This window comes from Phyllobates terribilis, unplaced genomic scaffold (genome assembly GCF_046119375.1).
Source record: "Phyllobates terribilis strain yellow unplaced genomic scaffold, ASM4611937v1 Scaffold_3__8_contigs__length_932513732, whole genome shotgun sequence".
Lineage (NCBI taxonomy): Eukaryota > Metazoa > Chordata > Amphibia > Anura > Dendrobatidae > Phyllobates > Phyllobates terribilis.
The window spans coordinates 200511572-200776003 of record NW_027362763.1 but is presented as its reverse complement, the minus strand read 5'-3'; the positions used below and the strand labels follow the sequence as shown (position 1 = coordinate 200776003).

The window sequence follows — 264432 nt, the reverse complement described above, 5'->3', positions numbered from 1 at the left end:
GACCTTGGGACGGAACACATCCTCCCCACACCGAGGATTGCGGGCCCTATGTCAGTCAGAGTTGCCCCCACAGTGTACAGCTCCTGCGCATCATCCTCCTCCTCATGTTCAGCCTTCATCTCCGATATCACCACATCAGTTACAAGCTGGAAGCACTGCAGTACTGCCTCCGCCAAGCGGCAACAGGCTGTGCTGAAACTCATAAGCTTAGGTGATAAACCTCACACTGCTTGTGAGTTGTGGACAGCTGTGAAAGAGCAGGCAGGTCTGTGGCTGAGACCACTGAACCTACATCCAGGCATGGTCGTGTGTGACAATGGCCGTAACCTGGTGGCGGCTCTGAGGCAAGGCGAGATCACACACGTACCATGCCTGGCTCATGTGCTTAACCTCGTGGTTCAGTGGTTTCTTAAATCGTACCCCGAGTTGCCAGATCTGCTCGTCAAAGTACGCCGCCTGTCAGCTCATTTTTGGAAGTCGGCTACAACTTCCGCCGCCCTTGCTGTGTTGCAGCAGCGTTTGCAGCTTCCGGCACACCGACTGTTGTGTGATGTCCCCACACGTTGGAACTCTACCCTCCACATGTTGCAAAGGATTTGTGAGCAGAAGAGAGTAGTTGTGGAGTACCAGCTGCAACAAGGCCGTCGATATTCAGGTCAGACTCCATACATAAGACCTCAGGAGTGGACCTGGATGTCTGACATCTGTACCATCCTGACAAGCTTTGAGGAATCCACCAAGATGGTGAGTGGCGATGATGCCATCATTAGCGTCAGCATCCCACTTGTCTGTATTTTGCAACGCTCTCTGCAGAGAATTAAAGAGAAGGCATTGCAGCCAGAGTATGATGAGATGGATCAAGAAGCCGTAATGGGCGATTACACACTGCCCAGCCTCATCTCATCCCAACGTGCATTGGGGGACAATGAGGGAGAGGAGGAGGAGGAGGAAGAACAGGAGCTGGTATCATGCGCTGTAGACGGTAGTACCTGTACAACTGTCATACAGTCGGTTCAGCGTGGGTGGCCTGAGGACAGGGGGGAGGAGGAGAGCATGGTCAGTCGTCATCTTGGTGAGGACACGGAAGTCTTGCCCGTTACCAGTCTGGCACGCATGGCTGACTTTATGTTACGCTGCCTTAACCGTGACCCTCGCGTTGTCAAAATGTTGGGTGACAGTCATTACTGGTTGGTGACACTTTTAGACCCCCGCTACAAGGAGAACTTTCACTCTCTTATTCCTGAGGTGGAGAGGTCTACAAAAATGTGGCAGTACCAGAAAGCCCTTGCTGCAGAACTGTTAAAAAAATTCCCATCTGAGCACGCTAGCGGCAGAGGTCACAGTTCGTTGACCAACCAAGGCGTACAGGCGAGAGAGACGCAACTCCAATCCAGCAAAGGCAGGGGAACACTGTCAACATTCTGTGACAGTTTTCTGAGACCCGCCCAGCTTACAGACCCTGAGGCGCGGGGTACTCTCACAAGGAGTGGAAAGTTTCAAAAGATGGTGAGGGAGTACCTTGCCGACCGTACCAGCGTCCTCCGTGATTCCTCTGTGCCTTTTAATTATTGGGTATCCAAGCTGTACACTTGGAATGAACTAGCTCTGTACGCCTTGGAGGTCCTGGCCTGCCCTGCCACTAGCGTGTTATCGGAGCGTGTCGTTAGTGCCGCTGGGGGAATTATAACTCATAAGCGCACTCGTCTGTCAACTGACAATGCTGACAAGCTGACCCTTATCAAAATGAACAAGGGCTGGATTGGGCCAGACTTCTCATCACCACCAAATGACAGCAGAGTAACATAAAGTCAAATCCACTGTGTTATTTCGGCAGGTGTATTCCCATGCACCGCTTCACACCCACACATGGGTATATGCTTCCTCATTTCGGCTGTTTTTTGCTCTTCTCCTTATCCTCAGCCTCCACCACCACTATATCACCACACCAGGGTGACCGTGGTCTGTGTTGCCAGCATTGCGAGTTTCTCCGTCCTAATTTTTGGCAGCTTTTGCTTGGAAGGCTTAGGCAAAGACTATGGGACCTCCACATCTCTTCCAAGGGGCATTAAAACCGTCTTGTTAAGCCACTGCGACCTCCACCACTTTTCCAAGGGGCATTAAAACCGTCTTGTTAAACCACTCTGACCTCCACGTCTCTTCCAAGGGGCATTAAAACCGTCTTGTTAAGCTACTGTGACCTCCACCACTCTTCCAAGGGGCATTAAAACTGTCTTGTTAAGTCACTGCGACCTCCACCACTTTTCCAAGGGGCATTAAAACCGTCTTGTTAAGCTACTGCGACCTCCACCGCTCTTCCAAGGGGCCTTAAAACAGTCTTGTAAAGCTACTGCGACCTCCACCACTTTTCCAAGGGGCATTAAAACCGTCTTGTTAAGCTACTGTGACCTGCACGTCTTTTCCACGAGGCATTGATATTGTGTTTTTATTCCACTGCGACCTCCACCACTCTTCCAAGGGGCATTAAACCGTCTTGTTAAACCACTCTGACCTCCATTTCTCTTCCAAGGGGCATTAAAACCATCTTGTTAAACTCCTGCAACCTCCACCACTCTTCTAAGGGGCATTAAAACCGTCTTGTTAATCCACTCTGACTTCCACGTCTCTTCCAAGGGGCATTAAAACCATCTTGTTAAGCTACTGCGACCTCCAGCACTTTTCCAAGGGGCATTAAAACCATCTTGTTAAACCACTCTGACCTCCACGTCTCTTCCAAGGGGCATTAAAACTGTCTTGTTAAGCTACTGCGACCTCCACCACTTTTCCAAGGGGCATTAAAACCATCTTGTTAAACCACTCTGACCTCCACGTCTCTTCCAAGGGGCATTAAAACCGTCTTGTTAAGCTACTGCGACCTCCACGTCTCTTCCAAGGGGCATTAAAACCGTCTTGTTAAACTACTCTGAACTCCACGTCTCTTCCACGGGGCATTGCTATTGTCTTTTTATTCCACTGCAACCTCCACCACTCTTCCAAGGGGCATTAAAACCGTCTTGTTAAGCTACTGCGACCTCCACGTCTCTTCCAAGTGGCATTAAAACCGTCTTGTTAAACTACTCTGAACTCCACGTCTCTTCCACGGGGCATTGCTATTGTCTTTTTATTCCACTGCAACCTCCACCACTCTTCCAAGGGGCATTAAAACCGTCTTGTTAAGCTACTGCGACCTCCACGTCTCTTCCAAGGGGCATTAAAACCGTCTTGTTAAACTACTCTGAACTCCACAGCTCTTCCAAGGGGCATTGAAATGTTGTTTTTAATTACGTATAACCTCCACGACTCTTCCAACGGACATTGCATTTCCTCCTAATTTTCGTCAGCTTTTGCTTTTCAATGCATAGGCGAACACTCAGGGAGACCCACTCCCCAATAATGGGTAGAAGGTTTTTAGTATGCTGTAATCCACGTCTGTTTCAAGGGGCATTGCAGTTCCTCATAATTTTTGGAAAGCCTTCCATTCACTGCTTAGGCCAACAGTGTACAGGAGACCCAGTTGCTATAAATGGAAAAAACGGTTTAGTTAAGGCCCTCTGACCTTCATGTTTGGTAGACATTGCACTCACTGTATGCCCTATAACTATGTAGCCGAACCGCTCCTTTTGGTACAGAAACATATCCTACAAGACATGTGTGGTTGACTGGCCTGATATTGATGTGAATGGTCCCTGTTCCTCCTGCTCTTTCTCCTTTGCCACCACCTCATCCATCATTCATCACCTGAAGCTTTGTTTTAACGGGAGTCATAGAACTGGGATAGTAGCAGGAAAACATCTAGCAATCCTCAGAGGAGGTAGGATATGCGCCAAAACGCTGACCACCTCAGGCCTAGCTGCTACTATATACATGCGCTTGCATTCCAAGGAACAGAAAGCTAAGGAGATGGATGGCCTCATGATTGTGAATAATTTACTCGTTGTGTAGGAGGCCGACCACTGCTGCTGTCTACCTTGTGAACTTTGTGTTGAAGCCTGATTGACCCAGGACCCGCAATCCTCTATGTCTGGAGGACGTGTTGCATCCCAGTGTCCAACTGTGTCCTGGCTTCCACAATATTAACCCAGTGTGAAGGCGTCAGTCAGATGGACCATCTCTGGCCACATTCACTTGTCCACGTGTTTTTGGTTAGGCTGTCCTTCAAATAGGGGCGGCTGGGGACCGAGTATGGACACCCGGCCGTCCTCTGGCGGCTGGGGACCGAGCGTGGACACCCGGACGGCTGGGGACTGAGTATGGATACCAGGCCGCCGACGCAGCCATGACATGGTGGCCAGCGTCTGCCTCCACATGCCTAAAAGGCCCAATTTCAAGTGCAAGCAAGCTAGCAGTATGGTATTGCAGCCTGGGGGTGAGTGGGTGGCAGGTTGCACAATTACGCTTGCATTCCAAGAAAACAAAGCAGATGCTAACTTCTATCATCATCATGCTCCTCACCTTGGCACTCTCAACTCCCCTGATGGAGAAGCCAGGGCCCACCGGAGGAGTCTGGTTCTCTGGTGGGCTCGTCCAATGCTGCCCTAAAGCAGGCCAGGCTAAGAAAAGTGTGGGGGAAGTTCCCAGGAGAAATAGGGGCGGCTGAGGACCTAGTATGGACACCCGGCCGCCTCCTGGCGGCTGGGGACCGAGCGTGGACACCCGGCCGCCGTGTGGCTGGGGACTGAGTATGGATACCAGGCCGCCGACGCAGCCATGACATGGTGGCCGGCGTCTGCCTCCACATGCCTAAAAGGCCCAATTTCAAGTGCAAGCAAGCTAGCAGTATGGTATTGCAGCCTGGGGGTGGGTGGGTGGCAGGCTGCATACTTGCGCTTGCATTGCAAGGAATGGGGGAGGTACAATTGAACACTGCCCTGGGACAAGGACTTGCACGGGGATAGTTGCAAGTCTGCATCTTCTGATGCGGCAAGGATCACTTCTGATGGGCACACTTTTAAGCAGTGACCTGGGTGTCAGAGATGCTTCCAGGGGTCTTCCCCATGCTGTTCCCATGTCTTTTCAGCACTGTATGCATGTGTCACACAGCACATGGCCAGATAAGATTGTAAAATGTTAAAATGACATTTCCCGGTGAATGCATTTGTCACGGTTTAAAGCAATACAAAAGTGCAAAAACGCATAAAAAATGCTACTTGTGAACATAGCCCAAGGTGTGGAGGAGTATTTTTGTTTTTGGTTATTTATTTTACCTTATACACAAGTCTTTTCCCTGGAAAGGAAGTTCCTTAACATATTTCACAGGAAAACCGTTTCAGTTTCGTTTTTGAACGTTTTATTGTGAGCCCTTAAAAGTGGCTTAATACCTCTGACCACGTTGTTGACAATAGTGATCTGGGGGTCAGAAATGCTTCCTGGGGCGATGCCCGTGCTGTCCCCATGTATTTTGAGCACTGTCACTATCATTTGGGCACTTTTTAGGCTTTCTACAGACTGCCAGGGGTGCCGCCGCAAAAATGCTCAGGTCTCCCATAGACTAACATTGGGCTCGTTGCTCGGGTTGAGCACCCGAGTATCACGGTGAGCTCGGCCCGAGCTTCAAGCACCCGAGCATTTTAGTGCTCCCTCAACACTAGTAAGTAGGTATCAGAAGCAGCAGTTGATTCTGAGCCAAAGTATTAACTCCACTCCCCAAAAAAGTGCCCACTAGTGGTGTGACCGAGTATGGGTGTGACCATGCCTTCTCGTCACACTACGTCCTTCCTGGTGCATACATCTTGGGCTTCTCTGCCATATATTTATACAACACTAATATTGCATATCCTAATGCATCACTAGCAAAAGTCTGCACTAATGATGCTGCTAGCTGGGCCGCTTTTGTCCTGTTAATTCGCCATTTACGATTGGCTGTACGAGGGCGCTCTATATTGCACTATAAATGGGCTATATGTGGGTGCTCAATATGGCACTATATACGGGCGCTCAATATGGCACTATATATGGGTGCTCTATGTGGCGCTATATATGGCATTACATATGGATGCTCTGTATGGGCACTCTATATGGCACTGTATATGGGCGCTCTATGTGGCACTGTATTGGGGCTTTAACAATGATGAGAACAGGACAGTCTTGAATAAGATCATCCCGACCCCATATAGTACAGGTTATAGGCAGCACATTCTGTTTACATCGGGCAATTTGCTGTTGTTAATAATTTTTTTTTTGCTAACATAAATGCCATCACCAGACTGAGGAGTATTTTGTTTGTTTGTCAGGTGATCGCCGACATGTTTCCCTCAGCTGGTAATGAGGAAAGACTTTCCATCACTTATTATCTGCTCCTCAATTAATGAGAACCTGTCATGTGATTCATGATGCCTAAACTATGGGCAGAAGGTATCAGAGCCGGGATGCAAAATTGCAGCCAGGTATGTTGTTCTCAGAAATAAACCGGCGTTACATGGTTAGAAGATCTGGCCCGGGACCATAAGCAGAGACGTAACTAGTCCAGTGCTGCCTCATCCGGCGTTTTCCACCACTGCTCCAGGTCATTCACATCTCTCACTATGGGAGAGACCTGTCAATCATCTTGCTAGGTGAAAGGGGCATCAGTTCATCTCCTCTCCAATTATTGTCTGGCACTGCCAGAGATAGCTGTGTATAGAGGTTGGCTATTTACAGCATTGTCTACGACAATGAATGGCATGGACCTCGAGCATGCATACCTCTGCTTCATTCAAGACTGAGCTCTAAAGAACCCTGTTCCCAGGATCCTGTGGACAGGGAATAACATTTAAATCTGGAATAATCCTTGGAAAAAAAAGGACAAAACTAAGTACAGGGTTTTTTTTTGTGGTGACTCATTATATAGGAAAATGTTGCCAATCTTTTGTGTTAAGTCAAATTGTCCTTTTCAGCCTACGACATAATGGCATGTTGGGGTAAGTGGGATATTTTTAGAATCCACCTGAACATGGGCATAGTGTGGACACAAAAACTGCCCGCGCCATCTCCAGCAGGTTTAGGGTAAGGCCAGACATGACATTAATGCCACAGCAAGCTCGTATCAGTGTAATTGTCAGGCAGCCACATGCTTTGTCCATATACGTAATGACCTTACTGCTGAAAAATTTACAGGATTTTGCATATTTTTACTGTATTTAGTGCATGACTTTTCTTTTAATTGTGCCCTCTGGAACGCACAGTCAGTGTGTAACAAACTAACTTACATTCGTGATTTTTGCCTTCATAACTCCCCTCTCCCGCTCTTGGACCACAACCGTCTTTCCTTCTCTGTCAAGAACTGTCTCCTCACCCGGGACACCCCCACTTACCACACATGTAGGAATACACGTACCAATAATACCCAGCAGTTTATGGACAATCTACACACATCTTTAGCTCTCATCTCCTCCCCCTCCTGTCCAGACTTGGCATTGTCACACTACAATAATACATTGCAGAGTGCCCTAGATGAAGCAGCACCTGCTACACGCAGAAAGACCAACACAGATGACGGCAACCCTAGCACACGTTGAAAACACGTTTTCTTCAGCGTTGCTCAAGGCGTGCTGAGCGTCAGTGGAGACTATCACTTTTAGCAGAGTATTTCATCCACTATAAGTTCATGCTCAAAACCTATAACCCTGCCCTTCATCTGACCAAACAATCCTACTTCACCACCCTCATCACTTCCCTAACTAACAATCCAAAACGACTATTTGAAACCTTACACTCTCTCCTGAGCCCTAAAGCACAGGCCCCCATCACCAACCTCAGCGGTGAGGATCTGGGGACTTATTTCCTAGAAAAAATCAACCACATCCATCAGGACATCTCATGCCAATCTCCTCAGTGCCTGGATCCCCTTCCCTACCGCACTTCAAGCTCATTTGCCATCTTTGAGCCTGTAACAGAAGTAGACCGTTACCCAGCTCCTTGCTTCTTCTCGGCCAAAATCACCTGTAACTTCTGAAGATTTCTGTAAAGAGAAGAGGACAAGTTTTTACATCACATCAATAGATTCCTAATAAAAAGTAAGTACAAATGAGCTGGAGACTAAAATAAAGCAATATCTACTTACAGTGGGAAAAAAAGTATTTAGTCAGCCACCAATTGTGCAAGTTCTCCCACTTAAAAAGATGAGAGAGGCCTGTAATTGACATCGTAGGTAGACCTCAACTATGAGAGACAAACTGAGAAAACAAATCCTGAAAATCACATTGTCTGATTTGGAAAGAATTTTGTTTTACAATTTTGGTGGAAAATAAGTATTTGGTCAACTACAAAAGTTCATCTCAATACTTTGTTATACACTGCTCAAAAAAATAAAGGGAACACTTAAACAACAGAATATAACTCCAAGTAAATCAAACTTCTGTGAAATCAAACTGTCCACTTAGGAAGCAACACTGATTGTCAATCAATTTCACATGCTGTTGTGCAAATGGAATAGACAATAGATGGAAATTATTGGCAATTATCAAGACACCCTCAATAAAGGAGTGGTTCTGCAGGTGCGAACCACAGACCACATCTCAGTACCAATGCTTTCTGGCTGATGTTTTGGTCACTTTTGAATGTTGGTTGTGCTTTCACACTCGTAGCATGAGACGGACTCTACAACCCACAGAAGTTGCACAGGTAGTGCCGCTCATCCAGGATGGCACATCAGTGCGAGCTGTGACAAGAAGGTTTTCTGTGTCTGTCAGCATAGTGTCCAGAGGCTGGAGGCGCTACCAGGAGACAGGCCAGTTCACCAGGACACATGGAGGGGGCCATAGGAGGGCAACAACCCAGCAGCAGGACCGCTACCTCCGCCTTTGTGCAAGGAGGAACAGGATGAGCACTGCCAGAGCCCTGCAAAATGACCTCCAGCAGACCACAAATGTGCATGTGTCTGCACAAATGGTTAGAAACCGACTCCATGAGGGTGGTATGAGGGCCCGACGTCCACAGATGGGGGTTGTGCTCACAGCCCAACACCGTGCAGGACTCTTGGCATTTGCCACAGAACACCAGGATTGGCAAAGTCGCCACTGGTGCCCTGTGCTCTTCACAGATGAAAGCAGGTTCACACTGAGCACATGTGAGAGACGTGACAGAGTCTGGAGACGACGTGGAGAGCGATCTGCTGCCTGCAACATCCTTCAGCATGACTGGTTTGGCAGTGGGTCAGTAATGGTGTGGGGTGGCATTTCTTTGGAGGGCCGCATAGCCCTCCATGTGCTCGCCAGAGGTAGCCTGACTGCCATTAGGTACCGAGATGAGATCCTCAGACCCCTTGTGGGACCATATGCTGGTGCGGTTGGCCCTGGGTTCCTCCTAATGCAGGACAATGCCAGACCTCATGTGGCTGGAGTGTGTCAGCAGTTCCTTCAAGATGAAGGCATTGAAGCTATTGACTGGCCCGCCTCTTCCCCGACCTGAATCCGATTGAGCACATCTGGGACATCATGTCTCGCTCCATCCACCAACATCACGTTGCAACACAGACTGTCCAGGAGTTGGCGGATACTATAGTCCAGGCCTCCCACAGGAGACCATCCGCAACCTCATCAGGAGCATGCTCAGGCGTTGTAGGGAGGTCATACAGGCACGTGGAGGCCACACACAATTGATGTCTCATTTGAGTCTCATTTTGACTTGTTTTAAGGACATTACATCAAAGTTGGATCAGCCTGTAGTGTGTTTTTCCACTTTAATTTTGGGGGTGACTCCAAATCCAGGCCTCCATTGGTTAATAAATTTGATTTCCATTGATGATTTTTGTGTGATTTTGTTGTCAGCACATTCAACTTTGTACAGAACAAAGTATTCAATGAGAATATTTCATTCATTCAGATCTAGGATGTGTTATTTGACTGTTCCCTTTATTTTTTTGAGCAGTGTATATCCTTTGTTGACAATGACAGAGGTCAAACCTTTTCTGTAAGTCTTCACAAGGTGGCACACACTGTTGCTGGTATATTGGCCCATTCCTCCATGCAGATCTCCTCTAGAACAGTGATGTTTTGGGGCTGTCGCTGGGCAACACGGATTTTCAACTCCCTCCAAAGGTTTTCTATAGGGTTTAGATCTGGAGACTGGCTAGGCCACTCCAGGACCTTGAAATGCTTCTTATGAAGCCACTCCTTCGTTGCCCTGGTGGTGTGCTTGGGATCATTGTGGGAGAACTTGCACAATTTTCGGCTGACTAAATACTTTTTTTCCGCACTGTACATGAAGTGCAGATTGTTCTGATCTAATTCCTCAGTGTTCTCCAGACTTGGACCTTCCTTCTATAAAATGGAGAAAACAACAATTAATTCTATGTTACATGTAATTATACTTATTATCGGATGGAGAAATAATGTTAGATAACTTACCATCCAATATTTGTGGGATGTCACTGCTTATAGCCTTTCATGCTTGATGAGATGTTGACCAAAGCTGTTGGTAAACTAAAAAGAAGCCAGAACAGAATGAAGAAAAAGGAAGATTTTTTTCCCAGCCTTCAAAATAACGCAGATTTCTGTGAATAGAACACAACATGACATCACATCAATAGTTTCCTAGTAAAGAAATTTTCTGCTTCATTTCCGCAACGTGGGCACATAGCCTTAGGCCTCTGTCACACGTGTGCATAAATACACGTCTATGTGGGACATTCCATTTTGACTATCCTTGTGCTTTTTTTTAATATCCGTGTGTACGTTTCTCAATCCGTGTGCTATCCGTGTGTACGTGTGCGTCAGTGCCGTAACTATAAACTTCGGGGCCCCGGGGCAAAGCTTCTTAGTGGGGCCCCTCAACATTTCAATCACTAGAGGTTGTGCGAAACGTGGTGAAGCCTGCTACGCATTGTTGTATACAGCACACAGGCTTCACCACGTTCCGCAAGACCTTTAATAAATTTTGTTGTTTTAGAAGTTAAATATTCAGTGAATATGTTTGGAAAATTAATAAGGTGAATAATTCCAAATATTGCACAATTTTCAAATAACTGTATATGACGCGCCCCCTGGGCCGTGGGGGCTACTCGGCAGCCGGGCCTATGGATGCCGGTGGGGGATATCACGGTGGCTGGCCCGGTCCGTGACCCAGGGCGGTCAATAAAAAGGGGGGTTTTCTATTTATAGGGGATTTATAAAGTTCGTGACGCCACCTGTGGAATGCGGCTAAAGGGAGCCGCCGCTGCGGAGCAGTCCTCTGAAGCTGATGTTACTGCAGTAGGGATGGTGTGGCTCTCCACAGGAAGAGCTAGCTCCAGGGCAGTGTAGATATTGTTGGTTGTGCTGGGCGTTGTAGTGCAGGGGGAAAGATGGCGCAGCTGAAATAATGGACGGAGGCAGTGCGGTGCAGTCATCCGAGTCTTTACTCACAGTTCTCATGTACTTTCCACTGATACACTGCGCGGGTGCCAGCCTCCCACGTCACGCTGCGGTCACTAGAACAGGGGTTCAGGTCTTCATCAGGTAGGTTAGGAGCACCTGACGGAACCCCGCTTTCTTATGTTCCTCTCTAGACCGTCTTCACGCTGGGTCTTTCTCCCTCCTGCCCTGAGCTTCCCCTCTCACAGTCCCGCTCGGGTGCTATGAAGTCCTTCCTGTCAAACTGGAGTTCCCGGACCTGCTTGACCCTCACAGTGACTAGAATGAGGCTTCGGCAACTGAACTATAAAAGCCAGAAGCATCCGGTTTTTCCAGCCGAGACCTGGAGTAACATGGCTGGTCCAGGGGCCGGTCCCCTTCTCGCGGCCTGATCCCTCTGTCTTCTGACAGATTCGGGGCGTACGGGTGCCGTCCTGCACTCGCCATACCCCCTAGGATCCTTTCAACAGAGCGGAGCTTTCCTCCTCTGCTCCCCTCCTAGGCCTCTAGGACTAGGCCCCACTTGTGGGGCAGAGCTCCTAAGCAGACTCTGCTCCCAGACTGTCTTCACTGACTGCTCTACTCAACTGAACTGCCACCCTAAGATGGCCTCCCTTTATATACCTCCTTCTATGGTGCTCCCCTAAACTGCTTCCTCCACCTACACCCACTACTGGTTCCCCCTACCTTTGGGTTCCCCCCACTCCAGCCAGGGACAGGGCTCAGCAGGAAACACATTGCATCTTGCCCTTCCAGCCGGCCTGGAGTAGTGTAGTATTGAATGTGGGTGTTGGGGTTCCGGGCAGCACTCCCGCCTTACCTGAGAGAAGGAGATACCACACCTCTGGGTGAGGTGCAGTACCTCTGTGGCAACTGAACCCTCAGGGGCGCCACATATATGTTTATTAAATATTAAGTAGTTTTAAACAGTATATATTTAAACTTTGTTCACTTAAACATAACATTACTTAAACATTACCAATTTGTTCAGTTTTAAACAGCTACTTAAACATTTGTTTCCTCATTTACTTTGTCAAAGTTGATCTGTTGAGCTCGATCATTCTCAATTGAAAGTAAAGCTAAGCTGCTGAGTCTTTCTTGAGCCATAGTACTTCTCAAGTATTTTTTTATGAGTTTAAGCTTAGAGAAGGATCGTTCAGCCTTAGACACAGTCACAGGAACAGTCAAATACATGATGCACGCTGTGCAAACGTCTGGATAGCTTGATGAAAGTGAAGAATGCTCGACTATTAGGAAATCAGCAAATTCCTCAACACTTTTCATTTTGCAGGTTTCCATTCATTGACAGCTGGCAGAGCTCCTGGAAATTATTGAAATGATAGTCTCTCCTGTTCTCCGGGTGACATTGTCTGACAGGAATATAGGAGCTGGGTATTTTATGAGAAATTAAAGTATTAAAATACTATTTTTTTACCATCAGTTTGGGGCCCCTTGGGTGGTTGGGGCCCTAGGGCAGTGCCCCGGCTGCCCCGGTTGTAGTTACTGCCCTGGTGTGCGTCATCCATGTGGCATTTGTATGCCGTCCATGTGACACATACTAAAATATAATGCATTCAAGAAATCACTAATTTGTAAGTGTTAAAGATGTGCACATATAATAGCTGACAGATAGATAGCTTGTAGTGCTTTCTATTAAGCCAAATAAATAAATGTTAAAAAAAATACGTAGTCCCCCCCCTATTTTTTAAACCAGCAAACATAAAGCAGACCTCTGTGATGTTTTATTATCAGGCTGGGAAGGTCATTGGTTATTGGGCCCTTCCCAGCCTAAAAATACAAGCCCGCAGCCGCCCAAGAAGTGGCACATCACATGAGATGTTCCAATTCTGGAGCTTCGCCTTCACTCTTTCCGATTGCCCTGGTGCCTTGGCAATCGGGGTAATGGTTTTTGGGGTTGATGTCAGTTGTGTAATGTCAGCTGGCATCAAGCCCTGGGGTTAGTAATGGAGAGGCATCTATCAGAGACTCCCACTACTAACCCAGTAATAAAAAAACAACCACACAGACAAAAAAAATACTTTTTATTTAAATAAAGACTCCCCGACGCTTTCCCTTGTTCACCCCTTTATTTAAAAAGGAAAAAAATCCCATACAGGACAGCCATATTCGGCTGAATCAGACGTAGTCCAGGGATTCCGAAGAACAAAGGCAATGGAGCTTCGTTCTGATACTCCATAGCTTATGCCTACAGCCACTTTCAGGTCCCGCTAAGCAGCGTGAGACCCGGCGACTTTGAAGAGCGGTGACTTAGTAACGTTACTGACGTCACCAGGTCTGGTGATGACCAATGCTCGTTATCAGCTGCAAGGACATACAGAGATTGGCGGGGGGATCAGAATGACTTATTCATTCTAATCAGTTTTCTGAATTTTTTTAAATTGATTGTCCTATATTACATATCACACCCAGTGTATACATCATAAAAAATGAACAATATTTGCCATTTACATGCCGAAGAAAAGAAAATAGATCCATCGTTAAATTTTCTTTAGAGTTGAGCAAGCACTAAAATGCTCGGGTGCTTGAAGCTCGGTCCGAGCTCGCCGTGATACTCGGGTGCTCGACCCGAGCAACGAGCCCAATGTTAGTCTATGGGAGACCCGAGCATTTTTGCGGCGGCACCCCCTGCAGTCTTTTAAAAGCCTAACAAGTGCCCGAAACTATAGTGACAGTGCTCAAATGACATGGGGACAGCATGGGGATCGCCCCAGGAAGCATTTCTGACCCCCAGGTCACTGCTGTCAACAACGTGGTCAGAGGTATTAAGCCACTTTTAAGGGCTCACAATAAAACGTTCAAAAACTAAACTGAAACTGCTTTCCTGTGAAATATGTTAAGGAAATTCCTTTCCAGGGTAAAGACTTGTGTGTAAGGTAAAATAAATAACAAAAAAAAAAATACTCCTCCACACCTTGGGCTATGTTCACAAGTAGCATTTTTTATGCGTTTTTGCATTTTTGTATTGCTTTCAACCGTGACAAATGCATTCACCGGGAAATGTCATTTTAACATTTTACAACCTTATCTGGCCATGTACTGTGTGACACATGCGTACAGTGCTGAAAAGACATGGGAACAGCATGGGGAAGACCCCTGGAAGCATCTCTGACACCCAGGTCACTGCCTAAAAGTGTGCCCATCAGAAGTCATCCTTGCCGCATCAGAAGATGCAGACTTGCAACTATCCCCGTGCAAGTCCTTCTCCCAGAGCAGTGTTCAATTGTACCTCCCCCATTCCTTGCAATGCAAGCGCAAGTATGCAGCCTGCCACCCACCCACCCCCAGGCTGCAATACCATACTGCTTGTTTGCACTTGAAATTGGGCCTTTTAGGCATGTGGAGGCGGAATCTGGCCACCACGTCATATCTGCGTTGGCGGCCTGGTATCCATACTCAGTCCCCGGCGGCCGGGTGTCCACACTCGGTCCCCAGCCGCCAGGGGGCAGCCGGGTGTCCATAAACGGTCCCCAGCCGCCCCTATTTCTCCTGTCAACTTCCCCCCACACACTTTTCTTAGCCCGGCCTGCTTTAGGGCAGCATTGGACGAGCCCACCAGAGAACCAGACTCCTCCGGTGGGCCCTGGCTTCTCCATCAGGGGAGTTGAGAGTGCCAAGGTGAGGAGCATGATGATGATGATAGAAGTTAGCATCTGCTTTGTTTTCTTGGAATGCAAGCGTAAGTGTGCAGCCTGCCACCCACCCACCCCCAGGCTGCAATACCATACTGCTAGCTTGCACTTGAAATGGGGCCTTTTAGTTTGGAGGAGAACGAAGCTGGCCACTACCTCATGGCTGCTTTGGCAGCGAGGTATCCATACTCAGTCCCCAGCCGCCCCTATTTGTCCCGGTGTGCCTTATACATAAGATTAAGCGCGCATACCAAAACATTACCTGTTCCCTCCCCAGTGCATTTAGTGGGAAGGACAGCCTATTCCGCTGTAGTGTGTGCATGCCAAACCCCTGTTCATGGTACATGCGAAGATGCCTCCCACCCTGCACCTGTCGTTGCAGACTTGCAACTATCCCCGTTCAAGTCCTTGTCCCAGGGCAGTGTTCAATTGTACCTCTCCCATTCCTTGCAATGCAAGCGCAAGTATGCAGCCTGCCACCTACCCACCCCCAGGCTGCAATACCATTCTGCTTGCTTGCACTTGAAATTGGGCCTTTTAGGCATGTGGAGGCGGAATCTGGCCACCACCTCGTGTCTGCGTTGGTGGCCTGGTATCCATACTCAGTCCCCAGCCGCCCGGCGGCCAGGTGTCCACACACGGTCCCCAGCCGCCAGGGGGCGGCCGGGTGTCCATACTCGGTCCCCAGCCACCCCGCGGCCGGGTGTCCACAAACGGTCCCCAGCCGCCTGGGGGCGGCCGGGTGTCCACAAACGGTCCCCAGCCGCCCCTGTTTCTCCTGTCAACTTCCCCCCACACACTTTTCTTAGCCCGGCCTGCTTTAGGGCAGCATTGAACGAGCCCACCAGAGAACCAGACTCCTCCTGTGGGCCCTGGCTTCTCCATCAGGGGAGTTGAGAGTGCCAAGGGGAGGAGCATGATGATGATAGAAGTTAGTATCTGCTTTGTTTTCTTGGAATGCAAGCGCATGTATGTAGTAGCGGCTAGGCCTGAGGTGGTCAGCGTTTTGGCGCATATCCTACCTCCTCCGAGGATTGCTGGATGTTTTCCTGCTACTATCCCAGTTCTATGACTCCCGTTAAATCAAAGCTTCAGGTGATAAATGATGGATGAGGTGTTGGCAAAGGAGAAAGAGCAGGAGGAACAGGGACCATTCACATCAATATCAGGCCAGTCAACCACATATGTCTTGTAGGATATATTTCTGTAACAAAAGGAGCGGTTCGGCTACACAGTTATAGGGCATTGTAACGCAGCGCTAGTCATCATACTGGGGGATACTCGCTGCACCGGGTCAATTAATGCACACCAGCAATGTCTTTTCAGTATTTCACAATGCAGCAGTTTATTATCTTACCATAAACCGCAGTTCACACATATAATGTCCACGAGCCCCAAGTGGCAGACAGGCCCACTTGGCTCCAGGTACAGCCTTCAGCAAGGTAATAATATAGCAATGTCCATATCAATGTCCATATAACGCAGTGTATTACCTTTGCCGGGTTTTAGCTGCTTCAGTCCATTTGGTTTGCCACCACTGTGGCTTTGCGGCTTCCCAGATGGGGGTCTCTAGCCGTCGCTCCCTCTAAGGCTACTGGTATGCTTACACCGCCAACATCCAGCCTGCGCCTTTCAGGACTCTTCACCAAGCCGGCTTTCCCTGCAAGGCCACTAGCATCCACACACAGGATCCAGGCTCAACCTTTCAGGCCGCCAGGCTTCACTCGGCCTCACACGAATGGTGTCCCACACACGGGGAACAGGCCCTCACGCCTATCACACTGTCTCAAGACTACCAGGGTTTATATATCCTGTAGCACACACACACATACACAGACAGGACCTTAGCTGATGTCACAGTCATGTGTTCAAACCTTCTGTGTGCAAAAGGACCTGTGTGATGTCACAGTCATGTGACCAGTAAGCTGAGGGGGAGGTACCTGGCCGGCCAAAACATACCCGGGACCATACAGTAATGCCAAGCAATGCACTGCATTACAGGCATACAGTGAGTGCAATGCCTACCAAAAATTTCGAGGCACTCCAATGCCCCTTGGAAATGACATGGAGGTCAGAGGGCCTTAACTAAACTGTTTTTTCCATTTATAGCAACTAGGTCTCCTGTACAATGTTGGCCTAAGCAGTGAATGGAAGGCTTTCCAAAAATTATGAGGAACTGCAATGCCCCTTGAAACAGACGTGGATTACAGCGTACTAAAAACCTTCTACCCATTATTGGGGAGTGGGTCTTGTTATGACCTGCTACAGGGACTAAGGAAAGACAGGAGAACTGTCCCTACAATAGAACTAAACTAGATCCCTACGATGTAACGGGGAACCTGATCCTGCGATCAGACCCGCTAAAGTCCTCGGCTAGTCTGAACGAAGACCTATAGATGTGAGGGAGTGATCCCTACAAGAACTAGGGACTGGGAAAAGTTGGACACCTCCTAGCAGAAATAGTAGCAGTAAAAGACAAACACACAACAAAAAGCATAGAGGTCAGAAGACCTAGCAAAACTAACAGAGAACGGCAACAGAGCACCAAGCTAGCTCAAGAGTAGTAAATACAATGAAGTCCAGCAAGACCAGGAGGGCGGAGCCGGATTAAATAGGCAAAAATGGTCATGTGACCAGCAAACTAAAAAAAACCTAACAGGAGAGTTCTAACAGTACCCCCTCTTCTAAGAGGATCCTCCGGATCCCCTAGGCCCAGGCTTACCAGGAAACCTCCTGTGAAACGCTCTGACAAGTCTGGAAGCAGAAACATCATCCGCCCTCACCCATGAGTTATCCTCAGGTCCGAAACCCTTCCAAGCGACGAGATACTGCAAACTCCCTCTATACCGTCTAGAATTTAGGATGCGGGAAATTTCATATTCCCCGTCCTCCACCACCGGAGGAACAGTGGCAGAGGCGTCACCATCAGACACATCAGCTTTTTTCAACAGAGAAACATGAAACACCGGGTTAATCTTCCAGGACGTAGGAACCTCCAACCTAACAGCAGATTGGTTAACTATCTGAAGCACCTTAAAGGGCCCTACGAACTTGGGACCCAATTTTTTAGAAGGAATCCTCAATCGCAGATTCTTAGAGGACAACCAAACCATGTCACCAACAGCAAACAAAACCTCTTGCCGTTTCCTATCAAAGTACCTCTTAGATTTTTTGTTAGCCTCCTGAAGATTACCACGCACATCCGTCCAAACTCTCTCCAAATCACCGGAAAAACTCTCCTCCTCAGGCACAGCCGAAACCAATTTGGAGAATGACCCAAAAGACGGATGTCTCCCAGAACAACAAAAAAAAGGCGAACACCCAGCAGAAGAGGATGTATGGTTGTTAAGAGCAAATTCAGCAAGTGGCAGAAACTCAGACCACCCCTCTTGATTGTCTGCCACAAAACAACGCAAGAACTGCTCAACATCCTGGTTCTTCCTTTCTGTCTGGCCATTAGACTCAGGATGATATCCAGATGAAAACGACAAATGAACTCCCAACCTGTCACAAAAGGCACGCCAAAAACGAGCCACGAACTGAGGTCCCCTATCAGAAACAATGTCAGTAGGAACACCATGTAGTCTGACAATTTCCTTGACAAAGGCCTTAGCGAGTGTCTTAGCGCAAGGCAGTTTGATGAAGGGAACCAAGTGACACATCTTGCTAAAACGGTCCACGACCACCCAGATGACCGTGAAACCTTCAGAGGGGGGAAGGTCAGTAATAAAGTCCATAGCCAGATGTGTCCAAGGTGCACTAGGAACCTCCAGAGGGCAAAGCAACCCCGCAGCAGGAGCATGCGAAGACTTGGATCTAGCACACACAGTACATTGGCGCACCCACTTAATGACTTCCTTCTGCCATCCAGGCCACCAAAAACTGCGACCCACAAGTCTCTTAGTCTCAGAAATTCCTGGATGACCTGCCAACCGAGACTCATGACACTCAACAAACAAATCTCTCCTAAAGGTCCTAGGCACAAACAACCTCCCATGGGGAGTGTTAGATGGGGCATTCTCCTGAGCTTTAAGAATCTCATCCTCCAAAACGGAGTCCAAAGCAGCAATCACAACACCTTCTTGTAAAATGCTCTCCTCTTCCTCCTCAACACCGACCATGGGAGAAAAGCTGCGAGACAAAGCATCCGCTTTAACATTCTTGGTACCCGGGATGTAAGTAATGGAAAAATTAAACCGCGAGAAAAAAAGTGCCCACCTAGCCTGACGGGCATTCAAGCGCTTGGCAGCATCAAGATAGATCAGATTTTTATGATCAGTGAAAACCTGAATGGGAAATTCAGCACCTTCCAAGAGGTGACGCCAGTGTTCAAATGCGAGTTTAATCGCCAGCAATTCCCGATTACCAATATCGTAATTAAGTTCAGTCTCAGAAAATTTTTTTGAAAAAAAGGCACAGGGATGTACTCCATCCTTGTTTTCCTGAGACAACACCGCACCAACCCCCACCGAAGAAGCATCAACCTCAACCAAAAACGGCTTAGTCACATCAGGCTGCATAAGGATGGGAGCAGAGGTGAACCTCTCCTTTAGAAACACAAAAGCTTCAATGGCCTCAGAAGTCCACTGAACAGCATTAGCACCTTTCCTGGTGAGATCGGTCAGCGGTTTGACAATAATAGAAATTTTTTTTATGAATTTTCTGTAATAATTGGCGAAACCCAAAAACCTCTGTATCGATGTCAAACCAATAGGCCTAGGCCATTCCTGCACAGCTTGAACTTTAGCCAAGTCCATCTCAAAACCTTCACTGGAGATAATGTAGCCCAAAAAACTAATTCTCTGTACAGCGAACTCACATTTCTCCAGCTTAGCAAAAAGCGAATTGTCCATTAATAACTGTAATACCTCACGTACGCTCCGCCAATGAGACTCCAGATCAGGCGAATAAATCAAAATGTCATCCAAATACACAACCACATTTTTGCCGATTAAAGGTCTAAGGATGTCATTAATAAGATTCTGAAAAAATGCTGGAGCATTGGTAAGACCAAAAGGCATAACCAGATTCTCAAAATGACCCACAGGAGTGTTAAAAGCAGTCTTCCATTTATCACCCTCCTTCATGCGCAACAAATTGTATGCCCCCCGGAGATCAATTTTAGAGAACCACTTGGCCCCCACTAACTGGTTAAATAAATCAGGAATCAATGGCAGTGGGTAAGGATTGCGTACAGTAATTTTATTAATCTCACGAAAGTCCAGACAAGGACGTAAACCGCCATCTTTTTTTTTTACAAAAAAAAATCCAACAGCCACAGGAGACTTGGAAGGCCTAATGTGACCGGCGGCCAAGCTTGTCTGTATGTATTCCTCCAAAGCCTTTCTCTCAGGAATAGTAAGATTAAATAAACGACTTTTAGGAAGAGTCGCTCCAGGGACAAATTCAATGGTACAATCATAGTCTCTATGGGGAGGCAAAATTTGTGACTCCTCCTCAGAAAAAACTCTCCAAAAATCCTGAATAGGTACAGGCAATTCCCCTTTATCCACAGCAGCAATACGTCCGTTACAACACCTGTCATAACACTTAGGGCTCCAGGACTTAATTTCATTGGTAGACCAATCCAGTACAGGATTGTGCAATTTTAACCAGGGTAACCCCAATATTACTGGAGAAGGCAAATTATCCAATACCACCAAATCCAAATTTTCTTGGTGAATACCATTAATAGTGAGGGGAAATTCACAGACCTTATGAGTAACACTCTTCAAGGGAGAGCCATCAACAGAAACCACAGCAATAGGGGATGACAAAGTTTTAGGTTCTAATCTAAGTTTTTCCAAGAATCCCCCATCAATCACATTCAGAGTAGAACCACAATCCACAAATACCCGAAATTCAATTAATTCATCCTGAGCAGCAGTAGTGGCAGATAGGAATACTCCCTTAGAATTTAAACAGGCAATACGGGCATAACTCACCATTTTTTTTTCTTTCTTCAAACGAAGCACACAGTTCTTAATAAAATGACCAGAATTTCCGCAATAGAAGCACAAGCCTTCAGAAAGCCTGCGATCTTTTTCCTGAGAGCGGGGTGCCATCGCCCCAATCTCCATTTTTCCTGAGAGCGGGGTGCCATCGCCCCAATCTCCATCGGCTCTCCATTGTCAGCACAGACCCTCTCAAGACTCGGAGCTGACATAGCAGAGGATTTGCTCTCATTAACCCTTGCACGCAGTCTCCTGTCCACCCGTATAGCTAATTGCATTGCCTCCTGCAAGTTTCCAGGTGTGGGAGAAGCAATCAGTAAATCCTTAACCCTTTCACCTAGCCCTGCAAGAAACAAGCTTTTCAAAGCTGAATCGTTCCACCCCACCTGGGCAGACCACCGACGGAAGTGAGAAAAATATTTTTCCACATTACCTGATCTCTGCCTCAAACGTCTCAATTCAGACTCAGCAGATGAGACACGATCAGGATCATCATACAACAAACCCAAAGCAGAAAAAAAACTATCCACTGATCTAAAGCACGGATCACTAGGTTGGAGAGAGAAGGCCCATTCCTGAGGATCTTTGCGCAAAAGTGACATTATGAACCCTATGCGCTGTGATTCATCACCAGAGGATCCGGGTCTCAAACGAAAATACAATAAACAAGCATTTTTAAAAGAAAAAAAATCTTGTTGTTCGCCAAAAAATAAATCAGGCAGACGTACCTTTGGTTCCACAAAATGTGCTCCAGAACAGCTACTCACGTGTTGTTGGAGCTTGGCCACCTCCAGAGAGAGTCCCTGCAAGCGTTGAGCCAAATCTTGAACCTAGACCATGATGGAAAACTGGAGGTCTTTCCTTAGAGAAAATTTTTTTTTTTTTTTCTTTTAGGGCTGGACTTACTGTTATGATCTGCTACAGGGACTAAGGAAAGACAGGAGAACTGTCCCTACAATAGAACTAAACTAGATCCCTACGATGTAACGGGGAACCTGATCCTGCGATCAGACCCGCTAAAGTCCTCGGCTAGTCTGAACGAAGACCTATAGATGTGAGGGAGGGATCCCTACAAGAACTAGGGACTGGGATAAGTTGGACACCTCTTAGCAGAAATAGTAGCAGTAAAAGACAAACACGCAACAAAAAGCATAGAGGTCAGAAGACCTAGCAAAACTAACAGAGAACGGCAACAGAGCACCAAGCTAGCTCAAGAGTAGTAAATACAATGAAGTCCAGCAAGACCAGGAGGGCGGAGCCGGATTAAATAGGCAAAAATGGTCATGTGACCAGCAAACTAAAAAAAACCTAACAGGAGAGTTCTAACAGGTCTCCCTTAGTTTTCGCCTTTGCATTCAAAAGCAAAAGCTGACTAAAATTAGGAGGAAATGCAATGCCCCTTGGAAGAGCTGTGGAGTTCAGAGTGGCTTAAGAAGATGCTTTTAATGCCCCTTTGAAGAGACGTGGAGGTCACAATAGCTTAACAAGACGGTTTTAATGCTTCTCGGAAGAGACGTGGAGGTCCCAGTAGCTTAACAAGACGGTTTTAATGCCCCTTGGAAAAGTGGTGGAGGTCACAGTAGCTTAACAAGACGGTTTGAATGCCCCTTGGAAAAGTGGTGGAGGTTGCAGTAGCTTAACAAGACGGTTTGAATGCCCCTTGGAAGAGACGTGGAGGTCCCAGTAGCTTAACAAGACGGTTTTAATGCCCCTCGGAAAAGTGGTGGAGGTCCCAGTAGCTTAACAAGACAGTTTTAATGCCCCTCGGAAAAGTGGTGGAGGTCGCAGTAGCTTAACAAGACGCTTTTAATGCCCCTCACAAGAGACGTGGAGGTCCTAGTAGCTTAACAAGATGCTTTTAATGCCCCTCAGAAGAGACGTGGAGGTCCCAGTAGCTTAACAAGACAGTTTTAATGCCCCTTGGAAAAGTGGTGGAGGTCACAGTAGCTTAACAAGACGGTTTTATTGCCCCTCGTAAAAGTGGTGGAGGTCCTAGTAGCTTAACAAGACGCTTTTAATGCCCCTCAGAAGAGACGTGGAGGTCACAGTAGCTTAACAAGACGGTTTTAATGCCCCTTGGAAAAGTGGTGGAGGTCACAGTAGCTTAACAAGACGGTTTTATTGCTCCTCGGAAAAGTGGTGGAGGTCGCAGTAGCTTAACAAGACTCTTTTAATGCCCCTCAGAAGAGACGTGGAGGTCCCAGTGGCTTAACAAGACGGTTTGAATGCCCCTTGGAAAAGTGGTGGAGGTTGCAGTAGCTTAACAAGATGGTTTGAATGCCCCTTGGAAGAGACGTGGAGGTCCCAGTAGCTTAACAAGACGGTTTTAATGCCCCTCGGAAAAGTGGTGGAGGTCCCAGTAGCTTAACAAGACAGTTTTAATGCCCCTCGGAAAAGTGGTGGAGGTCGCAGTAGCTTAACAAGACGCTTTTAATGCCCCTCACAAGAGACGTGGAGGTCCTAGTAGCTTAACAAGACGCTTTTAATGCCCCTCAGAAGAGACGTGGAGGTCCCAGTAGCTTAACAAGACAGTTTTAATGCCCCTTGGAAAAGTGGTGGAGGTCACAGTAGCTTAACAAGACGGTTTTATTGCCCCTCGGAAAAGTGGTGGAGGTCCTAGTAGCTTAACAAGACGCTTTTAATGCCCCTCAGAAGAGACGTGGAGGTCCCAGTAGCTTAACAAGACGGTTTTAATGCCCCTTGGAAAAGTGGTGGAGATCACAGTAGCTTAACAAGACGGTTTTATTGCCCCTCGGAAAAGTGGTGGAGGTCGCAGTAGCTTAACAAGACTCTTTTAATGCCCCTCAGAAGAGACGTGGAGGTCCCAGTAGCTTAACAAGACAGTTTTAATGCCCCTTGGAAAAGTGGTGGAGGTCACAGTAGCTTAATAAGACGGTTTTATTGTCCCTCGGAAAAGTGGTCGAGGTCGCAGTAGCTTGACAAGACGCTTTTAATGCCCCTCAGAAGAGACGTGGAGGTCCCAGTAGCTTAACAAGACGGTTTTAATGCCCCTTTGAAAAGTGATGGAGGTCACAGTAGCTTAACAACACGGTTTGAATGCCCCTTGGAAAAGTGGTGGAGGCCGCAGTCGCTTAACAAGACAGTTTGAATGCCCCCTGGAAGAGACGTGGAGGTCCCAGTAGCTTAACAAGACGGTTTTAATGCCCCTTGGAAAAGTGATGGAGGTCACAGTAGCTTAACAACACGGTTTGAATGCCCCTTGGAAAAGTGGTGGAGGCCGCAGTCGCTTAACAAGACAGTTTGAATGCCCCCTGGAAGAGACGTGGAGGTCCCAGTAGCTTAACAAGATGGTTTTAATGCCCCTTGGAAAAGTGGTGGAGGTCACAGTAGCTTAACAAGACGGTTTGAATGCCCCTTACAAGAGCCATACAGTACAGCATCTTAAAAATATTATTCCCATTATTGGGGAGTGGGTCTCCCACAGTCTTTGCTTATGCCTTCCAAGCAAAAGCTGACAAAAATAAGGATGGAGGAACTTTCAATAATGGCAACACGGACCACGGTCACCCTGGTGGTATAGTTGTGGTGGAGGCTGAGGATAAGGAGAAGAACATAAAACAGCCGAAATAAGGAAGCGTATACCCATGTGTGGGTGTGAAGCGGTGCATGTGAATACACCTCCCGAAATAACACAGTGGATTTGACTTTATGTTACTCTGCTGTCATTTGGTGGTGATGAGAAGTCTGGCCCAATCCAGCCCTTGTTCATTTTGATAAGGGTCAGCTTGTCAGCATTGTCAGTTGACAGGCGAGTGCGCTTATCAGTTATAATTCCCCCAGCGGCATTAAAAACACGCTCCGATAACACGCTAGCGGCAGGGCAGGCCAGGACCTCCAAGGCGTACAGAGCGAGTTCATTCCAAGTGTCCAGCTTGGATACCCAATGATTAAAAGGCACAGAGGAATCACGGAGGATGCTGGTACGGTTGGCAAGGTACTCCCTCACCATCTTTTGAAACTTTCCACTCCTTGTGAGAGTACCCCGCGCCTCAGGCTCTGTCCGAAGGGAGGGTCTGAGAAAACTGTCCCAGAACGTTGACAGTGTTCCCCTGCCTCTGCTGCATTGGAGTTGTGTCTCTCTTTCATGTACGCCTTGGTTGGGCAACGAACTGTGACCTCTGCCGCTAGCGTGTTCAGATGGGAATTTTTTTAACAGTTCTGAAGCAAGGGCCTTCTGGTACTGCCCCATTTTTGTAGACCTCTCCACCTCAGGAATAAGAGACCCCCTTGTAGCGGGGGTCTAAAAGTGTCACCAACCAGTAATGACTGTCACCCAACATTTTGACAACGCAAGGGTCACGGTTAAGGCAGCGTAACATAAAGTCAGCCATGCGTGCCAGACTGGTAATGGGCAAGACTTCCGTGTGCTCACCAAGATGACGACTGACCATGCTCTCCTCCTCCTCCTCCCCCCTGTCCTCAGGCCAACCACGCTAAACCGACGGTATGACAGTTGTACAGGTACTACCGTCTACAGCGCATAATACAAGCTCCTGTTCTTCCTCCTCCTCATCCTCCTCCTCCTCCTCTCCCCCATTGTCCCCCAATGCACGTTGGGATGAGATGAGGCTGGGCTGTGTGTAATCGACCGCTACGGCTTCTTGATCCATCTCATCATACTCTGGCTGCAATGCCTCCTCTTTAATTCTCTGCAGAGAGTGTTGCAAAAGACAGACAAGTGGAATGCTGACGCTAATGATGGCGTCATCGCCACTCACCATCTTGGTGGACTCCTCCAAGTTTGTCAAGATGGTACATATGTCAGACATCTAGGTCCATTCCTGAGGTCTTATGTGTGGAGTCTGACCTGAATATCGACGGCCTTGTTGCAGCTGGTACTCCACAACTGCTCTCTTCTGCTCACAAATCCTTTGCAACATGTGGAGGGTAGAGTTCTAACGTGTGGGGACATCACACACCAGTCGGTGTGACGGAAGCTGCAAACGCTGCTGCAACACAGCAAGGGTGGCGGAAGCTGTAGCCGACTTGCGAAAATGAGCTGACAGGTGGCGTACTTTGACGAGCATATCTGGCAACTCGGGGGTACGATTTAAGAAACCGCTGAACCACGAGGTTAAGCACATGAGCCAGGCATGGTACGTGTGTGATCTCGCCTCGCCTCAGAGCCGCCACCAGGTTACGGCCATTGTCACACACGACCATGCCTGGATGTAGGTTCAGCGGTGTCAGCCACAGACCTGCCTGCTCTTTCACAGCTGTCCACAACTCACAAGCAGTGTGAGGTTTCTCACCTAAGCTCATGAGTTTCAGCACAGCCTGTTGCCGCTTGGCGGAGGCAGTACTGCAGTGCTTCCAGCTTGTAACTGATGTGGTGATATCTGAGATGGAGGCTGAACATGAGGAGGTGGAGGAGGATGATGCGCAGGAGCTGTACACTGTGGGGGCAACTCTGACTGACATAGGGCCCGCAATCCTCGGTGTGGGGAGGATGTGTTCCGTCCCAAGGTGCGACTGGGTCCCGGCTTCCACTATGTTTACCCAGTGTGCCGTCAGGGTGATGTACCCTCCCTGGCCACAAGCACTTGTCCACGTGTCCGTTGTCAGGTGGACTCTCCCAGTAACTGCGTTGTTGAGGGCATGGCAGATGTTTTGGGACACGTGCTTGTGTAGTGCGGCTGGGGACCGAGTACCGAGGGACGGCCACCGCCATAAGGTTGCGGAAGGATTCCGTCTCCACCAGCCTAAAAGGCAGCATTTCCAGCGCAAGCAGTCGTGAAATGTGCGAATTTAGGACTGTGGCCTGTGGGGCGTTGGCTGCGAATTTCCGCTTTCGTTCAAAGGTCTGGGATATGGACAATGGAACGCTGCGGTGGGACGTGGACGTTGATGCTGTTTCTGGAGAAACTGCCAGAACAAGTGAAGACTGAGAGGAGGGGGCATCTTTGCATGCAGTATGGACAGGGGATTGTCTTGCACACACAACAGGGGGTTCTATTGCACGCACAACAGCGGAAGAAGCAGTGGTGACACCCGCTGACACTGGTCGTGGACCCTGGGGTTCACCCCACAAAGTCGGGTGCTTTGCTGCCATATGCCTGATCATGCTGGTGGTGGTCAGGCTGGTAGTTTTGTGACCCCTGCTGATACTGGCATGGCAGGTGGTACAAATGGCCTTTTTGGGGTTATCAGCAGAGACTTTAAAAAAATTCCAGACTCTGGAAGACCTACAGGTTGTACTGGCAACGTCTCTCGTGTTGGTGTTACGGGGAACTGTTGCCTGCCTTCTGTGTGCGGCCACCACACTGCTTCTTCCTGTCTGTTGGGGTACTCTGCCTCCCTCACCCTGTGTGCTGCTGGCTTCGCTCTGCATGTCCTCCTGCTACGTTGGGTCAGTTACTAGATCATCCACTACCTCCTCCTTTTCCACTTGCTCACCACGATCCTCCTCCTCACTTCCTGGCAATTGTGTCTCGTCATCGTCCACCTCTTGTGACAAATTGCCAGTGTCGACTTCCTTTGGCCGTGGCTGTTCAAATATTTGGGCATCGCTACATGGGATCTCTTCTTCCACCACTTCAAGCGGAGCAGGCGAGGGGCACAAATCTGGAAATGGACCAGTGAACAGCTCTTCAGTGTCCAAGTGTGGGATCAGTTGCTGTCTGACGACACTCGGCATGGTGGGAGGAAAGAGCATCAGGGTGAGGAGGAGTATGCGGTCGAGACTCACGGCTACTAACAGTTGACCATGTGGAAGACAGACAAGAGGTGGTGGTGCCCAGGTAACTGGAAGTATTATCTGCTATCCAATTAATAACCTGTTCACACTGATTAGTTCGTAATACTGGTGTTGTTCTGTGCTTCCCTAGTAATTCGGTCAAGAAGTGGGAGCGAGAAGATGTGGCTGTTGGTTGTGGCACATTTTCACCTTGGCCACGGCCCCGTCCTCTGAACGCACCATCACCAGAACGTCCAGTTCCACGTCCCTTGCCACACGCCTTGCCCATTGTAAAGGAAATAAAATAGCTTACACTCGCACTATCAATGGAAAAAGGGTAATATAAAGTAGATTAGAACCGTGGAAGAGGAAAACCACAGTTCTATTTTTCTGGCCTACACCCGACTCTTTTAAACAATCTGGACAATCAGGGAGAAACTATTATTGTTTTTCTTTACGGAAAAAATACCAAAAGCTGAATAATAGAGATTTTTTACCGTGGAATGGCAAAACCACAGTTATTGTTTACTGGGGTATATCAGACAATTTTAAATAGATATATTTGCGGCTGAACAGTGAGCGATACACTCAAACTGGTTTTTTTTTAGATACAAATGGCCCAAAAGTGGATAATACAGAGGTTTGAACCGTGGAACTGCAAAACCACACTTCTGTTTCTCTGGCCTACACCAGATTATTTTCAACAGATATATTTGAGTCTGAAAAATCAGGGAGACACTATTAGTTTTTCTTTATGGCAAAAAATGCCAAAAGCAGGATAATACAGAGATTTGACCCGTGGAACTGCAAAACCACACTTCTGTTTCTCGAGCCTACACCAGACTATTTTCAACAGATATATTTGTGTCTGAAAAATCAGAAGACACTATTACTGCTTTTCTTTACGGCAAAAAATGCCAAAAGCAGGATAATACAGAGATTTGACCCGTGGAACTGTAAAACCACACTTCTATTTCTCAGGCCTACACTAGACTATTTTCAACAGATATATTTGTGTCTGAACAATCAGGAGACACTATTACTGTTTTTCTTTACGACAAAAAATGCCAAAAGCAGGATAATACAGAGATTTGACCCGTGGAACTGCAAAACCACACTTCTATTTCTCGAGCCTACACCAGACTATTTTCAACAGATATATTTGTGTCTGAAAAATCAGGGAGACACTATTAGTTCCCAAAGCAGGATAATAGAGATTTTTTACCGTGGAACAGCAAAACCACAGTTATAATTTACTGGTGTATACCAGACTTTTTTAAATATATATATTTGCGGCTGAACAGTGAGTGACACACTCAAACTGTTTTTTTTAGATACAAATGGCCCAAAAGTGGATAATACAGAGGTTTGAACCGTGGAACTGCAAAACCACACTTCTGTTTCTCTAGCCTACACATCAGAGACTCACTTTTTTTTTTTTTTTGGGGGGGGGGGCACCAAAAGGTTAATAAGACGGGTATTTGTACAGTGTGAAGGAGGAAAAAAAAAAAGAGGCCCCTAAGACCTGGAGCTAAGTCCAGCAACAGGAGCACACAGGACTGTAATGCAGCGTTTGCTGGTATAACCACTGCGTCTCCTATACAGCCTGCCTGCCTGCCTGATATCTGGGATGGATATTAGTCCTGAGAAGGACTGTTTGTTTGATCTGACAGCCTTTACAGACCCTACACTAACTATTTTGCAGTATATATCTCTCCCTAAATCAGCAGCGCTGTCCCTACACTGTCTGATCCCAGCCGTCTGTGTCCAAGATGGCGGCGCCCAGTTTTAAATACTCCAGGTGACGCTGTGCGGCCAGCCAATCAATGTAATGCCCACAACCAACATGGCTGCGGCATTACAGTGACTGGCTGGCAATCCCTGCATGTTCATTGGCTCTGTAAAGAGCGCCAAACATGCAAGGCGGAGACCCGAGCTCCCGCCCGAGTAACCCGGAAATGCTTGGTGCTCGCCGAACCTCCCTAGTAGCGTGATGCTCGGGCGAGTACCAAGCAGTGTCGAGCATGCTCGCTCAACACTAATTTTCTTACCTGATATGGCGCCACCAGGTGTGCAAAAGTGTAAAGCAATGTGCAGGTCCATCTAATGAGCTACATGCTGCATTTTGTTCACAGCAGTGCAGCCAAAATAAATATAATTCTGCCCTGCACGCTTTTGGCTGACCTGCAGTGAACAGAGAGTCACCATGCAGTACAATACAAAGCTGTGGGGAGAATGACAGAGCATGTGTGACCTCTGCATTCAGCCCATTAGGTGGAGTTGCACAATGCTGTACACTTTAACACCCAGGTGGCACCAAACAATGTAAGAGAATGATTTAGCTCTTTATTAGATTATTTTTGAACAGTATAAAAAATGGCAAAATATGACTCTTTTTTTTTCCCATGTGTACAGTGGATGTGATATATTATAGTGCGCCAATCCCTTTACTGAAAGTGTACTCATAGCTCCCAACCATCCCAGATTCAGCGAGACTGTCCCATCATGTCTCAGCTCTTCTCCCGGCTTCTATTTATACTCAGCTCTCCAATGATTCTGCATCGCTGCCTCTGTAGCTCCTGCTCCTCAGGGGGCAGAGCTGTTGTTAGCTCAGTGCATAAATTAAATTATATTACTCATCACCTCTTCTTTCTCTTGTGATCAGGTTCTGCCCAGGACTGGAACTCACATCGCCTTGCATCTCAGTATTTGCAAGCTGTTGCTCTACCAATGAGCCACAGCTTACAATGTTGGAGAATTTGGTTATCTTGACCTGTATTGCAGGCAATGAATCCAGAAGCAGGTTATACATATCCATGGAGATACATTGTGTATAACCCTGTATTTTATGGTGCCTGCATACTGAGGTGAAGAAAATGATTTTTTTTCCTATAAAAGTAGTAAAAATAATAAGCAATTACAAATTTTTTTTTTACTGTGAGTGTCCCAATCTCTAACCCACAGCCTTAACATTACAGACAGGAAGGAGCTTAACCTGCTGACCTACAAGGTCTAGTGATGGGAGACTTTTGTGTACATGATCCGTACTGCAGGCACATTGTACTAATAGAAATACACTACTGTGTGCAATGTATGTTTCTGTATTCTAGAGGGAGAAGAAGAGATTTTTTCATCCTATAAAATTGCTAAAAAATAATGAAAAACACTTGATAATGAAAAAAAAAAAGTAATTTTTAATGAGTTTTTAAAAAAATAATAAACATCACAAATCAGCAAATAACACGCACATATTTGGTGTCCCTGTAATTGTAACGACCCGCACAACACAGTGATCAGATTACTTACGGGAATTGGTAAATAACGTAAAAAAATGACGTGATTGATATTTTTTCTCCATTAAACCCATAAAACATGTAATAAAACTGTAATGCTGTTGCTTTTTTCTGCAGGTGTCTGCACCACACAATGCAATAACAATCTTCTGTGATTATTGCTTGTTTGCTGCATTTCTTTTGTGCGTTTTTCCCCTCATTTCATGAAATGGGGCAGATATGATGCTGAGTTTAACCCCTTAATGACCGCCGTAACGCATTTTCACGGCAGCAGTTAAGGGTACTTATTCCTCAGCGCCGTAAAAATGCGTCACTGAGGAATAAGGCTGTAGCTCCCCCCAGAGTCTGAAATTCTCTGAGAATATGATCAGGGCCGGTTTTTCCGGTCTCCAATCACGAAAAAAAAAAGTGTGTTGGTGGTTGCAATGATTTCTCTCTCCTCTGACATGATATACATGTCAGAGGAGAGAGAAATGAAGCCCCATGAGCCCACCCGGTACCTGTACAGTCCCTAGATGTCCCCCAGCTCCCCGGCATCTTCCTGTAAAAAAAAAAAAAAAAAAAGGCGGGTGCATGCACAGTGCGCCCGCTGCGATCTGCCGGCCGGTGCCCGGCAACAACAGGGAATTTTCCCTATTGGTTCATTTTGATCACTGTGATAAACCCTATCACAGTGATCAAAATAAAAAAAATAATAAATCAAACCCCCTTTTGTCCCCCCCTTAGGTAAATAAAAATGATAAAATAAAAAATATATATTTGTTGTTAGGGTTGGCCCAAGGTTAGGGTTAGGGTTAGCCCAGGGTTAGGGTTAGCCCAGGGTTAGGGTTGTGTTAGGGTTACAGTTAGGATTAGGGCTAGGGTTTTGTTACGGTTGTGTTAGGGTTGGGATTTTTTCAAAAGTAAAGAAAAAAAATGATGACGATATGGCGACTAGTGTTGAGCGCAAGTGCTCGCTACTTGAGTTTGCATCGGGTGCTTGGGTATGCACCGAGTATCGCGGGTGCTCAAATGACATGCTGGAGTCCTCGCCCCGCATGTTTTGCGGTTGTTATACAGCAAAAAAAACACATGGGGATTGCCTGCCATACACAAGCGATCCCCGTATGTTTTTTTTGGGGTGTCTAACGACTGTGAAACATGCGGGGCGGGGACTCGAGCATGTCACTCGAGCACCCATGATACATGGTGCATACCTGAGTACCCGATGCGAACTCAAGTAGCGAGCACTTGCGCTCAAGACTAATGACAACTTATTCAATATAATGACCTAATGTTATCAAATTCTGTGTCGTACCTCTGGGTTCAAAATGTTCATTATACCCTTTGATAAAATCCTTGAGGGGTCTAGTTTCCAAAATGGGGGCACTTGTGGGGGGTTTCCACTGTTTAGGCACATCAGGGGCTCCCCAAACACGACATGGCGTCCACTAATTATTCAAGCAAATTTTACATTCAGAATTTCAAATGGCGCTCCTTCCCTTCCAAGCCCTGCCGTGTGCCCAAACAGTGGTTTCCCCCCACATATAGGGTGTCGGCGTGCTCAGGAAAAATTTCACAACAAATTTTGTGGCCCATTTTCTCTTGTTACCCTTGAGAAAATTAAAAATTTGGAGCCTGAAGTATAATTGATGATGAGATGAGCAGGACGCACAGATGATGTTACGTTGCCCTGGGTGATCAAAAGCCACCAGGGACGCCGGAAGGTAAGAGATTCACGGCATCTCGTCCAGCCGCCTGGTACCACTGATCTGCATGATGGACCAGAGACCTGTAAATCCATCCACTCATCTCTAATCCCAACTATCCCGGATACATCGGACAGTCCCGGATTTAGATCTATGCCCTGCAGTCTCGGGCGTCTGCTTAATTTCCCTAGCTATCACTGCGCCTCTGACAACTCCTCATGTCAGACAAAAATGGTAAATTGGCGTGGATTGGGGTGTGGCCAGGGTCATGTCCAAAAGTTGCCGCAGCGCGCTATGCGCGCCACATATTCTGTCCCTCTTTCTGTTCTTCAAAAGTTGTGAGGTATGGTGTGCTGCAGATATAGAAAGCAAGGCACAGACTGCGACCAAAAGGGGCTAAAAGGGACAGGCCCCATGATATGTTAAGATTCCATTTTGGGGCATAAGTTTAGTAGGGATTCTAAAATGACGTTTTGCAAGAGGAGGTAGGAAGCAGGGTTACTCGGTAGGGTAAAGGAGGGAGCATGTATTAGGGAAATAGTTATTACTCGTGGCCATACCTGATTGGTTACAGTAACTGGGGCATATAGAGCTCCCTGGGCAATGCAAGGGCAATCCATTGGTTGAACCGCGCCGGGCAACTTTGGACACTGTGTGTCATGGGGGCCCTTCTTGAAAGCTGCAAGACGTTAGCCAGAGAAAGGGGTCCTAGCTAGTTGCAGGAGCAGCTGTAGATGCTGGAAGGTGGGGTTGATGATCTGGCTGCGGCACCAGCACCTCCCAAATGCTTTTGGAGGTCTTAGCCTCCTGAGAGACTAACTCCTGAAGTGACCCCGAGGATGCGGCATAGGTAGAGGAACCCCACCAGGGACAATTTTAGGCTGAGGCGAGCCTTCCTAGCCAGTCAACGGCTCAGCATTCTAAGGGGAAGCCGCATCGGAGAGCTTGCCCATCGGTGAGTGGACGTCATGATGTCATCTTGCCCCGATGCCACTATGTCAGTTGTGCAGGTGGCCGAGCCTCTTGGTTGCACTGTCGGCCTGGAAACGTGGGCTGGCCCAAAGGATGTTCGAGACAAGGACAGCGGCAATTGGACAGGAACCAGGGTGCCTGCATTGACTTTAGGTAGCAGGCTAGAAAATGGCGGGTCTCTTGTTCTAAGATGGCGAGAAAGAAAGGGTGGTGATGCAGAGTGGGTAAATGGTTACTAATAAATTGCTGGCTGGCGGCGTGCAGCTGAAGTACCAGTACCTGGGCTGGTTCATCGCAATGGCCTCACAACGGTGACTGGTGGGGTCAAGAGGGCCGAGGAATCAAGTGACATCTTGGAAGAGGAGGAATTGGGATAATCTGACAGTGAGTTTGAATCGGAGCTTCGAGAGATGCACACAATGGCTGTTTTGAGCTTGCCTCACAGTCATCCTGGTAAGCAATGTGGTCACTGCATGTCTTCTACATGTGGTGGGAATATGGATGTGGTACAGCAGGTTGCGGATGAGGGTCATGTGGGTGGGAGAGAGTGCTGTGTTGCAGCTATTGCGGGTGATAAGGGAGCTGATTGTCCCAGCTGGGTCGAGCCCAGTAGTGGTTTAGCAAAGTGGTGTGGCTCCAGTCGGGACAGCGGGGGATGTTGCGATGATTCCAGTGGCTGCTGTAGAGTGCTTGTGTGTTTCATAAGCCCCAGCAACTCCGGTGGTAGGTATCTCCATGGTGCCAGCCGTGACCAATTTGGATGTTGTGTGGATGGCCGATAGAACCCTAGACAAGGTTTATACAGTAGCGACCAAAAGTTTTGCATTTTTTTTTAAAGTGTGATTACTTCTGTCTGGTTGTCGTGATGCCATTTTCCTGGTGATTTTAGTAAACCGGAAGCAAATATTTGCCAGGACGGAAACCCTCCCGCAGATGCCGATACCGTTGAAAGCAATGATGGAGGAGGGAGCGTCATGTAACACTCTGTCTCCCATCATTCCTCTTTTGCATCTGACACAGCGGGCACAATGACGTCACATCATCGTGCAATGCTGTGTCAGACAGTGGAGCTGCTGAGGTGAGGAGATGCACTACAGAGACTGAAGCACCAGGGGAACGAGGATCGGTGAGTATTGTATTTGGGCTGCATTATGCTGTGTGGAGGCCCATAGGGAGTGTATTATACTCTGTGGAGGACCGTGGGGAGTGTATTATACTCTATGGAGGACCATGGGAGTGTATTATACTGTGTGGAGGACTATGGGGAGTGCAGTATACTGTGTGGAGAACCATGGGGAGTGTATTATACTGTGTGGAGGACCATGGGGAGTGCAGTATACTGTGTGGAGGACCATGAGGAGTGCATTATATTGTGTGGAGAACCATGGGGAGTGTATTATACTGTGTGGAGGACCATGAGGAGTGTATTATACTGTGTGGAGGACCATGGGGAGTGTATTATACTGTATGGAGAACCATGGGGAGTGTATTATACTGTGTGGAGGACCATGAGGAGTATATTATACTGTGTGGAGAACCATGGGGAGTGCATTATACTGTGTGCGGGACCATGAGAAGTGTATTATACTCTGGATGTGGAGGACCATGGGGAGTGCATTATACTGTGTGGAGGACCATGGGGAGTGCATTATACTGTGTGGGGGACCATGGGAAGTGTATTATACTCTGTGGAGGACCTTGGGGAGTGCACTATACTGTGTGGAGGACCATGGGGAGTGCACTATACTCTGTGGATGTGGAGGACCATGGGGAGTGCATTATACTCTGTGGAGGACCATGGGTAGTGCATTATAATCTGTGGAGGACCATGGGGAGTGCATTATACTCTGTGGAAGACCATGGGGAGTGCATTATACTCTGTGGAGGACCATAGGGAGTGCATTATATTCTGTGGAAGCAATTATACAGTGTGAAGGTTTGTATGGGGGCCATTATACTATTTGGAGGGCTAATGTGGGCCATTATACAGTGTGGGGGTCATTATACTGTTTGGAGGGCTAGTGTGGGCCATTATACAGTGTGGGGGTCATTATACTGTTTGGAGGGCTAGTGTGGGCCATTATACAGTGTGAAGAGATGTGGAGCCATTATACTGTATGTAGGCCCATTATACTGCAAGGAGGGCTGTGTGGGGGTCACAGTTGGGGGATCATACTGTGTTGTGTCACCATACTTTGCCTTGGGCGTTGCGTTGGGGAACTTTAGGCTCACTATACTGTGCACATGGAGGAATTCACCATTGGGGTATCATACTGTGTTTGGGGCGCACTTTTGTTGGCATCATACTTTATGGGGGCAATGAAAGATGAATCTAGGACATTAGCAGGGAGACAATTATTATATAAAGGCTGGAAAGTTGTGAAATATGCTCTTCTTTCTCAGAGTCTCAGAGTCAAGTGTCACGTATATTAAAGAAAGAAAAAGAAAGTTATGGAACAGCTGACAAACCTAGAAGTGGATGACCACAAAAAACTTCCTCCAGAGTTGATGACATTATTAAGAAAAAGTCAGTATCTGATGTCCATAAAAGTGCTGTACGGATTTTGCACGAAATGAATGAAGAATATGGAGTCAAAGTGAATTGCCAAACTGTGGTGCGATGGCTAAGAGCAGTAGGGTTTAATGCACGAGTTCCAGTCAAGAAGCCTTTCATCTCTGCAAAGAACCAGAAGGTCCGAATTGAGTTTACCAAAGAACACAGCCAATGGGATGAGACAGATTGGTTTAAGGTGTTGTGGTCGGATGAATTCAAGTTCAATTTGTTTGGTAGTGATGGCAAGCACTATGTACAGTATATACTGCCAAAATATGAAAACGTAAAGATGTAAGGTACCAAACACCTACAGTGAAACATGGTGGTGGCAATGTCATGGTTTGGGGCTGCTTTTCTGCATCTGCCATTGGTCCTCTGCATAGAATTGATGAAAATATGAATGTCACCATGTACAAGGATATACTGGAGAATGTAATGCTGCCACATGGTAAAACCAAAGTAGGCAGGGGATGGAAATTCCAGCAAGACAATGATCCTAAGCACACATCCAATTTAGTCAAAAACTGGTTAGCAAAGAAAAATGTTCGCCTGTTGCAATGGCCAAACCAATCACCTGATTTACACCCTATAGAGCACCTTTGGAATGAGTTAGGGCTACGTGTTGGGGCTCGTACCATAGCAATAAAGATGAATTGTTTCCAGACTTGCAAATGGAATGGAGCAAGATCCCTTAATATGTCTTGAATACCCAAGTGGCTTCAATGCCCCGTCAGTGCGGTGCAGTAATTAAAGAAAGAGGTTATGCTACAAAATACTAAGTTATGGCATTGTAAACAACAAATTACTCTCTATGTTGTGATCAATAAATAGTATATGCAAAACTTTTGGCAGGCAGTTTTCTTTAACCCCTTAATAACATCTGACGTACTAATACGCGTCTGTGCCCTGGGACTTAAGAGCCAGACCCGTATTAGTACGTCATCGCGCGCGCACACAGGCTGTGCGGGCGCGATCGCCACCGGGTGTCAGCTGATTGTCACAGCTCACACCCGGTACTATGTGCAGGGAGCGGTCCTGCACCGCTCCCAGCACATTAACCCCTGCGATGCTGCGATCGAAGTCGATCGCAGCCGATCGCAGCATTGCGGGGGCAAGGGGAGGTGATCGCAGATACTCACCTCCTCTTCCGGCTTCCAGCGCTGTCTGCAAAGGCTTCCCGGGTGTTGCCATGACGACCCGATGTCGTCATGACAACATCCGGGTCACCAGACAGCAGGAAGATTGTTTGGACATGCGCAGTGCATCTCCAAACAATCTTCTCACTGTGCAGCGCTGATAGCCTGTATGACACAGGGATGGTGCTGCATTCCTGTGCCATGCAGGCGATCAGAGAAAAAAAAGTGAAAGTCCCATAGTGGGACAAAGTAATAAAGTATAAAAACTGACAGTAAGTGGAAAAAAAAAAAAAAAAATTGCAAAAAAATAAATAAATAAAATAATCCACCAAAAATAAAAATATAATGTACCCATCAATAAATATTATTATAAAAAAAAAAAAAAAAAAAACAATAAAAGTACACATATTTGGTATCGCCGCGTCCGGAACAACCTGACCTATAAAACTGTCCCACTAGTTAACCCCTTCAGTGAACACGGTAAAAAAAAAAAAAAAAACGAAGCAAAAAACAATGCTTTATCACCATACCGCCAAATAAAAAATGGAATAACACGCGATCAAAAAGACGAATATAAATAAAAATGGTACCGCTGAAAACGTCATCTCGTCCCGCAAAAAACAAGCTGACACACAGCTCCATCAGCCGAAAAATAAAAAAGTTATAGCTCTCAGAATAAAGCTATGCTAAAAAATATTTTTTTCTATAAAGTTGCTTTTATTATGTAAAAGTGCAAAACATAGAAAAACGATATAAATGTGGTACCGCTGTAAACGTACTGACCCGAAGAATAAAGCTGCCTTATCACTTTTACCACACGCGGAACAGAATAAAAAAAAAAAAAAACAATTCCTGAATTCTTGGTTTTTGTTTATTCTGCCTCCCAAAAATCGGAATAGAAAGCGATCAAAAAATGTCACGTGCCTGAAAATGGCACCAATAACAACGTCAACTCATCCCGCAAAAAACGAGCCGTCACATGACTGTCTGCCAAAATCTGGAAAAATTATAGCTCTCAAAATATGGCGATGCAAAAACTAGATTTTACAAAAAATGCGTCTTTTTGTGTGTGACAGCTGTCAGTCATAAAAACCCCATATGATTCTGGTATTGCTGTAATCACACCGACCCGAAGAATAAAGTCGTCTAATCACTTATACCGCACGAGGAACGGCGTAAAAAATAAACTCTTGGGTTAGGATTGGGCTAGGGTTAGCGCTGGGTTTGGGGTTAGGGTTGTGCTAGGGTTAGGGTTGTGCTAGGGTTAGGGTTGTGCTACGGTTAGGGTTGTGCTACGGTTAGGGTTGTGCTACGGTTAGGGTTGTCCTACGGTTAGGGCTGGGGTTGGGGTTAGGGTTGGGGTTAGGGTTGTGATGGGGTTGGGATTTTTTTCAAAAGTAAGAAAAAAGATGACAATATGGCGACTAGTGTTGAGCGCAAGTGCTCGCTACTTGAGTTTGCATCGGGTGCTCTGGTATGCATTGAGTATCGTGGGTATTTGAGTGACATGCTCGAGTCTCTGCCCTATATGCTTCGCGGCCAAAAAAACTTTACGGGGATTGCCTGCCATGCACGAGCGATCCCTGCATGTTTTTTTTTGGGTGTCTAATAACCGTGAAACATGCGGAGCAGGGACTCGAGCATGTCACTCGAGCACACGCTGTACATGGTGCATACCTGAGTACCCGATGCAAACTCAAGTAGCGAGCACTTGCGCTCAAGACTAATGACAACTTATTCAATATGATGACCTAATGTAAACAAATTCTGTGTCGTACCTCTGGGTTCAAAATGTTCACTATACACCTTAATAAAATCCTTGAGGGGTATAGTTTCCAAAATGGGGTCACTTGTGGGAGAGCTCCACTGTTTAGGCACATCACGGGCTCTCGAAACGCGACATGGTGTCCGCTAACAAATTGAATGGAAAATCGTCTCAAATTGTTAGCGGACGCCATGTTGCGTTTGGAGAGCTACTGCGTGCACAAACATTGGAGCTCCCCCACAAGTGACCCCATTTTGGAAACTAGACCCCCCAAGGCACCTATCTAGATGCATAGTAAGCACTTGGAACCCCCAGGTGCTTCACAAATTGATTCGTAAAAATGAAAAAGTGAAAAAAAAACACTTTTTCATATTTATGAATCAATTTGTGAAACACCTGGGGGTTCCAAGTGCTCACTATGCATCTAGATAGGTGCCTTGGAGGGTCTAGTTTCCAAAATGGGGTCACTTGTGGGGGAGCTCCAATGTTTGGGCACACAGGGACTCTCCAAATGCAACATGGTATCCGCTAACAAATTGTCGGCTCAAATTGTTAGCGGACATCATGTTGCGTTTGGAGAGCCCCTGTGTGCCCAAACATTGGAGCTCCCCCACAAGTGACCCCATTTTGGAAACTAGACCCCCCAAGGCACCTATCTAGATGCATAGTGAGCACTTGGAACCCCCAGGTGTTTCACAAATTGATTCATAAATATGAAAAAGTGTTTTTTTTTCACTTTTTCATTTTTACGAATCAATTTGTGAAGCACCTGGGGGTTCCAAGTGTCTAGATGCATAGTGAGCACTTGGAACCCCCAGGTGCTTCACAAATTGATTCGTAAAAATGAAAAAGTGGAAAAAAAAAACACTTTTTCATATTTATGAATCAATTTGTGAAACACCTGGGGGTTCCAAGTGCTCACTATGCATCTAGATAGGTGCCTTTGGGGGTCTAGTTGTGGGGGAGCTCCAAAGTTTGGGCACACAGGGGCTCTCCAAACGCAACTTGGTGTCCGCTAACAATTTGAGCCGATTTTCCATTCAATTTGTTAGCGGATACCATGTTGCATTTGGAGAGTCCCTGTGTGCCCAAACATTGGAGCTCTCCCACAAATGACCCCATTTTGGAAACTAGACCCCCCCAAGGCACCTATCTAGATGCATAGTGAGCACTTGGAACCCCCAGGTGCTTCACAAATTGATTCATAAAAATGAAAAAGTGTTTTTTTTTTCACTTTTTCATTTTTACGAATCAATTTGTGAAGCACCTGGGGGTTCCAAGTGCTTACTATGCATCTAGATAGGTGCCTTGGAGGGCCTAGTTTCCAAAATGGGGTCACTTGTGGGGGAGCTCCAATGTTTGGGCACACAGGGGCTCTCCAAACACAACATGGCGTCCGCTAATTATTCAAGCAAATTTTACAATCAAAAAGTCAAATGGCGCTCCTTCCCTTCCGAGCCCTGCCGTGCGCCCAAACAGTGTTTTTTCCACACATATTGGGTATCTGCGTGCCCAGGGGAAATTGCACAACAAATTTTGGGGTCCATTTTTTCTTGTTACCTCTGTGAAAATAAAAAAAATTGGGTCTAAAGTAACATTTTTGTGAAAAAAGTTAAATGTTCATTTTTTTCTTCCACATTCAAAAAATTCATGTGAAGCACCTGAAGGGTTAATAAAGTTCTTGAATGTGGTTTTGAGCACCTTGAGGGGTGCAGTTTTTAGAATGGTGTCACTTTTGGGTATTTTCTGTCATAAAGACCTCTCAAAGTGACTTCAAATGTGATGTGGTCCCTAACACAATGGTTTTGTAAATTTTGTTGGAAAAATGAGAAATCGCTGGTCAACTTTTAACCCTTTTAGCTCCCTTACAAAAAAAAATTTTGATTCCAAAATTGTGCTGATGTAAAGTAGACATGTGGGAAATGTTATTTATTAACTCTTTTGTGTGACATATCTCTCTGATTTAAGGGCATAAAAATTCAAATTTTGAAAATTGCAAAATTTTCAAAATTTTCGCCAAATTTCCATTTTTTTCACAAATAAACGCAAGTGATATCGAAGAAATTTTACCACAATCATGAAGTACAATATGTCACGAAAAAACAATCTCAGAATCAGGGGGATCTGTTGAAGCGTTCCAGAGTAATTACCTCATAAAGTGACAGTGGTCAGAATTGTAAAAATTGGCCTGGTCATTAACGTGCAAACCACCCTCGGGGCTTAAGGGGTTAATTAAATGACCATACCTATATTCAAAAGCATTTTGGTTAAAATTAAGGTCTTGTATGATGACACCTTCATGCACTTTCAATTCATTACCAGGGAAATGGCCTCACAACAACCAGACAGAAGTAATCACACTTTAAAAAAAATACAAAACTTTTGGCTGCTACTGTATATGTTTTGATGGACCATTAGGGGCTCATCTTAAGCAGGAGATAAAATAAAAAAATATTTTAAACTATGAGTATGTGGACATTTTTTCTTTGTTGCAGCTTGAAAAGATTAGTCTTGACCGCCTGAAGCCAGAAGAGAGTAAGAAAGAAGAGGAAGAACAACAGAGGTATCACTTGATCCCTTGGACTTTCGTGAATTGGCTGCAGGCTTTCACAATTTTGGCTAGCATAACTGACAAAAAAGGCGTCCGAAAAATGTTCTGCCCTTTTTTTCTGCTGAGATGGGATAACTGAAGCCTTTCATACATACGGGGTGTTGGTTGGATACAATACGACAAGCAATTTAGGCATATAAAAGTGGTCTGGCCTAATTTATGTTGGGACCACAAGGAAATTAGCTTGTGGGTGCGGTTGATGACAGTGCTGAGGGCTGCCTCACAGTCCTTTCCTGGGACTGTTGCAAGTTCCGCCGACACAGAGGGATCTTCGGTGGGCACCCGTAAGGGACTGTGTTAACTTTTCAACGAAATGGAATGCAATTTTGGAACATCGTGTAGGTTTAAGCTTGAATGCTCAGGTTGCGGGGGAACCCACAGTTATTTCAACTGTTTTAAAAAAGGAAAGGGAAAACTTGCGGAAGTTGCAAGTAAGAGGGACAATGCCTGTTAACATAAATCAGATGGAGCCACACCTAAATAAATATCCAGATAAGGCTGTCTTTTGCAGGACGATTTCCATTATAGCTTTAACCTCTTACTATATGATGTACCGATACATTATATGCCGGCAGAGACCGCATCTTTCCCCGCACATGACAATTGATTTAAACAGCCATCATGCGCCTCTAACAGCCGTGTGTGGAGCGGAGTTCCGCCTGTGGCTGTTAAACTGTTAAATCTCGCTGTCAGAGGCATTTAACTTGAGCCAGCATGACGGCGTGACATTTCACCAGCCTAATATCGCAACCCTTGACAGCGACGATGGGTTGCCATGACAGCCGGTGGTTTGCTGAAGCCCCCGTGCCTGTCATTATGATCCTCCTGTGAAAGATAGCATTTAGGTGGCATTCATAAGAGATTGTGATTATAGCTATATGTAGCAGTGCTTATGCATTGCTATGTATAGCACAAACGATCAGATGAATAAAGTAAAAACAAAACAAAAAATGTAAAAAATATAAAAAAATACAAGTTCAAATCACCCTCCTTTTGCCCCATTAAAATTAACAATTAAACAAAATACAAATTCTTGGTATCGCTACATTCATAAAAGTCTGATCTATCAAAATATAAAATGAATTAAGCCGATTACTAAACGGTTTAATGAGAAAAACAAATCAAACCGCCAGAATTACGGTTTCTTGGCTGCTACAATATTGCAATAAAATGCAATAAGAGATGGGGCATATTATTTTTCGAAGGTTAGTTTGGGCCACTACTTCTGTGACTCGCCCGTCGCATTTTATCCCTCTGATCGCAGGTCAAAGAGTCAATTTACTCGTGGTCACAGTTTTTAACGGTTGTGACAGAGTCACGGCTTTTATATGTGAGGGGAGGTATGTGTCACTCAGGATGCTCTCCTGTGTGAACTAAGACCTACGGAATTTCTGCCAGCATGTTATATGCTGGGGGTTACCTCTTTTAAAGGGTGTGGTTTTATGGGAATGACGTAGAGATGGGAGGGAAGTCATTCCTCATACCTCCCCCTCAGAGTGTGGCTGAACAGGGGTTTAAATGTTCAGTCAGTTTGTTTTCCTGGGTGGAGTGTGTGGTCTGGAGATTGAAGTCTCCAGGCTGTGTGTGGCTGATGCCAGAGAGCAACACCGGAGGACTGGTGTTGCTGAAACTTCACAGGACTATCTGCAGCCGGCAAAGGCCTTGCTGGTTAGAGGACTCTGTTATATTTCATCTTTTGTTTTCCCGTTAACCCCAAGAGGGACTGTTTATTTTTATGGAAAGCACAATAAACCCGCAGGAAGCTTACCCAAACCGTGTGTCCTGTGTGTGCCTCTGGAGAGCTGAGCAAGTCGCTTTACCACAAGGTTTACAATGGCTGATCTGTATGGATGGACGAAGTGATCTCCAATGTGGCCCTGGAGTTGGTAATAAGTGTCTGCAGGCAACAGTGATGAAATGGTGAAGGTTCCTTGCAAGTTTGGGGCTGCATTCAAGCAAATGGAGTTGGAGATTTGGTCAGAACTAATGGTGTCGACAATGCTGACATTTACAGGCAAATACTTATCCATCATTTAATAATGCCAGGTAGGCGTCAGATTGGCTCCAAATTTATTCTACAGCAGTACAACGACCCCAAGCATACAGCCCGTGTCATTAACATCTTCAGTGTTAGAAAGAACAAAGAGTCCTGGAAGTGATGATATGGCTCCCCTGATTTCAATATCACCAGGTCTGGCTGGGATTACATGAAGAGACAGAAGAATTTGCACAAGCCTACATCCACAGAAGATCTGTAGATAGTTCTGCAAGATGTTTGGAACAACCTCCTTATTGCGTTCCTTCAAAAACTGTGTGCAAGTGTATCTAGGAGAACTGATGCTGTTTTGAAGTTAAAATGAAGTCACAGCAAATATTGATTTGAGTTATATTTTTCTTTTGTTCATTCAATTTACATTTTGTTAATTGATAAGAATAAACTATTAACACTTCTATTTTTGAAAGCAATCTTTCATTGCAGCTTTTTTCTCCATCTGCCTAAACCTTCTGCACAGTACTGCATATGAGGCCATACATGGAGATTTCAAGTCATACATTTTGCATGAAATCAATCATAATAATGCTTCAAACTCATTCATGCAATAGTAAAAAGGGATATATGGATAATTCTGCTGCGCTGCTGGTCAAGAATATATCCAATGGAGATGATGGTGTTGAACAAAGAGTAGTTTTATTAATCTACGACCTAGCAGCAGTTATTCCCATCTTGGCCATGAAAGGCAGAAATAGAAATAACCCCTCAAAGCCTGACATGTCACTGACGCGCCCCCTGGGCCGTGGGGTACTCGGTAGCCAGGCCGGTCGATGCTGGGGGATGTCACGGTGGCAGTGACCCGGTCCGTGACCCAGGGCGGTCAATTAAAGGGGAAAAGTGAAAAGGGAATAAAGTTGTTATAGATAATGTTCGTGACGCCACCTGTGGTATGCGGCTATATGGGGCCGCGGCTGCGGTGCAGATCCTCTGAAGCTGATGGTGACGCAGCAGAGTTGGTTCAGCTCTCCACAGGCAGAGCTTAGCTCCAGGGCAGGATATTGTGATGCTATGAGGTAGATGTTGTTGGTGCAGTGTAGTGCAGGGCTGGTGATGGCGCAGCAATTATTCAAGAACACAGTGGGGTGCAGTCTTCAGATTTTACTCACAGTTGTTAAGTTCCTCAGGTTACACTTTCCGGATTATAACCGCCCACGTTGTCCTGTGTTCACCAAGGAAGGGGTTCAGCAGCTCTCAAGTATTTCAGGAGTACTTAAACGGGACCCCGTTCTACGTTCCTTTCTCGGTCTTCTTCCTGCGCTGGCTCTCACCCTCCTGCCCTGCGCCTCACAATCAGTGTCCCAAGCCGGTAGCCTCGGATCTTGTCGGGCGACGTGCAGTCCCCTGGACCCTACGTGGCCACCTTTTCGGCGATGTAATTGTGGTGGTTGGTAGCTGCACCTTGCAAGTACAACAGCCTCCGGTTATCTAGTTGAGCCTGATTGTTCTCCACTAGTTTAGGGGCCGGTCCCCTCTGCGGCCTGATCCCTCCACGTCCGTGTAGATTCGGGCGCAGGGGTGGTTTCCTGCACTCCACGTGCCCCTGGGATCCCCTCTGTCTCTGGAGCCTTCCCTCTGCTCCCATCCTCTCTCTCTCTCTTTCCTGGGCCTCTCTTACTAGGCCCCACTCCTCTCTCTCTGCTCTCAACTCCTGCTCCAAGCACAGGAGCCTGGACCTCCTACACTGCTCTCCTGAGCAGGACTCGCTGTTTCAAAATGGTTCCCTTTCTTCTTATATTCCTACTGACGGTGCTCCCCTGATCTGCTTCCTCCACCCACACCCACTACATGGTTCCCCTTCTCTTGGTTCCCCCCCCCTTCCAACCAGGGACAGGGCTCTGCAGTGGCTCGTGCATCTTGCCCCTCCTGCTGGTCTGGAATGGTGTAGTATTGGATGCAGGTGGGTGGGGCCCGGGTAGTACTGCCTCCTTACCTGAGAGTGGGGTACCACACCTCTGGGTGAGATGCAGTACCTCTGTGGCGACTGAACCCGCAGGGATGCCACACCATCTGGAATTTTAAGATTTAAGTTATGCGCCAAATAAGTAAAGTTTTAGTTTAGGATTCTTATAATTCCTATAAAGCACTATTTCTGCCAATATAAAAGTAGCTAAAATACTAGACTGTAGTATTGTAGAGGCTGCCCATTATTTTTTACCCGTTTCCCTTAGCAAACCACCCCAGCCACCTTTTTCTCCCTGGGTTTCCCAAATAAACAGACGTAATACCATTTTTGGATTTAATTGACCTTTATTATAACAAACCATAACAGATAATAAATAACTTGAGGTAAGGAGGTTCTTGGAGCTCCAAAAACTGAGAGGAGACAAAATCTAATAACCATCCAGCATTACCCCCAGACGCAACCACAGACTGGGGGGCACCTCTGTTGCCGGAAAAACAACTCTGTCCACCAACTTCCAGGGATCCCACCATGAAGAGCCCCAAATTCTACCAGGCAATTACCATAATTCCAAAACCATTAGGAGGGCTACCGTCTATTCGATGCACAACCCTCCCACTGCAATTTTTGCCACCAACTCCATGAAACCCCTTTCCACCATCTGCTGACATGACCCAAAACAAATTAAAATACATTAACTTACCATCATTCCAAATAAAGAGGGTGGGTGGGTCCGACCTTTTATTGTGGTTCCTACATGCGTCCTGGCAGGCCACCCCCCTGACCCCATTATATATAGCCCCGCTCTTTTGCCATCAATCCCCCTACTTCCTTCCCCTTGAACTTTTCACCCCGATTAATTCACCCCTCACCTAATCTAATTTGACCCCTTTTTTGCCCTACAAAGCTGAGCAATGGGTCACTGTGCCCATGGCTCCACTGGGGCTACGTTTTTCCTATACTTTCCTTAATTGTGTGCCAAACGCTAAACCAGTGGTACCAGTCCCTGGAAATGAAATACAATTGCCGACAACAGGTCTTCAATATTTTTCAGCTCAAGGCAGTGGTCAGATGATCACTATTTTAATCTGTATGCTGTCTGTGTGTATTTTACATCTGTATGGCGTCTGTATTGGAGTATGTGCACACGTTAAGGATTTGGTGCTGAAATTTCTACATCTCTTGGCAGGGAAAAACGCAGCGGCAAAAACACGAGTCTTTGATGCATTTTTTACTTGTGTTTTTGGTGCAGATTTTTCCCCACTCTAATGTATGGGTGAAATCTGCAGCTGAAAGAATTGCCATCCAATCTGCACCAAATCTGCAAGTCACAAATAAGCAACGTGTGAATGAGACTACGGGAATCTCATTCACTTTGCTGGTACCAGGAAACCCCTCAGGTTTTGTGACAAATCTGCACTGAAAAAAACCACAGCAAAAGCGCAAAGTGTGCCTTAATGTGTCAAAATTAATAAAATGCACATGATGAAATACAGTTTCCTATGTTAATAATAACAATGTATTCCTAACAATCTGTGCAATACGGATGATCCGTATGGGATTCTATTTTATTTTTTTCTTGTGCATGCTTATAGACTTGAATGGGTGATTTTCATCCAAAATATAGAAAAGAATAGTGTAGCAGCCTGAGGATTCGGCTGCTACAGGGGTATTGCACCTCAAGCCAGAGGTGTGATATTCCACTCCCGGGTAAGGATGGAGTGTGGAACTGAGCTCAGTAGGCTGCATGCACTACATACATCCCATTTCCGGGGGACAGATCAATGGTACTCCCACTAGGAATATGTGCAGGTACGACAGTGTCTGTCCCTGGCTGGAGTGGGAGGGGGGTGGAACATCCCAGTAGTGTAGGAGCAGATAGGGGGAGCAGTCTGGGTAATGCTAGGAGCTCATTGGGTGCTGGTCACCTGAGCTCACACATAGAGGGAGTATATAAGGTGGGAACCATCTTAGATCAGGGTCAGACAGGCAGACAGTTACCAGTCAGTCTTTTGTAGAGGGTCAAGCAGTCCTGAAAGAAGAGAGAGAGGAGAAGAGAAGGACCCAGAGGGGAAGAAGAGGGAACCCCAAGAGCCCAAATACAACCAGAAGGGTGAAGGGTTGGCACAAGGGTACCGGATCCCAAGCTGGTGGAGGGCACTAATCCTCAGCTAGAGACCGGAGGTTGTGGGCAGGATCTGCCACGACCCCCCACTAAATCCACTGCGAAGGCATACCGAGTATAGGGTCAGGGAACCCAGAGACAAGGGTTTTACCAACAAGAGGCCCGAGGGAGCCGGACATAAGTGAATCCCTGGTGGGGAAGGCCAGAGAAAAGGAACGTCAGAAAGGGAGCTCAGGATCACGCTCCAGAATTACCTGGGGGTTGGCCGAGTCCAGGACCTGGTGGACGCAGCACGGCTCGGGCGGTCACTCAAGGCCGGAGTGACCAGCACAACAGCAGTAAGTAAAAACCCTGAACTGCACAGCCCGACTCTGAGTCTTATTACCATCCTCACTGCACCACCACAACCACCACCCTCTACAACTGACCCCCTGAGGCTATACCCCTCCCGTTGGGGGTTATACTACCAGAAGCTGCACACACACCACCAGCCTCAGCGGACCCTGCTGCAGCGGCGGCCGTATTGACCGCAAATCAACGGGTGGCGTAGTCGACACTAAAGAACATCCAGCAACATCTGTAGGACTGCCACACACTGAGCTTGACACCCTGGGCACGGACCGGGTCACCGCCACTCGGAGACTACAACCCCCATCTGATCCGGCTCCGGGTATCCCCCAAACAACACTGGCCCAGGGGGCGCGTCAATAGTGTATCCTATGATTTTTTTTTATATGGACTCGGTCTGTGTGAAAAAACTGTCATCTGAACAGTCTTATTCAGACTTTTATCAGCATTTTGATTGATCCATTACTCCGGCAGCACACGTCTGTATAATATGTCCGTCTGAATGAGTTCTAATATATTCAAAGCCGCTCTAGTAACCATGAGCATGTGCAGTATGTGAAAGTGCCATTTCTATATGATATGTAACTGCCCCCATTATTTTTAGTATCTTCTATGAAACTACAAATCCCAGCAGCCTTTAGGACAAGCTTGAACAAATGGCAGCATCTGCAAGTAAACAGTCAGCAGTCATAAGACTGTAGTGAAGTCACTGAAGGAGGTGCCAGACAGAAACAGACACTTGCCAGCATCCAACTGTGCGAAGAGACCCAGAAGAAGGAGCTGCAAAGACATAACTGTCAGGAGAGGGAGCGGTAAGCGGCAGGTGAGCAGCACCCCTCCACTTAATATGTCAGCTGCCATAAGGAACAGACCAGACTTACATTGTAAACTTCTGGAACTTTTCTGTATGATACTCAGTTTTGGACTAGTACATAAAACATCTAGAACATTGGTCATTACTGGTCCAAATGAAGAAGACAGCAGGGAAAGAAACAGACAGTGTTGGGGTTGTATATTAGGACTGGGCGGTACACTGGTCTACGTATTCACCAACACTACACAAAAGTTTCTCATAGAAAATTACACCCTGATATACCGCTCTTGTTCACACAAATAAGTCTTTGTATAAGTCAAATATTTCTCTTTCATGCTAAACATTTTTTTTAATGCAGCGACCTGATTGCAGTGATACATGACCGTCTGTATGATCTGTTAACTAGGAGGATACGCACGTTTCACAGACAGATGGCTTCGCCGTCTTCAGCTCATTTTCTTGCACTCTATTTATAAGGATCTTATCAGCGTGCCGTCCAGGGTCGCCAACCATTCAGAAATTCCAGGGCAGTCCATAAGAATAGACCCCTTTTTTTTCCTTCTGTCTGTAAAAAAATATAAGGCGTCCGTGATTTTTTTTTTTGAACCCGAAGAAACATATCATTTTACCGTTTACAGCTGATGTCTCCATCAGAATTATGGGCTTGTAATTCTATTAATAAAGAACACATTTCATTTTTGATAGATGTGTATCACATAACACAGCAGTGACATGTTATAACTTCCTAATATACTCTTATATTTATGTCCTTGGGGGCTTATTTTAGCCTTCTGAGTGGGCAGCGAAGATTGTTTAGATACCTGCTGTTTTGTATTTTTACTCCATGGGAAAGCTATGTACATAGCTCTGCAGGAGTGCAGCCGCATGAGATAGAAGGGTTGTCCAACTGTTCAAAACATACTCATACCCATACTCGCCTATTAAATCGCTCTCTTCGCCAACGCACCTATGGTCCTCTGTGATCTCCACCCATCACTGGTTCAGCAGTGAATAAGGACCATTGGGGAATTATGGAAGTATCTGTCCTGGGAGTGTTGTAGGTGAGAGATGTGAGGTACGGCAACAAACTGAAATTGTGCCCTGGTTGAAAGGGATAACATTTCTCCTTGTGGAGCATGATATACCAGCCCTGGCAAGCCAGTGTAAGGAGCCTTATTTGCTGTGCAATGTTCCTCTGGGAAATTAAATATGCAAATTGGTTCTTCAGTGAGAAAGAGGACTAGAATTCTACAGCACCACCTGTTGGAAGCAGCAATCCTACAAGTCACAAGTCACTGCAAATTGACCCTTTAACAAGCTTTGCAATATGCCTCTGAAGAGGCAATTTGCATATTTAATTTCCCAGAGGAGCATTGCACGGCAAAATAAGCCGCCTTGACATGCCAGGGCCGGGTTACTCTCTACAAGAGAAACGTTACCCCTTAGACCTCAATTCAGAGCTTCTCCCCTGGCCAAATCAGATCTTATACTTTGCACTGATGAGGGGCAACAACCTGAAACACCATGTCTGCAAATTGAGATTCTGATTTGGCTTTTATCCAAAATCATATTGCAAGGCTTGTTAAAGGGTTGTCAGTGACTTGTCGCTGCTTCCAACAGGTGGCGCTATAGAGTTCTACTCTCTGAAGAGGCAATTTGCATATTTAATTGCCCTGGTTGAAATAAATTGTATTAAGATCACAAGTCTTAATGAACTGTTAGGCAAGTTTCACACATCCGATATCCAAGTAGGGACCACAATGTCTGAACTGGTCATGGGCTTCCTCAACCAAACTGAACAACTCAAATATACATATAAGGCTGCTGGGTTTGGGTACTAGAAAGTTTGGATCATTAGACCCAAATCTGCCGTGATCTAACTACACGAACTGACAGCGTGATAAATCTCTATAAATAAGCATAGACATTGGAAAAGTTGTTAAAACCCACTAATTTAAGTGTGACTGTCAACCATGTAAGCAGCACTAAGCATTCATGTGTATGGGGGAGTTGGGAGAGAGAGCTTGGACTCAAAGGGAAATTCGGCTGAAAGTTATTAAATTTATATGGGCACTTTATAATTCTGTCAGTCCTGGCTAATAGGGTAAGACTACACAGTGCAGTTTTGATGCAGTCCAAAAAAATGTGCCAGTGTGTCAAAACTGCACTGTGTAGCCTTACCGTCAGGGAAAGTGGTCACTGAGGTTTTTTTTGGAATGGGTCCACTTATAAAATGAAAAATCCCTAGAACTCCAAATGGAGACTTTTTTGCTGATTTTTATTTTAAAGGAAACTGAGCAGAAACTCCAAGTTTTTGAGGAGATTTGGAGGAGGATTTGAAGTGTTTCCACTCATTGGCTATGGCCACATGGAGTCCTTTTGGAGCAGATACTGAGAGGAAACTCTCCAAATCCTCCTCAAAAACTCAAAACTCCACAAAAATTTGGAGTTTCCTCTCAGTTTTTGATCCAAAAACTCCTCAAAAAACTCCATGTGCACAAAGCCAGTGCCTATGTCCATATAAAAAAGGAAATGCCAGCTCACATTTCAATTTAATGACGGTTCTTTTAGCTATTCCTCCCAAACCCTCCATATAGATTTATGCTCAGCCATGTGTGTGTTTATCAACTGAGAGTCTGAAATAAGAAGGATCTGGCAGGGGCTTGTGTTCTGTAGGACCAAAGAGTAGGGGTCTTTTGAATTTCCCTTTTTCTCCAACATTTGCCATTTGCCATCTGAAGAACCTCATACACAGCAAGTACGGCTGACTTTTATGTAGTGTGTATGGCCATCTATATGTAGCATCCTTCTCTCCTACTGCTTGTGCCCTGCATAAGCCAGGAAGAGATAGCAGATGGATCCTGCACAGGTATGAGTGAAGTACTGATGTCCACACACCAAAGAACTGATAAAACTTTCACAGGATACTTGTGATGATCCCATCAGCAGATAAGTTCATTCTCTTCTGTATTTCATGTATATTCGTGGTCCGTAAATTGGAGGAGGGGGATGGGAATCACGTGTAATCCTTTCTATTATTGTTTATTTCTGGCACCAACACAGGGAGCCCACACAGGGCCATGGATTTGGGTTTTGCATATTCTGAAGGCGAGAAATGCAAGTTATCTGGAGACTTTCATTGCTAGTTTTTGCAAAGATAAAAGAAGATCATAGGGAGATAATGGAGAAAATGTATCCAAAAATGTAAGAAGGAAATTTTGAAAAAATTTTGAGAAGGTGGCCATAGCAGCAAGTCAGGTCACTGTTTAGTTTCTTTAAGCAGTTGTTCTACTTTTTCATTTCGACGCATTTTTCCCAATTTGTTTTTTGCTTCTTTCACTTTCTTTTGCACCGCAAACAATATGATACTGCCCGCTTCCGCTCTGGAGACCAGAGACCCCTGTAAGATACACGGGGGGGAGAGAAATTCGTGCCTGTAGCACTTCAGATGTTTAGTTGTCCACATCAGTGTTAAGAGTAATGCAGCGTGGTCATTATATACCATAGTATACATGTCTAGACACCTTTGACATAATTTCTGTATTTGTATTTGGTGAGGGATATAAGATCTGCCCTGTTGCTATCTCTTATGACTTAGCACAGTTGAGTGATTGCTGGTATAGATAAAAATGAGGGATACCCCTGATCAATTCAGGTAATGTGCAACTTCCCAGGGCCGGCTCCAGGTTTTTCTGGGCCTCCTGGCGAAAGAGTCTCAGTGGGCCCCTTTAACACATACCACGATTCATGATGCACAGATACCGCAGAGAAATATATATATATATATATATATATATATATATATATATATAGTACAATGCCAAAGATTTCACTTCTTACATTACATGAGCGATATCTATTGTAAATTCCACAATAGCTCAGAAACCGGCGAATCGCTCCATACGGAATACTGGCCCCCATAAAATGCTCCATACAAGATACTGGCCCCCATATAACGTTCCATACAGGGTACTGGCCCCCTTATAATGCTCCATACAGGATACTGGCCCCCATATAATGCTCCATACAGAATACTGGCCCCCATAAAATGCTCCATACAGAATACTGGCCCCCATAAAATGCTCCATACACAATACTGGCCCCCATAAAATGCTCCATACAGAATACTGGCCCCATAAAATGCTCCATACGGAATACTGGCCCCCATATAACGCTCCATACGAAATACAGGCCCCCATATAATGCTCCATACAGAATACTGGCCCCCATATAATGCGCCATACGGAATACTGGCCCCCATATAATGCGCCATACGGAATACTGGCCCCCATATAACGCTCCATACGGAATACTGGCCCCCATATAACGCTCCCTACAGAATAGTGGCCCCCATATAACGCTCCGTACAGGATAATGGCTCCCATATAACGCTCCGTACAGGATACTGGTCCCCTTATAACGCTCCAGCCCCCATATAATGCTCCATGCAGGCTGTCCCCCCCCCTTATAATGCCCCATGCAGGCTGTTCCCCCCCTTATAATGCCCCATGCAGGTTGTTCCCCCCCATTTTAATGCCCCATGCAGGATGTCACCCCCCATATAATGCCCCATGCAGGATGTCACCCCCCATATAATGCCCCATGCAGGATGTCACTCCCCCCCCATATAAAGCCCCAAGCAGGATATCACTTCTCCCCCCATATAATGCCCCATGCAGGATGTCCCTTACCCCCCCATATAATGCCCCATGCAGGATGTCCCTTTCCCCCCCATATAATGCCCCATGCAGGATGTCCCTTTTCCCCACCATTTAATGCCCCATGCAGGATGTCACCCCTCATTTAATGCCCCATGCAGGATGTCCCTTCCCCCCCATATAATGCCCTATGCAGGATGTCCCTTCCCCCCCATATAATGCCCCATGCAGTATGTCCCTTTGCCATATAATGCCTCATGCACTATGCCCCTCCCCCCGATATAATGCACTATGTCCCTTTTTCCCCCATATAATGCCCCATGCGGGATGTCCCTTTCCCCCCATATAATGGCCCATGCAGGATGTCCCTTTCCCCACCATATAATGCCCCATGCAGGATGTCCCTTTCCCCACCATATAATGCCCCATGCAGGATGTCACCCCTCATATAATGACCCATGCAGGATGTCCCCCCCCCATATAATGCCCCATGCAGGATGTCCCTTCCCCCCCATATAATGCCCCATGCAGGATGTCCCCCCCCATATAATGCCCCATGCAGGATGTCCCTTCCCCCCCATATAATGCCCCATGCAGGATGTCCCCCCCCATATAATGCCCCATGCAGGATGTCCCCCCCCCATATAATGGCCCATTCAGGATGTCCCTTTCCCCCCATATAATGCCCCATGCAGAATGTCCCTTTCCCCCCATATAATGCCCCGTGCAGGATGTCCCTTTTCCCCACCATTTAATGCCCCATGCGGGATGTCACGCCTCATTTAATGCCCCATGCAGGATGTCTCTTCCCTCCCCATATAATGCCCTATGCAGGATGTCCCTTCCCCCCCCCATATAATGCCCCATGCAGGATGTCCCTTTCCCATATAATGCCCCATGCAGGATGTCCCTTTCCCCCCCATATAATGCCCCATGCAGGATGTCCCTTTTCCCCACCAATTAATGCCCCATGCAGGATGTCACCCCTCATTTAATGCCCCATGCAGGATGTCCCTTCCCTCCCCATATAATGCCCCATGAAGGATGTCACCCCCCCATATAATGCCTCATGCAGGATGTCACCCCCCCATATAATGCCCCATGCAGGATGTCACCCCCCCATTTAATGCCTCATGCAGGATGTCACTCCCCTATATAATGCCCCATGCAGAATGTCACCCCCCCATTTAATGCCCCATGCAGAATGTCACCCCCCCATTTAATGCCCCATGCAGGATGTCACCCCCCCATTTAATGCCCCATGCAGGATGTCACCCCCCATATAATGCCCCATGCAGAATGTCACCCCCCATTTAATGCCCCATGCAGGATGTCACCCCCCCATATAATGCCCCATGCAGAATGTCACCCCCCCATTTAATGCCCCATGCAGGATATCACCCCCCCCCACATAATGCCCCATGCAGGATGTCACCCCCCCATATAATGCCCCATGCCTCCATACATTAAAAAAAAAAATCAAATACTCACCTCACTCCTCCTCACCTGCTGCCGCTGCTCAGGTCCAGACTCCAGCGTCGCCGGCGTCGTCCCACTCTGCGCTGCCTGTGACTGCTCAGGGGAGGGCGCGGTGGAAAGACGTCACCGCACCCTCTGACCTGAGACGTCACAGGGAGCGCACAGCAGGAAGACAGCGGATCTGCGGAGGCAATGGGAGAGGTAAGTATCCGACTGCCGGGGCCCTGAGCAAGCGGGGGAGAAGGGCGGGCACTGGTACCGCTTTCCTCCGCCAATAGCCCGGCGGGGAGCCCGACTGCGAGTGGGCCTCCCGCCTGCTCAGGGCCCCGGCACTTGCCCGGGTGCGCCGGGTTTTGACGTTGGCCCTGCAACTTCCTTAACCTAGTTTAGAGACCTGGCACCTTGTATTAACCCTTATTGATTCACCCAGTTATTCCCATAACATTACTATAGAGTAGCAACAAAACTCAAGCTGCCCATGTATATAACATTGCTTGCACTACATTCTCCATTATGACATAGAAATTTAAGTAAAAGCAAATATCAATGACATGATCGTTTCTCTCCACTCTAAAAGCATCTCAGTCCTAGTTTTTGAGTTACATAAGTACGTAGAGATACCTGATGTGAGAGTTTCCCATGGTGTAACCTCCCCCATGGGTGCCAACTATGTCATGTAAACACCCAGCCCAACAACAAAAAAAATCTCCCTGGCTTCCAAGTTATTATTTGCCTGGCATTAGTTTATTTTCTAGCAGTCGTTCATTTCTACGGTCATATTTCAGCTTTCTAAAATACATAGTCATAAAGAAGCATTCTCAACATGAGCAGCAAACCGGCATCGGAAGACATCGATTTTGCGCTGAGCCAGAAAAAGAAAAAGGGTATGTGGTCTACGGCACGTCCTGCACGATGTTACATGTTATTAGTAGTAGATAATATGGATATGGGGTGTATAGTTGTTACTGGGGGCATTACTATAGGACAGGGGTGGGGAAACTCAGGCCCGCGGGCCATTTACGCCCCACGATGACCTTTGCTCCGGCCCCCAGGCACATTCCCGGGAACAGCATTATTTGGGCCGGCAGCTGTGTTTTGATGGCCACCGGCCTTTTAATCCCTTCTTGCTCTGTGCTCGGTACACAGAATTCACTACTGAGTGCTGAGGAGCGTGCCATAAAAGATTACGTCCTGACACCAGTGCCAGCGTCAGGACGTACCTTGTGGGTGGAGTTGGTGCACGATTTTACAGGATGGTAAGATATCCAAATGGTCCTTGTCAGAAAAAAGGTTCCCCATCCCTGCTATAGAGGGAGTAGAAGTAACAGTCGACATTGGCTGTGTTACCTTACAGACCCCCTGCTAAATCAAAGGACTTTAGTACTTTATATGGCTCATCATAACTGGAGGAGTCTTGTTAAAGATTTTGGCTGGGTCCTGAAGCTTCAGGGTATTAGCTGGTTGTTACATAATGATGGATAATTACACTTCAAAATTTTGCTCAATTCTTTTTATCCTAATAGAGGAAATTCTTATCTTATTTTAGATGAGCAACCAAATTGATAAAACTGGCCATAATTTTACAACCACTTTGCTGGAAGGTATAAGGGGGCTCTGGACAGGGATCTGATGCAAGATGCTGGTAATAACTATATGTTGAGAATAGCACACAGGCATATACACGTATGCGATCAAAGACCAGCGGGATGCAGGGCAACAGTCCTAAACATGTGTTTATTTCCAGAAAGACTACTGGGGCCTTAGGAACATAAAATAGTTAGCCACAATAATGATTTAGGATACCCGTGTTACTCCTTATTGCATCGCAGATGCTGAGTAGATGTATGTTGGTCTTATACCGACTAGCAGAAGAATCTATGTCATACGTAGCAACAGTCTGTGCCCCAGTAGACTACTTAAATCTCTAGGGTCTCCTATGTTTTCCAACACTTTGTCATTATAATTTATGTCACATGAGTTCTTAAAGTGTTAGGTATTTTTGAGAAAACCCTGTATTCCTGATGATCTTGTCCATAGTTGTGGTAAGAGATGCTGTATAGTACAACAGCTACATTTATAGGGACAAATAGGACTACATACATAATGTAGATGGCCATTTTTGGTCAGAGTAAGGGTAGGTTCACATGAGCGTATACAAAAAATCTTTCAGAGTTTCATCCAGAAAAGTCTGAGGATTTTTTTCTCACTTGTCATCCGTGTGCAAGCCCTTTTTTTCCCCGCAGCCGCTATATTAAGGGCAGCACGTTGGTTCAGTGGTTAGCACTGCAGCCTTGCAGAGCGCTGGGGTCCTGTGTTCTCCCCGTGTTTGCGTGGGTTTCCTCCGGGTTCTCCGGTTTCCTCCCACACTCCAAAGTCATACTGATAGGGGACTTAGATTGTGAGCCCCAATGGGGACAGCCATGATAATGTATGTAAAGCGCTGCGGAATATGTTGGTGCTATATAAAAATAAAGATTATTATTAATCATTTACAGAACCATTTCCAGTTTCCTGTGATACATTGCAATTCTGTATCTCTAAAAATCTGATTCTATACCTTGACGCCGTGATTGTAATCGGCGAGTGTCATCTGATTTATGGAAGAAACTCGTGCATGCTGCGAATTTTATCACATGCAGATTCGGTTAGTGAAAAAAATGGCTCATCTGCACTGCCCCATTGAATAACATTGGTTCGAGTACTGTCTGTTTTATTCACGGACTGCACTCAGACCAAAAATAAGGTTGTGTGCATGAGCCCTAAGAAGTGTGAGAATTTTTTTAAGTAACTTTTATTGTCTTGTGGTATTCTTTGCCTTTTTTTGTACCAAATCCTTCAAAACTGTGCAAGGGATTGAAGAATTTTGCCCAAAATAATGGACAATAAAAAAATTTTCTTTACTTTTTCGTGCCTTTTAAGAGCAAAAAGTCACAAATTCTTTAAAATGTCGCACATTTATCTTCAGCTGTGCAAAATACATTGATAGATTTCTACAATGTTTCAGGCTTTTTATCTCCCCTAGACTGGATACTGTTGTGTGTATTAGGCCTCATTCAGATGCAGGGGCGTAACTACACTGCTCAAAAAAAGAAAGGGAACACTCAAATAACACATCCTAGATCTGAATGAATGAAACATTCTCATTGAATACTTTGTTTTGTACAAAGTTGAATTTGCTGACAACAAAATCACACAAAAATCATCAATGGAAATGTATTAACCAATGGAGGCCTAGATTTGGAGTCACCCCCAAAATTAAAGTGGAAAAACACACTACAGGCTGATCCAACTTTGTAATGTCCTTAAAACAAGTCAAAATGAGGCTCAGTATTGTGTGTGGCCTCCACGTGCCTGTATGACCTCCCTACAACGCCTGGGCATGCTCCTGATGAGGTTGCGGATGGTCTCCTGTGGGATCTCCTCCCAGATCTGGACTAAAGCATCCGACAACTCCTGGACAGTCTGTGGTGCAACGTGACGTTGGTGGATGGAGCGAGACATGATGTCCCAGATGTGCTCAATCGGATTCAGGTCTGGGGAATGGGCGGACCAGTCCATAGCTTCAATGCCTTCATCTTGCAGGAACTGCTGACACACTCCAGCCACATAAGGTCTGGCATTGTCCTGCATTAGGAGGAACCCAGGGCCTACCGCACCAGCATATGGTCTCACAAGGGGTCTGAGGATCTCATCTCGATACCTAATGGCAGTCAGGCTACCTCTGGCGAGCACATGGAGGGCTGTGCGGCCCTCCAAAGAAATGCCACCCCACACCATTACTGACCCACTGCCAAACTGGTCATGCTGAAGGATGTTGCAGGCAGCAGATCGCTCTCCAAGGCGTCTCCAGACTCTGTCACGTCTGTCACATGTGCTCAGTGTGAACCTGCTTTCATCTGTGAAGAGCACAGGGCGCCAGTGGCGACTTTGCCAATTCTGGTATTCTGTGGCAAATGCCAAGCATCCTGGACAGTGTTGGGCTGTGAGCACAACCCCCAACAGTGGACGTCGGGCCCTCATACCACCCTCATGGAGTCGGTTTCTAACCGTTTGTGCAGACACATGTACATTTGTGGCCTGCTGGAGGTCATTTTGCAGGGCTCTGGCAGTGCTCCTCCTGTTCCTCCTTGCACAAAGGCGGAGGTAGCGGTCTTGCTGCTGGATTGTTGCCCTCCTATGGTCCCTCCACGTCTCCTGGTGTACTGGCCTGTCTCCTGGTAACGCCTCCAGCCTCTGGACACTACGCTGACAGACACAGCAAACCTTCTTGCCACAGCTTGCATTGATGTGCCATCCTGGATGAGCTGCACTACCTGAGCAACTTCTGTGGGATGTAGAGTCCGTCTCATGCTAACACGAGTGTGAAAGCACAACCAACATTCAAAAGTGACCAAAACATCAGCCAGAAAGCATTGGTACTGAGATGTGGTCTGTGGTCCCCACCTGCAGAACCACTCCTTTATTGAGGGTGTCTTGATAATTGCCAATAATTTCCATCTATTGTCTATTCCATTTGCACAACAGCATGTGAAATTGATTGTCAATCAGTGTTGCTTCCTAAGTGGACAGTTTGATTTCACAGAAGTTTGATTTACTTGGAGTTATATTCTGTTGTTTAAGTGTTCCATTTATTTTTTTGAGCAGTGTATAATGGGTCCAGGGGTAGTAGTCGTAGCTGGGTCATGGAGTCCAGGGGTGGCCCAAAAGTTCCTTCTATTAAGGACCCATGATAGTTGGGGGCCTTGTTGGAGATTTTGCATTGAGGCCCACAAACTTTAAGTTACACCACTGTTCAGACGTCTGTTTTTTTCTGCATACGATCAAGTTTTCGATCTGATTTCACCATCTGTGTAGCATCTGTATTTCTCGTATACAAAAACTAAAAATTTTTTTAAAAGCTTCTTGTAAAAAATAACACACAGACGTCATCCATGTGCTGGCCTTTTTTTTTTTAACAGCCACACTGATTGGAATGGATGAGTTTAATCTGTGACTTGGATTAAAAAAAAGAACAAATCTCCATTTTTCTCTTTTTTGCAAACACTTGTGCTGCAAAAAAACAGACGTGAGTGGCCTCATAGATTACAATGGGTGCATGTTCTATCCTTGAAATACACTGATACAATGCACGTGAAACTCAATGAGGCCTACTTCAGTGATGGACTGATGTCATTACTGTATGTAGAGGGCTTGCCACCTCTGAATGTAAAATGTGTCCTTATTCACTAATAGCAAACAAAAAATGTTGATAATAGTGAGAAACTAAACCACAAGTAGCAAATTGTAGTATATATTGATTAAGCCATATTTGCATAAAAATGGACGACCACTTAAAGGCTTTATTCACATCAAATTTTTTCTCTAAGTTTAGTGAATATGCCTGGAAAGCCTCAATACGCGCGGTAAACATGTCCATAAGTGTAGTGTTGGACTCTGCTGGAGGGGAAGTAGAACAGAGATGAAGGTGCTACGAAAAACTCAGCTGCACTGTCCCTTCATCCACACTGACTCACGCAGGAGGTTAGATCAGAAGATCAGAGCTGTATCATTACACCTGACACACTGGGAAATCTGCTCTAAACTATGGAGGGGCATGTACATTTTTTCCTTTGAATGTTTCGGCTTGCTTATGATTGGTCAGCATCATAAAGGAGGAAGAAGAACACGCCCCCAGTGAAATCTCTGTGATAACACCCACTTGGACTTGACGAAAATACAGTTTACAGTGAATGCAGCTGATGTCTTCATATCAGAATTAAGGATTGTAGACATATTAATTATAATCATAATGAATTATTATGGTTTTCTAATTTGTCCGTAAAATGCTTTGTCTGTTTGATAAACTGTTCCGAAAAAGTAAAAAGTCAAGTTGGCAACCCTGAGTATAATTTAAATTGGGACCAAAAACACAGTAGGAACCCATCCTATAAGAATTTTTTTTTTGACGTGTGTACCATTAAAGCCAAAATTTTTTTCTTCCTAATAAATTCATTATTTTTTGTTTTGCTATCTTGACGTAGCCGTGAGATGTGGTGGTCCGATCTATCTTCAGCTCAATTTGACATAAAATAAAACATTTATTCCCCACTTATTGCCAATATTTTTTTTTTCTCCAGAAGTTGAAGACATGGCTTATGTAAAAAGTGGCTGGCTGCTCCGGCAAAGTAAGTCATATGATATCTGCATTTTATAAAATAAGTAATTATTGTGCATGCATAATTATATACTTGAGGTGGAACAAGTGAATATCTGTTGATCTTGTGTGTTTTTTTCCTTACACCTTTATACACATTTTAGTCCGAACCGGCATGAGAAAATAATCGGAGATCTGCACTGCACCGTAGTATAACATTGGTTTCCGATAAAACATCATACAGCCCTCTGCCATGAGCAAGCCCTTAGTTAAAGGCTCACAAAGAGACCTGGTAACTTAGTTATAAAAATACAATAATGCTGCATTGATGTATACATGGGCAATGGCAACCATTATAGACAAGAGTCTAACCTCTTTTCATCTACCCCATGTAAATTAACAATACTATTAATTAGTTAAAATTGTTGTCCACATTAAAAAAAAAAAAATGTTGTATTCCTGTGTTGTCATGTCATCAGTGCTGTTTGGGATGAAGACTAGCCAACTGTCTAATTTCTACAGCTAAGCCAGCCTCCTTCTACGCCTATCCATCAGCTGACTTATGAGGCAGTCCGCCAGCCCTCCTCACGTACTGCAGTGGTGGCGTGCCAACACAGGAAGCTCTATCAAGAGCCAATCATAGGGTCCCAATAAAGAGTTGCCAAGACTGGGTACCAAGGGTGAAATCGGAACATCAGTGAAGCCATTCCTAACACCTGAACATTAGGACATCTTTACCTAATGGTTGTTTTTGGCAAGAGTTTCATCAAATATGGCTCTTTATCATTTAGAACCTTTTAATGAATTTGGATTCCAGGTATTTATACACAGAACCTGCAAATTAGAAATAAATCTGATTCAGAAATTTTCACTTAAAGGGGTTTTCCCACGGAGAAAAGTTAATTTTAATCAATAGATCTTAGAATAATGAAAAGTTCCACAATTGAATGTGTTTAAATAAAATGTCCCTGGGCTGAGATAATCTTATAAATGTGCCCCTGCTGTGTACTGTATAATGGCTGTGTCTGACCGTGCAGGGACATGGTCTGATCATACCACATCTCCTGTTCCATCCATGTGGCTAATCCATCCACCCATAGATGCCTTACATAACATAGGATTGATAAGGATTGGCACACAATATTTTCGGAAAACCTGGGGAACTGCACCACATATCCACTTCACGCAAATACTACTTTCTAATGTTATGTTATATTATTGGAATCTGATTGGTCAGCTGAATGCTACAAGGTAATGGCGCTGACATACTAAAGACCTGATATAGTACAATAACTATTGCTGGGTGTTTCTTCCACTATTTACTGATAACATTGTCATTTTCTCCCCAGGTAGCATTTTGAAAAGGTGGAAGAAGAATTGGTTTGACCTGTGGTCAAATGGATACCTGATATATTATAGCGATCAGGAGAGAGAAGATATGGAAGATAAAATCCTCATGCAGTTAGACTGTATCACTATCCGGGCGGGAAATGACTGCAAAGGTATTAAGGGTTATTTTTCTCTGCGAGGAGTTGTCGTTTTCTTTTCTGCACTCATTCACATTGGTGTATCTGTATAGACATATTCAGACAGAACTATGATATCATTTTTTTTAAACAATAGGGGTAAGTATTGTACAGATATTATGTTTCTTAATGCAGATGAAAAATGTATCATTTTCCCCCTGCCCCAGCACCATTCGCTGCTTTATTTCCTGAACCCCTTTCCACCTTCTGAAATGACTATTTCCTTAAATTTGTACATAAGTCCCTTGTTGTGACTTTCACCAACAATACCTAACCTTATCCTGGAAAACCCTGGTAAAATAGCTATATAGGACATTGCTTGTATTATTATTATTTTTTTTTTATTAAAAAATTGCACTCCTCTATGGAACCCTAGATAAGTGTTCCTCAACTTTTTTTACACCAAGTACCCCCTTGTGATAATTAGGTTTCCCTGTAAGCTGAGCGATGTGGAAATGAAACCATTAAAGATGCTAGGAGCGTTTGGATGAGCGAGCGCTCCTGTGTATGGGAGAGTCGGGTGAAATAGCTGCCGGCCAAATGATCGGTCAAACCATTGCTCAGGGGGGGCGAATTACTTGCTCTGGAGATAACATCATGGCTCCACTGTGCAGCACTAAATAAAAATATGCATACTTGACTTGTTTGTCTGCTCTCTATGCTGTCTGTTAATGTCATGTGACCACTGCAGACAATCAGATTGACGGCAGCCTTTACTGTGGATTTGTTTCTCTTTGAAAGAATAGTGAAGGCTGCAGCGGTCATTATTTGTCATGTGACTGTCGGGAGACACAATGGAGATAGCAGACGAACAGCGGGTAAGAATGCAGATTGCTTTATTTTATGCTGCACAATGGAGCTAATATTTATGGGTTGTCCAGAGGTGGACAACCTCTTTAATTAAATAAGAGGAGTATTTGACAGACAAATTCAGTATTTGACATAGCTGATCAGACTGATATACAGTACAGACCAAAAGCTTGGACACACCTTCTCATTTAAAGATTTTTCTGTATTTTCATGACTATGAAAATTGTACATTCACACTGAAGGCATCAAAACTATGAATTAACACATGTGGAATTATATACTTAACAAAAAAGTGTGAAACAACTGAAAATATGTCTTATATTCTAGGTTCTTCAAAGTAGCCACCTTTTGCTTTGATGACTGCTTTGCACACTCTTGGCATTCTCTTGATGAGCTTCAAGAGGTAGTCACCGGAAATGGTTTTCACTTCACAGGTGTGCCCTGTCAGGTTTAATAAGTGGGATTTCTTGCCTTATAAACGGGGTTGGGACCATCAGTTGTGTTGTGCAGAAGTCTGGTGGATACACAGCTGATAGTCCTACTGAATAGACTGTTAGAATTTGTATTATGGCAAGAAAAAAGCAGCTAAGTAAAGAAAAACGAGTGGCCATCATTACTTTAAGAAATGAAGGTCAGTCAGTCCGAAAAATTGGGAAAACTTTGAAAGTGTCCCCAAGTGCACTTGCAAAAACCATCAAGCGCTACAAAGAAACTGGCTCACATGAGGACCGCCCCAGGAAAGGAAGACCAAGAGTCACCTCTGCTTCTGAGGATAAGTTTATTCGAGTCATCAGCCTCAGAAATCGCAGGTTAATAGCAGCTCAGATTAGAGACCAGGTCAATGCCACACAGAGTTCTAGCAGCAGACACATCTCTACAACAACTGTTAAGAGGAGACTTTGTGCAGCAGGCCTTCATGGTAAAATAGCTGCTAGGAAACCACTGCTAAGGACCGGCAACAAGCAGAAGAGACTTGTTTGGGCTAAAGAACACAAGGAATGGACATTAGACCAGTGGAAATCTGTGCTTTGGTCTGATGAGTTCAAATTTGAGATCTTTGGTTCCAACCACCGTGTCTTTGTGCGATGCAGAAAAGGTGAACAGATGGACTCTACATGCCTGGTTCCCACCGTGAAGCATGGAGGAGGAGATGTGATGGTGTGGGGGTGCTTTGCTGGTGACACTGTTTGGGATTTATTCAAAATTGAAGGCATACTGAACCAGCATGGCTACTACAGCATCTTGCAGCAGCATGCTATTCCATTCGGTTTGCGTTTAGCTGGACCATCATTTATTTTTCAACAGGACAATGACCCCAAACACACCTCCAGGCTGAGTAAGGGCTATTTGACCAAGAAGGAGAGTGATGGGGTGCTACGCCAGATGACCTGGCCTCCACAGTCACCAGACCTGAACCCAATCGAGATGGTTTGGGGTGAGCTGGACCGCAGAGTGAAGGCAAAAGGGCCAACAAGTGCTAAGCATCTCTGGGAACTCCTTCAAGATTGTTGGAAGACCATTTCTGGTGACTACCTCTTGAAGTTCATCAAGAGAATGCCAAGAGCGTGCAAAGCAGTCATCAAAGCAAAAGGTGGCTACTTTGAAGAACCTAGAATATAAAACATATTTTCAGTTGTTTCACACTTTTTTGTTAAGTATATAATTCCACATGTGTTAATTCATAGTTTTGATGCCTTCAGTGTGAATGTACAATTTTCATAGTCATGAAAATACAGAAAAATCTTTAAGTGAGAAGGTGTGTCCAAACTTTTGGTCTGCACTGTACATTTTTGTTTTAACAGTTTCAGTAAAATTTTAATTTTATTAATTAAAACCCTTAGTGTCTGTATGCATAAGAGTCCAGCGGGCGGTCCTACTCAATGACTGACAGTCTTTCCTGTATAACTGTGCATGCAGATAGCTGTCAATCACTTGTAGGACCGCCCACTGTTCTCTTATGCATACAGACACCAGAGATTGCAATGAATAAATACAAGTTATACTGAATCGTTTCCAACAAACCTATATATCATTCTGCTCAGCTTCTCCTTCTCTATATCCTGCTGTCCACAGACCGGACTTCATATGCAACGTAACATGTCCCCTTTAAGTTTGTATGTTTTTCCTAAGTTTACATTGATTTCATTTTTAGACTGTAATCTACGTGGCTTACTCACATACAATTTGGCAAGCTGCAGTCTAGCTTTTTCATGTCCATGTGCCAGCAGTGAGGTCCTCCTGGGTCTCCTGCCTTATCATTTCATTTCATTCTAATGTCGATGGACAGTTTGCTCTGATACTAAGGCATCCTGAGCCTGTAGGACAGCTTGAATTTCTTTGGAACTTGATTGGGGCTACTTATCCACCGTCCGGACTATCCTGTGTTGCAACCTTTCACCAAATTTTCTCGTCCACGTCCAGGGAGGTTACCTACAGTGCCATGGGTTGTAAACTTCTTGATTACATTTTGCCCAATGGAAAAATGAACATCAAGATCTCTGAAGATAGACTTGTAACCTTGAGATTGTTAATAGTTTTTAACAATTATGGTTCTCAAGTCCTCAGACAGTTCTCTTCTTCTCTTTGTGTTCTCCATGTTTAGTGTGGCACACAGATGCACAATGCAAAGATTGAGTCAACGTCTCCCCTTTTTATATGGTTTCAGGTGTGATTTTTATATTGCCCACACCTGTTGCTTGCCACAGGTGAGTTTGAATGAGCATCACATGCTTAAAACAAAGTTGGTTACCCACAATTTTGGAAAGATGCCAATAATTTTGTCCTGACCATTTTTTGGGGTTTTGTGTAAAATTATGTCTCTAACATTTACCCTTTGCTATATACTCCAGATGTGCATTTACCAGAGGGAAAATCAAAGGACTGCTGCCTGCAGATTATTTGCCATGAAGGAAAAGTCATAAATCTTATCGCCGAAAGTGTGGATGACTGCTTGTATGTATCTCCTTATTCAAATGTACAAAATTTGTGCCATGCAGAAAATACCACATGGAAGCTAATATGTCTATCTCAATCAATTGCTCTCAAAGATACAATCTCTTGTATGATCTCTCTGGTCCCACCTTTAAAGCATGAAAAATGCTGGATCTTCCACTAGCACTAATTCTGTCACCAGGTACCTCATCTGAGAGCAGCATAATGTGGAGAAAGACCCTGATTATAGGGATGTATCACTTAGTTTACTGGGTGCAGCAGTTGTGACACAATGCGACAAGAGTTTTTAGATGTAACAGAGCTCAGAAAGCTAACCCCCCCACACCACAGCTTTCTATATACATTGTTTATCGACAGTAAGCCGCTAATCAGTGTGGGGGCGGAGATGGACCAGGTCTCACGTGGGCACTAGTCCTGTAGTGTAATCTACTGCTGACAACCACTCATTGCATTTAACCAACAGCACGCGGCCTAACAAGTGACACATCAGTGAAATCAGGGTCTCAGCCTCTACCTCATGCTGCCCTCAGAAAAAAAACTGCTGACAGATTCCCTTTAAGGGTTGGCTCCTTACCACTAATGGATGTTGCCGCTAATCTGTAGTAAAATCTGAATATGAAAGTGTGGATTTTGCTAGGAATTTCCATACAATTTCACACTTATTACTGTCAAAGTGGTGAATTCTGCTGTAAGTCTCCATATGGGATTGAATATCTGCAGGATACTCGTCTTTCCTCCAGTAAAATGTCCTCAGTACATAGATGAGATTTGTGATCCGCTATGATCTACTGTAGATTTTACCTGCTCAAATCCACATCAAGATTTATCTTAACAAAAGAAATAGTACATTTTGTGTTTTTTTTTCCAGAGCTTGGGAAACCGCTCTCCAGGAAGCCAAGACTAAAACAGTATGTGTTGTTATACCCGCGTGATTTGATGCTGCAATCATTTTTTCTATGAATGGCGATAGCAAACTTGCTTGTTTGTAAGAAAAAAAAAACTTTCCTTTTGTGTTTCCATTTTCCGGGACTCGTAACGATTTCATGTGTCTGTCAATAGCTATGTAAGGGGTTGTTTCTTGCGTAGCGAGCTTATGGCTTTAATAATACCAACTTTAGGTACATAAGACGTTGGATAACATTTTATTGTCTATTTTTAGGGAGGATGATGGGGACATGAAAAAAATGCAATTCAAATGCTGTTTTGATTTTCTTTTCTCCTTATGGCATTAACCATACTGGTTAATTAATTTTAGATTTTTATAGACTGAACTTTTATGAATATGGTGATATAAAATGTTTCTTTTTTATTACCGCACTTTATTTTTAATGAGAGAAAAGGTGGAGTGATTCAAATTTTTACATTTTACTTAATTTTTTTAGTCCCCTAAGGGGATTTGAACTTGTGGATTGTCAGATCACTTACACTATGTACAGCAATTCTATAGTATTGCAGTATGTAGTGAAAATCTCGGGCTCTTATGAAGCACAGCCTCTGTCTGAGCTTCACAGTAGTACCAAGATGGCAATGATGGGGGCCTGACATGGCAAGCCATCAATACCCAGCCATCGCGTCATAGAGGTCTGATTGGAGCCAGTGTGCCAGGACTGACTAGGTCTCAAGTGCAAAGCAGTCAAGCTAAACTGTGCAACCCCGCCCCAACCACTGATTGGCAGCTTCCTGACAGTATAGACAGGAGGCTGCCAATCAGTGAGTTGGGTGGAGTTATACACAGCTGACCATTATGACCATTATTACAACTATAGATAAAACAGGGATTCTATCAAAAGTGCATCAAGCAGTCCAGTAAGTGACACATCGCTAGAATCAGGCTCTCTGCCCCTACATCATGCTGCTCTCATATTACATAGCAAAAAACTGCTGACGGATTCTCTTTAATAATATTAGTCTCAAATGTGGAGTCTTTGTCTAGGAGGAATTGGGTGGTTAATAGGGAACCAAGTTATAGGGCTGATGACACAGATCCTAGAACTTCCTTAGTAATAAACCAATGATATCCTATATACTAACCATACAATTTTTTCTTCTGTTATAGCACATTCTGCCCCAGCCTCTGCTGTACGACGACACCATGCTTGGTCCTGTCCCACCGTACAGTCAGTTTGATGCACCTCCTGTAAGTCACCAACACTTTAAACATTATACAGAGAGAAAAGTTTCCTCTTCTGGCTGGGTTGTTCTCTATAATATGACATAAGGCCTCAGAAGCGCAGCACTAGTGATGCGCCCCCTGGGCAGTGGGGTACTCGGTAGCCGGGCCGGTCGGTGCTGGGGGTGTCACAGTGGTGGTCAATAAAAGGGGATATTGAGAAAAGGGGAATTAAAGTTTTATATATGTAACATTCGTGACGCCACCTGTGGTATGCGGCTATATGGAGCCGCCACTGTGGTGCAGATCCTCTTGAGCTGATGATGACGCAGCAGAGTTGGTTCAGCTCTCCACAGGCAGAGCTTAGCTCCAGGGCAGGAAATGGTGATGTTATAGATGTTGCTGTGCAGTGTAGTGCAGGGGATGGCACAGTTAATAATCAGTCCACAACTTAATGGCGGTTTCCTCTTATCTTTACTTGCGGTGATTAGGCAGACCGGGGCACGGGTACTAGCTGGTAGTAGAGGTCCAGGTGGCCTGGAAGCAAGTTGGGAATCCACCTTGCTAGGTGAAGTTGTAGGCCTTCCCTTTGCGCTAATCTCTTCGGCCCTGCTGCTTGTAGCTGTGCTGTGGCCCTCGTCCCTGAGTATAACGTCTTGGTGCTCACCCGTATGGCAGGCAGATCGGGCCCTCCTGGAGTGTCTCTCCCATGTGGCGGTGCTGGGCCCTATGTGCTGCTGTGCCTCTGGGCGTCTGATCGGGCCAGGAGACCTGCAGTCTCCTGCCCTCCGGTTTCTGCTGCTGGGCCTTCAGTGCCCCACAACCTTGGACTCCGGTGTCCGGTTCTTCTACGCTCCTTTCTGGGGTGAGGTGCCGTGCAGCTCCACTCCCCACGTCTTTCCTCTTCGCTGTCCTGACTTCAACTCCTCTCACTAACTCTTGCTAACTCCGCCTCCAGATTCCAGTTACTAAGGGGAGGAGCTCCCCTTGCTGGTCTGGAGCCAGGAAAGTGTTCTATGTTAGTAAACCTGATTCGGGGATCCCTCCTTGCTTCCAGGCATGGCATCACCCCTTGTGAGGGAGGCAATGCCACTGTGGCAACTGGACTCCTGGGGTGCCACACTAGTACAAAGTAATACTTAGGGTCTACAGGGTGACAGGGAGGCTCACCCCATTTCTCGAGTCGCTGAGATGTGATCCGAGCAGGCTCTATAAATACAAGTTATACTGAATCTTACATATCGATCAGCTCCTCCTGATCCTGCTCATCATTGCCCTAATGTGAATAGAGGCCTTAACATTTTACTGTGATCATTTCTGAAATAGAAATGACATAATATTGCATGTGATACGTTGTATGAATTTATTGTGTACAATCTATTAATACTGCAGGGTCAATTATATAAAATATCTGCCTTTTCCTTGATAATTAGTGAGTGTGATATTGTATTGTTATTACCAGCCATATGGATATGACCAATATCCTGGGGGTTATCCAGTCCAGGGATCCCAAGTCATCTATACCAGGGATGGACAGGCATATGCTTCTTACCCATATCCCCCACAAGGTGAGTAAAAAGCTCATTTTTGTACCCATTATAAAGAAATGTTTAGTTATGGGACAGATGGAGTAAAATTATAGGTTCCCATGTGAATTCTCATGGACTGTGAATAACTTTTTCCGGTTGATCCAAATGGATCCTAAGAGACCCTAGTGATTCCAATGGAGTTGGTCCGGGTTTGGCCAGGATCCTGGTATTTTTGAAGGTAAGACTAATGCCGATCTCTGTGCCAATATGAAAAAATTAGTAGTCTGAGGCTGTGTGCCCACGTAGCGTTTTTCAAGCGTTTATGCTGCGGAATTTCCGCAGCGTAAACGCTTGTTAAACGCTAGGTAATCTGCACCCCATGGTCCCCAAGGGGATTCCGAATGTTCTATGCACATGCTGCGGATTTTTCCGCAGCGTTTATGCTGCGTACAAAAATCCGCAGCATGTCATTTAATTTTGCGGAAGCGCAGCGGAACTCCCGCCATTGACTTGCATTGAAACGCATAGAAACCGCGACTGTATATTTGTACAAGCGACTTCTATGCGTCTCTATGTGCGGATGGTACCCAGTTCTGGAGGAGAGGAGACTCTCATCCAGACCTGGGTACCATTCTACCTGTAAAAAAAGAATAAAATAACAAATAAAGTTATATTCACCTGTCCGGCGGCTTCTCTCTGAATGCCGGCATCGCTTGAGGACCTGCGGTGACGTCACAGTCATGTGACCGCAGGCCCTTCACCGCTCTGTCTCGCGAGATGCCGGCAGCCGGGAACCAGACAGGAATGAGCGCTGCAGCCACGCCGGGGCCTCGGGGGTGAGTATAGCTTTATTTGTTTTAATTTTTACGGTCACACTATATAAATCCATGCCGTTTGCATGGATTTATACAGTGTGACCTAGTTGTCAAGCACTTTCCAAGTGATGCTATCGCCTGGAAAGCGCTTGTCAATCTGCATGCGGAAACGCATGTGAATCCGCATGTTGATCCGCATGTATTCTGCAGGAAAAACGCATGCACAATCTGCATGCATTTTTTCTGCCAGGGAGATGCAGAAATGCTGCAGAAATTTTCTGCTTCATTTCTGCATCGTGGGCACATAGCCTGAGGCTGCAGTGACGACCTTTTATTACACACCAGTCTAATTCTAGTGAATGGAGAGGTGGACACAGCTGGTGACAACGAAGACGAGACACACACCCAGAGATTCACTTTTTCCTAACACTTCCATGTTCCTGTTTCCATAATGAGAAAGTGGCTTTCCAGTTGTCTGAGATCAAATCTATGTGAGGTTGTCTAACCTTTTATGAACTCATTATACATTTTTCACTATGGAAATAACTTGTTTTTATACATCGGAGGTGAACCTTCATAAAACATAAATAAATTGGTTTTCAAAGTGTTATGGGCATTGATAAAGGTGGATGCCAAGAGAAAAGTAGTGCTCAGCTCTAAGAGGAAGATCGCTGGTTCCTTTCTGCCTCCCCTTCATGGTAGCTACCCAATAAGTCAAGGTCTGATTCTTTAGAGTCTTGCCCCCTGACTTTAAAGAAGCACTCCTCCTCCCATCACAGTTTTTATCCTCTTAATATATTGCAGTCATATAATATAGCACTGTGTACTTACAATTGCTCATTTTGCCTTTCTACCAGCTACTGTAATTCTCTTTTCTCTGCTCTATGTAGAAACAGGAAGTCTCTTGTCCCTGCATTTATCATCCCCCTCTACAACTCCTGACCCAGCTGCTCCCTCCTCCCCCTCCCCAGGGACTTTTTTCAGTGACTCATGGTTTGTGCAGAGAAAATTGACTTCTTGTTCCTACATAGAGCTTAGAAGGATTCAGCTAGTCAGTTTTTAATCACGTGATGTCGTAGACACAATGGAAAAGAGAACAATTAGCTGGGTAGAAAGGCAAAATGAGCAATTGTAAGTACACAGGGCTATATAATATGATGACTGCAATATATGAAGAGGATAAAAACTTTGATGGGAGGAGGAGTGCTTCTCTAAGAGTTAAGCTTAGCCATAGTTTTCTTCAAAAGAAAAAGACACCCATTTGCCGACAGCGGTTTTGCGGTTCTTGTCCCTCATCTGTTCAGTGAAGGGTGCTGGTTGGCTGGGTGAGAGGCTTTTTGCTGAGGTAACATCCAAGGACAGTTAAACAGTCAGATCTTCCCTTTTTTGGGTAGTTCCTCCAATAGGTGGCACTAGAGACAAAGCTTTCTTCCACTTGTCAACAAATTGGCATATTTTTGCCCCAGGGAGTATAAATCTGGCCTACAGGGGCTTGTTCATACTCTGCACTTTTCCCCCCTGTATTTTTCCTGCAGAAAAAAATTGCAGCACTTTAGGGTATGTTCACACGTGGCGTTTTTGCAGGTTTTTTTTTTTTTCATTTCTGCTGCAAAAACGTTGCATTTTGCAGGACCAGCTAAGCGAATGAGATTTCAAAAATCTCATGCACATGATTGTTTTTTTTATTTTCTAGCATTTTTTGAGCCCCTGGTCATTTTTTTATATTTTTAGCATATTAATTCTTTCAGCATTTTGCAACGTTTTTCAACCATTCAAATGAATGCAAGTAAAAACGCTGCAAAAACATATAAAAAAACACATTTTTCCTGCCACCTCTTGAGTATTTGCATCAGATTTTTCTGAAGCAGAAACTAAGCGTGATTTTGAGGCCTTAAGGGAATATTCACATGTGTTTTTGCTGCTTTTTTTCTACAACAAAAAAAAAATGTGTTGCCAATAAAATAAAATAATAAAATACATGCATTTTTGCTGCGTTTTTACTCATTTTTTATGCGTTTTTATTTGCATTTTCCCCATTCATTATTTCAAACAACGCAAGGAAAAAGACTAAGCACCAGCTTTTGCTGCAACATAAACCAGAGTGTTTTGGATGAGTTTTAATGTGCATTTCTGATGCGTTCTGGCATTTTGTTCTCATTCATTTGAATGGGTGAAAATCACTGCAAAAAGAATTGCCATTGTTCAGATTTGAAAAAACACTTTGATGGTTCAAATCCGCCAGGAAAAATAAAGCAGATTTTAGAACTCTCATTCACTTTGTTGGTTCTGTAAAATGCAGTGTTTTTTTAGCCTTGAAAAATGCATGGAGAAAAAACAAAGCAAAAACGCAGTGTGAACAAGCCCTAAGTCTCCCTATAAGAGCATGCCTATCCCTTCCTTCCATTCTTTTCTGACATTCAGTGTCATTAAAGGGAACTTGTCACCAGTTCTGTCATATATCAATTAAAACTATCACCTTATTCAGCGCCTGTGCTACATTCCATTAAAGGGGTTTTCCCCACAAACAAAAGTTCATTTTAATCAATAGATTTTGGAATAATAATAATTTCCATAATTGGATGTGTTTAAATAAAATGTTCCTGCGCTGAGATAATCTTATAAATGTGCCCCTGCTGTATACTGTGTAATGGCTGTGTCTGACAATGCAGGAACATGGTCTGATCGTACTACACTTCCTGGGCAGGGGAGGAAGCAAAAGAGTATACAGACACTACAGCAGGGGATCACAGCCGATTCTTTTTGTGAGGTAAAACATTTCCTGCCTGTTTTTAAACAATGTTTTACTTCAAAGAAGAATTATTTGCGATCCCCTGCTGTAATGTCTGTATACTTTTTTCTCTCCCCCCTGCCCAGGAGATGTGGTATGATCAGACCATGTTCCTGCACGGTCAGACACAGCCATTACACAGTACACAGCAGGGGCACATTTATAAGATTATCTCAGCACAGGAACATTTTGTTTAAATACATCCAATTGTGGAAGTTATTATTATTCCAAGATCTATTGATTAAATCAACTTTTGTTCGTGGGAAAAACCCCTTTAACCCCTTAACAACATCTGACGTACTAATACGCGTCTGTGCCCTGGGACTTAAGAGCCAGACCCGTATTAGTACGTCATGGCGATCGAGCGCGCACACAGGATGTGCGGGCGCGATCGCCGCCGGGTGTCAGCTGATTGTCATAGCTGACACCCGATACTATGTGCAGGGAGCGGTCCTGCACCGCTCCCAGCACATTAACCCCCGCGATGCTGCGATCGAAGTCGATCGCAGCATTGCGGGGGCAAGGGGAGGTGATCGCAGATACTCACCTCCTCTTCCGGCTTCCAGCGCTGTCTGCAAAGGCTTCCCGGGTGTTGCCATGACGACCCGATGTCATCATGACAACATCCGGGTCACCAGACAGCAGGAAGATTGTTTGGACATGCGCAGTGCATCTCCAAACAATCTTCTCCCTGTCCAGCGCTGACAGCCTGCATGACACAGGGATGGTGCAGCATTCCTGTGCCATTCAGGCGATCAGAGAAAAAAAAGTGAAAGTCCCAGAGTGGGACAAAGTAATAAAGTATATAAACTTTCAGAAAGTGAAAAAAAAAAAAAAAAATTGCAAAAATATTAAAAAAAAAAAAAAAAATCCACCAAAAATAAAAATATAATGTACCCATCAATAAATATTATTATAAAAAAAAAACAAAAAAAAAAACAATAAAAGTACACATATTTGGTATCGCCGCATCCGGAACAACCTGACCTATAAAACTGTCCCACTAGTTAACCCCTTCAGTGAACACGGTATAAAAAAAAAAAAAAAAAAAACGAAGCAAAAAACAATCCTTTATCACCATACCGCCAAACAAAAAATGGAATAACACGCGATCAAAAAGACAAATATAAATAAAAATGGTACCGCTGAAAACGTCATCTCGTCCCGCAAAAAACAAGACAACATACAGCTCCATCAGCCGAAAAATAAAAAAATTATAGCTCTCAGAATAAAGCTATGCTAAAAAATATTTTTTTCTATAAAATTGCTTTTATTATGTAAAAGTGCAAAACATAGAAAAACGATATAAATGTGGTACCGTTGTAAACGTACTGACCCGAAGAATAAAGCTGCCTTATCAATTTTACCACACGCGGAACAGAATAAAAAAAAAAAAAAAAAAATTCCTGAATTGTTGGTTTTTGTTTATTCTGCCTCCCAAAAATCGGAATAGAAAGCGATCAAAAAATGTCACGTGCCTGAAAATGGCACCAATAACAACGTCAACTCATCCCGCAAAAAACGAGCCGTCACATGACTATCTGCCAAAATCTGGAAAAATTATAGCTCTCAAAATATGGCGATGCAAAAACTAGATTTTCCAAAAAATGCGTCTTTCAGTGTGTGACAGCACTCAGTCTTAAAAACCCCATATGATTCTGGTATTGCTGTAATCACACCGACCCGAAGAATAAAGTCATCTAATCACTTATACCGCACGAGGAACGGCGTCAAAAATAAACTCTTGGGTTAGGATTGGGCTAGGGTTAGGGCTGGGTTTGGGGTTAGGGTTGTGCTAGGATTAGGGTTGTGCTAGGGTTAGGGTTGTGCTAGGGTTAGGGTTGTGCTAGGGTTAGGGCTGGGGTTGGGGTTGTGATGGGGTTGTGATTTTTTTCAAAAGTAAGAAAAATAGATGACGATATGGCGACTAGTGTTGAGCGCAAGTGCTTGCTACTTGCGTTTGCATCGGGTGCTCTGGTATGCATTGAGTATCGTGGGTATTTGAGTGACATGCTCGAGTCTCTGCCCCATATGCTTCACGGCCAAAAAAACTTTACGGGGATTGCCTGCCATGCACGAGCGATCCCCGCATGTTTTTTTTTGGGTGTCTAATAACCGTGAAACATGCGGAGTAGGGACTCGAGCATGTCACTCGAGCACACGCTGTACATGGTGCATACCTGAGTACCCAATGCAAACTCAAGTAGCGAGCACTTGCGCTCAAGACTAATGACAACTTATTCAATATGATGACCTAATGTAAACAAATTCTGTGTCGTACCTCTGGGTTCAAAATGTTCACTATACACCTTAATAAAATCCTTGAGGGGTATAGTTTCCAAAATGGGGTCACTTGTGGGGGAGCTCCACTGTTTAGGCACATCACGGGCTCTCCAAACGCGACATGGTGTCTGCTAACAAATTGAATGGAAAATCGGCTCAAATTGTTAGCGGACGCCATGTTGCGTTTGGAGAGCTACTGCGTGCCCAAACATTGGAGCTCCCCCACAAGTGACCCCATTTTGGAAACTAGACCCCCCAAGGCACCTATCTAGATGCATAGTGAGCACTTGGAACCCCCAGGTGCTTCACAAATTGATTCATAAAAATGAAAAAGTGTTTTTTTTTTCACTTTTTCATTTTTACGAATCAATTTGTGAAGCACCTGGGGGTTCCAAGTGCTCACTATGCATCTAGAGAGGTGCCTTGGGGGGTCTAGTTTCCAAAATGGGGTCACTTGTGGGGGAGCTCCAATGTTTGGACACACAGGGGCTCTCCAAACGCAACATGATATCCGCTAACAATTTGAGCAGACAATTTGTTAGAGGATACCATGTTGCATTGGGAGAATCCCTGTGTGCCCAAACATTGGAGCTCCCCCACAAGTGACCCCATTTTGGAAACTAGACCCCCCAATGCACCTATCTAGATGCATAGTGAGCACTTGGAACCCCCAGGTGCTTCACAAATTGATTCATAAAAATGAAAAAGGGTTTTTTTTTTCACTTTTTCATTTTTACGAATCAATTTGTGAAGCACCTGGGGGTTCCAAGTGCTCACTATGCATCTAGATAGGTGCCTTGGGGTGTGTAGTTTCCAAAATGGGGTCACTTGTGGGGGAGCTCTAAAGTTTGGGCACACAGGGGCTCTCCAAACGCAACATGGTGTCCGCTAACAATTTGAGCCGATTTTCCATTCAATTTGTTAGCGGATACCATGTTGCATTTGGAGAGTCCCTGTGTGCCCAAACATTGGAGCTCCCCCACAAGTGACCCCATTTTGGAAACTAGACCCCCCAAGGCACCTATCTAGATGCATAGTGAGCACTTGGAACCCCTAGGTGCTTCACAAATTGATTCGTAAAAATGAAAAAGTGAAAAAAAAAACACTTTTTCATTTTGACGAATCAATTTGTGAAGCACCTGGGGGTTCCAAGTGCTCACTATGCATCTAGATAGGTGCCTTTGGGGGTCTAGTTTCCAAAATGGGGTCACTTGTGGGGGAGCTCCAATGTTTGGGCACACAGGGGCTCTCAAAACGCAACATAGTGTCCGCTAACACTTTGAGCCGATTTTCCATTCAATTTGTTAGCGGATACCATGTTGCATTTGGAGAGTCCCTGTGTGCCCAAACATTGGAGCTCCCCCACAAGTGACCCCATTTTGGAAACTAGACCCCCCAAGGCACCTATCTAGATGCATAGTGAGCACTTGGAACCCCTAGGTGCTTCACAAATTGATTCGTAAAAATGAAAAAGTGAAAAAAAAAGCACTTTTTCATTTTTACAAATCAATTTGTGAAGCACCTGGGGGTTCCAAGTGCTCACTATGCATCTAGATAGGTGCCTTGGGTGGTCTAGTTTCCAAAATGGGGTCACTTGTGGGGGAGCTCCAATGTTTGGGCACACAGAGGCTCTCCAAACACAACATGGTGTCCGCTAATTATTCAAGCTAATTTTACAATCAAAAAGTCAAATGGCACTCCTTCTCTTCCGAGGCCTGCCGTGCGCCCAAACAGTGTTTTTTCCCCACATATTTGGTATCTGCGTGCCCAGGGGAAATTGCACAACAAATTTTGGGGTCCATTTTTTCTTGTTACCCCTGTGAAAATAAAAAAAATTGGGTCTAAAGTAACATTTTTGTGAAAAAAGTTAAATGTTTATTTTTTCTTCCACATTCAAAAAATTCCTGTGAAGCACCTGAAGGGTTAATAAAGTTCTTGAATGTGGTTTTGAGCACCTTGAGGGGTGCAGTTTTTAGAATGGTGTCACTTTTGGGTATTTTCTGTCATAAAGACCTCTCAAAGTGACTTCAAATGTGATGTGGTCCCTAAAAAAATGGTTTTGTAAATTTTGTTGGAAAAATGAGAAATCGCTGGTCAACTTTTAACCCTTATAGCTCCCTAACAAAAAAAAATGTTGGTTCCAAAATTGTGCTGATGTAAAGTAGACATGTGGGAAATGTTATTTATTAACTCTTTTGTGTGACATATCTCTCTGATTTAAGGGCATAAAAATTCAAATTTTGAAAATTGCAAAATTTTCAAAATTTTTGCCAAATTTCCATTTTTTTCACAAATAAACGCAAGTGATATCGAAGAAATTTTTCCACAATCATGAAGTACAATATGTCACGAAAAAACAATCTCATAATCAGGGGGATCCGTTGAAGCGTTCCAGAGTAATTACCTCATAAAGTGACAGTGGTCAGAATTGTAAAAATTGGCCTGGTCATTAACGTGCAAACCACCCTCGGGGCTTAAGGGGTTAAGGATTATATAATCCCCTGTATAGCCCCAAAACCCTTTTGAAGTTCTCCTGCGCTATATGTTAATCCTTTCGGTCCGGTCTGATGGGCGTCCATTCTGTGCTCTATCCCTCCTCCCGGCTGCTGCTCGCCGTCCTCCTGCTTGGATTGACGTGGATAATTCCTCATGCATCATCCTCATTGCCGGGCGACATCTTGCTTCTGCTCAGAGAAATAGCGCCTGTGCAGTATGCTTTCCCCTACTGTGTGCATGTGCACTTACGTATCGGCTCTGCCCACAGTAGGGCAAAGTGTAGAGCGCAGGCGCGAGCCGCGATTTCTCTGGGCAGGCTCAAGATTTAACCCGGCAATGTGGATGACGCAGGAGGTTTTTGGGGTGTATACAGGGGGAGTCAGGGGGTTATATAACCATTTAAGGAGTGCAGCACTGGCGCTTAATGAGGTGATAGTTTTAGTTGATATATGACAAAGCTGGTGATAGGTTCCCTTGAAATGTAACCCTGAACAAATAGTATCCAATGAGCCACCAGTGATAAAAAGCACGTGGAATGATGTAAGAAAGGCGCTCAACTTCAATATTTCTGCTATTCAATAAGCCATTTCTTTCACCCACTTTTTCATTGATTCCCATCCAGGAGCAGGAGGTACTAATCACATCATCATCAGAGAGAGATACTACGACAATGACGGGGACATGGCTATGGGAATGTTGGCTGGAGCAGCTACAGGAATGGCGCTCGGGTCTCTCTTCTGGGGATTTTAGATAGAATATTCATCTTAAAGCTTTAATTTATTACAACTTTAATAGTATTGTTTGCGGTAGTTATTCGTACAGGATGACTAATGTACTAGCTCAGGTAATTCCTTGTTGTTCCAGCTTTACTAAGAAAATATATTTCATGTCGAAAAACGAAACTCAAAGGAAATGCTGTTTTATTATTATTTCATATTTGCTCCTTGTATTGTGACTTCTTCTTCTTCCACTTCCGTGGACTGAGGGGTTAAGTTTCCTATAGTAACACTCTGAAAAGGAACGTGTCTTCTGATAATGACTTTTTATTTAAATGGGTGTTCTCAAGTTTGAACATTATCTCCTATTCAAAGGATAGCAATCAGAAGGTTATCCCCTAGCCTATGCAAAGGGTAACATTTTAAACCTGAGAACACTCCTTTAAAAGTTTGTTTGTTAAATATATTTTTTTCATTTTTCAATATCACTATCCTATATTTAGAAAATTTTGAAAGCTTGTAATTTTCACACTGGTAGACCGAATATTAGACTCATATTTCCTGTTCTTTTTGGCAGTTACATCAAGGTAAGTAGCGATAGACTGACTCTGACCCTACTGAATTGTATTGAAGTATAAACTGGACATGCTGTGATCTGGTGAAAGGTGCAGGGAGGGAGAGGAGGTGAGCTGTGTGGTGAATCCTGTGCTATCCGCTGTATATAGATATGGTAGTTGCTGTTGACATCTTGTCTGTAATGATAACGAGACTGCTGAAAAGTCTTCTGATAAAATGAAGGAGTGGCGGGTCTAATATTAGGCTTAGAGGCCAGTGTGATTTTTTTTTAAATATAGACTGTGACATGGAAAATTGAATAAAATATTTTTGAAAAACACATTTAACATAAAAACTTGATTGAAAATATTGGTCATTTTCTGATATTCTGGCAGTTTTATCGATAACAGTGCACAGCCCATTTTAATGGCCACGTGCTGTTTTTCGTTGGATTTTGGCTGCATCACTGACACTGCATCTGTTCCTAACTAGAGATGAGCGATCCCCAACTTAAAAGTTTGGGGTTCGTAGTAGACCCTTAGTGTACGGTGCTAAATGCGAAACACTGATTTTCCTCGGAAGTCCGTTGCAAAGGTCGGAGTTCCTGGGGAAGTCACTTGCAGAGAGAGAGAGAAATTTTCCACCTCGAAAGTTTCAATGGGGATTGGGTTCTGGTGCTAGTTCGGGTAAAGTTCTGGTACCCGAACTGAACTTTGGAATAAAGTTCGGATCGGGTACCAGAATCCCAACTTCCACGGAACCGCTCATCCTTAGTCCTAACCCTTACGCTGCTGCATCTGTGCATGGTAGTAGAAGGATGAATGACATATGTTGACTTTGAAGGGCCCGGTCAGACGGCCATATAAAACGGACCGTGATCGGAACACAGTGCACAGACTAGCCGGCGGCTCTCCTGACCTGAGCTTGACAGATGCATAGACATATATGAGGCTGTCACGCTCAGGTCGGGAGAGCTGCTGGCCAGTCCGTGTACTATGTTCCAATTTATGCGGCCGTTTGACTTCACCCTAAAGCTGCATATGTAATAAATTACACACAGTCAAGTACTCATCTGACATCTCTAGACTCTAGTAATTATAGATATTCGAGGTATGGGTCCAAGTGTTACTATGAGAAACTTTTTAACTTTTCTTATACCTAGTCTAGGTGGCACTTAACGTGTTGTTTTGGTGAAATACATTATACTTTTACTGTGCAGAAGCAGTTCTTATAATAGAGAGTAGCATCAGATTTCCTGCCCTGCAGGTGCCATTACAGCAGCCTGTATTCTGTGAATAAAGTGCACTTAGAGGCTGTTGTAATGCCCTCTATAGATATGTATGTGCATTCTACATACAGAATACAGGCTGCCATAGACAGAAAACAGGGAATGGTGATTCCCAGATGCAATATGTAAAGTGGCTGCATTCATTGTTTGGTAACTCTGATCTTTTGCAGGTAACAGGATTGTATTGTGCTATCTATATAGACAACGCTGATAATACAGATTAATTCAAATGGGAGAGGTCATATATTTTGCTTCTCCTGCTTTGCTCCATATTGTACGATTACATAAAAATAAATACTATTCATTATATACATCTAATGGTTTATTTGACAAAAAGTATAATATGAACAATGTTTGTAAATTATGGAAGCAAAATAAGCCATGAATTACACAGTCAGCATCTGACTCAACATCAGCAATCAGAGCATAGCTCTAATCTCTGCTGTTATCCCTTTAAATGTCGCTGTAAATTTCTGACAGTGGCATTTAAGGTGCACGATCGGGGGTCTTGTCGTGGCCTGTGACCGTGGTATTACAGTATGTAGAACAAGCAATCAAACGATCGCAGGTCCAATGTGGACTAATGATTAAAGTTAAAAAAAAATTTTTTTAAAGATAAAAAAATATATATATAAATTTGAATCAGCCCCTCCTCCCATTAAGTATTTAAAAATAATATATATATTTTTAAAAAATAGACATATTTGGTTTTACTTATCGCTGCATCTATAAAAGTCTAATCTAGTAAAATATTAAATTAATTCACCTGATTGATAGAAGCCTTTAAAAGAAAAAATAAATCAAAATCCCAGAATTGCAATTTTACAGTTACAGCAACTCTATACAAAAACTGTAATGGAATGTGATCAAAAAGTTATATCTACCCCAAAATGGTATCAATAAAAACATAAATTTGCCCTGCCAAAAACAAGCCCTTCGACTATTATGATATTAATGATTAAGCTCTAACACAGTAGCTCTATCCTTGGAAAAAGAAAAAAGTTACAAGTTTAAGAAAATGGTGACACAAGCCAATTTTTTTTTTTTTATATATCCAGAATTTTTTTTTATTATTTAAATAAAAAAAGAACCTACACAAGTTTCTGATCACACTGAACTGGGGAATTATGTTGCTAGACCATTTTTAACATACAATGAAAAACAAAACCCCAAAAACTGCATTTTTTTTCACGAATTGTTTACAAACTTTACATTTTTTTTCCACCATTTAAATAAAAAAGAACCTATACATGTTTGGTATCTGCAAACTCATAATGACCTGGAGAATCGTAATGGCAGGTCAGTTTTAGCATTTAGTGAACATGGTAAAAAAAACAATTATGGAGTTGCACTTTTTTTTTGCAATTTCCTCACACTTGGAATTGTTTCTCTAATTCTCCAGTACATTATATGCTTAAATAAATGATGTAATTCAAAACTACAACTTGTCTCACAAAAAATAAGCCCTCAAACAGCTTTGTCGATGAAAAAAAAAAAGTTATGGCTCTTGGAGGAAGGGGAGAATAAAATGAAAGCGAATAAATGAAAGTTGGATGCACCGAAAAGAGGATAAGTGAAGAGCCAGTTCTTGAAGTTAATGTGTGGAAGCGGAAAAATGGTCAAGGGTGTAGGAGTGTGGCGGAAGAAACAACACCCTCCAAACTATTTTCCATATAGACCATTGTAATTACACTCTGAAAAGTCTAGTTAATTGAATAGGTTTTATGTACTGCCTGGTTATTCTTGTAAATGACACTTTAACAGTGGGTTCTAGGAGAGGAGAGAGTTAACAGCCAGTTGAAATGCTAAGCAGTGGCTCGTCTGCCGAGATCTCGATCTATGCATGCTCCAGCGGCCATTTTGCCGAAACACAGCGCTTTACACGGGACAGGGGACTTTTACACTGCTCACCACCGGCTTCTACAGGATGGGCCCACATCATGTCACCGTCACCGCCGGGGCCCACAGCATGTCACCACCGGGGCCCGCAGTATGTCACCGCCGGCTTCTGGAGGACGGGGTCACAGCATCTCACCACCACCACTGGGGCCCGCAGCATCGCCTGACTCCTGCCTCCGCTGTCAATCTCAGGTATGTGTGACCCTCGCTCCACCACCACTGCCCTCCAGGGTTATAAGGCCCACCATTTTATTTTAAAAAAACCCATTATTTCCTATTTTGCACCCCAAAATTTGGGGTGTGTCTTATAATCTGCAAAATACGGTACTTTAACACAAAATTGCTGAAAAAAAAAATGGCATTGATGGAAAAGTGTCAGGACAGGCAGATCATCACAGCATCACAGCAAAGTTATCTGCTTCACAGCTGGAAATTATGACCTAATTAAAATGAAAAATATGACAATTATTTATCTTTAATGTCCTATAGGGATCTTGCATACAAGTTGTGTAATGCATGTAGTTTATTTACTAGCATTATTTCCCACAATTCACCACAAGATGGCAGACATGAGTACATATTAAAAAGAAGAAACACAAAGACAATATCACAGATTATTTCATATTTGTCAAAGTTCTTTTTAACCTAATTCATTTGACCTTCTCACACTCTATGATCTACTCTGTGGGTACAATTATTAGGCAGTGAGGATTTTGACCATATCATCTATTTTTATACAGATTTTCCAACTCCAAACTGTATAAACTTGAATGCTTATTGGATGAAGCAGATCAGGTTGTGTGTATTTGTGTAATGAGGAGGGTGAGGCCTAAGGATACAACCCCCTTTATCAAGGTGTTCAGAATTATTAGGCAGCTTGTTTTACTAAAATGGGTAAAAAAAAAAGAGAACTGCGACCTCCCTGGAGGCTCAGAAGTACAAGGTGTTCAGTGCTCAGAGACATGGCCGAGGTTAGGAGGCTCAAAAACGACCACCACTGAGCAATACACAGAAGTACAAGGTGTTCAGTGCTCGGAAACATGGCCGAGGTAAGGAAGGCTGAACCTGACCACCACTGGGCAAGACACAGAAGTACAAGGTGTTCAGTGCTCAGAGACATGGCCGAGGTGAGGAAGGCCTAAACTGACCACCACTGAGCAATACACAGAAGTACAAGGTGTTCAGTGCTCGGAGACATGGCCGAGGTTAGGAGGCTCAAACCCCACCACCACTGAGCAAGACACAGAAGTACAAGGTGTTCAGTGCTCAGAGACATGGCCGAGGTTAGGAAGGCTGAACCTGACCACCACGGAGCAAGACACAGAAGTACAAGGTGTTCAGTGCTCAGAGACATGGCCGAGGTTAGGAGGCTCAAACCCCACCACCACTGAGCAAGACACAGAAGTACAAGGTGTTCAGTGCTCAGAGACATGGCCGAGGTTAGGAAGGCTGAACCTGACCACCACTGAGCAAGACACAGAAGTACAAGGTGTTCAGTGCTCGGAGACATGGCCGAGGTTAGGAGGCTCAAACCCCACCACCACTGAGCAAGACACAGAAGTACAAGGTGTTCAGTGCTCAGAGACATGGCCGAGGTGAGGAAGGCTGAACCTGACCACCACGGAGCAAGACACAGAAGTACAAGGTGTTCAGTGCTCAGAGACATGGCCGAGGTTAGGAGGCTCAAACCCGACCACCACTGAGCAAGACACAGAAGTACAAGGTGTTCAGTGCTCAGAGACATGGCCGAGGTAAGGAAGCTGAGCCCGACCACCACTGAGCAAGACACAGAAGTACAAGGTGTTCAGTGCTCAGAGACTTGGCCGAGGTTAGGAGGCTCAAACCCCACCACCAGTGAGCAATACACAGAAGTACAAGGCGTTCAGTGCTCAGAGACATGGCCGAGGTTAGGAGGCTCAAACCCGACCACCACTGAGCAAGACACAGGAGTACAAGGTGTTCAGTGCTCAGAGACATGGCCGAGGTAAGGAGGCTCAAACCCGACCACCACTGAGCAAGACACAGAAGTACAAAGTGTTCAGTATATACCCAACCGACATAGAACAAATGAATTCACATTTAAATCGAGTTTAGCACCATATTTACGTATATTAGCTCTTTTTTTCGGCCCAGTGCACAAAAGAATGACCAACAATCCAAATATATTTTTTCTTGGAATCTAAGAGACAAAATTAATGAAGAATTAAATTAGGCCAAACATAGATACTGTATCTGTTTGACTCCCATCTACCAAGCTGCTTAACAGAATCTACAGTGAAGGAAATAATTATTTGATCCCTTGCTGTTTTTGTAATTTTGCCCACTGACAAAGACATGAACAGTCTATAATTTTAAGGGTAGGTTAATTTTAACATTGAGAGATAGAATATCCAACAAAAATCAAGAAAATCACATTGTATGAATTATATAAATGTATTAGCATTTTGCAGTGAGAAATAAGTATTTGAACCCTCTGGCAAACAACACTTAATACTTGGTGGCAAAACCCTTGTTGGCAAGCACACCAGTCAGACGTTTTTTTGTAGTTGATGATGAGGGTTGCGCACATGTCAGGAGGAATTTTGGTCCACTCCACTTTGCAGATCATCTCTAAATCATTCAGATTTGAGGCTGTCGCTTGGCAACTCGGAGCTTCAACTCCCTCCATAAGTTTTCTATGGGATTAAGGTCTGGAGACTGGCTAGGCCACTCCATGACCTTAATGTGCTTCTTTTTGAGCCACTCCTTTGTTGCCTTGGTTGTATGTTTTGGGTCATTGTCTTGCTGGAAGACCCAGCCACGACCCATCTTCAATGCTATTACTGAGGGAAGGAGGTTGTTGGCCAAAATCTCGCGATACATGACCCCATCCATCTTCCCTTCAGTACGGTGCAGTCGTCATGTCCCCTTTGCAGAAAAACATCCCCAAAGTATAATGTTTCCCTCACCATGCTTCACGGTTGGGACAATGTTCTTAGGGTTGTACTCATCCTTCTTTTCCTCCAAACACGGCGAGTTGAGTTAATGCCAAAGAGCTCAATTTTTGTCTCATCTGACCACAGCATCTTCTCCCAATAACTCACAGAATCATCCAGGTGTTCATTGGCAAACTTCAGACGGGCCTGCACATGTGCCTTCTTGAGCAGGGGGACCTGTTACCAATGTTTTTTTTGGTGACTGGTCCCAGCTGCCTGGAGATCATCAACAAGTTCCCCCCATGTAGTTTTAGGCTGATCTCTCACCTTCTTCATAATCAAGGATACCCCACAAGGTAAGATTTTGCATGGTGCCCCAGATTGATGTCGATTGACAGTCATTTTGTATTTCCTCCATTTTCTTACTATTGCACCAACAGTTGTCTCCTTCTCACCCAGCGTCTTACTTATGGTTTTGTAGCCCATTCCAGCTTTGTGCAGGTCTATGATCTTGTCCCTGAAATCCTTAGAAAGCTCTTTGGTCTTGCCCATGTTGTAGAGGTTAAAGTCTGACTGACTGATTGAGTCTGTGGACAGGAGTCTTTTATACAGATGAGTATTTAAGACAGCTGTCTTTAATGCAGGTAACGAGTTGATTAGGAGCATCTAACTGGTCTGTAGGAGCCAGAACGCATAATGGTTTGTAGGGGATCAAATACTTATTTCTCACTGCAAAATGCTTATAAATTTATCTAATTTATACAATCTGATTTTCTAGATTTTTTTTTTTTTTTTGGGGGGGGGGGTATTCTATCTCTCAATCTTAAAATTAACCTACCCTTAAAATTATAGACTGTTCATGTCTTTGTCAGTGGTCAAACTTACAAAAACAGCAAGGGATCAAATACTTATTTCCCCCACTGTATATCCAGACCAAATCTCACAGCCTCAGTAGCAGCGCCAATTATGAATGAGAAGAAAACTGAAATTGAGACATATTTAAGGAAATAATCGCTTTCTTTAAAATGTAGTTAAATTGAAATCTAGTAACTAGAGACTGATCCAAATGAATAAACAAAGGACCATCAGAGTTTGGGCTAACCCTCAAAAATTCAATTAGACCTTGGTATGGCAAAAAGAAAAACTACCGAAACTGAGGTCCAAAAATCGAGGAACACATGTAATGAGATGCATAAAAACCCTTTATTACATGATTGGTTAAGTGGTACTACAAGCAAAAGAGTGCTCGCACAACGATAAATTAGAAAAAACAAAGAAAATGGTTAAAACTCTTGACGCGCGTTTCGGACAGGCGTCCTTCATCAGGGTCATATATCATATATTCTGTGCTATGTACATTGTGTGTTCTAAAAAGTCTTATCCTAGATTACAATGATTCATGTTATATATTGTCCATATATGCATTTTTAACCATTTTCTTTGTTTTTTCTAATTTATCGTTGTGTGAGCACTCTTTTGCTTGTAGTACCCTAACCAATCATGTAATAAAGGTTTTTTATGCATCTTATTACATGTGTTCCTTGATTTTTGGACCTCAGGTTCGGAGTTTCTCTTTCTGTCAAATGTCTCCATCCGAATGGTCTGCCATTCATTGGTCCTTGTAGCAAACGTACAGTATCTAGATACATGCCATTGTTAGATCTGTTTGCATATTTGCTGATATGTGAATTTCCAGTGTGTGTATATTCTAGACCTTGGTAAGGGCAGAGACTATTATTGATTGCAGATAATCTTAACCAAACCCCTCTTCCTAATTGGACATTCTTAGAACGCCTTATCAAGAGGCGAAAACCTCCACGTTCCATATGATGCGCCCTCTGGGCCGTGTGTGGGGGAATACCCGGAGCCGGGTCTCTGTGTAATGCTAGGGGTTGTAGTCTCCGTGGCGGCGACCCTGTCCCGTGGCTCAGGGTGGTCAAACCAGTGGCGGATCTGTTTATTTGGTTTTTAATGTTTAAATGTCCGACTACGCCACCCGTGGATTGCGGTCACTGAGAACCGCCGCTGCGGGGCAGACCGCTGAGGCTGATGTTGTGTGCGCAGCAGAGGGTAGTATAACTCCCCACGGGAGGAGTATAGCCTCAGGGCAGTGAGTGCAGATGGTGGGGGTGATGGTGCGCGGGAGCAACAGTAATGACTCAGAGTCCAGTGATGCAGTCCAGGGTCTTTACTCACAGTTTTACACTCCAAGCCACTTCTGCAGGTAATGGCTGCCCACGTCGTACTGTGCTCACCAGGTGAGGGGCTCGGCCAACTCCCAGGTACCTTTGGAATGCTTTTCAGGACTCCCTTCGTGTGTCCTTTCTCTGGCCCGTCGTACCCCACAATTGACCACGTTTCTGTCCAGCTGCCTCGGGCCTTGGCGGGCAAACGTATGTTCCGTTTCCCTGGGCCCTATATGGTGCCTTCCTAACTGGTGTAGTGAGGGGCCGTAACACGTGCAATGCCACGGCCTCCGGTTACTAGCTGAGGGTAGTTGCTCTCCTCCACTAGATGAGGGATCCGGTTCCCTTTCTTGGCCTGACCCCCCTACTCTGGTAGCGGCGGGCGTATGGTGGCACTGGCCGGTCCGCACCCCTATGGTCCCTTCACTCCACTCTTGGAGCCTCCTCCGTTCCTCTCCTCTCCTTTCTTCTCCTCCAGGCCCAGGCCTTGTGACTTGGCCTGCCCGTGGAGCAGAGCTCGTACAGAGCCCCTGCTCCCAGCCTTCTTCTCTCTCTTCTCTCTCTTCTCTAAGATGGTGCCCACCTTATCTACTCCTCCTTCCAGTGCACCCTGAATCTACTCTCCCCACCCACACACTACCGGGTTCCTCCTTTCTAGGTGTTCCCTCCCCCCACTCCAGCCAGGGACAGGGGAAGTTGTACTCACTCTTGGGAGCATTGTCGCCCTGCCCCCCGGAAATGTGGTGTAGTGCATGTGGGTGTTAGGGTCCTGAGCCACACTCCATCCTTACCTGGAAGTGAGATATCACACCTCTGGGTGAGATGCAATACCTCTGTAGCGACCGAACCCTCGGGGCGCTACACATACATACCTGGTAAATCACAACACGTCTGCGGGCTGGAACAGAGCAAAAGACAATTGATTTCAAGACATGCAGAATTAAAGTTTTTTTTTTTGTTTGTTTTTCAACGTTACTTGTCATAAAACTTTTCTCTTTTTATCAACATTTACAACATTCCTTTCATTTACGGTTACTCTTTCCTTGTTATAGCTTTCAATCTACACATATAAAACATTCTTTTAAGTAGAAAATATGAAACATTATCAGCAACATTTCAACGGCGAAGTCTCTTTAACAGGCCACAGTCCTTGCCGCGACCAGGTGTCCATGTCACCCAACAAGGTGCAATTTTACTAAGTGCGAACTTTCAAACACCTTCTGGTATCTATTGAGGTAGGAGTTTATAAAACCAACAGGGGGCACTTTAAGAAGTGCAACTATTTACAAGGGTTGGCTGCTCCCAGTCCTCAGCCGGATAGAAAGGATTGGCTGCTCCCAGTCCTCAGCTGGATAGTTCATGGACCCTTTTCGGGTAACTTTAACAAATAAACGGACAACAATCCCGAACCGGGTGAAATTTTTATAATCCCGAAACGGGCATAGCTTGAAACTCTTTTTCTTCTACCCTGACAGGTAACTATATACAGTTTGTGCTGCTGCTCTCTAGTAGCGGTGTCCCCCTTGTGGACGTTCCTGCTCATCAAATTCTTCAGACCCGTCCGGGTCCTCCGTGTAGCAGGGTTCAGGGCAGCGCTGTTCTTCTATCCGCTGAAAGGTGAGGGCGTACCACCCCTGCAGGCCTCGGTGTCGGGTGTATGACACCTGATCCCCCGGGAACAGGTCCCGTTTCGGGTGACCCTTGGGCAGGCGACTCTCCACATCCCTCCGGTTGATGAAGATGTCTGTGTTTGTCGTGGGGTCCCGAATGAACCCCCACCCCTTCTCCTGGTGGAGCCTGACCACAATCCCGGTGACTTTGGGACCGCGTGTAGCCTGGGGGTCTCGGCGGGCCCGGGTCTTTTCCTCCGCGCTCTGGGCTTGTAGCTGCTCCTGTTTTTGGCGCCGCGCCTGCCTCTCCTTTTCCAGCTGCGCCATCTCCCGGCGGCAGAATTCTCGCCTGCGGGCTGCGTCCGCCCGCGTCTCTTGCGAGAACCCCATCAGGTCCTCCCCGGTCTGATCCCACTCAATTTGGACCTCTTCATCCGGGAGCTGGAGGATGGTGATTGGCTGCGGAGCGGGCAGGAGCGGAGGAAGCAGGGCTTTGGCCTCCGCGGACGGGTCCCTCCGGTGGCAAGGGTGAACCCATCTGCGTAGTAGGGGGACTGGCTCTCCATCAGGACCGGTAATTTGGCTGCACAAGTCCGTGCCCAGGGGTGGTAATGTTGGGACCGGGTGCGCTAGTTGGTGGAAGGCGCCTGGGGGGCATCAGGCCTTGCGACCAGGCTTGGAGAGGGCCGCTTCCAGCCACACCCGGGATCAAGGGGCACGGCGTGGGGCGTGGGCCGGCGGCTGCGCTCGGGGCTTGGGGCCTAGGTTTAGGTGGCGGGAGCGAAGGAGGTGCAGCGACTCCAGGGGCGATCGGCTCCGCAACGGGGTCCAGGGGCAGGCTAGTGGCGTCAGGGCTTGTAGCAGGGGCTTCCCCCTTACCTGCTCCCGTTGCAGCACTGCTCTCGGCCTCTGGTGGTCTCTCTCTGTCCTCAGGGGCAGGCACGCTGTCGGGTGCTGGCAGCCCCACTTGATGCGGGGTCATGACCCGCCGGTCCATTTCCTCTTTCCACCCTGCGATTGCCTCCCGCTGCGCCTGGACCATCCTCCGGTCCAAATCCTCCAGCCCAGCCCGGAGGAATTCAGGGTCCTCTCCGGGGAGCTGGGCCATCAGCTCCGCGAGGCTGTACGGACCCGCTTCGGCCTGCAGCAGGTCACTGGTAAGGGTACTGGGGCTGGTGCTCCTCGCCATCTCTGGGTGTGGTCTGCCAAGACTTATCCAAACCACACCCTGCCCTTCGCTTTTCTTTCCCTTCCGTCCCTGTTGGGGGTGGTCCCGGGGCAACCTGCTGGCAATCACTCTCAGGGGCAGCCCCCCCACGTTGATGGACATCTCTACAGCCGCACTCATGGCCGTTGGGGGTGGGCTCCGTCTTTGGCGCCATTCTGGGACCTAGCCCACGATGGGAGGTGGCTTCTTGTCGTTTTTTGTCGCGCACATAATGGCGTCCGTTTTTCTGGGGCGGGCGCCACATTCAATACAGTGGAACAGTCTTTAGGCACACATTACCCGATGATAATGGACTGGTTACGAATCTTGCCGACTACGCCAAAGTTGACGCGCCCCCTGGGCCGTGTGTGGGGGAATACCCGGAGTCGGGTCTCTGTGTAATGCTAGGGGTTGTAGTCTCCGTGGCGGCGACCCGATCCCGTGGCTCAGAGTGGTCAAACCAGTGGCGGATCTGTTTATTTGGTTTTTAATGTTTAAATGTCCGACTACGCCACCCGTGGATTGCGGTCACTGAGAACCGCCGCTGCGGGGCAGACCGCTGAGGCTGATGTTGTGTGCGCAGCAGAGGGTAGTATAACTCCCCATGGGAGGAGTATAGCCTCAGGGCAGTGAGTGCAGATGGTGGGGGTGATGGTGCGCGGGAGTAACAGTAATGACTCAGAGTCCAGTGATGCAGTCCAGGGTCTTTACTCACAGTTTTACACTCCAAGCCACTTCTGCAGGTAATGGCTGCCCACGTCGTACTGTGCTCACCAGGTGAGGGGCTCGGCCTACTCCCAGGTACCTTTGGAATGCTTTTCAGGACCCCCTTTGTGTGTCCTTTCTCTGGCCCGTCGTACCCCACAATTGACCACGTTTCTGTCCAGCTGCCTCAGGCCTTGGCGGGCAAACGTATGTTCCGTTTCCCTGGGCCCTATATGGTGCCTTCCTAACGGGTGTAGTGAGGGGCCGTAACACGTGCAATGCCACGGCCTCCGGTTACTAGCTGAGGGTAGTTGCTCTCCTCCACTAGATGAGGGATCCGGTTCCCTTTCTTGGCCTGACCCCCCTACTCTGGTAGCGGTGGGCGTACAGTGGCGACTGGCCGGTCCGCACCCCTGGGGTCCCTTCACTCCACTCCTGGAGCCTCCTCCGTTCCTCTCCTCTCCTTTCTTCTCCTCCAGGCCCAGGCCTTGTGACTTGGCCTCCCCGCGGAGCAGAGCTCGTACAGAGCCCCTGCTCCCAGTCTTCTTCTCTCTCTTCTCTCTCTTCTCTAAGATGGTGCCCACCTTATCTACTCCTCCTTCCAGTGCACCCTGAATCTACTCTCCCCACCCACACACTACCGGGTTCCCCCTTTCTAGGTGTTCCCTCCCCCCACTCCAGCCAGGGACAGGGGAAGTTGTACTCACTCTTGGGAGCATTGTCGCCCTGCCCCCCGGAAATGTGGTGTAGTGCATGTGGGTGTTAGGGTCCTGAGCCACACTCCATCCTTACCTGGAAGTGAGATATCACACCTCTGGGTGAGATGCAATACCTCTGTAGCGACCGAACCCTCGGGGCGCTACACATACATACGGTATGTAACTTAAAAATATACCTGATGGGGAAAATTTATTTGATGAAACGACCACGCCAATGCGCAATGCGGCGAAAAAAGTAATTAAGAAAATGGCTTTAGATAAAATAACTTCAAAAGCTGAAAAACAAAGTTTGTCTATGACTGATTAATTTGGATAAAATATCTATTGTAATAGGATCGCGATTATCTGACATTAGAGAGACCTTTTTAAAACCTTTTAAGACCTGTTTTATCTGAAAGAAGTTATTCAGAGGTTTTCATTCGAACATTTTTTGAAAAAATGACACACCATGAATGATACGTGAGACTGTACTATGGGAGAAATTATTTGCTATTAACAGGGCCGGCTCCAGGTTTTTGTGGGCCCTGGGCGAAAGAGTATCAGTGGGCCCCTTTAACACATACCACGATTCATGATGCACAGATACCGCAGAGAAATATATATATAGTACAAGGCCAAAGATTTCACTTCTTACATTACATGAGCGATATCTATTGTAAATTCTACAATAGCTCAGAAACTGGCAAATCCTCGCAGTACACAGTACAGACCGGACAGTATAGTCCTCCATACAGTATTATGGGCCCCATATATTGCTCCATACAGAATAATGACCCCACATAGTCCTCTGTACAGTATTATGGGCACCACTAAGTCCTCCATTCAGTATTATGGGCACCACATAGTTCTCCATACAGTATTAAGGGCACTACATAGTTCTCTATACAGTATTATGGGCACCACATAGTTCTCCATACAGTATTATGGGCACCACATAGTCCTCCATAGAGTATTATGGGCCCCATATAATGCTCCATACGGGATACTGGCCCCCATATAACGCTCCATACAGGATACTGGCCCCCTTATAATGCTCCATACAGTATACTGGCCCCCATATAACGCTCCATGCAGAATACTGGCCCCCACATAATGCCCCATGCAGGCTGTGCCCCCACATAATGCCCCATGCAGGAAGTCACTTCCCCCCATATAATGCCCCATGCAGGATGTCACCCCCCTCATATAATGCCCCATGCAGGATATCACCTGCCCCCCCATATAATGTCCCATGCAGGATGTCACCTCCCCCCCCATATAATGCCCTATGCAGGATGTCACCTCTCCCCCCATATAATGCCCTATGCAGGATGTCACTTGTTCTCCCCCATATAATGCCCTATGCAGATTGTCACTCCCCCCCCATATAATGCCCATGCAGGATGTCACTTTTTTCCCTCCCCCCCATATAATGCCCCATGCCTCCATACATATACATACAAAAAAAAATCAAATACTCACCTCACTTCTCACCTGCTGCCGCTGCTCCGGACTCCTCAGCGTCGTCGGTGTCTTCCCGCTCTGCGCTGTGACCGCTCCGGAGAGACCTGAGACGTCATAGTGCAGCAGCCGCAGAAGAGACCTGACCTGCTGCGGAGGCACGGGGAGAGGTAAGTATAGTGCCGCCGGCTGCCGGGGCCCTGAGCAAGCGGGGAGGGAGGGCGCTGGCACCGGCATCGCACCACCCACGGGTCCCATAGCGCGCCGGGGTGTCTGACGGCGAGTGGGCCCTCCCGCCTGCTCAGGTCCCCAGCACTTGCCCGGGTGCGCCTGGTGCTCATGCCGGCCTGGCTATTAACGAGGAAACAAAAGCAGATTACGGGCCAGGTTCCGATCTTAACATATCAAAATTGGAATCTAAACAAAAATAAGCCCATTTTTTCCAACACTTACTGTAATCCTGCCATGTTTTTTTACAAACGGAATTTTTTAAACATTGAACCGCTAAGCCAAAATCAGATCCCATAATTGTTTGGGGCAGGGGGTGCCATCCCAATCCACTGCTGGCGCCAACACCTGAAATTTATCCCATAAAAACGAGACAGACAATCGGCTAAAATATTTTAAACTCCTAGAATATACTTTGCTTTCAACCAAATGTTCAGATCCAGACAACATAAGATTAAATGTCTGAGCAAATTAACCACCATAACAGTGCTAGAATTTAAACAGATGATCGCAAATACAACACCCTTGTTGTCGGAATTTTTGCAAATTCGCTTGTTTCTAAAATAACTACCCCAGATGACGATTGCCACGACCACTGGAAATATTTCCAAAAGAACAAGATTACCCAGAATTCCTTTCTTACGCCAAACTGGAGGCCATGCCTCCACACACCAGCGACCGGACCAGTAACAAGCAAAGCCATGCAATTCAGACGCGTCCGTGAAAATGACAATGACGCATTAGAAACAAAAGGGGGTGCATAATATTCCACCCATTAAAACCTCTCAGCAAAGAAAACCACATGCACAAATTCTCTTTCAGATCCTTAGTTAATCTGATATGAGCCCTAGGGGATATGAGTCCTTTTGTTGCAAAGTAAAGACGTTTAGAAAAAATCTTACTCATCAGTATTTTTCTCAGAGCAAATGCAAAATTGCCCAGCAAAGACTGCCATTCTTTTAACATAACTTTTTTGTAATGGATGAAATGAACAATAACACTTATTATACTGTCAATTTTATCACTTGGCAATCTAACTTCCATCAATAAGGTATCAAATTCGATACCTAGAAAATGTAAAGAACAAGTAGGAAAAACAGTCTTTTCAGAAGCTAACGGAAAACCCAAAAATTCCGTGATAGACAAAAATAATTTCAACAGATTATGACATATTGGGGATCCTGCTGGACCTATAAAAAAAAAATCGTCCAGATAATGGACAATGCCTCCCAATAAAATGTCCACTTCTGCCACCCAATGGAGAAATCATGCTACGGCCTCAAAATAAAAACAAGACAAAGTAAAACCCATGGGGAAACAGCAATCAAAAAAGAAAAAAACATCAAATTGAAAACCTAACTGTAGCGCCGGTGACTCGCCCAGGGGGATGGGGATTACTCGGTTACCCGGGTCAGAGCAAGAACAGGGACAGACACGATAGTCACTTCAGTACCTTTTACTGATGGAAATTCAGGCACGTCCCGGAGCACTGTAGGGTGAAGGGTGCATGTCAGGATCCTCCCCAATGAGCGGGTGTAGGGCCTCCTGTTACTTGCCTCTGTAAGTTTCTGACCTGCCTGGAGCTAGGCCTAACTTTGTCTCTGTCCTGCGCTTGCTGACTTTGTGGTAGGGCCTTTCCTTGGAGTACACGCTCCTCAGCTTGCGGGGCCTATGTGTCTCCTGGCTCTGTTACGTATTAGCACTTTAGCGATCCTGGGACTTGTAGTTCTCCAGGGATACCAGTTAGGCCTTACTGGGTCGTAGAGATCCCGGTAAGCCTCGGACCCGGTGTCCGGTAGAATCTTCGGGGTGAGCTAGTTAAGCTCCCCTGCCCCCTATGTACTAACTCTCCACTCGCCTTCGGCCTACTCGGGCCCTCACTAGGCTATACACACTAACGGCAGCTTGCCGTGCTTCACCGATCTTATGGCGCCGGCACACCTAAAGCTCACTACTCTGAGCTACAACTGAGTCTGGACTGTGCTCCACTGCAGACTAACCTCTCTCAGGCTTCTCTACTGCGGGATCTCTCTCAACAGACTTGGCTCTCTGTCGACTCCAGACTAGACCAGACTGAGCTACCTAGCTCCACCTTCCCTATTTAAATCCCTAACGGGCTCCCTATGGTGGTCTGAGGTGGAAGGTGGAGATGTGTGAATGGTTATGGGGGTCTCTTGTGGAGGAATCCATCAATGGACACTTCTAGGATCTGTGATACCAAGCGCAGCTGGGCGTCACACCGGCGTCTCTGCCTCCTGCCCGGCAGAGACGCCGACCCCCTTAACGCCGCAGATCTGCTCCGACGTCCTCCGCTTCCCTGTCTGTGTGCGCCCGAGGTGCGCGCACCGCGTGCAGATGTCTGGGCACTGTGCTTAGGGTGCTCCCTGCTTCTTAAAGGGGCCACGCGCACTGTCCTAATATGTCCCTGGCCAATGGAAAGAGTACAGCTGATATTTTAGGCACCTCCTCCAAAATGGAGGTGCCTGTGCAATGTTGTAGTTTGTGTGTTAACACTCTCTCCAGCCCTCACGTCCCAGTGCTGTCCACCAGCCTGTCTATCAGCCGTGCCCGCCAGCCTGCCTATCTGCCGTGCCCGCCAGCCTGTCTATCAGCCGTGCCCGCCAATCAGCTTGCTGGCCGAGCCTGTCCATCAGTCAGCTCCGTCCGTCTGCCAACTAGCCATGCACATCTGTCTGCCCATCTGTTGTGCCAGTCCGCTTCGGCTATCAGCCCCATGGGAGTTGCCTGTTCTCACATGATGTCAGTCCCAGAATGGCACCTGGTTCACCTTCCCGGTCCCTCCTTGGTTCACGGAGTCGACTAAGCCGCCATGTAGCCAGGGTCGGTCCGGGTAGGCACTTAGTTACGCCCCTCTGGTCCCTCCTTGTACCACGGCACAGTGGTTTCACCATCCGGACCTGTAACAGTTTGCACAGGCCATGGAATCTGGTGGCTCCCATGTTCCCTCGCTTTCAGACCTGTATCAAGATGTCTCCCACCAGAGATCTCAACAGGATACTATCCTGTCCTACCTACGGACTGTAAACACACGTCTGGATGCACTGTCCACCCCGGCTACGTCCGCCTCTAACCAAGCGGCATCCGCTCTCAGTGCACCTCTTCCCAGCAGCAGTGTGGCACCCAGCGTTGGATCCCAACTATCTGCTCCTCCACGTTTTGGTGGTGATCCCGCTCTATGTCGGAGCTTCGTCAACCAGTGCACGCTGCACTTTGAGCTCCTGGCTCATCAGTTCACTTCTGACCGGGCTAAAGTGGAATTCATTATGTCTCATCTCATCGGAGAAGCGTTGGCGTGGCTTAACCCCTGTGGGAGAGAGGGGATCCTCTGGTGTCCAATCTCCAGGCTTTCCTTGCGGCTTTCCAGAGGTTGTTCGAATGGCCCGGATGCACATCTTCGACTGCCTCCTCCCTCCGACTCCGCCAAGGGAGTCTCACTGTGGGCCAGTACGCTGTGCGTTTCCGCACCCTCACATCAGAACTTGCCTGGAACAATGAGGCTCTGGTGTCTACCTTTTGGGAGGGCCTTTCGGATCAAGGATCAGTGAGCCAGTCATGACATACCCACCTCTCTAGACGACCTGGTGTCGTTGGCCACACGGATCGACATCCGGTTTCAGGAGCGTTCAAAGGAGGTGATCCGTGAGAAAAGGCCACTGCGCCTTGCACCAACCTTCCAAGGGCCAGTCTCTGAACCAGCAGCAGCCTCGGCCTCCTACCCAGAGTCTATGCAAATAGACCAAGTAAAGATGGTCAAGTCTCGCTAGGAGGTCCGCCGTGCCGAGGGAAGTTGCTTTTACTGTGGCAGTACTGAGCATCTAATCCGTTCGTGTCCAGTGAGACCGGGAAACTCCAGTGTCTAGGATCACTTGGAGAGGTCGTCCTAGGCAAAATTTCTTCCTCTCCACCCCTGACTCTGTCTGTATCAATCACCTGCGGTAAGACACATTCCATTGCGGTAAGACACAGTTCATTGTGGAGCAGTATCAGATCCCTATCCAACATCTTGCGGATCCGTTAGCGGTCTCCTCCGTGGATGGAAAGCTTCTTTCTGAATCCATCTTGTTAGTCACCGAGCCTGTAGTTCTTCAGGTAGGAATGCTACACTCGGAGAAAATCTCCTTCTAAATACTGTCCGGCCTATCCCACTCAGTACTGCTTGGTCTACCCTGGCTTCAAACACATGAGCCGGTCTTGAATTGGAATTCGAGAGAGGTGCTCCTTTGGGGTCAGGAGTGTCACAGGACCTGCTTGGTTCCTGTCCGTCCTGCTTGACCTCTGTTCTCTCCAGCTAATTTTCCCGGCTTCCCGGCACCCTACTGGTCATACGGTAATGTCTTTTACAAGAAGGAGGCTGAGACACTACCACCACATAGGCCGTATGACTGTCCTATTGACCTCGTCCCTGGTGCTTTACCTCCCCAAGGTCGAATTTACCCCCTATCGGTGGCCGATACCAGAGCCATGTCCGAATACATCGAGGAGAATCTTGCTAGGGGATTTATCCAGAAATCCACCTCTCCGGCAGGAGCAGGATTCTTCTTCGTCAAGAAGAAGGATGGCTCTCTTCGCCCATGTATTGACTATAGGAGCCTAAATCAAATCACTATCAAAAATAAGTATCCTCTGCCTCTCATCTCCGAGTTGTTTGACCGCCTCAAGGGCACCAAGGTCTTTACTATGCTCGATCTCCGTGGCGCATACAATCTTATCCAGATTCGCCAAGGTGATGAGTGGGAGACGGCATTGAACACCCAAGATAGCCACTACGAGTACCGCGTGATGCCCTTCAGACTCTGCAACGCACCAGCAGTCTTCCAAGAACTGGTGAATGATATCTTCTGAAATCTACTGTACTCATGCGTGGTAGTGTATCTTGACAACATCCTGGTGTTCTCTTCTGATCGCATCATAGAGGTGTTCGACAGGTACTGCAGAGGCTCAGGAAGAATCGTCTGTATGCAAAATTCGAGAAATGCGTCTTTGAACAGACTTCTCTTCCCTTCCTGGGATACATAATCTCGGAGATCGGGCTTAAGATGGATCCTGAAAAGGTGTCTGCCGTTCTAAAATGGCCCCAACCGGAGAGGTTGAAGGCTATTCAGCTGGTTTTGGGGTTCTCTAATTATTATCGCCTGTTCATCCCTCACTTTTCCTACCGGACAGCAAACACCTCTGTTCTGACCCGCAAAGGGATTAACCCCAAGGAATGGACTCCCGAGGCGGAAAACGCCTTCATATTCTTGAAACAAGCTTTCTCCTCTGCTCCGGTGCTTCATCGTCCTGACAGTAACAAGCAGTTCTTCCTGGAGGTTGACGCCTCTTCCTCTGGGGCCGGAGCAGTTCTCACCCAGAAGTCCTCATCTGGGCGAATGGTAACCTGCGGCTTCTTTTCCAAACTCTTCTCTCCCTCAGAGCGCAATTACTCCATATTGGTGATCGAGAACTGCTTGCTATTAAACTGGAATTGGAGGAATGGCGGTACTTGCTAGAGGGGGCTCTGCACCCTGTGGTCATCTATATGGATCACAAGAATCTCTCCTACTTGCAATCCGCTCAGCGACTTAATCCTCGTCAGGCCAGATGGTCCCTGTTCTTTGCTCGCTTCAACTTCACCCTTCATTTCCGTCCAGCAGACAACAATATTAAGGCAGAGGCACTCTCCCGTTCCTTCCTGTCTACCCATCAAGAGGAGGAGCCTCTGCACATCATTGATCCCTCCAGAATAATGACTGTCGTCCCATTTGATCTGTCTCATCTTCCTCCTGGTAAGACCTTTGTGGCGGCTCCAGACAGAAGGAGGGTCTTACTCTGGGGTCATTCTTTCAAACTGGCTGGACATGCTGGTCAGAGGAAGACGCTTCTGTTAATTTCCCGACATTACTGGTGGCCGTTTCTGCACAAGGACGTTGCGGATTTTGTCTCTGCTTGTTCTTCCTGTGGCCTTAACAAGAAGCCTAAGCAACTTCTGACTGGTCGTCTTCTTCCTCTTCCCGTGCTTCTGCTCCGTGGCAACACATCGCGATGGATTTCATCATGGATCTTCCTGTATCGGCCGGTTGTACTGTCATTTGGGTGTTGCTGACCGCTTCTCCAAGACGGCTCGCTTCATTCCCTTGCCAAGTCTTCCTTCGGCACCAGTACTAGCCAAAGACTTCACCCTTCACATCTTCCGTCTCCACCTCTTCATATTGTCTCGGATAGAGGAGTTCAGTTTACTTCACGCTTCTGGACAGCCACATGTAAGCTGCTGAATGTCGCTTTGGTCTTCTCTTTGGCCTATCATCCTCAGTCCAATGGTCAGATTGAGCATATCAATCAGATCCTCACTAGTTTCCTTCGGCATTTTGTCAACGCTCAACATAGCGACTGGGTGGAGCTCCTACCTTGGGCTGAATTTTCCTACAATAACCATGTGAGTGAATCCTCAGGCAAATCTCCATTCTTTGTGGTGTATGGTCAGCATCCTAATATTCCATTTCTTGTTTCTACTTCGGTTGACAGTAGAGATGAGTGTTGTTCTACTCGAACTGTTCGCCAATCTCAAATTCAGCTGTTTTGGGCGGTGTTCGAGCCGTTCGGCGAACACGAACGATTTGAGAAAAATTCGGCTAATCGAGGTTATGTTCGATAACTGTTCGTGCACCAAAATCATAACTGTATTTTTTCTCAGTAATGATGAAAATTAATGTTAATACGCAGTTTGAGTGTACAGCGGGGTGGGGGGAGGGGCAGGGGATGGATCTCTGCAGGAATAATGAAGATCTCCATTTTTTTTTCTCTTTCTCGCATTTACAGTGGGGAGGTGCAATCTGTCAGCCTATCAGCAGCGCACACACGGAGCGAAGTGCTTTTTTCACACAAGCAAGGGCATGTGTCATTGGCAGTGTATGTCACATGTCCTTGCCCTATAAGACCAAGCCATTTTCCCCGTCGCCACCATTTTCTCACTGCTGCAGCTGCGTGTTAGACGGCACCGCTGTTGCTGTGTGCGCTATACCTTGTTAATTTCAAGCCAATTTTCGCACAAATCTACAGATAGCTTGGGAGTAGGGAATAGTTGTGATTGCAGTCCTTTTAAGGACTAGGTTACAGCATTTCCTACGACTTTTATCAGGCAGGTCTGTGCTCTTAAATAGATAGATTGTGGGAGTAAAGACTAATTGTAATTGCAGTCCTTTTCAGGACTAGGTTACATCAGTTCCTATCAGTTTTTGCCAGGCAGGTCTGTGCCAGTGCTGTGCAAGTTTTTTTCACAGCATTTGGCTGAATCTAGCAAAGCTAATCCTTTTTGGCCTATTGCAGAGTGTGTTAGTCAGTGGAGTAGCCTATCTGTGTTGCAAGATATACCACCTGTGTATAGAATACCAAATTTTTTACTGCACCTAGTGAAGTAAAATCTTTTGGGCATAGCATCATTCTATTAGTCCATCTATACTGACCTCCATCAGGTTGCAAATTGAATATAATTTTTTTCTGCATCTAGCTCTGAAAAAATATTTGGGCTTCTAGCAGTGTGTGGGACTTGTTCTATTAGTCCATCTATACTGACCTCCATCAGGTTGCAAACTGAATATAATTTTTTTCTGCATCTAGCTCTGAAAAAATATTTGGCCTTCTAGCAGTGTGTGGGACTTTCTCTATTAGTCCATCTATACTGACCTCCATCAGGTTGCAAACTGAATATATTTTTTTTCTGCATCTACCTCTGAAAAAATATTGGGCTTCTAGCTGTGTGTGGGACTTGTTCTATTAATCCATCTATACAGACCTCCATCAGGTTGCAAACTGAATATAATTTTTTTCTGCATCTACCTCTGAAAAAATATTTGGGCTTCTAGCTGTGTGTGGGACTTGTTCTATTAGTCCATCTATACTGACCTCCATCAGGTTGCAAATTAAAAATAATTTTTATCTGCATCTACCTCTGAAAAAATATTTGGGCTTCTAGCTGTGTGTGGGACTTGTTCTATTAGTCCATCTATACTGACCTCCATCAGGTTGCAAACTGAATATAATTTTTTTCTGCATCTAGCTCTGAAAAAATATTTGGCCTTCTAGCAGTGTGTGGGACTTTCTCTATTAGTCCATCTATACTTACCTCCATCAGGTTGCAAATTAAAAATAATTTTTATCTGCATCCAGCTCTGAAAAAATATTTGGCCTTCTAGCAGTGTGTGGGACTTTCTCTATTAGGCCATCTATACTGACCTCCATCAGGTTGCAAATTAAAAATAATTTTTATCTGCATCCAGCTCTGAAAAAATATTTGGCCTTCTAGCAGTGTGTGGGACTTTCTCTATTAGTCCATCTATACTGACCTCCATCAGGTTGCAAATTAAAAATAATTTTTATCTGCATCCAGCTCTGAAAAAATATTTGGCCTTCTAGCAGTGTGTGGGACTTTCTCTATTAGTCCATCTATACTGACCTACATCAGGTTGCAAATTAAAAATAATTTTTTGTCTGCATCTAGCTCTGAAAAAATATTTGGCCTTCTAGCAGTGTGTGGGACTTTCTCTATTAGTCCATCTATACTGACCTCCATCAGGTTGCAAACTGAATATATTTTTTTTCTGCATCTACCTCTGAAAAAATATTGGGCTTCTAGCTGTGTGTGGGACTTGTTCTATTAATCCATCTATACAGACCTCCATCAGGTTGCAAACTGAATATAATTTTTTTCTGCATCTACCTCTGAAAAAATATTTGGGCTTCTAGCTGTGTGTGGGACTTGTTCTATTAGTCCATCTATACTGACCTCCATCAGGTTGCAAACTGAATATAATTTTTTTCTGCATCTAGCTCTGAAAAAATATTTGGGCTTCTAGCTGTGTGTGGGACTTTCTCTATTAGTCCATCTACACTGACCTCCATCAGGTTGCAAATTAAAAATAATTTTTTTCTGCATCTAGCTCTGAAAAAATATTTGGCCTTCTAGCAGTGTGTGGGACTTTCTCTATTAGTCTATCTATACTGACCTCCATCAGGTTGCAAATTAAAAATAATTTTTATCTGCATCCAGCTCTGAAAAAATATTTGGCCTTCTAGCAGTGTGTGGGACTTTCTCTATTAGTCCATCTATACTGACCTCCATCAGGTTGCAAATTAAAAATAATTTTTATCTGCATCCAGCTCTGAAAAAATATTTGGCCTTCTAGCAGTGTGTGGGACTTTCTCTATTAGTCCATCTATACTGACCTCCATCAGGTTGCAAATTAAAAATAATTTTTATCTGCATCCAGCTCTGAAAAAATATTTGGCCTTCTAGCAGTGTGTGGGACTTTCTCTATTAGTCCATCTATACTGACCTCCATCAGGTTGCAAATTAAAAATATTTTTTTGTCTGCATCTAGCTCTGAAAAAATATTTGGCCTTCTAGCAGTGTGTGGGACTTTCTCTATTAGTCCATCTATACTGACCTCCATCAGGTTGCAAACTGAATATATTTTTTTTCTGCATCTACCTCTGAAAAAATATTGGGCTTCTAGCTGTGTGTGGGACTTGTTCTATTAATCCATCTATACAGACCTCCATCAGGTTGCAAACTGAATATAATTTTTTTCTGCATCTACCTCTGAAAAAATATTTGGGCTTCTAGCTGTGTGTGGGACTTGTTCTATTAGTCCATCTATACTGACCTCCATCAGGTTGCAAACTGAAAATAATTTTTTGTCTGCATCTAGCTCTGAAAAAATATTTGGCCTTCTAGCAGTGTGTGGGACTTTCTCTATTAGTCCATCTATACTGACCTCCATCAGGTTGCAAATTAAAAATAATTTTTATCTGCATCTACCTCTGAAAAAATATTGGGCTTCTACTTGTGTGTGGGACTTGTTCTATTAGTCCATCTATACTGACCTCCATCAGGTTGCAAACTGAATATAATTTTTTTCTGCATCTAGCTCTGAAAAAATATTTGGCCTTCTAGCAGTGTGTGGGACTTTCTCTATTAGTCCATCTATACTGACCTCCATCAGGTTGCAAATTAAAAATAATTTTTATCTGCATCCAGCTCTGAAAAAATATTTGGCCTTCTAGCAGTGTGTGGGACTTTCTCTATTAGTCCATCTATACTGACCTCCATCAGGTTGCAAATTAAAAATAATATTTTGTCTGCATCTAGCTCTGAAAAAATATTTGGCCTTCTAGCAGTGTGTGGGACTTTCTCTATTAGTCCATCTATACTGACCTCCATCAGGTTGCAAACTGAATATATTTTTTTTCTGCATCTACCTCTGAAAAAATATTGGGCTTCTAGCTGTGTGTGGGACTTGTTCTATTAATCCATCTATACAGACCTCCATCAGGTTGCAAACTGAATATAATTTTTTTCTGCATCTACCTCTGAAAAAATATTTGGGCTTCTAGCTGTGTGTGGGACTTGTTCTATTAGTCCATCTATACTGACCTCCATCAGGTTGCAAACTGAAAATAATTTTTTGTCTGCATCTAGCTCTGAAAAAATATTTGGCCTTCTAGCAGTGTGTGGGACTTTCTCTATTAGTCCATCTATACTGACCTCCATCAGGTTGCAAACTGAATATAATTTTTTTCTGCATCTACCTCTGAAAAAATATTTGGCCTTCTAGCTGTGTGTGGGACTTTCTCTATTAGTCCATCTATACTGACCTCCATCAGGTTGCAAATTGAATATAATTTTTTTCTGCATCTAACCCAGCCAATAGTTTTGGCCTAATACCACAGTTTGGCCACTCAGCTCTGCTCGGTTCCCTTCCATTGTTTTTTTGTGCAAACAACTCCAGAGTTGTGAATTAGTTAACCACCAAAATGAGTGGAAAAAGGCCTGCTGCTGGTGGAAAGGGGAATAGGCGTGTTGGGAAGGGGAAAAAAGGTTGTGTCCGTGGGGTAGGTGTTAAAGCAACAGTAACATCTGCAGAAGAAAGACCATCTTCCAGCCAAACTAAAATGTCTACTTCTTTTAGCGGACAATGTGATAAGATCCCTTTCTTACGGCCACGCCAATCGCTACAAATTCCAGATGAGGCACAAAAACAGCAGGTGCTTCAACGGATATCAAGTGCTCCTTTAAGTGGGCTCTCCTCCACATCAACTTCAACATCACAAATACTCCAGTCCTCAAAGGTGTCACCCCAATCGCACTTGCTTCCTCACAGCTCCCAAATATCCAGCTGCCCGTCTGAGTATGAGGTAGAACAGATGGTTGAGTCTGCAGAGCTGTTTACTCATACTATAGCCTGGGAATCAGAGGTCGACTCCAGCGCTTCTGTGAATCCAGACGAGGAAATGATCTGCACTGATGCCCAGAATCTTTATGAATCGGATCCAGGACCAGACGCAGAAGGTTCTGACCATAATGTAGACCCTCATTCCCAAACTGTAACTCCTGTTGGTGGAGACAATGAGGTAGACGATGATGAGACTCAAATACCTGATTGGAGCGACAACTTTAGTTTTTTGTCAGGGCAGGAACAGGTTGGCTCTGAGGACGACGGGTGTGAAAACGCACAGGGTGATGATGATGAGGTTGGAGATCCCACTTACTGTCAACCCACAGTCAGCCAAGAGATGAGGTCAGCAGAGGAGGTGGAGGAAGATGCTAGTGACGACGAGGTCAGGTTGCGCCTTCCTGGACAGAGACGTAGTACTGGAAGCATGTCAACAACTGCATCCTCAAACACAACTCTGCCTCTCACCACAAGTCGTGGTGGCTCTTCAGGTCGCATGGGTGCTAAGCCTTGCATAGCCTGGGCATTTTTTCAGATCGATAAAGATGACCCAACTCGTGTTATCTGTAACATTTGTCAGCAAAAGCTAAGTAGAGGCCAAAAAATACATAGTTTGAGTACTTCATGCATGAACTGGCACATGGACATGAAGCATAAGTTGCAGTGGGAAGCTCAGTGTGCTACAATGCGGCCTAGCCGGCCGGGCCAACCACCGTCTGCCATATCTTGTGCATCCGCGGCCTCTTCATCCTCTGTGACTGGGGGGACAGCAGTCACACCTGTTTTGGGGCGCAGACCTGCCACCTCTTTACCCGCAACAGCCAGCGTGATTGGCAGGTCATCATTTTCTTTGGAGGTGGTAACACCAGCTGGTGTTGAGCGCCGTCCGACATCGATAGCACCACCTTTGGATCAAGGCAACCTAACATGTCCGCCTGCATCTTCCTCACAGACCGGCAGTTTGCCGGGGACACCCTTATCAACCCCGTCTAAGCACAATAGCCAGCCCTCGGTCCCTCAGATGTGGACAAGTAAAAGACCAATTCCTCCTAGCCATGAGAAAGCTAAGAGGTTGAATTTCACCATCTGCAAGCTCTTGGCTACAGAAATGCTGCCTTTCCGCCTGGTGGACACAGAGGATTTTCGAGACTTTATGTCCGTCGCAGTGCCCCAGTACCAGATGCCCAGTCGGCACTACTTCTCAAAGAAAGGTGTGCCTGCGCTCCACCAGCATGTCGCACACAACATCACCGCTTCTTTGAGAAACTCTGTGTGTGACAGGGTGCATTTCACCACAGACACTTGGACGAGTAGGCATGGACAGGGGCGTTACATGTCGCTGACTGGGCACTGGGTAACTATGGTGACAGCAGGACAAGGGGCTGCTGTCCAAGTCTTGCCGTCCCCACGAGTTGTGCGTCAATCCTCTTTATGTCAAAGTTCCTCCACTGCTTCTGCCTCCTCAACCTCCTCTCGGTCTTCCACCTGCACCCAAAGCCTGTCTGGTCATGCCACAAGCTTTCTAACTGTGCAGAAGGGATCCTGTACACCTCCTTACTATGCTGGCAGTAGGGCTCAACGTCATCAGGCGGTTTTTACTTTGAAATGTCTGGGAAATGTGAGTCACACAGCTGAGGAGTTGTGGTCAGCTCTGGAGAACCAATTTCATGAATGGTTGTCTCCACTGGACCTGAAACCAGGGAAGGCCGTGTGCGACAATGCTGCAAACCTGGGTGCGGCCCTTCGCCGGGGCAATGTCACACACGTGCCTTGTATGGCTCACGTGTTGAACCTGGTTGTCCAGCAATTTTTAGACCACTATCCCAGACTAAATGGCCTTCTGCAGAGGGCACGGTCGCTGTGTGCTCACTTCCGCCGTTCGCATCCCGCAGCTCAGCGACTTACATCTCTACAAAAGTCGTTGGGCCTGCCACTTCACCGGCTAAAATGCGATGTGCCTACCCGGTGGAATTCAACTCTGCACATGTTGCAGCGACTGTGGCAGCACCGACAAGCCCTGGTGCAATACGTTCTGACGTATAGCCTGGGCCAACGAGATCCGGATGTGGGGCACATCACGCTGGAGGAGTGGTCTCAGATCAGGGACCTATGCACCTTTCTGCACAGTTTTGAAATGGCGACGAAGATGTTTAGTGCTGATGATGCCATTATCAGCATGACTATTAGGGTGATTTACATGCTGGAGCACATGTTAAACAGAATTCGAAGTCAGGTGGTGGCACAAAAGGAGGTGGAGGAAGTAGAGGAGGAGGAGTTGTATGCGGAAGGACTAACATCTGCAAGGTCCAGACGGTCGGCAGCACCAAGGCGGCAGGCATGTGAGGGTGGGGGAGATGGTTTTACCAGGGCGCATGGTAGCAGCCAAACTAGTGAGGAAGGTGCAGGAGCCCAGGAAGAAGTGGAGGACGAACTGATGGAAGACTCATCAGATGAGGGAGACCTTGATCACATTTCTGTTGTGCGAGGTTGGGGGGAGAGGACAGAGGAAGGAAGCATGATTGTTATGACGCGCCCCCTGGGCCAGTGCTGTAGGGGATACCCGGAGCCGGATCTCGATGGGGGTAGTAGTCCTTGTGGCGGTGACCCGGTCCGTGCCCAGGCTGTCAAACTAAGTGGCAGTCTATGGCAGTAGATGTTAACTTGATTGTCGACTACGCCACCCGTTGAGTGCGGCTTTGAAGCCGCCGCTGCAGAGCAGTCCACTGAGGCCGGTGGTATATGTGCAGCAGTGATGGTATAACCCCCAACGGGAGGGGTATGGCCTCAGGGCAGAAGGTGTAGATGATGGGGGTTGTGAAGATGCAGAAGGAAGACTCAGAGTCAGGAGATGCAGTTCAGGGCTTTTACTTACTGGTGTTCTTTCGGTCACTCTGGCCTTGAGTGACCACCCGAGCCGTGCTGCGTCCACCAAGTCCTGGACTCGGCCAACCCCCAGGCAATTCTGGAGCGTGGTCCTGAGCTCCTTTCTGACTCTCCCTTCCTCTGGCCGTTCCCACCAGGGATCCACTTTTGGCCGGCTCCCTCGGGTCTCTTGGTGGTCAAGCCTCCTCTGGGCTCCCTGACCCTATGCTCGGTGTGCCTTTCTAGTGGATTTGGTGAGGGTCGTGGCAGATCCTGCCCACAACCTCCGGTTACTGGTTAAGGTTCGTTTTGGCCTCTGCCAGCTTGGGTTCCGGTACCCTTGTGCGCCAACCCCTCACCCTTCTGTCCTTATTCTGGGATCTTGGGGTTCCTTCTTGTGTCCTCTCTGGGTCCTTCTCACTCCTCTCTCTCTCTCTCTGCAGGCCTTGCTCTGGAGCTGGGCCCAGCCGGAGCCACAGCTCCCTGTCAGCCCTCCTGGCTGAGCTCCTCTGCTCTTCTCCTCCTGCCTGAACTGAACTGAACTGAACCCTGTTCTAAGATGGTGCCCACCTTATATACTCCCTCTATGTGTGAGCTCAGGTGACCAGCACCCAATGAGCTCCTATCTTTACCCAGACTACTCCCCCTATCTGCCCCTACACTACTGGGATGTTCCACCCCCCTCCCACTCCAGCCAGGGACAGACGCTGTCGTACCTGCACATAAACTTGTGGGAGTACCGTCGTTCTGTCCCCCGGAAATGGGATGTATGTAGTGCATGCAGCCTACTAGCTCAGTTCCACACTCCATCCTTACCCGGGAGTGGAATACCACACCTCTGGCTTGAGGTGTAATACCCCTGTAGCAGCCGAGTCCTCAGGGTGCTACATTCCCCCCTGGTAAATCACAGCACGTCCTCGGGCTGTAAAAGAATAAAAACATCCACAAACATACAATTTTTTTTTTCAAAAACATCATAAACATATAAAACAATATATATATTATCAGCATAAAACTTTTTCATATAAACATTCTTGTTCCTCCGGCCACGGTGCAACTTGTGACCGGGTAAAGTGCAACAGTCTCTTGTAGTAAAAACAACAGTTTCCTATAAAACCGGTAGGGGGCGCCTTAGGAAGCGCAACTATATACAAGGGGAGGTATGGCCGCTCTCAGTCCTCGGCCAGTGGGGAAAAGGGATGGCTGCTCACAGTCCTCAGCCTGTGGGGAGATGGGACACACTGGAACAGTTCACTGGTCCCAACGGGGACTATATTTTAACTTAGCAGCATGGCATATACCCTACGGGTAACTATATACAGTTTCAGTTCACCTCTTAATGGTGACGATGCCCTCCTGCTCCTTCCTGAGGGTAGGCTTCAGACCCGTCTGGGTCCTCTTGACCTTCCTCACACCGCAACTCCTCTTCCGTCAGGCGATGTACATGAAGTGCATAGGGTCCTTTGGCACACTGGTGCCGGGTAAAGGTGACCTCATCACCCAGGTAAAGGTCACGACCTCTGTGTCCCTCCGGTAGGTGGGACTCGACATCTCTTCTGGTCACGAAAACGTCGCCGGGGGTGTGATGATCTCGAATGAAGCCCCAACCGTGCTGCAACTGGAATTTAATTACAGTCCCGGTGGCACGGGGACCGTGGGCTGCACGGGGGTTCCTCCTGGTCCGGCTCTTCTGTTCTGCACTTTTTATTTGCAGCCGCTGCTCGCGGACCCGCCTCTCTCTTCTTTCTCGGTCAAAGGCTTCCAACTGCTGGCGGCAGCACTCTGCACGCTCCGCTGCAGCCGCCCGGGTTTCTTGAGTGAACCCGATGAGGTCTCCTCCTGCGGGGTCCCACTCAAACTGCGCCTCCTCTAATGAGAGCGGGGTCATCTTGACGGGCGCCGGAGCCGGGATCAGGGGCTCATCCAGAGGCCTTTCTTTCCGGAGTCGGGGATGGTGGAACTCCGGTGGCCACACAAAGGGCTGCCCATCCGGGCATGTGTGCTGGGCAAATAGGTCCTCACCCAGGTGTGGCGCTGTGGACGTTGAGGGCGCTGTTTTGGTGGCGGCGCCCGGGTTCACCAGGCCTTGCGACCAGGCTTGGGGCACCCTGAATGTAAAGGGCACCGTGAAGACGGCGGCGCCCGGGGTTACTTGGCCCAGCGACCAGGCCGGTGGCTCAGTGGAGGTAGAGGGCGCTGTTGGTACTGCGGCGCCCGGGGGTACTTGGCCTTGCGACCAGGCCGGTGGCGTCTCCTGCTTGGTCGCACTCTGATTTGAGGCGCGTGACGTCACGGGGAGCGCGGCCGCGGCTTCTGTTTGAGGCCTAGTCGGGAGCGGTGACGGTGCAACGTGAGTGGTGAGTGGGGTCTCGGGCTCTGCGACGGGGAGCGGGGGTAGGCCTACGGTGGCTGGGCTTGGGGTAGTGACGTCCCCTTTACTTGCCTCCGTCTCTTCAGCTCCCTCTGCGGCGTCGTCTCCGGCCTCCGTCCCTTCTGCATCCTCTTCAGGGGCAGGCGTGCTCCTCGTTGCAGGTGGTGTGCTCCGCTGGCGGGTTCCAGCCTGCTGGGCCATCTCTCTGCTCCATGCGGCCAGTACGTCCCGCTGCACTCGGGCCATCCTCTGAGCCAAGCCCTCCAGTGCGGTCTGTGCACGCTCCCGGTCTCTGGGGAGCTGCGCCAGGATCTCCACCAGGCCTTCTGGGGTTGTCGCTTGCAACAGGCTCCTGACCACTGGGTCGGTGCTGCCTGCCTCTCCCTCCATCTCTGGGTACGGCTCCTCCAGACTCCTCCAGGCTGCTCCCATCTTCTCTCTTTTGTTCTGTCTACGCCCATACTGAGGGCGGTCCTGGGGCAACTTGGTGATTGTCAGCTCCAGGGGCAGACCTCCCACGCTGATGGACATCCCAAGCATCACAGTCTCTGCTGGTGGGGGTGGTCTTCGTTTTTGGCGCCATTTTTGGTCCTGGCCCACGATGGGAGGTGGCCTCTTGCCACCCTCTGGCACGCCCATAATGGCGTCCGCTCTGCCAAGGCGGGAAATCTTCTGAAATGGCGGGAATCTTCTCCCAGTGGCGGGAAACTCTGTGGATGGCGGGAAAAGACTGCAGATGACGGGCAAATGGCGGGAACCGATCCGAGATGGCGTCCGATGGCGGGGACCCTCCGGAACCGGCGGGAGACTTCTTTTTGAGGTAAATGCGAACTTTTCTTCAGGCACGCAGTACCCGATGGTTGCGGGCACGTGATCCTGCCGACTACGCCAAAAGTTGACGCGCCCCCTGGGCCAGTGCTGTAGGGGATACCCGGAGCCGGATCTCGATGGGGGTAGTAGTCCTTGTGGCGGTGACCCGGTCCGTGCCCAGGGTGTCAAACTAAGTGGCAGTCTATGGCAGTAGATGTTAACTTGATTGTCGACTACGCCACCCGTTGAGTGCGGCTTTGAAGCCGCCGCTGCAGAGCAGTCCACTGAGGCCGGTGGTATATGTGCAGCAGTGATGGTATAACCCCCAACGGGAGGGGTATGGCCTCAGGGCAGAAGGTGTAGATGATGGGGGTTGTGAAGATGCAGAAGGAAGACTCAGAGTCAGGAGATGCAGTTCAGGGCTTTTACTTACTGGTGTTCTTTCGGTCACTCTGGCCTTGAGTGACCACCCGACCCGTGCTGCGTCCACCAGGTCCTGGACTCGGCCAACCCCCAGGCAATTCTGGAGCGTGGTCCTGAGCTCCTTTTTGACTCTCCCTTCCTCTGGCCGTTCCCACCAGGGATCCACTTTTGGCCGGCTCCCTCGGGTCTCTTGGTGGTCAAGCCTCCTCTGGGCTCCCTGACCCTATGCTCGGTGTGCCTTTCTAGTGGATTTGGTGAGGGTCGTGGCAGATCCTGCCCACGACCTCCGGTTCCTGGCTAAGGTTTGCTTTGGCCTCTGCCAGCTTGGGTTCCGGTACCCTTGTGCGCCAACCCCTCACCCTTCTGTCCTTATTCTGGGATCTTGGGGTTCCTTCTTGTGTCCTCTCTGGGTCCTTCTCACTCCTCTCTCTCTCTCTCTGCAGGCCTTGCTCTGGAGCTGGGCCCAGCCGGAGCCACAGCTCCCTGTCAGCCCTCCTGGCTGAGCTCCTCTGCTCTTCTCCTCCTGCCTGAACTGAACTGAACTGAACCCTGTTCTAAGATGGTGCCCACCTTATATACTCCCTCTATGTGTGAGCTCAGGTGACCAGCACCCAATGAGCTCCTATCTTTACCCAGACTACTCCCCCTATCTGCCCCTACACTACTGGGATGTTCCACCCCCCTCCCACTCCAGCCAGGGACAGACGCTGTCGTACCTGCACATAAACTGGTGGGAGTACCGTCGTTCTGTCCCCCGGAAATGGGATGTATGTAGTGCATGCAGCCTACTAGCTCAGTTCCACACTCCATCCTTACCCGGGAGTGGAATACCACACCTCTGGCTTGAGGTGTAATACCCCTGTAGCAGCCGAGTCCTCAGGGTGCTACAGTTACCTCGCCACCAACACAACAGGGACTTGGTGCTCCTGGATGCGCAACACACATGAGTGCCTTCTTGCTGCACTACCTGCAACATGACCCTCGAATTGTGAGAATTAGAAATAATCCTGACTACTGGGTTGCCACACTGTTAGATCCCCGGTACAAAAGTAAATTTGCAGAAATTATTCCTGCCATATAAAGGGATGCACGCATGCAGGAGTATCAGCAGAGACTGTTGCAGAATCTTACATGTGCTTTTCCACAAAACACCAGTGGTGCACGTAGTGAATCTCACAGTTCCAACTTGCCAACCGTGGGACCGTCAAGTGTTCAGCACTCAAACCGTAACAGAACCACAGTATCTGCTGGTAACATCAATTTTGCGGAATCATTTCACCACTTTTTTAGCCCATCCTTTGCAAGGCCACAGGAGACAAGAAGTCTGACACATAGTCAACGCCTAGAGACGATGGTACAGGAGTATCTCCAAGTAAACATTGAAGCCATGACTGTGTCACTGGACCCTTGCTCTTTTTGGGCTTCCAATCTGGATAAATGGCCGGAGCTAGCCACTTACGCCTTGGAGATCTTGTCATGCCCCGCAGCCAGCGTTCTGTCTGAACGTGTGTTCAGCGCTGCTGGTGGTGTGCTGACAGATAAGCGCACGCGGCTCTCCACTGATAATGTAGACAGACTCACGTTCATAAAGATGAACAAATCATGGATCCGAAACGACTTTTCTACCCCTGTGTCATCCTGGGGAGAGTAAAAGCTTGATGATTGGTTAAAATCACCCTACCAACCGTTTTAAGCTTTCAAATTACTAATCATGTTTATCTGTATCTTGACTGGAAAATAATTTGGGCTTTGTAGCAGTGTGCAGCACTGATCCTATTAGCCCATCTATACTAAGCTCCACCAGATTTAAAATGAATAATAATTTGTAGCTGCATCTAGCCCGGAAAATAATTTTGGGGCTCCGAGATGCGCAAGACACATAAGTGCCTTCTTGCTGCACTACCTGCAACATGACCCTCATATTGTCAGAATTCGAAGTAATCATGACTACTGGGTTGCCACACTCTTAGATCCCCCAAACTTTTCGATCAACCTTTTCATTTTAATAAAGACCAAAAAAAATGGTCATTTTTGAAATTATAAGCATTAGCAGGTTATTAGAAACTGAAATCAAACAGTTTTCAACTCAAAACTTTATTCTAGGTGATGTTACATTTTCACATAGGACCCCTTGTTCGAAAGGAGCTTCTGAACTCTCTCGTCCATTGAATTTGTCAGGTTTTGGATGGTTTCTGCTTCAATTGTTTTGCATGAGGACAGAATACCCTCCCAGAGCTGTTGCTTAGATGTGAACTGCCTCCCGCCATCATAGACACTCCTTTTGATGATGCTCCAGAGGTTCTGAATGGGGTAGAGGTCAGGGGAGCATGGGGGTCACACCATAAGTTTGTCCCCTTTTATGCCCATATCAGCCAGAGATGCAGATGTTTTATGTGCAGCATGAGATGGTGCATTATCATGCAAAAAAAATGATCTTGCTGTGAAATACATGGTTCTTCTTCTTGAACCATGGCAGGAAGTGCTGTTTGAGAAAATCCACATACATTATGGAGTTCATCTTTAGTGCCTTCAGGGATCCTAAAGGGGCCGACAATCTCTCTCCCCATGATTCCAGCCCAAAACATTACTCCACCTCCTCCTTGTTGGCGCTGTAGCCGTGTTTGCTTGGGGTGTCCATCAACCAGCCATCCTCCACTCCATCCATCTGGACCATCGAGCGCTGCACGGCACTCATCCGTGAACAAAACAGTTTTGAAATCAGTCTTCATGTAATGTTTGGCCCACTGGAGCCGTTTCTGCTTGTGTGAAGTGGATAGAGGAGGTCGACAGGATGGCATATGCACAGCTGCAAACCTCTGAAGGACCCTGCATCTTGTTGTTCGGGGGACGTTGGAGGCACCAGCAGCTTCAAAAACTTGTCTGCTGCTATGACAAGGCTTTTTTGCCGCTGCTCTTTTAACCTGACGTAATTGCCTGTAGGAAAGAGTCCTCAATTTGCCCTTATCAGCACGCACACGTGTGTACTGTGAATCAGCTACACACTTCTTGATTGCCAAGACACTTCATCCTGATCATCGCACAATGTTGATTGTAGTCATGCCTTGACCTAAACACTCCACAATTTGTTGCTTCTCAGCAGCCGACACATCCTTTTTCTTTCCCATTTTGGCAGAAAATGTAGGCTGCTTAATAATGTGAGACAGCCTTCTTAAGTAGTCTTGCCTTTCATTGGACACACCTGCCAAACTAATTAGCACAGGTGTCTGCAATTGCTTACAGTGATATAAAGAGCCCTGACACACATCACCATCAATGAGTTTAACTGACAAACAAACAAATTCTTCCCTTATCACTCCTAAACACTTTTTGCATAATAATTTGGAACACAGTGTACATGTGCTTTTCCACAAAACACCAGTGGTTCACGTAGTGAATCTTACAGTTCTAACTTGCCAACCGTGGTCTGTATCGAGTTGTTCAATAAAGGGCCCAAAATTAAGATAACATAGATGGGAGAGGTCTCTATGAATAGGAATTCCTATGTATTTGATACCCTGTGAGGGCCAGGCAAAGGGAAAGTTGGACTGGATGGAATCCTATATGGATTTGGGGAGGGAGACATCGAGGGCCTCAGACTTCGCTGCATTGATTTTAAAATTTGACCATGTAACAAAGTGATCTATTTCAGCCATAACAGCATGGATGGATATATGTGATTGAGTGATATATACTAGTACATCATCAGCAAATAGAGAGCACTTGTACTCGGTGCCTCCCACCTCAATCCACCTAATATTGGGGTTATGGCGAATTGATGAGAGCAGGTGCTCCGTCACTAGGATGTATAAGAGAGGGGACAGAGGACATCCCTGCCTTTTCCCATTGGTGATTGTGAAAGGTGATGAAAATGTTCTGATGCACCCCCTGGGCCTTGGGACACCCGGAGCCGGACCCTTTTTGGTGGATGCTGGTGGTTGTAGTCTTCGTGGCGGCGACCCGGTTCCGTGGCTCAGGGTGGTCAAACCAGTGGCGGAACTATTTATGTGGTTTTGATGTTTAAATGTCCAACTACGCCACCCGTGGATTGCGGTCAGAGTGAACCGCCGCTGCAGGGCAGACCACTGAGGCTGGTGTTGTGGGTGCAGCAGAGCATAGCATAACTCCCCACGGGAGGAGTATAGCCTCAGGGCAGTGTATGCGGAGGATGGGGGTGATGGTGCAGGGCAGCAGCAGTAACGACACGGAGTCAGTGATGCAGTCCAGGGCCTTTACTCACAGTTCTTATTATCCAGACCACGTCTGCAGGTAACGGCTGCCCACGTCGTACTGTGCTCACCAGGTGAGGGGCTCAGACAACTCCCAGATAACTTTGGAGCGCTTCACAGGACCCCCTTTGTGTGTCCTTTGTCTGGCCTTTCTTACCAACCCTTCTGTCCGGCTGCCTCGGGCCTCCTCTTGGTAAACTTGGCGCCAGTTTCCCTGACCCTATGTGCTGCCCTCCTAGCGGGTGTAGCGAGGGGCTGCGCCACATAAAATGTGACAGCCTCCGGTTTCTAGCTGAGGGTCGTTTCCTGCCTCCACTAGTTTCGGGGACCGGTCTCCCCCTTTGGCCTGACCCCTCCATGCAGGTGGATTCGGGCGTGCGGTGGCGACTCGCCCGTCCGCACCCCTGGGATCCCTTCATTCCTCGTTCCTGGAGCCTTCTCCGCTCCTCTTCCTTCCTTCTCCCTCTTCCAGGCCTGGGCCTCTGTTACTAGGCCCGCCTCCGGAGCAGAGCTCATGCAGAGCCCCTGCTCCCTGCCACTTCTGACCAGACTTCTATGCACTGAACTAAGATGGTGCCCACCTTTTATACTCCCTTCTCAATGCACCCAGGAACTGCTTCCTCCCTGCTCCTGCACTACAGGGTTCCCCTTCCTCAGTGTTCCCTCCCCCCACTCCAGCCAGGGACAGGGACTGTCGTGCCCATCTCAGGGGCATATTGGTCGCCCTGCCCCACGGCAATGTGGTGTAATGCATGCAGGTGTCGGGTCCTGATCCACACTCCATCCTTACCTGAGAGTGAGATATCACACCTCTGGGTGAGGTGCAATACCTCTGTAGCAACCGAGCCCTCAGGGTGCTACAGTTCCATTTATCTTCAGCCTAGGTGACGTATTGCGATACAGGGCCGTGATTTTGGCTATAAAAGGGTCCCCTAGACCCTTACCCCAAGCTTTTTAAGAGAATCATATATGGCGTGCCAGGAGACTCTATGGAATGCTTTCTCAGCATCCAACGAGAGTATCTAATTACAAATTTTTAACTGCATCTAGCCCAGGAAATACTTTGTGCCTAGTAGCAGTGTCTGCTAGTCAGCGGATTATCCCGGCTGTTAAGCAAGCTACACCACCTGTAGTTTAGACACTTAATTTTTTCAAAGGAAATGCTTCGGGACCACGGGATACTCAGTGAAGAGCATCAGGAGGCACCCCAAGGCATAGGGGCTGGGACTGACAGTAGGATGCCTTGCGGTGGACAGCCGAGCTCGATCCTTATAAAAGCTTTTTAACTGCAGCAGCTTTAGTGGACGCTACTGGAGCTGGAATTACGCGGCTGCTGGCATGAGACTTGCCCTCCAATAGATCCTTGTAAATGGATTTAAAGTGTATTCATTCAAATTAGAGAGACAATTTAAATTAAAAAGCTTAGAGCTGCCTCCACCACAGGGGGGCTCGCTCGACCCACCAGCGGACAGGCACCAGTATTGGGAGAGGGGGGCTGGCCGTCAGGGTTCACCGCGGCTCTGGCACAAACCCGGCGACATGGAGGTGGCACGGGCAGGAGCGGACTGAACGTGTCGGCTTCTCACTTTTTGGATTTTAGAAGGGCATGACATGCCTATATCTGTGTCTCCCCCTCCTTTTACTCCTCCACCTCTTTTCTTTTCTCATGACTATATGTACTTGTCACTTTTCCATGTCTTAGTTGTGTCTTCTGAGCAGTTTGTCAGCTTTTGGACACCTTTGAAGGTGTTTTCTATGTGTTTCTATGTGTTTTTGTTTGCCTGCCATTGGTTTTAACGGTGTTCGAAGGTGTTCGACGAACAGTTCGACGAACAGTTCGGCGAACACACAGGTGTTCGACGAACCGAACCGAACTCGAACACTACGGGGGTGGCTCAACACTAGTTGACAGTCATGCTGCGGAGTCTCTCGTCACTTTTCGGTGATTTGGGAGGACACTAAAATAGCATTGCTACAATCCTCTGAGCGGATGAAGAGACACGCTGACAAGAGATGTCTGGACCCACCTCTATTCCATCCAGAGGAGGCTTTCCTCTAAGTATGTCCGTCTCAAGATGTCTTCTTACAAGTTGGGTCCGAGGTTCAATGGTCCATTCGAGATTCTGAGCCAAATTAATCCAGTGGCATACAAGTTGAAACTCCCTGCCTCATTACGGATCCCCAATTCCTTTCATGTGTCTCTCCTTAAGCCTGTCGTCCTCAATTCTTTCTCTGATGATCCAGGTACCATTCCAGCTCCAGTCAGCGCTGAGGACATTTTTGAGATAGAAAGCATTTTTTTGCCTTCAAGAGGGTAAGAGGAAAAACTTTCTTTCTTGTGGATTGGAAGGGGTTTGGTCCTGAGGAGAGGTCATGGAGGCCCAGAAAGAACATTTATGCTCCTCTTCTTCTGGAAAGATTTCTTGCAGGCTTGAAGAAGAGGGGGCGTAAAGGGGGAGTACTGCAGCTCCTGCCCAGCAGAGACGCCGACCCCCTTACCGCCACGGCTCTGCTCCGGCGTCCTCCGTTTCCCTGTCTGTGTGTGCCCCAGATCCCTGGGCACTGTGCTTATGGCGTGCGCGCTCCCTGCTTCTTAAAGGGGCCGCACATACTATCCAAATATGTTCCTGGCCAATGGCCAGATGACAGCTGATATTATAGGCACCTCCTCCAAAATGGAGGTGCCTGTGCAATGTTGTAGATTGTGTGTTAACACTCTCTCTGGCCCTCAGGTCTCAATGCTGTCCCCCAGCCTGTCTTTCAGTTGTGCCCGCCAGCCTGTCTTTCAGCCGTGCCCGCCAGCCTGCCTATCTGCTGTGCCCGCCAATCAGCCTGCCAGCCGAGCCTGTCCGTCAGTCAGCTCCGTCCGTCTGCCTACCAGCCGTGCACATCTGTCTGCCCATCTGTTGTGCCAGTCCGCTTCGGCTATCAGCCCCTGCTCTCACATGACATCGGTCCCAGAGTGGCACCTGGTTCACCTTCCCGTTCCCTCCTTGGTTCACGGAGTCGACTAAGCCGCCATGTAGCCAGCGTCGGTCCGGGTAGGCACTTCGTTACGCCCCTCTGGTCCCTCCTTGTACCAAGGCACAGTGGTTCCACCATCCGGACCCGTAAAACACTAATAATGAGAAATCAACTGGATTTACCGGAAGCAGACAAGCAGCCTTTATGTCCACCTTCGCCAACAAAGATCCTCTGCCACAAGATTGTATTACTGATATTGCATCGTCAATAGACGCATAAGTTACCTTTGAAACTGTTTTACCCACACAAACATTAAGAGAGGATCCTGCTGGAAAAGACAACTGGTATATAAGCCGAAAACAATTCGGCTCTTTTTTGGGAACTATACCTAACGGAGATGTTCTAAAATTTTTAAAAGGCGGATTATCAAAGGAGCCAGTAATTCTGCCTTCTTGTAATTCTATAAACAATTTATCTCTAACTACGGACATGTGATAAAAAAAAGATTTTAAAGTCTTACACAAAAAACAACCTGGACCCGCAAAATGTGGTATATAGAAACCTTCAGAAAACCCATAAGCAATTAGAACCGCCGTCTCCCTGTCTGGGAACGTTTTTAGAAAAGGCAACATTCTTCACCAAATCACCGGAGTCTGTGCTTTTTTTAAAAAATTCTCTTCTATTTTGCTGCAGAACACCGTGACTGCTAATCCTTTTAAAAAAATGGAAAACTGAATGATTACCAAAAAAACCCCCTAGCATTCGTGTTTGTATCTACAATTGTGCAGGAATTTGCAAGAGGAATCGTTAAATGCAAAACAAAGAATCTTCCTCATATCAGTAACAGACGTTGACTTCTGTTGCCTCACAAAATTTGGCGTTCTTTGGGGAATCATGAGGTTTAACCATAAACCTACCTCCTTAACACCCCATTTTAAATTTTCATGAACAGACAACTTCTGACGAAATTGTTCATCATAAACAAACCATACCGCCAACATTTTTATAAGCTTCCAGAACAATGTCAACGCGCTGGAATAAGCCACTACATTTGTTAGGGAATTTCTCACCTATAATAGATGCAAAAATACAAAAGGCCTGAACCCAATTATGAAAAGTCCTTGGCACACCCCTCTTACGGTCCTCCTCCTTCTCATCGAGTTTTTTATCTGCCTTAAATGGCTCCTTTACAGATGGCAGTAATGATAATATATCAATAAAATCATTACGCCATATCTTCTCTTTCAAACCCGTAAATAGGTGGAAACAGAGAGGGGATAACTCATGACACTGGTATTGTCGATGATCCGCTTATCCGAACCATCCAAATTTTGTACTCTCCCCTCTTTGTAATTCCCCTGCTAAAATAAAATAAGACTCAGACACCATATTCTTTTAGGGAAATTCTGACCACAGCAGCCTTTATTTAAACAAAATTACATAGAAAATTAACACTCAATGGTAGGAGGGTCCTTGAAGCTCCAAAGATCTGGTGATTAACATAAAACCAACCATTAAAACCAACTTGCCCCCAGCCATTACCCCACTGGCTCGAGAGCACCATAACCCAAAAGGGTTCCATTATTTACTTCCACTTCCCGGGCTCCGACATTACCTGCCGTGAACCAGATCAGCAACCATCGTTTACCAATTAAGGAATCCATACCCTAATGGACCCCCCATACCAATTTAAATCCAACTTCAAGGACCCCCACAACGAGGGCACTTTGAATATCTCAAATTCCCGAGAACCCCCCGAACGAAAAGCTATGGCCCTCTCGATGCCCTCTTGTAACCCCAAAGCCCACATGTCGATACCCACTGCATTTAAGTGCACGCCATCAGCCAACCAAAATTCACCCTCTCCTTTCTCCAAATCAAAATGCCGCACAGCAATCCCCCCATTCCTAGTAACAAAACTGGAGACTGCCCTATTAACTTTAATCCTAGGTTTATTGATTTTCTCAACTGACCTAGCCCTACGCCAACATCTCCGAGGGACAATGTCCGACCAAACAATAAACAAACCTGGAAATGCCATCCACAATCCCAACAAATCATGTTTAATATCCTTTATCAGCTCTCTGAAAGGGCGCAAACTCAGGTCGTTCCCACCCACGTGCAAAACCAAAACGTTGGGTGACCTATCTAAATGCGCACTGTGATGTACCTCCTGCAGCACTCTACACCAACTCATACCTCTAAAGCCCAACCACCTGATCACCGCCGTTTCTCTGTCAAAACCGAGCTGCCTTCCTGCAGGCCTTATATCTGCCCTCAGTGCTCCCCAGTGCACGTAGGAGTGTCCCAGAATCCATACCAACACGGAATTGGAACCTGCAGAATAAACACAAACAACCTTGAAAAACACTTGCCATAAACCACTAGCAGCCAAAAAATCCAACATTAAAGAGGCAGTTTACCTGCTCGAGCCTGAGGTCTGATATAACTCCGATAACGTCTCGACTCCCACCGCCCAATGCGCTGATTAGTTTCCCTATTAAGACCACCCTCAGCTGCTTCCGTTGCTGCTCCAATCCGAAACGAGTGTGACCCAAAAGGGGATGAGTCTAACCCCAATGACTTGAAACACTTCCTGAATACTGCTATAAACTGGTATCTGGACAAGAAAGACCCATCCTTGTGACACAATAATGGACCTCCCTGCTTTGGTTCAGACTCCCTGAACAGCTGCAAGCATCTTAACGGACACATAAATGAATTCCTAACTGCTCCCAAAACTACGCGTCTTCCTTTTCCTACCTGATCCGTTTTAGATTTCCGGATCCAAAATTCCAAACCTCTGGAGGTGCCCACCACATCTGCTGACAAAAGACCCCCACCCACTGATCTGCTAGGTGATACAATCTCACCCACCCTCAAAGCTCCAAAGAAGGCCAGGGAAAAGGCCAATCTAAAAAGACAAGTTTCAAACTCAGAGCAGCACACAGAAGGTAACACCCCCCCCTATCATTTCCAAAATGCCAAATGAAACTGGCCTCCTAGAGTCCTCCTGCCCCTTCCCCCTCCGAAACCCCTTCAATGCCTGTTTTATCAAAAAACATTTTGCTAAATCTCTCTGACCATGTAACTTAAAGCCAAAGGCCATAGCCTCAATAGTCCGAGAGAGTTTTGCTACTGACCAGCCCCCCGCGGCCCCTTGACTTATCCATGACAATAATACTCCTAACTGATCATCATCCAGAGCCGTAAGCCCGACTGTATTAAGCAAGCGTTCTTCCCATAATTGCCAGATAGATTGATACGCATCCCAAGTTCCCACCGCCAACGATGACCTAATCAGCGACTCACCGTGACCCACCGTAGTGCCTCATCGAATGATGTATAAACCACGGAACACAGTTCCGGGTCAATCCCGTCATTAACTGACCTTCCCCGCAGATAAGAAAGATGGTGAATGAGCCTAAACTTATTAGGCTCCTTTTTGGGCACTACCCCCAATGGAGATACTACCAAATTCGAAAAAGGAGGATCGGCAAAAGGACCAGCCATACGCCCCAAAGCCACCTCTTTTTGTAACATTACAGAAACCACCTCCGCATACTGATCTGCTGATCTAAGATTTTTCAGCACCCGGGGAATATCGAATGGAGGTGGAGGAATTTTAAAACCGTTAGCAAAACCTGATAACACTGCCCCTTTTTCCCTATCAGGAAATCTGTTTAGATAAGGGCGCATCGCCGTTAGGTTCACCGGTGTCTCCCCCTTGAGAATTGTTGGCCCCTGACTTGTCTTTCCTTTTGAAACACCTGGCAGCGCCATGTGATGAGCCATTGCAGTGCGAGCAAAGATGCTTAAGCCTGCAGTTGGCCCCAAATTTACACTGGCTGTCGTTGAACTGCCAGCATAAGCCCGGTTTTTGAATTCCTGACTGCCCGGATGTGCCTCTACTCCCTTGCGTACTAGATTGACCAGCGGAATGGCTGGCGAAACCGGCCCCTCCATGAAAAGAATGCCCCAGTCTAGAAGGAGCCATCACCCATAACCAAAGGCCAATGTCCTTCTGATCCCACCTTATAGCAGGACGAATAGCTTTCCTCTGACGAAACTGCTCGTCATACCGAAGCCATGTCTGTCCCCCATAAGTCCTATGGGCCTCCCCAATAGTGTCCATATAGCAAAACAAGGGAGTGCAATTCTCCGGTGCTTTCTCACCTATCACGTTCGCCAAGATGGCGAATGCCTGTAGCCAATTAGTAAAAGTCTGCGGGATTAAACGCCACCTTTTCTTTTCTTCATCCTCCTTCCTACTATCATCCTTTTTACTTCTATTCAGAGTAAATTTCACCAGAGGCAGAAGAGAAAAAATTTCTACGTATTCGTCTTTCCAAATTTTTTCCCTCACCTCTTTCTTAAGGTGTGCCCCTAACGGACCTTCAAAACACACATAAACCTCCCCGTGAGCCCTATCGTCCAAATTAATTCTACACTCCTTTTCTTTCTTTGTCTGCACCAACACCGAAACGGGCTCGGGCAATTGACTCTCATCCCCAAGTCTATTACCCACACTGCTCAGCCAGCCCAATTGCGTGCTCACCCATGCAGCTAAATGGCCCAAAGTGGCACTAATGCCCCTTTCCAGACGCGACAATAAATCCCTCAGATTTGCTAATACTTCACTCACCCCTTTGCCAACCGCCCCCGCCTGTCCCTGACTTGTACCTCCAGCCACCGACCCCTGATTAACACTTAAACCTGGGGATAGAAAATTCTGGGGTAACAAACAAGACATAGAACACAACTCACAAAGCTGCAGAGGAACTGTGGTCCCCCCAGCCGACATTCCTGAATCCAGCCGTCGGTCCCGTCTTCTGATTCTTCCCGATGGATCCTCCGCCTCTTGTGGCCCGAATACCGACGATGCAATGGATCCCGCCGACGCAACCCTGTAAGGCCGAAAGTCACTGGCATGCACTGATGTTGAAAAAGGGCCAGAGGGCTGTGTATGTGAGGACACATCATGGTTACCCAGCCCCCTGCCCGCTCTGCCCCCTGCCTGTAAGGTCTGTGTACTAGTGGCCCGCGTGTCTGGTCCTGAACTTAAAGCAGCCCATGGACTGCCTGTGAGGGCCGGTAATAACACTTGCCTGTTATCACCACCCGATTGCTGCCCATCCTGGATGATCCTGCTGTCTTCTGTGTCTGAGGAGGCGGGCCGCCCAGCAGAAGCATCGCTGTGGCGACCCCCCGTGACGTCACTGGTACCATCAGCCCTGGCATGTGCAGACCCCGTCCCTGATACAGGCTGCGGCCTACTAACTGCCGCATGACATGTGCCGGCGGGCGGATTCCTCCCAGACCGGGGCCTGCTGCTTCGCTTCCTGCCCGGCGCCCGGCCTGGAGGGTTCCCTGGAGGGGCTCCTGCGCTTGCGCAGTGTCTGGGGAGCCAAGTCGGGCGACAGTCTATCAGGAGGCCGCGCCCGAAGGGAACGCCACTCTGGCTATGCGGTCACAGGCACTGTCCCGGCTCCCCCTCCGATGATCGCCGCTACCTATTTATTAATGACCTTGTAGGGGGCATACAGAGTAATATTTCAATATTTGCAGATGACACTAAACTCTGCAGGGTAATCAATACAGAGGAGGACAATTTTATATTACAGGAGGATCTATGTAAACTAGAAGCTTGGGCTGATAAATGGCAAATGAGCTTTAATGGGGATAAATGTAAGGTAATGCACTTGGGCAGAGGAAATAAAATGTATAATTATATGCTTAATTGTAAAACACTGGGCAAAACTGTAACTGAAAAAGACCTGGGTGTATTGGTGGACGACAAGCTCACGTTTAGTGGCCAGTGTCAGGCTGCTGCTGCAAAGGCAAATAAAATAATGGGATGCATTAAAAGAGGCATAGATGTTCATGAGGAGAACATAATTTTACCTCTATACAAGTCATTAGTGCGACCACACTTAGAATACTGTGTACAGTTCTGGTCTCCGGTGTATAAGAAAGACATAGCTGAACTAGAGCGGGTGCAGAGAAGTGCGACGAAGGTTATTAGAGGACTGGGGGGTCTGCAATACCAAGACAGGTTATTACACTTGGGGTTATTTACTGTGGAAAAAAGAAGGCTTAGGGGTGATCTTATTACTATGTACAAGTATATGAGGGGACAGTACAAAGACCTTTCTACTGATCTTTTTACTCTGAGGCCTGAGACTGGGACAAGGGGGCATCTTCTACGTCTGGAGGAAAGAAGGTTTATACATAATCACAGACGGGGATTCTTTACTGTAAGAGCAGTGAGACTATGGAACTCTCTGCCGCATGATTTTGTAATGAGTGATTCACTGTTAAAATTTAAGAAGGGCATGGATGCCTTTCTTGAAAAGTATAATATTACAGGTTATAAATACTAGATTCCTTGATAGGGCGTTGATCCAGGGAACTAGTCTGATTGTCGTATGGAGTCGGGAAGGAATTTTTTTTCCCAATGTGGAGCTTAGTGTTTGCCACATGGGTTTTTTTTGCCTTCCTCTGGATCAACATGTTAGGCTATGGGTTGGACTAGATGGACTTAGTCTTCCTTCAACCTTAAAAACTATGTTACTATGTTACCTGCTCCTCAAGCCATCCCTCCGGGTGCAACTCTGCAGCCGTCCCAAGGGCTTCCAAGAGCTGTGCTGTGGACGCCATAAGGTATTCACAGGACAGTATGGGGGAGACAAAACACTACCCCTGTGAGCGGGAATCTGAGTAACCCCTCCCCTAACTAGTTCTTAAAAGCCCCCATTAAACCATTCCCCATTACCATTAAGCCCTAGCCACTCCCTCCAACCCATTGTCATGCAGGCCTACGTCCAAGCCTGCGGGGGGGGGGGGGGGGCTGTACTCTGGCCTATCCTCATGGTAAAGACTCTTTGAATCAATTCTCATTTACATTTTTAAAATTACATGTGTTAATAAAACCCGTAGCCGGGCATTCTATTGAATTAACTCTATCAGGCCTGACATTTCTAGTGCCTCCAGGAAATGATCTGACAAAAGCACCAGCAATGTACTGAAAAACATCCTGTAACAGAGGATTAGAAGCAGTATTCATGATATCAGGGGCAAACCCGACATTTATTTCTCCCTGTCCTGGACCTTCCGGACGATTCGGTTCCATGGTGGCTCCTTCTTCCTGCTGGATGGATGTGTCGCGCCCCCAGGGGCCTTACTGTTTGGGGACAGTATATATATATATCACGGTGGCTGGCCCAGGGCAGACAGTGCACAAAAGGGGTCGCGATTACTAATAAAGTTCGGAGAAATTCGTGACGCCACCTGTGGTGTCTGGTGAAGGTCACCAGCGCTGCAACAGTCCACTGAGGCAGGTGTCAAGGCAGCTAAAGATGGTACAGCTCCCCACAGGTGGGGCGGGCCTCGGGGCAGTGTAGATAGATAGATGGTAGGTCCGCTGGGCGTTGATGTGCAGGTAGAGATATAATGGCGTGGCCGGAGTAACGGACAGAGACAGGGGGTTTTGCTTCGTTACCTTTACTGGTACAGCTGGTAGATATGGTCCAGGGTACTCTAGGTGAAGGGCGCACTTTTGGACTTCTCCCCAGGGAGCGGGTATAAGGCATCCTGATCCGTGTCTGCCTCTGTGTAAGCTCCTGGCCAGCCTGCAACTGTGCCTAGCTTATGTGTCTTGCTTTTTCTCTACCTGTTTCTCTGAAGTAGGACCTCCGGTTGGTAGCCACTTTCCCTGGACGTCGGGGCCTTTGTGGTTCTTGGTCCTGTATGTGTCTAGCTTCTGGTTTGCCAGGGATTTGTAGTCCTCCTGGGATTACGGTTATCCCTACTGGGTGTAAAGGGTCCCTGTAGTCTCGGACCCGGTGTCCGGTGTGTATACTGGGGTGAGCCTGGTATGCTCCTCTGCCCCCTTTATCACTCCTTTCTTCCACTCGCCTTCGGCCACGCTCGGGGCCCTCACTAGGCTTCAGTACTGCTGGAAGCCTAGCTTGCCTCATACAGCAGCCTGCGTGCTCCTCTCTGAACACTCACTGTACTGTAACTTCACTGAGCTGCCTGGCTCCACCTTCCCTTTATATATCCCTATCAGGGCTCCCTCTGCTGGTATGAGGTGGAAGGTGGAGGTGTTTGCATGTAGTGAGGGCCTCTTGTGGAGAATTCCGTCCGTGCACCCTTCTGGGTTCTGTGGCACCATGCGCAGCAGGGTCCCACAGATGGACCAGCCACTGAGCCCCGGTCAGAGCTAGCCTGACTTGCGGCAAAACTGCGACCAGGGGCCACAGAAGCCGGGGCCAGTCCCTGAGGTGATGTCTCTCGCTCCCCTTGGATGATGGTATCATGCTGCCAGACAAGGGTACTGCTCCTTGAGATGAAATGGTCCCTGCCAGCTAAGCTCCTGGTCTCCGGTGCTGGAGCAGCATCCCCATTTCCTGGGTGATGGCTCCAACACTCGTGGCCCGAATATACAGAATGGCGGTGGGCGAGACTTCCTGCTGGTGATTGGCATCCTGGCGTCATCACTGGGTTCCTTGCTCGTGTCAGATCCAGCGTCTTCCTCCTATGTCGATATCGATTTTCTGGCAAGGGGGGTGAGTAAGATGACAGCGGTCTTCTTATTCTGCTGGATTGCCTCAAACCCGGAACCTCCACGATATCCTGAGCGAAGAGGTCCTCCTGCCATTCTCCACTCTACAACGATCCGGGGACTTCTGTTGCTGCGGATACTCCAGGAACCTCTTGCAGGCAGCGGCGCAGCCATTCTTCACCTCCAGGCTCCAGTGCTTTATCCCTAAGGTGGATGAACAGTTCCTCCATCCTGGATCAACCGGTAACAAAGGTGCTGTTAAATAGACAGAGACTTGAAACGCCCTCAGCTTTTCCACCAGTCCTGGAGTCCAAACTAAAGAGCGGGAAACCATCTCCAGGGAATTCTGATCTGCCCTGCAACACATTCCTCCAATATAGGATAGGAATTAACCCTTAAAAGACTCAAAGAGAGAAAGCATTAATAGATAGCATAGGAACACACCATATAACTATAAATCACGCACTATAATCTCATGAGATGCCTTAGTTTAACACACGGGGGCTATCATTTTGTTTGAGACTCCGTTCAGGCGAAGCATCACTGGAAGTAAAATAACCGTTATAGGGATTAGCTGTATGTTGAGAAAAAAATGTATAATAAAGCAAATTACAAAAGTGGTTAGGGCTTAAAGATAGATATTTATAAAGGACATTATAGGTATTGGACTACCCCTAAAGTGTATATGCTGGGTATGATTTTTATAGGGGCTACATACCGTAAATACATATTTATGCAGTTTAATTGACATACTGGGGGTGATAGACTCCCTTTAACAATACAACAAAGAAATCAAAGCTATGTGGGCTATGGATCCCACACAGATCATAAGAAATGTGGCACCATGTCTTCTACTGCTCATCAGAAGGAGACAAGAAGGAAGAAGGGAAGTTTGCATTGGCACTTGCCATTATATGAGGAAGTACAGAAATAGCTGAGTAAGCATGTTTGTTCATTTCTTGTCTACAGGGCATAGAGAAATGTTCTGTCCATCCGTCCATTCATCTATCTGACGTAATTGTTTTCTACCAGGTTGTGACATCTTTTACATGGAAAGCAAACATTGAGGGGGAAAGTGCACTGTCATACAGGTATTCCTGGTGCTTTCCCCTTGAGCACCAATCTAGTATATATAATTGTCTTATCCCGTCTGTCTGTCCTTCTGTCCAGGAAATCCCGCGTCGCTGATTGGTCCGGCCGCGTCCAATCAGCGACGCGGGATTTCAGAAAAAGATGGAGGCCGTTAGCTGCTCATCTGCCACACGGAGGTCAGCGGCGATGCAGCCGGGAGATGACCGGTGCTAGCCGGTCATCTCCCGGCTGCGGCTGCTCGCAGCAGAAGTACCCCGACCGGCGGCGCCGCTGACCTCCATGCGGCTACCGTCGGGAGATCAGTGGCTGATCTCCCGACGGCAAGTGTGAAGGGAGAACCGGGGAGCGGTGCCGCCGGTCGGGATACTTCTGCTGCTCACAGCGGAAGTACCCGCACAGGCAGCGCCGCTCCCCGGTCCTCACTAATACGATTCGCTGATTGGTCGCGGCCACCGGCCGCGACCAATCACCGATTTTGGCGCCAAATTTAAACACCGCTCTGCTGATTGCGCCCGGTCAGCTGCATACATAGTCTAGAATACCCGATGCATTAGAATCGGGCCACCATCTAGTCAAACATAAAAACTTAAATAGCTCAACACAACTGAAATAAATAGTTTCCAAATTCAGCACAAAATTCCACTTTTAATGACTAATCCAGTCTCAGAATTATTCAGCCAATTCATGACAATTGTCTTTAGCATGGTCAGCATTAGCTATGTGTAACTGTGCAGTCCCACATGGCATCGTTTGCCAGACTTTAGCGATCAGGTTCAAGTTACTCAGAGTTTCTCTGTACCGTTTCTCTATACCCTGTACTGCTGCTCCACTGCAGCCACTGAGCAGCTCTACTTCACCAGCACTGTCCATTCCTGACAATTACTGCTGCATCAGTTCCAGTCTTGCATCCTCCAGTCATAAAGCAGAGCCATTACATCATCATGCCTGTCAAGATGCAAGGATTTGTATAGGTAAAGTGGGAAAATGAACAGCATGATGATCTAAGGCTGGCAAAGAACAAATTATGATGTGTCAGTGTAAGGGTGGTAGACAATGGTATCGCATTCCTGCCCCTGAAGACACCAATCGTGTTGTATTGCAGTGTAAACTATGTCCTGTGTCTTTTGTATATGTTGTGCATTCTGATATGGTAATTGTGAAGATATTCAAGGTAATCCCCTGTTGATCACTGTGCACTGGCAGGTGGGTTTTACAGAGCTCTACATATGCAAATCGGACACCACTGCATAAACCAGAAGGAAGGGGGGCTGAGAAGCAGGGAGTGAGATCCCTCACAGCAGCTGTGAGTGGCACAGAATGGCCCATCCCCCGGCCATGTGCTCCTTTTCTTTAAGAAACTATAATTCAACAGCGAATTATGGGAAAACGATTCATCTCAGTGATACACAAAATAGATTGTTGGAAACCTGAGGGGATGGGGAATGTAACCCTAGCTTTAAACATAGTCCAGCACGTAAGGAAAGGAAGCTACCGGGCACAGCCTTGCGGGGGCCCCTAGGGCCCTGGTGTTTGGTGTCCACGCGTAGCAGGGACCTGGCTGAGTCCGATGACACTAGAACCGGCTCCCTAGGACCAGCCAGTAAGGAGGTATAGCCCATTTTAGATTTAGGGGTCTTTTAGCTAAGCGAGACCAGGGGATTTGGGCGTAGCCATGAGTCCGTATTGGGAGTGATCGAGAGGGGTTAAGTACTCTGGGAACCCTGACATCATTGTCTTTTTCTTGGGGGGTCGTGATGTCAAGTCGTATGGGGAAAGTCCTGCAACAACAAAGAAGGCCCACAAACCTCTCATGTGGCAGCCCTTCCCTCGAAAGCCAGGTCATTAATCTAACCGGTAATTGACTCATAATAACTGCTTTATACCTTTTGTACCCATGCTATTGTACTTGCAACTCTGACCATTGTGTATGTATAACCCTTATGTATATAGTGTAATGTCTAGTACACCCTTATGGCGATTAAATATATAATTTAACCTTGGACTGTTCTTTTGTCTCGATCCACGAACCCTACCGGGCTGGTTTCTAGCAAGATATAAGTCCGTTATATCAAATAGAAACTGGCGGCAGCTCTCCCAGGCCGACCAGGCTCTGCTTCGCTGGAGCTAGTGAAAGGAGCCTCTCAACCTGTCAGGGTTGTGGGTGAGTGTGGTGCCACGTCAGTGACTGAGTGGGCCGCCTCTTCTCACTCCCTGGTGCCTTCCTGTACCTGTGTGGACAGGGGGTGTAGGTGCATAACAGCACCAATCTGACCTTACGCATCCTCGAGGGGGTGCGGAACGTCACGTAGGTGCAGAGGGCAGGTCCGTACCACGTGCTTCGTCTGACGTAATTGTGACGTCAGGCGGGAGGCGGGGTGTGGATCCATCACAAGTGGTGGCAACAGCGAGATTCTGCGGGGTCTCCCTGTTGCGGTTTCTTCACAGTAATGCATAGTGTATAAGTTATGTAAAGGTAATGCCTAGGGTTGGTAGTGTACAGCATAGAGTAAGACATAGATTAGGATTTAGGACACAAGATAGGTAGGATAAGATAGTTGACTGTAGTTAGATAGGGACATTAGGATAAGGATAGTGTGAATGTTCAGGACTAGTCCATAGTGGGAGGAGCTTAGTGCTAGGGCAAGTGACTGCTTCCTGTAGATAGTTAGATAGGGACAAGTTCAAGCAGAAGTAGGAAGTGTCTGTGAGCAGTGCTGCTGTTGGGTGATACTACGGGACAAGGGACTGAAGAGACAGAGTGACCTTCCACTTTAAAGGGGTCCTTGGATAGAACGAAGTCATGAGAAACCATGAGCTTGCTAAACGTTGAAGGTAACAGACCTAAACAGGACTGTGTTTGTGGGATTAGTGGTTGGTCCCGAGCGGTAGATCCCGGGCGCCAGTAGTGGAAGAAACAGGATGCGGAACCGCTGAGCAGGTAGAGAGACCTGCTGATCAGGACTGTGGCGACAAGCTAGGCTGTGATGAAGTAGAGTGAAACAGAATGCTTCACTGGCCCTGGAGTAGACTTCAGAGGAAGGAAACGATATGAGTGAAAATGCTTTTCACTGTGAAGGAAGCATTCATAAGACTTTGTAACCACTACCCCTTGTATATAACCCTTACCAAGTTAACGTTAAGTTAAGACCCTATGTTTGAATGGAAGTTTTCTTTATTGAACTTTAAGACCTATGGTCCAGGCCAGCCAACACCATCAGCCACAGGCGGCCTGCATGGGTGCAAGGCCCCCACAGCACCAACACCCAGCCAGGGCCCATTCTTTCCTGTAGAGTGCCAGGGCAACATGGAGCAGCAGCTCGCTCACGACTACTGCCGTCTGGCACCTTACTTCAGTAACATGGAAATAGTAGTGGGGTGTTCTCTATACGTGGTTAGTAAAAAAAAATGGTCCAAGGAAAGACGGCTATTAAGAGTCATGTGCGCTAAAGACTCATTTATTCACATAGACAGCAAAGGTCAGCAGTCCGGTCCAATCCAACAGAAGAGCTGCGGTAGAAAAATACTGAAAATCTTATTGCTAACTATACGATAAAAAGGTGCGATACACAAAGGACATCACAGGTTACTTTGAATGGCACCATGTAGTCTCATAGTACAAAATGTGAGAAAGTGGTTTTGGCAGATGGCTGATCAGTAACTATATATACTGTAAAATATAGAACAACAACACTAAGAGATATATATCATATATGTGAATATTCACTATATAATTAATGAATCCTACTTAAAAACATGTGAATAGGCACTAAAATATTCATATTATTTTTATTAATACATAGAGATAAAAAATTGCAAAAAGGAAGTACACCGGGGGAAGTGGGGGGTCCAACACTACACAGAAAAATTAATCACAGAGAAACGTGTAGGGAGTGGGTATATTAAATGAATGGTGATTTCCCTGTGTAAGTATATTATATCCAAGTATAAATATAGCAGCAACATCAATAAATATATATTACAGGAAATAAATAGATCCAAGTGGATTATCTGAATAAATAATAATATATATACATTGCAGCAAATATACAAGGAAAGTACCATAACACAGGGAAGGAAATTACCTTGTAAGGACACCCCAGGACTCCAACGTACGCTTTTCTCAAGGAGTACTCAGGTACCCCCTGTGACTTCCTTATACCAAGAGAAAGATAGATCCCCGTACATTTTTCCTGGGGAAACTCAGTTAAAAAATGGGGTGAGGACACCAACAGGCAATTCTACACAGGGCACGATTCAGCCTAAGGCCAGCCCTGGTCTTTAGTACTTAGTAGATTAGGCTTTGACCTGATGCAAACATGATGGATAGCCAGACACTAGTTTTAGGGTGTGTTCCCGAGGAATCTTAGCCCGTTCCTCATGGGTAATTACCGCCATTTCACTAATATGTTTTAATAATTTTTTCTATAGCACCATTTTACATTTTAGAGGGGATTTGTACAGACAATAAAGACATTACAGAATAACACATAACTCAACATATACCAAAAGGAGTGAGGGCCCTGCTCGCAAGCTTACAATGTATAGTATGCATCTAAAGTGTGCATGTTGCTTTAGTTTGCATGTTGTAACTGCCTTCTTCAAATCCCAAAATTTTTCCAAGTCAGACAACTGCGATGGCCACTACAGAATTTTCCTGAACCTTTTCTTAGGGTGCAGTCAGACTGTCTTATTACTCATGCGCATTGCAATACTCGGACTGGCTGTCTACTCTCCTGACTTGAAAGTGACTGCATGTATTTCTATGCAGCTGTCACGCTCAGATCAAGAGAGCCGATGGCCCGTCTGTGCACTGTAATGCTTTCATCGTCCATGTTATACGGAAGGTTGACTGCGCCCTTAAACCAAACCTTGGTTGATTTTGAGGTACAATTGGGATCATTATCCTGTTACAAGTACAAGTCTTCAGTTTCCTCACAGAAGAGATGACGTTTTCTCCTACAATTTCCTAACGCTCGATTGAATCAATTTTTCCCTCCATACGCTGCAGGTTTCCAGTGCCGAAGGAGTCAAAGCAGCCCCAGGGCATCACCGAGCTACCGCCATGCTTCTATTCTGACTCTATAACTAGGCTGCGAGTGTGGGGCTCTTGAGACACCGTTTCTATATATGTCTGTGTGACGCCTCGCTCTCCCTCGCTAGCCCTACCCTGAGAGATGGGGTTACTCGGAACCGGGCCTCGTGTGTAGAGTGGATGCAGTCGTGGCCTAGGCCCGGCCCGTGCCCAGGGTCGTCACAGTAAAAATAAGGGCCAGGAGGGACGGTGGAAATCTAGTGGATGTAATGACTACGCCACATGTGGTTTTCTGGTGATCCTCCACCAGCGCTGCAGCAGTCCTCTGAGGCGGGATGTCGTGGCAGCAGAAGATGGTACTACTCCCCACAGGCGGAGCAGGTCCTCAGGGCAGAGAAGAGGGATCAGGGGAGTAGTAGTGGGTGGTGTGGTGAGGTGTGGTGCCGCACTGAAATAAGGGACCGGAGGCAATAATGCAGTCTTCCAAACTTTACTCACGTTGTTAGGTGTCAGCTGGAAGGCTTCTCCTTGCTCCTCACGGCGCGCTGCAGCCACCAGGAAGGGGTTCAGCACACTCCGGGTAGTTCGGGTGCATCAATCAGGACCCCCGCTATACACAGAACAAGGGTATGGGTGGCGACTCCGCTCCGTCCGTTACCCGGTGGGATCCTCTAAGCCTCCCGGCTTTTCTGACTGAGACGTGAAGTAGCAAAGCCAGATATCGGGGGCCGGTACCCCTCTTGCAGCAGGAGTCCCTCTGACTTGGCCAGAACGAGGGTAGCAGGTGGAGTACGCAGCTCCGTCCGCATCCCCTGGGATCCTTTTGCCTGTGGAGCTTTACTCCTCCTCTCCCCTCCTGGCCTTCTTAGGTAGGGACCTTGACCGGGTAGAGACAGCGGTTAACTCTAACCCGCTCCTCGTCTCAAGGCCAGAGAACGAGGACCGTGTATCTTCAACAGGCTGCAGGTTCTTAGCAGAAAGCCACATTCAACGATGAAGACCACAATCAAAAGACCTTGAACCTAAGATGGCCGTTAGTTAAATATGAATTAGTAAGTGTAACCTAAAGGTGCGTCCTCCACCCTCACCCACTACATGGCTCCCCCTTTCTTTTGGTTCCCCCCACATCTCCTCTATCCTGGCAGGGGCAGCACTATGGTGCCTTAAAGCCCCCCTCAGGACAGGAGTGATGTAGTGTTGAATGGATGGCTGAGTCCTGAGAGATGCTCCATCCTTACCTCGGAGAGGAGATACCACACCTCGGTCTGAGGTGCAGTACCCCTGTGGCGACTGAACCCTCAGGGGCACCACATCTGTATGAATCAGTACTCACACAAAGTGGATCCATCAGATAGCATAACTCAACTGTAGAGGCACATATGAAGATTCCAGAAGTTTTATGTCAAGCTGAATGTTACACGCACGCCGCTAGGTTCAGATAGGAGCGAGACAGGTTACATGAATTCTTTGGAATCCAGGGGGAACCGTTACTCAGGGCGACCATAGACCATATGCTGCAGCTTCTCTCAGGCACACAGGGTTATTGACCCTCAGGCACAGACAAGTAGGTTGTTTCACTTGCTGACCAGACACACTTGACAAGAGTCCTCATAAACGGTAGAACAGTACCATTTAATAAGAAGCCGCACTGCCAGCGCAAGTTAAGTCTTATAAGCAACAGGCTCCAGTGACAAGCAGTACAGTTTCCTTAGCAGCACAGCAGTTCATAGTCTTCCCAGTAGTACAGAACAGCACAGTTCTAATGCAAAGGTACATTAATGAACACAGCATTCTTGACAGTACAGTGAGATGGCAGAAGGTTTGCTGAGGGAGATGATCCCTGTGACACCATTTCTTCCAGTCCTTATCTTTCTGCCTGACAATACTCTGCACTGCTAGTTCAGGAACTCTACCTTACCTGTGCTTAGCTTCACTCCTGACTTGAATCCTTTTCACTTGCAGGGGCGCTTCTGTGAGATACAGAACATACACACCACCTTTTGCTTCGGCCCCAGCCAGACAGCAAACAACTTCCCCACAATCCCCCTAGGGCTCTGCTAAAACACTCCCCCTTCTCCTGTGACTGTGTTAACCCCTCTAGTTGCTGAATGCTTCTGGAGCACAACACTTCCTGTCTCCTGTGCTTGTGTTACTTCTAATAGTTGCTGAATGCTTTTAAAGTAGCAGCACTACTTCTGCATGTCACATGAACTCTTGTATTATGCACAATAGCAGTAGCTGCAGCAGTTGCAGTAGCAGAAGGTAAAAGGAAAATTCTGAGGCAACCATGTATAGAGATGATCCGCAAATTAATATGGCTAACAAACACTGGCACAGGAAGAAGAAGGGAGAAATTACGAGTTACTGACATCAGACCTGGGCTACAGGGAGAGAGGAAGGACAAACTACTAAAAGGCAAACCTGATTGCATAACAGAGTTGTAAGGTGCACAGGATGGTGATCATGGACGAGGGGCTGTTGTTCTCCCATACCCTGGCACCCCACAAATAAACAGTGTCCCAGTTCCCATGTGCTGTGGGTGTAGTGCATAACACTCATGTTTTGGACAGAGGCCTCCGCTGTCTCCACGTTTCCGTATCCAGGAATTCAGGGGATACTTTCTTTATAACCATCAGTTCAACTTTCCTTAGCAGTCTATGTTCAATTGATGTTACAGCACAGTACATTTTCATGTTCTCTGTTCATTCGGCCTGAGCTATCCCTTCGCTTTAAGGCTCCCATGGCCCCTGGGATACTCCATCCAGTCCCACAGCTCTAATGAGTTCCGTCCGGTCTCCCTGACGCATCTCCTCATCTGGCTTCCATTAGTGGGAAGGGAATAAGGCTCACTTTCCAGTGCCTAATTCTGGCTGTAGGGATGTTCGCAAAAGACAGTAGCCAACGTTCTCATGTTGCCCAAACAGTCAGTACTTTTAGTGCCCTCCAGACCTCTGGCCTTGATCGTTGCTAACACTCTCTCACTTACAATTTAATCTTCATCCATCTCTATCTGACAAAAAACAGGAAGTACTCACCTTATTATTATTAACTAACTCTACCCCCTCTCAAGCTGGGCTCACCCCAAGCATTTAACTGTATCCTAACCTGTGCAATATACCGTATTTTGCGGATTATAAGACGCACCGGATTATAAAACGCACCCCAAATTTTGGGGTGGAAAATAGGAAAAAAATGTTCTTTTTAAATAAAATGGTGCGCTTTATAATCCGTTTTACCTGGGGGGCGGTGGTGGTGGAGCGGGGGTCACAGGAGCCAGGGTCACTGCTTCAAAAGGTTGATGGCGACTGCGGCAGGAGTCGGGCGAAGCTGCGGGTGTCGTCCTCTCATAAGGGAGAAGGGTCACTGATTCAGGATGACTTGGGCGGTGGTGGCGGCAGGAGTCCGGCGATGCTGCGGGTCCCATCCTCAGAAGAAGTTGGCGGTGAGTGGAGGTTCCCTCTCCCATACATAGCCCTCCGATGGGCTTAGGTAAAATTGCCGTCGGAGCATGCGCAGATCGAAATCTCGAAAGACGAGATTTTGTCTCCCGAGATCTCAATCTGTGCATGCTTCGGCAGCCATTCTCCCGAAGCCCACCGCAGGGCTATGTGCGGGAGAGGGTACCTCTGCTCACCGCCAAATTCTTTTGAGAGGACGGGGCCCGTAGCATCTCCCTACTCCCGCCGCCACCACAGCCTAAGTCATCCTTAATCAGCGACCCTTCTGAGAGGATGGGGCCCACAGCTTCGCCCAACTCCTGCCGCAGCCGCCGCCAATCTCCTGTATCTGTGACCCTGCTCTACTGCCGCCCAGGTAAAATACCGTACCTTCACATTATAAGACTCACCCCCCTTTTCCTCCCAAATTTTGGGGGAAAAAAGTGTGTCTTATAATCTAACAAATAAGGTACTTCCTATATTTAATGTGCCCATAACTGAATCTTTCCCATTCTAACTTAATCCCTATTTCCTATGCTACACTTTATACTCTCATCTTAATCCTAGACTTCCCTACACACTGTGCATGAATAACATTATACTGTACATTAATTACAATACATTACGTATACAGTCTTTTCAGGCACGCAATACCCGTTTGTGGCGGGTTGGTCACAATCCTGCCGACTACGCCAAAAAGCTTACTCACCCCTGGGCCGTGGGGTACCTGAGACTGGGTCTCTGGGTTGCGCGGTGCTGATGGGGGTAGTAGTGGCAACCCGGTCCCGTGCTCAGGGTGTCAGGCTAAAATGGTGGCAGTCTCTTTATATATATATATATATACACATGTGAAAGTCCGACTACGCCACCCGTGGATTGCGGTCAGGGATAACCACCGCTGCAGGGCAGACCGCTGGGGCTGGTGTTGGTGAGCAGCACAGGAATGGTATAACTCCCCACGGGAGGAGTGTAGCCCCAGGGCAGTGTAGGTGGATGTTGGGGGTGATAGTTCCGGCCGCGAAAGTCAGAATGCAGAATCCGCTTAAACAGTTCAGGGTCTTTATTGTAACAGATGGTAATGACCCAACAACAGTACCGGCTAGAAGGGGGCCTGGATGTCTGAGAACACTCGGGAAGCCCCTCTGGTCAGGGTGAGTGTGTAGGCCTACCGTGCTCTCTATGCTCTTTCTGACTATTCCCCTCTTCGTGGTATAATAGCCCACGTCCCTGAGCGTGCCGTGTATCGTCGCCCATATGGCTTGCAACTTGGGCTCCTTTTACCTCTGGCCTCTCTTGGCTTTGCTGGTCCATTCTGTTGTGGCGGAGCCTCCGGGCTTCGTAGACCAAGGGACATGAAATCCCTCGCGGATTGGTTCTTTGCTGCTGGACTTAGAGTCTTTACAGCCTCGGACCCCAATGTCCGGTTAGATGGTTCTCCCTTTCTGCCAGGACAGGCTTTCGGCGCCGTACGTCCCTGGCTAGCAGTTCCTCCACTGCCTCACGACCTCCTCAGCTTGCTGCTGACCCTTACTCTCTGGGACTTGATTCAGTCACGGTCTCAGGCCTCTCAGGTCTCTCTAACCCTGCCCCCAGTTCCAGCTTTTATAGGGCAGCCTGCTCCCCCTACTGGCCTGGGACAGGAGGCGCTGCATGCTAATTGTCCCTAACCAGGGAACCTCCCTCCTGCTCTCAGACACTGCCTTTATTATTTGTGGCATCCAGGCCTGGGGTGACACATTACTCACAGAAAATAACATATAAAGTTGATAAGACACACAGTATCAGTGAAACAAGAATAGATGTCCGTCATCAATTCTAGGGCTCTGTGTACATCGTTTATAAAATGCATGGTCAACCAGGTTTTGGCACGAACCATAGACGTAAGACTAAAGGGGATAATTTTTGGACCATTTTTTCAATTAAAAAGCATGAAAAGTTTGTCTGTGCTATGTGTTATTAAATGGTCTTTTGTATATTACTGGTTACCATCCATTTTTATGGTGAAGTCACTTTGACATTACTATGGTTCTGCTTCTGTTAAAGAGCCTGAAAATGGTTGGATGCAGTCTTAAGAGACCCAAGAATGTTATACAGATCATTTACAGATAATTAGGGGCTTTGGAATATTGGGATTTGCAAGCAATTGATTCACTGTAAGTCGAATTTTAATCCACAGGAATACAACAGTATACCATGTACAATAAACACTTTTTTTTCCAAACTCTGATGTAGCAGTTCAGTTAGTATGGAGGAAAAGTGGTAGTTACTTACGTTTTTTACAATTTTCTCTCCTTACAAGCATTTTACATGTATATACTGTACATACTCTCTATATACAGCGATGTGAAAAAAGTGTTTGCCCAGTCCTGATTTCTTATTCTTTTGCATGTTTGTCACACTTAAATGTTTCAGATCACAAAACAAATTTAAATATTAGATAAAGATAACACAAAATACAGTTTTTAAATGAACGTCTTTATTATTAAGGGAAAAAGAAATCCAAACCTACAGGGCCCTGTGTGAAAAAGTGATTGCCCCCTAAACCTAATAACTGGTTGGACCACCTTTACCATCCACAACTGCAATCAAGCGTTTGCAATAACTGGCAATGAGTCTTTTACAATACTCTGGAGGAATTTTGGCCCACTCATCTTTGCAAAATTGTTGTAATTCAGTCACATTGGAGGGTTTCCGAGCATGAACCGCCTTTTTTTTTATTCATGCCACAGCATCTCAATTGGATTAAGGTCAGGACTTTGACTAGACCACTCCAAAGTCTTCATTTTGTTTTTCTTAAGCCATTCAGAGGTGGACTTCCATTTACCCCAGCAAGTCTTCCAGGTCCTGACGCAGCAAAACAGCCCCAGACCATCACACTACAACCACCATATTTTATTGTTGGCATGATGTTCATTTTCTGAAATCTATCCAGATGTAATGGGACATACAGTACACCTTCCAAAAAGTTCAACTTTTGTCTCGTCAGTCCACAGAGTATTCTCCTAAAAGTCTTGGCAATCATCAAGATGTTTTCTGGCAAAACTGAGACAAGCCTTTATGTTCTTTTTGCTCAGCAGTGGTTTTCGTCTTGGAACTCTGCCATGCAAGCCATTTTTGCCCAGTCTCTTTCTTATGGTGGAGTCATGAACACTGATCTTAACTGAGGCAAGTGAGGCCTGCAGTTCTTTGGATGTTGTTGTGGGGTCTTTTGTTACCTCTTGGATGAGTCGTTGCTGCGCTCTTGGGGTAATTTTGGTTGGCCACTCCTGAGAAGGTTTACCACTGTTCCATGTTTTTGCCATTTGTGGATAATGACTCTCACTGTGGTTTGCTTTAGAAATGGCTTAATAAGCTTTTCCAGACTAATAGATCTTTGTTTCTCATTCGTTCCTGAATTTCTTTGGATCACAGCATGATGTTTAGATTTTGATTATCTTTTGGTCTACTTCACTTTGTCAAGCAGGTCCTATTTACGTGATTTCTTGATTGAGAACAGGTGTGGCAGTAATCAGGACTGCGTATGGCTAGAGAAATTGAACTCAGTTTCCCAAAGATGTGATAAACCACAGTTAATTTATGTTTTAAGGGGGGGGGGGCAATCACTTTTTCACACAGGGCCCTGTAGGTTTGGATTTCTTTTTCCCTTAATAATAAAGACCTTCATTTAAAAACTGCATTTTGTGTTTACTTGTCTTTGTCTAATATTTAAATGTGTTTTGTGATCTGAAACATTTAAGTGTGACAAACATACAAATGAATAAGAAATCAGGAAGGGGGCAAACACTTTTTCACCCCACTGTATTCAATGGGGTTTTCCTGTACTTTATATGTAAGGCAGATCCACTATACAGCTGAGGTAGCTTTATAGTTCTGCTCCGCTACTGATCACATCAGGATATTGCTGGCACCAGCACGAACAGCTCATCAGCTTAGGTGCTGGGTGTTGCACTTCCCCGATCTGATATTGATGACCTATCCTAAGAATAGGTCTTTAATATGAAATACCAAGCAAACCCTTAAAATTTGTGCATCTATGAATGCGTTTGTATATTTCTTCTCCCCATTTCTACATGTCACAATTATATGTGTAAATTTGTATGGGTATATTTTTTTTACCCTTACATTTTGGGTATATTTATATTCCTGACGTTTTATTGACTGGCATTGCAACATAGGGTTTGCGCTATGCTATTTAGGTAGGATGTGGAGTGTAAAGTAAACTGACATTGAGGTCTCTGATGTTTAACCCCCGGCCGCCTTCTGAGGCAAAACAAATTGTGACCACAGCAGATTTCCCGGAGCTGTTGGAGAGTAGCAAAGTCCTTCTAACCATAGTGGAATACACATATAAAAACTGCTATTTAAAAGGTGAGTCCTAATATTAATGCGCTGGATAACTATAGAGACTCTAGAGGTTCTTCACATTAAACAACCAATACACTAAAGCTATTTTTTCTATATTAATTCTATTGAGAGACCTTTGAATCTGCTGACACCCGTCACTGCACGGTCTTAGTGGTCAGCTTTGCTGACATTTCATATAATGTGTGTATGGTTTTTTACATATATTGGATTAAAGTTATAACTCCCCTGTAATAGGGATTGACATAAATGAGGGTCTGTTAGGTTACACTGGTGTTCTCATATTTATGACAGCAAGCATTGCTGGAACCCTGAAACCAAAAAGCATTAATGTGCACAGAGCCCTATTCACATCCATGTTATGTTATCAGGTTATTCCTACAGTTAAATAACTTACTGATTTCATATTATAAGGGATAGTTCTATAATAATAATTGTATTTAGAATGAGATAGCTGATTCTCGGTGTATGTATGTTTAGGACCCCAGGATTTCCACAACTAAATCATGAGTAGGACTCCTTACCAGGTCTGTGCTATGTTACTTGCTGTGGGGGGGATGACATGTACCCTCGTGTCCACGGTGTCCCTTAAATGGAGAACCTCCAGTAGCAGCGGTACTATCATTACCTCAACGTCCATATTTGAAGGGCTCTGGATGCATTGTGTAGGCACCTCTACGGGCTCCGTACAATGCAAGAAGTTCTCATCTCTCTTCAGTTTACCACGTAAGTACTATTAGCTGGCAAGTTTATTATAGCTGTAATATCTGAGCCATGTAAGTCCCATATTCTAGAATGTACAACAGAAACATCGAACTGTTGTATCTCTATAAAGTGAGTGGTGATGATGATTCGCCTAATTACTGAGTTATGGCAGCTTTTATTCAAAGTACCTTGTATACAGTATATTGCCCTTTGCTGGCCCAATATCTGCTTGCTAAATTCTTTCTGTATCTCCTAATGACTTAAACTGACAGGGCTGCATGCAGGAGCAGACAACTCCACACTGAACTCTATGGGGACGGCAGCCATAATGAATCACGGACTCGAGGTTACAGGACCCTCTTCTCCTCATTGATAGATACATGTACAAATATAACACACACTTTCACTTCCTTGCTCTGCCGCTGCTTTCCCATACCTTTCTCTGCTTTCATTCTCTTTTTTTCTACCACCCAGCACTTTCCCTCCCTTACTTTTCTCACTAACTTTCTTTCTTTCCCCTTTTCTTCTCTCTTTAATTGTCTCCCTTAACTACCCCTACCCCTTTTATTCCCTGTATTTCACTTATCATTCCCCTTTCTCTCATTAACCCTCTCTCGCTCTCTCTTTCTTCTCCTTTTCTTTCTCCCTTTCTTTTTATACCTCACTTTTTTACCTTTCACTGAGTCCCTCTCCCTCTTGTTCTGTACTTTCATCATCACTCTTTACTTCCCTTCTCTCTACCCTTTCTACTCCCCATCTACTGTCTTACTGTCTGTCCCTACCTCTCTCCTTCCTCAATTCCATTGTCGTTTCTCCTGTACACATATTTATTTATCTCATTCTTTCCTTGGCCTCTCCATACTTGTGTTATGACTGCTAATGCACATTCACACGGGTAGAGTACAAACCAGGGAGACAAATACCTGAACCTGACAGGTCCTTGTTCAGACAAGGAATAGCCCTCCTCTGACCCTGGTCTGTCCCTGCCTGACCGCTGAGGTTGGTATCCTAAGATAACACAATGGCGCCCCCACTCGATGGCGGCTTACCCTGAATGTCCTAGTATCGCTAGACTAGCAATTCCCTAAGGAATAAAGGAATCACACACGAAACAGCTGCAACCAACATAAACTACAGCAAAGTGAATGGATCCAACAAAGACTATCACCAGCAGGGGAAGGTGTATAAAGCTGTACACTGAAGGTGATAGGGCAGACAAACAGAGTAAATGAAAAACACCTGTTACCCAAAACCGACAGAAACAAAAATAACAGAACTAAAACACCCAAAGAAAAGGTGTATCTGCTGTGGCTCAGAGGAAAGAGACACTGACCACGGAATCAAGGGTTTGAATCCAGACGCATGGCAACTTGTTACTCTTGGTCTTTTCTTCCCTCTAAAACTCCTTTTGTCTTCCTTCTCAACTTCCTTTTTATTCGCTCTCTTTGCCTCTCTTTTCAACCCTCTGCTATAGAAGTAGAGCAGACCTCTGATCTACAGAGCTCCAGCACCTAGCTTCAATTTGTTACAAAAAAGACCACCTCTTTGAGATGACCCCCTTTTCATCCAGACTACAGTTCCTCTGACAGATTTTCAGTTCCATCACATACTATGCTTACTGGCCATTTTCTCAAGGAGGATAACCAGTCGAGATGACTCATTTTCAATGTTTCCTTAGGTAGTCAAGAGAAATGAAGAAAAGTAATAGCTATAAATACAAGTATAAGCCTTTTCTACTCTCTAATTACTTTTCAACCACCTATATAAAAGTGCAAAGCCCCTTTAAATGATCATTCCAGAAAGGAAAACTTATAAAAACAAGTTGCTAAAACTGTGAAAGTTTTGCCTCTCACTGTGGAATCATTAATGTTCTGTTTAGAATTTCGCACCTAATAAAGGTGAAATATTTATCAGCAGATGTTTTATTAACGGGACTAAAATATTTATCAAAAGCTATGAATAAATTTCACACATCTTAAAGATGCCGGAGTCAAACGCAGGCAGAAGAAGTTCATTTAATGTTACAGATATATTGTAACTTCCTACTACTTCTATCTCAGAGGGATTGGAATATGTGGAAATATCCACAAATAGCGAGTTTACGTTACACAATTTCTCCTCTGATGAATAGAAATGGCTTTTAAACAGTGAACGGAGCATGAGAGGGAGCATATAAACTATAAGAGGGAAGAGAGTAGACCCGGCACAGTGTAAAGAAGACATACGTTGTATATGATAAATGGCATTAAAATAAAAGCTAAAAAATGATGAATAGGAAAAAAAAATAATCTCATACATTACTGTGCCAGTTTATCAGATTCAGCTGGTGTATATAGCTCCTATGCAAACCTATGTGACTCCATGACTATACACTAGAAATAAACCCTATTGTCTACTCCTACAGAAATGTATTCATGTATTATGAATTGCTTCTATATATATCCACAGCGCTTTACATACATTATCACTGCTGTGGGGCTCACAATCTGCGGTCTTTGAAGTGTGGGAGGAAACTGGGGAACCTAGAAACCCACAAAAACATGTGGAGAACATACAAACTCCTTGCAAATGTTGTCCTTGGTGGGATTTAAACCCAGGACCCCAGCGCTGCAAAGCAACAGTGCTAACCACTGAGCCACTGTGCTGGCCAATAAATTTGATACTACCTTACACCTGCCTTTTCTACTCTCTGTAGGTTGGCAAAAACCGGGGGTCAGAGAGAAGAGAATGGCATATGACTGCAGGACCTGACTACACAGAGGTTGTTTGTAGTCTGTTGTCATGGAGACACATAGGTCTGTATGGGATCTGTATATACAAAATTAGACATTTCTGTCTTGCAATTATCATTTGAGGACGTTTACATATTTAAACATACCACTATTATATTTTATATAAAATAACCGTCTACATAACAAACAATAGCCTAACTTGTTTAAATGAGAGTGAGCATTGTTATGTTCCATATGCTATGTGTAAGTAGGCCTGTCTGGTCTCAGAGACTGTGATGTTTTTTTCTTTTATGTCTACAGGTTTATTCTTATACTGAAATTTGTAGCTCTGCATTAGAAAAGAAGTGCTCCCACCACTAGAAAGATATATTATAAAATTAATCACCATAAAATGTTGGCTCTAAAAGAGTTTTAAAATGTGGAAATTAACTTTATGATGTGTTCACATTTGCAGATGTGAGCAGAACATTAGCAATGCTTTTTTTCTTAGTTGTAATGGTCATTTTTGCAATTGCCAACATTCCAGCAGGGGATATCATATAGATAGCTGAATTGCTTGAATAAATAGCATGAAAGTAAAAACAAATCTTAAATCAGCATGCCAGCATTTTTATAGGCCTATATCGTGTTGCATAGGCTATTACAAAAAAAAAATTATAGAGGGGGTTGGGTATGGGTAAGTTATCGCTTTTGCCTACCTTTTTTTATTTGATGGACCATTTCTGGGTTCTTTGACATCTTGATTCTGTATAACCCTCTGATTTGGTTCTCCTAACCAAGACTACATTTCCCATGATGCCTCTGGCTTTGCAGAGGGGGCAGTCTCATCACATTGTTTTTCCTGCTATCTAATGTCATCAAATTAATAGAACAGTAACACAAAGCTGCTGTCTCCTGGTATATACGGCAAAGTTTTAGTGCATCATATGTGATGCAGCTTAATATTTTTCTCACCTGCCTTCTGCTTGTGATAAGTTTTTCCCTGTCAGTGTTTGGTAGCTGTATCCTTTAGGAATACTCATGAGATTCTGAGATTCTGCACATAGTTCTTAAATATATGAACAGCTAGTATGAGTCAGGGAAAGTTTTATAACTGCAGCTAATCACTGTTTCGACAAACCACTTTATCAATATATCATTATATAATGCAAAATTATATATCTATCTGCATGGAACATGCAAGTAGATGGAGCTGGTTGGGGAGGTAAGATATCAAAATGCTTCCACGAAGAATCTGATAGGTAACTTCACAGGAAGTCTGAAAGCGACCCCCTGTCTACACAGGAGAGCATGTGCTGGCCCGATGATCACAATACAATCACATGATATTGCCGCCCATAATGAAAGGGTTCGAAATTTATATATGCAGCTAAGTTGAAGAAGAGTGAATTATCCAAAGTGGGCATTCCTTATAAATAGACGTTTTCAATATTTTAGTTTTTCAGTACACCTTTCCAGTAATATCTGGCCCCTAAAGCTTAGAGTCTGTTCATTCAGCACTAAAGGTGAAACAAATGAATATTACATTTACATTTTATATATAGAATTAATAGATATGCGCACTTTTGCTTACAATTTATTCATCGTTTCATATTATGAGAAAAATTCCTTCCTGACTATCAGACTAGTCCCATCACAGAATCTAGTGCACATAACCTTTAATATTATATTTTTCAAGAAAAGCATCCAGGCCCTGCTTGTATTTTTGTAGTGAATCACTCATTACAACATCATGCGGCAGAGAGCTCCATAGTCTCACTGCTCTTACAGTAAAGAATCACCTTGTGTGGCTATGATGAAACCTTCTTTCCTCTAGACGTAGAGGATGCCCCTTGTCATCATTGGAGGCCTAGGTGTATACAGATCATTGCTCCAATGCATTTAAAATATAAAGTAACTTACTAATACTTTTAACTAAACTTTTCTGTGTCTACAGCTCTTATGAAGACCTTTGCGTCTTTATGATAACATATTACAAACAAACCTTGTGTAATCTGTTCCTGTTGGCAAAAGTAGAGAGAACTTTTAGATTTATGATGTCCATGCTGAGCACATATTTTTTTTCCTAGCAATTAACTTAAAATCATTAAATATCAAGATCAAATCCCCTAATTATCATATAGCTGTACATTTCCTCCAAAGATGCAAAATGAAAAAGTTGCATTATTAGTAATGACCACTAGATGGTGATAAATGGAAACATTCGATTTAAATTGGTAAAGGTACTATACATTATTACAGACAAATGCATACTATACATTCACGATAAGGGTGTATTTAATTTAACTTTCTTATATAGTATCATTAATTTCCACAGCACTTTTCCATCACTTTCCCCACAATCTAAATTGTTTATCAGTATGTCTTTGGAGGGTGAGAGGAAACCAAAGAACCCGGAGGAGACAATGGGAGAACCTACAAATCCTTGCAGATGTTTTTCTTGGTGGGATTTGAACTGTCAACACAAGTGCTGCAAAGCAACAGTGCTAACCACTGAGCCTCAGTGCTGCCAAATATACTCACTCTATCCAATCATCCATCATCTACCTTATCTACTAAAAATACGTTATTGTATGCCCTTTTACAGTACTTTACTTTATTAACTATCCTGTTATTTAAAAAAACAAAAAAAACAACACATACAGCAAATGATAATTAGTTGTTGTGTTAGGTATCCCATTGTTTTCTATCTTACATATACACAAAACAGCCATAGCATATAATGCAGTAGATTGTTGCCAAAAGATGCCCACTGTGTGCACAATTTTTAGGCAATTTGTATTTTTGATGATTATTTAATTTACTCACTTACATAACGCCATTAATTCCACAGCGCTTTACAGACATCATTATCACTGTCCTATTACATAGTAACATAGTTTTTTAAGGTTGAAGGAAGACTAAGTCCATCTAGTTCAACCCATAGCCTAACATGTTGATCCAGAGGAAGGCAAAAAAACCATGTGGCAAACACGAAGCCCCACATTGGGGGAAAAATTCCATCCTGACTCCATACGGCAATCAGACTAGTTCTCTGGATCAACGCCCTATCAAGGAATCTAGTATATATAACCTGTAATATTATACTTTTCAAGAAAGGCATCCATGCCCTTCTTACATTTTAGTAGTGAACCACTCATTACAACATCATGCGGCAGAGAGTTCCATAGTCTCACTGCTCTTACAGTAAAGAATCCCCGTCTGTGATTATGATTAAACCTTCTTTCCTCCAGACGTAGAAGATGCCCCCTTGTCCCCGTCTCAGGCCTCACAGTAAAAAGATCAGTAGAAAGGTCTTTGTACTGGGGCTCACAATCTAAATTCCCTATCAGTAGGGATGGAAACCGGAGAACCAGAGAAAACCCACATAGACTCCTTACAGGTGTTGTCTTTAGTGGGATTTTAATCGTGGACTGTAAGGCTATAGTGCTAACCACTAAACCATTACGTTTGCCCAATCCACAGGATAGGTGATAACTTATTGATCAGTGGGGGTTAGAGTACTGGGACCTGAAATGATCAGCAGGGACACGTTTATCCCTTTTATGCCTGTTAGAATGAAACAGAACGTAGGACCCCAACACTGCAAGGCAACAGTGTTAACGACTGAGCCACTCTAATTTATTTTATTATTCAACAACTACAGTGCTGTCGGTCAATCCATAGGGTTAATAAACCTGAAATTGGAATATTTAAGAAAGTAACAGTGAGGTTTTTGTCTTTCTTAGGAGAATATCAATGTGCAGAATTATTATACAACTAAATGAAAAACTAAAATGTTCCGTTCCCAATTGTTTCCTTTCATCTGTGATAGTGAGAATAATAACCAAACAACTCAAAATGTACAAAAATACTGACATTGAAAAAAAATATCAATGACCAATATAGCAGCCCTTTTTATTAATAATAGCCATAAGTTCCATCCATGGAGTCTGCCAATTTCATAATCTGTTGACAATCAGTTTTTTGGGCAGCACCAACCACAGCCTCTCAGATACTGATCAGAGAGGTGACTGTTCTCCTTCACCGTAAATCTTCCATTTAAGAAGGGCCCAGAAGTTCTCTATAGGGTTAAGTCAGGTGAGGAAGGGGCCACATCATTATTCTTTCATCTTTAATGCCTTTGCTAGCAGCTGAGCAGTGGAGACTACGATGCAGTGATGGAGCATTGTCCTGTATAAATATCCTGGTTTTCTTGAAAGATGCAGACTTTTTCCTGTATCACTGCTTGAACAAAGTGTCTTCTAAATACTGGCTGTAGGTTTGGGAGTTGATTTTATGTCCATCTTTAACCTGAAAAGTTCCAATTAGCTCATCTTTAATAATACCAACCCATAACTGTACCCTACCTACACCTCGCTGGTGTCTCTGCCGAAGTGGAGGTGTGTGCCCATGACTGATCCAACCACGGGTCCATCCATCAGGTCCGTCAAGTCATTCTCATCTCATCAGTGCTTTGAAAAATGTCTTCAGATATTTCTTGGCCCAGTCTTGCTGTTTTGTAGACCATGTGCTTGGGGTGGGCTTCCCAGGATACAGCAAAACTGTGGACAAGGAAAGCAGCTAACACCAAACTTACCAAATTAACTTTTACTGTTGAACCGACAAAATAAAACAAGTTAAATCACACAAACCCATTCAGGACTGACCAGGACCACTGTGCTGTGTCACTCAGTAGGCTCGGAAATGTTGACTACAGTACTATAATTTACCTAGTAGTGCACCCACCTGTTACGGTTACCGAGCGTTTACCTGGAACTTTGGAACAACTAAATGAATGTCAAGGGCGGCCTACTGGTGATGCAGCACAGCAGTTCACAAACTTAACAAAATAACTCTAAACTCACTAGGTAGAACCCAGTTAATAAATTATACAAAGTCGTGTTTCCCTTAAGTACGGCGCGATGGACCGCTTCCCGAACATACATGTAAATGTGGCACCCCAGGGGTCTGGTTTCCCACAGTAATGTAATGTTATGTCTGAGAGCAGGTGGGAGGTCCTTTGGTCAGGGATCCTGTGCATGCCACACCTCCTGCCCAGTCTTGGGAGGGGAAGAACTTCCCCTATATAAACCCGGGGCTGAGGCAGGGTTAGGAGTCAAGGAGAGTAGAGACGAGAAACAGTCATAGGAAGAAACAGCAGAAGCTCAGTGGGAGCAATACTACTACGAGTCAGGGGCTGGCAGCTGCAGAGCTCGCCCTGACTGAGAAGCTTTCTTACCGGACCCGGCGTCCGAGGCTGTGGGGACTAACTCTTACCCAGCAGCAGAAGCCGACCGGCAGGGGATTTCAGGTCCTCAGGCCCAGAAACCCGAAGGCAAGGTCACACGCGTGGGACCAGCACCGCCATCGTGGAGCGGAAGCCATTAGAAGGCCCCGAGTCACCGGCCATACGGGTGAGCACCACACGGCACACTCAGGGACGTGGGCTACTTATATCCGCTTCTAGCAAGGTAGCCAGAAGAGTACAGTCAGTTTGGGAGGCCTACAACTCCGCCTGGCCAGGGGAGATCCCATCTGCTCAAGGACTGACCAGGCCCCGTTCGCTAGCAAGTACTCCGGGAGGGTCTATCGTTGTTACCAGTAAAGACCCTGAATTACACCGCACCGTCTCTGAGTGGTTCCTGCTACCCCCATCTTCCACGTCGGCTGCCCTGAGGCCATACCCCTCCCGTTGGGGGTTATACTATCACGCTGCACAATTCTACACCGGCCTCAGCGGTCTGCCCTGCAGCGGCAGCTCCATAGCTGCAAATCAACGGGTGGCGTAGTCGACACTCAAATAACACCTATCAAGACTGCCACACACGGAGTTTGACTCCCTGGGCACGGACCGGGTCCCCGCCACTCGGAGACTACAACCCTCATCTGATCCGGTTCCGGGTAAGCCCCCGTGCGCGTGACGCTGCGCGACACAGCAGGCCCAGGGGCGCGTCAACTTTGGCGTAGTCGACAGGATTTCGTGCCCGCAACCACCGGGTACTGCGTGCCTGAAAAAGAGACTTTTAAAACTTACCATCCGTGAAGTTTTCCCGCCATCGGTGAAGATTCCCGCCATCCGGCGCCATTTTCAGCCTTCTTCCCGCCATCTGTGAAGATTCCCGCCATCCGGCGCCATCTTCAGCCTTCTTCCCGCCATCCGTGGAGTTTTCCCGCCGTTGGACGCCATCTTGAGGACGCCGCGCGGGAAGAAGAGGGGCGTGGACTCCGAAAGCGCGCGAGAACTGAAGCCCCGCCTCACGTCCGGACGTTGCGTAAGGTCCTGGAAGGAGCCCAGCAGACGCCGACGTCACCGGAGCGCGACGGAAGGTCCTCAACCCTGGCGATCTACTGCGGAGCCGCGGCCTACGGAACAGGATCATCGCAAGGTAGGCCACGGTCCACTAGGGGGGAGGAAGATGTCGGATGCGGAGGAGAGCTTCATTGCCTCAACCCCCACCAGCGCCACCGCTGCTGCAGTTATGCCCTTCACCATGCCCTATATCCCGGGAGCAGCTTGGCTATCCCAGTACTCAGGGGAGTCACATACCCTGCATGACTTTAGAGAAAAGCTGGATAGCCTCTTCCAGGTGTACCCCCTCACAGAAGAGCAAAAAGTGAGCATCCTGGTGGCCCAACTAACCGGGGCAGCCAAAAGGGAAGTAAAATCCTGGCCACCTGGGAGGAAGACTGTCGCAGGGATACTAACCCGGCTGAAGGATACCTTTGATACCCGCACCTCAGCCGAGATTAAGCTTAGATTCTACGGGTGCAAGCAGCGAGCGCATGAGAGTATAAGGGACTATGCACTAAACCTACAAGAGGCCCTGAGGGCCATTAAGCAGACCGACCCTGATGGAGTGGGAAACGAGGACAGGCTGTTGACCGAACAATTTATAGAGGGACTATATTGCAATGTCCACCGAACCCAGTTGCGGGCGATGGCCTTACAGGATCCCCATCTGGGCTTTGCACAGTTCAAGGACAGAGCCATCCGGGTGCTCCGAGAACCGGCACCGGGTGGCGTTGTGACCCACAGGCGCCCAGCTATCACTTACCACCAGGAGGCGGCGCCCTTGTCGGCAGGGCCTGTGGGAGCTGATGCGCAGGCTTTGGACAATGACCCGGCTCCAGACCTACACCATCAGGTCCAAGAGCTAGCTAAGAGCGTTGCTGCGCTAACCCGAACTGTGCAGTCTTTACAGGTTTCCACCCCAGGGAAGATCCAGCTGGCATCCGGACCGGAGGACATCCCGTGGCGTCGACCAAGGAGGACCCCACCGGCCAGAGGAAGACCCAGTGACCGATACAGCAAAGACGGACGACCCATCTGCCGCCGCTGCAATCAACCCGGACATATGGCAAGGTACTGTTCTTTAAACGGGCACAACCTGGGGTAGAGGGCCAACCCCCAGGAAAAAGATCACCAGGCCCATCGAACTGGCGCGACAGATATGTGGGAGGACGTCCAGTCTTGCCTGTGGTACTGGATGGCATTCCCATGAGTGCCCTACTGGACACCGGGTCACAGGTCACCACCATCCCGTACGTGCTCTTTAAGCAGTACTGGAATGACTCGGATATTACCCGCTACCCTGACGACGACTTGAGTATCATCGCCAGCAATGGCCAGCCCGTGCCACAGATCGGATTTAAAGAGGTGACCATCAAAATCGGTAGAGTCGAACTGGCAGCACAGGGACTGATCATTGTAGATATTGACAAACATGAGAGTCACCCAAAAATAACTCTAGGAACTAATGTAATTGAAAATTGTCTTGCAGAGGTGATTTTCCTTTTACAGCAGGTTGCCAAGAACGCCAGCTCCGGCGAGCAGCGGGTGCTCCAGAAAGAGATCCGGGCACTGATGCGACGGCAACAGGTGGAACTCTCCGGCGGTGAGATTGGTAGCGTAAGAATGTGTGACCCTTTTCCTATTGCCATGCCCCCAAAAAGTGAAATGATGATTTGGTGCCGGGCAGCTATTGGTCTGAGAGGTAGAGATTACCAGGCAATGGTAGAACCAGTTTACTCAGACAGTAGGCCCACCATCTTGACAGCACGGTGGGTGGTTAATGTACGCCATGGGAGGGTGCCCGTTCGCATAATCAATATCGGGAAGAGGGAAGTGTACCTGCCCCGGTATGCCACGCTAGCCAAATTATATACCATTAACCAAAATGCTATACAATCTGTGGAACCCTTGCCTCCATCTCACCCGGAGGAAGGTAACGGCTCTAAGAAAACAATGGAGGACTGGTGTCAGCAACTACATTTGGGTACTGACTCCACTCCCTCACATCAGAAACAGGGAGTCTATCGGGTGGTTCAAGAGTACGAGAGAGTGTTTAGTAAACACCCGTTAGACTTCGGGCGAGTCAAGGGGGTAGAACACCACATCCCCACGGGAGACCATCCTCCCATAAAAGAGAGGTATCGACCCGTACCCCCTGCACACTACCAACACGCCAAGGGGATGCTTAGAGACATGAAGGAGGCTGGGGTGATCAGGGATAGCTGTAGCCCCTGGGCAGCTCCACTAGTCTTAGTCAGAAAAAAAGACAACACCATGAGGATGTGTGTAGATTACCGGAAAATCAACCGTATCACACACAAGGATGCGTACCCCTTACCAAGGATAGAGGAGTCATTGGCTGCTTTAAGATCTGCTAACTTCTTCTCTACCTTGGATCTCACTAGCGGGTACTGGCAGGTTCCTGTAGCAGAGGCGGACCGGGAGAAGACCGCATTCACCACCCCGATGGGACTTAGCGAGTTCACCTGCATGCCGTTCGGACTCTGCAACGCACCAGGAACCTTCCAACGACTAATGGAGTGTTGTCTGGGCCACAGAAACTTCGAGACGGTCCTGTTGTACCTGGACGATGTCATCGTATATTCCAAGACGTATGAGGACCACCTGAAACACCTGGCGGAAGCGTTCGAAGCTCTGGCGAGTTACGGCCTAAAGGTGAAACCCTCCAAGTGTCACCTCCTGAAACCAAAGGTGCAGTACCTGGGACACGTGGTGAGCGCTGACGGAGTGGCTCCCGACCCTGATAAGATCACCGCAATTAAGGAATGGCCAAGCCCCTCCAGCGTAAAAGAAGTGCGGCAGTTCCTCGGGTTGGTAGGCTACTACCGAAGGTTTATTCCCGGTTTCACCAAAAAGGCAGCACCTATGCAGGACCTCCTGATAGGCCAGTCCCGGAAGGCCAAGAACCAGAAGCCGCCCTTCAAATGGGAGGAGCTGGAAGAAGAGTCCTTCCGCCAGCTGAAGATGGCCCTCACGGGGGACGAAATCCTGGCGTACCCGGATTATAGCCAGCCCTTTATCCTCTACACCGACGCCAGTAACATCGGGCTAGGAGCCGTACTGTCCCAGATCCAGCAGGGGAAGGAACGAGTAATCGCCTACGCCAGCCGAAAGCTGCGACCCACCGAAAGGAACCCCGAGAATTACAGCTCATTTAAGCTAGAGTTCCTGGCCGTAGTATGGGCAGTCACCGAGCGCTTTAAGCATTACCTCGCTTCTTCCCGGTTCACCGTGTACACGGATAACAACCCGTTGACACACCTGGACACGGCAAGACTCGGTGCCCTGGAGCAGAGGTGGATGGCCCGTCTGTCCAACTACGAGTTCACAATCAAATACCGGGCCGGACGCTCCAATACCAACGCGGACGCCCTGTCCAGGATGCCCAACCTGCCGGACGAAGGAGAAGATCCGGAGGGACTGGAAGAAGTTGAACTCCCTGCGTTCCACCGTCATGGGACTATCCAGTATTCCCACCGGGTAAGGAGTAAGCAGGCTGCTACGTTGAACCCCTTACCTCACTACAACTGGGCGGAAACGCAAGACAGCGACCCTGCCGTCCGACTGGTGAAGGAGATGCTGACTCGCCCGGAGGCTTGCCTTGAACCAGACGCTCCGGAGGAAGCCAAACAACTATGGGCAGAGAGGAGTCGACTGTTCCTTTACAAGGGGAAGTTGTGCCGCAGAATGGTTAACTCCCGGACGCATGAACTACTCTGGCAAGTAGTGGTGCCACGAAGAGACGCAGCCATGGTGATGGAGGCATACCACGACGGAGCTGGACACTTCGGGTGGAAGAAGCTGGAGTTCCTGCTGCGCGAGCGATTCCACTGGGTAGGCATGAGGGGAACCATTGAGAAGTGGTGCAGAGACTGTGGCCCGTGCAACCTAAGAAGGAAGGACCGTGCCAGCCAGAAGACTCCCCTGCAGTCCATCGTCACCCGGCAGCCGTTGGAACTGGTAGCCTTGGATCATGTAAAACTGACCCCAAGCAGAAGTGGCTACGTCTACGCACTAACCATCGTGGATCACTACTCCCGGTTCTTGGTTGTCGTCCCCGTCAAGGACTTAACAGCTCGAACAGCAGCGAGAGCCTTCCAGCAGCATTTCTGCCGTCCACATGGGTACCCGGACCAAGTGTTGACAGACCAGGGACCTGCCTTTGAAGCGGAGGTCTTCCAAGAATTCTGCACTCTGTATGGCTGCCGGAAGATAAGGACGACACCCTATCATCCGCAAACTAATGGACTTTGTGAGAAAATGAACCAGGTGGTAATGGATCTTCTGAAAATGTTGCCCCTGGAAGAACGCAGTCTGTGGCCTGAGAAGCTGCCCGATCTGGTGGACCTATACAACCACATCCCGGTAGGTTCCACCAACTGTACCCTGGCTTACCTAATGAGGGCAAGACCTGGTAAGTTACCTGTTGACCTGGAAATGGGAGTCCTGACACCCGAGGACACTTCACCAGAAGCAGACTGGGACACAGAGAGGCAGCAGCAGTACCGGAGAGTACAGGAGAGCGTGGAGCGAAGTCTCTGTCAGGCTAGGGAAAGACAAGAGAAAACTTACAACCAGTATGCTCCCGCTGTTCCCCTGGTACCCGGAGAGCAGGTCTTGAAGAGGAAGAGACGGCTCCACAAGTTGGACGACCAGTGGGAGAAGGACCCGTACACCGTACTGCCCTCAAGCCACGAGAACCCGAAGGTTTGTACCATCAGTAAAGACGGAGGGGAAACTACAGCCATTGTATCCCGGGACCACCTGAAGAAGTGTCCCGAACAACTGAGGAACCCTGAAGAGGAACAAGAAGACCATCGACCCGTAGAGGAAAGGGAAGATATGGTTAGTACTGTGCTCGGGGACTTCCCTCGGTCTTGGACTCAAGTCAATGGTGCAGTTGTGGTACCCGTACTCACCTTCCTCCAACCAGCATCCCAAGCACCTACGGAGCAACAGGTAGAGCTGGAAGAACAGCCGGTCCAGGAGGCAGAAGACCCCACACCCGCAGACCAGGAGGATCAACCCTCTGCTTGCAGTGAGCCTGCCATATCCCTAGTGAGCCAAAGAGCCGGTAGACAGCTGCCCAGTTTACCCTTGACAGCTCCTACACCCTGTAGTTCAGGGCTAGACAGTCAGCTCCGTAGGTCCACTAGGGCCACTAGAGGCCAGTTACCCGCACGTTGGAGGATTTGAAGTGTATAAATTGTTTTATTTATGTTTACCTGTGTATTGTTGCTTGTGTATAATTTTGTGTTTCTAGTTATTTGTAGGAGTCCTTGGTGGATTTACCGGGAATCCTTTGTACATAGTTGGAGCGTAACCCAGGACGGACTAAAGACTGTTAAGGACTCGGGGCAGGACAAACCCCTACCTGGTTACGTCTCCCTGTTTTGGTGAAATGGACACCTTGCTTTTCTTCAAAGACTACACCGGGTTACGGACATGCCGTGACCACCTTTATGTGTTTCTTCTTATTGTACTATTATTGTTGTTATATCTTGTTATGTTTTTCTAAAATATGTTTAGTCCCGGAGTACTAAATTTCACTAGGGGGGAATGTGGCACCCCAGGGGTCTGGTTTCCCACAGTAATGTAATGTTATGTCTGAGAGCAGGTGGGAGGTCCTTTGGTCAGGGATCCTGTGCATGCCACACCTCCTGCCCAGTCTTGGGAGGGGAAGAACTTCCCCTATATAAACCCGGGGCTGAGGCAGGGTTAGGAGTCAAGGAGAGTAGAGACGAGAAACAGTCATAGGAAGAAACAGCAGAAGCTCAGTGGGAGCAATACTACTACGAGTCAGGGGCTGGCAGCTGCAGAGCTCGCCCTGACTGAGAAGCTTTCTTACCGGACCCGGCGTCCGAGGCTGTGGGGACTAACTCTTACCCAGCAGCAGAAGCCGACCGGCAGGGGATTTCAGGTCCTCAGGCCCAGAAACCCGAAGGCAAGGTCACACGCGTGGGACCAGCACCGCCATCGTGGAGCGGAAGCCATTAGAAGGCCCCGAGTCACCGGCCATACGGGTGAGCACCACACGGCACACTCAGGGACGTGGGCTACTTATATCCGCTTCTAGCAAGGTAGCCAGAAGAGTACAGTCAGTTTGGGAGGCCTACAACTCCGCCTGGCCAGGGGAGATCCCATCTGCTCAAGGACTGACCAGGCCCCGTTCGCTAGCAAGTACTCCGGGAGGGTCTATCGTTGTTACCAGTAAAGACCCTGAATTACACCGCACCGTCTCTGAGTGGTTCCTGCTACCCCCATCTTCCACGTCGGCTGCCCTGAGGCCATACCCCTCCCGTTGGGGGTTATACTATCACGCTGCACAATTCTACACCGGCCTCAGCGGTCTGCCCTGCAGCGGCAGCTCCATAGCTGCAAATCAACGGGTGGCGTAGTCGACACTCAAATAACACCTATCAAGACTGCCACACACGGAGTTTGACTCCCTGGGCACGGACCGGGTCCCCGCCACTCGGAGACTACAACCCTCATCTGATCCGGTTCCGGGTAAGCCCCCGTGCGCGTGACGCTGCGCGACACAGCAGGCCCAGGGGCGCGTCATATACTCCGGTAGATTCTGCCTTAATGCTGTGGTCTGTATAAGGCACTAGTGGTTAAGAAAGTAGAGTCTGCTGGGCACTGGTGCCTTCAAGTGCCCGTATCTGCCTATCTAGTTTGGCGCAAAACTAACTGTGTGTGCGTACACGCTCCCACAGTAATCCCTGCAGTTGGCCTCAGCTCAGGACTTGTGTCTGGTCGCTGTATCACTGCAGAAATGAGTCTGCCCGGACAATGGCTGCATGACCAGGGGATGGCAAGTCTCTGTTATGTGGTATCACGGCTAGCTTGCTTGGAGGGCCCTTTGGGTGCATCGCTGATATTGGATCCCGGGGATTTTGGCTCCGCTCCTTCCTGTGGACGTTGTCACTCCAAACTTCTCCCCTGGAATTGGAACGGGACAGTATCCTCTGCTACCTGGTGCCGTCTCCCTCTCCCTAAGACATACGGCTCCGAGGATCGTGCTGGATGGAGATGCAACACATCCTCCTTCTTCCAGCTCTCCCCTTCTTCTCTCTCAAGATGGCCACCAAACAACTACCTTCCTGTGATGTAATTCCTCCTAATTACTTGCACCACCTCCCCAGTCTGTGGCTCCATTTGGTTCTGTCAAAATGCAGTTCAAACCAGCAGAACAGAGTTCTTTTAACATTACACAAGTCTCTGCTGACAGAGGAGCTGTTGCTATGTCTCCTCATGGAACTGGGTATCTGTATCTGTATATATGTCCTGAACACAAGTTTCAGCCAGAGTCTTAGAGGAGTTACAGGGGAAACAGTGGCCTTCTGTGGCTGGTGGTTAGTACTGCGGGCTACCAGTATTCCCAATGTCCATGTACATTACTATCGAAACAGAACAGCAGCTGAAAATTACATGCAAATGTAGCACCCTGAGGATTCGGCTGCTACAGGGGTATTACACCTCAAGCCAGAGGTGTGGTATTCCACTCCCGGGTAAGGATGGAGTGTGGAACTGAGCTCAGTAGGCTGCATGCACTACACACATCCCATTTCCGGGGGACAGACCAATGGTACTCCCACTAGAGAAATGTGCAGGTACGACAGTGTCTGTCCCTGGCTGGAGTGGGAGGGGGGTGGAACATCCCAGTAGTGTAGGGGCAGATAGGGGGAGCAGTCTGGGTAGTGCTAGGAGCTCATTGGGTGCTGGTCACCTGAACTCACACATAGAGGGAGTATATAAGGTGGGAACCATCTTAGATCAGGGTCAGTCAGTCAGTCTGTCAGTCTTTTGTAGAGTGAGTCAGAGGAAGAGAGCAGAGGAGAAGAGCAGCTCCAAGGCCCAGAGAGAGAGAGGAGAAAGAAGGACCCAGAGGGGGAGAAGAGAGAACTCCAAGAACCCAAGATTAGATCAGCGGGTGAAGAGTTGGCACAAGGGTACCGGATCCCAAGCTGGTGGAGGGCCCTAATCCTTAGCCAGAGACCGGAGGTCGTGGGCAGGATCTGCCACGACCACCCACTAAATCCACCCGGAAGGCAAACCAAGAATAGGGTCAGGGAACCCAGAGACAAGGGTTTACCAACAAGAGGCCCGAGGGAGCCGGACTTAGGTGGATCCCTGGTGGGGAAGGCCAGAGAGAAGGAACGTCAGAAAGGGAGCTCAGGATCACGCTCCAGAATTACTTGGGAGTTGGCCGAGTCCAGGACCTGGTGGACGCAGCACGGCTCGGGCGGTCACTCAAGGCCGGAGTGACCAGCATAACAGCAGTAAGTAAAGACCCTGAACTGCACAGCCCGACTCTGAGTCTCATTACCATCCTCACTGCACCTCCACAACCACCATCCTCTACACCTGACCCCCTGAGGCTATACCCCTCTCGTTGGGGGTTATACTACCAGAAGCTGCACACACACCATCAGCTTCAGCGGACCCTGCTGCAGCGGCGGCCGTATTGACCGCAAATCAACGGGTGGCGTAGTCGACACTAAAAGAACATCCAGCAACATCTGTAGGACTGCAACACACTGAGCTTGACACCCTGGGCACGGACCGGGTCACCGCCACTCGGAGACTACAACCCCCATCTGACCCGGCTCCGGGTAATCCCCCAAACAACACTGGCCCAGGGGGCGCGTCAACGTTGGCGTAGTCGGCAGGATTACGTGCCCGCAACAACCGGGTACTGCGTTCCTGAAGAAAAGTTCATCGTTACCTCAAAAAGAAGTCTCCCGCCGGTTCCGGAGGGTCCCCGCCAACGGACCCCATCACAGGTCGTTTCCCGCCGGTTGTCCGCCATTTGCAGCTTTTTCCCGCCATCCATGGAGTTTCCCGCCACTGGGAGACGATTCCCGCCATTTCCAAAGATTTCCCGCCTTGGAAGAGCGGACGCCATTATGGGCGTGCCAGAGGGTGGCAAAAGGCCACCTCCCATCGTGGGCCAGGTCGAAGAATGGCGCCAAAAGCGGAAACCGCGCCCACCAACAGAGACTGTGATGCTGGAAGTGTCCATCAGCATGAGAGAACTGCCCCTGGAACTGACAATCACAAAGTTGCCCCGGGACCACCCTCAATGTGGGCGGAGACAGAACAAGAGAGCAAAGATGGGTGTCGCCTGGAGCAGTCTGGAGAGAGCGCACCCGGAGACAAGAAGTCTGGAGAGGACTCCGGAGAAGTCGTACCCGGAGATGGAGGGAGAGACAGGCAGCACCGACCCAGTGGTCAGGAGCCTGCTGCAAGCAACAACGCCACTAGGCTTAGTGGAAATCCTGGCACAGCTCCCCCGAGACCGGGAGTGTGCACAGACCGCGCTGGAGGGCCTCGCACGGAGGATGGCCCAGGTGCAGCAAGACACGCTGACGGAGTGGAGCCGTGAGATGGCCCAGCAGACCGGAACCCGTCAGCGGAGCACGCCACCCGAGACGAGGAGACAGACCGCCTCTGAGGATGGTGCAGGAGGAGTGAAGGCCGGAGACGGCGCCGAGAAGGGAGCTGAACGGACGGAGGCAGGTAAAGGGGACGTCTCTACCCCGAGCCGGGAAACCGCGTGCCTGCCCCAGCTCCCCGTCGCAGAGCCCGAAGTTCCCCCTGCCGTGCCCGTCGCTGCATCGTCACCGCCGCCGACTAGGCCTCAACCGGAAACCGCGGCCGCGACCCCTGTGACGTCACACGCCTCGACCTCGAGCGTGGCCAAGCAGGAAATACCATCAGCCTGGTCGCAAGGCCTAGTACCCCCGGGCGCCGCAATTCCAACAGCGCCCCCTACCTCCGCGGAGCCACCGGCCTGGTCGCAGGGCCGAGTAACCCAGGGCGCCGCCGTTCTTACGGTGCCCTTTGTCTTTAGGGTGCCCCAAGCCTGGTCGCAAGGCCTGGTCAACTCGGGCGGCCGCAGCGGAGCGTGCAGAGTGCTGCCGGCAGCAGCTCGAAGTCTTCGAGAGGGAGCGGAGAGAGAGGCGGGTCCGGGAACAGCAAGCACAGATAAGGAGCGCGGAGCAGAAGAGCCGGACCAGGAGGAATCCCCGTGCAGCTCATGGTCCCCCTTCCACCGGGACTGTGATAAAATTCAACATGCAGCATGGGTGGGGCTTCATTAGAGACCATCATACCCCCGGCGACGTCTTTGTGACCCGCAGAGACGTAGAAAGCCATCTGCCGGAGGGACACAGAGGTCGTGACCTGTATGTAGGGGACGAGGTCACCTTCACCCGGCACAAGTGTGCCAAAGGACCCTACGCCCTCCATGTGCATCGCCTGACGGAGGAGGAGCTGCGGTGTGAGGAGGAGCAAGAGGGCCCGGACGGGTCTGAAACTGAAACCAACCAACAAGAAAGAGCAGGAGGACGCCGTCGTTGAAGTACGGTAGAGAGAGACTGTATAAAGTTGCCCGTCGGGGTACCAAGAACTGTTACTTATTTAAAATATGTTCCCCGTTGGGACAAAGTGTGAACTGATGCCCGTGTGTCCCTAGTTCCTAATACCTGGCCGAGGACTGAGAGCGGCCATATCCCCTTTGTATATAGTTGCGCTTCCTAAAGCGCCCCCTACTGGTTTTATGGGAAAACCATTTTTCTTCAAGAGACTGTCGCACTTTACCCGGTCACAAGTTGCACCGTGACCGGAGGAACCAGCGACAGGAATGTTTACAAGAATGTTATTTATGAAAACGTTTTATTGCTGATATATATATGATGTTTTATATGTTTATATGTTCATGTTTATGAAAAATAATTGTATGTTTTGGATGTTTTTATCTTTAAGAGCCCGAGGACGTGCTGTGATTTACCAGGGGGGAATGTAGCACCCTGAGGATTCGGCTGCTACAGGGGTATTACACCTCAAGCCAGAGGTGTGGTATTCCACTCCCGGGTAAGGATGGAGTGTGGAACTGAGCTCAGTAGGCTGCATGCACTACACACATCCCATTTCCGGGGGACAGACCAATGGTACTCCCACTAGAGAAATGTGCAGGTACGACAGTGTCTGTCCCTGGCTGGAGTGGGAGGGGGGTGGAACATCCCAGTAGTGTAGGGGCAGATAGGGGGAGCAGTCTGGGTAGTGCTAGGAGCTCATTGGGTGCTGGTCACCTGAGCTCACACATAGAGGGAGTATATAAGGTGGGAACCATCTTAGATCAGGGTCAGTCAGTCAGTCTGTCAGTCTTTTGTAGAGTGAGTCAGAGGAAGAGAGCAGAGGAGAAGAGCAGCTCCAAGGCCCAGAGAGAGAGAGGAGAAAGAAGGACCCAGAGGGGGAGAAGAGAGAACTCCAAGAACCCAAGATTAGATCAGCGGGTGAAGAGTTGGCACAAGGGTACCGGATCCCAAGCTGGTGGAGGGCCCTAATCCTTAGCCAGAGACCGGAGGTCGTGGGCAGGATCTGCCACGACCACCCACTAAATCCACCCGGAAGGCAAATCAAGAATAGGGTCAGGGAACCCAGAGACAAGGGTTTACCAACAAGAGGCCCGAGGGAGCCGGACTTAGGTGGATCCCTGGTGGGGAAGGCCAGAGAGAAGGAACGTCAGAAAGGGAGCTCAGGATCACGCTCCAGAATTACTTGGGAGTTGGCCGAGTCCAGGACCTGGTGGACGCAGCACGGCTCGGGCGGTCACTCAAGGCCGGAGTGACCAGCATAACAGCAGTAAGTCTCATTACCATCCTCACTGCACCTCCACAACCACCATCCTCTACACCTGACCCCCTGAGGCTATACCCCTCCCGTTGGGGGTTATACTACCAGAAGCTGCACACACACCATCAGCCTCAGCGGACCCTGCTGCAGCGGCGGCCGTATTGACCGCAAATCAACGGGTGGCGTAGTCGACACTAAAAGAACATCCAGCAACATCTGTAGGACTGCCACACACTGAGCTTGACACCCTGGGCACGGACTGGGTCACCGCCACTCGGAGACTACAACCCCCATCTGACCCGGCTCCGGGTAATCCCCCAAACAACACTGGCCCAGGGGGCGCGTCACAAACAGTTAATGTTGGGTAACGGCCAGTGGCATATTCCCCATCACCTCACAGTATTACCTTGTGTGTCTTGTTCAGTGGTGGTTGGGTTTCGGCCTTCCTCAGCCATGTATCTGAGCTCTGAACACCTTGTACTTCTGGGCACTCCAGGATATCTTAGCAATTTCAAGAGTATTGCATTCCTCTGCACACAATGTGTATCAAGAATCAAATAATAATATGTACAGTGAAGGAAATAAGTATTTGATCCCTTGCTGTTTTTGTAAGTTTGCCCACTGACAAAGACATGAACAGTCTATAATTTTAAGGGTAGGTTAATTTTAACATTGATAGAATATCCCAGAAAAAAAATCAAGAAAATCACATTGTATAAATTAGATACATTTTTTGTTTTTTTGCAAACCGAGTTGCCAAGCGACAGCCTCAAAATCTTAATGATTTAGAGATGATCTGCAAAGAGGAGTGGACCAAAAATCCTCCTGACATGTGCGCAACCCTCATCATCAACTACAAAAAACGTCTGACTGCTGTGCTTGCCAACAAGGGTTTTGCCACCAAGTATTAAGCGTTGTTTGCCAGAGGAATCAAATACAAAAAATTTATCTAATTTATACAATGTGATTTTCTTGATTTTTTTGGGGATATTCTATCTCTCAATTAACCTACCCTTAAAATTATAGACTGTCCATGTCTTTGTCAGTGGGCAAACTTACAAAAACAGCAAGGGATCAAATAATTATCTTTCTTCGTTCCTGTAATATATTAGAAAGCTAACATCACTTACATGTAACATAGGATATGCTATCAGTTTCTGATGGTGGTGGGGGCAACCTCTATAACACAAGGCCAACCTGAGTGCTATGGGCCCTCCAGTCGTTTGAACAGAGAACTGCAGTACAGTTTCATTTAATTCAATTAGCCCTCCATTTTCAGGACCAGTGGGGGTCCCAAAGGTCGGCGGATCCACTCCAATCATAAAGTGCATATCTCAGCAATATGCCACCACTTTATGAGATGCAAGTACCTGTTTAAGGCTTTACAGGAAGAGATATGTACAGACTTGAAAAGAGGTGTGCAGAGTGCACTATAAATCCATAATTCATAATCCACAAAATTCCATGTTCTGCCATAAGGCATTTTCAAAGGGCACCATATCCTCCCCTAAAAGCCAGAGCTATACATCCCAGATACAGTCATGCATGAGTCCTAAGCTAGATTATGTAATATAACTTGATACGTTTTGTTACCTATAGATCAAGGTTATAAAATTGATGTGTACAAATGGATGACCTACTTGTTAAATACTTGTTAAGGGGTTATCCACTACTCGGAAAACCCCTTCCTGAATACTGTACTCAAAATAAAAATAACATATAGTCATCTCCCGTACTGGCACCGTACCAGCAATGTCGACGCCAAATCTCCCAGGGCTCACGTGACATTTTTATGCCACATGAGCACTACAGCCAATCATAGATCGCTAATGGGCTGCTTCAGTCACACTTCCTTCAGACAAACTTTGGATGTCTCAAGGAAGTGCGAGAACTGCAGCCCATTTGGAACCTCTGATTGGCTGCAAGGTTCATGTGGCATAACAATGTCACTCAAGCCCCCAGGAGACGACATCACCGGAACTGCGCTGGTGCAAGGGATGAGTATATGTTATTTTTATTTTACACTGGTGAATATAGTATTTAAAAAGGTGTTGCCTGAGTAGTGGACATCCCCTTTAAATTGATGAGTGCTGGATTATAGTGTTCCAGTGACTAAATGCTGTTCGTCATCTACAGACTGTTATGCACGCAGGTGGCGTACATGGTTCGTGGACCCACTGTGTCATGCGGCTGGGCCTACTTAGGAGAGGCGTAGCTAAGCAGCTACCTGGTGTTCACTGGAGCTCCTGATGGTGGAATCAGGCTTGAGCTGCAAGTAGCAGCCAGGTACCACTCCTAGGCAGTCCCCGGTACTACAACTGCTGACCCCAGGGGTCAAGTATGCAGACACGGATAGGACTCAGGCTCCGTTCAGACTACTAGGTTCAGGATCCACAGGTAGAACGGTTACTGACACAGAGTCTCGGACAGGGCTCATTCAGAGACTGTCAGGACAGTCCTGATACACGGAATACTCAGATAGGCACAAATTCAGACACACAGGTCTCTGATACAGATTCAGATACTGGCCGCACATGGACCGGGGGACGAGGTTCAGGCATTGGCCGCACAGGGACCAGGGATTCGGGTTCAGGACTGGCCACGCCAGGATCAGGGACTATGGGTTCAGGACTGGCCATACAGGGACCAGGGATTCGAGTTAAGGACTGACCACGCCAGGACCAGGGACTACGGGTTCAGGACTGTCAGCACAAGGACCAGGGACTTCGGGTTCAGGACACTGGCCACACCAGGACCAGGTATTCAGGTTCAGGTCGCTGGCCACACCAGGACCAGGGGACCTCACAACTCACTAGTAGACTACCACACTACCTAATTATTTAATATTGCTTCGGCACCTCCCTATTGTGGAGGGTGTCTTTTTTTTACAGGATACCTCCCAGGAAGCAGTTAACACTCCAGGGAACACGTCGGGAACCATGCCGCACGGCCGGGGTGGTGATTATTCTGGCATCCCTGCATGGAGGGGGAAGGGAAACCATGCAGGGCTGCCGGCAATAGCGTTACACAGGCACATGTACATCACTGACTTATATGATATAGACTGTATATTGCTGTGTCTGTACTCCTAACAGTGCGCACGGGCAAATGTTAGTTTGGGGCTGAAATAGGCCATATCATATTGTAGTACCAGTTATACATTTACAGCGTATGGCTGATAAGAGGAAGAGACCGGGAGTGCCTCATGGCTGTGGCTTGTGTATTCCTGTAGAATGTTTCTGTACATAGCAGAGATTATTTCTCAGCCCTCCCTTTTTACTAGTAATGTGGAACATTGTGTGGAGCTATTTGAGGCAGATTTATTAAAACTGTCTAAATTAAAAACTATATTTGTGGCTCATAGCAACCAATCACTGCATAGCTTTCATTTTCCCAAAGCAGTTTAAGAAATGGAAGCAGAGCTGTGATTGGTTGCTATAGGCAACAAAAACAGGTTTGCTAATTGAGGCTCAAAGATTGTTGTCCATTGCAGACCACAACTTGTGTTCATGTGGATAAAGCAGCAAATAAATGAGCACAACCCAATTCCATCTTTCGTGACTGCACATGCCCTCATGCCGGATTAATAACATAGGCTATATATTAGTAATGTCACTAACTTTTAGGAGTTTCCCCACTAGTGTTTTCGAGTGGGCAGGAGTACGATGACACATTTGTTTATTAGACCCATCAGAGTAGGCGCAGTTTCGGTGTGCCACTGTCTCTGCTGCTCGATAAGGGAAAAATTAATCCTTTTGTTGAACCTTTGGTCAATCTCCAGGCAATATGACTCACGTGACCCCCTGATAACATAAACTATGACAGAGGCTGTTTACTGAGGGATTAGATCAGTCTCGCTGAATATCAATATTCTGTCAAACATTAATTACATTTGTGTTGTTTGTACAAAGAGATTAGAAGTGGGATGAGCATTCAGTTATACAGGTGGATGTACTTATTTTCCGCCTGCTCCGGCCTGAGGTCACAGACAAGCAAGGGCAGAGTGGCGTGATAGGCCGCCCCATTGCTTTTCTTTTTTACAAAACAAAGATCAAATCTAAACTTTTTCCGTAAATACAAAATGCACAAAATAATGCATAAATCACATGGACTAGACATTATCAGTTCTCTAGAGAAGAAGCTTTATCTAGCATACTAATTCTTATCGGATGACCTGTACAATAGCAGAAATCAGCCCTGTGTACAAGAGGATCCTGGTGATACAATGTTACTGGGCTACTGAGCATGTGTGACCACTGGCAGTGAGTTATTGACCATGTGTATTCACTGGCACTGAGCTATTGACACTGGCAAAGAGCTACTGAGCATGTGTGATCGCTGGCACTGAGCTATTGAGCATTTGTGACCACTGCACTGATCTACTGAGCATGTATGACCACTGGCACTGAGCTATTGAGCATGTGTAACCACTGGCAATGAGCTACTGAGTATGTGTGACCACTGGCACTGAGATATTGAGCATTTGTAACCACTCCACTGAGCTACTGAGCATGTGTGACTACTGTCATTGAGCTATTGAGCATGTATAACCACTGGCAATGAGCTACTAAGTATGTGTGACCATTGGCACTGAGCTAATGAGCATGTGTGACCCCTGGCACTGAGCTACTGAGCATTTGCAACCACTGACACTGAGATACTAAGCTTGTGTGACCACTGGCACTGAGCTTCTGAGCATGTGTGACCACTGGCCCTGAGCTACTGAGCATGTGTGACCACTGACACTGAGCTACTGAGAATGTGTGACCAATAACACTGAGCTACTCAGCATGTGTGACCATTGGCAATGAGGTACTGAGCATGTGTGACCACTGGCACTGAGGTACTGAGCATATGTATTGACACTGGACACATTGGGTGGACATTTTAAGGGGGAATAAAAAGAGAGTGCCATAATCAGAATGTAACAGCAATATCACAGAAGCAGTTTTTTACCCCCTGCTATTTCATGTAGCATGTGCGAGTATATGGAGCAGGCTTAGGAGCACCTGCCTCTAACAGTAGCAATTGAAGCTAGCTCCAATCAATGCTGTTTAACCACATAGATGCCATTGGAAATTTTTATAGTTTTACGCTATGGATTTGCCACTGAGAAATCCACACAGCAAATCTTCAGCCACCATGAATCATGTGCAAAGACTGCAGTCACAAGGAACAAGACATAAGATGTCTGAGAATTTTCTCACGGTGGTAGCAGTGATCTCACTGAGGTCACCGCAGTTCATTGTCCCGGCTCTCAGTGAAGTGAGCCTGGGAACGCACCTTCAGCGACTGGCGGTAACCTTTATAACGTCACCGCTCGTCACTAAAGCTGCGCTCGCAGCAGCTCATTGTGTCATGTGTTACGGGTCAGGGTGGTGGAACCTCTGTGCCGCGGTGCAAGGAGGGACCCAGAGGGGCGTAACTAGGTATCAACTCAGACCGACCCTGGTCGTACGGCGGCTAACGACTCCGTGACCAGGGAGGGACCGAGCAGAGGGACCAGGTGCTACTCTTGGGATGAACTTGTAAAAGAGCAGGTGGCTCCCACGGGTCAGAAGACTGGGACTGACCGGTATAGCGGATGGGCACAGCAAGCAGGCAGAAGTCTCTGGGTTTGCTGACGGGTGGTCACGGCACGTGACGGCAGAGCGGGCGGAAGTCTCTAGGTTAGCAGACAGGTGGTCACGGCAAGTGACGGCAGGAGCCTCCAGGTAGGCTATCAGGTGGTCACGGCAAGTGACGGCAGGAACCTCCAGGAAGGCTAACAGGTGGTCACGGCAAGTGACGGCCAAGCAGGCTGAAGTCTCTTGGTTAGCAGGCAGGTGGTCACGGCAAGTGACGGCAGAGCCTCCAGGTAGGCTAACAGGTGGTCACGGCAAGTGACGACCAAGCAGGCTGAAGTCTCTTGGTTAGCAGGCAGGTGGTCACGGCAAGTGACGGCAGGAGCCTCCAGGTAGGCTAGAAGGCAACATGCAGGTAACTGGCAGGTGCTTCCTGGTAAGCAGGCGGGCTTGCCCATAGACAGACTGGTGGGTAGAGCGGAAGGCAGACTGTCGGGCTGGAGAGTAGTCAGGCTGGCGGACTGGAACAGTAGTCAGGCTGGCAACGGGACCTGAGGGCTGAAGCAGAGGTAATATACTGTGCAACAACTTTGGCTCGGGCACCTCCATTTTGGAGGAGGTGCCTTATATATGGGAGGTCCTCCGGCTATTGGCCGGGGACTCCTTAGGACAGCGCGCGCGGCCCCTTTAAGAGAGGGGGAGCGCGCGCGTGCGCGCCCTAAGCACAGTGCCCGGGAAGCTGCGCGCGCCGGCAGCAGCAGGAAGAGGAGCGCAGGAGGACGCCGCGCGGGGAGCGGGGAGGTGAGAGGGACAGCGTCTCTGCCTGGCAGGGGGCTGAGACACTGATGCTACAGTACCCCCCCCCTTTACGCCCCCTCTTTTTTAGGCCAGAAAGAAATTTTTCAAGGAGAAGCGGGGCATGGATTTTCTCCCTGGGTTCCCAAGTTCTCTCTTCAGGGCCAAACCCCTTCCAATCCACCAAAAAAAGGTTTTTCCTCTTACCCTTTTGGTGGCCAGAATATTCTCTACCTCAAAAACGTCCTCAGTGGAAACTGGAGCAGGGGAAGAACCTGGATTATTGGAAAAAGAATTAAAGACAACTGGTTTGAGGAGAGATAGTTGGGAATCTGTAAGGTGGCTGGGAGTTTCAACTTGTAGGCCACTGGATTGATTTGTTTAAGGAATTCAAAAGGACCGATGAACCGAGGACCCAACTTGTAGGAGGGTATTTTGAGCCGAATGTGTTTGGAGGAGAGCCAAACTTTTTCTCCCGGATGGAATTGAGGCGGATCCAGACGTCTCTTGTCAGCATGTCTCTTCATCTGCTCGGAGAACTGAAGAAGTGCGGACCTAGTATTCTCCCAAATGGTGGAAAACTCGCTGACCAGAGACTCCGCGGCAGGGTTGTCCACAGAAGCGGAGACGGGAAACGGAATCCGGGGATGTTGACCATAGACTATAAAGAACGGAGACTTGGAAGACGATTCGCTCTCATGGTTGTTGTAGGACAATTCGGCCCATGGCAGGAGATGCACCCAATCAGAATGGTGAGCGTTAACAAAGTGCCGGGGGTAGCTGGTAAGGATCTGGTTGATCCGCTCCACTTGACCATTGGACTGTGGATGGTAAGCAGAGGAGAAATCCAGGGTGACATCCAGCAGCTTACACGTAGCTCTCCAGAAACGAGAAGTGAACTGAACCCCTCGATCCGACACGATGTGGAGGGGTAGGCCATGGAGACGGAAGATGTGAAGAAAGAAGTCCTTAGCTAGCTCTGATGCAGACGGGAGACCAGGCAGAGGGATGAAGTGAGCCATTTTAGAGAAGCGGTCGGCGACCACCCAAATGAATATACAACCGGCAGAGACAGGGAGGTCTGTGATAAAGTCCATAGCAATGTGTTGCCTCGGGGCATCAGGTACGGGAAGAGGCAGGAGATGACCGGCTGGTAGATGTCTGGGAACTTTGTTGCGGGCACAGGACGAACAGGCTGAGACGAAGTCTACCACATCCTTGCGCAGGGTAGGCCACCAGTAATGCCGGGTGATGAGCAGGAAGGTCTTCTTTTGGCCAGCATGGCCGGCTAGTTTAGAAGAATGACCCCAGCGAAGAACCTTCTCACGATCAGGTACTGCTACAAACGTCTTACCGGGTGGAAGACGAGTCAGATCCAAGGGGGCCACTTTCATCAGCTTGGAGGGATCGATGATGTGCATAGGCTCCTCCTCTTGATTGGAGGACAGGAAGGATCGGGACAAGGCGTCGGCTTTGACATTCTTGTCCGCCGGGCAGAAATGTAGAACGAAGTCGAAGCGTGCGAAGAACAAAGACCACCGGGCCTGACGCGGATTGACTCTTTGGCCATTTCGGAGATATGCCAGATTTTTGTGATCCGTATAGATGATCACCGGGTATAGAGCCCCTTCAAGCAGGTAGCGCCACTCCTCCAGCGCCAATTTAACGGCTAACAATTCTCGGTCTCCAATGGAGTAGTTGCGCTCAGACGAGGAGAAGAGTTTGGAGATGATGCCGCAGGTTACCATTCTCCCGGAAGAAGACTTTTGGGTGAGCACCGCTCCGGCTCCGGAGGAGGAAGCATCAACCTCCAGGTAGAATTGTTTGTTGCAGTCCGGACGGTGCAGTACGGGGCAGAGGAGAAGGCTTGCTTTAAGGAGAGGAAGGCCTCCTCAGCTTCGGGCGGCCATACCTTAGGATTTGCTCCCTTACGGGTGAGCGCAGATATGGGAGCAGTCCGGGAAGAGAAGTGCGGAATGAAGAGACGATAGTAGTTGGCGAAGCCCAGGAATCGCTGAATCGCCTTCAATCCTTCCGGACGGGGCCACTTTAGGACAGCAGAGAGCTTCTCAGGATCCATTCGTAAGCCTGTCTGGGAGATAACGTAGCCCAGGAATGGAAGAGAGGTCTGCTCAAAGAGGCACTTCTCGTATTTTGCATAGAGGTGGTTCTGCCTGAGCCTAAGTAGGACCTGACGAACATCCCTCCGGTGTGTAGGAAGATCCGGAGAGAAGACCAAGATATCGTCCAGGTATACCACCACGCAGGAGTAAAGAAGATCACGGAAGATGTCGTTGACCAATTCTTGGAAGACAGCGGGAGCATTGCAGAGACCGAAGGGCATCACACGGTATTCATAGTGACCGTCCCGGGTATTGAATGCCGTCTTCCACTCGTCTCCTTGACGGATACGGACCAGGTTATACGCTCCACGTAGATCCAGCTTGGAGAAGATCCTGGCGCCCTTAAGGTGATCAAACAACTCGGAGATGAGCGGCAGGGGATATTTGTTTTTTACCGTGATCTGATTGAGTCCTCTATAATCAATACAGGGGCGTAGCGAGCCATCCTTCTTCTTGACAAAGAAGAATCCGGCTCCAGCCGGGGAGGTTGATTTCCGGATGAATCCCCTAGCCAGATTCTCCTCTATGTACTCAGACATGGCCCGGGTTTCGGCCACCGACAACGGGTAAATACGCTCACGGGGAGGAGTGGCGCCAGGTACCAGGTCGATCAGGCAATCATATGGCCTATGAGGTGGCAGTGTCTCTGCTTCCTTTTTACCGAATGCATCCGCGTAGGACCAGTAAGGAGCCGGTAGACCGGGTAAATTAGCTGGAGTAGGTGGTGGATGAGTCGGGCGAACCGGAACCAGGCAGGTCCTATGGCAGTCCTGCCCCCACCGGAGTACTTCCCTGGATTGCCAGTTCAGCACGGGTTCATGTATCTGGAGCCAGGGTAGACCTAGCAATAGGGAGTGAGAGAGTCCGGACAGCACATGGAAGGAGATTTTCTCCGAGTGCAGCATTCCCACCTGCAGGGTAAGGGGCTCAGTGACGAGCAGGATGGTCACCGGAAGGAGTCTTCCATCCACGGAGGCGACGGACAATGGTTCAGCCAGAGGTTTGGTGGGAATTCGGTATCTCTCTACCAGGGACTGGGAAATGAGGTTTCCAGCAGGTCCAGAATCCAGATGAACAATTTCAAAGAGACGGTTCTCTCCCCAGGAGATAGAGACAGACAAAGTCAGGGATGGAGAGGGCTTACTTTTGCCTAGGATGACCTCACCGAGCGGTCCTAGACACTTGAAGTCTCCCGGCCTCTCCGGGCAGGAACGGATCAGGTGCTCTTTACTGCCACAATAGAAACAGCTCCCCTCGGCTCGACGTGACTCTTGGCGAGATTTGACCATCTTGGTCTGGTCGATCTGCATGGGTTCAGGCGAGTGCGCCCGGGGAGTGACTGGTTGAGAGGCAGGTCTCTGGAAAGTGGAAGCAAGGCGGAGGAGCTCTCTCTCCCGGGTGGTCTCTTTGGTGCGTTCTTGGAACCGGATGTCAATCCGGGTAGCGAGTGACACCAGGTCATCCAGAGTGGTAGGAATTTCCCGACCGGCTTCATCCTTAATCCGACTGGAAAGACCCTCCCAGAAGACGGACACTAGAGCCTCATTATCCCAGGCAAGCTCAGAAGTGAGGATACGGAACCGTATGGCATATTGACCCACGGTGAGACTCCCTTGGCGGAGACGTAGCAGAGAGGAGGCTGAAGAGGTTTTTTGCCCTGGTTCATCGAAGACTCTCCGGAAAGCAGCGAGGAAAGATGACAGGTCGGACACCAGGGGATCCCCTCTCTCCCACAGGGTATTTAGCCATGCCAGTGCTTTCCCGGTGAGATGGGACATGATGAATGCCACTTTGGCCCGCCGGTCGGAGATGAACTGATGTGCCAAAAGTTCAAAGTGTAGAGTGCACTGGTTTATGAAACCTCGAGCAAAGGCGGGGTTGCCGGCAAAACGTGGAGGTGCCGAGAGCCGGATGCCATAATAGGACTAGGTTGTGGTGCCGCGGAAGCAGGTGCTGCCTGACCAGAGATGGACACAGACGGATCGAACAATGCCCCTAGGCGAGAGTTTAACAGACCACAGGAAGGACAGGACTGACTCCTGTTGAGTCCTCTGACGTAAGACCTCCTGGTGCTGGTCGAAGATTGCGGGGGTCTGGGGGCCACCGGGTTCCATGGCCCGAGCAAACTGTTACGGGTCAGGGTAGTGGAACCTCTGTGCCGCAGTGCAAGGAGGGACCCAGAGGGGCGTAACTAGGTATCAACTCAGACCGACCCTGGTCGTACGGCGGCTAACGACTCCGTGACCAGGGAGGGACCGAGCAGAGGGACCAGGTGCTACTCTGGGGACGACCTTGTAAGAGAACAGGTGGCTCCCACGGGTCAGAAGACTGGGACTGACCGGTATAGCGGATGGGCACAGCAAGCAGGCAGAAGTCTCTGGGTTAGCTGACGGGTGGTCACGGCATGTGACGGCAGAGTGGGTTGAAGTCTCTAGGTTAGCAGACAGGTGGTCAAGGCAAGTGACAGCAGGAGCCTCCAGGTTGGCTATCAGGTGGTCACGGCAAGTGACGGCAGGAACCTCCAGGAAGGCTAACAGGTGGTCACGGCAAGTGACGGCCAAGCAGGCTGAAGTCTCTTGGCTAGCAGGCAGGTGGTCACGGCAAGTGACGGCAGAGCCTCCAGGTAGGCTAACAGGTGGTCACGGCAAGTGACGGCCAAGCAGGCTGAAGTCTCTTGGTTAGCAGGCAGGTGGTCACGGCAAGTGACGGCAGGACTGTGGGTAGAGACTGGTGGGTAGAGCGCAAGGCAGATTATCGGGCTGGAGAGTAGTCAGGCTGGCGGACTGGAACAGTAGTCAGGCTGGCAACGGGACCTGAGGGCTGAAGCAGAGGTAATATACTGTGCAACAACTTTTGCTCGGGCACCTCCATTTGGGAGGAGATGCCTTATATACGGGAGGTCCTCCGGCTATTGGCCGGGGACTCCTTAGGACGGCGCGCGCGGCCCCTTTAAGAGAGGGGAAGCGCGTGCGTGCGCGCCCTAAGCACAGTGCCCGGGAAGCTGCGCGCGCCGGCAGCAGCAGGAAGAGGAGCGCAGGAGGACGCCGCGCGGGGAGGTGAGAGGGACGGCGTCTCTGCCTGGCAGGGGGCAGAGACGTCGATGCTACATCATGGTTTGCAGCCTGGACAATAGCCGCATGCCACTGTTCAGGTTGAAAACCAAATATCGCAGAGATAGATTACATTGTGGGACAGTATGTCGGACAGGTGAGTATTATGGTTGCTTTTATTTTAGTTTTTTTACAGGGGACAATGGCTTCAGGGAATTAGGTGTGAAGGTGAGTATTTTTGTTGTTTATTATTTTCAGTTTTTTACAGGGGACACGGGCAGCAGAGGAATAGGTGTAAGGTGAGTATAAATGTGTTTTAAATAAAGGTGTAAAACCATGTGTACTTTTATTTCAAATAAAGGATTTTTTGCAGGTCATGTCTTAATTTAAAAACTTTTACTATATGCTTAGTAATGGGGGCGTCTTATAGACGCCTCTCCATTACTAACCTGGGCTTCAAGTCAGCTGTCACTACAAGGCTGCCATGAACCCCATCCCCATTACCCCAATTGCCACCGCACCAGGGAAAAGGGGAAGAGTGAAGCTGAGCCGCAGAATTGATGCGCCATTTTTGGAACCGCTGAGGTCTGATGTTATTAGCCTCGGTGGGGGCTAGGATTCATGGCCCCTTCCCTAGCTATTAATATCAGCCTGCAGCTGTCTGTTTAGCCTTTGTTGGTTAGATTTTATGCTGGTTAGATTTTTAACCCTACGTTATTTTTTTTCCTGGGGTCTCCCTGTAATCTAGCCAGTACACAGTAAACAAACAGCTGTGGGCTGTTATTAATAACCAGGGAACATTTTTGGCTAATGACCCCTTCCCTGGCTAGCAATATCAGCCCCCAGTGGTCGGCTTTCCCTCTGCTGGTTATGAAAATGATGCGGGAGCCCACACCATTTTTTAATCTTAATTCATTTTACACTGGATGTACTCAGCAGGTGCTGAATATAACTCACGCTGATTTCAGCATGAGCAGGGGACAATGATGAGAGATGCCTTCAGCAGCAGGCGCCTGGGACCAGCACGAATTGTACTGCTTTTCCCAGGCCCCGGTACGTGTCACACGGTCATATGGACAGTACACGGATGTGTCATATGGACATACGGACCCACTGATGTCACACGTATGCCAAACGGTTGTCAAATATGAACATACGGATGGCATTCGAACACGGACCACGGATCTCACCAGTGCTGTTTTTTCCTGTACAGGAATCACCAGGACGTGTGAAGGAGGCCTTAAACGACTTCAGGGTACAAGTCTGCAATCACTCTATGTGACTGCAGACTTGTGAATTCTGACAAAGCACAGTGGGCGCGCTGTCAAAATATTCATGTGCCGGCTCTGGGAGCAGTTGGGCGCGTGATCGCAAGTATATTATTTGAATACATGAGGTCACGTACTGACTAGACGTGCGTAGCCTCGCTCCTGGCACTGGGGAATCTTCACAGTGTGCACACATAGAGTGACTGCAAAAAAAAATGTTTTGTGTCACATTTTCTGAGACCTGTAACTTTTAATATTACCATCATATTGCCATCAATGGGGCTGTGTTTTTTGCGTGGTGAGTTGATGTTTAAATTTTTACAATTTTGGGTTACATACTATGTTTTGATCACTTCTTATTACATTTTATTTTCTGTTTTTGCACAGACTAAAAACCTGCAACTCGGGTGTTTTGATGTTTTTCCCTCTTTACAGAGGCTTAATTGCATAGTTACATTGTTATATTGGTTGAAAAAAATTCTCTATCGCTAGATTATTTATAACCCACAATGCCATTTCTTGTGAGAAAACCATCTATAAATGTTATATGTTGATAGATCGGACTTCTTGATGCAGAGATACCAAATATGTATATTCTTTTATTTTTTACATTTCAGTATTGTTAACTGAGAAAAAAGGGGATTATTGTAATTGATATATTTTTTATATTTTTGAAAACTTTTTTATTCTGCTTTTTACATTATTTGTTAGGCCCCTTAGGGGGCTTGCACCTGCGATCATTAGATCACTTGTATTACATACAGCAATACCGCAGTATTGCTGGATATGGAAAAAATAACAGTCTCCTATGATGCCGCAACCACATAAAAGAGATCACATGACGGGCACGGGGGCGTTCAGCTGGCCCTCACTGTCAGGGAAATCCATGGGCTTCCCATGATTGCACCATGGGGGGAGAACATGGGCGCCTGAGCTAATGTCTCGGTCAAACTGCTGTGTTTAAAAGGACTTGTCCCATGAACAAAGAATTTGCACAGGAAAAAATGCTCCTGTGCAGAGATAATCTTATAAATGTGCCCCTGCTGTGTACTGTGTAATGGCTGTGCCTGACCATGCAGGAACATGGTCTGATCATACCACAGCTCCTGGGCAGGGGAGGAAGCAAAAGAGAGTAGAAAAGAGAGTATATAGTTGACACTGCAGGGGCTCGCAACCGATCCTTTTGTGAGGTAAAACATTGTTTAAAAACAGGCCAGGAAATGTTTTACCTCACAGAAAGCAGCAGCTGTGATCCAATGCTGTCCTGTCTGTATACTCTCTTTTGCTTCCTCCTCTGCCCAAGAACTATATTATGGTATGTATGGTATGACTGATACAATGTATGTCTAATTCAGTTTATCTATTTCTAAAATGGAACAGACAAACAGAATATCCAAATTGACATGTGAACAGAGACTTAGTTATGTCACAATAAACACATACAGTACATATAATGTGACAACACAGAGATAAGACGCATAGTAATGTCACAGCTCAGGAATGATGCACAGAATTACAAAGTGATAATACACAATAATTACACAGAAAAAAATAAACATCTATATTAATGTAACATTACAGGGTAATGAGCATAGTAATGATAGTAATGTGCCAGACCAGGGTCAATGTGCACAGTAGTGTCTAAATACCGGGATGATGCACATCGTTTTTTCAAGTACACAGTATAACAACAATGCATACAGTAATATCACAGCAGAGATACTCCACATAAAGATATCACAGTGCATGCATAATACAAATATTAATGTCATAGTACAGAGATTGCGTGCATTCTAATTTTACATTAAATTGCTAATCAACACAATAATATCACAATAAAGAAATAGTGCACATAGTGATATCATAATAATGCACATAGTGATATTATAATAATATATAGTGATATCACAAGAGTGTGTGGCGCCCCTGCGGATTCAGTCGCCACAGAGGTACTGCATCTCACCCAGAGGTGTGGTATCTCACTCTCAGGTAAGGATAGAGTGCTGCCCGGGACCCTAACACCTGCATCCAACACTACACTACTCCAGACCAGCAGGAGGGGCAAGATGCGTCGCTTCCCTGCTGAGCCCTGTCCCTGGCTGGAGTGGGGGGAACCAAAGTAGGGGGAACCATGTAGTGGGTGTGGGTGGAGGAAATAAATCAGGGGAGCACTTGTTAGGAATAGTATAAAGAGGGAAACCATCTTGGGAGTTCAAGTCAGTCAGAGGAGGACAGTGAGAGGAGCAGGAGCTCTGTAGGAGCTCTGCTCAGGAGGAGGGCCTAGCCAGAGAGGCGAAGACTGAAGAGAGAGAGGAGCAGAGAGAAGGCTCCAGGAACGAAGAAGGAATCCCAGGGGTACGGGCAGTGCTGGAGGCCACCCGTACGCCCGAGTCTACCAGGCGGTGGAGGGATCGGGTCGCAGAGGGGACCGGCCCCTAACTAGTGAGAATTACAAAGTTCAACTGGGAACCGGAGGTTTCTGTACTTTCAGGGTGCAGTTGCCACATCCGCACTCAAGTCGCCAAAAAGGTAACCACATAGGATCCAGGGAACTCCAGGTTGCCCAGAAAGATCAGAGGATACCGGCTTGGGACATTGTTTGGCGAGGCGCAGGGCAAGAAGGGTGAGGGCCAGCGCAGGAAGACGGCTGAGAAAGGCATATAGAACGGGGTCCTGTCAGGCACTCTTGAAACACCTGGGAGTTTGCTGAACCCCTGCCTGGTGAACGCAGCGTGACGTGGGAGGTCGTAATCCGGAAAGTGCAACCTGAGGAACTTAACAACTGTGAGTAAACTCTGAAGACTGCACCCCACTGTCTCTGTCAATTATTACCGCTGCACCATAACCCCCTGCACTACACAGCGACATCTTTAACATCTACACTGCCCTGGAGCTAAGCTCTACCTCTGGAGAGCTAAACCAACTCTGCTGCACTAACAACGGCTCCAGAGGTTCTGCACCGCAGCGGCGGCTCCATATAGCCACATACCACAGGTGGCGTCACGAACTGTATATAAAAACCAGAAATCCCCTGTAAATATCCCCTTTGATTGACCGCCCTGGGTCACGGACCGGGTCACCGCCACTGTGACATCACCCGTAGCAACGACCGGCTTGGCACTGAGTACCCCACGGCCCAGGGGGCGCGTCAAGTGCACATAGTAATATCATAATAGTGCACATAGTTATATCACAAGAGTGCACATAGTAATATCATAATAGTGCACATAGTTATATCACAAGAGTGCTCATAGTGATATCATAATAGTGTACATAGTGATATCATAATAGTGCACATAGTGATATCATAATAATGCACATAGTGATATCATAATAGGGAACATAGTGATATCATAATAGTGCACATAGTGATATCATAATAGTGCACATAGTGATATCACAAGAGTGCTCATAGTGATATCATAATAGTGCACATAGTGATATCGTAATAATGCACATAGTGATATCACAAGAGTGCACATAGTGATATCATACTAGTGCACATAGTGATATCATAATAATGCACATAGTGATATAATAGGGGACATAGTGATATAATAGTGCACATAGTAATATCATAATAGTGTACATAGTTACATCACAAGAGTGCTCATAGTGATATTATAATAGTGCACATAGTGATATCATAATAATGCACATAGTGATATCACAAGAGTGCTCATAGTGATATCATAATAGTGCACATAGTGATATCATAATAATGCACATAGTGATATCACAAGAGTGCACATAGTGATATCATAATAGTGCACATAGTGATATCATAATAATGCACACAGTGATATCATAATAATGCACATAGTAATATCATAATAGTGCACATAGTGATATCATAATAGTGCACATAGTGATATCATAATAATGCACATAGTGATATCATAATAGTGCACATAGTGATATCATAATAGTGCACATAGTGATATCATAATAATGCACATAGTGATATCATAATAGTGCACATAGTGATATCATAATAGTGCACATAGTGATATTGTAATAGTGCACATAGTGATATCACAAGAGTGCACATAGTGATATCATAGAAAAAAGGAGGAACACACTTCGAGCCAAAGGCGAAATAATTACCGAAAATGTCAAGTTTTATTATTACAAGGATGGACGTGAATCACAGATACAGGGATACATTAAAAACAATGTGGAAGAGGGGCACCAAAAAGGAGTACGCAGTACAGTAATGAATTACAAAATTAATATCATAATTAATCAAATATCAAATGCTGTTTAAGGTTAAATAAATGAATAAATATATCAAATATATATAATAAATAATGACTATTAAAGTGCAAGTGCCTAAAAGTGTATGTCAAAGAACAGCCACTAAACAATTCAGTTGTAATATCTGAGAATATATATAATAGTAATAAGTAACTCAAACCAACATGAGGTCGTATAGCATGCTCTTTAGACACAATTGATGTCTGGATGCTGCTTAGGTGCTAAGAAAGGTAGTTATTGCTGCTCTCTGCAGCTCATAAGTGCATAACGGCAGTTTCATTTATCATGAGAAGATAACATGCAAATATATGAAGGTTGCATCCAAACACTTCCCTTATATTAGATGTATATAAAACTTCAAACAATAACTAATACATCATTGTACGGAGCACATAACATGTACTTACGCCTATTTCACGTGCTGTCACACTCCTCAGTGGCGCACACCCCGACACGTGTTTCGGCGTGGCTGTTTTCTAAGGCACCACAAGAAATCACAAAATGTGGCCTTTAAATAAGCATTCACTGGAGATAAAGATTTATTCTCCACCTTCTGTATATTACTTATGTGAAAAAGTAGTTGAACCCAAAAACCTAATAACTGACTATACAAATGACAATCAAACCTTTGCAATAACTTGTGATGAGTGTTTTTCATTGCCGGGGATGAATTTTGGCTCATTATTTGCAGAATTATTTTAATTTGGTTGCATTTGGGAGTGTTAATGCAAAATGTTAATTGGGGTCAAGTCAAGACTATGACTCGGCCACTCCAAAACCTTAATTTTGTTTCTTTAGAGCAAGGGTCCCCAGACTGTGGCTTGGGAGCCACATGTGGCTCGCGGGCCCATGATGTGTGGCTCGCAGCTGCCTACCAGCTTGTTGCATTAGCACCAAGTCTAGAAAACAACTATGAAGAGCAAGTCTCCAGATCGTGAATTTTGTGAGTAGCCCTGCACAAAAGAGCAGATCTGGATGTGCATATTCTGACCTTGGGGGGTTGGAGATAATTTAAGTATGGTAAGCTGGAGACCGGATGATGCTAACTGTCAGAGGAGGTGCTTGAAGATGGGTGCGACAGTGTTGTGGCAGTGATTGATGCAAGAATACTGAATGGAGGTATTGTTGGAACCTCTGGATCCTGGTATACAGCCTTGGTGTGATTTCTGTGGAAAAGCTTTGGCTGTCATTATACCAGCAATGGTGGCTCTGTGTGTTGCTGCTGTGAGGGGGACGGGAACTGGATGTAGCTCGCGACGTTCTCCTAGACCTAAATGTGGCTTGCGACCCTCTGTCAAAGCTGAATGTGGCTTTCAAGGTCAGAAAGGTTGGGGATCTTTGCTTTAGAGCCATTCAGAGGTGAAGCTGCTTGTGTGCTTCGGATTATTGTCCTGCTACATCACCCAACTTGACAGCTAAGGTCAAAATGAAGAGAGACAGTTGGATGCTGAAAGTATTCAAGGACCCTTGGGTTTAGGCATGCAGTAGCCATGATGGCTAATTCTTTTATTTTTGCCTATAGGTTATCACACAGAATATTCATTTGAGATACTCGTCAGAGGGGCCAAGATTATAAGTTGTCGGTCCAGAAGTGAGAAGTTTCCTGCACAGACAGGATAGCACTTCCCGGACATGAACTTGGCACACCCGGTCCCGTGGCTCAGGGTGGTCAGGCCGATGGCGGTATTTTGTGGGGGTTTTAGGTTAATTGTCCGACTACGCCACCCGTGGATTGCGGTCAGCGCGGACCGCCGCTGCAAAGCAGACCGCTGGGGCTGATGGTGTGTGCAGCTGAGGTAGTGTGACTCCCCACGGGAAGAGTGGAGCCCCAGGGCAGTGTAGTTGATGGTGAGGGTGATAGTGCACAGGAGTCCCAGCACTAGTAGTGCTGGTGCGGCGATGAAGCAGTAACGACTCAGAGTCTTTGCAGTGCAGCTCAGGGTCTTTACTGGTGATATTAAGGCAGACCCTCCCGGGAGTACTGGCTAACATAAGGGGCCTGGTCAGTCTGCGAGCAAACAGGAGTTCCCCTGGCCAGGTGGAGTTGTAGGCCTCCCCGTCTATCTGCACTCTTTCTGGCTACCTTGCTGTAAGCGGGTAGAAGTAGCCCACGTCCCTGAGTATACCGTGTGGTGCTCACCCGTATGGCTGGTGACTTGGGGCCTTCTGTTAGCCTCCGCTCCTGGATGGCGGTGCTGGTCCCTTCCTTGTGACTGAGCCTCCAGGCTTCTATGGCCAGAGGACCTGGAATCCCCTGCCGGCTGGTTTCTGCTGCTGGATGGATATCAGTCCCCACAGCCTCGGACTCCGGTGTCCGGTTATCAGATTCTTCTGCCAGGGCGAGCTATATCTCTGCTTAGCTTCCAGCCCCTGGTCTTCTGCTCCTAGCTCCTACATAGCTCCTGCTGTAACTCTCCCTGTGTCTGGAACTGTCTCCAGGCTCTGACTGAACTCCCTAATCCCGCCCCAGACCCAGTTTATAAGATTCCTCCCCTCCCAGGTCTGGGCAGGAAGTGTTGCATGCTTAGGGCTCCTGACCAGAGAAACCTCCCACTTGCTCTCAGACGTAATATTTCTATTACTGTGGCAACCAGACCCCTGGGGTGCCACAATTGGAATTAGACAAGTTACCCAGGTCAAAGGTTTGTACCCTCTTTCACAGTTGTCTCTGGTTCTAAGTCCGTGGGGATAGCGACTGCCACAGACAGTTAGGTTCTGTGTCAGTGGCTCCATTTCTCTAAGACAGCAATAAGTTGTTAATATTCAACATTTGAGGATCCTTTAGGAGCTCATCTAAAGCCAGAAGTTCAGGATATAATTGAAGGAGGAGAGAAGGTAGACCTTATTTATTCTGCTGTCACTAGAAGAATTCTTGGAGATGATGGGGAGAGATTTCTCTGCAAATCAAAAGAAGCAAGAAGAAGAATGCAAGGGATCCAGAAGAACTCTAAGATTTCACATTTGTAAATTATAGTGCCTTTTTGGGTCTGTGTTAGTATTTTGGCGGAGATAGCACCCAGTGGTTTTTGATTCATTTTTGGATATGTTGATATGATTTGGAATGCTTGCAATGGTGTGGTGACAGCAGAATGTACAGTTTTATGAGAAGTTGGTTGTCCGCTATCTCAGACTGTAGCGAAATAACAAACATAACTAGGGCCCCATATACATATGAAATGAAGCACAAACCACCAAGTTGGGTGGAAGTCGGTCACAGCTTTACTCTCTTTTTTCTTTTACAAAACCGATAACAATCTTGACACACGGATCCAAGGGATATGCGAAACACCGAGGTGTTATGCAAAACCACGAGGTCACCAATTTTTGGCATCATATACGTGCTGTGACTTGACACAAAGAACTGTTGACAAATTATTATAAAGTACTAGTGACTAGCCCAGGGGAATGGGGACGACTCGGTACCCGGGCCCCGTACCCTGGGGTCAGCTTTTAAAAAATGGGATTGTTTGTTAATTTTATGAAAGTTCGTGACGCCACCTCTGATTTCTGGTGAGAATCACCAGCGCTGCGGCAGTCCACTGAGGCCGGTGACAATGCAGCTCAATGGTATAGCTCCCCACAGGTGGAGCTAGGCCTCAGGTCAGCGTACGGAGAGGGGGATGCAGGACAAGCGAGACCCAGCCGGGTCAGAGCAAGAACAGGGACAGACACGATAGTCACTTCAGTACCTTTTACTGGTGGAAATTCAGGCACATCCCGGAGCACTGTAGGGTGAAGGGTGCATATCAGGATCCTCCCCAATGAGCGGGTGTAGGGCCTCCTGTTTCTTGCCTCTGCGTAGTAAGTTTCTGACCTGCCTGGAGCTAGGCCTAACTTTGTCTCTGTCCTGCACCGGCTGACGTTGTGGTAGGGCCTTCCCTTGGAGTGCACGCTCCCAGCTTATGGGGCCTATGTGTCTCCTGGCTCTGTTACGTATCAACTTTCTGGTGATCCTGGGACCTATATTTCTCCAGGGATTCCGGTTATGCCTTACTGGGTCTTGGAGATCCCAGTAAGCTCGGACCCGGTGTCCGATAACTGCTTCGGGGTGAGCTGGTTAAGCTCCTCTGCCCCCTATGTTACTAACTCTCCACTCGCCTTCGGCCTACTCGGGGCCCTCACTAGGCTATACACACTAGTGGCAGCTAGCCGCGCTTCACCGATCTTATGGCGCCAGCACACCTTAAGCTCTAACTGAGCTGCTTGAATCTAGCTTGGCCTACCTCTGCAAACAGACTTCTGCAGGAAGCAAACTGAGAACTCTGTCCCTCTCTGGCTGTGAGCAGGAACTCTGTTCTAGCTAGACTCCAGACTAGACTGAGCTACCTAGCTCCACCTTCCCTATTTATATCCCTAACGGGCTCCCTCTGCTGGTCTGAGGTGGAAGGTGGAGATGTGTGAATGTTTATGGGGGCCTCTTGTGGAGGATTCCATCAATGCACTCTTCTAGGATCTGTGATACCAAGCGCAGCTGGGCGTCACACTAGTTTAGAAACATAACTTAGAAAGGGAGGGTGGGAGATGCAACCAAATCCCAAGGTACTGGGGAAAGATGGATGGGCCCTACAGTATATATATGGGAAGGCCAGAAGATCCTATTGGCTATGGGGATGAGAGGGGGGTGGACAACCCTTCTTTAAAACAGGGAAAGCCAATCAAGTAGTATAGGGCAGAACTTGATGGCTATCAAGGTTGCTTGCTCCACAGTCTGGGACACAAAACTTAACCCTATCAGTGTCCACCACCCTATGCAGTAAATTCAACTAGTTCTCCATCAGTGGCTAAATATGATATCAACAAAATTTAGTTTACGCTTTCATGGATTGGTTGGTTCTGGTGAGTTATACTCCCCCCAAAAAAGTAAATTTGTAGTTCAATGAATGGACATGTAAGGCAAGGCATCCTGTAGGTCTTGACACAAATACAGGCACCATCACAGTTTAGCATGTTACTTTAACTCTTTTGTTACACACCTGTCCCGGGTATTCCAGTCTCTGCTTCCTTTCCCTGGGTCCGCTGCCCTCTGTTGTGTCTCACTTTGGGTTTTGCAAGATGCCTTGCATGAATCAATGATATCCTCTACCTAGACCTAGTTAAGGCCCATTTAGACACACACCTCTGTCTTAGGATTGAGACTCTAGTCCTTTGGTATGCTCCACTATCTGTGCTTTTTGTGTTTGTGCTTGCATTTCATCCCTGCTTGGTTTCCAAACATCCATCCAGCTGCCCCTGAGGTTCCTCTGTGTGCCAAGTCCTCCCTGTCCACATGCCTTCCTGCTTGCTGTATCAATGCCCAGAGTCTGTGTACCCACCTGAAGCTAAAGCTTAGAGGATCCACTTCACCTGGTGTGCCTAACAGAATAACAAGACCATGAATTCCAAAGCTGCAGGAGTCACAACACCATTGTCGTGGAATACAGACGGACTGTCTGAACTGATGGTGCAACGTCAACTTGACCAGGCTTGGAAAACCTCTCAGTCCACATGGATGCTCTACCTCAAGCTCCTACAATTTCACCACTAGCTCTTCCACAGCTGTCACAGCCTAATACTCAACTGTAACATTCATCCAGAAAACATCTCCACATTTGTCCACTCCTGCACATTTTTATGGCGATCCTACCGGGAATTTGTGAACCAATGCACTGCACACTTTGAGATGTGTCTTCAGCAGTTTTTTTGTGAATGGATCAAAGTGGCATATGTTTTTTTTTTATTGTCTGGAGATGCCCTGGTATGGGCTGAGCCATTGTGGGAGTGGGATGACTCTATGATGCATTCTCTACCATCCTTCCTGACTGCATTTCTTTGAGTGTTTGATGAACCAGATCGCGTTCACTCAGCTGCTGATTCCATACTGCGGCTAAAACAAGGGATAACTCAGTGGGACAATATGTCATCCAGTTCCGTTCGGTACCTTGTCTGTTGAATTGGCCTGGAAGAATAATTCTCTCCTGGCTGTCTTTTACGCCAGCCTGTCCAGTCGTGTCAAAGATGAACTTGCGGGTAGAGATTTGCCTTTTTCACTTGATGATTTAATTTCCCTTGCTACTCATGTGGATTTGCACTTTAACTAATGATCTAGGGAAAAAACTCTGGATTTTCGTGTCGCACTTCCAGTAGCATCTTCAAAATCCCCTCCCAGACCGGCCGCAAAGCAACCTATGCAAATTGGTCAGAAGAGATTGTTACCAGCTGAAAGATCCCTTCGACTTTCACAAGGACTCTGTTTATTTTGTGGCGAATAGGATCACTATCACACAAACTGTTCCAAACTGAAGGGGAAACAGGGAAACATCAGACCCTAGGCGAAGATGGAGGTATCGCCCTAGGAATAACTCTGTCATCCACTAAAGATAAATTACTCGTGCCTATGTCTGTTTCATTTGGTTTCTTCTGTGTTCACAGGACAAGCATCCATTGATTCTAGAGCAGCAGATAAATTGATGGACTTCCCTCTGGCCAAAAGGCTGAAAATTCCTTTTGTTTTTTTCTGTAGATGCCCCTGAAGCTAGCCTCCGGGAATGGCTCAACAATTCCTGGTGATCATATCCAATTCCGGACAGTGAGAGTAATTCTTTAGATTGGTGCACTACATGTTGAGGATATTTCTTTTTTAATGTTTTCACTTTTTGATGCATCGGCGCTTTTGGGATATCCGTGGCTACAGCTACATGCTCTGGTCATTGACTGGTAGTCCAATCAGATCCCTCAGTGGAGAACCATCTTGTTTTCATAAATGCTTCAAAATTCCGCCTCAACGAACTTTTCAAAAACTCTGCTCTGCATCCGTTGCCTCTAATTTTTCTGCTTCCTACAAGAAATTCTTAGATGTCTTCTCCAGGCATGGGGCCAAAGACAACCGCAAGGAAGATGTGACTGAGCCTGAGTGTGTCATTGCTTCTGCCTCTTCATTTTCCAACTTTCCAGGTCGTTCTCTGACCCTCAACAAGTCCTCTTCTGCAGTCAAAACAGTTCCTGCTTCTACTTCTGAACTACATTACGGACTATTAAATCAACCTGGTCCTGGACTGTGAAATAACTTGTGGTCCTGAGGAGAGATGCTGGTTGCCAAAAAAGGACATAGATGCTGCTATCCTGCTCAATAGTATAGAGATGACCACGGCACTACTGTATAATGGTGCACAAGTCCCTTTCAATGAAGCGTTGAACGTGGTGGCCTCCGCTGGTTCAAACAGTTCTGTTTGAACCAGTGGTAGACACCAGTGGTTTGAACCAACGGTGGACACCGCGTTCAGTGCTTCCTAGTTGACCCTAGGGATAAAACACAATCTGATATCTTTTCAATTGGACAATAGGCACACTGAGGAGGGTCTAATGTAAACCGAAACGTTTGTGACCCTTTATTGTTGGATTGCATATTAAATCATTTATTTCATTTCATCTACTCTGAGTGGCAAGTTTTCTTACGTGCTATCCTGCTCAAGACACGTCATGCCAAGCATCCTCTTTCTGTTGTCACAGACTCATCTAGGAGGGGCCCTAAGAGCGGGGTTACACACCTATCTCGGGTATTCCAGTCTCTGCTTCCTTCCCCTGGGTCCGCTGCCCTCTGTTGTGCTTTACATCAGGTTTTGCAAGTTGCTTGGTGTGGATCAATGACATAATTTCCTTAAACTTATTTAAGGCCCATTTAGACACACCTGTGTCTTGGGATTGAGACTCTAGTACTATATTTGCTATGCTCCATTAGCATGATAATTAGAGATGAGCGGTGTTCGACTAGAACTGTTCGCCAATCTCAAATTCGAGCTGTTTTGGGCGGTGTTCGAGTTGTTCGACGAACCCGAACGATTTGCAAAAAATTCGGCTGTTCGAGGTTATGTTCGATTACTGTTCGTGCACCAAAAGCGTGTCCTGCATGTCTGGCGCTATTTAGAGCACCAATCATGCAGGGATTGTCTGCCACTCACTGTAATGCCACAGCCATGGTGGTTGTGGCATTAGAGTGATTGCCCAAATCGATGGGAACTGTGCTCACAGTGAAACATGAAAAGCCGGCAATTCAGCAGCGGTACACCGGTACCCGACAATTTAGAACCGAAAGAATAGAGCATCACACATAGATTAGATAGATAGAAACATGTCAGTCACATATATAAGAAGTACAGTGACAGTGTTGATTACTGTACTTGTCATTTAGTGTAAAGGATTTATAAAAAAAAATATTAGTGTTTTCATGCACCGTCTCTTTAAAAAAGCCGGCCGGCAATTCAGCAGCGGTACCCGACAATTTAGAATAGAAGGAATAGAGAATCACACATAGATTAGATAGATAGAAACATGTCAGTCACATATATATGAAGTACAGTGACAGTGTTGATTACTGTACTTGTCATTTAGTGTTAAAATAAAGGATTTATTTAAAAAAAAATTGGCTTGGGATCCCCCATAATTTTAGTCTCTAGCGGAGGTTAAGCAGACGGCTGGGGCAGATGTTTGAAGCCTGGGAAGGGGTAATACCCACGGAGCTTCCCAGGCTACTAATATCAGCCCCCAGCTGAATGCCTAGCCTTTACTAGCTATTAAAATGGGGGACCCCCCCAAAAATTGACGTGGGGTCCCCCCTATTTTAATAGCTATCAAAGGCTAGGCAGACAGCTGGGGGCTGATATTAATAGCCCAGGAAGGGTGCCATGAATATTGGCCCCCTCCCAGGCTAGAAACACCAGCCGTCAGCCGCCCCAGAAATGGCACATCCATAGGATGCGCCAATTCTGGCACTTAGCCTCGCTCTTCCCACTGCCCTGTAGCGGTGGCAGTGGGGTAATAGGGCTGGGGTTGATGTCACCTTATAATGCCAGCTGACATCAAGCCCAGGTTAGTAATGGAGAGGCGTCTATAAGACACCCCCATTACTAACCCCATAGTCAAAGTTAAAAAAAAACACAAACACCCAGAATAAAGTCCTTTAATTGAAATAAAGACACAATTCTTTATTGTTCTAAATTAAACCATACTTACAATCACGCCCATTCCAGCTGAAGCCAACGATCCCCTGCAATAAAAGAAAAATAATAAAGCAACATAATCCTTACCTTCCCATGGTTCCCACGACAGCTTCAGCTCTGCTACATCGAGATGACAGGCTGGACCGCAGCAGAAAGCTGCCATCCAGCCTGTCATCCCGCAGACACTGAGAAGCGCAGGCTTGCTTGCGCTGCTCAGCGTCTCTCTGTGACGGCATCCAGATGAGCCGAGTTCATGTCCAATGAACTCGGCTCACCTCATGCACGTCACTGACAGCGTGGGAAAATTCTCACGCTGAAGCGGTGAGTGCAGGAGAATTCTCCCACGCTGTCAGTGACGTGCATAAGGTGAGCTCATGTCCAATGAACTCAGCTCACCTCCTGCACGTCACTGACAGCGTGGGAGAATTCTCCTGCACTCAGCGCTTCAGCGTGAGAATTCTCCCATGCTGAAGCGCTGAGTGCAGGACAATTTTCCCACGCTGTCAGTGACGTGCATAAGGTGAGCTCATGTCCAATGAACTCAGCTCACCTCCTGCACGTCACTGACAGCGTGGGAGAATTCTCCTGCACTCAGCGCTTCAGTGTGAGAATTCTCCCACGCTGAAGCGCTGAGTGCAGGAGAATTTTCCCACGCTGTCAGTGACGTGCATGAGGTGAGCCGAGTTCATTGGACATTAACTCGGCTCATCTGGATGCCCTCACAGAGAGACACTGTGGAGCGCAAGCAAGCCTGCGCTTCTCACTGTCTGCGGGATGACAGGCTGGATGGCAGCGTTCTGCTGCGGTCCAGCCTGTCATCTCGATGTAGCAGAGCTGAAGCTGTCATGGGAACCATGGAAAGGTAAGGATGATGTTGCTTTATTATTTTTCTTTTATTTCAGGAGATCGTTGGCTTCAGCTGGAATGGGCGTGATGGTAAGTATGGTTTAATTTAGAACAATAAAGAATTGTGTGTTTATTTCAATTAAAGGACTTTTTTCTGGGTGTTGTGTTTTTTTTAAATACTTTACTAGAAATTCATGGTGGTCATGTCTAATATTGGCGTGACCCCATGAATTTCGGGCTTAGGGCCAGCTGATAATGCCAAGCTGGCCCTAACCCCTTTATTACCCAGTGAGCCACCGCATCAGGGCCCTGGATGAGTTGGGTACAGCGCCAGAAGATGGCGCTTCTATGAACGCGCCATTTTCCGGGGTGGCTGCGGACTGCAATTTGCAGCGGGGGTGGCCCAGAAAGCTTGGGCCTCCCTGCGCTGCGGATTCCAGCCCCCAGCTGCCTAGTTGTACCTGGCTGGACACAAAAACAGGGCGAAGCCCCACGTCAATTTTCTTTAAATTATTTCATGAAATAATTAAGAAAAAAAGGGCTTCCGTATATTGTTGTGTCCGGCCAGGTACAAATAGGCAGCTGGTGGTTGGGGGCAGCCCGTTCCTGCCTGCTGCACCTGACTGGACACAAATATAGTGCGAAGCCCCACGTCAATTTTTTTTTAATTATTTCATGAATTTCCTGAAATAATTTAAAAAAATTGAAGTGGGGCTTCGCACTATATTTGTGTCCAGCCAGGTACAGCAGGCAGGAACGGGCTGCCCCCAACCACCAGCTGACTATTTGTACCTGGCCGGACACAACAATATAGGGAAGGCCTTTTTTTCTTAATTATTTCATGAATTTCATGAAATAATTAAAAAAAAAATACGTGGGGCTTCGCCCTATTTTTGTGTCCAGCCAGGTACAACTAGGCAGCTGGGGGCTGGAATCTGCAGCGCAGGGAGGCCCAAGCTTTCTGGGCCCCCCCCCCCGCTGCAAATTGCAGTCCGCAGCCACCCCGGAAAATGGCGCGTTCATAGAAGCGCCATCTTCTGGCGCTGTACCCAACTCATCCAGGGCCCTGGTGCGGTGGCTCACTGGGTAATAAAGGGGTTAGGGCCAGCTTGGTATTATCAGCTGGCCCCAAGCCCAAAATTCATGGGGTCACGCCAGTATTAGACATGACCGCCATGAATTTCTAGTAAAGTATTTAAAAAAAACACAACACCCAGAAAAAAGTCCTTTAATTGAAATAAACACACAATTCTTTATTGTTCTAAATTAAACCATACTTACCATCACACCCATTCCAGCTGAAGCCAACGATCTCCTGCAATAAAAGAAAAATAATAAACCAACCTCATCCTTACCTTTCCATGGTTCCCACGACAGCTTCAGCTCTGCTACATCGAGATGACTGGCTGGACCGCAGCAGAACGCTGCCATCCAGCCTGTCATCCCGCGGACACTGAGAAGCGCAGGCATGCTTGCGCTCCTCACTGTCTCGCTGTGACAGCATCCAGATGAGCCGAGGTCATGTCCAATGAACTCGGCTCACCTCATGCACGTCACTGACAGCGTGGGAAAATTCTCCTGCACTCAGCGCTTCAGCGTGAGAATTTTCCCACGCTGTCAGTGACGTGCATGAGGTGAGCCGAGTTCATTGGACATGACCTCGGCTCATCTGGATGCCGTCACAGCCAGACACTGAGGAGTGCAAGCATGCCTGCGCTTCTCAGTGTCTGCGGGATGACAGGCTGGATGGCAGCGTTCTGCTGCAGTCCAGCCTGTCATCTCGATGTAGCAGAGCTGGAGCTGTCCTGGGAACCATGGAAAGGTAAGGATGATGTTGGTTTATTATTTTATTTTTATTGCAGGAGATCGTTGGCTTCAGCTGGAATGGGCGTGATGGTAAGTATGGTTTAATTTAGAACAATAAAGAATTGTGTGTTTATTTCAATTAAAGGACTTTATTCTGGGTGTTTGTGTTTTTTTTAACTTTGACTATGGGGTTAGTAATGGAGGTGTCTTATAGACGCCTCTCCATTACTAACCTGGGCTTGATGTCAGCTGGCATTATAAGCTGACATCAACCCCAGCCCTATTACCCCACTGCCACCGCTACAGGGCAGTGGGAAGAGCGAGGCTAAGTGCCAGAATTGGCGCATCCTATGGATGCGCCATTTCTGGGGCGGCTGACGGCTGGTGTTTCTAGCCTGGGAGGGGGCCAATATTCATGGCACCCTTCCTGAGCTATTAATATCAGCCCCCAGCTGTCTGCCTAGCCTTTGCTAGCTATTAAAATAGGGGGGACCCCACGTCATTTTTTTGGGGGGGTCCCCCATTTTAATAGCTAGTAAAGGCTAAGTATTCAGCTGGGGGCTGATATTAGTAGCCTGGGAAGCTCCGTGGGTATTACCCCCTTCCGAGGCTTCAAACATCTGCCCCAGCCGTCTGCTTAACCTCCGCTAGAGCCTAAAATTATGGGGGATCCCACGCCAATTTTTATTTTAATAAATCCTTTATTTTAACACTAAATGACAAGTACAGTAACCAACACTGTCACTGTACTTATTATAAATGTGACTGACATGTTTCTATCTATCTAATCTATGTGTGATGCTCTATCTTTCTGTTCTAAATTGTCGGGTACCGCTGCTGAATTGCCGGCCGGCTTTTTTAAAGAGACGGTGCATGAAAACACTATTATTTTTTTAAATAAATCCTTTACACTAAATGACAAGTACAGTAAGCAACACTGTCACTGTACTTATTATATATGTGACTGACACGTTTCTATCTATCTAATCTATGTGTGAAGCTCTATTCTGTCTGTTATAAATTGTCGGGTACAGATGCTGAATTGCCGGTCGGCTTTTTTAAAGAGACAGTGCATGAAAACACTAATATTTTTTTTAATAAATCCTTTACACTAAATGACAAGTGCAGTAACCAACACTGTCACTGTGCTTCTTATATGTGTGACTGACATGTTTCTATCTATCTAATCTATGTGTGATGCTCTATTCCTTCTTGTCTAAATTGTCGGGTACCGGTGTATGCCGCTGCTGAATTTGCCGGCCGGCTTTTTTAAAGAGAGCGTCTTCTGAGCAGTTTGTCAGCTTTTGGACACCTTTGCAGGTGTTTTCTATGTGTTTCTATGTGTTTTTGTTTGCCTGCCATTGGTTTTAACGGTGTTCGACGGTGTTCTAAGGTGTTCGACTAACAGTTCGACGAACAGTTCCTCGAACATCCCGGTGTTCGACGAACCGAACCGAACCCGAACACTACGGGGGTGGCTCAACACTAATGATAATGTATCATGTGGCTGGTTTTGAGGGGGCTAACAGGTAGCGGGGGAACTGAGCCTACACTCACTCAGTTGCAACCTGGGAGCAGTATGAAAGCACCCTTACTTTAACATAACATTAGAAGATGAGGTGCTTTGATGCATAAAGCTGTCTCTTCATATTTATACATAGTCAATTATGATTGTTTTAAAGTTAGTTAATAAACCCACCTTGACCTATAAAACTCACCAAAGCAAGATGTGGCTAATTTATTAAAAGCCATAAGCCTTAATAAACTCGCTGCACAGAAGAGTCAAATCTAGCCGAATGTAGTACTAATTCTCTGTCACAGGTGTGTCAGGTGTAATAAACAGTTGCTCTGGATCTGACTGTAGAAGGTCACTGTGCTTGGCATTGCCGACACCTTCTTAATCCTTCTTCTTTTAAGACCCAGCAGCGACCTCCCTCCTGCTGCTAATTGACACACCCTTGTATGTGAGTTAAAAACCCTCAGTTTGCTACAGGCAATCGCCGGTGATACTTCTATGTACCTTTGTGCATGGTTGGAGCACTAGCCGTTGGCTGGCTTCTTCTCTGGTGCCCTTGGAGGACAGTTGGCGTTACTCCTCTGGTGTCTGCTCAAGCTAAGTTAATCCCCTTTGTTTGTCTACCTTCTTAACTTTAGTTTGTAGTGGGGTCTGACCAGTGCTAACCCCTCCCCCTCTCTATCAAGGGCCAAGCTCTAGGGACATATAGGGTTTAGGGTCCTGCTCGGCGATAGGTGTGGAACCTATGTAGGGACGGTAGGGTAGGCAGGGTGTTATTAGATATGCTTAAGGGTCTCCACTCCCCCTTTTCCTAGTGTTTGGTCTTCCTCCCCCTCTTCCCTTCGTGTTGCACTTAGTCTTTCCCACACCTTGCGTGATATTCTCACAGTGATAACACAGCACATAGATATGTACAGTGGTGTCCAGTAGACACAGTACTGTCATGGCAAAGAAAATTAAACACATATTATATACACACTGACTGCAGCAGCTACGCTTCCAAATGCTCCCATGAGGCAAGAATTATAATTCCTTCTCTAAATCTTCCACACTAGGCTGGCACTTGTAGTCCTCCAGTGTATGTATACAGGCGACCTTGTCTAAAACACAGCAGTCTCAGGTCTAATAATAGCCCTGCATCTCCATGATTAATAACTATGTTCCTGTTCGGTCCTCTCCCAGCTTCCCACTGAGCTGTACTCCCAGGATAATGCTTTTGCCCCTGTCTTGCAGGATTCCTGTTCTGACAGACTCTGCTTCCTGTCTGGCTGATGTTCACTTGTGTTGTAACTACAGGCACTCTGATGAATTAGGCCCCAACGGCTCCTTATATAGCTGAAGCTCCTCCCTGAAGGTAGCACGAATTGCTAACCCTTTCCTGCTGCAGCTAGCAATAGTTTACACAGTACACTAATAAATCAATCCAACCGATGCATCACATAACACAATACAATCACTATGTTATCTTCAGGGGGTATGATATACCTTGAGACAGGCCTTATACGGCAGAAAACTTTGGGCTTATTCTGTTTTCCCATGGGTTGATTCAATAAAGTTACCTTCATCTGCAACTAGAGTGCCAAACATGTAGGAATAATGCACATTGCGATGTTACATTAGAGGAATAGTCTACAAATTGATGCCACAACACAGAGACAATATACAAAGCGATGTCACAGTATAAGTCTAATCTACTGTATACAGTGATTTTACAGCTCCGAAATAGTGCAAACAGTAATGCGCCAGTCAGGCTTGGACTGGCCCACAGTAGAACAGGAGAATCCTCCGGTGGGCCCCTGGGCAGGAGTGGCCCACCATCCTCTTATATGAGCACTATATACTTGAATCACTATATACAAAGGCAGCATCTTATTCATTTAACAATCCACCCAGTTCATTGTTATATAAATTTGTGATTGAGGATAATGTCACATTTGCATGTAGGTGAAAAGTGGGGCCCTAGAGTTGGTTACTGGTGGGTCCTTAGCACTCCAGTCCGACACTGGCGCCAGTGCACTAGAAATATTACCGCTTGCCGGTCAGGATGCCTTCTAATGCTAAGATTTCGAACATATTAATAAATATATCATTTATATCAGCCATGGAACATGAGAAAATGTGTAAATCCAGGGCAATCATTCCAATCACATACTCTGATATGAATGTTGGAGCATTATTAAGCACATTTCTGTATCATGTCCAGGCTAGTCATTTGCCAAAGGCAAAACACAGAATTTCAACAGTCAACTTGCTGTAATCTGTCCCCTAAAGCACTTGTATGTCAAGAATATTGTATATCAATACCTGTGACAAGAAGCCTGTGGGAGGATAAAAGGGGATTATGGGTCAGAGACGAGCCAATTGTGCTTGCAGATGTATATCGCCTACAGTTAGTACGGTAACTCTTTCATAACTAGCTGTCTATAATTCAATAGTCATATCTTAACGCTCATCTAAGAAAATACTAATAATGGGACTGTATGTGTGTAACACTGTAAATGGCAAAATATTATTTTTTTTTTAATTACCGTAATCAGAGTCATTATGGAGTTTTGGAGTGATTTTTTTCCTTTTTCATTGTATGCAAAACATTTTTGGCTCCCATTCATCAAGCTTTTTTTGCCAATTGAAAAATGGTTGAAATATTAAAAAAATGAAATTTGCGACTTTGAAGTTTTTTTTCTCCAGTCCTACCAATTTTTTTTTTTAAAGTGCGCAAATCTTAGCTAAAAGATGATGTGGCCAAGCACAGCCAACAAAAGTCATCATAATTTATACCAAAGAGTAGTGTAAATTACGACAGGAATGTACTCCAGGCATAAGGCAGCTGAAAGATGCGTAAAAATAATTAAAATAAGTTAAGTCTTCATGGAGACTGGCGTACAAAACGACAATCTTGATACATCAGGGCCTTTGCTTTTTTATATTTGTGAGACATATTTGCTCTTTTACCATCAAAATAGATCTATTAGTTATTCAGTTTTGTGGGCATTATATTGGAAAAAAGATGCACAAATTGGAAAAAAACAATTTCTCTTGTATGTTGGGTACTTTCACATGTGTCATTTTGATGCAGTTTTCCATGTAGTTTTTGAAGCTGAGTAAGTAGTAGATAGTAGTATGCGGGAGAGACTCTACATTGCATTGGCCATGCAATTTTGCAGGCTAAGTTCACACAAGCGTATTAAAAAAATCATCAACATTTTATCCAAAAACCTCAGACAATTGTTTCTCACTTGTCGTCCGTGTACAATCCATTTTTTTTACAGCAGCTTTTAATAATTTATAAGACCATTTACAGTTTCCTATGTTACAGAATTGCAATGTATCTGTAAAAAACGGATGTTATACTGCGGCATCCGATTATTAACATTGGTCCTACTGCTGTCCACGTGCAGTACGTTTTTTTCACAGACAGCTCTTTGTCTGAAAATTCGGTGAACTTGACCAAAGAGCTCTTTCAGGCAAGACATGCATCCATTTAACAATCAGTTTGAAAAATCACATAAGCTGCATTCCACCGTCACTTTCAGCCGCATCAAGGCCATGACACTTCCGCCTCATCTGGTCTTACCCGAAGTTATCTGATGATATGTTTGGGGTCCTTCTGCTGCAAAGTAAAAGATCAAAGGGAATACGGCACTTGACAATCTTCCCAGACTCTTCTGTGTTAGTTTTAGATTTGCTTAACTTTGGAAGAGCACCTAAACCTGTATTGTAAAAAGACACCACTGCATACCACTGGATACCATGGCAATTCTCACAGTTTGGCTGTGTGCCCACGATGCGTTTTTTAAGCGTTTTTGCAGCGGCAATTCCACTGCAGAAACGCTTAAAAAACGCATGGTAGAAGGCCTGTCATGTTCCCCAATGATAATCCACATGTGCTGTGCACATGCTGCGGAGATTTCTGCTGCGGATTATCATTGCGGAAAAAAACGCAGCACTACCAATTATTTTGCGGAAGCGCTGCGTTTTCGCCGCCATTGACTTGCATTGGAACGCATGGATTCCGCATCACTGCATCTGTAGATGCGCATTCCATGCGTTTCAATGTGCGGATGGTACCCGGGTCTGGAGAAGAGGAGACTCTCCTCCGGACCCGGGTACCATAGTACCTGTAAAAAAAAGAATAAAAAAAATATTATATTTACCTTCTGATGGCCCGCCGTGTGCTTGCCTTCGCTTGCCGGCAGATCGCAGTGGACTGAAGGACCTGCGGTGACGTCATTTAGTCATGTGACGGCAGGTGCTTCAGTGTACCGCGAGCTGCCGGCAACCCAGGACGGCTCGAATAAAGACTCCGGGGGACATCAGAAGGTAAGTATAGATTTATTTTTTTATTTTTTAACATTCTTTACGGTCACACTATATAAATCCATGCCGTTTGCTTGGATTTATATAGTGTGACCAAGTTGTCAAGCACTTTCGAAGAGATGCTAAAATCGCTTGGAAAGCGCTTGTCAACCCGCATGCGGAAATGCATGTGAAGAACGCTTCACATCTGCTTGTCCCTGGCAGGAAAAACGCATGTACAATCCAAATGTGTTTTTTCTGCCAGAGAGATGCAGAAACGCTCAGGAAAAAATCCGGAGCATTTCTGCATCGTGGGCACATAGCCTTTGGGCAAGTTATGCAAAAGTACAATTTTTAACAAAACTAAAAAGTGTTACATACCTAAATGCCACACCTTCCACATATGCCCTCACTAAACTCTACTAGCTTACTTCTAAAGCCACACTGATGACCACAACAACTTGACAACTGAACAGTACTGGCTGGAGCCACTGGGGTTGCCGCTCAAAAATTACTACAATAACCAACCACTGCAGTTGACATCCGTTGTTTCCTCTCTGGGTCAGCCACAGCTTAGTAGATTAAAGTGGGGGATCTCTTAAATTACAACATTCTGGTAATTAAAATGTTTGTAGATGTGTGGTGATCACCTTGAACCCCCAGGTGCTTCACAAAAGTTTATAACATTGAGGCGTAAAATAAAATTTTCACATATTCACATATTTCCCATAAAAAAAATTTTCAGCCCCGATTTTTGCATTTTCATAAGGGTAACAGGGTAACAGGAAAAATTGCACTGTAAAATTTGTTGTGCAATTTCTCCTGAGTACGCCGATATCCAACATGTGGCGGAAAACTACTGTTTGAGCGCACAGCAGGGCTTGGAAGGGAAGGAGCTCCATTTGACCTTTTGAATGCAAAATTTGCTGGAATAATTATCGGACACCATGTTGCGTTTGGAGAGCCCCTCACGTGCCTAAACAGTAAAAACTCAAAATAAGTGACACCATTTTGGAAACTAGACCCCTGAGTAAACTTATCCAGATGTGTGGTGAGCACCTTGAAACCCCAGGTGCTTCACAGAAGTTTATAACATTGAGCCGTGAGAATAAATATTTCACATATTTCCCACAAAAATGTTTTTTATTTTCACAAGGGTAACAGGATAAAATGGAACCCAAAATTTGTTTTGCAATTTCTCCTGAGTACGCAGATACATCATATGTTGGGGTAAACTACTGTTTGGGCACACGGCAGAGCTCAGAAAAGAAGGAGCAATGGTTTGGAACACAGACCTTAATGGAATGGTCTGCAGGTGTCATGTCGCATTTGGAGAGCCCCTTATGTGCCTAAACAGTGGAAAACCCCCACAAATTACCCAATTTTGCAAACTAGGCCCCATGAGGAATTTATATAGATGTGTGGTGAGCACCTTGAACCCACACGTGCTTCACATAATTTTACAACGTTGATCTGTGAAAATGAAAAAAAAATATTTTTCCCACAAAAATGTTGCTCTAGCCCCCAATTTTTTCATTTTCACAAAGATAGCAGGTGAAAATTGACCCCAAAATTTTTTGTGCAATTTCTCCTGAGTACGCCGATACCCCATATGTGGTCGAAAACTACTTTTGAGGCACAGGGGAAAGTTCAGAAGGGAAGGAGCGCCATATTGGAGTTCATATTTTGCTGGACTGGTTTAACGGTGCCATGTCACATTGACAGAGCCCCTAAGGTGTCAGAACAGCAAAAGCCCCCATAAGTGACCTCATTTTACAAACTACACCTCTCAATGAATTTATCTAGGCGTGCAATGAGCATGTTGATATGACATGTGTCTCACAGAGTTTTATACCATTGGGCGGTAAAGAAAGAATAATTACATTTTTACCACCAAAGTTTTGTTTTAGCCCCAGATTTTACATTTTCACACTGGGAAATGGGTACAAATGGCACCAAAATTTGTCACACAATTTCTGCTGAATGTAGAAATACCCCATATGTGGCTGTGCAGTACTGCTTAGCCACACGGCGATACTAAGGAGGGACGGAGCGCTATTTGCCTCCTGGAGCGCAGATTTTTCTAGAATAGTTTGTGGACTCTATATACGGAGCCCCTAAGTTTTAGAAGAGTAAAATCCCCCTCAAGTGACGCTATTTTGGAAATCATACCTCTTTGGGAATTTATCTACAGGTGTGGTGAGGATTTTAACTACATGGGTGTTTTCCAGAAACAAGCAGCAGTAGATGTTGCTGAGTGAAAATTGCCATTGTAGTGACCAGTACATTATGCCCAGCTCATGCTTCTGGAGACATGCACCAGTAAATAAGGTAGGCTCTCATTGCTACAGAAATGCCAAACATGTGGACGCTAACTGCGGTTTAGGTACACTGTGGGGCTCAGAAGGGAGGGGATTGTCAAAAATCAGGAAAAGATAGCACTCACCAATGGAGGGGGCATTTGAATGGGGAGCCCAGAATTTGCTGGATTTCTTTTGGGGGGCAAGGGCCATTTCGCTTTTCCAGAGCCTTTTTACTACCAGTAACGTGGAACCCCTTATATTTCCGTTAACAGACGACAGAACTGACTGGGGACTTGCTTTTTTTGTGGATTAAGTAGAATCTTTTATTTTGATCCAAACTGTTATGTAAAATGTTCCCATTTATCCTGTGTTCTACGTGAGCACTGATATCGGGATTTCCAATTAAATCTGAGCGACATAATTTAGATGCAATCCCAGAGGGATTCATTCACTATAATGAGGAAGCAGAGTTACTCTGGACTGCGTCTGGCCACTGGTCAGCTATGTCCTTTTTTTCAGAGGTGCACAAAACTTTATGCATGCCTAACAAGACGGACACCGCCGGATCTCAGGGCAGACAGTGACCACAGTGCCTCCATCTGCCTCATTATAGGGAATCTTCCACTGGAGGTTCCATCTGAATCATGTATTTCAGAGATTTACACTGAAACCCCGATGTAAGCGCTCAGAGTAGGGCGCAGGATAAATGTGAGCCGAGCCTTGCTGCAATCTTTGGAAGGTAGAATAAACAAATCAACAGCAGATGAAGAATTGGTTTAATTTATTTTTTACGCCATTTCTTTGGGTCGGTGCGATTACAGCGATATCAGATTTATATCAGGTTTTTATGTTTGACAGCTGTCACACACTGAAAGACGCTTTTTTTGGAAAAAACTAGTGTTTGCATCACTATATTTTAAGAGCTATAATTTTTCCATATTTCTGCCAACATAGCCATGTGACGGCTTGTTTTTTGCGGGACGAGTTGACAATTTTATTGCTGCCATTTTTGGGCACATGACATTTTTTGATCGCTTTCTATTCCGATTTTTGGGAGGCAGAATAACCAAAAAACAACAATTCAGGAATTTTTTTTTTTTTTTCATGCCGTCCCGCATATGGTAAAATTGTTAAGGCTGCTTTATTCTTCAGGTCAGTATGATTACAGCGATACCACATTTAAATAGTTTTTTTATGTTTTGCCGCTTTCACACAATAAAAACTATTTTGTATAAAAAATAATTATTTTTGCATCGCTTTATTCTGAGATCTATAACTTTTTTATTTTTCTGATGATGCAGCTGTGTAGTGGCTTGTTTTTTGCCGGACAAGATGACGTCTTCAGTGATACCATTTGCATTTACATTCGTCTTTTTGATCGTGTTTTATTCCACTTTTTGTTTGGCGGTATGATTATAAAGCATAGTTTTTTGCCTCGTTTTTTTTTTTTTTTTTACCGTGTTCACTGAAGGGGTTAACTAGTGGGTCAGTTTTATAGGTTGGGTTGTTCCAGACACTGCCATTCCAAATATGTGTACTTTTATTGTTTTTTTTTGTTTTTTTCATAATAATATTTATTTATTATTATTATTTTGTGATTTTTTTAAAAATATATTTTTACAACTTTTTTCACTTTTTTTTAAAACTTTTTTACTTTGTCCCATTATGGAACTTTCACTTTCTGCAGTCTGATCGCAGTTATAAGGCATAGAAATACGGGAGCACTGTTATGCCTTATAGCTGTCAGCCCTGAAGACACAAGTTAGTTAGATCATGTGCATGATCTAACTACCTTGCTAGTGCCTGGTGACCCGAATGTCGTCATGATGACATCAGGTCACCATGGCAAAGATCGGGACTCCTCGATAAAGTCGCGGGGTCTCCGATCCAAGAGCAGAAAGGCTTCTGTCTCTCTGCCTGCTCGCTAAATGCTGCGATCACAGCATTTAAGGGGTTAAAGTGCCAGGAGCGATGTGGCCACCACTCCTGGCATTGAGAGCCGTGTGTCAGCTGTCAGAATCAGCTGACACCCGGCGGCGATCACACACGCACAGCTCCTGTGTGCACAAAATCGCCTAGATGTATCCATACGTCCAAGGTCGGTAAGTACCAGGCCACACGGACACGTCTAAGTTCAGAAAGGGGTTAATGACCAGGCCAAATTTTTTAAATCTGACCAGTGTCACTTTATGAGGTAATAACTCTGGAACGCTTCAACGGATCCCCCTGATTCTAAGATGTTTTTTTCGAGACATATTGTACTTCATGTTAGTGGTAAATTTTGGTTGATATTATTTGCGTATATTTATGAAAATATCAAAAATTTGACAAAAAAAAGTTGTCAAATTTCGCAATTTTCAAACTTTCAATTTTTATGCCCTTAAATTAGATAGATATACCACAAAAAATAATCAATACATAACATTTCCAATATGTCTACTGTACATCTGCATCATTTTTAAAACATATTTTTTTGTTAGGATGTTAGAGACCGCACCCCTCAAATACTTCAAAACTGTTGTCGAGAATTTTTTTAACCCTTCAGGTGCAACACAGGAATAAACGCAAAGTGGAATGCAAAAAAAAATACATTTAAATTTTACCTCTAAAATCTTGCTTTAGCCCCAAATGTTTCACTTTTGCAAGAGGTAACAAAAAAGTTGACGCCACAGTTTGTTACCCACTTTCTTATGAGCGTGACGATACCCTACACAGTCAAAAAGTTCTGTTTGGACAAATGGCAGGGCTCAGAACAGAAGGAGCAATATTTGAATTTTGGAACACAAATTTGGCTGAAAGAGACGGTGGGCACCATGTTTGATTTGCAGGGCCCTTAAGATGCCTAAACAGCAGAAACCCCCACAACTGACCCCATTTTGAAAGCTAAACCCCTCAAGAATTTTTTCAAGGGGTACAGTGAGTATTTTGAACCCACAGGTACGACACAGAATTTAATAACATTAGGTCATCATACAGAAAAATGTCATATTTTTTCACAAAAGTCTTGCTTTAGTCTCAAATTTCTCACTTTTGCAAATGGTTATGACGCGCCCCCAGAGCCGTGGGGTACTCGGCAGCCGGGCCTCTGGCTGCTGGTGTGGGGTATCACGGTGGCTGGCCCGGTCCGTGGCCCAGGGCGGTCAACGAAAAGGGGAATTATTTATAGGGGATTTGTAAAGTGTTCGTGACGCCACCTGTGGAATGCGGCTAAAGGGAGCCGCCGCTGCGGAGCAGTCCTCTGAGGCAGATGTTAGAGCAGCTTATGATGAAACGGCTCCCCACAGGTGGAGCAGCAGGCCTCAGGGCAGTGTAGAAAGCAAGGGTTGTGCTGGGCGATGTAGTGCAGGGAGGGAAAGATGGCGCAGCTGAAATAATGGACGGAGGCAGTGCGGTGCAGTCATCCGAGTCTTTACTCACAGTTCTTATGAAAGTTCCACTGGTGCACTGTATGGGTGCCAGCCTCCCACGTCGCGCTGCGCTCACCAGGCAGGGGTTCAGCTCTTCCTCAGGGAGATTAGGAGCACCTGACGGAACCCCGCTTTCTTGTGTTCCTAGCTAGACCGTCTGCACGTTGGGTCTTCTCCCTCCTGCCCTGCGCTTCCCCACTCTCAATCCCGCTCGGGTGCTCTGAAGTCCCTCCTATCTTACTGGAGTTCCCGGACCTGCTTGACCCTCACGGGGATTAGAATAAGGCTGCGGCAACTGGTCTATGAAAGCCAGAAGCCTCCGGTTTTTCCAGCCGAGACTTGGAGTAACACGGCTGGTTCAGGGGCCGGTCCCCTTCTTGCGGCCTGATCCCTCTGTCTTCTGACAGATTCGTGGCGTACGGGTGCCGTCCTGCACTCGCCGTACCCCCTGGGATCCCTTCTGTAAATCGGAGCCTACTCCTCTGCTCCCCTCCTGGGCCTCTAGGAATGGGCCCTTCTTGTGGAGCAGAGCTCCTAAAGAAACTCTGCTCCCAGACTGTCTTCTCCCACTGACTAACCTGCCACCCTAAGATGGCTTCCCTTTTAATACCTACTGTCAAAGTGCTCCCCTAAACTGCTTCCTCCACCCACACCCACTACTGGTTCCCTCTATCTCTGGGTTCCCCCCACTCCAGCCAGGGACAGGGCTCAGCAGAAAAACACATTGCATCTTGCCCTTCCAGCCGGCCTGGAATAGTGTAGTGTTGGATGCAGGTGTTGGGGTTCCGGGCCGCACTCCCTCCTTACCTGAGAGAAGGAGATACCACACCTCTGGGTGAGGTGCAGTACCTCTGTAGCGACTGAACCCTCAGGGGCGCCACAGTTACACCAGAAAGTGGACCCCACAGTTGTTACCCACTTTCTTATGAGCGCGGCGATACCCCACATGTAATCCAAAAGTTCTGTTTGGACAAACAGCAGGGCTTGGAGCGGAAGGAGCATTATTTGAATTTTGGAACACAAATTTGGCTGAAAGATGGCGGGCACCATATCCCATTTGCATTGCCCCTAAGATGCCTAAACAGCAGAAACCCCCCACAAATGACCCCATTTTGGAAACTACACCCCTCAAGGACTTTATCCAGGGTATAGTGAGCATTTTCAACCTACAGGTACAACACAGAATTTGATAACATTAGGTCGTCATACTGAAAAATTTCATTTTTTTTTTCACAAAAGTCTTGCTTTAGCCCCAAATTTCTCACTTTTACAAGAGATAACACCAAAAAGTGAACCTCATAGTTTGTTACCCACTTTCTTACGAGCGCGGTGATATCCTACATGTAATAAGAAACTTCTGTTTGGACAAACAGCAGGGCTCAGAACGGAAGGGGCACAATTTGAATTTTGGAACACAAATGTGGCACTATTTGGAATAGATTGTCATATTTGCAGAGCCTGTGTGGTTCAAGAGCAACAGAAATCCCCAATAAATGTCTTTTTTTGTAAATTATACCCTCTAATGTATTTATCTAGGGAGGTAGTGAGTAATTTGATACCACCAATTTTTATGCAGTTGATACAACACAAGTTTGAAAATTTACAAGTTGCTTTTTTTACTGTCACTTTTATGAATAGTTTTTTGTACGTTGTGAGGAACACACCTCAAATTTTTTTGCACTCATTTTTCAGTGTTCAGAAATACATCCAATGTGGCACTAATGTGAGCACTGGACACACGGCTGTGCCTATAATAATAGATGGTACACCATTTGGTCTTTAGGGTAAAATTGATGCAATTCCAGGACCCATTCAAAGCTTACAGGGACATTGAGCTCCCAAACAAGAAAATCCTTCAAGGAATTATTACTCACAGAGGAATGCATGCCCCCAAAACACATTTGCTGATTATAAAACTTGGTCTTGCTAACAAAACAGTTGTCTTGCAATTGCGTATATTATAGCATGAAGGGCAAAATATTGAGGAAAATGCCGCCAACTACAGGTATGTGGCCAACCTGAGTTTATTCCAAAGATGAAAGAACACCAGCAGGGCTAGAATGACAGGTTTATCTTTCAAAGAGACTGGTCATACAATGTCTGTTTAGCTCCATCAATCCCTATATGAGAGACGAATATGCCAATAGATGTGGTACACCATAGCAGGCTCCTGCCTGCCAAGGTAGGAACCACTATATGCACAAAACAACCAATCCCCTACAGAATGCTGAAAGTATTGTCTGTTACAGGATGTTCAGCAAGAACCATGCAGTAAAGAACATAGTGTATAAGTACGGAACAGCCTCATTATTAAAGATCCTACAATAAAATGATCATGCGCTGTATTACCAATATAAATAACACCTAAGTAATATAGATGCAAAGAAAAGTTTTGTGTAGCAAGACATAGTCGTAAAAGCAGTTAAACTAAGATGAATAGTCAAAAATATTCATGTGTGTAATCAAGTCCTGGAATTAATTGTCATATGACCTGACTTTTCCAGAATCTTTGTGGGGTCCACATTCTGGAGTATATAGACGTGGGCATGTGGACAAGAATTTGTCTGAATAATAGTTTGGTATGTGAGTGATCAAGTCCTGGAATTAATTGTGAAATGGGGTAAATGTGATTTACTGATACAAATGTTCTCTTCATTACTTGTTCCATACCAATTACTTCACTGGGGACTACTAAGCAGAAAATATAAATTATTTGAAAAAAAACCTAATAATTTTAAGATGTGTGGTAGGTCTCAAAACAGGTAGATACAAAGGCCTGGTTGTGATGGGCATGTGGCGCCCCTGAGGGTTCAGTCGCCACAGGGGTACTGCACCTCAGAATGAGGTGTGGTATCTCCTCTCCAAGGTAAGGATGGAGCACCACACAGGACCCCAACCACACACTCAACACTACACCACTCCAGTTCTGAAGGGGGCCTAAAAGCAACATAGTGCTGCCCTGGGCCTGAATGGAGGAGTTGGGGGTAACCAAAGTTAGGGGGGACCACGTAGTGAGTGAGGGTGGAGGAAGCACTTTACTTTAGCACTTAATAGAATCATATATAATTAGAGGTCATTTTAATAACCGGGTCTTTAGTCGTGGGTCTTTGGGGACGGCAGGTAAGCACAAGGCTGCTGTCGCCTCAGGGTCCACGGTTCCCGGTCTCAGGCCTCGAGACGGGGGATTGGGACAGAGTTATAACCGGCTCTGTCCCCGGTCAGAGTCCAACCAAGAAGGCCCAGGAGGGGAGCAGAGGAGTTAGGCTCCACAGGCGAAAGGATCTCAGGGGGTGCGGACGGGGCGGAGTCGCCACCTGCATACCTTATTCTGGCCCTGCCAGAGAGACCCTGCCGCAAGAGGGGGTACCGGTCCCCGATTATCTGACTTTGCACTTCACGTCTCTGTCGGAAAAGTCCGGAGGCTTATGTGGATCCCAGGGGGATTCGGACGGAGCGGAGTCGCCACCTGTATGCCCTAATCTGAGTTTATCCAGAGGGACCCGGCCTTACGCCACGTTCTCACCACTAGTCACCAAGAAGGGCACCCAGTCGGTCTGGGAGCTACACGCTACCCATCAAGGACATCGCAGTACCCGTACGGGACACAGTGGGGGACACAAGGCGGGAGAAGTTCACCAGGAGTGGAACACCTTAGAGCGGGGGTCCTGCCAAGCGCTCCTGAACTACCTGGAGTGTGCTGAACCCCACCCTGGCGGCCGCAGCTCGCCGTGTTACAGCAGAGAGAAGCTCTGAGCTGAGAAAGCACTACAGTGAGTAAAGACTTGGATGACTTCAAAAACTGCCTCTGTCAGTTCTTTCCTTCGCGGCTCTGCACCCGCCAACGCTCTATTCTGCATCCCTTCTCCTACACTGCCCTGAGGCCCCGCTCCACCTGTGGGGAGCCGCATCAACTAAGCTGCCTGATCACCGGCCTCAGAGGACTGTCGCAGCGCTGGTGATCCTCACCAGACACCACGGGTGGCGTCACGAACAATTTCCCCTTTCCCATACACCTTTTCCCCCTTCTTTTAAGAGTGACCCCAGGGTACGGGCCCGGGAGCCGACCATCGCGACATCCCCCAAGGTCAGGCAACAACAAGGCCCGGGCGCTGAGTCTTCCCCATCCCCTGGGCTCGTCATCTCTTCCTGGCGTCACGAACAGGATTTCGTGCTCGTGGCAACGGCAGAAATCTAAACCCATTGCCATGGAGTACTGTGCGCCTTTTCTAAAGACTGTATTTCCACATTCAATGTGGCGCCCGCCCAAGCAGAACGGGCGCCATTATGTGCAGGGAAGATGACAACTTAAGCCCTCCCATCATGGGCCAGGTTCCCCAATGGCGCCAAAAGCTCAGACCGCCCATTGCCTTAGAGACTGTCCGTATAGTTGTGTCCGTCAAGATGGATGGGACGTCCCAAGGAGTACCCGTCTGCGAGCAGCCACTGAACCGCCCCAGAAAGAGGAGAAAGAGAGGGAGACAAGGTGTGGCCTGGGCAAGTCTAGACAGACCACACCTGGCAGCCGCGATGGATGCAGAACAAGATGTGCCCTCCATCGCTGGCCCACCAGCAGCCACCTCTCTTACCCTGGAGGGATACAGTGTTCACTTCACAGCGGGGGAGGCCGAGTTCCTCCGCGGCGAGACACAGGACCTGACCCGTCGAGTCGAGGAGGCCCAGCGGAAAGCGGTCGTGGAGTGGAGAGAGGACCTGCTGGGGAAGTTTGCGGCCCGAAGCTAAGACACGTCGCGCCCCACCAGCGATGCCCCAGCCCAGGCGGAAAGGAAGGAAGACCAGGAGGCCGCATGCAGCCCAGGAGCGGGTAAGAGTGAAACCCCTGCCCCAGGCACCGAGTGTGCCGACCTGCTCCTGGGTCTCCTACTGTCACCTCCATCCGCGGGCGCCACCGTTTGGGAGCAGCTACTGGCCCCGGATCCTGAGGCCCAAGCCGCCGCAGCCACCGGAGGCCTGCTACCCCTCCCGCTCCCGGAACCATCGGCACCTGCCCTCGCCTGGGTGTACTCACACCCGAACCCGGACTGGTCCACAAGGGTCGAGGACCAGCAGCGGCCCCCGTTAACGCCGTTACCAGCACCCCCGGTTGCTTGCCCAAAAGCGGAGGAGTTTAGATGGGACAACCGGGGGGGGATCTAATGGGGTTTCCCCGGGAGACCGAAGCTGAGGCTCGACAGCAGGAGGAGTTTTGCAAAAGTGAGCTCCTCCAGCTAGAGAAGGAACGGCGTGCCCGGAGGGTCCGCTTTGAACAGTTAGATGTGCGGTCAAAAGCCGCTAAGGCCCAAGCCAGTCAGGCGGAGGCCTCCCGTTTCAGTCCCCGGGAGGAAGGACTAATTGTCCGGTTCCACCAAGAAGCGGGCTGGGGCTTCTTACTCAGCCCTCAGTTCAATCATGATGTCTTCATCAACCGGCGAGACGTTGAGCCCCACCTGGAACAAGGCCACCCAGACCGCAATTTGTACCCGGGAGATTTGGTCTCCTACACCCGCCACCACGGAGTCCGCGGGTGGTACGCCCTTGAGGTACACCGGGTGTTCAAGGAAGATGCCCCCCTGTGCATTGCCACTGGAGACCGGTCCGGATCTGTGGGCAAACACGAGCCATACCCCCAGTGGGGATACCATCACTAATGCGGCCCCGGAGGCTGAACTTCCTTGTTTTTCAGTTACTGTTTGTGTTTTATTAAGACATTATGCCTGCGGACAGTGAGCAGTCAACAGACTGGATTGTAAATAGTTTGCACTTATTGAGGTGCCCCCTATTGGTTTTATATGCACAACGTCAGACCTATATATATATATACAATGTTTTGATATTTATCATGGAACCTGCAACGTTTAATAAGAGTGCCTCCCATAAAGAGAAGATTTTTATTGTTATGTTCAAAATTTTTGAATGTCTGAAAAATACCCTGTCTTTACTCTATTGCAGCCCGCGGACGTGCTGTGTTTCACCAGGGGGGAATGTGGCGCCCCTGAGGGTTCAGTCGCCATAGGGGTACTGCACCTCAGAATGAGGTGTGGTATCTCCTCTTCAAGGTAAGGATGGAGCACCACACAGGACCCCAACCACACACTCAACACTACACCACTCCAGTTCTGAAGGGGGCCTAAAAGCACCATAGTGCTGCCCTGGGCCTGAATGGAGGAGTTGGGGGGAACCAAAGTTAGGGGGAACCACGTAGTGAGTGAGGGTGGAGGAAGCACTTTACTTTAGCACTTAATAGAATCATATATAATTGGAGGCCATTTTAATAACCGGGTCTTTAGTCGTGGGTCTTTGGGGACGGCAGGTCAGCACAAGGCTGCAGTCGCCTCAGTGTCCACGGTTCCCGGTCTCAGGCCTTGAGACGGGGGATTGGGGCAGAGTTATAACCGGCTCTGTCCCCGGTCAGAGTCCAACCAAGAAGGCCCAGGAGCGGAGCAGAGGATTTAGGCTCCACAGGCGAAAGGATCACAGGGGGTGCGGACGGAGCGGAGTTGCCACCTGCATACCTTATTCTGGCCCTGCCAGAGAGACCCTGCCGCAAGAGGGGGTACCGGTCCCCGATTATCTGACTTTGAACTTCACGTCTCTGTCGGAAAAGTCCAGAGGCTTGTGTGGATCCCAGGGGGATACGGACAGAGCGGAGTCGCCACCTGTATGCCCTAATCTGAGTTTATCCAGAGGGACCCGGCCTTACGCCACGTTCTCACCACTAGTCACCAAGAAGGGCACCCAGTCGGTCCGGGAGCTACACGCTACCCATCAAGGACATCGCAGTACCCGTACGGGACACAGTGGGGGACACAAGGCGGGAGAAGTTCACCAGGAGAGGAACACCTTAGAGCGGGGGTCCTGCCAAGCGCTCCTGAACTACCTGGAGTGTGCTGAACCCCACCCTGGCGGCCGCAGCTCGCCGTGTTACAGCAGAGAGAAGCTCTGAGCTGAGAAAGCACTACAGTGAGTAAAGACTTGGATAACTTCAAACACTGCCTCTGTCAGTTCTTTCCTTCGCGGCTCTGCACCCGCCAACGCTCTATTCTGCATCCCTTCTCCTACACTGCCCTGAGGCCCCGCTCCACCTGTGGGGAGCCGCATCAACTAAGCTGCCTGAACACCGGCCTCAGAGGACTGTCGCAATGCTGGTGATCCTCACCAGACACCACCGGTGGCGTCACAAACAATTTCCCCTTTCCCATACACCTTTCCCCCCTTCTTTTAAGAGTGACCCCAGGGTACGGGACGGGAGCCGACCACCGCGACATCCCCCAAGGTCAGGCAACAACAAGGCCCGGGCGCCGAGTATTCCCCATCCCCTGGGCGCGTCAGGCACATGGGGCAATAGTACCGGGAATCACTCCTTCTACCGTGCTTCCTACAAACCCGGCATCTTTTTGGGGATACTTTTGGGTGGGAGTGGCAGGGAAGGGTCAAATAAAATGGCACTTTGCAAGTCTCCGGACATCCTCGGACTAGATTCTTTCTGTGCCATCGCGTCAAATATGAGACCCTCAACAATTTTCTCCTGGAACTGGAGGAAAGTGAGTGCTCCTTGTGATTTTTTGTACAGGACAAAACTGTTATATGTAGCTATTTAGATTAGGTAGATTACTACCTTTTTATAGCAGGCCCTGGTCTTCCGCTTCACCAGGTATGGTTGAAGCACCTGGTTTGACAGGTCATCGCCACCCATAAATTTATTATAACCTGTGATGCAGATTGGTTTTCGTTTGTCCCTGGTGGCGCCCCTGTCTCTGACTGTCACAGTGGTGAAGCGTGGTCAGCATATAGACGTCCTTCCTGTCATTCCACTTCACTGCAAGAAGTGGATCGCTTGCAAGTCTGAATGACGCCCCATTTCTCCAAACATCTGGACAGCAACTGTGATGGAAAACCTACTCAGTTTTTCCTGATTGTCCCACATGCCCCTGTATTTGCAGTATAGAGGGATTTGTATAGGGGGATACTAGTATAATAATTATCGGTGTACACATGGTACCCTTGATGAACAAATGGCATCATTAGTTCCTATACGATTTTACCTGGGATGCCAATTGCCTGGGGGCAATTTGGTGGATTAATTTGGCGGTCCCTACCTTCGTAAATTACAAAGGTGCACTTGTACCCTGGTGGGCTCACATTTTGCACAATTTGATGCCGTATTTAGAGCGCTTGGCGGGGATGAATTGGTGGAATGACTGACAGACTTTGAAACTCATGAGGGACTCGATGACTGCAACATTTTGCTCTGGGGTATATGAATTTAGAAATGATTCTTGTAGGAGGGAAATTAGAGGTCTCAATTTGTTCAGGCAATCGTAGTTGGGGTCATTTCTTGGGGGGGCTTGGAAATTATCGCTAAAATGGAGGAATCGCATTAGGGCTTCTTAGTGGGCTCGGGACATGACTCAGCGGTACGATGGATAGATTTTGTTGCCCAGTAGGATTGGAGAGTGTTTTTTTTTTTTTTTACTAAACCCATGTTGAGGTTAAGGCCCAAAAATTGTTTTATTTTTGGGACATTTGTGATGATCCAGGAACGGGAATGAAAGGATGTGTTTTTTTGGGAAATATATTGTATGGGCATTTATATTGGTTCGGTGGGCAATCAATTGTAGAGCTTCTGAGGTAACAAAAATTTGGAAAAAATCAAAAGGGGCAAAATTAGTTACATCAACTTTTATACCAGGGGCTGCAGAAAAAGGGGGAATTTGAAGGGAAAATGCTCTGTCGGGATACCACAGTGATGAGAGGGACTGTGAAACTTGGTCCTGCCTCAGAAGCTTCAGCAGTGACAACAGACTCTGCTACCATCGGGATGTTGGATCCCGTGGAGGAAGAGTCATCGTTACTGGCTGGTTTCACTCCCGGAACTTCCGGAGCAAAGCAGGGCATACGCCTGCTCCGCAGTGAACATTCTGTGGGCCATTATTACATTGTATATGCCTGCCTAACAAAAAAAACTAACCAAATCTAACACTACTAGACCCAAACCTAACCTAACACTAGTAAGCCTAACCTAATCTAACACTAGTAAACTAAACCTAATTTTTATATACCGTACAGACCAAAAGTTTGGACACACCTTCTCATTTAAAGATTTTTCTGTATTTTCATGACTATGAAAATTGTACATTCACACTGAATACATCAAAACTATGAATTAACACATGTGGAATTATATACTTAACGAAAAAGTATATTCTAGGTTCTTCAAAGTAGCCACCTTTTGCTTTGATGACTGCTTTGCACACTCTTGGCATTCTCTTGATGAGCTTCAAGAGGTAGTCACCGGAAATGGTCTTCCAACAATCTTGAAGGAGTTCCCAGAACTGCTTAGCACTTGTTGGCTCTTTTGCCTTCACTCTGCGGTCCAGCTCACCCCAAACCATCTCGATTGGGTTCAGGTCTGGTGACTGTGGAGGCCATGTCATCTAGCGTAGCACCCCATCACTCTCCCTCTTGGTCAAATAGCCCTTACACAGCCTGGAGGTGTGTTTGGGGTCATTGTCCTGTTGAAAAATAAATGATGGTCCAACTAAACGCAAATCGGATGGAATAGCATGCCGCAGCAAGATGCTGTGGTAGCCATGCTGGTTCAGTATGCCTTCAATTTTAAATAAATCCCCAACAATGTCACCAGCAAAGCACCCCCACACCATCACACCTCTTCCTCCATGCTTCACGGTGGGAACCAGGCATGTAGAGTCCATCCGTTCACCTTTTCTGCATCGCACAAAGACACGGTGGTTGGAACCAAAGATCTCAAATTTGGACTTATCAGACCAAAGCACAGATTTCCACTGGTCTAATGTCCATTCCTTGTGTTGTTTAGCCCAAATAAGTCTCTTCTGCTTGTTGCCTGTCCTTAGCAGTGGTTTCCTAGCAGCTATTTTACCCTGAAGGCCTGCTGCACAAAGTCTCCTCTTAACAGTTGTTGAAGAGATGTGTCTGCTGCTAGAACTCTGTGTGGCATTGACCTGGTCTCTAATCTGAGCTGCTGTTAACCTGCGATTTCTGAGGCTGGTGACTTGGATAAACTTATCCTCAGAAGCAGAGGTGACTCTTGGTCTTCCTTTCCTGGTGCGGTCCTCATGTGAGCCAATTTCTTTGTAGCGCTTGATGGTTTTTGCAACTGCACTTGGGGACACTTTCAAAGTTTTCCCAATTTTTCGCACTGACTGACCTTCATTTCTTAAAGTAATGATGGCCACTCGCTTTTCTTTACTTAGCTGCTTTTTTCTTGCCATAATACAAATTCTAACAGTCTATTCAGTAGTAGTATCAGCTGTGTGTCCACCAGACTTCTGCACAACACAACTGATGGTCCCAACCCCATTTATAAGACAAGAAATCCCTCTTATTAAACCTGACAGGGCACACCTGTGAAGTGAAAACCATTTCCGGCGACTACCTCTTGAAGCTCATCAAGAGAATGCCAAGAGTGTGCAAAGCAGTCATCAAAGCAAAAGGTGGCTACTTTGAAGAACCTAGAATATAAGACATATTTTCAGTTGTTTCACACTTTTTTGTTAACTATATAATTCCACATGTGTTAATTCATAGTTTTGATTCAATGTGAATGTACAATTTTCATAGTCGTCATGAAAATACAGAAAAATCTTTAAATGAGAAGGTGTGTCCAAACTTTTGGTCTGTACGGTATATATATATATATATATATATACACACATATATATACACTGTACATATACGTATATAGGCAGCACGGTAGCTCACTGGTTAGCACCACCAAGGACAACATCTGCAAGGAGTTCGTATGTTCTCCCTGTGTTTGCGTGGGTTTCTTCCCACACTCCAAAGACATACTGACAGTGAATTTAGATTGTGAGCCCCAATGGGGACAGTGCTGATAATGTTTGTAAAGCGCTGTGGATTTAATGGTGCTATATAAGTGAGTTAAATAAATGTAAAAAAAAAAAATATATAACCCTAGCCCTAACAAATTTGTGGAAACTGAGCTACTGACAGCACTTGGACATAGCGTATCTCTTATCTCCCAGAACAACTACAAGAAGAGAAGAGAGAGGCACAGCCCAAGTTCTGCCATATTTAATAATATTGGGGCTTTTGATCACCGTGATAGGAAAAAACAGCCCTGGTCATGTTCTCCAGGGTCTCAGCTACCCCAGATAGCCGAAAACACAGACATTTTCTAACTCTGGGTGCAGAAGGTTGCAAATGGTAAGTATAATACTAGGGGCAGGGAACTTAGATTAGAGACATCACTTTAGCAGTAAAATAAAAAAAACACTATTGTGGTGCTTTAAATAGGCTGTTAAAATAGAGGAAGCAAAAATTAAAAAAAACATAATATTTCTGGTCAATGAAAAAAAATATTTCACTATTATCTATGGCAGATAATGGGTTAAATGTGAGGAGCATTTGTTAATGATCAATAACAAGAAGAAATTCTTTGCAGGTGAGGTGCTGATCGAACTGTTTTACTCAACGCCTCTCCATTGATCTGTGCATATAAGTATACTTGTTTCCCCTAGCAGTAATAAATGGAGAAGTAAAAGCTATAGGCCATTTAATTTGTCTTTCATTGAAAAAAGCATGATGGCATATGGTTAGTAGGCTAATGTCATAGCATGTGAACACTGTATGAGACATTGCAAGCCTTCTGCTTCTTTAAGGGTTTTCCAGACACTTAAAAAAAGCCCAGAAATTCTGTAAACTAATGATGGATAAATTATTACTCAAAAACGTATTACCCCCCTGCTACCATTCCATTGCATCTCATGTCCAACCCCATACCCCACACCCCGAGTTCTGCTCTTCCTCTTTGCTGCGGCCAGTGGATGGCTGCAAAAGTCACGGGCCCATCTAGACATAACAAGAAGCACAGGGAATGATGGAGAAACCAGGCAGCAAGAGAATGGGAGTGGTGGAGATTGGTAAGATGAGTATTACTTATTTTATTATTTTACAGCATTCTGCTTGATTTTAAAATCAACTTTAGTGGTTGGACAACTGCTGCTAGTTTTTGCTTCTATAGTTATATGCCATGATGTCTTAAGATATGTGACGTTACTACACAGAGAACCAGCAGCAGGTAAAGTTCCATGATGGGGGTCCTCCCTCGCAGAACCTTAGCTATGAGCCAGAACAGAGGGCCACTCAGGTAGGTCAGAACAGACTGCTACTCGCATATCATAGTGAGAAATCTTTCAATTACTTGGAGAGGTGCTGGAAGAAGCCAGCGTATGCACGGGAAAATGGCAAAGAGCGCCGGCACATGGCGCACTGCAATACTTTCCTCTGCCCTCAGCTGAGAGAAGTACACCTGCGCAGGAGCGTGATGGAGGACACTGTGTGGATGATGTAGGATGTATCATCCACACAAAGCAAGAAGGAGGATGGAGATCGCAAGAAGAGAGGAGGCCCCAGATCAAGACCAGAGACGCCCATCAGACCGGACCACGCCATAGATGAGTATAATAAAAGCTATATTTTATGTTATACAGAGCCCATTGGGGACTTATATACAGCATTCTAGAATGTTGCATATAAGGCTGTACAGGTGATGGCCGTACTTTATTTGGGGAAAATCTAGTGACAGGTTCCCTTTAAATGTGGGAGGTAAAAATTCAAAAATGTTGTTTTATGTTTACGTAGATTCCTTTTTTAATATATCAAGGAACATCGTTAAAGGGGCAAATATTTTTTTCCCAATACCCTAAGGTGGTAATCAGGTGTATATTGAATATCTAACTAGAACTTGTCAACTCACACTAGAGCCATTGTGTGAATCATCCCTGGAGAAGTGACTGTTACAAGAACAATAAACTTCAGTATGTGAGAACTTTGCAGTTAGATAAGATGTAGGATGTGTGGAAATGTGTGTGTCACACTAATGATGGGCTTGAAACTCCTTATCACACACTGTAGTGTCAGACCAAAGAGCAAAGGTCCAGCGGTTTTATCTAACCGGGAAATCCGTGATGGGAAGTCGTCTCTTTCATTTCAGAAAATCTTAACTTATCCGTTTACTCAAGGTTTTAAGGTTTTTGGGGTCATTTTTTTTATTTTGCCATCATGTCTACTGCTTTGGAATTGGTTGGATTTTGCTTGGGCTTGGTTGGAAGTTTGGTAACTGGAGTCACTTTGTCAACTGAAAGGTGGAAAACGTCCACTGTAAGCGGCAGCGTGATCACTTCGTCCATCATATATGAGAACTTGTGGAAGAGCTGTGCGACGGACAGTACTGGAATCACTAACTGCAAGACATTCGACTCTCTGCTGAATCTGCCTTGTGAGTTCACAATTACATGACTTAATTATTGGTAATGTAACACAGGCTTGTATGCTTCACATAGATTTCACTTAGGATAGATTTCACCGGTAGAATTTGTACCTATTATAGTCTATGGAGCTGTTCACATGTCCATGTATTTTTGCAGACCAAGTGGTCCATTTAAAATCATGGAGACATGTCCGATTTTGATCTAAGTCACAGATCAAACTCGACAATGCTAGTCTACGGTCAGTGATAAAATGGGGAGCACTCAGATGCCATCCGTGTGCTGTCTGTTTATAACAGACTGATAGGAAGAAGCTTAAGAAACCTCCATCATTTTTTAACTGAGAAAAACCTGCTAAAACTCTGCTGGTAAAAATTGACAAACTTACCAAACTCTGATGAAAATCCGATAAAAAACATGGACATAAGAAAACTCAGATCATTTTTTGCTTACAATAAAAATCACTGACGACTGAATGAGCCCAAATTTTTAAAAATTCCATTCTTAAAATTATTTATTTGGCAAACATTATAATTTCGTCTCTGAGCCATAGGTACAGTTTCTTAAATCAGAGAAATAAGCATCTCTGTGTAAATACAATATTAGTAATGCCCAGAAATGTTCTACTTTTACTAGAATTTAGCAAATTTTGCACAATGAAGCAGCTCCAAGGTAAGACAGAATATTCCCTAGCTAGAAGATTTGCTGTCTAATAGATCCTAAGAGAGTGACCGAGTTACAGCCGCCATTTTATACTCTCCATTGAATTGTCACGTGTACCAAAAACATATTTTTAGATGTAAAAACATTTATATAAATCAAGTTGAAATAGGATCGATGAGCTGTATTTCTGTGATCCCTGAGACATGTCCCTGAAGACCAAATGCACCGAGCTTTATTTATAACAACTCCGAGGACCCTCTTAAGAAACTGTAATGCATTTCTACCTCTCCATGTCCCCGTTGGAGTTACAGTATGTACCCGGAGCCTGTAGAGAGGCACAAGGAGTCCCTCTCGCTCCAAAATACAAAGCTGCTGGCATTTTAAGGTCTTTGTACAGAACATTAGTTGCAGATTCTTGAAGTCACTTTTCTTTTTTATGTCTTTTTGTATTCGCTGGTGTTTTTTTGTGTGCCAAATTCTTCAAACTGGCGCTTGCAGAAAATCCAAAATGCTCTTTATTTCTGTCTTAAACTGTTATTTTTGCGACTTTTTTCGCACCAAAAGCCACAAATCCTTTAAAAAGTCGCACATTTTTTAACAAAATGCGCCAAATTGAAAACTCCGCCAGAAACCTGACTCCAGGTAGGGACTACAATGAGATGTGCCAAAAACATGCGACATTTGTTAAAAGTCTCATTTCATGACTCTGTTTAAAAGATTTGGATAAGCAAAGGCATCAAGGAAAAATTAATGCCTAATAAAGAGACCCGAGTGGTCTTGAAAACTTGCCATCAATATTTTTCTAAGGAGGAATAAAAGGAGACTTAGAAAAGAGATAACTTAAAAAATGTCTCAAAACATATAGAGAATAAAGCACATATACTAAAACCACGAAAAAAGAACAAATTGCTCCAGAAAAGTAGAGAAACAGAGTTTATAAATTAGGGCCATTGCTTTTAGAATTACCTCTATAATCCGCCATCTAATAGGGTTTACAATATTTTCTTTTGGCAAAAATCGTTTAAGACAAAAATAAAGACTATTTTTTTACTTTGTGAAAACTTTATGAACCACGTTCACCATTTTGAAGAATTTCTCACAAGAAATGGTAACGAATACTACAATGCAAAAGACAAAAGTAATAAAAAATGCAAATGATGAATGGGGCCTATACACATTATGTACCATTTTACCCTAAAGGCTTTAAACTGCTGTGGAAATCCATAGTATTTCTGCAAAAAAATGGGCAAGCTGCATGGTTGAAAATCTGTAAAATAGACTGATTTCTGCTGTGTGTGAAAGAGGATTTGAAACCTCCATCCACATGTATTATACTGTAATTCATCACAGACTTTCAGCTCATAATCCGCATTAAAAATCTATGGCAATTTCACCATCTATAAATATGGCCTAAGTGTGGATGAACCATTAAGACACTACATGATGATTTTGGCCGCCACACAGGTTGCTAAGGCAAAAATCGTCTTAACCCGCTGCTACATTGTATAGTAATCCAGGGGAATGGGGTTGCAAAAAAATCTAACTGGGAATGGCTTTTTGCAACTTGCTTGTTGCAGTCGCAGTACCTTGCGGGTCACAATGCAACCTCATTCACCAGCATCACACTGCAATGTAGCATCAGCATAGGGGGAATTTTTGTCACGGGCAAAATCGCTGTTTAGCCCCAGCCTAACACCCTCTCGCCCTGCACTGCATACTGGGGAAAATCAGTTAATAATAGAAATTTCCCAAAATTTGGGCAGATTCACCCAAATCAACTGGCAGATTAATTTATGTCCATGTAAAATTCGATCAGAATTGAATCTGTCCTGAAAAGACATTTACTATGCCAAATTACATACAGTGCTGTCTCTAACACATCTTACGCGTTTTGGAATATCATTGCTTAATCATAGGTCTGTGATTATGGAATGATATTCCGAAAAGCGTAAGATGTGTTGAAGGCTGCACTCTATGTCATTTGTGCACATGGATTTCTAATAAAGTATTGAACCAAGGAAAACAGAATGCCAACTTTCTTCTGCTGATAAGCGGAGGGTTGGTAATGGTTGAAATAAAAATAAAATGTCATATTTCCCTGTTCTAGGCCTGCCCTCGCCTGCCACCAGAACAGCTACTTTACTCCTTCCTCCACTAGCTTTGCTTCGATCTTCAGTCTTCTGTCCAGATCTTACTGTGCTGACTAGGCTCAATGTAATCCTGTGCAGCACCGCACCCTACATGATACCTTGAGACCTAGTCAGTACCCGAACATCTAGACGGAAGACCGATACTAAGCTAGCAGAAAATCGGTTGGGGTGCGGACAGGTAATTACAATATTTTATTAGTTTTTAACCCCTTTCTGGACCTGTAAAAATACATCTAAATCATACATGCCAAACTCTGGCCTGTGGGCCAAATCTGGTCCGCAGGTTGATTATATTTGTCCCACGACACCAGAACCACCACCCCTATGTGGGGCCCATTATACTGTATGGAGGACTTTGTGGGGCCCATTATACGGTATGGAAAGATATATTGGGGAATTATTCTGTATGGAGGACTATGTGGGGCCCATTATTTTGTATGGAGGACTATATGGGGCCCATTATTCTGTATGGAGGACTATGTGGGGCCCATTATTCTGTATGGAGGACTATGTGGGGCCAATTATTCTGTATGGAACACTGTGTGGGGTCCATTATTCTGTATACTGGTTGGCCCACAACTTTGTTCAAGTTTTTCATTTTGGCCCTCTGTGTGCTTGAGTTTGACATCCCTGATCTAAATAAAGAATTGAATCCCTAAACATTTGGATTCTACAAATCCAAATTTTTGGGGAAATTTGTAACAAATTTGATTTGGTACAAGTCAATTCACATACAGTATGTCTAGTGAATAACTGAAGCCATGTAGAGTACTGCAACTGCAGAAAAAGCTACTTGTAAAAGCCAGGCTTCTGCTGCAAAGGCCGGGATTCAGAGCTGGCTCCAATTTCGACCAATGAACCGCTTGGATGGATGTGTAGCTGGATTACTATATCTGCCAGAGGCCTATAAATTGCCACTGGGTCTGCCATGTATGAAAGCCTATTAGTCCTTGTGTTAAATATGTTTTCTCCGAGAAAATACAGAGACTTACGGTGATTTCTTATATAAATGGAAATTTATTGCAGTATTCATGAAGGTTGGAATGGTTACAGTAAAAATAGATATTTATGTATTTTTGTATAGTGAGAGATCGGTCAATTATTTCAAGCAAAGTTGTGTTCTTGTTTTGTTTTTTTAAAAGGAGTTGCCAAAAGAAATAGCTTGGCAATTATATAAGTTACTAATAACGCTTCAATTAAGCCAGCTTTCTCCAGCTTTCAGGTATCCACTTTGGTCATAGGTTTGGCAACTTTACTTCTGGTGCTGTGCTTGATACAGCAGAACGTTCCCTCTGTCGGTATGTGACCAGTGCTGTGAGTGAAGGGGGCTGTCTGACTGTTTATTTCAATAGGTACAAAATCAGGTTGGCGGGCGAGCTTGTAAAATATCTCACACAATATGAGTATATGGCATAAACTCCCTACTGATATAACAAGGCTGCACAAGAAATACAATGAGAGGTAACAGAAATACAACCAAAGATAAATGTCAGAGAAGACTGTCAAGATAGAAAAATGAGATCCCTGAAAATAGGGAAAATAGCTGGAAAATATATGGTAAAGTAGCGTTGAATGATAGTGGCTCACCAGACCCCAGATGAAGCAGTCGCGAAACGCGCGCTGAGTGTGTTTGGTGGGTGAGCTACTTTTATTCACATTTGTGACTACCTTAATTCTGCACACTTTTTTGTGTCGGTTGTTGATTGGTTTATATGTATTTGGATTCATTATTTTGCCTTGAGTCATTCATTTTGGGCTTGCTTATTTTAATAGCTAAACCAGCCCCCTTTTCTGTCTATGCATCTGCTATATCACAGCAGGGTGCTGGCTTAGCACCTAAAATTAACCATTAAAACTGCCTCTTTGTCATACAGCACTGGTCATATGCCCACACAGGGAACTCTTTTCTGTGTTGCGTAGTTGCGTACAAGATGAGAAACTGAAAAAAAAGATTTAGGGCTCTTTCACACGTCAGTGTTTCGAGTACATATGGTTCCCTTTTCCACATGTACTGGAGACACTTACACATGTAGACCCATTCGAATGAATAGGTCTTTGCACGTGTCAGCGTGATTTCATGGACTGTGTGTCCGTGAGCAAAACATGCTGACATGTCCTTTTTACCCACAGCACGGGCCGCATAACATCCCACACGTGCACACTGATGACACACGGATGACATCCGTGTGACATGTACCAGCGCCTGGGAATCAGCAACACTATTCGCAGTGTTCCCAAGCGCCAGGTGCTGCAGGCATCTGTCATTATTGTCCCCAACCGGCACTGAGATCAGCGTGAGCAAGGGACAATGTTGAGAGTAGTATTCTGCCCCTGCTGTGTCCAGCAAGTGTAAAATAAGAATAAAATAAAAAACATTATACTCACCTTTACACCTAATTCCCTGAAGCCATGGTCCCTTTTAAAAAAAATAAATAATAAAAAACAACAATAATACTCACCTGTCCGACAAACTGTCCCATGACAATTCTGCATCAGCGTCTGTGGTGGCTTGAGGCGACCGTAAATGCTGAGAAGCAGAGGAGTATGATGCGCTGCAGTGAGCGGGCTCCTGAGCTGCACTGAGCTCAGCACAGGTCAGGAGCCCACTCGCTGCAGCGAGTCATTCTCCTTTGCTCCTCAGCATGTGCGGTCAGATGGATTACAGCGTGGGACACTTATTTCATCTTCGGACAGGTGAGTATAAGGATTTTTTTATTTTATTCTTATTTTTACGCTAGGAGACAGTGGCAACAGAATACTACTCTCTACATTGTCCCCTGCTGGCACTGATCGCAGTGCTGGCAGGGGACAATGATGAGGGCAATGCTCAGCATCCGGCACTTGGGAACCGCACTAACTGTATCGCTGATTCCCAGGCGCCGGTACGTGCGATATTGATATGGCACACGGGCGCCACACGTATCACACACACGGACACACATATACATGGACACGGATATCTCCGGTACTGTTTTGTCCAGCACCGGAAATATCCAGACGTGTGAAAGAGATTATGGGCACCACCCAATAATAATGGGATCTACCTAGTGAATACTGAATCAACATGGAACAAAAAGTGAAAAGAAGTATGCATATACAGAGATCACCATAACAAATATACACTGTGTGCAGAATTATTAGGCAAGTTGTATTTTAGAGGATTATTTTTATTATTGATCAACAACTATGTTCTCAATCAACCCAAAAGACTCATAAATATCCAAGCTTAATATTTTTGGAAGTTGGAGTGGTTTTTTTTAGATTTGGCTATCTTAAGAGGATATCTGTTTGTGCAGGTAACTATTACTGTGCAGAATTATTAGGCAACTTAATAAAAAACAAATATAATCCCATCTCACTAGTTTATTTTCACCAGGTAAACCAATATCAGTGCACAAAATTTTGAAATAAACATTTCTGACAGGCAAAAACAAAAAAAATTAGTGATCAATATAGTCACCTTTCTTTATGATGACACTCAACAGCCTTCCATCCATAGATTCTGTCAGTTGCTTGATCTGTTTTCGATCAACATTGCGTGCAGCAGCCATCACAGCCTCCCAGACACTGTTCCGAGAGGTATACTGTTTTCCCTCCCTGTAGATCTCACATTTTATGATGGACCACAGGTTCTCTATGGGGTTCAGATCAGGTGAACAAGGGGGCCATGTCATTATTTTTTCTTCTTTTAGACCTTTACTGGCCAGCCACGCTGTGGAGTAGTTGGATGCATGTGATGGAGCATTGTCCTGCATGAAAATCATGTTTTTCTTGAACGATACCGACTTCTTCCTGTACCACTGCTTGAAGAAGTTGTCATCCAGAAACTGACAGTAGGTCTGTGAGCTGAGCTTCACTCCATCCTCAACCCGAAATGGTCCCACGAGTTCATCTTTGATGATACCAGCCCATACCAGTACCCCACCTCCACCTTGCTGGCGTCTGAGTTGGAGTGGAGCTCTCTGCCCTTTACTGATCCAGCCTCTGGCCCATCCATCTGGCCATCAAGAGTCACTCTCATTTCATCAGTCTATAAAACCATTGAAAAGTCAGTCTTAAGATATTTCTTGGCCCATTCTTGAAGTTTTATCTTATGTTTCTTGTTCAAAAGTGGTCGATTTTCAGCCTCCCTTACCTTGGCCATGTCCGTGAGTATCGCACACCTTGTGCTTTTTGATACTCCAGTAACGTTGCAGCTCTGAAATATGGCAAAACTGGTGGTGAATGGCATATTGGCAGCTTCATGCTTGATTTTCCTCAATTCATGGGCAGTTATTTTGCGCCTTTTTTGGCCAACACGCTTCTTGCGACCCTGTTGGCTATTTGCCATGAAACGCTTGATTGTTCGGTGATCACGCTTCAAAAGTTTGGAAATTTCAAGACTGCTGCATCCCTCTGCAAGACATCTCACAATTTTGGACTTTTCAGAGCCCATCAAATCTCTCTTCTGACCCATTTTGCCAAAGGAAAGGAAGTTGCCTAATAATTAAGCACACCTTATATAGGATGTTGATGTCATTAGTCAACACTCCTCCTCATTACAGAAATGCACATCACCAGATTTACTTAATTGGTAGTTGTCTCTCAAGCCTATGCAGCTTGGAGTAGGACAACATGTATAAAAAGTATCATGTGATCAAAATACTCATTTGCCTAATAATTCTGCACACAGTGTATTTGTTCAACAACATGCAAAGAACCATACATTTAAAAGCTATTAAAATAACGCCTCATGACTACAAAAACCAAACTAGAACAACCTGGTATGGCTGTAAAGGTCCCTAGTAAGACCAGAATTGTGTATACAATACCAAGCATAAGGGCAAGCCGCTAAGCCAATATAAAAACAAGTGCAATGATATTTTTATATACAATAGATGGAATAACGGCCGGTGTCAGCACCTGGCGTATCCGGACAAGTACCGGGGACCTGGACCATCAGGGGGGCCCACTCACGGTCGGGGCCCGGGCCGCTTCCCCGGCATCTGTGCAGGGCCGAGCCCTGATTTGCTTCATGCAGCAGCGGTCAGTGTGCTGCTGCTCCACCAATCAGGTCCAGTGCTGTCACTTTCCAGACATGGCCACGCGCCTTCAATTGTGCTTGTGTGTCATACCTGCCGTGTCATTACTACCAGACACAGCCGCACAGCCATGTCTGGAAAGTGACAGCACTGGGCCTCATTGGTGGAGCAGCAGCACAATGACCACACACTGACTGCTGCTCCATGAAGCATACTAGGGCTCAGACAGCACCGGCGGCCCTGCACAGATACCCGGGAAGAGGCCCGGGCCCCGACAGCGAGTGTGCCCCACTGATGGTCCAGGGCCATTTGACACACCGGCGGCCCTGCACTGCCACATGACTGAGGAGCTGGACGGGACAATCCCCAATCCCCATATTAAAAATATTTCTAATGTGTATGTGCATGTATGATGTGAATGTCTGTCTGTGTATGTCAGTGTGTATGACTGTGTATATATATTTATGTCTGTTTTATGTGTTTTTAAGAATGTGTTGAAATATGTATCTGTGCATGTCTGCGTATTGTATGTGTGTATATCTGTGTACCATGTGCATGTGTGTATGCGTGTGCATGCCTGTGTACCGTGTGCAAGTCTGCATACCATGTGCGTGCGCATGTCTGCGTACCGTGTGCATGTCTGTGTACTGTGTGTGTCCATGTCTGCGTATTGTGTGTGTGCATGTCTGCATATGTGAAGTGCATATGTGAAGGATGAGGGGACAGCCTGGGCCATCAGGCTGCGTGCCCTCCCATCAGGCTGCCCGCCCTCCCGTTAGTCTGCGTGCGTGCTGAGAAGGGTGAGGGGATGGCGCACAGGCTGAGGAGAGTGGCAGCGGTGGCAGTGCTGAGGAGATGGCGCGCGTGCCCACAGGTAGGACTGTGATTTATGAAGAGACCAGATCAGCGTTGGAATGGGCAGAAGTGAGTATTTTTTTTTTTTTTTTAATGTCGGGCCGTTATACAGAATGGAGCATTATGTGAGGCCATTATACAGTATGGAGCATCATGTGGGGCCATTATACTGTATGGAGCATCATGTGGGGCCATTATACAGTATGGCGCACTATGCGGGGCTATTATACAGTATGGAGCACTATGCGGGGCTATTATATAGTATGGAGCACTACACAAGGCTATTATACAGTATGGAGCACAATGCGGAGCCATTATACAGTACGGAGCACTATTCAGGGCCATTATACTGTATGGAGCACTATGCAGGGCCATTATACTGTATGGAGCTCTATGTGGGCCATTACACTGTATGGAGCACTATGTAGGGCCCATTACACTGTATGGAGCACTATGTGGGGCCCATTATTCTGTATAGAGCACCATGTGGGACATTATACTGTTTGGAGGACTATGTGGGGCCCATTATTCTGTATGGAGGACTTTGTGGGGCCCATTACACTGTATGGAGCACTATGTGGAGCCCATTATTCTGTATGGAGGACTATGTGGGGCCCATTATTCTGTATAGAGCACAATGAGGGGACATTATACTGTATGGAGGACTATGTGGGGCCCATTATTCTATATGGAGGACTATGTGGGGCACATTACACTGTATGGATCACTATGTGGGGCCCATTACACTGTATGGAGGACTATGTGGGGCCGTTATTCTGTATGGAGGACTATGTGGGACCCATTACACCGTATGGAGCACTATATGGGGCCCACTACACTGTATAGAGCACTATGTGGGGCCATTTTTCTGTATGGAGGACTATGTGGAGCCCATTACACTGTAAGGAGGAATATGTGAGGCCCATTACACTGTATGGAGGACTATGTGTGGCCATTATTCTGTATGGAGGACTATGTGGAGCACAATATACTGTATGGAGGACTATGTGAAGCCCATTATACTGTATGGAGGACTATGTGGGGCCATTATACTGTAAGGAGGACTATGTGTGGCCCATTAGACTGTATGGAGGACTATGTGGGGCATATTATTCTGTATGGAGAACTATGTGGGGCCATTATACTGCATTGAGGACATTTTGTGGCCATTATACTGTATGGAGGGCTGTGTGGAGATTACGATTGGAGAATCATACTGTGATGGGGTCACCATTCTTTGTTGGGGGGATGGAGGGGGAGGGTTACAGTGGGGTCATCATACCGTGTGTGTGGAAGAATTGACTGTGGGGGTATCATACTGTGTTTTGGGGCACTTTTGTTTCATCATACTTTATTATCTGTTTTATTCAAGATTTTTTATTCTTTGTTAGTACATATTTAAATTAGGCCATTGGGCCATATGCTTTTTACTGCTCTTACATAATATATTATATTGTTCCACTATAATTTCAAAAGTTAATCATTTTATGTGATAAGGAAAAACTTCCTCAATTGTAGACATTTTTTTAACAAATATCAAGGTTGGCCCGCGACTTTGTCCAAACTTTCAAAGTGAACCTGTCAGCAGGGTTGTTCTAAGTAAACTACATACACTGTCTGGTGGGCGCCGTTTCACGGATTAAAATGATACCTTGGTTGATGAAATCCGTCCTGTGGTTCTTTTTTAATCTTTCCTTGCAGTTTTCAGTTAATGATATGCTCGTGCTTCGGGGCGGCCTGTGGGGGGTGCTTTATCTGGTGCTGTGCTTATATATTCATCTGTATGCACTTATGACAGGTCACTGATCCTTCAGTGACCTGCCTCCTATTTTCCTAACGCATATAATATGCGGGGTTAGGAAAAACAAATTTACATCCAGCAAAATGGCGCAGGCACCGGCGCATGCGCTGTAGCAGCTATCGCTTCAGTTTGACATCCCTGGCTTAAAGGCTTATTCTCATCATGATAAAGGGTTACAATTGCAAAGAGGTTGTAAAAACAAACAACTTTGCAGTTTTACTTTTGATTAAAAATCCTCTCCATTCAAGGCAGCATATACTTAACACTCCATGATTATCAGCCCCTATAAGCACAAGACTAGTCAAAGAAGGGAAGAAAGTACCCACGCGAATCGACACAATGTGTCTTCCTCAGGGGTAAATATTAATTACAGATGGTTAGCGCATATATATACAGTGTAGATAATATTATGATAAGTACCAGCTGCACATGGCGAGTTAGAGTGGCGTCAGGTGTTCGGCATCCCCTAGGTCATAACGCGCATGCGCCGCTTACGTGTAGGCCGGAAGTCACAAGTACCCGACACTTGGCGGTCATCATTGTGCAGGCATCAGCTAAGTATAGACCGGAACTCAGATTTCCCAGGAGACACATCATACGGCGCTGCGATAATATACAGCGGCTGTATCAGGCTGTGCATGCGCAGATAAAATTCTCTCAAATTACCGTATTACAGGGAGATGACTGTCCCTAGGATCAAGTGATACGGCGCTTATATCAGAATCAGGTGAAACAAAAACCATATAAGGTCAATATAGATTGTAGATAGCCCATAGTCAAAAATAGGGGTTGATAGTCATGGAGTGTTAAGTATATGCTGCCTCTCCTTTACTTGTGTATTGATTATTCACTGAGATTGGATTATGCTCTTATACTATTTATGACAAGGTTCTGTGCCGGCATGTTTTGCCTTTTGCACAGCATAATCTACTAGAATACATTTCAAGGCAATGTACAGTTTTAAGGCTATGAATATGTTGAGAAGTTTTGAAAAGATGTGAAGTAGAGACAAGCAAGTCAGTTGTCTCCAAAGACATCCTGATAGGGAATGTAGATTGTGAGCCCCAATGGGGGCAGTGATGATGATGTCTGTAAAGTGGTGTGAAAATTAATAATGCTATATAAGTGAGGAAAATAAATACATAAACCATTAGAAACCTTCAGGAAATATTACAACAGAGAATGTGATATTTCTTTCCTAAATCTGTACCACACTATTGGGAGAATGTAAAATCTACCAATAAGCAGGGCAGCCTGTGCCCCTTGAGCCGATCCCTTGAGGGTTGGGTTAGTGGCCTTCAATAAAGGTGGTTTGATTAGCTTCTCGGGACCCATGGATACTTTTGGACCAGTAGCTGACCGATCAGCTGTCAGTTTAACAGCACACAGAAGAGGCCAGGACCACGACTACAGAGCAATTAGTTGTGAGTCAGTCAGGAAAGATCCGGAACAAAGATCTGGCTCCTTTATGTGAATAATAGGAACAGGCACCCCACTGAGTTCAATTTACAATTTCCGAATGGTTCTCACTGGGGCAAAAATTACACAATCCAATGCGACCAAAACCCAGACTCCACTACTTGTCGCGCAATTGAATACCCTGAAAAATCGTCTGATATTGGATAACTACAGGTGGGGGTTTCAACTACATCAGGATGGGGGTAATTTTAGCATATATGTGTATATATATATATATATATATATATATATTCACCTGTGTGAGCTGGCTCTTTTTGGTGAGTGGAACCAGATGATCCAGCTCAACAAAGAGTAGGACTTCCCATCAATACAAGGAATAGACAGCACTCACTGATGGAAGGTGGCGGGAAGACTGCTGTGCTGTCACATAGTGCTCCAGCAGCCCCGCCTGAACCGCAGCTCTTCAGTGTGCGCTTCTTAATTAATTTGGCGCCTTTTACTCGTTCAAAACTTGCTTAATGCGCGCATGTGTTAGGTCTGAAATGTGTAAGCTGTTTTCCTGATTTTTCCTCCTCTTTGAGGAGTGCTGGACTATACTTTACTTTAGGGCTCACTCACACGAGTTTATACAACTTATACGAGTTTATACTTCGGACGAGTGCTATCTGTGGCCAGCATTCGTAGGAGATCATAATTTCTGATACACACAGCAGTGCTGAAACACTGCTATGTGTAGCACAGGCGATCAGACAATCGCAGCTTCATGTCTCCTAAGGAGAATATTGAAGCCAGTAAAAAGTAAAAAAAAAAAAAGTTTTTAAGAAATGAAAAAAACACAAAAGCTCAAAATCACCCCCATTTTGCCCCATTCTTAATAAAACAATTAAAAAACAAATAAAAAATACAGATATTTGGCATCGCTGCATTCAGAAATGTCAAATCTATTTAAATATAAAGTACGTTTATTTGACCGCCGCAACATTGCAATAAAATGTAATAACAGGCATAAAAAGTATTGTATCTACCCCAAAATGGTATAAATTAAAAACGTCAGCTCAGGGTGCAAAAAATAAGCCCTCACCTGACCCCAGATCATGAAAATGGAGAAGCTACAGGTTTCGGAAAATGGCAACTTTTTTTTTGTTTTCTTACAAATTTTGGATTTTCTTTCACCACTTAAATAAAAAAGAACCTATACATGTTTGATATCTATGAACTCGTAATGACCTGGAGAATCATAATGGCCGGTCAGTTTTAGCATTTAGTGAACATGGTAAATAAAATACCCAAAAAACAATTGTGTAATTGCACTTATTTTACAATTTCACCGCACTTTTCCCATTTTCCAGTACACTTATGTGGCTGAATCAATGATGTCATTCAAAAGTACAACTTGTCCCGTAAAAAAACAAGCCCTCGTATGGCTATATTGATGGAAAAATAAAAAAGTTATGGCTCTGGGAAAATTAGGACCAAGAACAACTTACACAGTTTTAGGCACTCCCTAAAAACACATCTGTTTGGAGTGGCCTATCACGCTCCCTAATCAAAGTTCTTTTATATACAGCCCATTCACTATTTCACAGCCTTTATCTATCCCCCATTCCCAAAAGATGGCTGGACCATCATTGTAAATAAGCACATGTGCTTAGTGTCACCCCCACCTCATTGTAGATTGTAATCTCTTACAAGCAGGGGCGTCATTATCTTTGCTTTAATTATTGTATTATCTTTAACTGTTACTTATGACTGTTGTATATGAACCTCTGAATTGTGGAATATCTTGGCGCTATATAAATAAAGGTTATTATTATTACGTTGAATAGTCGCAAATTTTTTGCACAACACAGAGATGTGTAAACATATTGCGACCTTTGGGCAGGTCCTGTTTTGACCGGCTGCACAAAAATGGGAAAGCTGGGTAGGAGTTGGGACAGGGCATAGCTATACCCGCCCATCAAAATCAGCAAAAGTGACATTGTTTACACCGGAAATGAGTGAAATAACATTTCTGACAAGGTGCCCGGAGGCACACATCATGGATAAGATGTACAGACATAGGCGGATTATAATGAGGGCAATCTGGGCTACCGCCCGAGCCGGGGGATGGTGAGTGAGTGTGTGTGTGTGAGTGTGTGTGTGATTGAGTGAGTGTGTGTGTGTGTGTGCAGGCAGATATCATTCTGTGATGTCTGTTTATATGTATTTTTGTGTTTCAAATGTGCTTATGCGTGTATATATATGTCTGTATAAGTTTGTGTGTGTGCGTGACTGCGTGCAGTCTCCCGCTGTCTCTGGGGGGGGCGTCGTGCGTCCTCCCGCTGTGTATAGATGGCGCCATGCAGCCGACTGCTGTGTATAGATGGCACCGTGCGGCCTCTCGCTGTGTATAGATGGCACCGTGCGTCCTCCCGCTGTGTATAGATGGCTACGTGCGGCCCCCTGTATCTGGGGGGTGCCGTATGGCCTCCCGCTGTGTATAGATGGCTACATGCGGCCTCCCGCTGTGTATAGATGGCTACGTGCGGCCTCCAGCTGTGTATAGATGGCTATGTGCGGCCTCCTGCTGTGTATAGATGGCTACATGCGGCCTCCTGCTGTGTATAGATGGCTACATGCGGCCTCCTGCTGTGTGTAGATGGCTACGTGCGGCCTCCTGCTGTGTACAGATGGCTACGTGCGGTCTCCTGCTGTGTATAGATGTCGCCGTGTGGCCTCCTGCTGTGTATAGATGGCTACGTGCGGCCTCCCGCTCTGTATAGATGGCTACGTGCAGCATCCTGCTGTGTATAGATGGCACCATGCGGCCTCTCGCTGTGTATAGATGGCACAGTGCTGCCTCCCGCTGTGTATAGAAGACTACGTGCGGCCTCCCGCTGTGTATAGATGGCTACGTGCGGCCTCCCGCTGTGTATAGAAGACTACGTGCGGCCTCCCGCTGTGTATAGATGGCGCCGTGCGGCCTTCTGCTGTGTATAGATGGCACAGTGCGGCCTCCTGCTGTGTATAGATGGCAACGTGCGGCCTCCTGCTGTGTATAGATGGCTACGTGCGGCCTCCTGCTGCGTGCGGCCTCCTGCTGTGTATAGATGGTTACGTGTACTCAATATTAAGTCATACAATTTGTAACATACCTGGCGCCGTCCTTGCATAGTGGTCCATCTCCCACTGTGCAAGAGCGCGCACTTGATCTCCAATCCAGAATGTCTCTCTGGCTTCCCTCCATGCTGTCTGTTTGCTTCTGTTTCTGCTGCTTAAGGGCGGCGCCCGATCACTTCCTGCTTTTTGTACCTGCTGCAGGCACACCCCTTGTGCGTCCTCAGCCTATTGCTGTCTGTCACCTGGTATTTAAACCAGCTGCTCCAATTAACCCATGCCTGAGCATTGTGTTTCTTTCAGTGTGCTCTTTCACTCTGAATGTGCCAGGTCCCCTTCTGTGTTTGCTTGCCTGCCCTTCCTGGAGGCTGTATTTCCAGGCCTGTGTGAACTCGCTCCTAGCCTGTTCCTCCCGCCTTCTAGGGGCTGCATACCTAGACCCGCTCCTGTATCTTGCTACTGTGTCTGTTCTTGTCTGTATACTCTTCTAGCCTGTTTCCTGTGTTTCTCTATGTCCGTACCTTTCCTTTTTCTGCAGAGTCTGAACTCGTACCTAACTCCTGCTCGTTGTCACTGTACTTCCGTTTGTGAGTTTGTGGTCCCCTCGCTACTTCACTGTAAGTACCCTGTGGGTATCTGGTTCTGCCTTTCCCTTCCTGCCTGTTCCGTGTGTACAGAGCCCTGTCCCCCCTGCTCTGCCTTGCTCACCGCTCCGGCGGTTCTAGCCTGCTCTGCCTTGCTCACCACTCCGGCGGTTCTAGCCTGCTCTGCCTTGCTCACCGCTCCGGCGGTTCTAGCCTGCTCTGCCTTGCTCACCGCTCTGGCGGTTCTAGCCTGCTCTGCCTTGCTCACCGCTCCGGCGGTTCTAGCCTGCTCTGCCTTTGCTCACCGCTCCGGCGGTTCTGGCCTGCTCTGACCCTTTGCTCACTGCTCCGGCAGTCTTGCTTCGCTCCGACCCTTTGCTCACTGCTCCGGCAGTCTTGCTCCGCTCTGACCCTTTGCTCACTGCTCCGGCAGTCTTGCTCCGCTCTGATCCTTTGCTCACTGCTCTGGCAGTCTTGCTCCGCTCTGATCCTTTGCTCACCGCTGCGGCAGTCTTGCTCCGCTCTGACCCTTTGCTCACTGCTCCGGCAGTCTCGCTCCGCTCTGACGCTTTCCAAGCGATTTTAGCATCACTTGGAAAGTGCTTGTCAACTTGGTCACACTATATAAATCCATGCAACCGGCATGGATTTATATAGTGTGACCGTAAAAGAATGGTAAAAAATAAGAAATAAATATATAATTACCTTCTGATGGCCTGCCGATGTCAGCGGTCGCGTGACCCGTCACATGACTAAATGACGTCACCACAGGTCCTTTTCAGACCATCGCGAGCTGCCGGCAAGCCAGGACGCATCGGATAAAGACACCGGGGGCCATCAGAAGGTAAGTATAATATTTATTTTTTATTTTATTCTTTTTTTTACAGGTACTATGGTACCCCAGTCTGGAGGACAGTCTCCTCTCTTCCAGACCCGGATACCATCCGCACATTGAACCGCATGATATCCGCATGTGCACATATAGTGATGCGGATATTACGCGTTTCAATGCAAGTCAGTGGCGGCGAAAACGCCGCACTTCCACAAAATAATTGGTAGTGCTGCGTTTTTTTCGGCAATGATAAACCGCAGCGGAAATTTCCGCAACATGTGCACAGCACATGCGGATTATCATTGGGGAACATGGCAGGCCTTCTACCAAGCGGTTTTTAAGCTTTTCTGCAGCGGAATTGCCGCTGCGGAAACGCTTAAAAAACGCATAGTGGGCACACAGCCTAAAATTTTTTATTATAATTAATATATTAATATTGTGCCAAATTAATTTCACGTGAACTGTTACATGATCTATCACAGGAGATCATGTGACATGTGATACATCAGGTGTGTGTGGGGGTGGGTGGGGGGCCCGCGCCTTCTAAACTGCCTGGGGCCCTTGCTACTCTTAATCCACCCCTGTGTACAGAATTCATTAAGTGGCGCCTCTTAATAAATTCAGCACATCTTATTCCTGCCTACCCCTCACTAAGACTGGCATACGAAATGTCAGTCTTAATCAATCAGGGCCCTTGCGTTGCATGGCCAAAACCACTGTTAGAGAGTCCAAGAATCCGCCACTCAGTTATACACTAGAGGATTGACAAAACTGATTTCTTGTATGAAAAACTTGCATTGATTATACAAATATATACAATATGATTGTGCTCATATGTATTGCTCATATGGTTTTCCGCATCACATTGTTTTGATTTTTATGTACACCCTCTTGCTGTTGATTAATTACTTGTCTTTATGCATTTTTTTGTCAATCCTCTAGTGCAGAGGTCCCCAACCGCCGGTCCGCGGACCAGGACCGGGCCGTTGGGGTTTTTCAGCCGGTCCGCGGGGAGAGGGGGCCCCTCCAGCCTCCAGCAGGGCCGCCATCAGGGCATGACTGCCCTGACTCCAGTATGGGGCCCGGCCGGTAGGAGCCCCCTCGGAGCCCCCCTCTTGTGCGTCTCTCTCCTCATGGGGCCCCCGGCCGCATGCTAAGCGCCGGGTCCGGGACATCTTAGCGCTGCGCTGCTGCGGCAGCACCTTCATGATTCCCCTGACTTCCGGTCATGTGACGGCGCCGTCACATGGCCGGAAGTCAGGAGAACCTGGTGTCAGCGATTTGGACGAGCGCCAGGATTCTGCAGGGATCGCATGGGGGTAAGTATAACAAGTTTTATTTTTTTTTAAATACAATTAACTAGGAGTGGGGGGAATGGGAGATGCACATGGGGGGAGGGGAGAGATGAGAGATGCACATGGGGGAGGGGAGAGATGAGAGATCCACATGGTGGGGAGGGGAGAGATGAGAGATGCACATGGGGGAGGGGAGAGATGAGAGATCCACATGGGGGGGAGGGGAGAGATGAGAGATGCACATGGGGGAGGGGAGAGATGAGAGATCCACATGGGGGGGAGGGGAGAGATGAGAGATGCACATGGGAGGGAGGGGAGAGATGAGAGATGCACATGGGGGGAGGGGAGAGATGAGAGATGCACATGGGAGGGAGGGGAGAGATGAGAGATGCACGGGGGGGTGAGAGATGCACGGGGGGGTGAGAGATGCACGGGGGGGATGAGAGATGCACGGGGGGTGGATGAGAGATGCACGGGGGGGTGAGAGATGCACGGGGGGGATGAGAGATGCACGGGGGTGGATGAGAGATGCACGGGGGGGTGAGAGATGCACGGGGGGGTGAGAGATGCACGGGGGGGATGAGAGATGCACGGAGGGGATGAGAGATGCACGGAGGGGATGAGAGATGCACGGAGGGGGATGAGAGATGCACGGAGGGGGATGAGAGATGCACGGAGGGGGATGAGAGATGCGCGGAGGGGGATGAGAGATGCACGGAGGGGGATGAGAGATGCACGGAGGGGGATGAGAGATGCGCGGAGGGGGATGAGAGATGCACGGGGGTGAGCTGCACATGGGGGGGTGAGAGATGCACATGGGGGGGTTATGTTTACATAACTTTGTTGCCTTATGAAGGGCGGGGGGGGCCCCCAAAAATTTCTTGCACAGGGGCCCACTACAGTCTGTGTCCGCCCCTGGGATGAAGTAAATGCAGCTGAACAGCAGCTGTCAGGACAGCTGCCCTGTCCTGCTGCAGGGTGTGATGGGGCCTCAGTGATGCGGCTCCTGGCACAGCACATTATGTGGGGCTCCTGGCATAGCTCCTGGCGGGGACCTGGTCTACACTATATGATAAGTATGCACTAAACTCCAAATCCCTCCATTACCCCGCCCCCATATGACCAAAGCCCCGCCCACCCCACCCCCTCCTTGCTGGGCCATGGAAAAATGATCTTGCTTCAAGCCGGTCCCTGGTGCAAAAAAGGTTGGGGACCACTGCTCTAGTGTATAACTGATGAAGATCTAACGACCGAAACGTTTTTGTACACTTTCTTCACGTTGTAAATAAATTCACCTATTTGAGTGCTGGTGACGCGCCCCCAGGGCCGTGGGGTACTCGGCAGCCGGGCCTCTGGTTGCCGGGGGATATCATGGTGGCTGGTCCGGTCCGTGACCCAGGGCGGTCAGTGAAATGGGGGAAACTTCTATTATTTGGGGTTTTTGGAATTGTTTGTGACGCCACCTGTGGAATGTGGCTAAGGGATGCCGCCGCTGCGGGGCAGTCCTCTGAGGCTGATGGTAGGGCAGCTTGTGATGGAATGGCTCCCCACACGTGGAGCGGGCCTCAGGGAAGTGTGGGGGATGTACTGGATGGTGGTGCAGGGGAGAGACGGCAGGTCAGTCCCGGAGGAAGGATGGACACTCACACAGGGGTAGGCTTCAATACCTTTACTGGTGATGCTGCCGGCACGGTCCTGGGTACTCCAGGTGAAGGGCGCACTTCTGGACTCTCCCCAGTGAGCGGATATAGGGCCTCCTGATCCGTTGCTTTATTCTCTAAGCTTCTGGCCTGCCTGGAGCTGGGCCTAGCTTGGTTACTGTCTCTCTCTGCACCTGCTTACCTGGTGGTAGGGCCTTCTCTTTGGAGATCACTCTCCCTGGACGCTGGGACCTCTGTGACTCCTAGCCCTGGTACTACAATCAGCATTAGGTGGACCTGGGACCTGTAGTTCTCCAGGGGTTCCTACTGGGTGTAGAGGGTCCCTGTAGGCACGGACCCGGTGTCCGGTAAATCGGGGTGAGCTTACTATGCTCCTCTGCCCCCTAAGTTGCACTCTCCTTTTCTCCTCTTCTCCTCTCTGTCGACCACACTCGGGGCCCTCACTACTTGGCAGCTGGCGTGCTGCGTCTTCACCGCTCTCTGAGCGTCGGCACGCTCTCTGTTCACAGACTCACTTCTGTCTGAGCTAACAAAACAACTCCCTGAGCTGCCTAGCTCCACCTTCCCTATATATGTTCCTAACGGGCTCCCTATGCTGGTCTGAGGTGGTAGGTGGAGGTGTATGAATGTAGTGAGGGCCTCTTGTGGAGAAGTCCATCCATGCACCCTTCTGGGTTCTGTGGCACCAATGCGCAGCAGGGCGCCACACTGGATTCTTGGACTTTCTATATGTAACGGGTTGGGACCCTATCCGTGCACCTAGAAACAATACAGAAGTGCCATTTTTTTTTCCACAAAACCACTGTTAGCCCTGAATTTGTTTTTAGGATGTAAACAAGAACGGATAATTTCTGAGACATCTCTTGAACAATAATGTTTTTAATGACAAAAACACTTAAAGGGAACCTGTCACCAGAAAAAAACACTACTAACCTGCAGATATGGAGTTAATCTGCAGGTTAATATCATTATTAACCTGCCCGATGCCCGCACATAGCTAAACAATGCGGGGAGAAAATTAACTTTATTCCCCCCAGCAGCATTCAGTCACAGGGGTCGGCTCCGGCGCAGGTTCAGTCACTGCTCTGAGTCTACAGAGTGGCGGCTGTAACCGCGACCGCGGCCCTGACTGACACTCGCTCTGCATTGGGGCCGGCTGTCAGTCAGTGCAGGGATCGCGGTTACAGCCGCCGCTCTGTATACTCAGAGCAGTAACTGAACCTGCACCGGCGCCGCCATCGTGACTGAAACCCGAACTCTGTCAGGAGGGGGAATAAAGTTAATTTTCTCCCAGCAGCGTTCAGCTAAGTGTGGGCACCGTGTAGGTTAATAACGCTATTAACCTGCAGATTAAGCCCATATCTGAAGGTTAATAGCGTTATTTCTGGTGGCAAGTTCCCTTTAAATACTTGTTGTGCAATAGAAATTATATGCCAATAACAGAAAAATCACCTCTATATCGATCATTAATGGAATCAATAAACTGCTGTCTTGTCTTTCTCCCACAGCTTATGTCCAAGCATGCCGTGCCCTGATGATCATCTCTCTCATCTTGGGTCTCTTTGCTTGTGTAACCTCCTTATTTGGACTGAAATGCACAAAATTCGGAAATAAAAGTGAACACACCAAAGGGAAGATCGCTCTTTCTGGGGGACTTGTCTTCATTTTAGCAGGTACTGTATATGGTCTACCTTTCATCTTTATTCTGATCACATCAGGTTTAAATGGCTTCTAAAAAATTAGTTAAAGAAGAACTCCCATCAAAGTTTGTATCTTAATATATTGCAATCATCATATTATATGGCGCAGTGTACTTACAATTTCTCATTTTGCCTTTCTACCCAGCTAATTTGTCTCTTTTCCATCCATTAGGTCTATGACATCATGTGATTAAAAACTGACTAGCTGAACCCTTCTAAGCTCTGTGTAGAAACAGGAGGTCAATTTTCTCTGCACAAGTCATAAGTCACTGCAAAAGTCCCTGGCAGGGGAAAGAATGGAGCACCTGGGGCAAAAGTTGAAGAGGGGAATGATAAATGCAGGGAAAAGAGACTTCCTGTTTCTACATAGAGCAGAGAAAAGAGAATAATTAACTGGTTAAAAAGGCAAAATGAGCAATTGTAAGTACAAAGTGCCATATATTATTATGATTGCAATATATTAAGAGGATAAAAACTTTGGTGGGAGTGCTTCTTTAAAGGGATTGTCTGGTTTTCAATTGCTCTTTTAGTCTCTTTCTGCTTCAGTTTCCTTGAGGAAGAACTGTATAAGAATTTAACAATTGTTGCCAGGGTTCTTCACAGATATTAGCTAGTTGATGGGATCCTCAGCGTTACAATATTTGTGATTCTAAGGAGTAACTTCTTTTCATGTTGAGAGGGACAAGACGGGGAAAGGACTCTTAAAGGCCATGCAACTCTCCTCTGGGAAATGCAAATTGTCTATAAGTCTCCTTGCCCCAGCTCGGCTCTCTCCACGAAGAGAAATGTTACCCCCGTCAAAGGCCTCTCATCTAGCCAAATCAGACCTCTTGTTTTGCACTGATGAGGTGCAAACACCCGGTCACAAATAGATTGTCTGGTTTGGCTATTATCCTAAGTAATGTGGCAAGGCTCGTAAAGGGTTGATACTGACATTCATTTAGAATTGCTACTTCCAATAGGTGGCGCTAAAAATGTAATTGCTGCCTAAAGTAACCAATCAGATCTCAGGTCGGCTTACACCATTGTGATTTGTGACAGGTTGAGGATTTGCTTCCCACCATGGACCACCAAGAATAATTTTTTTTGCTTTGGATACTTTGGAACAAATAGAAAACTTTCAAGATGCTTTATTCTAAAAGTAGAGAGCAGAGAATTTATGTCTGCGGTAGTCTGTCTATCATGCCATGGCCGGCTCCTCGGACTGCTCTTGGTTTATGAATACTTTAGGATTTATGTTTGTTTGAGCCCTGCGACAATGCCATAAATTACAGATTATACACAAATAGGACTTTGCAGGAAAAAGTAGACATTGCTGACTTTGTGAATGATTTAAGTCCTGGATACAGCCTGTGCCAGGTGAACAGAGCTGAAAAATGCTTGATAAATATTAAATAGAATAAGGGAAAAAAGCATTTTGGATATATGTATTTGTTAGCACAAACAATGTCAGCTCAGAATTGCATTCCAGTGAATGGGACTGAGCTGAAATACTAGATATTGATCATGCACAATCATAGCACTGATTCTGTAAAATCAAAAGTTAGATTTTTTTTCAAATGCAAGTGACGCGCCCCCTGGGACATATTCCTTTTTGAGGGGAATACCCGGCACCGGATCAGATGGGGGGGTTGTAGTCTCCGAGCGGCTGTGACCCGGCCCGTGCCCAGGGCGTCAAACTCAGTGTTATGTGGCAGTCCTACAGATGTTATTAAGAGTTCTTTTGTGTCGACTACGCCACCCGTTGTGATGCGGTCACTGTGGCCGCCGCTGCAGCAGGATCCGCTGAGGCTGATGGTGTAGGTGCAGCTTGTGATGGTATAACCCCCAACGGGTGGGGTATAGCCTCAGGGGGGACAGGTGCAGAGGATGGGGGTTGTGGTGGTGCAGTGCAGACGGCAGTGAAGACAGAGTCGGGTTGTGCAGTTAAGGGTGTTTACTTACTGCAGATGTTGTACTGGTCACTCCAGCTTCGAGTGACCACCCGAGCCGTGCTGCATCCACCAGGTCCTGGATCCAGCCAACCCCCAAACAAGTCCGGAGCGTGGCCCTGAGCTCTCCTTCTGTCCCGTTCTCTGGCCGTCCCCACCAGTGATCCACCTAGGTCCAGCTCCCTCGGGCCTTCTGTTGGGACACCCTTGGCCTTGGGTTCCCTGACCCTTCATGTGGTGTGCCTTCGGGGTGGATGTGGTGGGTGACCGTGGCAAACGCTGCCCACGGTCTCCGGTCTCTGGCTGGGGAATGTTTTTACCCCCACCAGCTTGGGTTCCGGTACCCTGTGCCGACTCTTCACCCGGGGATTTAAGTTGGGATCTTGGAGTCCTTTTCTGCTGTTTCCCTCTCTGGGTCTCTCTCTTCTCCTCTCTCACTCTGGGTCTTTCTTCTCCTCTGCTCCTGACTTTCTCTCTGCATCTGACCCTGTTCTTAGTTGGTGCCCACCTTATATACACCCTCTATGTGTGAGCTCAGGTGACCAGCACCCAATGAGCTCCTAACTTTACCCAGGCTGCTCCCCCTATCTGCCCCTACACTACTTGGGATGTACCACCCCCCTCCCACTCCAGCCAGGAACAGACTCGGTCGTACCTGCACATTTCTAAGTGGGAGTACCGTCGGTCTGCTCCTCGGAAATGGGATGTGTGTAGTGCATGCAGCCTACCGAGCTCAGTTCCACACTCCATCCTTACCCGGGAGTGGAATATCACACCTCTGGGTTGAGGTGCAATACCCCTGTAGCAGCCGAATCCTCAGGGTGCTACATTCCCCCCTGGTAAATCACAGCACGTCCTCGGGCTGTAAGACAAAACACCAAAACATACAAAATTTTTCATAAACATATAAAACATATAAAAACATTATATATATATAAAACATTCTCGTCGCCTCTGGCTCCTCCTCCGGTCACTGTGCAACGTGTGTCCGGGAAAAGTGCGACAGTCTCTTAGAAAAACTGGTTTTCTATAAAACCGGTAGGGGCGCTTTAGGACGCGCAACTATATACAAGGGTAGTGGCCGCTCTCAGTCCTCGGCCAGGTAAAGGGAAGGGAATGGCTGCTCACAGTCCTCAGCCTGTGGGATTAAGGGTACACGGGTAAACAGTCCACTCATGCTGGTCCCAACGGGGACTATATATATGTAGCAACAGTTTCTTTGGTACCCGGTCGGGTAACTATTTACATCTACTGCTCTGCCGCACTCAACGGCGTCTTCCTCCTGCTCTTTGCTTGTAGCTGGTTGTAACTTCAGACCCGTCCGGGTCCTCTTGCTCCTCCTCCTCGCACCGCAACTCCTCCTCCGTCAGGCGATGCACATGGAGGGCGTAAGGTCCTTTGGCACACTTGTGCCGGGTAAAGGTGACCTCGTCCCCGATATAAAGGTCACGACCTCTGTGCCCCTCCGGCAGATGGGACTCCACATCTCTGCGCGTGACAAAGACGTCGCCGGGGGTGTTGTTGTCTCTGATGAAGCCCCACCCATGCTGCAGGTTAAACTTTACTACAGTCCCGGTGGTACGGGGACTGTGCGCTGCACGGGGGTCCCTCCTGGTTCGGCTCTTCTGCTCGGCGCTCCGTACTTGGGCCTGTTGCTCCCGGACCCGCATCTCTCTCCGCTCCCTCGCAAACTCTTCGAGCTGCTGTCGGCAACACTCAGCACGCTCCGCTGCAGCTGCCCTGGTTTCCTGAGTGAACCCCATTAGGTCTTCTCCGGTGGGGTCCCACTCAAATTGGGCTTCTTCCAGAGGAGGCGAGACCCGTGCCACGGGCTTCGGAGCCGGAATCAGGGGCTCACACAAGGGCCCTAGTCTCTGCTGCCGTTCCAGCTCATGGAATTCTTCGGGCCAGATGAAGGGCTGTCCGTCCGGCCATGTGAGCTGGCTGAACAAGTCCTCCCCCAGGTGTGGCACCCTTGGTTTTACGGGCGCGGGCGCGGTGGTGGTGGCGCCCGGATTGCCCAGGCCTTGCGGCCAGGCCTGGGGCACCTGGAAGGTGAAGGGCACCGTTAATACGGCGGCACCCTGGGCTACCTGGCCTTGCGACCAGGCCGGAGGCTCCGCGGAGGTAGGGGGCGCTGTTGGTGATGCGGCGCCCGGGGGTACTAGGCCTTGCGACCAGGCTGGTGGTATTTCCTGCTTTGTCACGCTCCGGGTCGAGGCGCGTGACGTCACAGGGGTCGCTGCGGCGGCTTCCGGTCGGGGCCTAGTCCATAGCGGTGACATGGCGGCTACGGGCACAGCAGGGGGACTTTCGGGCTCTGCGACGGGGAGCTGGGGCAGGTGGGCGGTTTCCCGGCTTGGGGTATAGGCGTCCCCTTTACCTGCCTCCTTGCGTCCGGCTCCCTTCTCGGCGCCGTCTCCGGCCTTTGGTCCTCCCGCGCCATCCTCAGAGGCGGTCTGTTTCCTCTTCCAGGGTAGCGTGCTCCGTTGACTGGTCTCAGCTTGCTGGGCCATCTCCCGGCTCCATTCCGCCAATATCTCGCGCTGTACCCGGGCCATCCTCCGTGCGAGGCCCTCCAGGGCAGTCTGTGCACACTCCCGGTCTTGGGGGAGCTGTGCAAGGACCTCCACTAGGCCTAGTGGGGTCGTGGTGTCTAGCAGGCTCCTGACCAACGGGTCGGTGCTGCTCTGCTCTTCTTCCAGCAGGCTCCTGGCCAGCGGGCCGGTGCTGCTCTGCTCTCTCGCCATCTCCGGGTGAGATTCTCTGCTACTCTTCTCCAGGCTTCTTGCCTCCGGGTGCGCTCGCTCCAGACTGCTCCAGGCGGCACCCATCTTCGTTCTTTTCTTTCGTCTCCTCCCACTTCGAGGGCGGTCCCGGGGCAACTCGGTGACTGTCAGCTCCAGGGGTAGTTCTTTCACGCTGACAGACACCTCCAGCATCACAGTCTCTGTTGGTGGGGGCGGTTTCCACTTTTGGCGCCATTTTCAGTCCTGGCCCACGATGGGAGGTGACCTCTTGCCACCCTCTGGCACGCCCATAATGGCGTCCGCTCTTCCAAGGCGGGAAACCTTTGGAAATGGCGGGAATCGTCTCCCAGTGGCGGGAAACTCTGCAGATGGCGGGAAAAAGCTGTTAATGGCGGACAACCGGCGGGAATCGACCTGTGATGGAGTCCGATGGCGGGGACCCTCCGGAACCGGCGGGAGACTTCTTTCTGAGGTAAACTTGCACTTTTCTTCAGGCACGCAGTACCCGGGTGTTGCGGGCACGTAATCCTGCCGACTACGCCAAAGTTGACGCGCCCCCTGGGACATATTCCTTTTTGAGGGGAATACCCGGCACCGGATCAGATGGGGGGGTTGTAGTCTCCGAGCGGCTGTGACCCGGCCCGTGCCCAGGGCGTCAAACTCAGTGTTATGTGGCAGTCCTACAGATGTTATTAAGAGTTCTTTTGTGTCGACTACGCCACCCGTTGTGATGCGGTCACTGTGGCCGCCGCTGCAGCAGGGTCCGCTGAGGCTGATGGTGTAGGTGCAGCTTGTGATGGTATAACCCCCAACGGGTGGGGTATAGCCTCAGGGGGGACAGGTGCAGAGGATGGGGGTTGTGGTGGTGCAGTGCAGACGGCAGTGAAGACAGAGTCGGGTTGTGCAGTTAAGGGTGTTTACTTACTGCAGATGTTGTACTGGTCACTCCAGCTTCGAGTGACCACCCGAGCCGTGCTGCATCCACCAGGTCCTGGATCCAGCCAACCCCCAAACAAGTCCGGAGCGTGGCCCTGAGCTCTCCTTCTGTCCCGTTCTCTGGCCGTCCCCACCAGTGATCCACCTAGGTCCAGCTCCCTCGGGCCTTCTGTTGGGACACCCTTGGCCTTGGGTTCCCTGACCCTTCATGTGGTGTGCCTTCGGGGTGGATGTGGTGGGTGACCGTGGCAAACGCTGCCCACGGTCTCCGGTCTCTGGCTGGGGAGTGTTTTTACCCCCACCAGCTTGGGTTCCGGTACCCTGTGCCGACTCTTCACCCGGGGATTTAAGTTGGGATCTTGGAGTCCTTTTCTGCTGTTTCCCTCTCTGGGTCTCTCTCTTCTCCTCTCTCACTCTGGGTCTTTCTTCTCCTCTGCTCCTGACTTTCTCTCTGCATCTGACCCTGTTCTTAGTTGGTGCCCACCTTATATACACCCTCTATGTGTGAGCTCAGGTGACCAGCACCCAATGAGCTCCTAACTTTACCCAGGCTGCTCCCCCTATCTGCCCCTACACTACTTGGGATGTACCACCCCCCTCCCACTCCAGCCAGGAACAGACTCGGTCGTACCTGCACATTTCTAAGTGGGAGTACCGTCGGTCTGCTCCTCGGAAATGGGATGTGTGTAGTGCATGCAGCCTACCGAGCTCAGTTCCACACTCCATCCTTACCCGGGAGTGGAATATCACACCTCTGGGTTGAGGTGCAATACCCCTGTAGCAGCCGAATCCTCAGGGTGCTACACAAGCACCTCTTTATATGTTTTGGCTATAAAATGCATGATGCAGGAAACGCTATAATGTAGGAAACACTGTTTCCTTGAAGAGTTTTATTGAAGAGTTTTTAGCTTCCTGAAATGGTTTTAATTCATTTTTGAAGCATTTTGGAACAGGTTTTTTTCCTGAACATTTTTTTGTAGCCTCTTGATTCGACAGTGCCTAATTTGGTCCAATTCCAAAAAAAGCCCCTTCACAGAAGTAACAAGCTCTTTTTTTTCCCCCGTCAGACGCTTTTAAAAAACTGAAGAGGAAAAAAAATATTCAAAAGTCTGAATATATAAAGAGCGAAATGATTTTACAACAGAAATAAATAGGAAGAGTCGAAGAGTTTTACAAGCTTTTTTGAGTGATTTTCAGATGTTTTTTTTAAGCAGACCCTCTCCAATAAACTTCCTAAAAATTCTGTGTTCACATACCCTAATATTCTGAATTAATAAAGCACCTGGTTTGCCAACACTTTCTTCATCCTTGTATGCTCATCTGAGCAGGTTTATTTGCTAGGTTTGTACTGTACCTGTACAATACAGCGCTGAACGCAGATCTGTCAACAGATTTCACAATGCACGCTGTATAGATTATTAGATAGCTCTCATAGGCTGGTATACTTACTTTGAAAATCCATGTCAGAATGGTGGTATAACCCATTATGAAAGTTTCAAATCAACTTCCACCCACCTAACCTGATTGACAGCTGCTCAGTGTTCCTCCTCCCTGCTGCTGCTGAGATCTGCTCAGTATAAGTTGGGTGGGAGGAGACTGAATACATTTGGGCTCATCAGCTCTCACTTTTTAGCTGGACTCAATAAATGCTCATTTTAATATTAGGATTATATAGCCATTCTGACTTGGATTTTCTAAGTAATTACACCAGCCTCATCAGGCCTTAGAGATTTATTTAGTTATATAGCCAGTTTGTATTGTGAATTCTTGGGACAAATCTGTAATTATTCCCTGCTTGTTGTTTTCTGTGATTTCTATTAGAGGAAGTGTAATCTTCATACCAGAATGATCAAAGTTATCTGATGTAGTAAAAATGTTCTCTCTTTAGAAAGGTTAGTGCCCTCGGCTCAACTTTCTGGGTTAGGATTTGAAAATGTTTTCTGAATATTTGAGCTATACTTTTTGGAGATCATATTCCAAAATCTTAAAGGGGTTGTTCACTACTAGGACAACCCCTTCTCACTCTGAATGTTTTGCCCAAGTTATCATTCTGTCAGATTCCCTTTCATAATCCAAAGTCACAGTTTATAATTTAATATGATTTATAATAATAAAACACTATGACGTGGCCAATCATTTAAATCCCACCTGCTTGTTTTCCCTCTATCTCCACCTCCTCTCTCCTTTGATTGACAGCTCTGGCTTCATAGAGAAGGGAGGGGATAGATGGAAAATAAACAAGTGGGAAGGTATATTAAAATGTTTGGCCCAGCCATGATGCACTGAGCATCTGCACTTGGTTTGAACAGTCATTCTGTGCAGACAGATTCCCTTTAATTAGCATCCATACATTAAAGGGAAATCCGTCAGCAGCTTTTTGCCATATAATCTGAGGACAGCATAATCTTGGGGCTGAGACACAGATTTCAGAGATGTATCACTTTTTAGGCTGTGTGCTGTTGTTTCTATATAAAGAAGGTTTTATCACCAGGAGATTATCATTGCCCTGACCATAGTGCATGAGAGCACTGATCCGACCACGCCCGGGTAGGGTTAGCTTTCTGCACTCAACTACATGCTAAATCTAAAGACTATGATTGTGTCACAACTGCAGCACCAAGTAATATAAGTAACATATCACTGGAATCAGGGTCTCTTTTCCTACATCCTGCTCTCAAATGATGTAGCAAAAACCTGCTACCAGATTCCCTTTAAAATATACATAGAAACAAAGTGATATAAAGATATTGACTGAATATGCACACAATGCCATAATGTAACACTGTGTAACCTATTACCATTCTATACAGGACTCTGTTGCCTGGTGCCGGTATCCTGGTATGCAGCCAGTATCACTCAGCAGTTTTTTAATCCTCTCTATGGTGGAATAAAGTGAGTGTTTTTTTTATATAATAATATTATTAAATCTACAATATAATGTTGTATTATAATTCAAACACATATTGATCCATAAGCCAGTGTAGGATATAAAAATAGCATAGAAGAGAGTTACTTCCATCCATAGAACATGGGGTATAGTCTTCTAGTCTTCATGTTGGAAAAGTTGTTTGCAAGTACAGAAAACATGGGTTTATGGAGTATTGGACAGATAGATGATAGATACAGTTGTAATCAAGATTATTCAAGCCCCATTGCAAATTATCGTAGTTTTAAAAGCAAAAAAGTTACTTTTCTGCTGTTTACAATAAGCCAATGAAACAAGGACAAAGTAAATAGCTCAACACAACTAATATAACAAGTGGTTTCTCCAAGTTCTTTCCAAAATGCTGCTATTACTGAGCACTGCAGTCCCAAAATGAGTCAATCCCTTCATGACAAGCATCTCTACTACTAAGTAGAGCTCCTTCGGCAGACATCAGGGTGTGTTCCTCATGATGGTTAGTCCGTTTCTCATGGGTAATGACCTCCAGTAGAGTAATATTGTTGGGCTTGCATGCTGCAGCTGTCTTCTTCAAAGCCAACCAAAGATTTGCTATGGAGTTAAAGTATGGGTAGTCCAAGTAGTGTAGCCAGTGTTTCTATAACTTTTAACTTTAGAAATATACTTCTGATTGAACCTCTAAGGACATTCAATGCCTTTGCTATCTATTCGTATCTTTTTCCTTGTTTGTGCAAGGTCATAATCTCTTGACTTTTCGGACTACTCTCGACAATCCAAAAATACTAATGAAGTGAAGGCAGCGGCATACATAGAAATCACGAGACCCCATAGCAAAAGTTCTAATTGGGTCATCCCCCCCCCAAAAAAAAAAAAATTTGCAACGTATGCAGGGTCATAACTTCCAACTTTTATAAACAAAGAGAGGGACATGTCTTGTGGCACGTACACAGTTATTATGCCCCTATTAAAGCCCCTACACACCAAAGTGTTCTCACCCACAATACCCTTTTTATGGCCATTATAGAGTATGATGCTCCCAAAACCCCCCCCCCCTCCACACACACACACACACATAGTATGATATCCCCACAGTGAATATCCACACAATTTCACTCCACAGTCCCAACACATGTACTATATGACGCCCCCACAGTGCCCCAATATTTCCACAGCATAATGGCCATAAAGTTCCTCCCCCACAGTATGATGTCCCCATAGTTCCCCCAAACACAGTATAATGGCCCCTACACAGAATGATGGCTCCTCAGTATGATGCCACAGTCCCCACTCACTATGACAGGTCCTCACTCAGTATGATGGATCCACAGCACTCCACTCAGTATGATGACCCCCACAGCCCCTCACTCAGTAAAATCAATCCCACATCCCCTCTCTCAGTATGATGGCCCATATAGCCCCTCATTTAATATGATGCCACAACAGCCTCTCACTCAGTATGACGGCCCCTTCAGCCTCTTACTCAATATCATGCCCACACAGCTCCTCATTTAGTACAATGCCTCCCCACATGCATTTGGTTCCCTGATCCGCTAGGATGCGGATACTGAAATTGTAAAGATGGGTGGTGTGTTTGGGGTGGGGGCTCAATGCCATGGGCCCCATAGTAGCTGTGTGGTCTGCCACTATGGACAGTAAGCCCCTGACCGGAGGCAATTACCAATGAGGAATGTGCTAAGATTTCTGAGGAACGCTGCTAGTAGCTGTCATATGAATCACCTTTGCAGCAGGTCACAACAGCCAGAAGGCACTTTGATAAATACTAAAAATGCTTGTCATGAAAGGGTTGATAAGTTTGAGGCTGCAGTAGTCATAGTGTCAGGAATGGACAGTGCTGGTGAAGTAGAGCTGCTCAGTGGCTGCAGTGGAGCAGCAGTACAGGGTACAGAGAAACTCTGAGTAACTTGCACCTGATCGCTGAAGACCCTACTACAGTCTGGCGAATGATGCCATGTGGGACTGCACAGTTACACATACTGTAGCTAACGCTGACCATGCTACAGACCATTGCCATGAAGGGGTTGAATAATTCTGAGACTGGATTAGTCATTAAAAGTGGCATTTTGTGTTGAATTTGGAGAAACCACTTGTTATATTAGTTGTTTTTGATAGATAGATAGATAGATAGATAGATAGATAGATAGATAGATAGATAGATAGAAGATAAGAAAATGGAACAGCACCAGACATGAAAGATGGGTGCACGGCCTCCCAGACAATGATTCCATTGTCCAATATTATATATTCAATCAGTAAAAAAGGCAGCACTCCAAAAATTGTGAAAAAACAGGGACTTTATTAGTCCACATCTGATGGACTAAGAAAGTCTGATTGAATAGATAGATACTGTAGTTTATTAATAATCTGCAGATGCAATATTAATATAATATTTCCCTATCAGGTATGAGCTTGGCTCTGCACTATATATTGGATGGGCTGGATCGGTCCTGGCTATTCTCGGTGGTTCTCTTCTGTGTTGTTCTTTCAAGAAAAAGAATAAAACTGCGAAAAAAGGGTAGGTACAATAATCACCAAGTTCAGCACAATAACAGTACTAAATACATTTAGAGTGAATGCACTGTACATGTTGAGGTCATATCATGGCAAAGAACCACAATATATAAGTATCATGTGTATACGCCTCTCTCTTTTTTCAAAACTGAACAGATTTAATTTTTTTATCATCTTATTATAAGGGCGCAATCAGACGGCAGTATAAATTGGACCACAATGAACAGACTGGCCGGTGGCTCTCCTGACCTGGGCACGACAGCTTCATATATTTATATGGTCAGGAGAGCCACGACCAGTTCAAGCAATCTTGTTCCGATTCATACAATACATTTCAACCCCATCTAGCTTTCAAATATCCATTTAAGCATGTGGAGCTCAAAAACTGGATCCCATCTTCTAGATGTGGCCTTACTAGAGATGTGTACAGGGGCAATATCACACAGGATGGCGAATTTTTATCTCACTTTTTAAGCTCCCTAAAATATATATGTCGCATTCATGTCAAGGTCACCAAGTGTATTGATGTCTGTGACAGGATAGAGAAGTAATAGGAATAAAGCCCTCTTGTAGATATAGCTCCATCAACAGCACATCTGCCTCACCCACAAATCGCCATGATAGTTGGCAGTATCTGATAGTAGCTGATGGTATACAGGCAATAGGACAGTCCCACTCCAGAAGGGCTGCACCCAGCCTTAGTGTGAGGATATATATTCACCTACTGTATCATTACACCCTTTTGTACAGCAGAAATTATGCGAATGATGTATGAAACTGTCTAAAGAAAAAAAAATGGCTACCAAGGACATACTCAGTGCTAGCCATTCTGTTTACCTGATTCCAGGAGTTGCCCTGGCCTTTACCCTTTAACCCCTTTACGGAGATCTGGACTTACACAAAGTCCTTTGGGTTGGGGCCACAGAGCAGGCTCCTGGCCGGTGTTGCAAGCTGGTAGGAGTGGTAATAATCTGGAGGGCAGACAAGTCTGTGTGTATGATACGTGTGGCATACTTGTGGCAACCGTGTACCGTGTGCCACATCAGTATCACACGTATCGGCGCCTGTGAATCAGCGGTACAGTTAGTGCTGTTCCCAAGCGCCGCATGCTGAACGCTCCTCTCATCCTTGTCCCCTGCCTTTGCAATCAGCACCAGCAGGGGACAATGTTGAGAGCAGTATTCTGCTCCCGCTTTCTCCTAGTGTAAAAATAAGAATAAAATAAAAAAATCCTTATGCTCACCTGTCCGACGATGAAATAAGTGTCCCACATTGTAATCCATCTGACCGCGCACGCTGAGGATCAGGGTAGAATGACGCGCTTCAGCGAGCGGGCCCCTGACCTGCGCTGAGCTCACTGAGGGGTGTCCTTTCACTCACTGAGCTCAGTGGAGTTCAGGGGTCCACTCGCTGGAGCGAGTCATTCACCTATGCTCCTCAGCGTGTGCGGTCGCCTCAAGCCACCGCAGACGCTGATGAAGACTTGTCGGTCAGATGGATTACAGCGTAGGACAGTATGTCGGACAGGTGAGTATTATGGTTGTTTTTTATTTTATTTTTTTCAGGGGACAATGGCTTCAGGTGATTAGGTGTAAAGGTGAGTATAATGTTTTTTATTTTATTCTTATTTTACACTTCCTGGAGACATTGGGAGCAGAATACAACTGTCAACATTGTCCCTTGCTCACGCTGATCTCAGCGCCGACAGGGGACAATGATGACAAATGCCTGCAGGACCCGGTGCTTGGAAGCAGCGCTAACTGTACCGCTGATTCCCAGGTGCTGGTATGTGTCATACTGATTACACACGGATGTCATCCGTGTGCGGGATGTTTTGTGGCCCGCGCTGCTGGTAAAAAACGGACATGTCAGCGTGTTTTGCCCACAGACACACTGTCTGTGAAAACAAACAAACGAACATGTGCACAGACCCATGGGTCTACGTGTGTCAGTGTCTCCAGTACGGGTGGAGACGGTCACCACACGTACTCGAAACACGGACATGTGAAAGACCCCATACATTGCCTTATACACAATGTAACTTCATCCACCATGACATATGAAAGCAGCACATACTGTATCTCCCCTGTTTCCACTCCCATGCTTCAACCACACAGTAAGATCTCCCACCTCAGAGGCAGAAGTATTACAAAGCTGTCAAGAAGACAATGAGACAGTAGAGAGCCGACTTTACTCCAGTCTCCAGGGCCTGAGCATAATCATTTACAGTATATGTTTATTCCTTGGAGGAATGCTACTAGGGTTTATACATTTAGTATTCAATGTAAAGGAGATATAAACCGCTCACCTGTCCATAGGAGTAAAAAGGATCCAAATTCCAGGATAATAGCAGTCCAAAACAAGCTTGATCCAGCACTTCGATAAAATTGAAACTTTTATTGAAATCCAGTTAAAAACATATTCAAAACTTCTTAATCATAACCTACGTTATGGTTATGATTAAGAAATCTTGAACTTTGAAACGTGCCAACCTATTATTCTACAAATGGGTTTTCCTCTGATATGACTGTACAATTGCCAATATGGTTTTACCTGGATTCAGTAAAAATACCAGGTATACTTATAGCTGAGCATGGAATGTTTGTCTTTTTTTTTAATATATGACAAAAAATAATCTGTAAGCCTCCATACCATGTCAGACACATATGGAGGCATCCAGCACTTGAACGGGAACCCGACTTTGTACAGAGCAGCTCTAATATGACAGTGTGCATTCCTCCACTGAGAATCTTCATTAACACCCATATGTCTCTACACCCTGATCACACATGTAATCTAAGCATTTTTCTCTTTCTTGCAGAGGCAATATATACAACTACAACAAGCCACCTGACAATGAGTTCATGCAGTTCAAAGAGATGAGAGAAAGTACTTCAACTTCTAAAGCTTATGTCTAGCCCTTGATCAGTAGTCGCCTGCAGGAGCCGCATTTAGGCTGTGTGCCCACGTAGCATTTTTCAAGCGTATATGCTGCGGAATTTCCGCAGCGTAAACGCTTGAAAAACGCATGTATATCCGCACCCCATGGTCCCCAATGGGATTCCGCAAGTTCTATGCACATGCTGCGGATTTTTCCGCAGCGTTTATGCCGCGTTCAAAAATCCGCAGCATGTCATTTAATTTTGCGTTTCCGCAAGCGGAATTGCCTTTGTCCAATGCATAAAAAACGCAAGGCAATTCCGCATGTGGAAAACGCGTGATAAACGCGCGAAAAATGCGCGATAAACGCGTGCGGAATTCCGCATGCGTTTTTCCGGGAGAGGACTTGCATTTATGCAGCAGAAATTTTCTGCTTCATAAATGCAACGTGGGCACATAGCCTTAACCATTTTATACTGAATCTTTTTCTTTTTAATATGAAGATCTATGTGTTGTTTTTTTAAGTGCACACCATTGTTACTGGTACATTACATGGGAAAGACAGGAATAAGGGCACGTGTTCAAGATAATTCCGCAAATCTTAGCATTATGTTTTATACCTGGTGAATGTTTCTGTATTTGTATGACATTGGAGACCAGTAAACGTTTTAATGCAGATCAGTGATATTTGTTTCATTATTTCTATCAATTGACTTTATCTTCGATTTCCTTGAATAAAAGCTGAGTTTAAAGTAAAGATCATCCCGAAGAAGTAAAAAATGGCATACATATTCCTTACTTTTTTATGTTATTCTACTTGTGTGACCAACAGTTTTATGTTTGTTTTTCTCATCCAAAAAATCATACTTGCCAGTTGCCACCTCTCCCAGACCGTCTTGGAGACTCACCGAAAAAAGGATGGCATCCCTGAAAGTGTCAGCAAATCTACTGGGTACCAATAAAGCCTCCTTAAACCTTTCCAAAACAAGGGCTTTTGGAGGTCTATTATGTATTGCACTATTATTACTGTATTGTATTATTAAAACCAGGGAAAATCTAAAATCATGATGAAAAAATGGGAAAAGAGACACTGGGTCTACGCGTTTCGACCAATGTCAGGACTAAGAGTGGTGAGCTTGAAACGTGTAGACCTGGTGTCTCTCTTTTCCCCTTTTGATTTTAGATTTTTCCTGGTTTTAATAAAATTAATAAACGTGATGCTTTAATTTCACCCACCATTTTTTTTTTGCGGATGCTGGAACCACATTCATTTTTCTGCTATGCGTGAAGGATCATGGGATGAATGTGAAGGGGGAAATAAACACCAGGCCTTCTATCCACTGGGGCAAAACCCTCCTGTACACAGTTTAAGCGGTTCGAGTAGTCGTCAAGTGACGGCACCAATAAAACCATTTTCTTTTTAACGGCTTTTGGCTCGATCTCGAGCCATGGTGACATGATGGATGAACGATCTGTAGGAAGATCGATGTTGTGCAAGTCTAGATAGGTCCACCAGGGTCTTCTCCGCCGTTATCTTGATAGTATCAAGCCATCGGGTTTCTGGTCTTTCTCTTTGCCTTTTTCCTTTTATTCTTCCGACCATGATGTCCTTCTCCAGTGATTGCTCTCTTCGTATGATGTATCCACAGTAGGCAAGTCTAGGTGATCGTAGCTTCAAGTGACATGTCTGGCTTGATTTGTTCCAAAACTGATTTATTTGTTCTTCTTGCCATCTCTGGTATTGATAACTTCCTTCTCCAGCACCACATTTCAAATTCATTGATTCTTTTTTTGTCTTAAAAGTCCTTAATTTGTAATTCATTAAAACACAGGGTCCCACATTGTGAGCAGAAAATCTGATGTGTTTCTGGCGCACAAAATGCCCTAAGTCATGGTACGATGCATATTTTGCTATTCATCACCAGCAGGATCTGGCACTCACTGCGATATGATTCCAAGACTTTTTGATTTTATACACACGTGTTAAGCTAATTTTTAATTACTTGTGTGCCACAGCAAAACCACCATCAATACACAATCAATACACCTTTACTACACCAATATATCACCAGGCTTAGTACAGCGATCAATTACAATGTAGGATCAGTCTCATATACAACTGTATCGCACGATCCTACAACTAACAGTATGTCCTTAACAATGGTAAGGAGATACTGGAAGTTGTTACCGGCCATCATCAGACTGCGGACTACTAGAGAACCACAGTACTGATGAGATGTAGTCATGGTCGCAAATAAACATTTCCATCCAGGTACCTTATAGGTAAAATCTTCTGTGATTTGGGTTCTCTTTCTTTTCCATCTTGTCCAGAAGCCATGATAACTTTTCACGTCCACAGATAGCCTCTGTAGACTTTTTCTTTTCTGGTCCTCTGCAGCACATCCTGGCATTGTGCCCTTAAATATAATAGTGACATTATAATAGCCCTGAATAAAAATATCTGCTCAACACTGTGTCCCTGAATAATTGCCCCTCACTATGCTCCCTGCACACAATATTACTCCAATCCCTCTTATGGTACATGGTATCCACACTGTCCTGTCCTTTGCATACTGAGTCCCCTCTTCACACTGTTCCTTCACAGTGTCCTCCCTATTCTGCCCAGTCTCTATACTGTGTCCCCTCTTCACACTCCCCCTCTGTGTACTGTCCCCTCTATGCTGTGCCTTCACACTGTCCCCTCATGTTGCCCCCTCTCTATACTGCCCCCACACTTTGCTCCCTCCAAACTGTCCCCTCACACATATTTTCCCCCATATTGTGCCCTCACATTCCCTGCCATAATCCCTTACTGTCCCCTCACACTATCCCCCTCATACTGCCCCCTACTGCCCTCTCACTTTTCTTTCCCATACTGTTCCCTCACACTTTTCACCCCCACTGTCACCTAACATTTTTCTCCTTTCTTAGTGTCTCCTCACACTATCCTCCTATACTGTCCCCTCACACTATTCCCCCTCCAATATTGTCCCCTTGCACTATTCCACTCCCATAGTGTCCCCTCGCACTATTCCCCCACCCTATACTGTTCCCTCTGACTCTTCTCCACCCCATACTGTCACTTCACACTTTTCTCCCAGAATACTGTCCTTTCACACTTTCCTCCATACTGTCACCACAAACTTTCTCCCCATACTGTCTGATCACACATCCAACTGCTCATATACTGTCCCCTCACACTCCCCCCCATTAAATGTCCCCTTACATTCCTCCCCCTCCAATAACACTCCTGTTTCTTTGGCTTCATTGGAGCACTTTATTGCTTTCCACTTCCTCTGTGGCGCAGGAGTGAAGTCGGCAGCATGATCAGGTGACCTGATCCCTCATCATTCTGCTATTAGAGTGCTGATGTGCAGATGTTGCCGCCTGGGAGACAACTCAAACACCTGCATTAGGTTACCCAATGGCACCCCAAACTAGTTGTGCCCAGGGCAAATGCCCCACCTGCCTGCCCCTAGTTACGCCCTTGGTTCATAGAGCCTGATATTGACAAACAATAAGAGTCTCTGTGATATGGAACCCTCCATGATATGGAAGGCGATTGCACATCATTATAGTACAGCTAGTTTACTGAGATATTCTCCCCAAAAGCAAAAGAGTAAACAACAAAATTATAAAACAAGAACAAATTACAAATATTAATTCTGTCCATGCTAGAAGCCACAGAATGACTAGCACATTATTCTCCTTCCATTTATAAAATCTCATTTTATGTAAAACAACCTTAGTCCAATATATCAAACACAATACAATCAAATACTGAAGGATAGTATTTGATTGTATTTTCACAATATAAGAATACTCCAGAACTGATCATGCCAAGTAGCCCGCTTTGCACAATTTATGTGAAAAGGCACAAATTGAAGCTTCTGGGCTCCAATAAAAACCTCTACCAAAATACCCCCATCTAAGATAAACCATTTACTGATATTTTACAGGAGTCTTTGGGATCCATCGTAAAACTTTTTGAAGGACACTACTCGTATCAGGTAAAGTTTCCATGATAGTCTTTGAAGTATTTTTTTTCCCAGCTAGAGCTGTGGCTCTCTACCTCTTCTTACAATAGTATTTTTGGTTGTTCAAACCCTCTAATGTCGTTCATGCTATAAAACAATTGTGGACTCAATGGCTTTGTTGTAAAGATTTTTCATATGATTCCAACTGCGACCAGAACCCTTCATTTGGTTCTATGGATGGTCGTACTGCCTTAACCATCTGCAAAAGAAGAAAAATGAATAGTAAATTTACTGTACATGAGATTTCTAAAGTGGTTGTCCGGTCTTCTGATAAGTCACTCTATGTGCAAACTTTTGAATCCTGACAGTGTGCAGGATTTGCATACTTCCGACTAGATGTGCCTGGCTTCTCTCAATACAAGTAAATTGAGAGAAGCCAAGCAAGTCTAATCGGCATGTGACCCCATGTATGCAAATCGCATACTTGTGGTCAAGTGACGTCTGCTCTTGTCGGCAATACCCGTGAATCCTGACAGCATGCACACCTCACACTGTCAGGATTCAGAAGTCGGCAGTTCTATATAGAGGGGATGATCTGCTATACTAGATCCAGCCCATGGAAAAGTATGTCACTATTTTTAGTATACAGTATATATGTAAATACATATATGGTGTTATGTGGAGTAAAACATTTGTCATTATTTCATTATTTAAAAGGGTTGTCCACTACTTATACAGATACTGATATACTATCCTTAGGATTGATCATCAGATAGGGGTCCAACAATAGGCACCTCTAACAATCAGCTCTTTGCAGTTCTAGTGGCAGCTGGATATAAACAGTGTATGGAGCTGGAATAGTACACTGTCTAGTGGCCATTCTCAGGTACTCAGCCTAGCTCCTATTCACATGCATGTAAGCTCCAATCTGATTCTAATTGGATATAATTGGGCTTTTGCCATTCACAAGAGAAAAGAGAAGGATTTGAGAATTTGGCTGGCTTGGCTGTCACGATTAATACTAAACAGCATCAAGCAGCTTGCAGTCTATTGTAGTATATGCAAGCTGCAAAAGAAAAATGGAAAAAATGGACTTAAAAACAAATGTACAAATGTTTAATTCCACATAATAAATATAATCAGTGCACTGAAAACCCCCCACAAAGGTGTATATAGTTTTTCACATTATATGAGAGAATAACTATTTATGCATTCCTATTATTAAATGAAATAAGTTTCAAAAGGTGAAAGTCATTGAAAGTAAAACTAATCTTCGTGGAATAGACCAATTTGATGTCAGGAAAATGAGCAATAAAAGATCAGTAACAGCAATAAAATAGTGGACTCTCATCTCTTCACAGTTAATCATAAGATTGCCTTACCTGGAAGGCGTCCTTAAGTGACATATTCCTGTGTTTTATCAGGTAGGCTATACAGATTGTGGCAGAACGACTTCGCCCATGTTTGCAATAGACCAGGCACTTCCCACCATTTTTTATAGTACTGTCTATCTGCTCCACACACTGATCAAAATAATCGGCGATGTTCTGCAGTGGATGATCGAATACAGGGATACGCAGGGTGTGGATATCAAAGTCTGGAAACGGCTGTCTCTTGGAAATGTTGATACAGCAGGTCACTCCTTCTGAGATAAGAAGACTCTTTTTGCAGGCCGCTCTAGCATTGCTGATCATTAAGGCGTCTGTCACTTTAAAAAGCTCTGACATCTCTCAAGTTTTTTCTGGAGCAAGTCACAAGAAAATGTAAAAAGATCATGACGCCACAGTCAGGAAAACTAGAAATTCTTCTTGGTCCTGTGAATGCACCACTGACTCCGGCTATCTCCTGGCCGAGTATTCTGGGGATATTTTAAGATCCTGACTTCTGACAAGTGGCCTGAGCTATAGAGAAGGAGCTACTTTATGATAAAAATAGACAGCAGGACAGTGTGCACACAACGCATAATGCCACAGTGCCGACTCAAAGTATGTAAAAGAGTTTTCCACTTTTGAAAAAGTGTACCCCAACCGATTAAATAGTATTAAAAAATAAAGAGAGATAGTACCCACCCACCCTTGGTGCAGTGCAGGCTCTCCATCACTACTATGGTGTCTGTGTTTGGGCTGCAGCAGTGCATCCAAGTGCTGTCTATGTGCAGTCCATTGTGCAAATGGACCGAAAAAATCCTAAACCATACTTTAGCTTCATGTTGACTACTTACTTATGCTCCAAGAAAAAACTCACACATTGAGCTGGGGTTTGAGTTGGTATCAGGGCCGGCTCCAGGTTTTTGTTGGCCCTGGGCGAAAAAGTCTCAGTGGGCCCCTTTAACACATACCACAATTCATGATGCACAGATACCACAGAGAAATATATATATATAATACAAGTCCAAATATTTCACTTCTTACTTTACATGAGTGATATCTATTGTAAATTCTACAGTAGCTCAGAAACCGACGAATCCTCACAGCACACAGTGCAGACCGGACAATATAGTCCTCCATACAGTATTATGGGCACCACTAAGTCCTCCATACAATATTATGGGCCCCATATATTGCTCCATACAGAATAATGGACTCCATATAATGCTCCATACAGAATAATGGACCCCATCTAATATTCCATACAGGATACTGGCCCTCTTATAATGCTCCACACAGGATACTGGCCCCCATTTAACGTTCCATACAGGTTACTGGCCCCCATCTAATGCTCCATACAGAATACTGGTCCCCATATAACGCTCCATTTAGAATACTGTCCCCCATATAATGCTCCATACAGAATACTGGCCCTCTTATAATGCTCCATAGAGGATACTGGCCCCCATCTAACGCTCCATACAGGATACTGGCCCCCATCAAACGCTCCATACAGAATACTGCTCTCCATATAATGCTCCATACAGAATACTGGCCCCCATATAATGCTCCATACAGAATACTGGCCCCCATATAATGCTCCATACAGAATACTGGCCCCCATATAATGCTCCATACAGAATACTGGCCCCATATAATGCTCCGTACAGAATACTGGCCCCCATATAATGCTCTGTACAGAATACTGGCCCCCATATAATGCTCCATGCAGGCTGTGCCCCCATATAATGCCCCATGCAGGCTGTGCCCCCCTATAATGCCCCATTTCTCCTGGGCAGGAAAAAGAAATGTGGTCTTCCAGCGGATCTTCGATAAAATTAAGCTTTTATTAGGAACATATAAAAGCAGCCATGTCACAAGGACAATACACGGGATACAAAGTCACAAGACATGATAGTCCCAACGCGTGATTAAGGCTAGCCCATGATTAAGGCTAATACTTAGCTGAAACGCGTTGGGACTATCATGTCTTGTGACTTTGTATCCCGTGTATTGTCCTTGTGACATGGCTGCTTTTATATGTTCCTAATAAAAGCTTAATTTTATCGAAGATCCACTGGAAGACCACATTTCTTTTTCCTGTTCTAAAAGATTGCCTGGAACCAGGGCTATTCCGTTGTCGGATCAACTTACACAGAGCCTCCAGCTGCTAACGATCGGGTGAGCTGATTTTTTTTTTCTCCCCTTCTCCCTCTTCTTGTTTGTCAATTTCTCCTGGGCCCCCATATAATGCCCCCATGCAGGTGCACTATATAATGCCCCATGCAGGTGCTCCATGTAATGCCCCATGCAGGTGCCCCATATAATGCCCCATACCTCCATACATAAAAAAAATAAAAAAATAAAATACTCACCTCACCTCTCCTCACCTGCTGCTCTGGACTCCTCAGCCGCGTCGCCATCTTCCCACTCTGCGCTGTGACTGCTCAGCAGTGGAAAGACGTCATTGCGCCCTCTGACCTGAGACGTAAGTATTGTGCCGGGGCCATGAGTAAGCGGGAGGGGGGGGAGCGGGTGCAGGCGGTAGCACCGATCTCCTCCGCTCACGGGTCCCATAGCGCGCCGGGGTGCCCGACGGTGAGTAGGCCCCCCCACCTGCTCAGGGCCCCAGCACTTGCCTGGGTACGCCAAGTGCCGACGCCGGGCCTGTTTGGTATACATGCAGTATATAAACACATGTTCACATTGGCCATGAAACAGACAAAATCTACAAGAAACAAAATGAGTGTAAACCCTGCTGTAACTAAATAAGTAAATAGCAAAAGTGCATTTAAATTACATATGGTTCTTAGTAACACTGTTTTTGAACAAAAATAGCATAAAAGCCATCCCACCACGGCAAGGTGACCCTATTCGGGACGGTCTTACACTGTCTAATATTAAAAACATTACCATGTGTCAGACGTGACCGGTATGAATAACCTGGGAAGCCTTTTAAATGTAATATCCTGCTAAGAGAGGGGAGGCTACGCCCTCAGTTGCACAAAATGCAAAAAAATCCAAGAAAAAACAGACACATTGACCTGGGGTTTGAGTTGGCATACATGCAGTATGTACACATTGGCCATGAAACAATCATGTAGGTTTTGTTTCTTAGGCTATGTGCCCACGTTGCGGATCTGAAGCATATTTTTTACGCTTCTCCCTGGCGGGAAAATCGCATGCGGATATTACATGCGGTTTTCCCGCCAGGTAGAAGCGTTTGTGAGGCGTCTTTGCATGCATTTCTGCATGCGGGTTATCAAGCACTTCTCCAAGCATCACTTGGAAAAGTGCTTGACAACTTGTTCAGAATGGTAAAAAATAAAAAAATAAACTTTATACTCACCTTCTGATGCATTCTCTGCCCCGTCCGGAGGCTTGAGCGGCTCACGCTGTTGTGTGCAGGACCTGCGGTGACGTCATTGAGTCATGTGATGGGTCACATGACTCAATGACGTGGCAGGTCCTTCAGACAACAGCGCGACGGAGGGAAAACATCAGAAGATAAGTATAAACTTTATTTTATTCTTTTTTTTACAGGTTCTTTGGTACCCAGGTCTGGATGAGAGTCTCCTCTCCTCCAGACTTGGGTACCATCCGCACATTGATTCCGCAGCGCTTCCGCAAAATTAATGAACATGCTGCGGATTTTTGACCGCAACATATACGCTGCGGAAAAATCCGCAGCATGGGCATTGACATTGCGGAATGCCATTGGGGACCATGGGGTGCGGATATACATGCGTTTTTCAAGCGTTTACGCTGCGGAAATTCCGCAGCATATACGCTTGAAAAACGCTACGTGGGCACACAGCCTTATGCTCCAGTGCACTGGTGTCGCGCTCTCTCCTCTACAGGGATGGATCTTTATTCCTGGCTATGGCAACATTTTCTGTGCAGACCTTGCCTAAACCCCATGTGCATCTCTTCTGTGTTTTCGAATCATTCCTGGTTTTGGCCTACAAATACTGACTGAAATACCCAACTGTAAATGAGATCTACATGAGCACTATACGCAAATAATAATAAAAATATGACTGGCAACAATCCTGAAATATTTGGAAGATTCCCAAAAAGGGAGAGATTTCCCAGACTTGAGAAGGAGTTGACAAATCTCCTGGGCTCCACCAAAACACTCATGAAGCCACAGTTGCTAACAGTCGAAAATTTTCAATCCCAACAAAATCGGGAATGTCCTGCGATAAAAAGAGGGGGTTGTTTAAAGGGGTTGTCCACTACTAGGACATCCCCTTCTTGATCAAAATGTTTGGCCCCTGTTCAATTCATACGATATTTGCTTAGTTCTTCAGAAAAAGCATTGTATTTTTTATGCAAATGAGGACACGCTGCTGCACCCTTGGCATGGCGAAGGGCTCTATGCATTGTTCCACCCCTCAGTCACCATGCTGCGCACCTCCCATTATGTTGCTTGACCAGAGCGAGCACGGCCTGAATCCCACACATTGATACTGCAGGAGCCCAGCGAGTATAGGTAGTTTAAAATAAATTTTGCTGGTGACAAACTCACTTTAAGTGAACCCTATCCAAAGAGGACATTCCCACGGGGCACACATTAGGAGAGCTATGGCATGGGAAAAGTAACATGGTAGACTATGGGTGAAAAATTCAGTGATTCACATGTTGCATCCTATATTTTCTTAGAAGCACTTCGCTAAAGGTTGGCATGTATGCAACATAACCAGGCCACTGAGTCTGAATACAAAAGCAATTTAGAAGCCAATCACTATGACAACACTTCCTATTATCACTTTCGTTCAAACTGCTGAAAATCAATGTTTTGTTAAAATTTGTAATTGATAATTTTTATCAATTTATCGATTTTATGAAGAACTATCAAATTTTGGCCGCTGCAGTGGAAGTCTGAGGATTGTGACCATAATAAAATAGTCAATAAAACAGTCCGAGTTTCATCAGTTTTTTTTATTATAGTGTCATCAAACTTTGGTCAGTGTCAGTTTTCACCATCAAAGTTTAATCCGAGTTTCACCAGTTTTTCTTGGAAAAAATCTGGATCTGGATGAGCATTTATCAGCCTTGGTATAAGATAGTGACAGTCAGAGGAGGTACTAGAAACTGGGAGCGATACTGAGGTGTGATAGTTTGATGACCAAAGGTGCATAAGCTGGGAACCTTCTGGTACTAAGTATATTGACTTGGTGTGATTTCCATAAGCTTTGGTTGTCATTATAACGGTAATAGGGGCTCTGGAACTAACTACTGTGAAATATAAAGCGAAAAACAGTACATATACAGTATATCAGGATCACCAGAAATACAAAATATCTCACAATATAATTTTTATTGAAAGATGAAAAGGACAAATGGTTAAAAACAATTAAAAAAACAAAAAATGGTAGATACCATCATCTAGTTAATCCATGTGAGGACTAACAGGTCTCCCCTCCTATATGTCATTGATTAATTCCACAGAGAGTCAAAGGGTACATAACTACTGTATATAAGTACATAGGATCTCACTACTGTGGGGGATGGGATGAGGAAGGAGCTTGATGTCATTACTCAGAGGACTCTGGATATGGCTTGTGACCCTCTATCAAAACTGAATTGTGGCTCTCAAAGTAAAAAAGGTTGGGGACCACTTCCTTAGATTATCATAGGTACAAGTGTTAGCCATGAAAATAAGGATAGAATTTGTACGAGAAAAACAAATGTCTGAATGAGCCCCGAGGCTGTTTTTAATTAGTACTGGATCCTGCTTGCCCTTTAAATTAGTAGGCTTTTAGCCCGAAAGAGGCATGTGTGAGAAATATTAGGTTTTGGGTGTCATCAAAGAATGGTACACCTTGTCATGGCTTGTGGGCTCTCATGAAATGGCCAGTTTAAACTCTAAGCACCATTCAATTTATAAGTATATTTAATATAACAGTAATGCAGTTCAAATTTCATATATTCAATGTTTGCATACATCTTAGCGCTGCTGTATTCTAGTCTGTATATTATGCAGACACAGCAGCTTGCAGTTGTTCACTCTGGCTTTATAGTGTTAGGAGGTGCTGCTCAGTTTTCTATACAGTATATATACAGTACAGACCAAAAGTTTGGACACACCTTCTCATTTAAAGATTTTTCTGTATTTTCATGACTATGAAAATTGTACATTCACACTGAAGGCATCAAAACTATGAATTAACACATGTGGAATTATATACTTAACAAAAAAGTGTGAAACAACTGAAAATATGTCTTATATTCTAGGTTCTTCAAAGTAGCCACCTTTTGCTTTGATGACTGCTTTGCACACTCTTGGCATTCTCTTGATGAGCTTCAAGAGGTAGTCACCGGAAATGGTCTTCCAACAATCTTGAAGGAGTTCCCAGAGATGCATAGCACTTGTTGGCCCTTTTGCCTTCACTCTGCGGTCCAGCTCACCCCAAACCATCTTGATTGGGTTCAGGTCTGGTGACTGTGGAGGCCAGGTCATCTGGAGTAGCACCCCATCACTCTCCTTCTTGGTCAAATAGCCCTTACACAGCCTGGAGGTGTGTTTGGGGTCATTGTCCTATTGAAAAATACAAACCGGATGGAATAGCATGCCGCTGCAAGATGCTGTGGTAGCCATGCTGGTTCAGTATGCCTTCAATTTTGAATAAATCCCCAACAGTGTCACCAGCAAAGCACCCTCACACCATCACACCTCCTCCTTCATGCTTCACGGTGGGAACCAGGCATGTAGAGTCCATCCGTTCACCTTTTCTACGTCGCACAAAGACACGGTGGTTGGAACCAAAGATCTCAAATTTGGACTCATCAGACCAAAGCACAGATTTCCACTGGTCTAATGTCCATTCCTTGTGTTCTTTTGCCCAAACAAGTCTTTTCTGCTTGTTGCCTGCTCTTAGCAGTGGTTTCCTAACAGCTATTTTACCATGAAGGCCTGCTGCACAAAGTCTCCTCTTAACAGTTGTTGAAGAGATGTGTCTGCTGCTAGAACTCTGTGTGGCATTGACCTGGTCTCTAATCTGAGCTGCTGTTAACCTGCGATTTCTGAGGCTGGTGACTCGGATAAACTTTACCTCAGAAGCAGAGGTGACTCTTGGTCTTCCTTTCCTGGGGCAGTCCTCATCTGAGCCAGTTTCTTTGTAGCGCTTGATGGTTTTTGCAACTGCACTTGGGGACACTTTCAAAGTTTTCCCAATTTTTCGGACTGACTGACCTTCATTTCTTAAAGTAATGATGGCCACTCGTTTTTCTTTACTTAGCTGCTTTTTTCTTGCCATAATACAAATTCTAACAGTCTATTCAGTAGGACTATCAGCTGTGTATCCACCTGACTTCTGCACAACATCACTGATGGTCCCAACTCCATTTATAAGGCAAGAAATCCCACTTATTAAACCTGACAGGGCACACCTGTGAAGTGAAAACCATTTCCGGTGACTACCTCTTGAAGCTCATCAAGAGAATGCCAAGAGTGTGCAAAGCAGTCATCAAAGCAAATGGTGGCTACTTTGAAGAATCTAGAATATAAGACATATTTTCTGTTGTTTCATACTTTTTTGTTAAGTATATAATTCCACATGTGTTAATTCATAGTTTTGATGCCTTCAGTGTGAATGTACAATTTTCAAAGTCATGAAAATACAGAAAAATCTTTAAATGAGAAGGTGTGTCCAAACTTTTGGTCTGTACTGTATATATATATGAAGAGGTCTGTAATTTTTATCATAGGTTCACTTCAACTGTGAGAGACAGAATCTAAAAATAAAAACCAGGAAATCACATTGTATGATTTTTAAATAATTAAATTGCATTGTATTGAATGAAATAAATATTTGATAACCTGCCTGTGATGCTAGTCACTACTCATGGGCAGACCGGGAGGCAGAGAAGTCAGACGTTCCGGGGTCAGTACCAAGAAAGCACGTAGTAAACTAAGGGAAAAGACAAAGGCATAAGCCAGGTCACAGTCCAG

At 46.4% G+C, this 264432-nt stretch overlaps 3 protein-coding genes across 5 annotated transcripts; 2 read left to right on the top strand and 1 right to left on the bottom strand.

Moving 5' to 3' along the window:
* The first annotated feature begins 48686 nt into the window (after positions 1–48686).
* PLEKHB2 (pleckstrin homology domain containing B2) lies at positions 48687–81268 on the top strand. Its single transcript, XM_073673026.1, has 8 exons — positions 48687–48872; positions 61117–61164; positions 62483–62635; positions 66319–66421; positions 67290–67329; positions 68478–68558; positions 69994–70099; positions 79065–81268. The coding sequence occupies exons 2-8, from the start codon at positions 61128–61130 to the stop codon at positions 79190–79192; spliced, it is 648 nt and encodes a 215-aa protein (XP_073529127.1). The 5' UTR covers positions 48687–48872; positions 61117–61127; the 3' UTR covers positions 79193–81268.
* Positions 81269–141144: 59876 nt separating this feature from the next.
* LOC141259044 (claudin-10-like) lies at positions 141145–251809 on the top strand. 3 transcript variants are annotated; one of them, XM_073674465.1, is made up of 6 exons: positions 141152–141289; positions 141764–142009; positions 237012–237176; positions 245631–245712; positions 248142–248255; positions 251073–251809. In XM_073674465.1, exons 2-6 carry the CDS (start codon positions 141790–141792, stop codon positions 251167–251169), a joined length of 678 nt encoding a protein of 225 aa, XP_073530566.1. In that variant the 5' UTR covers positions 141152–141289; positions 141764–141789; the 3' UTR covers positions 251170–251809. The 3 variants fall into 3 exon arrangements, with proteins under 3 accessions (XP_073530568.1, XP_073530566.1, XP_073530567.1); XM_073674467.1 differs by lacking the exon at positions 141764–142009 and having other exon boundaries at positions 141145–141289; XM_073674466.1 differs by lacking the exons at positions 141152–141289; positions 141764–142009 and adding an exon at positions 215704–216137.
* Positions 251810–252658: 849 nt separating this feature from the next.
* Positions 252659–256962, bottom strand: DUSP28 (dual specificity phosphatase 28). The gene is made up of 2 exons (XM_073674468.1): positions 256491–256962; positions 252659–255367 (listed from the first exon to the last, which is right to left on the bottom strand). Exons 1-2 carry the CDS (start codon positions 256833–256835, stop codon positions 255275–255277), a joined length of 438 nt encoding a protein of 145 aa, XP_073530569.1. The 5' UTR covers positions 256836–256962; the 3' UTR covers positions 252659–255274.
* Positions 256963–264432: the final 7470 nt, after the last annotated feature.

Bases quoted from the DNA above. Each gene is read 5' to 3' on its own strand.
- PLEKHB2 (XM_073673026.1), top strand. From the start codon at position 61,128: ATGGCTTATGTAAAAAGTGGCTGGCTGCTCCGGCAAA. The intron at 67,330-68,477 runs GTATGTGTTGTT...CTTCTGTTATAG, and splicing joins AGGAAGCCAAGACTAAAACA to CACATTCTGCCCCAGCCTCT. The intron at 70,100-79,064 runs GTGAGTAAAAAG...ATTCCCATCCAG, and splicing joins TTACCCATATCCCCCACAAG to GAGCAGGAGGTACTAATCAC.
- LOC141259044 (XM_073674465.1), top strand. From the start codon at position 141,790: ATGAGTAGGACTCCTTACCAGGTCTGTGCTATGTTACTTGCTGTGGGG. The intron at 245,713-248,141 runs GTGAGTGTTTTT...TTTCCCTATCAG, and splicing joins CCTCTCTATGGTGGAATAAA to GTATGAGCTTGGCTCTGCAC. The intron at 248,256-251,072 runs GTAGGTACAATA...TCTTTCTTGCAG, and splicing joins AATAAAACTGCGAAAAAAGG to AGGCAATATATACAACTACA.
- DUSP28 (XM_073674468.1), bottom strand. From the start codon at position 256,835: ATGTCAGAGCTTTTTAAAGTGACAGACGCCTTAATGATCAGCAATGCT. The intron at 255,368-256,490 runs GTAAGGCAATCT...CTTCTTTTGCAG, and splicing joins CACTTAAGGACGCCTTCCAG to ATGGTTAAGGCAGTACGACC.